This window comes from Lagenorhynchus albirostris, chromosome 11, assembly GCF_949774975.1.
Source record: "Lagenorhynchus albirostris chromosome 11, mLagAlb1.1, whole genome shotgun sequence".
Lineage (NCBI taxonomy): Eukaryota > Metazoa > Chordata > Mammalia > Artiodactyla > Delphinidae > Lagenorhynchus > Lagenorhynchus albirostris.
The window spans coordinates 96,602,032-96,848,411 of NC_083105.1; the positions used below are offsets into that span (position 1 = coordinate 96,602,032).

The 246,380-nt window shown below is 39.9% G+C and overlaps 4 protein-coding genes, 1 long non-coding RNA gene and 2 pseudogenes across 11 annotated transcripts; 4 read left to right on the top strand and 3 right to left on the bottom strand.

The window, feature by feature from the left end:
- Positions 1 to 20,614: 20,614 nt before the first annotated feature.
- Positions 20,615 to 60,996, top strand: A2M (alpha-2-macroglobulin). Its single transcript, XM_060166943.1, has 36 exons — positions 20,615 to 20,706; positions 22,930 to 23,113; positions 25,697 to 25,856; positions 26,018 to 26,070; positions 27,731 to 27,751; positions 28,016 to 28,184; positions 28,630 to 28,714; positions 30,043 to 30,163; positions 30,921 to 31,035; positions 31,182 to 31,291; positions 33,343 to 33,504; positions 34,898 to 35,125; positions 35,368 to 35,431; positions 36,556 to 36,698; positions 37,736 to 37,885; positions 39,790 to 39,957; positions 40,901 to 41,009; positions 42,612 to 42,732; positions 45,794 to 46,022; positions 46,755 to 46,881; positions 47,233 to 47,354; positions 47,755 to 47,806; positions 49,743 to 49,826; positions 50,098 to 50,274; positions 50,599 to 50,686; positions 51,659 to 51,815; positions 52,578 to 52,652; positions 53,099 to 53,279; positions 54,569 to 54,792; positions 56,411 to 56,629; positions 56,789 to 56,916; positions 57,809 to 57,899; positions 59,016 to 59,084; positions 59,953 to 60,055; positions 60,489 to 60,530; positions 60,871 to 60,996. The coding sequence occupies exons 1-36, from the start codon at positions 20,615 to 20,617 to the stop codon at positions 60,885 to 60,887; spliced, it is 4,440 nt and encodes a 1,479-aa protein (XP_060022926.1). The 3' UTR covers positions 60,888 to 60,996.
- On the top strand, positions 23,822 to 24,625 carry LOC132529212 (non-histone chromosomal protein HMG-14-like; annotated as a pseudogene).
- A 1,233-nt stretch (positions 60,997 to 62,229) lies between the features above and the next one.
- LOC132529883 (uncharacterized) lies at positions 62,230 to 101,255 on the bottom strand. The gene is made up of 5 exons (XR_009543604.1): positions 100,615 to 101,255; positions 98,718 to 98,785; positions 96,328 to 96,488; positions 64,027 to 64,182; positions 62,230 to 62,439 (listed from the first exon to the last, which is right to left on the bottom strand). It is a non-coding gene; the product is annotated as an uncharacterized LOC132529883 (long non-coding RNA).
- Positions 101,256 to 101,442: 187 nt separating this feature from the next.
- On the top strand, positions 101,443 to 112,301 carry M6PR (mannose-6-phosphate receptor, cation dependent). Of its 5 annotated transcripts, none has more exons than XR_009543603.1 (8): positions 101,597 to 101,818; positions 106,853 to 107,026; positions 107,798 to 107,964; positions 109,011 to 109,120; positions 109,397 to 109,527; positions 110,083 to 110,209; positions 110,668 to 110,850; positions 111,779 to 111,899. XR_009543603.1 is itself a non-coding variant. In XM_060166947.1 (8 exons), the coding sequence occupies exons 2-8, from the start codon at positions 106,854 to 106,856 to the stop codon at positions 111,936 to 111,938; spliced, it is 987 nt and encodes a 328-aa protein (XP_060022930.1). In that variant the 5' UTR covers positions 101,607 to 101,818; position 106,853; the 3' UTR covers positions 111,939 to 112,301. The 5 variants fall into 5 exon arrangements, 4 of the variants coding, with proteins under 4 accessions (XP_060022933.1, XP_060022932.1, XP_060022931.1 ...); XM_060166947.1 differs by having other exon boundaries at positions 101,607 to 101,818; positions 110,668 to 110,786; positions 111,779 to 112,301; XM_060166949.1 differs by having other exon boundaries at positions 101,599 to 101,818; positions 110,668 to 111,919.
- On the top strand, positions 104,292 to 105,023 carry LOC132529165 (small ribosomal subunit protein eS6-like; annotated as a pseudogene).
- A 67-nt stretch (positions 112,302 to 112,368) lies between the features above and the next one.
- On the bottom strand, positions 112,369 to 133,801 carry PHC1 (polyhomeotic homolog 1). 2 transcript variants are annotated; one of them, XM_060166946.1, is made up of 15 exons: positions 133,607 to 133,801; positions 130,670 to 130,827; positions 129,456 to 129,566; positions 128,569 to 128,649; positions 127,929 to 128,078; positions 127,048 to 127,203; positions 120,887 to 121,376; positions 118,731 to 119,494; positions 118,014 to 118,161; positions 117,563 to 117,774; positions 116,847 to 116,961; positions 115,884 to 115,992; positions 115,531 to 115,681; positions 114,834 to 115,065; positions 112,369 to 113,372 (listed from the first exon to the last, which is right to left on the bottom strand). In XM_060166946.1, the coding sequence occupies exons 2-15, from the start codon at positions 130,781 to 130,783 to the stop codon at positions 113,218 to 113,220; spliced, it is 2,988 nt and encodes a 995-aa protein (XP_060022929.1). In that variant the 5' UTR covers positions 130,784 to 130,827; positions 133,607 to 133,801; the 3' UTR covers positions 112,369 to 113,217. The 2 variants fall into 2 exon arrangements, with proteins under 2 accessions (XP_060022929.1, XP_060022928.1); XM_060166945.1 differs by lacking the exon at positions 133,607 to 133,801 and having other exon boundaries at positions 127,048 to 127,179.
- Positions 133,802 to 169,239: 35,438 nt separating this feature from the next.
- On the bottom strand, positions 169,240 to 211,737 carry A2ML1 (alpha-2-macroglobulin like 1). Of its 2 annotated transcripts, XM_060166941.1 has the most exons (36): positions 211,650 to 211,737; positions 210,980 to 211,163; positions 210,507 to 210,669; positions 209,730 to 209,782; positions 202,332 to 202,352; positions 201,452 to 201,611; positions 200,729 to 200,813; positions 200,109 to 200,235; positions 199,512 to 199,626; positions 199,075 to 199,184; positions 197,901 to 198,068; positions 196,127 to 196,354; positions 193,691 to 193,751; positions 193,317 to 193,462; positions 192,708 to 192,857; positions 191,932 to 192,123; positions 190,557 to 190,644; positions 189,815 to 189,914; positions 188,971 to 189,199; positions 188,677 to 188,803; positions 187,411 to 187,532; positions 186,791 to 186,842; positions 186,342 to 186,425; positions 184,542 to 184,718; positions 184,298 to 184,379; positions 183,781 to 183,937; positions 181,085 to 181,159; positions 180,751 to 180,907; positions 178,666 to 178,880; positions 175,862 to 176,077; positions 175,352 to 175,479; positions 175,083 to 175,173; positions 174,708 to 174,776; positions 170,516 to 170,618; positions 170,041 to 170,082; positions 169,240 to 169,519 (listed from the first exon to the last, which is right to left on the bottom strand). In XM_060166941.1, exons 1-35 carry the CDS (start codon positions 211,712 to 211,714, stop codon positions 170,042 to 170,044), a joined length of 4,341 nt encoding a protein of 1,446 aa, XP_060022924.1. In that variant the 5' UTR covers positions 211,715 to 211,737; the 3' UTR covers positions 169,240 to 169,519; position 170,041. The 2 variants fall into 2 exon arrangements, with proteins under 2 accessions (XP_060022924.1, XP_060022925.1); XM_060166942.1 differs by lacking the exons at positions 202,332 to 202,352; positions 210,980 to 211,163; positions 211,650 to 211,737 and having other exon boundaries at positions 201,452 to 202,299; positions 210,507 to 210,589.
- Positions 211,738 to 246,380: the final 34,643 nt, after the last annotated feature.

Sequence of the window (246,380 nt, forward strand, 5' to 3'; positions counted from 1 at the left end):
GGTTTGGAAATCAATGCTATCCTCAGTTCATAAAAAGAATTTTGAGTTCCTTGTTTTTCTGTCCTCAAACAATTTTGATATTATTGGATGTGTCATTGGTACTTTGCTCTAAGAAATTGCTCCAGCAGTGTCACACTGACTGTCATGTTTGTTCAAGTAATATCCAGGCCCCGGTTGTCAGTGCTTTCTTTATGTCAACATTTTACACCCACATGAGTTCACAAAGAAAGAACTTCACTGCATTTTCAGGAAGAGTTATTCACCTTGAACTCAGTGTGTGTGCAATTAATGTTATGGATGGATAGATGGAAATAAAGGAAAGGAATAAATTACTGACAGCATAGGATGATGAAGTTGCCATTGTCTAATGTAATATTGGCAAGGAATCTAAAGAAACCATGATGTCTTTATAAAAAACAGAGAAATGTGAATTACATAGCTGTTAGTAAATTCATAGCTTAATTCACAACCAAATTACTGTCCCTAGAATGTTAATAAATACATTTTAACTTGGAAAATGTTCTCTAATAGGAGACATCAAGTCCTCAATTCTTAGCTTTTTCAGCTCTACATGTTCTATCAGTGACTAAATGCACAAAAGGAATGCTTATCAGTTTTGCAAATAACTGCGCTGGGAAAGACAACTCTGTGGACATTGGAATCACATTTGAAAAACTGAATATAAAGAACAACATTTGCCAAAACAGTATTCTTTTATATATTAATTTTAGTCCTTTTTTCCTTCAAGAATTATTTATTGAGCACCTAATATAATAATTGGGCACTGTTCTGGGTATTAATACATATATATACTATATAATAGTATAGTATAATAGTAAATATATATGTGCACATATATACACACATAGTATCATATAGTTACATGTAATATATTTTATGTCGTATAGTCACTTATATTTATATACAGTGTTATATGGTCACATATATATGTGTGATGAAATATGCTATGAAGAATAAAAAAGAGGGTAAGGAAATAGAGGACAATGTGCAGAGGACTGCTATTCTAGTAGAGTGGTCAGGAAAGGCCTGTGTGTGGAGGCACTGGTACAGAGAAATGAATGAAGTAGAGGAGAAAACGTTATGCATATTCCAAGTGCCCCAGGAAGAGAAAGCAGGGAGTGCAAAGGTCCAGAGAAAAAGCAGGATTTATGTATTCTAGAAACAGGAAAGGGACCAGCGTGAGTGCGGCAGAGTGAATAAGATAGGGTCAAGAAGTGAGAGAGAAGCATGGACATATATACACTACCAAACGTAAAACAGATAGCTAGTGGGAAGCAGCCGCATAACACAGGGAGATCAGCTCGGTGCTTTGTGAGAATCTAGAGGGGTGGGATAGGGAGGGTGGGAGGGAGACGCAAGAGGGAGGAGATATGAGAACATATGTATATGTATAACTGATTCACTTTGTTATACAGCAGAAACTAACACACCATTGTAAAGCAATTATACTCCAATAAAGATGTTAAATAAATAATAAACTTAAAAAAAAAAAAAAAGACAGGGTCAAGCCATAAAAATGAGATCTGACCATGGGAGGGAAATAGCCAAATCCTGTAGGGTCTTGTAGGCTTTGATAAAAATTTTGGACTTTATTTTCAGGATCATGGAGTGCTGTTAGAGGAGTTTCCCAGGGCATGATGTAATTAGATTTTTATTTTAAAGGATTTATTTTGGCTTTTGTGAGAGAGTGGATTGTAAAAGAGCAGTGGTAGGATCATGCATACAAGTTAGGAGACCCTTGCACTAGTAGAGGCAAAGGATGATGGTTGTTTGGACTAGAATGGCATAGATGAAATAAAGAAAAGTGAGCATACTAAAGATATATTCTGACTTGCTGCTAAACTTTAGGTTGGAAGTAGTAGAAAGGAAGAAACCAAGGATGAATCCACATATTTTTGGCCCGAGCAATTGGTTTAATTGAGATACCACTTACTGAGAGGAAAACGACTGGAAAGAGAAGAAGAGTGCGATGTTTAATTCTGAGCTTCTTGTATCAGGTGCCTATAAGACTTCAGTGGAGAGTCAGAGTAAGCAGTTCTAAATACAATTCTGAATCAGAAGGGAGCAATCAGGGATAGATACTTGCAATGAGAAATTGTTTGAGAATGAGAGTTTAAATAATCTCTAAATACAGCATTTAAAGCCCTAGGACAAGGAGAGATCCCTTTGGAGAGAATGTGACTTGAGAAGGGATGAAATTAGAAGACTGAACTTTGAGACACGACAACGTTTAAGCGTCAGGAAAACAAATAGTAAAAGACTCTGAAAATGACTGACAGAATCAAAGTGCAGGATGTTGAAATTCAAGTGAAGAAATTGCTTCAGGAAGGATTTCAAGAACAGAGTGAACAACTATGTCAGTTGCTTCTGAAAGATAGAATAAAATGAGAACTGAGAATTGACCACTGAAATTGGCAACATGGAGATCACAGGTGACTGATGGGTGGAGATAAAGCCTGATGAGAGTCAGTTCATGAAATAATGGGAAAAGAAGTGGAAGTAGTAAGTTTGGACAAATATTGAGAGGAGATTTGTGGAAAAGGGAACAAAAAATGGGGAGGTAGACAGAGGGATATGTATAGTCGAGAATTTGTTTTCTCACAGATGAAATATATATTTATATGCTAATGAAAATAATAAAGTTATGGTGTAGTAGAGAGAGGTAAATCAATCTAGTAACGAAGTTTTTGAGTATGCAAAAAGGAACAAGTTCCAGTAAAAAAAGTAAAATGATGGTTTGGATTTAGATGCATATACAGTTCACCCAGTGCAACACAAGAGAAGACAGAGTACATAAGTACACATGCAGATGAGCTTGGTAGTTTCAGTACTGGTGAGCTGATCAGAAGTTTTACTTCTGATCGCTTCTATTCTCTCAGTAAATTAAGAAACGATGTCATCAGCTGAGAGAAAAGAAGGCATTGTTTACAAAAACAATGACATGGGAGAGTGAGAGGATAAAATTACTTGAGCAATATAATAGCACTGCATGGAGGCTGTGTTTGTACCAAAGTCTATAGTCGTGAATTTAAAGTGAGATCTGTCAGCATGCTCACATGCTTTTCACAAGCCACATTCTTAATTTTGATGCAAGTGAATGTAAAATCCCCAATGGCAGAAACATATGGTCTCTGTTAACCACAGAACAGTGTCTGGTACAAAGTATGCATTAAAATATATGTGGACTGATTAAATAATATCCATCTTCTCCACTTGACTGCTTTGCTTCACCATATCCCAGTACTTAATACAGAGTCTGTTTCATAACAGGCTTAAATATTGACTGAATGGATGAATGACCCAATTAATCAATCTCTTTTTTTTCCTCCACTTCTGAACTTTACACCCAACTCCCTACTGAATAGCTTCGCTGAATTTCACGAGAGCCTCAAATCCAACATATCTAAGACTCTACCTGATAGTTTCTCTACATCTGTTACTAGCAAGATCATCCACTAGAGCCCTAGTGAGAAACCTATAGTCATTCTCTATTTATCATCTCTGAAATGGATAAGTCCATAACTGTTTTATAAATTTCTGAGCAAAATAAGTGAAATACAGTGCTTAGCACAATGCCAAGCATATAGTACCTACAAATATTAGCTATTACCAGCTTTTAATGATTCTAAGATACACATCTTTTCACATCTCTTTAATCATATTTTACAATCAGTAGTGTATCATAATTTAATCAGATGAGGTTTGTTTAAGTAGCATATTAGATAATGGTGTCATTTATATCAATAGTGTATCAGGCAAGATAAAATGCAGTACTGTAACTTTTCTCTGCAATATGCTCACCAATATTAAACTAGTAATTGAGTCATGTCCAGTACACTTCAAATCCATATTTTTCTCCCTCTCCCTATTGTTGTAAACTTACTTTAAGTCCTTGCTTTCTCTATCCATTTAGAATGAATTTTTCATCTGTCTGTGTATCAGCTAGGAATCCCTCTGGCAATAAATAACAGAAAAGCAACTAGCAATTGCTAAACAAATAGGGAAGAAGTCCATAGGTTGACATTCCAAGGTTGACAAAATTACCCAATAATACTGGCAGAGACCAAGGCCCTTTCTATCTTTTGGACTTGCTTTAGCATGCAGACCTTGATCCTCCTGCTTGTTGCTTTGTCAGCTCAAGATGGCCATTGAAACTTCAAGCATTACATCCATTTTCCATGCAGGAAGAATAAATAAAAACGTTCATTGGTGTGCCTACTGAATCTTGCTCTTTTTATTAAGAGAGCAAAAGTTTTCCATAAACCCCACCCAGGAGTTTTCCATTTATATGTCACTGGCCAGACTAAATCAAATAGCTACGCATGGTTTGAAGATGGCTAGGGAGAAAGATGCTGTGTGAGTAGTTAAGCCAATGAGCATTGTCTGCCATATTTTGGCAAATATCTTCTCAATTTTTGAGACTTAGCTCAAGAGTTATATCTTATCTATTTACTTATTTGTTTACTTATTAGTTTGGTTGTTGGGGTTTATTATTCATTTACTATTTATTTAGCACCTAGCACCTAGTACATACCAGGTACTGTTATAGGCACTGGGGATACAACGATGAGCAAAATCCCTTCCCTTGTGGAACTTCCATCCCAGCCTTGACCTTTTTAAAAAAAAAATTATTGGAGTATAGTTGCCTCACAATGTTGTGTTAGTTTCTGCTGTACAACGAAGTGAATCAGCCATATGTATGCCTGTCCCCTCCCTCTTGGACCTCCCTCCCACCCCACCCCCATCCCACCCATCTAGGTCGTCACAGAGTACCGAGATTTCCTTCTCATTTAGCTCACCACAGAGCATTGAGTAGAGTTCCCTGTGCTATACAGTATGTTCTCATAAGTTATCTATTTTATACATAGTATCAATACTATATATATGTCAATCCCAATCTCCCAATTCATCCCACCCTCCCTTTCCCCTTGGTATCCATACGTTTGTTCTCTAAGTCTGTGTCTGTATTTCTGCTTTGTAAATAAGATTGTCTATACCAATTTTTTCAGATTCCACATATATGCATTAATATATGATATTTTTTTTCTTTCTGACTTATTTCACTCTGTATGACAGTCTCTAGGTCCATCCATGTCTCTACAAATGACCCAGTTTCGTTCCTTTTTATGGCTGAGTCATATTCCATTGTATATATGTACCACATCTGCTTTATCCATTCCTCTGTTGATGGACATTTAGGTGGCTTCCATGTCCTGGCTATTGTAAATAGTCCAGCCTTGACCTTTTGATCCAATATTTCTACTTTTAGTAATTTACCATACAGACTACTCTGCAATGACAAGCATGCTCATTGATGCAATAACTAGAAAACAGAAGACTGACAGGTTATCTATATGATATTGATTTATTATAATATGTATATATAAGGTAATTATTCAAAAGAATATACCTCTCTTAATATAGATATTTATGCTGACATGGGAAGTATCTCCAATATATGTTTTAATGGAAAAATTGCAGAGCAAAATGTATGGTGTAGTAAAATCACACTTTTGAAAGAAAATCCATCCTAAAATTCATGTGGAATCTTGAGGGACCCTGAATAGCCAAAAAATTTTGAAAAAGAATAAAGCTGGAGGGTTTTCCCTTCTTGGTTTCAAAACATTACAAAGCTACAGTAACCAAAACAGTGTGGTACTGGCATAAAGACAGACAAATAGATCAATGGAAGAAAACAGAGAGCCCAGAAACAAACCCTCATGTATATGATGAAATGATCTTCAACAAGAGTGCTAAGACCACTCAATGGCGAAAGGACAGTCTCTTCAATAAATGGTGTTGGGAAAAGTGGATATCCATATGCAAAAGAATGAAGATGGACCCTTATCTTACACCACATACAAAAATTAACTCAAAACGATTAAAGAAATACATGTAAGACCTAAACCTATAAAACTCCCAGAAGAAAACACAAGGGAAAATCTTCATGACATTGGATGTGGCAATGATTTCTTGACTATGACACCAAAAGCACAGGCAGCAAAAGCAAAAAGAGATAACTGGAAGCTACATCAAACTTAAAAACTTCCATAGATCAAAAAACACAATAGACAGAGTGAAAAGGCAACCTATGGAATGAGAGAAAATATTTGCAAATCATATATTTGATAAGGGGTTAATATCCATAGTATATAAAGAACTTCCACAACTCAACAACAAAAAATCAAATACCTGGATTTTTAAAAAATGAGCAAAAGACATGAATAGGCATTTTTCCAGAGATGATATACAGACAGCCAATAAGCATATGAAAAGATATTTAGCATCACTAATCATCAAATAAATCTAAATTAAAACCACAATAAGATATTATTATTATTGTGGTTATATCCATTAGTATGGTTACAATAAAAAAAAAAAACCCAGGATATGGAGAAATCAGAACTCTGTGCACTGTAAGTGGGATTGTAAAACAGTGCAACCACTATGAAAAATACTATAAGAACTCAAAAAATTAAAACTAGAACTACCATATGATGGGGCAAACTCACTTCTGGGAATATATCCAGAAAAACTAAAAGTGAGGTCTCAAAGGGATGTTTGTACACCTATGTTCATGGTAGCATTATTCACAATAGCCAAAAGGCGGAGGCAATGTAAATGTCCACTGATGGATGAATGGATAAACAAAATGTGGTATAAACACACCATGGAATATTATTCAGTCTTAAAAAGGAAATCCTGTCACATTTACAACCTGGATGAATCTTGAGGACAAAAAGATAAATACTGTATGAGTTCACTTGGTATCTAAGGTAATCAAAGCCAAAGAAACAGAAAGTAGAATGTGGTTATCAGGAGCTAGGACAAAGGGGAAAAGGGGAGTGGTTGTTTAATGAGTATAGGCTCTAAATTTCAAGATAAAAAGTTCTGGAAATCCGTTTCACAGCAACTGAATGTATTTAATACTAATGAAGTGTACATTTTAAAAAGGTCAAAATGGTAAAAAAAAGGAAAAGGAAAATTTACGACTGCCTCTTCATATATATTATTATATACAATAATACCTATAGACTGGAAATATATGGAGTGGAAGATCATGTGTTGTTTTCTATTTTCTTCATGCCTATATTTTTACATGTGCATTATTTTTATAATCAGAGAAATATTTGAAAAACTTGAAAAAATAAAAAGTTACTTTCTTCTCTCCAATTCTTTTCTTAAATAGTGACTGTTTATTTGCACTTACATTATCACCAACAGAATTTATCAATCTAATGTTTGCTGAATGAATTCATAAACTTATCATCAACTAGTGATGATGAATAATGCCTTCAACAACAATCTATATTTAGCATCAATTTAAGAATTAAATTTAATATGGTTCTTCATTTAATAAATATTTGCTATTAAATGTCTATGATGAGTCAGACTGTGTAGGTTTTAAGTAACTAAATATTATTGTTTTTTGTAACCATCTTCTGATGAAATAAGAGAGGAAAAAAAGAAAGAGTAAAAAGAGGTTATGACTAGTTGATAACATTAAATAGCAAGCCACCTAATGAAATTCTGTTAACAAGCCAAGATAATATAGTCCAGGTGTGTAGTTTTCCAGTGGTTTGGTTTCACAAAAGTTAGAGCATAAATATATAGGGAAGTGAATAGATTCAACATCCTTTAAAAGTGTAACTGAAAGGATGAAATATCTTCTGACTCCAAACACTCCACCCCAGCTTCTGCCAAAGAAAACCGGTGGAAGAATAACTGTCTCTTGACTTAGAAATTAATTGCATTCTTAACGAATTATAAGAATTTTTGTGGTAAATTATGCATTCTTCTGTAAAAATTAAGGAGTCTATGTTAAGACCAGGTTAATACAAAGATGAGCCACAGGAGAAACAGCAGACAAAACTCAAATTTTCCCCTCAAAAGGTCCTATGTCACATGAAAAGCTGCTTCATAGAGTAAATTTTGTTCTAAACATAAAATCTTAACACTTGTTACTCCTCTGAAATAAAGTTTCAATGGAATATCATGTTTACATAACATTTAAATGAATTATAGTAAAAACTTTAGTCTTCACTTAAGAGACTCACCAGATGAAATAACATTCTTCATTTCAGAAAACAAAACCAGTGAAATGTTAAAGGCTTGTGGCAAATAATAATCTCTCAAAACCTCACAGTTTTGCTCTTAACAGTCAAGTTTACATGCTTACTCAGAATCATTGTGGTTTATTGCTAAATCTGCATTACTACAATTACAAATTTTAGTGATAAATTACACAAACTGATAGAGTATAAATATGAAAAAAATCTCAGTTTTTACATAAAAATTGGGTTGAAGTTGCTGGAAATACTCAAAGGATATTAATATTTTAAAATATCATTTATTGGACCTAAAGGAAATAACTATAAATTTTAAAGAAGAGTGTAAAGAATTTAGGAAGATTCTTAACTCCAATTAATTCACAAACAAGAGAGAACCTGAAACTAGAAATGTAGTCAATGTATTAAGATGTGCTTTATGCATGATAGTGCAGCAGATTTAATCAGATCATTTAAGCTCCATTTATAAAATTATATCATAAAATATTTATACCAATAACAAAAAATCATCAACTTATTTCATCCAATAAAAATTAATATTTCTTAACTTTCTAATAAAAAATAAAATATGTGAGTGCATTAGCAAGATGGCAGAACAGGAAGTCCCCAGCCCTTATCCTCCCACAGAAATACCAATCTGAAAACCGTGCACAAATAAAAATGTCTTTGGGGGAGCTTTGGAATCCAGGTAGAAAGTTGTAGCACCCCAGTGGAGCCAAAGACTGAGGAAAGCTGCCTTGAGAAGGCAGGCTCATACCCTGGGAGCAGACCCACTGACCATGGACCTGGCTGTAATCTGGTAGTAGCCCTATCTCCCTGTGGATTCAGCTCCAGTCTTGCTTGTCCATGGTCCTGCTACCAGACCCATGTGTCCCAGAATGAACTATGCCCAACTGTGACGCCAGTAGCAGGCCTACCTACCACGGACCTGACTGAAACTGGTAGCATCCCTGTGATCCAGATTCAGCCCCACTCAACCAGAGCCCCGAAGGCACTCCTGTCCATCCAGGGACTCTGGAGGAGCAACATCTGTCTGTGCCCCATGGTAACAGGTCTGGTGACCCTGGAGTCAACTGAAGATCCAAGCATCCCTGAGACCTGCTTCCAGCCCACTTGACCATGACCTCAGTGATAGTCCCATCAGTCCAGGAACCAGGTAGGAGAAGGTCTTCACCTGCTAAAACTAGTCTGTAAAGACTGGAAGAGGTGACTGCTCATTCAAATGCAGAGACACAAATTCAAGTCTTCAAGGATCACAAAGAATCAGACAAACATGACACTACTAAAGGAAACAAATAAAGGTCCAGTAACCAATCCTTAAAAAATGGAAATTCATGGGGCTTCCCTGGTGGCGCAGTGGTTGAGAGTCCGCCTGCCGATGCAGGGGACACGGGTTCGTGCCCCGGTCCGGGAAGATCCCACATGCCGCGGAGCGGTTGGGCCCGTGAGCCATGGCCGCTGAGCCTGCACATCCGGAGCCTGTGCTCCGCAACGGGAGAGGCCACAACAGTGAGAGGCCCGCGTACCGCAAAAAAAAAAAAAAAAAAAAAAACCGCAGAGGTGGCTACATATCAGACAAAATAGATTTTAAGCTAAAAACTGTCTTAAGAGACAAAGAAGGTCATTATAAAATGATGAGTGTCAATTCACAGTAAGATATAATGATTAAAATATATGTGCACCCAACATCAGAGAACCTAAGCACATAAAGCAAACATTGAGAAAACTAAACAGAGAAACAGACAGCAATACAATAATAACAGGATAATTCAATACTCCACCCCCTACAATGGACAGATCATCCAGATAGAAAATCAGCAGGGAAACAGCAGAATTGAGCAACGCCATAGACTAATTGGGCCTAAAAGACACACGCAGAAGATAAATGCATATGTATAACTGAATCTCTTTGCTGTACACCTGAAACTAACACAACATGTTAATCAACTATACTCCAATATAAAATAAAAATTTAAATAAATATATAAAACTGCCATGGGTGCTCGGGGCAAAAAAAAAATACCGTGCAACTCATTCCTCTCAGGTGCACATGGCACATTCTCAAAGACAGAGGATAGATCTCATACTAGGTTGCAAAACAACTCAACAAATTTAAGAAGTACCTTTTCCAATCACAATGGAATGAAACAAAAAATCAATAATAGAAAGAAAGTGGGAAAATTCACAAATACATGGAAATAAAACAACACACTTTTTAAAATAAATTTTAATTTATTTATTTTTTGGCTGCGTTGGGTCTGTGTTGCTGCGTACGGGCTTTCTCTGGTTGCAGCGAGCAGGGGCTACTCTTTGTTATGGTAAGCAGGCTTCTCACTGCAGTGGCTTCTCTTGTTGCAGAGCATGGGCTCTAGGCTTGCAGGCTTCTCACTGCAGTGGCTTCTCTTGTTGCAGAGCATGAGCTCTAGGCTTGCGGGCTTCAGTAGTTGCAGCACGCAGGCTCAGCAGTTGTGGCTCATGGGCTCTAGAGCACAAGCTCAGTAGTTGTGGCGCATGGGCTTAGTTGCTCCGCAGCATGTGGCATCTTCCCGGACCAGGGCTTGAACCTGTGTCCCCTGCATTAGCAGGTGGATTCTTAACCACTGTGCCACCAGGGAAGTCCCAACTACACACTTTTTAACAACTATTGGGTCAAAAAAGAAATCCAAGGGAAATTAAAAACTATCTCAAGACAAACAAAAATGAAATGCAACATACCAAAACTTAAGGGATGCCGCAATAGCCATACTAAGAGAGAAATTTATGGGAATAAATGCCTATGATATAAAAGAAGAAAGTTATCAAATAAACAATCTAGCTTTACACTTCAAGGAACCAGAAAATGAAGAATAAACTAAACCCATAATTAGCAGAAGAATATCATAAAAATTAGAGAAGGAATAACTGAAATAGAGAAAAGAAAAACAATTTTAAAAATCAATGAAACTAAGAGTTGTGTTTTTGAAAAGATAAAATTGACAAACCCTTAACTAGACTAAGAAAAAAAGAGAGTATTCACACAATCAGAAATAAAAGAGAAGATATTACAATTATTCTCACAAATAAAAAAGATTATAAGATATTATTATGAGCAATTATAAACCAAAAAATTGGACAATCTAGAAGAAACAGAGAAATTTCTAGACATACAACCTACCAAGACTGAATCATGAAACACTGCACAAATCTTTTTTTGTGTTTCAGTTGCATTTTTACCTTTCTTGAAATAATAAAGCATAATATGCCAAAAATGTTGCTTTTTTTCCATCTTCAATATTAAAATGGCTACACAAAAATTCACCAATTTTGATGTTTTTGTTTAAATGCACGCTGATATGACAGCTGTCACAATACAATCTAACAAAATTGTTTCGAATGAAGTTAAAGATAACTAAGCACTACTAGAGCCATCTTACAGAAAAAAAAGAAATGAACTCTTTGGCCAACCCAATAGAAGACAGCTGCCCTAAAGCTTCCTAGGTTTCTAATATCCTTACATTAGATCAGCAAGGCCAGAACAGTCATCTTTTGGTCCAAATTCAAATTTCAAGATGGAGAATCCACATAGCCCTGTTTGGGTCAGGCATCCACCCCTGCTCTGATACATTGTGGTCAGATAGACACGATCAAGGTACAGTCATGACTTTTAGGCACCCACTTCTATGGAAAGTCCGCCTTCTCTGTAAATTGCCGTCTACAACAAAAGGAGTTCACATCAACATTATGAAGGGCTTTAAGTTTACCAAGAACTTGCACATTCTTTAACTCATTCAATTCATGTAACTGAGCAGGACCCTATGAGGCCTTCCCAGAATAGACCCCCACCCATGTCTTCTACCTGCCTTTTGTCTGTAGAAAAACTTTAGTCAAAGAATAAATCTAGGGGTTCCCTGGTGGCGCAGTGGTTGAGAGTCCACCTGCTGATGCAGGGGACACGGGTTCGTGCCCCGGTCTGGGAAGATCCCACTTGCCGCGGAGCGGCTGGGCCCATGAGACATGGCCGCTGAGCCTGCGCATCCGGAGCCTATGCTCCACAATGGGAGAGGCCACAACAGTGAGAGGCCCATGTACCGCAAAAAAAAAAAAAGAATAAATCTAATCAGAGAAATAAGAAAATGCAGAAAGGAAAACAGTCAAGCAAGACAAAATAATAATACTTTAGCCATTAAACAAAATCAAGAACTTTCAGTTCTTCCTCAAGGACTATAGATAATATTCTGAGCCATGTCCTTTGAGCTGTTTTGCAGATACTGAAACCCCCACCAGGTGAAAGAAGTTAACTGTGTGCTGCCCACAAAGCAGGTAGACTCCAGACTGATTGGAACCAGAAGGTTGATGATGTTGACTCCCAATTACATCACCACCAGCCAATCAGAAGAATGCCCACCAGCTGATCACACCCTGCTCCTTGAACACTATAAGACTCCTGCCACTCTTATGGAACATAGTACTGGAAGTCCTAGCCAGAGCAATTAGGCAAGAAAAAGAAATAAAGGCATCCAAATTGGAAAGGAAGATAAAACTATCACTATTTAAGGATGACATGATTTTATATACAGAAAATCCTGAAGATTCCACCAAAAAAAGCTATTAGAAATAATAAATACAGTAAAGTTGCAGAGTACAAAATCAACATACAAAAATCTGTTGCATATCTACATGATAACAATGAGCTAGCAGAAATGAGCCAGAAAACTAAGAAAACAATCCCATTTACAACTGCAACAAAAAGAATAAAATACCTAGTAATAAATTAAATCAAGGAGGTGAAAGACCTGTAAACTAAAAATTATATGACTTTGATAAAAGAAATTAAAGAAGACACAAAGAAATGCAAAGATATTCCATGTTCGTGGATTGGAAGAATTAATATTGTTAAAATGTCCATATTATCTAAAGCAACCTGCAGATCCAGTGCAATCCTTATCAAAATCACAAGAACATTTTTCACAGAAATAGAACAAAAAAAATTCTAAAATTTATATGGAACCACAAAAGACCCAGACTAGCTAGAGCAATCCCGAGAAAAAAGAACAAAGCTAGAGGTATCACACTCCCTGATTTCATACACTTTGCTTCATAACTAACAATTTTACCTCATATTATATTTGATTATTTCAAATGAAGTAATAGGAGATTGTGTGTTTATAACTTGCTATGAAAACACATGAATTTAAAAAGCAATAACATTGGGCTTCCCTGGTGTCGCAGTGGTTGAGAGTCCGCCTGCCGATGCAGGGGACGCGGGTTCGTGCCCCGGTCCGGGAAGATCCCACGTGCCGCGGAGCGGCTGGGCCCGTGAGCCATGGCCGCCGGGCCTGCGCGTCCGGAGCCTGTTCTCCGCAACGGGAGAGGCCACAACAGTGAGAGGCCCGCGTACCGCAAAAAAAACACACACACACACAAAAAAAGCAATAACATTTAAAACTTAACAGCTTTAATAGTATCTTACAAAATATATTCCATAATTTTTCTTACAAAATTTTGTATCACTAGAAATTGTGTGTTATTTTAAGAACCTGCGATTCAATAACATTTGAGCATAACAAAAATCAAATAAATTAGAGCTTCTAAAGCTCTTAGAACATTACTCAGCACAGTCATATAAATAGTAAGCACTATGTAATTACGAGCTATCATTGCTGTTGTTGTCCATATCATCATTATCATCTAAGTAATTAAATAAAACTTGACAAATAATTTTATCTTTTCCTATTAAAATCTGATTCTATTGTTCGCTCCCAGACTAAATATAACTCTCTAAAACAAAAGTTCTGACACTGAAAAGTTCCAGAGTGAACATGAGAGTCACAGAGAACAAAGTGGGTTCATAAAGTAGAGTCATGAAACAACCCTATGCGTGTGTGCACGCACACACACACTCACACACACATTTTCCATTCACCAAAGGAAAACTCACCCTGAAACATATTCCCTACCTAGTCTCATATTCAAAAATAAACTGTATAGAGTTAGAGATAAAAATATGAAGCACAAATATTTAAATTAGGAAAAACATGTAGCATAGTTTTACAATTTGGGGGTACAAAAGGACTTCCTAATCAGAAAATAAAACCCCAAGACAAAGTTAAAATACAAGCAACAGAGTTCCTACAAGTAACAGTGATATAATACATCACTAGTAATCATAAACTTGAAAAAGAAAAATATATGTCACGCACCCCTCCCTATCAGATTGGGAAATTTTTTAAAGGCATGGGAAAAATGCAGTTGTAGACATTGCTGGTAGAAAATAATTGGCAGAGTTATTTTATTTTATTTTATTTGTTTATTGGGGTATAGTTGCTTTACAATGTTGTGGTAGTTTCTGCTATACTGCAAAGTGAATCAGCTCTATGTATACGTATATCCCCTCTTTTTTGGATTTCCTTCTCATTTAAGTCACCACAGAGCATTAAGTAGAGTTCCCTGTGCTATACAGCAGGTTTTCATTAGTTACCTATTTTATACATATTAGTGTAGACATGTCAATCTCAAGCTCCCAATTCATCCCACTCCCCCTTTCCCCCCTTGGTGCCCATATGTTTGTTCTCTATGTCTGTGTCTCTATTTCTGGCAGATTCATTTCAGAAAGGGGATGTAACAGTACTATAAAAGTTTTAAATGTGTATACTCTTTGACATAGCAAATTTACAGCACAGGTTCATCATACGAAAATACTTCTACATGCCCCAAAGTATGTATATGTAAGGACAGACATTGAATTCTATTGTTTGTAATAAATTGTTTTAATTCGGGCACTAATTCCTCTGCATTACAATGTAGCGTCTAGTAAAAAAGATTAGATTTGTGAATATCAGTACTCTTTAGAAACTTAAAGGAACAAGTGGAGTTTAATTTAAAAGATAACGTGCTAGGGACTTCCCTGGCGGTCTAGTGGTTAAGATCATGCTTCCATTGTAGGGGGCACAGGTTCAATCCCTGGTCAGGGGAACTAAGGGAACTAAGATCCTGCATGCTGCACAGCATGGCCAAAATAGATAAATAAAGCTTGAGAGTCATCAGATCAATCTTAAAAAATATAAATTTAAATAAATTTAAAAAAACAAAACAAGATAAAGAACAATTTAAAAGATAACACACTAAAATTTTGATAATTTTGAGAAACTATGGCAAGTACATTGTTTAGAAACGATCTGAGGATTTGTTATGCTTTTTATCTTTGTACATTCAAATATTTTTTCTCATTAAAAATTAGAAAGGAGCATTGAGATAGCATAAATGAGAAACACTCTGATCTTTGAGAACATCTCTGTAGATACACGTTGCCCTAACTCCAAGTTTGCCCTAGATATTTACGGAAAGGTAAAGCAAGTATACTGTCTGATAGAGCGAATGTGGTATTCCAGTAACTGAGCTTTCTGATTTTTGAAAGTGGTTAATATGTAACCAGCTGAAATGTCCTTCATTATCACTTGTTAGGAACTACGGGTAGCGTATGTGTAACCAGTGGTGCCATTAGAGAAACTACATTCAGTCCCCAGCAAGCACTACAGCAATACAGGGGAAACATTTTTTCCTGTTTATTTTTGTTAAGGCCCAATACCTCCTAATCTTTTTTCTAAATTCCCAAATGATTCTCCTTGTTCTATTTTAATGGCTTTTTCCTGCATTTTGCTCCCTTACCTTCTTTACCATAAACTGCCTTCCTTCTTTCCCTTACCTTCTTTTTTCTCTTAACCCTTTACCTCAGCTTTCTAACAGTAATTATTTGCTAAATGCCTCGAAACTGTGCAGAACTTGTCCAAGTTGTGTGCCGTCATTTCTGTCAAGGACTTGGTATTCAGGTAGCCTAACTTTCTTTATTTGGATGCTGCCCTACATCAAAGCCCACAGCAGACAGGTGAACTAGACCTCCTTCTCAGTCATTAAGATTCAAAATATAAATATTAATTCTGACAGGTACAGTAAGGTTCACAGTTTTAAAAACGGTTCCATATAGCATCTTGTATAAAAGTACCCCTTGGAGCTGACAGGACAGATATTATTAACCCCATATTTATCTGTGAGGAAGCTGAGGCTCAGAGCAGTTAAATGAGTTACCCAGGACCTTATAATGAGTCAGAACTAGGGCTCAGGTACCCTGACAACTGATCCAGTCATTTTTTCCCCCCTCAAGCTCATTTTGTCTTCCCAAGAAGAGAAAGCTCTGTCTTCGTGAAGGGAGCATTTTAGATAAAACGTTCCTCTTTATCTGCGATTATACTGAAGTGGTGTCGCTTCTCCTGAGGATAATTCCGCCATCCACTTACTTAATACGTCCACCTCACGCAACCTCAAAGTTCTCTCTCTTGGGACTATCACTTCTCACTCACAGTGTTCAACCTCTCCCTTTTATTTGATCGTCAGCATTTACAGAAGCAGCATTTCATTTAAACTTGTTCAAGTCTCTCTCCTCTTAAAGAAACCTCCCTCTCAGCCCGACATCTCTGCTGAGTACTGCCCTATCATTCTCTTTCCCTTCACATAAACTCAGAAACCTCCCTCTCACTCCCCCTTGAGCTGCAGTCAGGCTCTGCTCCACACAGACCCTTAAAGCTGGGTCCCCCTATTCTTCTTGTCCCTCAATTCAGCAAAAAAAAAAAAAAAGATCATTCGATCTATTATTTGATTTCACAGTGAGTGGCATTTGACACGAATGGCCAGGGATTCAGCAATAATCTTTACAGATGCTCTTTGTAATTTTTGATAAGGCACCAAATGAATGCTATTAATTATTTCTTTAAGTAATTAACCTTGCAAATAAGTGTTTAGTTATTTCTAGTTTCTTAAAATCCATTTAATTTCTGTTATGTTTTGAATCAATGTATTATAAAATGATGCAAACTTTTGAAATAATTTTTTTTAATTTTGTATGCTATTAACATTGATGTGTTGGCATAAAGCCCCAATCACTCTGACTAGTAAAAACCTTCTCTTGACCATTTTCTTAAAATGTCCCTTCTTTGGGACTCAGAGATCCCACACTCTCCTGTGTTTCTCTCTCTCTGTCTAGTCATTCGGGTTACATTTGGGTGCCCTTGCCTAGCTCTGTCCTGGACTATTTTCTATTTTCATCCCATATTATCTATTTCCATGGCATCAGCTCTCCCTATAAGCTGATAAATCTCTAATCTGTACAAATAGGCCAGATCTCAGTAAACTGGTGGTGTTCAGATTGCTTTAACTTTAACCTACAATAAGAATTTTGTATATTTTCATGAGACAGTTTGCAATGTAACACTGAAATCACATTTTCACAATGTAACCTTTACATTGTGACTCAGGACACTCATAGTTAAAGATAGAGATGATAGAGATAGTAATAAAGAAAGAGAAATTATATTAGTTAGGATACAAGTTTTACTGCTTGAACAAAGATATCTCAAAATGCAAAGGCTTTTATATAAGAGAAAGTGTTTTTCTCTTACATGAAAGTCCAAGCTAAAATGGCCTTTGGATGATTCAGGGATTCAGTCTATGCCTCCTTTTTTCTTTTTTTTTTTTTTAACATCTTTGTTGGAGTATAGTTGATTTACAATGGTGTGTTAGGTGCTGCTGTATAACAAAGTGAATCAGCTCTACGTATACATACATCCCCATATGGCCTCCCTCTTCAGTCTATGTCTTGCTTGTTGTTCTGCCTCCCTTGACACATGGCTTCCATCTTATTACCTACAATGGAAGATGGGACAACCGCCCACATGTCCACATTCCAGCCAGTGGTAGGAAGCAAAGGGAGGCACAGAACCTAGCCCTTCCTTTTTAAATCATGAACTGAAAGTTGCATACATCACTTGCACTCACATGTCAATCACCAGAATTTAGCTGTATACCATGCCCAGCCTTAAAGGAGAAGGCTAGGAAATGAAAGTTTTCAGTGAGGCAGTTTGTGCCCAGAGAAAACTCAGGTGTTCTAGTATTAAAGACGGAATTGGAGAAGGGGTAATAGGACACAACCAAAGTTTCTGCTGCACAACATTGAAACGAATATTTCCAAAATCAATAGTTTCACTTATTTTGTTTGGTACACTGTGTTTTCTATTTTATTGTGTTCTATTACATTTTTTTTTTTTTTTTTTTTTTTTTTGCGGTACGCGGGCCTCTCACTGTTGTGGCCTCTCCCGTTGAGGAGCACAGGCTCCGGACACGCAGGCTCAGCGGCCATGGCTCACGGGCCCAGCTGCTCTGCGGCACGTGGGATCTTCCCGGACCGGGGCACGAACCCGCATCCCCTGCATCGGCAGGCGGACTCTCAACCACTGCGCCACCAGGGAAGCCCTCTATTACATTTTTAAAACTCTTGGTCATGACTCACTGATCATGACATTACAACTCACTATAGATGGTGACCCATAATTTGAAAAACATTGCTTTAAACCTGCTATGTCTAATCTGATAACCAGTAGCCACATGGGCTATTGAGCTTTTGAAATGTGGCTAGTCTAAATTAATATGTGTTGTAAGTGTAGAATTCACACCAGATTTCAAAGACTTAGTATGAAAAAAGAATTTAAAGTATCTCATTAACAATTTTTATATTGATTAAATGTTGAAATGATAATGTTTTGGCAATATTGAGGTAAGTAAATTATATTATTAAAATTAATTTAATCTGTTTCTTTTTGTTTTTCAACGTGGCTACTGGAAAATGTAAAATTACATAGGAGGCTCACCTTATATTTTTTATTAGATCACACTGCCTTAAGCTCTAGATGCAAATGTTAAACTCCCTACGAATATTATTACTGGACTATCCCACAAGCGCTTTCTAAAACTAGACTCTTTCTCTTCCCAACCCTCAGCCCTCTGTTCTCCTTCCCACCCTGTTTCCTGTGTTTCACTCAACCAGTTAAAGGCAACACAAGTCACTCAGTGACAACCAGGAAAACTGAAAAGCACATTCTCCTTTACCCATCACATTCATTTATTCACTGTGTACTATAATTTTACCTCTTAAATATGATATAAATCTGTCAACCTCTATCCAATCTCATTATGAACACCCTAGCTCAAAATATCATCATTTCTCACCCATATAATTGTGCAACTCCTACCCTGCCTCCTGGATTGCCTCCTTCCAATCAGTCTTCCAAATTTCAGTAAATGTGATCTTTCCAAGAAACAAATCTGGGGAAGTCACTTCACTGATTACTCCCCAAATACCCTAGTAGTACCAACAGTTTCCTTTTTTATTTGAAGCAAGCTTGCTTCACCACTTTTCTAAGTGTACAGGCACTTTCTTCATACCAAACACTTTTCATTTTACCAAACATTTCATGATGGTTTTTACCCCTGTGCCTTTGTTTATGTCATTCCTTATGTGCTTAGAATGCACTTTTTATCTCCTACTTCCCTCTGGCTAACCACCATCCACACTCTAGAACTTGATTTACATTTTGCTTTACCTTAGATTTCCTTTCCAAGGCCCAGGTTTGCATTGTGTGTCCCTGTTCAGTGCTCCCAGAGCATCCTGAACTTCTCCAATAATGATGTCTGGCTACTGTATTTTTATTGCTTATTTGTCTGCTTTTACACCTGCAAGAATGTGCAATCTGTTTCTTCATATTTGATCATCCATCTCCATGATTTTGTATGATTCCTAGACCAACTAGGCTCAATAAACACTTACAAAACAATCAAACAGTTGGATGAATGAATGCATGAATGGATGGGTGGATGGATGGACAGATGGATGGATGAATAAAACAGTTAACATGATTAAAGATTGAAGGGGAGTTGCACATTTAGAAGGCAGTAACAAAACGTGTTTGTATAGTAGATGATAAAGGCAATTGGTATCTTTGTTAGGCATAGTAAGTCAAAGCTTGTTTCTGAGGTCCTGCTACTTCTCCTTTCATCTTTTCACTTCCTTAATACAGGAAAATATTTCTATCATCATTCTTCCACAACCTAGCTCTTTATCTGCAATCCAGTAAAAACCCCAAGCTCAAAAAGCTATTCTTTTAACCCAATGTCTTATGCATAGAGGACTGCTGAATTCTGAAACTGCTTCAACATTTGAGGTAGACATATCTGATGGAGGACTTGCAGGCAGACTGACTTGTAGTGAAACACCTATTTTCAGCCTGTTTGTGTTGCTTAAATTATAGCTTCCCCTGCCAGCTATTCATGCAAGAGATGTGAGGAAAGCCATACAAGGCACTATGGGGAAGTGGAAAGGAGGGAGTAAGAGAGAGAAGGGGTTGAAAAGCCGATTAGCTGCTTTACGGTAAAACCCAGGGAAAGTGAGCACTAATGGGAATGTGGATTTTATCCCTCCAGGAATCCTATTTAGCCCACCAGGAATTAACCTTGACTGTAATTAAGTCCCTGAGAGCAATGACCCTTTCAGAGAATGTTCAAAGACCTCTACTTTGTTTAGACACCTTGTGTGGGTGGAACTTCCTGTTTACACAGAGAACAGCATAAAGCCTAGTTGCTCTGAGGAATGTTTGGGACCAGACCAATTGCAGGGAGAAAGGCACAATACAGTCTGGTCTCCTCTGGTCCCTTCTCCCTGCAGCATGGGGGAGAAGAAGAAAAAACTCCTCCATCCAAGTCTTACTCTCCTTCTTCTGGTCTTCCTGCCTACAGATGCCTCAGTCTCTGGAATACCGTGAGTTTCACATAGAGCATAAACTTGAAGAGTCCTTTCCTTTATTTCAAATCCTCCTTATCATTCATTCGTCTTCCCTATGGAACTGTCACCTTCTTATCTTTAAGGTGTCTTCCAATTATGAGATTTTACAAATCTGGTTTATTCAGTCTTCACTTATTCTTAACCATTTTTCTCCAACTCTCTGGATCTCTGAATCTCTGAATCTCTAAATTCTCTGGAGATATACAAAGACTTTCTAAAGGGCATTGGAAAGTGATTCTTTTAAAGGAATCAATTTTCAGATCCTCACATTCATATTGATCTGCTTGAGACCATGCTATTTATCCTTTCTTACCTCCTCTGTCTTAATTTCCTATCTTTCACTTTAAAAGAGAAAGACAAACCTCCCTCAATCAGATGTTACTGTAGAACACTGTTCTGGAGTATAAAAATCCCTAGGGTGCCAAATAAAGGAGCAATTTGAAATACCGATGTTGATGTTGAGAAAGCAAAGGACTCTAATGACAGGAGAAAAAATCCTTTTGCAGATCTTGTGGCGACGAATTCTTTGTTTCAACAAAATTGAAGGAAGATCTAAGGGAAATACCAGCTGATAAACAATTAGAAGCAATTCTTGATAATAGGGCACTGGGTGATCTTTGGCATGTAATGCAGAAGGAGTTACAAGAACTGGTAAAAATGATATAATTGTTTCATCTGTCATTTATTTACTTTTAAGTGAACAATTTTTCATGGTACTTATATCTACACAAACGAAAAACAGCAACAGAGTTAATGTTAGACCTTATTTAATTCTTGCAATAAGGAATATCCATCCATGGATATATAAGAACTCATTATTTTCATTAAAGATGTACTTCAAAAGTATTTTGATTTTATATATAATAAATATGAATCATAATTTGTAATATATTTATTTTGTTTTGATCAGTTGTATACTAGTAAGACTTTTGAAAACAATTCAATCCAGAAGAAAATGTTTAACATTTACAGCTTTAAGGTCACATTAAATTTAAAAGAAGAGTTAAAGTTAAATTTATATACCCACATATAATATTTCATATATATGTGTATATATATATGCATGTGTGTATATACATATATATATATATGTATATAGACACATATATATATATAAACAAAGAAGGAAGAGTGATCCATAAAATATTTTGAAGCATAGAAATGTTAGGACAAACTTCTGTGTGATAAATGGCATGAAAGTTCACAGAGGAAAAGGGGGAAAGATGCTAAATTTCTGATCATTACAAAAAGAACATTTTGATGTATTTTTTAAATAGATCATACTGGATATCTTATCACTATGATATTTAAGATTCGATGGGAGATGTACAAAAAAGTAATGTAAGTTTTAATTTAAAATTTCATCAAAAATAATATATTTTACTATTGTTTAAACTTGTGATAAAAAAATAGATGTTTACTTGAATACATGTAAGGAGGGCATAGTGTCTAAAAATAGGAATTCTGTGAGCAAAAATGTTTGAAAACTCAAGTGTCAATAAAATTATATATGAGAGTATTGAGAAAGTTTCTGTTCTGTTCATGAGGACCCCAAATCCAATCTCTAGAAGATCACTCTTGAGTAGACCATTTTTGTCTACCCTGAGTTGAAAGGCAAATATTTAATATGCAAACATCCAGGGTTAGGTAACACACTAAGATTTCATTAGTTGCTTAACACGCTGAGACTTTAAGGACTCTCTTTAAGCCTCAGAGTGGAAAGCAAGAACTTGCCATTCCATTTTTACAGGCTTGTTTTATATATATATATAAATAAATAAAAGTTCTGTAAGTGGATTGGTTTCTGTAGTGTTCCACATGAGAACTTGCTTGCTTTTTACAGCAACCCTAATGTAAAATAGATTTACAGCATAAATATATATAATTAGCATATTTTTATTTGAATTCAGATGCTCACAGATTGATATTTGGGTTCCTTAAAGTGAGGTATACCTGCAAATGTTAACCTCTTAAAGCCTCACTTCAAGTAAAATGTTCACTGACATGGCACTGACGATGGAAAGGGGAGTAACTCCCATGCATGCCCTCCAACGGCAGAGATCAACTTCATGCTTATCAACATGTCTTCTCTTGGCATAGAACTAACGATAGTAACAAGAATTATGGCGGAAGATAGTGCTGCTGGTAATAATGCCTCGTCTCCTACACTCTCCTCTAACTGGATTCCCCCATCCCCAGGCACTACATGGTGCTGGTCCCCTCCCTGCTCCACACTGGGACCCCTGAGAAGGGCTGCCTCCTTCTGAGTCACCTGAATGAGACGGTGACCGTAAGCGCCTCCTTGGAGTCCCTCAGAGAGAACAGAAGCCTCTTTACTGATGTGGTGGCAAAGAAAGACTTATTCCACTGTGTCTCCTTCACTGTGAGTATGGCTGTTTGACTTAAAATACTTGTTTCTATCGGTTGGGAACATAGGCAACCAGAATTCAGTCAAGATAAGACTTTGAGAGGCTGGCATGGACTTCAGGGAGGAATCTAAATGTAGCGACTAAGTGTAGAAATTAAGAAGCAATGCATGAATTTCCAATATAAATAATAGTAGACCAATATTTATAGAGATATTAAAATCAACTTAATGATTAGAGAAAATTCCTATTAACCAGAAAAAAAAGAAAAACAGTATGCACTAGACAAAGGGAAAATATGAGTTCTCCTGAAAATTAAAATGGAAAAAATACTAACAAAGAAAACTAGGCCAGTGTTTAACATAAGCCCCAGTAGTGGGCTGACAGGAACATACCACCCCATACTCTTTCTAAGAGTGAACTTGTAGAAATTACCATGAGTGACTATCCAATAGCTCTTCAGAGTTGCCCATATATAGAATCCTTACAGCGTACAGCCAATAATATGTTGCAGTTTCCTTTCTCATAGCCTTAAGAGATGCTTCTACCATGCTCTTTTACCACATAACATCAGTTTGGTAAAGTTCAGTGTATAAGTGAATCAAAACTGTATTAGCGAGCTCGGGCGGCAGGAGGACCGGCAGTGGCCAGGCAGCCCAGCTTCGCCAAGGCTCTCGGCGTGCGCGGCTCGCAGGCCCCCGGCACGTGCCAGCCCCGCCGCCACCATGGCCAAGAGGAAGGTCAGCTCCGCCGATGGGGCGGCGAAGGAGGAGCCCAAGAGGAGGCTGACAAGGCTGTCAGCGAAACCGGCTCCTGAAAAAGTGGAAACGAAGCCAAAAAAGCGGCAGGAAAGGATAAATCTTCAGACAAAAACGTGCAAACAAAAAGGAAAAGGGGAGCAAAAGGAAAACAGGCCGAAGTGGCTAACCAAGAGACTAAAGAAGACTCACCTGCAGAAAACGGAGAAACTGAAAACGAGGAGAGCCCAGCCTCTGATGAAGCAGGAGAGAAAGAAGCCAAGTCTAATGAATATCACACACTTGGTCCTATCAGTGGTTCCTGTCTCCCTTCTTGTACAATCCAGAGGAATATTTTTATCAACTATTTTGTAAATGCAAGTTTTTTAGTAGCTTTAGAAACATTTTTAAAAAGGAGGGACTCCTACCTCATCCCATTTTTTAAGTGTAAATGCTTTTTTTTAAGAGGTGAAATCATTTGCTGGTTGTTTACTTTTTGGTACCACCAGAAAATAGTGGGATATTGAATGTGGCAGGCATTGTCTTGGCTGCCAGCTTAACATCCCATAGATGGGCGATATTTTATGTCCTATAATACAAAGCACACTAAATGGCAGTTTGCAGTCAGTTGTGCATTTAATGCCTTGAACACTTTAAATTACTTCTCTTCCCATGTTGTTTTTGGTAGAATTATTTCCTAAAGCAAACCACTCACCCTTTGATCTTGGCTCTCCTGGTCAGAATTTTGTGCACTCTGTAACATCTTTGGTCGTGGTAGTCCAGTTCTTCTAGTAACTTTGTTAATGTGCTGTGAACGATTGATAGTTTGGGTATGTAGTGTATATGATATTAAATTGTGAATTAGTGGGACCTACGATGTAACAGCATATCAATATTTGAAGGTATTGGTACTTGATAGCCTGTCAAGGAAAATTTGCCTCCAAATTTTAAGCTGGAAGGTCACTGGAATAACTGTTCAGAAAAGAATCACAACTACATGATTTTTTAGATTTTTGGTATGTATGTTAAGAATTGTGTACAAATTGAAATGTCTGTGTACTGATCCTCAAAACAACCAATAAAACATCTCAATTATGAAAGAAAAAAAAACTGTATTAGCTGATTTGCAGCAACCTGGATGGACCTGGAGATTATCATACTAAGTGAAGTAAGTCAGACAGAGAAAGACAAATATCATATGATATTGCTTATATCCAGAATCTAAAAACAAATGGATACAAATGAACTTATTTACAAAACAGAAACAGACTCACAGACTTGGAGACAAACATGGTTATCAGGGGAAGGGTGGGGAGGAGGATAGATTGAGTTTGGGATCAACACATACACACGGCTATATTTAAAATAGATAACCAACAAGGACCTACTGTATAGCACAGGGAACTCTGCTCAATATCCTGTAATAACCTCAATGGGAAAAGGATTTGAAAAAGAATAGATACATGTATGTGTATAACTGAATCACCTCGCTATACACCCGAAACTAACACAACATTGTTAATCAACTCTACTCCAACATAAAATAAAAATTTTTAAATGAATAAATAAATAAAGCAAAAACATTTTTTAAAAACCTGTATTGGCTGATCTATAAGGAGATGTGAGTATCATTTATGACCTCTCTCACTGATGTAATTTTCTCCATCCTGTGTTCTGTCTTCCCATTTGTAAATGACAGAAGTCATTCTGTCTGTGAATTCCTGTCCATGCCAAATTTCCCTGATGAGAATGAGAGAGTGAAATTAAGTAAAAGGGACAAGATTCCCAGGGAGAAGTGGGACAGGGGCTGGAGGAAGAAACTTGGCAGATGAACGGGTTCTCAGGATCTCTCCTATATTTCAGATCCCAAGATCTCCATCCAATGAGGAGGTAATGTTCCTCACTATCCAAGTGAAAGGACCAACGCAAGAATTCAAGAAGCGGACCACAGTGTTGGTTAAAAATGAAGAGAGTCTGGTCTTTGTCCAGACAGACAAACCCATCTACAAACCAGAGCAGACAGGTACAAAAAGGCCTATGGTCAGGACAACTTCAAAAAAGAAAGATCTTCCTTCCCTGTGTATTCCCCAGTCAAAGGAGTCCTGGTTCCCTTATAGTCTGTCTTACTAGCCTATAGGCCTGGCTTCAGGTTTCTGGAACTCATGAAAAATATTTCTGTTTCAGTGAAATTTCGTGTTGTCTTGTTGGATGAAAATTTTCACCCCCTGAATGAGTTGGTAAGTGTCCTAATATCGATCTAGAATTATTATTATCTATATAAACAGGCTGAGAGTTTGTTTTTGGTGTTGGGGGAGAACCAGGGAGAAGAAGAATCTGGTACTGAAAGCAGTACTTTCTGGCATTGCCATAGTGCAAGATCCTCATTTAAAACAGTATTCTGGGTCAAGAGAGTAGCTGATTCTTTCTTGGTACTGATACTTGGTCAGTTGTCACACAAACTTACTCTTTAGAAAATTCTCAATTAGCCAAACTAGAAATATATACTATATAATAAATAAACCATCAAAAAACTTAGGTTTAAATGACTTCTCAAAGATTCAAACTTTTTCTAAACACAAAACCTCTCCTATAAAGGAAGGAGAGTATAATCAATGTTTGTTCCTCAAGACTAACACTCTCAATTCTAATGTAGACAAGAAACCAAAGTCTTAATTTTTCTCTCCTAGATCTAGTCCTCAACCACATTTTCTTATCTCAGAAAGAGGCAATTTTCAATGAAAAGCCAAGGACTCTGTTGACTATAGCCCCTCCACCCCCAACTTCCTTTTCCCCTCTTAAAAGTGTTCTCTTTCCCTTGCCATAGAGTTTGCAATTCCCTGCTGATTCTGATCAAACCCATCTTTGCTAGGGGGTGAAGAAGGGAAAGGGATGGGAGGGAAAGAAGCAACTTTTCTCTTCTAGCTCCTCAGGCAAAGGATTAAGGCATATTCCTCCGTCTCACCCACATCCATTTCATCAGAAAATCATGTTAGTTTAAAATATATCCAGACTATGTTTTACCACATGAATTGCTACGACCTTGTCCTGACCAGTATCACCTCTAAACAAGACTATTACAATAGCCTTGAAATTGGTCTCCTGGTTTCCACTTACACTCTATCTAAAATCAAACACCTAGCCCTTCACTCTATCAGCTTAACTCTGCTTTGTTTTTATTTCTTGACATTTACCACTACCTCAAATCTATCTATATCTCAAATATATATATAAAATATATGTATCTCAAATATATATGTCAAACATACATATCTCAAATATATATTTATATATATCAAAAATATATATTTCATATATGACTGTGTTTCTCATGTATCCATCCCTATTAGAATGTAAGCTCCATGAAAGCAGATCTGTTGTTCTTTTGTGCATTGCTCTGTTCATAGCACCTAGAATGATACACAGCACGTTAGGCACTTAATAAATATTAGTTTTAAAAATGAATAAGCGTTGATAGTAGAGGAGCTATTCCCAGTCGTCCTTATTCTTAGAACTACCTAAGAATTCTGTGACCCACCTTAATATTTGGATCTGAACATGGTTACTTATAATTCCATAGTGTTGATTTCTCAATCTGTAAAATAGCACAGCAAAGGAATGTTCTTCACTGGGATACTATAAGCATTTAAGTCATATCAGTAAATACCATTCCTAATGAATGGCACGTATGCATTTGTTGCTCACACCCAGTAAGTACTTAACATTACTTATTAATTGCTTGTAATGGATTAATCAAAAGTTCTGTAAAACTTAATCTGGAACTTTTCTGTGTTTTACTACAGATAAAGTTATTCTGCATAAGGCTGTCTTGCTTATAAATCAGAACTGCGAATATCTAAGAACAATTCTAAACTCCTTTCTCTCTCTTTTGTCTTTCAGATTCCACTAGTATATATTGAGGTAAGCAATGTGAAACGTTCCATAATTAGACACAAATAATAAACTTAGGGAAAATGTTCTTATTTGAGAGATTCTTACAATATTTCAGAAACTTGTCATTAAGGGAGAAGCCTTCAAACTCATGTAACACTAGATGGTTCCAAGTCATCTCCCTTCCCCACCCCTCCCCACCTCTTTGTGGATAACATAGGAGTCCCCATAGATTTCCTTTACTGTCTCTCATGCTCTGGGCTCTTTTGTAAATTACAATTACTGTGTCCACAGGACCCCAAAGGAAATCGCATCGTGCAATGGCAGAACCTCCAGGTAGAGAGTGGCCTCAAGCAGTTGACCTTTCCCCTCTCATCAGAGCCCTTTCAGGGCTCCTATAAGGTGGTGGTACAGAAGGAATCAGGTGAAATGGCAGAGCACCCCTTCACCGTGGAGGAATTTGGTATGGATTATGCAAAACCATGGAACAGTTTTTTCATATTTAAACTTCTAGGGCCTAGAATTTGAGTTTCTTTGGAATTACTTTCTATTTCCCACGGGTGAGATTAGGCTTGGAGTGGAACCAATTACTTCTAATCCAATGAGGACCATCAATGATTCGTGAATAGGATGTCATATAGCATTTTTTGTAGCAATTTTTAATCTTCAAAAAAAATGTAAAACATTCTTAGTCCAGTGGAGTCTCCCATAATTCATTAAGGTTACATTGATCCATCATAGTCCTTCAACCAGGATCTCCATTTGAGAGAAAGGTGGATATATTGGAGAAGTGGGCTACCTTTTCAGGGCCCTAAAATATGATTAGAGAATTGTTATGAGAACCTGGAAATACCAATTCCCCAGAAGTTGAAAAACAATCACCAACTTCCTTTACCTCCAATCAACAGTGCTTCCTAAGTTTGAAGTGCAAGTAAGAGTGCCAAGGATAATCACCATCTTGGAAGAAGAGATGAATGTGTCAGTGTGTGGCCTGTGAGTTTATACTTTTAAAAAAATCTTTGGCGAGGGGAATTATTTAAAGGAGACTCACCCTTTGGGATATTTTAACTAGCTTGTCTAGAAGCAGTGCAGCACAAATACCTTAAATACATGGGAGCATCCCCATCTCTAGAACTTTCCTCTCCTGTTGCTTTTCTATTTCCCTTCTTATTTTCTTTCATGTCCTTTCCAACATTATTATAACTATCATGGGGCAGGCAACCGTTCCTAGAGCTAAGCTATGCTAATAGGATTGATTCTGAAAGTAATAAAGCTACTCGCACATGCACGTACACATGTACACACACAAATGAGATAGTGTTGAAGGGTAGTGACTTTCCCTTTACCAGGTTGTAAAGTAAATTCAATCATCAACAGATCATTTACTTGACCTTGGATACATAGTGGAAAAATAGCTCAGATTCAGAATTTGTAGAGATAGGCGTATTACAGAAATGTCGTCTAACTCATCTGTCTACCTAAGGCATGTCACATACTTCTCTGAACTGCCATTTTCACTGATGAGAGTAGACATGATCTCACAGTCAGTCTTTTCCAACCTTGAAAATTCATGTTTCTAGGATCTTATTGCTCCCATCTCCAGCAGCCCAGCAGCAGCAGTACAGAAAGAACAGGCAGAGTGAAGAAACCAGTCCTAAAGACCTTCAGCTGGGTCCCTGCCCCAGCACTGTCTCAGAGTAAGGTCACCAAGCTCCTGATCCCACAGAGCTGGTGAACCAGTACTCCTGCAAATATAGATATAGAGGGTATTTTGAATAGGGAAGGAACAAATACCCTCAAAACCACAGCAATTATCAATGATACATTTATGGCACAATCCCATTTTTGTAAAAAGTAAACAAGTAAAAGTCTATATGAACAGAGATGGCTACACATAGGAAGAGGATGATGGAAGGAGAGATACCATCATATTAATAGTTTATATTCCTAGGTAGAATTAAGAGCGTTTATTTCTTGTCTTTGTTTTGTTTTGTTGGTATTGTTTTTTCTCTTAAGATCTGGTGTAGCTTTGGCAAAAGAAAAATATTTTTTAAAAGATGAAACTGAAAATTAGAGATTAAGAAAAAAAAAGACATGGTAAAAGAAGACTGAAGTAAATTCCAGCATGTTGCACTGGAAATTTCTAAAAGAGAAGGTTCGTTACTTAGTTTACTTGCCCTCAACACTGTATAAGCCCTGCAGAAATCAGAGGGAAGTACAGAGTCTAAAAATATACTATAGCTAAAGGGAAAATATAAACAGGTAGAAAATGGGGGTGTTCAACGTCTGATTTGATCCATTTGGCAATGTTCTTATGACAGATACACATATGGGAAGCCTGTCCCAGGACGTGCGACTATAAACATGTGCAGAAAGTACAGTAACCCTTCTAACTGCTTTGGTGGAGAATCACATGCTGTCTGTGAGAAGTTCAGTCAGCAGGTATGTGGGAAACTACTCCTAGGGATTAACAGCCCAGGCACTGTTGATGAGCAGTGAGTTACAACATGGTAGTAACTCAGGAAGAGACCAATCTGTAAGAGAATTCTATGCTAGCTATAGTCGTTTTTTAAAAATCAGTGACTTAGCACAATAGGAATTATTTCTTGTAATTGTCCATTGTGGGTATTCTTGGTGCACCAAGCATCCAGGATGATTGAAGTTGAACCATCTCCAGTACCTGGTACCTAAAGCCGCCTTGAGTATCCATCCAATTATGTAAAGGAAGGAGAAAAAAGCATACAAATCTTAACCACCTTGGCTGGGAAAGGTGTCAGTTTTTCTCTCTTTCTATGAGCAAGAGCTTGTCACATGGCCCCACCTAGATGCCAAGGAGCTGGGAAACACAGTGCCCAGATGGGCAGCCACTTCCCAGCCACAGCTGTAAACTATGGAAGGGAAGCCAGGCTTCGGTGAAGAGTTAGCTGCCTGCTACAGTAAGATTACCCGCCAAGTTTTAAGGCATTTCTTCACCTCATTCACTCTGGGGAATATCAGATACTAAGGAATACACCTGTCAGTTATAAGCCAGAAACTGTTGTGAGATGTAATTATAATTAATCCCTAGAGAATATTTATTGTGTTCTCATCATACAAAATTCCTAGGTTATGTTGCCTCAAAAAAAAAAATGCCACCAGATTAACTGACCACTGATTTGTCCAGTCTTATGTTTTTGTATTTTATTTCGTCCCCTCCTAGCTAAACAGCCAGGGCTGCTTCTCTCAGCAAGTAAAGACCAAGATCTTCCAAATGAAGAGACAAGAGTTTGAAATGAAAATTGAAGTGGAGGCCAAGATTCAAGAAGAAGGAACAGGTGTGTATACCTCATGGGTATGGGAGGAAGAACAATGGACATGGATTTAGTTCCTTTGCCAAACAGTGAACTGAAAGGGAGGAAGTAGTATAAGTTCAGGGAGAGCATCCTTCCAAAAGTGAACTTATTTTTTCCTTCTTTTTCAGAGGTGGAATTAACTGGAAAAGGGACCACTGAAATAACAAGAACCATAACCAAACTCTCATTTGTGAAAGTAGACTCAGACGCTAGACGAGGGATTCCCTTCTTTGGGCAGGTGAGGTATTTTTCAATTCGCAAATCAAACTGTACTCTCACCTAATACGTACAACATATTCTGCTAAAACTATACCTGGTTAATATTATCTGTTGATTAATATAATCAAAGGTATAAACCCACATAAAATAGATTTGTTCCTCTGTAAATTTGTACATCAAATCTATAAAACCATTCTAAAGCACTATCAAAATTAGAAGGTTTTGGGAACAGCACTGAGTGATGTCACTCAATCTCTTTCCCATGGGGTTTACCAGGCAGTCTCAGATTTTTATAATATTTTTTCACAAAGCGTCTCGAAATTCCTGATAGCCAATCACATTATCCTTCTAACATTAACTTTGTATGGAAATGGGTGGGTAGGTGGCTTTCATTTTTATTTTGAAATATAAAAGATTCTGCTGTACCTGGTGTTTCTTTCATGGATATTATATATACATTACTTTTTCAAGTATATTTTATTTTACTCAAGTATACTTATTCAAATATATTTGTTTTATTTTAGCAAGTATATTTTAAAAACAGTACACAGAGGGGTAAAATACTGCTATTTAAAGTATACCCAGGGCTTCCCTGGTGGCGCAGTGGTTGAGAGTCCACCTGCCGATGCAGGGGACACGGGTTCGTGCCCGGGTCTGGAAAGATCCCACATGCCACGGAGCGGCTGGGCCCGTGAGCCATGGCCGCTGAGCCTGCGCGTCCGGAGCCTGTGCTCCACAACGGGAGAGGCCACAACAGTGAGAGGCCCACGTACCGCAAAAAAATAATAATAATAAAGTATACCCAGATTTTAAAGATATAAATTTTTTCTCTCAGATCTACAAAAAAATCTGCTACTGTTATTTTTCTGCTTACAAGCAGATGTGCTAATGGAGCTTTCGGACTCCAGAAGTCTGAGATGAGAGTTGTATGTACCTCCATGCGTAATTACTGTGCATCCTGTTTTTAATGGAAATATTATAAGATGTCAGCTGTGGAGAGTGTAAAAGACAGAGGGACCAGGCTCCACAAAAAGAGTAGTGGAATAAATTTTAGAATGTCTTGATTATGCTATGACAGCAAACATGTTCAGAAACTTTGGTCACTTCCTAAAATGAAAGTTCACTTCTTTAAATTTCTCAGAAGTATATTGTACTTTTTTGAGATTTTATTCCTGCTAAATAACTATCCTATTATCACAAGACTCTCTCATCAAAAGTGAAAGAATCAGAATTTTGTACCTATCCTGGTATACAGCTGACATTTCATTAGCAAACTTAGATCTTGTTAATCAATTACAAATACTAATCCAAGTCTGCTGGTTGTGCTTCCTTCTACCAAAAGTAGTTTATACTGAGAAAAAAAGTCACCATCTTTAAAATCTGAACTGAGCTACTAATCTTCTGGGTTCAGTATTAGCAGTAATTTGACTTTAGGCCCTTATTTAATATTCTATGCTTCTTTTCAATTTTACATTTTTCAGATGGGAAGTACCTCATAAAATCTACCTACCTTCCAAAAGTTTGCAAATCTAGGTCAAGAAGCAGATATCATATATAAAACTAGAGGAGCACACAGCACAATATATTAGCAATTACTAATATCAAACCTCAGAACACTAATCTGTAGAAAGGGAATTGTCTGCCATAAAATAAGTATTTGAGGCTCAATTAAATTTGACTAATGGGTTAAAAATTTTCATTATGGCTCTTGTGGTCTGTGACTTTCCAAAAGTTATATATAATATATAGAGTTTTCAAAATATCCACAGAATACATTTCTCAGGTCACCTCTATTATCTCCATCATTCTCTACCCTTTTACACTATTTTTCGTCTTAGGACTGATTACCACTAAATAAGTGTATATTATGCATTTATTTAGCAGCTATCTCTTTTACTGGACCGTATGCTCTATGATAGAAGGAACTTTGTTTTGTTCACTGCTGTAGCCTCAAGGCCTCGAACCATGTCTGACATATTGGACACACTCAATAAATATTTGTAATAAAATGAATGTTTGGTGTCTATTGGATATTAGCCACATAACTGATCTGCAGCTTTTAATCTTCAGGTGCGCCTAGCGGATGGAAAAGGTGTCCCTATACCAAATAAACTCATCTTCATCACAGCAGAGGAAGCCCACTATGACTCCAACGCCACCACTGATGAGCACGGCCTGGTGCAGTTCTCCATCAACACCACCAGCATCACGGGCACCTCCCTCACTGTCAGGGTAAGTTTGGAGGGAAGTTACCAATGATGTGAAGAAGTCTTGGAAGAAAGGTTGCAACCGAAAAGTGATGGCATTTCCAAGTTGTGTTTAGTCTTAGGAAAAAAAAATGCGAAACTAAAAACCAATTCAAGGTCAATTTTGAAAAAGTTTGTTAAAAGGAGGCAGTATAGTGTTGTGGCTAAAGTGGGGGCTCCACGTGTGCACTCGCGTGTAGCGACATGAATCGTGCAAACGCTGTGGGAAGCAGCGTGGCAGTCCCCCCAAATGAGAACTACCATATGATCCAGTATTCTAACTGCTGAGTATACCTTCAAAAGAATTGAAAACAGAATCTCAAAGGGATACTTACACAGCCCTGTTCATAGCAGCACTATTCACAGTAGCCAAGAGGTGGAAGCAACCCAAATATCCATCAACAGATGAACAGATAAACAGAATGTGGTATATATGTACAGTGGAATAGTATTCAGCCTTAAAAAGGAAGGCTGTCACAGGCTACAGTGTGGACGAACCTTGAAGACATTATGCTAAGTGAAATATCCAGTCACAAAAAACAAATCGTGTATGACTCCACTTGCATGAGGTATCTAAAGCACTCAAAGCCATAGAAATAGAAAGTAGAATGGTGGTTGCCAGGGGTTGGGAAGAAGGAGAAATGAGGAGTTGGTATTTAATGGGGACAGTGTTTTAGTTTTGCAAGATGAAAGGATTCTGGAGATGGGCTGCATATTACTTAACACTACCAAACTGTACATTTTAAAATGGTTAAGATGGTAATATATGTTGTGTTTTTTACCACAATTTTTTTAAGTGTAGGTTCCAGAATCAGATAAATTAGATTAAAATCCTGGCTCAACTCTGTATTAAGAGCAAATAACTAAGAGTTGAGTATAGACTTCAACTACTTCACTAACTCAACTCTTGAACCAATGCTATTTACAGAAAGTGTTCTCAGACCCCTAAGGTTGCAATATTACATTTATTCATAATACCCATTTGAAACCCATCATAAATGAGGCACCGACTCTCTGATATGCAATTCTTCCGTTTCTGAGGATTAGTCTCCTCAGTGAGGTTTCATAGCTCCAATGTCTCTGTCTGAATAGGTAAAGTAGACAAAGAAATGTAAGCCAAGCTAATCAGAGCAAAGGATGCCTCCTTTTGTGCTCTTCACAAATGTAAAAATCAATACCAACTCAAGGAGCCTCCGTCCTGTAAAGGCCTGCAATACTGATAAACAAAATAAGGGACCCTCCTCTCTCACTTCTGAGTGTGGAGCACAAGATTTCTAGGTACTAGTTAAGGTAGGATACTAAACGAATGCAATTCTGGAGCACACTGATTCTCTATGACATATAATCTCTAAGATAATATTGTTTTTCTAATTCATTAGGTCAGACACAAGGATCATAGTACCTGCTATGGCTACCAGTGGCTGACAGAAGAGTATGAAGAAGCTTATCACACTGCTAATCTTGTATTCTCCCAAAGCAAGAGCTTTGTCCACCTTGAGCCCTTGCCTCGTGAACTGCCCTGCGGCCGAGCTCAGACAGTCCAAGCACATTATATACTGAATGGACAGGTCCTGCAGGAGCTGAAGGAGCTCGTGTTCTATTACCTGGTGAGAAGGAAGGCCACTACTCTGACTCATCTGTAAACTCCTGTGTGAGCAAGGATTTATGAAGCTCTTTAGGCATCGCAACTTCGACCTCTTATCCATGTTCCTTTTGAAAGTCTGACTTCTCTCAGGGCTAATTATTGCCAGCAGGGGCTCAATAAAACAAGCATATCACATAGAGAGCAAGACTTGGGGTCAGATCTCTGTCCGGCAAATTAAATCCCTTTTCATTTCCTTTTTTGCAGGTAATGGCAAAGGGAGACATTGTCCGATCTGGGACTCACGTACTGCCCGTGCACCAGGGAGACAGTGAGTATTTCCATAATTCCCCATTTCTGCCATACTCAGTCACTTACAACCTTACACTGCAGAAATACCAGGAATAGCTTCAAATAAAGAGAGAGAATTTTCATCTAACCCTAATAAAGAAGTTGAAAGGGGAAAGCAATAATGTTTCTTTGTTTTTTTAAACCCTTTATCAAATATTTATTTTCTTTTCTTTCAGGTTATTCTGTTCAGATTATTTAAAGTGTTTAGTTGTTTCATAATTTATGCTTATTCCAAATTTTCAAACCATAAATAGTCATGGACCTCCTTCTCAAAATGACATTTCAAAATTGTTTCAGACAATGGAAAGAAGGTAAAACTTTGGAGTGTCTTCTATATGTTAGGTCTTGTGCTGAGTCATTTATATCTTTACATCATATTTCCCTTTTGAAGATAGCTATGATTTTATGAAGAGGTAAATTGGACTCTCCCCAGGAACAAATGTGGAACAATATAATCCTCTGAAGGTTTCACCTATCCTAAGGGAGTCTAAAAGTTCCCTTAAGAAAATTATCAGTGAACTACTCTTTTGTCGCTACTTTGTAGCAACATAGAAGCACTATAGTAGAGAAGTTCGATGCAACTTCTAACAGTTCTATGTAGGCACCAAAAAATAAGTTGCAAAGGAGCTCAGTACTCCTCTTAAGAAGAAAGAATAGAATATCTGGTTCATAGAAAGTTAAAGAGGATATGGGGTAAATACAATGTGTTAAACTCTTACTATTACATCTCGCAACTTCAAGTACTATTTCCCTTCTCTAGTGTAAAATCTAGATCAAATGGTAGCCAAATGGATGTCTCCACATCCTCAGATAGCATCAGAACTTTGTATAGATGAACTCAAGCTTCAAACTGGGGAGAAATCATTATGCGATTTTGAGAGAAGATGGGGGGTTATGATAAGGTTGTTGTTTTTTTTTAAGCCAGGATTCTTAGAAATAGTCATCCATTTATTACATCTACTATTTCTTATATCTGTTACATCTACTAATAGAGTCATCAACCAGACCAGGCTCCTAAAATGACATTGTACAGCAGAAAAGTGTTATTTCAGCCCTGAGCTGTCTAACCCATGACCACTTCCTTTCATTCTCTCTGTGCTCCAGTGGAAGGCCATTTTCCCCTGTCAGTCCCTGTGGAGTCAGACATTGCTCCCGTCGCTAGGTTGCTCATCTATGCCATTTTACCTGATGGGGAAGTGGTTGGTGACTCTGCAAAATACGAGGTCGAAAACTGTCTGGCCAACAAGGTGGGTGTTTTATATCATAAATTTTTCAACATTTAAAACTAGAAGTTACTATCACTATCGGTTATTTTCTACATGCAAGCACTGGGGCCAAAAGGGTTAAATGAATTCACCAGAGGTTTTCAGCAAGGTAATGGCAGATCACACTAAGAAACCATGTCAAGAGAAAAATAAATATCATATATTAACACATATATGTGAAATCTAGAAAAATGGTACAGATAAACCTATTTGGGAATAGAGGGCAGGAACAGGGACACAGACATAAAGAACAAACATGTGGACAAGGAGGGAGGAAGGGAGGGTGGGATGAACTGGGAGATTGGGATTGACATATAAACACGACCGTGTGTAAAACAGATAGCTGGTGAGAACCTGCTGTATAGCACAGGGAACTCAGCTCGGTGCTCTGTGGTGACCTAGATGGGTGGGATGGGTGGGGGGGGGGCGTGGGAGGGAGGTTCAAGAGGGAGGAGATATATGTATATATATGGTTGATTCACTTTGTTGTACAGCAGAAACTAACACAACATTGTAAAGCAACTATACCCCAATTTAAGAAAAAAAAAAAGAAGCTATCCATGTCACTTGACTCCTAGTGCAAAATTCTCATGCATTGTCTCTTACCATATGATACAGTTCAGAGTACCCTGTTCCCTTCTCTTACGATGAAATGTTGGAAAACATGTAACCAAGTTTATAAGACTACAAAAGGGCCAAAAGAAAAATACAAGAGCATCTAGAACCATTTGCATTCTGCCCACAGTTAGTTAATGAACACCTCACTATGTATCAAAGGTAAAAAATAGCATCTCCAATTTAATAACTTATAAAAACAGATATCATTATAATAGCTCAACTGATGAGAATCAGAGTGACAAAATAGGGAACCAAAGGCCTCAAGGCTTACATGGTGCCAAACATCAACAAAGTCAAACAAAGCGATTATGCATTGAATTTGCGGAGCACCCAGGAAATGCTGGTGAACGCATGGGTAAATCAGGAAATTTGTTTTTCTGACTTTGTCCCCAATTCCACAGGTGGGTTTGAACTTCAGCCCAGCACAGAGTCTCCCAGCCTCCCACGCCCGCCTGAAAGTCACCGCTTCCCCTCGGTCCCTCTGCGCCCTCCGCGCCGTGGACCAAAGTGTGCTGCTCATGAGTCCCGAGGCCGAGCTCTCTGTGGCCACGGTGAGTTCCATCAGCCCCAGGGGTCAGGAAGGGCCACATCAGGGACTCAGAGCAAGAAAAAACCCTGAGTGGGATAGCATCTATTAAAGTTATATTTATCTAGGAGTTAATAGTTTTGAGCTCTTTCATGTGCACTTTTTTTTGGTGAGGAAGATATTACATATGAATATCAATGTATAAATCATGCACCATCCAAAATCCCTGAAATCCTAGAGCTTTATGAAACCAATAGTAGGAGTTTTCAAACTAGTTTTAATATTTCAAAAAGTCTAACAGAAATGGTACATATACCTGCACTTAGACTGCACAGGCTAAGTGAAATATCAAACTTCTTTTAATAAGAATAGTATCAGTTGAAACACTGCATGCCCAAGATGAACACAATTTCTGAAGGAAGATCTGTATTGTCTCTGATTAATAAAAATTAGGAAAAATTAATTACCATGTGATAAATGACATTAATAAATGAAACCTTTTCAAATACTGGGTTAATAGGAAAAATAGCAAAAGGGTATGCTTAGTATAACAACGGGAAACTACTTAATGTGTCCTAATAGTAGTTTGCCCATTACTTCAAATTTTCAATGAGGGCAATTGGAATAACCTCTTACTGAAGTTTTTTTTCACTACCAAAATTTTATAAAGGGAAAGTTACATTTTTACTTCCCTACAAGAGAAAAGAAAAGATCTCTTACTTTCTGGTCCTTCCAATAGTATTTAATTAAAAATATTAGAATACTTCTAAAGGAGATATTAAGTGCATAGTGGAAGCAAGGGAATATGTGGAACGCTAACATTAATGTTTTATGTTTGTATAACATAATTTTATAGTTCTCAAAGTTGTTTTCAATTATAACAATCCTAGTGGATAGATAAGGCAGAAAATTCTATTCGTTTGTTAATAATAAAGCAGAAGCTTTCATGTATCTAGTAGTAGACCTGGGTTAGAACAAGGGTTCCTCTCAATCTTTGATAATGTTTCATTAATGAAACACTTGCACCTAGTAGCATAAGTCACTCATTCAACACATATTTATTTAGTGCCTACTGTGTTCTGGGTGTGTCCTAAATTCTGGGGATCTCATAGTGAACTACTAGAAAGAAAAAAATCCATGCACTCATGGAACTTAATAGGTGAGACAGACAATAATTATGTGATATGCTTTGGAGAAAAATAAAGCAGAGGGAGGAGATGGAGAATGCTAAGAAGGAGCTGCCTTTGAGAAAGTGCTTCATTTCATTGTGCTACTCACTTTGCTAATCTATTCTTATCAAACAATTTTGAACTCCCATAAATATAAAACACCTACAGAATTTTTATGTTTGTCTTATTCTTCCCGTTGAAGTGAATTTGAAAGTATCATTTTCAGTATTCTACAGTTAAAGTTTTATGTATTTTATAAAGATATGGAGCATTTAGTTCCCATGGGTAATACTAAGAAAATACTGTCCTGACCTATACAGAGGATACATGCTTATCCATGTGCCTGTTTAGAACATGTTGTCCATTTACTTTGTTAAACACTGAGTAAGTTGCTAACCACCAGATAGAGACGAAACTATTACCTAATTCTGTCATCCTGAAGTGTTGCACAATGTCTCAAATATAGCAAACCTCAATTTCTCTTAATTAAGTTTTATTTCATTCCGGCAGAGTCTAGGGTTTGCCTCTGAATTGCATAACAGAAGATTATGATCCTGAGTACTTAGATAGGAATGTTTTAATTGTTTTTTTCCCTAAAATTGTTAAACGTTTTCAAAATCATCTTCTCTGTAAATTATCTAGGCAATGGAGCCACTCAAAGAAAGTCTGGTAGTGATTATTCTTTTCTTTTCTCCCTGCACTTAAGAAAAATAAGCCACAAATAAGTAAGTTTGTCCTTTCGCCCTTTGCATTTGTACAGGTTTATAACCTGCTACCACTAAAGGACCTCAACGGTTTCCCTGACCGTTTAAATCAACAGAAGGAAGACAATGAAGACTGCATCAGTCACCGTAATGTCTATATCAATGGGATCATGTATTCCCCAGTATCAAATACAAATGAAAAAGATATGTATAGCTTCCTAAAGGCAAGTCCATTATATTGCTGATGGTCAGTTCTTAAGGTTCACAAAATATTATATATGGAAAAAAATATTTATTTTAATGCTTCCATATTATAGTTGAGGGTAATGGGACATAGAGAGGTCAAGTGACTTCTCCAAGGTCACTAATAGTAGCAGATCTACTAATAACAACAGAGCCAGGACTGGAACTTTTGGGATTATTAAGCAAGTTTTTTTTCTTCATTCATTTATAAATATTACACATGTAAAATAATTACTGTTGAAAAAGGTTTAAAAACAGAATGAAATTATCTCTATAAGTATATCAATTTCCTTTCTACTCATGTGAACATTAAAAGTTTAATATTAGGGAGGGCATATCTGTATGTGTATGGCTGATTCATTTTGTTGTGCAGTGGAGGCTAACACAACATTGTAAAGCAACCATACTCCAATTAAAGTTTTTTAAAAATGGTCAAATATCAGTAATTTCATATGGTTCTACCTGATTAGAATCATTAGACAGCTGAAAAACTGTAATATTTACACATCAAGTGAAACAATGCAAGCCTTTGTATTCCAAAGAAAAAAGTCTTTGCAGGAGAGAATGACCTCAGCTACTCTGAAATGTACTTAAACCACACATACTCAGCACCAGGGCTTATGGCGCTAGCTTCCCATGTTTAAGGATGCCAGTGGTGAGGCTCAAAAGTTGGATTCTGACTGAGCTTCCTCAGTGCACAGTAAAGACGGGTGTTAGAGCGGGTGTTAGAGTAACAGTTATAGGTAACGCTGGGGCGACAAGAGACAGGGACACTGTTTGAAAGAAACAACTTCCAAATCCAAAAACACAAAAAGATTAATATTAAGCTAGTTGCACTGTTTGTTAAATTCAATGAAAAGAAGTATGTGTATATACATATTTTATGATATTTGTGTACTGATTAGGTGATGATTTCCTTTACAGGATATGGGCTTAAAGGTATTCACCAACTCAAAAATTCATAAACCCAAAATATGTCCACAGCCTCAACAATATAAAATACAGTCATCTCAAAGACTGTTATCTTCTCCAGGTAAGAAATTAAGAAAAATTAATTGCCTAATATATTGAACCAAATAAAATAATTCTTTAAAAAAGATTAAATGTGATGAAATTAATTAAAAAGGACTTGTGATTTCAGACATAGAGAACAGATTTGTGGTTGCCAAGGGGGAGGGAAGAGTGGGGGAGGGACGGACTGAGAGTTTGGGGTTGGTAGATGCACACTATTACATTTAAAATGGATAAACAACAAGGTCCTACTGTAGAGCACGGGATACTATATCCAATCTCCTGAGATAAACCATAATGGAAAAGAATATAAAAAAGAATGTACGAAAAAAAAAAAAAGAGAAACAGAAAAAAAAAAAGAATGTATATATGTGTATAACTGAGTCACTTTGCTGTACAGCAGAAATTAACACAACATTGTAAATCAACTGTGCTTCAATTAAAAAAAAGAACTTGTGATTTAGATATATTAAGGTTCTTGCTCAAGGTCACATAGTGATACAAATCAAAAAAATTCTGTTTGTGTCCAGCTCCCATGTATGCAGCTGGAAAGAACACAAGGCAGGCTGTAAAAAGCGTTATAAGACAGGTGCAGACATGAAGAATAAAAGAAAGGATTGATTCTGATTGAGGAATCAAGAAGTCATTCATATAGAATTTGCTTCTAGTAAATGGAGATGTGTGAGTTTTAAAAGGGAAGGGAAAGTTTCCAGGCATAGGATAATGTAAACAGAAACAGAAATTCGCAAATTGGGACTATATTCTCACCAGTCAAGAAAAGAAGCTCTTTAATTTCCCCAAAACATCAGCTAATATCCATATTGAAATCACACTCATTTGTCAATGATATGGGCTACTTCTTTGATGAATCATATAGTAATCAATCATTTATTTATTTATGGTCTGATACTATCAAATCATGGTTGAATATAGGTTGAGTACAAACAAAAGAGTTTGTCAAAAATCAAGGTAATCATTCAGTGAGAATCAAATGGCTATATGGAATTTAAATAAAGATCATTGTATATTTTTATTAGTATTTATAAATTATATCCTTTAATCCTTTATCAATAAGATTTGTAGTAAATTTATTTATGAACAAGTGTATAGACGGACAAGATTTGTCCCAATGACAAATCTTGTCTCTTGTGTCTTATCTTCTGACACATTTGGGAATAAAGGGTCACATTAGGGAATAAAGAGCTTTTTATTTTTTTTAACATAAAGAGCTTTTTAAATTCTTGATTCTCTCACTCCTACAAATGGTTTCTCAAAGCCACTGTCAAAATGTCTGGGTACGATTTTTCTTTGCTCTCGCAGAGGTGCAGAAGCTGCAGAGCCTCCTTTCTGCCTCTAGGTTTCTTTCACAGGCAATCCAAGACTCGTTCTGCCTCTAGGTCTCACTGTTCTCTGATTGTGATTCTCTTCCCCCAGCTCACTCCTAGCTTACTGTAATGCTTCAGAATTCATCTAAAAATGCCACCTCCTCCAAGAAGCTTTCCCTTAATACCCAAGTGTCCTCTCCTGGTTCCTATCTATTTCATCACCCTATTTCTTTTGTAGCACTTACTACAATCTCTCATAAGCCTTATCTTTATATTTATTGTTTCTGTCTCCTCCGCAGTCGTAGCTGAAATGGGAAGAGGTCATGAACTTATGCATATGATACATATTTCAGAGCCTCCCACAGAGACTGTGCGAAAGTACTTCCCTGAGACATGGATCTGGGATTTGGTGGCAGTAGAGTAAGTAACTTCTTTCATATATAAGATGCAACAATATAGATTCCTCACAATTTTCAATTTTTAGCTAGTTTTTCAATATCCAAGTATATCTTTTGGACACATTGCTGTGTTCAGGAGAGGTTTAGTATAATACTTCTGTCATGAAGTCTCACTAATCTAATTTAGTATCAGAAATTTTGCACAAATGTCATTCTAAGATTTCCAGAAAATGAGCATAAGGACTAAATATAACCAAGCACTGCACAGATTAACACCTATCAGAGATCCTTCATTGCTCGGCAGTCCTGAGTTAAGCACAGGGTCAGTCAAGCCAGCTCTACACAGTAGTAGTAGAATTTAAAATTATAAACCTTCCCTCAGTGGAACAGTATTTTAGAGAAAAAAATTTAATAACAATCTAAAACTGCATATTTATCACTATATTGTCTATAACAGATTATACTACAGCTACATGTCTAAGGTGAGACTGATATAGACTAGAATTGAAAACAGATTTGGAAAAAGGGACTTATACATTCCCATTTCAAGCCTTGATTATACTCTCCATTATTGGTATTTCTACTAAGTGCATTCAAGTCATGACAATAGAATCATTTATATAGGGGTACTCTTCCTAGAAAGGATTTACAGGTATACCTCAGAAATATTACAGGTTCCGTTCCAGACACTCCAATAAAGCGAATATCACAATAAAGTGAGTCACATGAATTTTTTGGTTTCCCAGGGCGTATAAAAGTTATGTTTACACTATACTGTAGTCTATTAAGTGTATAATAGCATTATGTCTTTAAAAATGTATATACTTTAATCAAAAATACTTTATTGCTATGAAATGCTAACCTTCATCTAAGCCTTCAGCAAGTCATAATTTTTTGCTGGTGGAAGGTCTTGACTTGATGTTCATGGCTGCTCACTGATCAGGATGGTGGCTGCTGAAGGTTGGGATGGGGCTGTTCCTTAAAACAAGACAGCAATGAAGTGTGCCACGTCAATTGACTCTTCCTTTCACAAACAATTTCTCTGTAACATGCAATGGTGTTTGATAGCATTTTACCCACAGTAGAACTTCTTTCAGAATTGGAGGCAATCCTCTCAAACTCTGCCACTGCTTTGGCAACTAAGTTTTTGTAATATTCCAAATCCTTTGTTGTCATTTCAACAACCTTCACAGCATCTTCCACAGGAGTTGCTTCCATCTCAAGAAACCACTTTCTTTGCTCATCCATAAGAAGCAACTCCTTATCCATTCAAGTTTTAACAGGAGATTGCAGCAATTCAGTCACATCTTCAGGCTCTATTTCTAATTCTGGTTCTCTTGCTGTTTCCACCACATCTGCGGTTACTTCCTCCACTGAAGTCTTAACCCCTCAAAGTCATCCATGAGGGTTGGAATCTACCTCTTTCAAACTCCTGTTAATGTTAATATTCTGACCTCTTCCTATGAATCAAGAATGTTCTTAATGGCATCTAGAATGGTGAATCCTTTCCAGAAGGTTTTCAATTGACGTTGCCCAGATCCATCAGAGGAATGACCATATACGGCAGCTATAGCCTTACAAAATGTATTTCTTAAAGAATAAGACTTGAAAGTCAAGATTACTTCTTGATCCATGGGCTTCAGAATGGCTATTGTGTTAGCAGGCATGAAGACAACATCAATCTCATTGTGCATCTCCATCAGAGCTCTTGGGAGCCCAGGTGCATTGTCAATGAGCAGCAGTATTTTGAAAGGAATCTTTTTTCCTAAGCAGTAGTTCTCAACAATGGGCTTACAATATTCAGTAAACCATGTTGTAAACAGATGTGCTGTCATACAGGCTTTGTTGTTCCATTTATAGAGCACAGGCAGAGTAGATTTAGCATAATTCTGAAGGGCCCCAAGATTTTCGGAATGATAAATGAGCACTGGCTTCAACTTCAAGTCACCAGCTGCATTAGCCCCTAACTAGATAGTCTGCCTGTCCTTTGAAGCTTTGAAGTCAGACATTAACTCCTCCTCTCCAGCTATGAAAGTCCTAGATGGCATCTTCTTCCAATATAAGGCTGTTTCATCTACATTTAACGTCTGTTATTTAGTATAGTCACCTTCACTAATTATCTTCTGGATAATTTGCTGCAGCTTCTACATCAGCACTTACTACTTCACCTTGAGCTTTTACGTTACAGAGATGGCTTCTCTCCTTAAGCCTTATGAACCATTCTCTGCTAGCTTCAAACTCTTCTTCTGCAGCTTCCTCACCTCTCTCACCCTGCACAGAACTGAAGAGAGTTATGGCCTTGCTCTGGATTAGGCTTTGGCTTCAGGGGATATTGTGGCTGGTTTGATCTTCTATCCAGACCATTCAAATTTTCTCCATATCGGCAATGCGGCTGTTATGCTATCTTATCATTCAAGTGTTTACTCAAGTATCACTTTTAATTTCCTTCAAGAACTTTCCTTTGCATTCATAACTTGGCTAACTGTTTGGTGCAAGAGGCCTAGCTTCCAGCCTATCTCAGCTTTCAACATGCCTTTACCACAAAGCTTAATAATTTCTAGCTTTTGATTTAAAGTGAGAAGTGTGCAATTCTTCCTTTCACTTGAATGCTTAGAGGCCATCGTAGGGTTGTTAACTGGCCTAATTTCAATATTGTTGTGTCTCAGGGACTAGGGAAGCTCAAGAAGAGGAAGAGGAACAGGGGAATGGCTGGTCAGTGGAGCAGTCAGAACACATACAACATTTATCTATTAAGTTTGCCATCTTATATGGGTGCAGTTCATGGCACCCCAAAACAATTACAATAGTAACATCAAAGACTGCTGATCACAGATCATCGTAACAAATATAATAATAATTTAAAAGTCTGAAATATTGAGAGAATTACCAAAATGTGACACAGAGAGATAAGGCGAGCAAATGACACCAATAGGCTTGCTTGACGCAGTGTTGCCACAAACCTTTAATTTGTTTAAAAAAGAAAACACAGTATCTGTAAAGCACGATAAAGCAAAGTGCAAGAAAATGCGGCGTGCCTGTATTTAACTGCTTACTTTTTGTTCTGCACATTGCCACCTCCCCAGCTCCTCAGGTGTGGCTGAAGTAGGAGTAATAGTCCCTGATACCATCACTGAGTGGAAGGCAGGGGCCCTCTGCTTGTCCAGTGACACTGGACTTGGTCTCTCTCCGACTGCCTCTCTCCGAGCCTTCCAGCCCTTCTTTGTGGATCTCACGATGCCCTACTCTGTGATCCGCGGAGAAGCCTTCACACTCAAGGCCACTGTGTTAAACTACCTTCCCAAATGCATCTGGGTAAGGACTTCTCTTTATTAACTTGAACACAAGGTAACAGTCAAGTAAATTAAAAACTGCATTCCTGGGAATACTGACAAACTCCTGTGTGTAAGATGGGCTCACCAGGAGATAATACTGTCAGAGATACTCATATGTTATATGACTATGGTTGCTGATATCTCCAAATCCCAAATGACAACTTAAAACAAGGTTCTGACCCTTATCATAACCCTTTAAAGTTAGGAAGTTTGTGCAACATGAAGATTTCTGACATGAACAACAAAAACCAGTATGCTGATTCTCATGTCTTACACTCTCCAAGGTTTCAACCTCTACATTCCCATATATTTAACTTTTCTTATATGACTAACTGTATTAAACTTAACTTTAAAGTTATTTATATGCATCTCACCATAATTGTTTATAAATCTTGTATACTCTGCTGGGAGAGCTGAGGGTATGGTCAAGATCCTAAGCCAAAGGAGTAGAGCTTCCACAGGCAACAAACATACACCAATCATGACTTTCCTCTCCTCTGCTCCTACCACGTGAAAGAGCAGATTATCCCCAAATACTAATGTTTAGATGTCAGATCCACTTATAAGATGCTCAGTCTTCATTTATATTATCTTCAGTATTAGGCAACCTGAAATCTACCCAATCCCTCAATGTGCTTTATTTCAAGCCATTCTTCCTTTGGCCCACTTTCCCTCTGGTCTATTTGTCTTTTTGTCTCATGCGTGGTTTCAGGTCAGTGTGCACCTAGAAGCCTCTCCTGCATTCCTAGCTGTCCCAGGAGAGAAGGAACAAGAGACTCAATGCATCTGTGGGAATGGCCGGCAAACCGTGTCCTGGGCAGTAACCCCAAAGTCATTAGGTGAGAGACAGCCTCCTAGAGGCAGTTCTCTACTCAACGACTGTGTGTGTCTGTCTATGGGATCCTCACATCCAGGCAAAGACGCCCCCACCCCCCACCAAATGGTAGAAGTTTTTTCTTTGTCTTTCATTCTAGGATGTCTAGAAGGATATACCCGCTTCCCTCACCTCTGGCTCCACCTTGGATTCCCAGTATCATTAGCCTCTAGTCTATGCTGCTTCCATTCCTGCTCCTATATTTTTATAAAACAAAAAAATAAGGTCACAAAGCATTAAACGTTTATAAATCTTGGGGTTTGGAGGCATGGAGGAAGAGAGAGATGGTGCTCATGTCTACTGGCCCTTTTTCCAGGGAATGTGAATTTCACAGTGAGTGCAGAGGCACTGGAGTCTCAAGAGCTGTGTGGGACCGAGGTGGCTGTGGTCCCTGAACATGGAAGCAAAGACACAGTCATCAAGCCCCTGTTGGTGGAAGTAAGTAAGCCTGCCCATTTGGTAAGTCACAGTGAGTCAAGAAAAACAATGGTGAATCCAGCTGGGGTTCCAACTTTTAGGTAAGAAGGGCTAAAAAATAGATATATGAAAAAAGAAATATATATATATATATATATATTCATGGGATATTTCACAATATGATTCTCTCTCTGTGTGCTTCTCTGTCTCTCTCTCTTGATTTTACTTTTCTCCTCCTTTTCTCATCTATCAACCTGTCTCCTTCATATTACTTATACTTATAGAATTTGCTTCTATAATACATTTGAAAATCAGTTCCAATCCTTCTCTTCATCAAGAAACCTGTAGTTCCCCTATTAACACACATGTCCTGAAAGTCAGTCCATTCTCATTTCTAACTTTTCTTTCTTTCCACCTAAAGCCTGAAGGACTAGAGAAGGAAGCAACATTCAACTCCCTGCTTTGTCCATCAGGTAAGACTCAGTCATCATAATTAAAACAACATTGACTAGAATATAATATTTGAAGTTCAAAGTATTTTATATATACCATTCCTACACTTTCCCTATGAGGTAAGCAAGACCCGAAGAACCATCAACCCATTTTGTAACTGAGGAAACTGGTTTTTAGAGAGGCCAAGTAATTTGATCAGCTGAATATCTATATTCCAGGAATTCTGAGTCTTTATTTCTTAAGCACCTGTGCAAACATCAAATTGTCCTTCTGACCAGTGTATGATGTGGTTATAGGTAGAAAGTGGGTAGATTCAAAATGAATACTGCCAAAGGGGATATTTCCTTGGATATTTAGTAATACCACACATGGGCAGCTGAATTCAAGCCCCTTCAACACTGAGTTTTGCATAGCTAACCACACTGGATAATGAGACTATGCTATTTCCAGAAGAAAAGGTTGCCATAGCCTTTACCATTTGTCATGTCAATATTTGTTTGGTGCCAATCCTATACCTAGTATCCTATCAGTCATTGGGAAGGGACTAAAGAAGCTTACAGTAAAAGATACAGCTTTATCTTTGTGGAGAATTTCCTAAACAGAAACATTTATAGAAATTTAGTACACTAAGAAATTTATCAACACAATGTGTTCTCATCTCAAACCAATGTCTAATCAACATCATGTGTTCCTTACCTTTCTGTACCTACTAATTTCTGTTTATTACCTTTTTTGTCATGTCAATACTTAAAATATATAAAACGTATTCTAAAAACATAATTGCCTTATTATTTAGCCTTATTTCTACATTTAAGTGAATTTAGTCCTTACTACCAAATCCATATATGTCATGTTTTCTTACAAAGCTTTTTTTGAAGAGAAGTTTTTGACATACAAATAATACATACATAATATAACTATGTATGTATTTAACACATAATTATATTATGTATTTAACTACATGATTAAACTTAATTACATAACTATCAGTAATTAATATAATTGATAATACACACATAATTAATGTATACAACTTAATGAGTTTGGAGATAAGTATACACCTGTGAAACTGTCACCACGATCTATACCATAAGCCTATCCATCACTTCCAAAAGTTTCCTCCCACTCTCTTATTATTATATTTTTACAATATAAGATCTATCCTATTAGCAAATGTTTAGGTTTACAATACAGTATTGTTAACTGTAGGCACTATGCTTTACAATAGACCTCTTGAATTTATTCATCTTGCATAACTGATAGTTTGTACCCTTTGACAAAAGTTTTATTATTAATCTTATGAAGACGGGATGCAGTATAATGATAAATACATTTTTCTTTTTTCATCTTCATGTAATTCACTAATATTAAAATGCCAGCAAATGTATGCTTATCAGCAGCAGTTAATTTATTTTCACTGAGTCAAATACTGTTCATCTTCACCCCTAGCCCCATGTCTAGCGGTTCCATTAAAAATACTGTCTTCATATCTGGTGAAATTTGATGGAAGTAAAGACCGAGCATTATGGTAGAATTCAGGAACTTTTTGAAGATTTTTCCTTTGCTTTTATATACATAGTGGGTTTTTTGCATACAACTGTTGTGTAAGGAGGCTGGGGATGGACATGAAATATATCACCTTGTGATAACAATCTTGTGTTAGCCATAGGATGATTACAACAGAATCACAACATCACAGGTACTTGTCAGTTTGTAGCCTTCTTTTGGAATGCAACTCCACATACAAGGAGGTTGGGGAAGGAAAGTTCTAGAAATCTCAGAATCCCATTCATATATGTTGAAGGTATTTTTTAAAACTGGAATATTAAAAGAGGGACAACTTTTCAGAAGAAGTTTAGGTACAAGGCATAGTTCTGGCTTCTGGGTCTTGGAACTCTTCAGGAAGATATACTGCAGAAATCATCTTCATTGTGGCTGATTTGTTTCTTTCTCTAGGTGCCGAGGTGTCTGAAAAATTATCTCTGAAGCTGCCACCAAATGTGGTAGAAGAGTCTGCCCGAGCCTCCTTCTCAGTTTTGGGTGAGTTTCCAGCCCTAGGGGACTACTGTACTATATTAGACAATGTCTACTATATTTTTTCCATAAATACTTTCTCAAAATAACAGCTATACTTTTAACTTCTTTCTTCTTTGGACTTATTTATTGCTTCCAATCATACTTCTGTTCCTTGAAGACACCCTTCCTAAAATTCCTCATTTCTTTACCTTAGCTAATTATTCATTTCTTCTTAATGATTCTGATAGATTATAATCTATAAGCTTTATGACTTCCCATCTCTCCCATTTCCTAGGAGACATATTAGGCTCTGCCATGCAAAATACACAAAATCTCCTCCAAATGCCCTATGGCTGTGGAGAACAAAATATGGTCCTCTTTGCTCCTAACATCTACGTTCTGGATTATCTAAATAAAATACAGCAGCTGACTGCAGAGATCAAGTCCAAGGCCATTCACTACCTCAACACTGGTGAGTCACTGAATAAGGGAGTGAAAATTTCACAGTGCAATTTTAACAATAGGTTGGAATCCCCAATAGGCTTGAGTTACTTATCAATTCTATGATATGTAAATTTATCCTACTATGATAGTTACAATAATAAGAATACTATGACAGTTGACTTCATGGTACCTAGCCAGTGTCCAACCTCCAATAAAATGTTTAGGACTCAGAACCATCTAACATATTGCAGCAAAATTTAGGAACTATCACAAGATGCCAAGGCATTTTGTTTATTTCTCTGGCTACAGAATGTACAACCCGTCATGTTGCTTCATTGACCTTCCATTCCAGGTTACCAGAGACAGCTGCTCTACAGGCACTATGACGGCTCTTACAGCACCTTTGGGGAGCAACATGGCAACAATGAGGGTAACACCTGGTAAGGGAAAGACAGTTTTTTGAGCTCCTGTTTTTGTGTCAGGTCTTTTACATATATTATCAAAATTATATTCCCAGGAACCCTATCAGATATGTATTATTAAGCCTATAGTTGGTTATACTAGATAAATATACCAAAACTAGCAAGGTAACAAGCAAAAAAGCTGAGATTCAAACACACGTATGTTAGATTTGTCCCCAGAATTCATCCTGTTCATAATACACCAAGGTATTCTTTCTGAAATAGCTATTTTTTTTTCTAAAATAGCCCCCATAACCATGATTTTTTTAATGAGATAGCCAACAAACATATCATATAACTTCTAGATAAACCATGTTCACTTCAGTTTATGTTTTTAGATCATATTCATCTTAATCACTAATAAATTCAATAATAGGAGGAAAGAAATGAGATGGAGCCAGTGATATGAAACACCGTTTTAAAATCCCTAAGGCAAAGCAATGTCAGAAGTTACTGCATGTAAGAGCTGTGTATGAGAAGATTCTGCCATCTACAGAAGAAAATCGCTAAAGAAAAGATTTAAAGCCTTACTCAAATAAAACAAAAAAATAAGTAACATTAGTACAGTTGACCCTTGAAACACATGGGGGTTAGGGGCACTGACCTTCAGCAGTAGCAAATTCACATATCATTTTACAGTCGGCCCTCGGTATCCCCAATTGTGCATCCACAGATTCAACCAACTGGGGATCGTGTAGTATTGTAGTACATATTTAGTAAAAAAGAAATCCATGTGTAAGTGAACCCATGCAGCTAAAACCATGTCGTTCAAGGGTCAGCTGTATGAGAGCTAGCAGAGTCATCAAGTAAAGGCAATGGGAGCTCTAAGTAAAGAATTCCTGTTAGATGACTCACGTCAGTGTGAGAAGTGTCCTATGAAGCCTGTTGCTGTGATGTGGTTATAAAACCACTGTAACAACGTAAATGTGATCATCACTTCCTCCCCTTCAGGCTCACAGCCTTTGTACTGAAGAGTTTTGCCCAGGCTCGAACCTATATCTTCATTGATGAAGCACATATTACCGAAGCTCTCACCTGGCTTGCCCAAAAGCAGAGGGACAGTGGCTGTTTCAGGAGTTCTGGGTCACTGCTCAACAATGCCATTAAGGTGAAGTGTTCTCAGAGCTAGTGTTGATTTGTCCATTACACTGTTCTCAAGGATAAGGAGAGGAAGTGATAACATAAGAATTCCTTAAGGAAGGTATCAGAAGAAAATAAAACCTGGGTAGCACCAAGAAAGAGGGGATGGAACTTAGAGTGACTGTGATACTTTGCTTCATAGGGATGTATATGGGTAAGGACAAATTCCATGACAGCAGAATACAAGGAGCTGATTAAGAGCATTTTCAAAAGTTATTGGGAGTTTTTAAATTACTGATTCATTTTCAGTACCGGTAATTGATCTGTTCATATTTTCTATTTCTTCCTGGCTCAGTCTTGGGAGATTATACCTTTCTAAGAATTTGTCCATTTCTAGATTGTCCATTTTATTGGCCTATAGTTGCTGGTAGTAGTCTCTTATGACCCTTCGTATTTCTGTGGTGTCAGTTGTAACTTCTTTTTTCATTTCTGATTTTATTGATTTGAGCCCTCTCCCTTTTTTTTCTTGATGAGTCTGGTAAAGGTTTATCAATTTTGTTTATCTTTTCAAAGAACCAGCTTTTAGTTTCACTGATCTTTTCTATTTTTTTAAGTTTCTATTTTATTTATTTCTTCTCTGATCTTTATGATTTCTTTCCTTCCTAAACCTTATGCTTTAGGCATAAGGTTAGGTTGTTTATTTTAGATTTTTCTGGTTTCCCGAGGTAAGCTTGTATCGCTATAAATGTCCCTCAAATTATTCAAATCTGTCTCTCTCTCATATTTACAGGGTGGAGTGGACGATGAAGTGACCCTCTCTGCCTATATCACCATTGCCCTTCTGGAGATTCCTCTCCCTGTCACTGTAGGTGCCCTTGCTGAAGCCTCGTTCTAGATGCAATGAAACTGCTGACCTGATGTCTGAAACAACACCCCACTAAAAACCAGTTGTCAGCATTCCTTCTATGCAATGTCAATGCTTCCCAGATCAATAGAGAATTTAGTCAGTCCATTAAGAAAGATTTACACTTCCCCAGTGACGACCCTAGTCTATTTTTCCCCTAGCAACCCCACTACCACCATCACCACACATGCAGAATGAATTCTAAAGATATGGCCTATATTCCTGCCTTATGAATGTGAGACTAACAGATTAAAAAAAAATACTATTCTCTCTATCCGTAAGAATGAGGCTAGAAAGACAAGTGCTTTCCAACAACTTCCTGACCTCTGTGCTGTGGTCTGTGTTTACCCGGGAGCACTAGCCCCCCTATTCACACAGCTCGCTCCCTTCTCGCTCTGCCTTCCCAGCACCCTGTTGTCCGCAATGCCCTGTTCTGCCTGGAGTCAGCCTGGAAGTCAGCCAAGGAAGGATCCCGAGGCAGCCACGTCTACACCAAGGCACTGCTGGCCTATGCCTTTGCCCTGGCAGGTAACCAGGAAAAGAGGAGAGAAGTCCTCAAGTCACTTGATGAGGAAGCTGTAAAGGAAGGTGAGAGCACACCCGGGATCTTTCTCCCAACCCACAGTCTCTGGATCAAGGATTCCATATCAAAAATACCCCATGACTACCTCTCAGGACCCCTTTCCCCTCTCTTCTTTTGTCTATGTCATTATGGACTCAAGGATTTCTTACTCAAGTCACACATCCAAAGATAAGAGGCAATGTACTGTATATATACAAAAAGGCATAAAGAATAATAAGCAAACACCTTTAATACTTCCCTTCCAGCTTAAGAAACAAAATATTACCAATGCTGGAAAAGTCCCTTGTGTACCATTCCTACCTGCAAAAGTAATTGTTATCCTGAATTTGTCATTACAAACTCCATGGATTTCTTTATCTTTTTACTGCATATGTATCCCTAAATAATATTCAGAATGTTTACATTTTTCCTCTTTAGATAAGAAGTATCATCCTTCTGAGTATTTCTGCTTGATCCTTGTCTGTCTGTCTGCCTTTTGCGTTTTAAGTTCAACATTAGGCAGGTTGATAGGAGTCTCTTGTATGGGTATGTTCATTTTCACTGCTGCATGATACATTACAATATATTAAAAAGGCCATAATTTATTTAGAGTCTCTCCTCGTGGATCTTTTCTTGTTTCTTATTTACTTCTATTGCAAACCATGCTGCAATGAATACTCATATACCCATCTCCTTGAGGGTGTGTGTGAGTTTCTCTAACTTGTACTTAGAAAGCGTAACTGCACTTAGAAAGCGTAACTGCTGATTAGCGGGCTAAACACATCTTCCCCTTTGCTGGATATCATCAGATTACTCTCCAAAGAGCTGTTTTCTTCCCACAGCAGTGTAAATCCGTTCCCGTTATTTCACACCCTGTCAGCCTTTGCTATTTTGAGGATTACTCTATTTTTTTTTTAATCTAATGAGTGTACACTCCATTATCTCATGTGATCTGTGATCCTCATAAGAAACCTCTGAGGACAGGCTTTACAGAAAGTTGAACAAGCCCTAGACAGGGTCTGGATAACCTCAGATGTTGGAAATTACCACAACCAGTCAGAGAACTTGCTCTGCCATTTCTCTCTTCCACCAACGCAACCACCACAACCATTTGAAAACCTAGATGGCACAGCTTCTGACTCCTTAGCCCAGATGAGACAAGCCTCGTTCAGCTGTCTGTAGGCAGGAAGTCGCCAGATAAGATTTAAGAGATTATCACTGGAAGGCAACCTGCACTTCAGCACTGGCCCTTGTCCTTTTACCTGAAGTTAAATATGAACATGTGGTCACTTGCAAATCTTCTTCTCACCTCCAGATAATTCTGTCCACTGGACACGACCTCAGAAACCCAAGGCACGAGTGGAGCAGTTGTACCAACCCCGGGCTCCCTCTGCTGAAGTGGAGATGACAGCCTATGTGCTCCTCGCTTACCTCACTGCCCAGCCTGCCCTGACCTCGGAGGACCTAACCACTGCCACGCTCATCGTGAAGTGGATCTCAAGGCAGCAGAACTCCCAGGGGGGCTTCTCCTCCACCCAGGTCTGTGGTTAGCGAGAACCTTTTACTTTACCTTCAGGTAGAAAAATGTTTGAACAAGATGCAAACACATACAAGAAGAAAAGAAATGACGATAAGAATAACTTGAAATGAGAAGAATGTTATTAGTATTCAAGGATGGTGAGAAATAAGAAAAAATGAGAGTCAAAGAGGGCTGAGGGGGCTTCCCTGGTGGCGCAGTGGTTGAGTCCACCTGCCGATGCAGGGGACATGGGTTCGTGTCCCGGTCCGGGAAGGTCCCACACGCCGTGGAGCGGCTGGGCCCGTGAGCCATGGCCACTGAGCCTGCGCGTCTGGAGCCTGTGCTCCGCAACGGGACAGGCCACAACAGTGAGAGGCCCGCGTACCGCAAAAAAAAAAAAGAGGGCTGAAAAGAAAATGCCAATTCTGCCCCACCCCCATCCCATATTTTTATCACAGGCTCCTATTTCCAGTAACAACTCTACATCCCTAAAGCAATAGTGGGGCACCAGGACCCTACACACAATGGCCACAACAGAACGAATTTAAAAATCCACCATTCTTCTGGAAGTTCTAAGAGTCCTTTCAAGTTGTTCCCAGAAACACTATTCAGAAACCAATCACCTCTCCTTGCAAAGCTCTCCATTTCTAGGTCCACTTTGACTGGCTTCTTTTAAGGCTGACACATTTCATGCTTCCTCTATCCACCTCTTAATATACAAACATTTGTTCATTGGGAGCATAAAGAACTATCTTTATTCATCCAACCTCCTGAGCCTAACTATATAATCTTATATCTAAAAAGTTCATCAATATAGACAGAGCAGGGAGTTTCATCTCCAGAGAATTCAGAGGTTAGCGTATGCACCCTAAAAGAGAAGCAGAATGTGACAGAAAGACATTCCATCCTTTTTCCACTGTATTTAATCTCTTATTTTTCCATATAAATGGAGAAAATAATTTTGTTAAAAGTTATCATTCGTTTCTTAGAAAATTATTATTTGAAGGATGCCAGGTTCAATGTGGATGAGAATTGAGAATATGACCTGCCCGCTGGAGGGGGATCCAAACTTCTGATGAAAAAGAGAGAACCAAATAAAAATGTCAACAAATCCAGAATATAATTATAATTATTCATTTTTTATTTCCTCTGGAGAAACCGAAGCATGACCCTGATCATGGCTGCAAAGGACCCTGGGTTTTCTCAGGGCACTGACCTCAGCAGCAGAGCAGAGTGTAGCTTGGGGTGAGAGCCAAACTAAACTTTGGTTGGGTGGTGACAGATATGACCACAGTTATCAAGAAAGACATCTTAGGCAAACAGCTAATGCTAATAAATAATTCCCATTCATATATATTCTCCACATTGTATACCTCACATATATTTATAGAGAGAAAAGAATTGATTTTCTGAGAAATAAATTTCTAAAGCATATAGTACAAGGCAGATATGTGAAGGTTATGGTTCTGTCATCTATCTAAGGATTACAATCAATCTTGAAATGAGAACCTCAATATTTAAGCAGTGAGGGAAACAGGAAATAGGAAATCAAAGCCCCTTTTGTGGCAGCTAACATGGGCCTTTGGGTCTTCAAAGGGTTGTCATGCCTAAGTGGGTTCCCTCACCTGTCTCTTCCAGGACACCGTGGTGGCTCTCCATGCTTTGTCCAAATATGGAGCAGCCACTTTCACCAGGACTGGGAAGGCTACACAGGTGACCATCCAATCTTCAGGGACATTTTCCACAAAATTCCAAGTGGACAACAGCAACCTCCTGTTACTACAGCAGGTTTCATTGCCAGAGGTGCCCGGAGAGTACAGTATGACAACGACAGGAGAAGGATGTGTTTACCTCCAGGTGAGATTCCAGGGGCAGGTAGGGACAAAAGGTCCAGAGTAATATTGTCACTGAGAAGGCCTAACACAGCAAATGATGGGGCAAATCAAAGAAAGAGTTGAGGAAGTTGGGAGGAATCCTGGGCAAGGGAAAAATCACAGATTTTTGTCTGTTCCACAGACATCTTTGAAATACAATATTCTCCCGAGAAAGGAAGAGTTCCCATTTGCTTTGGAGGTGCAGATACTGCCCCAAACTTGTGATGGACCCAGAGCTCACACCAGCTTCCAAATCTCACTGAGAGTCAGGTAAGATCTCTGACTGCATCACGCAGTTCTGGGTATAACAACAAATCTTCTCACTGGAACTCCGCATTAAGCAGAGCAGGATGACAGTGAATGTTTGTTCTACCTTTATTGAAAAAGCAACGTGTTCTCGTGTTGACACAGAATTTCTCAGTGATGGGGCTTACATTGTACATCCCCCAACTCCAGGATCTATTAGTGTCTAGTCTCATTATTTACAGCTTATTAATTCCCCTCAATAATAAATAAAGAACCTCTAACCTGAATTCCTGACTTTATTCTAATGTAATTATTCATCCTGATTTCATTCTATTGTAATGAAATCCTATATTATTCTTGCTTTATCTGGGACAGAGGTGGAGACTTCTTGAAAAGCACGGATAGAAGGAAGTAGTGACTTTCTAGTTAGAATTCCTACTGGTAATAATTAAATCTCAGATTATATATAAAATAATCAATTTTGGGTAAAATACATACATAAGCAGCCATATTCAAATACCTACAGGGCTATTTGTATCTGTCCTCAAGAATATTATAACCTGGTTGGGGATACTATTCAGGAAAAAAGACAAAGTATATGTAACAAATAACTGGGACAGATTAGCAGTCTCATGCCCAGCTAAGCATCACTTACAGAGCTTTCTTAAAATGCAGATCCTCAGAGTTCACACCCATGAAATTCTGATTCATCAGGTCTAGAGTATAGGCCTGGTCTCTGTGGCTTTAACAGGCTCCCCTGAAGATTCTAATGCACAGCCAGTTTTTTGAGCTACTTGGTAGGAAATTTAGGAAGACTTCTGGTACTCTTCAGGGCTGTTGAATGCTTACTGTGGACATAGAAAAAAATATTTAATAACACAGAAAATCCTAATTCCTTTCTTCCCTGGACCTTTAGTTACACTGGAAGACGTCCAGCCTCCAACATGGTGATTGCTGACGTGAAAATGGTATCTGGTTTCATTCCCTTGAAACCAACAGTGAAAATGGTAGGTTTACTATAAGCCCAGGAGACCCTATTTTATTTAATATTTTATGTATCTCTAGACTAAGAAAACATTAATATAAAAATACTATTAAATTAACTTCTATCAAAGACATTACTGTCTGCAAAAGGAGAAATATAATTTAGCACGTTTATATGGGGGTTTGTTTGTTTGTTTTCTCATTTAACTTTGTTTAAACGGGTCTCAAAATTTTATGATGGATTTTTGGTCAAGTTTCCATTAAGGTATTAATAAAAATACTAATTTTAAAAACTAATAACTCAAAACTGCCGCCCACAGAAAAACAAATGATCCATAAAACATTCTCCTTTTCTTCTAGTTTTACGATACATTGTTATCATTAACCAGTCTTTCACTACTAAGTTCAATGGTCAACTCAGACGGTTTTGAGACTGGGCTTCCACCATTGATCAAACTGGGGTGGCAGGTATTAGCGATCATACTCATTTAGCCTTCTGAACTATCTGGGCAGACCTGGTGACCTTGCCAGCTCCAGCAGCCTTCCTGTCCACCGCTTTAGGGACACCCACAGCAACGGTCTATCTCTTGTCATGAACAGCACTTTGCTAGGAGCCACATCTACTAGGAAAAAATTGTCAGCAGGCTACTGCTTTAATGGAGCTTAGAATCTTCAGAAGATAAAGCATACACACATGAACCAGTGAAAAAAATATGAGAAAGATTGATTGACATAAATTAGAACTATTACAGAAGTACAGAGGAAACTGAGATTGCTACAAGTTATAATAAGCAAAAAAAGTAAAAAAACAAAAACCTCCTTCATGAAGGAATGGAATGTGAATAGAACCTTGAAATATGGGTAATTTCCAAGTTTAGGACATTTAGTTCCCTTTTCTTCAAATAAATCAATTTACACATAGGTCCTGTGTCGTATTAAAGTTAAACCGTGCATCCCAATTATCTTTCATTTTTAATTCTGCCACATTGCTTACACTTTGCTTTGCCACTTTGCTTACAAAAAGCATTTGAAGAAATTTTACCCTCAGGCTTAATTTGGTAATAAACATTCTTCTTTTCTCTGGTTCCCCAGGGTTTTCTTCTGTTTATTAACATTTGTGATGTCTTAATTTTCTTCAGCTTGAAACATCTGACCACGTGAGCCGAACAGAAGTCAGCAACAACCATGTTTTGATTTACCTGGATAAGGTGAGAGCCCTGCCATCCTATCCAAAAAAAATATGGATAATGAGCTACCTGGGAAGTGAATGAAGGCATTTTGGAGACATCACCTCCATGCTAAAAATTTGAGAATTCTAACATTAGGTCCAGTGAATATTCTCCTCTCCTTCTCTATTTATATTTCATCTGGGACTATGGGAAGAAATGACTTGTTATAATATTGGGATATGAATATTTCTAGGACCCCATAAGCAAGAAATTCTCCACAAAAGGTGCTCATTATGTGCACAAGTTATTTTGAAGACACATATAAGTAAGTAACCATTATTAGTCAACTATTGTATCAACAGCACATCAAAAAGACAAAAGGGGGATATGCTATCAATCTCAGCAAGGACTTAGACCATAAAACAACAAGACCAGTGCACCAATAAACCAATCTGATTTTATAGTTGTATGTTGTTGCATAGTTTATTCATTCCTACATTGACGGATATTATAGTTTACGAATTTTATGAAACATAGGCTGCAGTGATCCACCTTTTATATTCCGTTTTGAGTCGACACAAGTATTTCTACAAGATAGAGTAGTGAAGCTGTACTGAATCTCTGATACTTAAAAATAAACACAGCTATTCAAACAATAAAAAGCCTGCATCATTCACCCCTATGAACAGAGCTATGCACTCACATTGATGGGAGTATATGAATAGTTTTAGTTATTTAAGAAACAATTTGGGGAAGTTTTCACCTACTCTGAGAGCTTTTGGCCCAAGTTAAGTACCCTGTTAGCTGACAAAAAGTTTTTCCCCAAAATAGATGAATACTTAAATTCACTCAAAGAAGATAGAGGAAAGCTCCCTGGAGAGTCATTTAATTCCCTTTTGCTTTATAGGTGACAAATCAGACCCTGAGCTTGTCCTTCACGGTTCTTCAAGACATCCCAGTAAGGGATCTGAAACCAGCCATAGTGAAAGTCTATGATTATTATGAGACAGGTGAGTGAAAGCAAAGTTCACATAGAAATTAAATACCTGATCACAGAAATTTAGATTTGAGAGATGTGTTGGGGCAATTCATTGCACTAATCACTCTCATCACTTCATTTTGTCTCTATCAAGTCTGATATAAATATATTATTACTAATACAAAGCACCTGTAAGATATTTAGTTCCCTTTTCTTCAGATAAAATCAACTGTAGGACAATATGAAATTTAAATAAGTGTAATCTGTACTCTTACCCTTCAGGAGTTTAGGGTAAAGGAAAGCATAACATAAAGTATTTGAAAATATAAGACAGAAAGCAGCACATCAAATGAATTCTGCTGAGGTTTCTGATGCAATTCTCCCCACAATAAAGATTCTTTCACTGACCTGTAACATAGATGTTCACTTTCCCTCTCACTTCTCCTATTTTTGTTTTTATTCAGATGAGTTTGCCGTTGCTGAGTACAGTGCTCCTTGCAGCAAAGGTAAGCAATTCATACTCCTTCCAGATGGAGTCAGAACCCCTTTGGCTTGTCCCTCAAATCTCCTCCATAAAATTCTAGCTCAATATTTCTCATAGACATCATACTGTTCACAGTGCAACTTATTATAGAAAAATACATTTATTGGGAAAGGGCCCCTGATAGTCATACCTCAGACAGTTCACAGAATTGCATATTAGATAATTTTAAGTAACGGATCTCATTTCCCACTATACTAATTGGATTTCCTCAGGAACCATGCTACCCAGATCTAAAGGAAGGAATATTCACTGTTCTGGAAACCCAAGTCCATCTTAATTTTCTATTCTTTCCACTATCACAGACACTGGAAATGCTTAAAGACCACATCAATGAAAACTGCTTTGCTGGAGTCCCTGTTCCACAGACTCAGATCTCCATGGAAGAAAAGAGTTTTTATATCTCTGAAGGCTTGTTGAATAAACCTTTTTCTCTGGCCAGCCCATATTACTGTTTACTCATTTATTCAATAAACACTTATTACACTTCCATGTGATTCCCAATAGACTCCTGAGATAAAAATTCACAGCAATCAAGGGCTAAAGGATTTCAAAAAATGAAAAACATTACAGAGGTGGTGGTCACAGTAGGCTTCATTTAGAGGTTGCAGGGAAAAGAAGAAAGTATTGGATTATGTACTAGGAGCATGTAAAGTGAGTTTGGTTATAGGATTACCCTAATAAAAAGCTGAAGAGTGGATTTATGAGAGAATAAAAGGCTGACTTGACAAAGAAAGACTTTCTACATTAAAGGGAAATATGAAATAGAAAGTTGAATATGTCCAACATTGGGAGGCAGCATAATTAATTGGGACTTGATTTGAATTGGAAGTTACGTGACCTCAGAACCAAATCTGCCATTGACCAATACAAGTGATCAGTCAGTTAACCTTGGGTTTCAGATTCAAGAAAGGATGACAGATTGAAAATGCTGAAGAGGTGATTCAAGTAGAAGTGAGTTTTCCTAGAAGAAAGAATATATAGGATTCAAAGCCCAAAAAGGACTGTTACATCTTTTTTCTGCAACTTTGAGCCAGAACCAAAGGATGGATACAAGAAGGTATTCAGAGGCATTAGGTATTAAAATCATCCATTATATGGATGGAGGGGCAGAAGCTTCTGGAGTTTGAAGAGAAGGTCCCTGAAAAGTCCTAGAGTCCTAGTCTTCATCTGGTTGAGTCTGACAGAAGCCTGGATGCTATAAACTAAGAACTCTAAAGGACTTGAAGTTTAAGCACCCTTAGCTCTGTCTCCAGGCTAGGCAAAACTGAAAGATAAATGTTATCACCTTTGTGCTAGATTCTACTCTAAGCACCTCAAAGGTATTAATATATCAACTCTATGAAATAGGTATTCTTATAACAAATGAGGAGAGTGAGGCACAGAGAGGTGTAACTTGCCCTAAGCTACTCAGCTAGTAAAGGGCTGAACCAGAATTCAATACCAAGAAGTCTGGTTTCCAAGTCCACACTCATAACCTCAAACCATGCTGTCTCTCCAGCCCACTTCAGACAAGAAAGCCAAGAAAAAAACATATTTCAGAGCTGAATAAATGTTATAATTAGTATCAATTAAGCATCCATCCAGGGCATGAAATATTTAAAAAATTAGGAGTATGACAAAAGAAAATAAATTAACAGGATTAAAATAAATTCTATCTGTTAGTTCTAGTCCTTTTTTCTTTGTTCATTGCAAATCATGACTGCAAATGTACTTGAAGAGTACACTTGTTGCAAATCAATCATTGTGTCTCCTTGGACCAAAAAGATTCATTCCAGAAACACTTCCTGATTACTTCCTGTGTGTCAGGCACTATATTCCATGCCATGATACAGAATTCAATAAAATGGGATTCCTTCCTTAGAGAAATTATACTGCAGAGTAAACGAAAAGGATACATATTTGGCTTATTATAATACTACATGATAAGAACTGCAAACTATTTATTACCAAGATGGACTCCAGGCACAGTGACCTTCTCAAGTTTTGACGTACCACATCCAAGGTCTGATATTCTTGCAATTATCAAGCACTCTCTATGAATTCATTTATAATTTGCTTCATTTTTCTTTCATTTGTATTGTAAGATTTTGGACACTATTTTTGTGACCAGGAAAACCTGGACCTGTGCATCCTCTTGAGCCATGAATTTTCACATTGTGTTCTTTACCCTGGGGAAAGGTCTAATTATAATTGAAAATGGATTTGCCACCAGCCTACTGGTATAGGTAGAATTTTAAAGAGTGACATATCTTGACTACATCGAATTTTGTGAATTGAGATTTACTCTTTCTGTAAAAGGATGTGGAGACATGACAGTAAGTGAGATAGAGATGTTCAGGGGTCAGTTTATATAGAGTTTTATATTTTATTTTTAAAAATAATAAGGTCCGGTCTTCCCTGGTGGAGCAGTGGTTGAGAGTCCGCCTGCCGATGCAGGGGACACGGGTTCGTGCCCCGGTCCGGGAAGATCCCACATGCCGTGGAGCGGCTGGACCCGTGAGCCATGGCCGCTGAGCCTGCGCGTCCGGAGCCTGTGCTCCGCAACGAGAGAGGCCACAACAGTGAGAGGTCCACGTACCGCAAAAAAAAAAAAAATAGATCTTCCCGGACCGGGGCACGAACCCGTGTCCCCTGCATCAGCAGGCGGACTCTCAACCACTGCGCCACCAGGGAAGCCCTATATGCTTGCATTTTCTCACATTTGCCTCATCACCAAACTCATCCTTCCCCACCTAGAGTGACTTGGTCAGAGGCAACCCTGTGCCTCAGGGAAATTGGGTGGTTATGGCAGGAATTCAAAGAGAAAGAAATAGAATACTTGATCCACCTTGCAAGAATAAATGACTTTTATGTTTATTTAAACCCCACTGATAAATCAAAAGTTAATCCTGGAAGATTAGAGTATGACAGCTTACTGTATGAAAGAGGTCACAAGAATTCAGAATATGTTAGGAAACATCTAAATGATGGCAAAATATGTGGCTGGAAGCAGAATGAGGAAGCACTCTATGTATCATTAAAGAAATATCCCCAGGATTATACTGTTAGGAGAAAACAGTAGAGCTAAGAACAGGGTACATATTATGGACTCATATTATAATAAAAGGGTGGGAGAGGAAATAACATGTCCTTTTTTTTTTTTTTGCACTTAAATAAACTAAGACTAGAATGATACCCACCAGAAAAAAAAAAAGCTACTAAAAAAGTATTTATCTTCCTACAGAAACAGTATAAAGTAAGTGGAAGTTTTCAAGGATGGGAAGGAGACCACTTAGAGAATACCATTTAAAATTATTTGACTACTGAACTGTTTGAACATATTTACTATTCTGAAAAGTAAACTAAAATCCAGTGAATAAGAAGCTTAAGTCTAAGAAGAAATATTGAATTCAGTACCTGCCAATCTATACAAGGAGAAAGAATACTTACTCTATAAAGTACAATTAAAGATATCTTACCTCATAATCTTCATTTGGTCTTAAATCCCAAATACTCTTCGTATCTTGTTTTGTGAAAAGTATTTTCTTGCTCTTGCTTCCCTTTTTCCTCCTTGTATTTGATTTCTCCTCATCCTTTCCCCAAATGTTTATCCATTTCTTCTCAGCCTTTGTCTACTTAAGAAGACAAGAAACAAGTTCTTTAAAATTGAACAGCACACGTTCACCCTGATCCATCAAATAGTCTTACAATAAAAACCTAACACCTTTACTCCAGTCAGTTCCAATTATCTTATTAGGTTATTTGTGGTAGTAGTTCATTAGTTTCTAGTCATTTGGTTTTCAAAGTTTAGTGTGCATCAGAATTACCTAGAAGACTTGTTAAAACATGTCAAAGCACTTGAACAGATATTTCTCCAAAGAAGTTATACAAATGGCATATAAGTACATGAAAGATGCTCAATGCTATTAGTCATTAGGGAAACACAAATCAAACCCATAATGAGATACCACTTCATACCTAAAAAATGGCCATAATTGTTTTAAAAATTAACGAGTGTTGCCTAGGATGTAGAAAATTGTAACCCTTGTTCCCACAGCTGGTGGGAATGTCAAATGGTGCAGCCACTGTGAAAAAGTTTGGTGGTACCTCAAAAAGTTAAACATAAAATTATCATATGATTCAACAATTCTGGTCCTAAGGACACACCTCCAAATAATTGGAAAAGGGAACTCAACCAGTTGCTGGTACACCATTGTTCATTGCAGCATTAGTCACAATAAGGTGGTAATCAAATGTCCATCAACAGGTGAATGGATAACTAAAATGTGGTATATACCTACAGTGGAAAATTATTCAGCTATGAAAAAAGATAAAGTTCTGACATTTCTACAACATGGATGAAATTTGAAAACATTATGCTAAGTGAAATAAGCCAGAAACAAAAGGACAAATATTGTATGATTCCACTTACATGAAATATCTAGAATAGAAAAATTCATAGAAACAGAAAGTAGATTAGAGGAGACCAGAGACTGGGGGCAGGTGGAAGATTGGGGAGCTATTGTTTAGCAGGTACAAAGCTGCTCTTAAGAGTAACAGAAAAGTTTTGGAGATAAATAGTGGTGATGGTTATACAACATTGCATATATGATTAAAGCCACTGAACTGTGCATTTAAATGATGGTTGAAATGGCAACTTTTCTATTCTATATATTTCACCATAATAAAAACGCAAAAATAAAAAATCCAGTGCTAGGCATATCAGAGTGAAAATTTCGAAAACAAAGACAGAGAACATATATTAGAATGAACAGACCACTCAAAAGCAATAATTGAAGCCAGAAGATAGCGAAATAATATACTCAAAATATTGAGAGAAAATAACTTCAAATCTAAAAATATATACCCAGATAAATCATCACTTACAAACAAGGGTCAAAAAAAATTTTTTTAGATGAACAAAAGACAGACTGGGAGAAGATATTTTTAATTCAAATAAACAATAAAGTATTAGTGTCTAACAGAGAACAGACTTGTTTAGGGGGAGGGGGTCGGGGAAGGGATGGAGTGGGAGTTTGGGGTTAGCAGATGTAAGCTATTATATATAGAATGAATAACCAACAAGGTCCTACTGTATATAGCACACGGAACTATATTCAATATATGATAAACCATAATGGAAAAGAATACTAAAAAAGAATGTACATATATATAACTGAATCACTTTGCTTTTTACAACATTGTAAATCAACTATACCTCAACAAAAAAAGTATTACTGTCTACACTATATCTTTTAAAGGCTATAAATCATCATGAATAAGACAAATCAATAGAAAAATGGACAAAGGACATGAAACAGCAGTTCACAACTAAAGGAAATATAAGTGGTTGGTAAACACAGGAGTTACCTAGCCTCATTAGTAATCAGAAACATGCAAATTAAAACATTATACACATCACATCAGGAAAAATTTTAAAGCTTGGTAATATTAAATTTGGCAAGGTTGGGACTTCCCTGGTGACCTGGTGGGTAAGACTCCACGCTCCCAATGCAGGGGGCCCAGGTTCGATCCCTGGTTGGGGAAATAGATCCCACATGCTGCAACTAAGAGTCCGCATGCCCCAACTAAGAAGTCCGAATACTGCAGCTAAGAAGGCTGCATGCCACAACTAAGAGTCCATATGCCGCAACGAAGATCCCGTGTGTCGCAAATAAGACTCAGCACAGCCAAAATAAAGAATAAATAAATAAATACTTTTTTTTTTAATTTGGCAAGGTTGCAGAAAGGGATTATATACATCGAAGGGCAATTTGTTAGTATTCTAAAATATGCATACACTGGTAACAATTCCACTTCTGAGCATCTGCCATAAAGAAATATTCCATATGTAAATAAGGAGACTACACAAGAATGTTCATTACAGTACTGTTACTAAGAAAAACTAAAAACCACAGTTTGAGTATTAAAATGGCTAAATAAAATGTAGTATTGTGCCCTGTAATACTACAGAGCAGATAAAATGAATGAACTGGCTCTGAATTAGAACATTCAGAAACTCTTCTTCCATTAGATAAAATTCTTAATCCTTTACACATAAATGGCAATTTTTACCCAGATGGATCAAGGAAGGAGAGAATCACAGCAAAATCAATGGAAAGTTTATATAATCCCTTAGGCAAAAAAAAAAAAAAAAAAAATTGATTTTCACTTGAAATGTTCAATGAGTAAATTTGCTTAATTTACCTTAAAACTCAGAAGAAACAATTTAAAAAAAATAGTAAAGCCTGGATTTGAATTCCAGTTTTTTTGTTTTTCTGTTTTCTTTAATCCCTCTACAATGGCTCTATGCTTGTGAACTGTATTAAAAGATGTCCTTCATGTATCCTTAAAAAAAATGCAGTGTGGCAGAGAAAGAACTTAAGCAGGGGAATAAATGAGCCATTATTTTCACTGGACAATGAGCTTGAGTCCTTGTTGGTATAACATTAAAGATACAAGATTTTAATTTCCAGAAGTTGACACTCTTACCGATGTACTTTATTTTTCAGGTCATTTTTAGAAATGAATGAAATTACCTTAATTACCAAGTTCAGCTAAAAAAATTAATGAATTATAATTTTATGGATATCAATAGTTTAAAAAGTGTTTATTATGTTTTTCACTTTGTGTATTCTGATTAGTTTCTAATTTAAAACTAGTAAGGAAAAAAAAAAAAAAAAAACTAGTAAGGGCTTCCCTTGTGGCGCAGTGGTTGAGAGTCTGCCTGCCGATGCAGGGGACACGGGTTCATGCCCCGGTCCGGGAAGATCCCACATGCCGTGGAGCGGCTGGGCCCGTGAGCCATGGCCGCTGAGCCTGCGCGTCCGAAGCCTGTGCTCGGCAACAGGAGAGGCCACAACAGTGAGAGGCCTGCGTACCGCAAAAAAAAAAAAAAGAAAGAAAAGAAAAGAAAAGAAAACGCAGTGTTTATGGGAGCGATTAAAAATGAGGCTTGACAGATCAGTTGAGACTGATTTATCAAGGGTGTTCAAAGAAGTCTATGTTTTATCCTATAAGTAATAGGAAGCCAATGGAATCTTTTAAAAACAGGATAGTGGCATGATCATATTTGATTTAAGATGGTAACAAGAAGCAGAAAGGGGCTAGAGTGGTAGGGACAGGTGGTAAGGAGACAATTACAGTAGCCCTTATTTCTCAGGAAAAATGTGTGTGGAAAATGGGCTGTGAATATATTCTACTTCTTAAAACTGATTCTTTCATTTTTAACACTTAGAGAAAGCCAGAATGCTTCGCATTAATATAACAAGTTCTAGACCAAAATGAAAGTCTACAAAGAAATTTTAATATATGGGCCTACTATAAACAGGTTCAGCTTCCTATGCAGTGTTTTTTCGAGTCCATTAAAAGCCATAATTGACACTAATGGCAAGTTAGGATCAACAATTAATGTGATTAATTATGCATCTTAGTTTGAACTAAGAGGAGGAATGGGGGACTACTAAGATAAGGTTAGACATAAACTAAAAGGATTTTAAAGGACAAATACTGATACATAAGAGACACATACAGCATATACTAGATTCATGCCTCAGATTCTGAGCATTATAGTGAAAGACCATCTCGGATGTTCTGCCAGTTTTTTTTTTCTTTTTTAATGTGCTTCCCTTATGCTTGTCCCTAATCTGATACCTTAGCAGAAGTTCTTAGATGCCCTCTTTTCATGTACTGTAATGAAAGATAGCCACAGGGTGGCAGCAAAGGTTAAAAAATATGAGTACTGCTGCTTTATTAACTGTAAAAAAACTTTGTAAAAAAAGTTGGGCAAAGAGAAGAGAGAAGGAAAGGAATAAAATAATCATGGAAACTTATAGTGAGAAGACAACAAAATAAGGTAACTAGCACACAAATTGTCCTTACTGGTCCACAGAATTGCATTCTGGGAATAGTGATTTTGTTTGTGTGTGTATGGCGGAGGGGAGGGGAGGGAGGTTGGTTGGTTTTCTTAGAATCAGTATATTCTACATGAAATATTACATTTCTTTGTCTTCTGTGAATGAAATGTGACTCTAAACCCCAGCCCCATTAGACTACAGGAAATTTATCTCAAATATTCTGGGGTTATTCCTACCTGGTGATCTAATACAGGGTCAAGGTATTGCATCCCACCTCACGGCAGTCATCTGTCTTTAGTTTACATGACTGTTTTAGATCCACCACCCTGTGCCCTCCCTGTTGTTCAAAGGGATAGGAATATTTGACAAAGAACAAGTGGCTGGGCCTGGGATCCAGCCTTCCAGGTGCTCCATGCAAACCTTCTCTGTTAATTCCCCCAAGGAAATTACTGACCTCTCTGCCCAGCCTGGAAGAATTGTTTTGGTCTGGGGAAATGTTTTAAGCATTTAGTCATTCTAGTTAGAAACCTTAGTCTCTTAATTGGCTTTCTTCCTTCTTAAATTGTTATTCCCCTGTTTATTCTTTTAAAATCAAAAGACAGGAAACCCTGCCCCAAACCTCCCTTGAGGTTCAATTCTTTCAAATTTTCTACATAGACAATCACATAATCTGTGAACAAAGACACTTTTATTTCTTCCTTACTAATCTGTATAGCTTTTATTTCCTTTTCTTCTCTTGTTGCATTAGCTAGAACTTTTGGGACAATGTTGAAGAGAAGTGGTTAGAGGGGACATCTCTCTCTTGTTCCAAATTTTAGGGGAAAGCATCTAGTCTCTCAGCATTAATATAATTAGATGTGGGGTTTGGGTGATTTTATTTTATCAAATTGGGGAAGTTCCCCTGTATTTGTAGTTTGGTGAGAATTTTTATCATAAATGGGTGTTGGGTTTTGTCAAATGCTTTTTCTGTATGTATTGTTATGAGCATATGATTTTTCTTCTTTAGCCTGTTAATGTGGTGGATTACATTCAGCGATTTTCAAATGTTGAACTAGCCTTGCATACCTAGAATAAATTTCACTTTTCATGATGTAGAGAATTATCTTTACACATTGTTGGATACAATTTTCTAATATTTTGTTGAGGACTTTTGCATTTTTGTTCATGAGAGAGTCTGTAGTTTTCCTTCCCTGTAATGTCTTGCCCTGGTTATGGTGTTAGGAAGTCTTCCCTCTACCTCTATTTTCTGGAAGAGATTGTAGAGAATTGGTATTATTTCTTCTTTAAATGTTTGGTAGAATTCACCAGTGAAACCATTTGGGCCTGGTGTTTCTGTTTCAAAAGATTGTTAATTATTGATTTAAGTTATTTAATAGATATAGACCTATTCAAGTTATCAATCTTCTGGGAGAACTGGCCCCTTTGGCATTATGGAATGCCCCTCTTTATCCTTGACTGTTTTCCTTGCTCTGAAATGTACTTTATCTGAAATTAATATAGCTGCTTCAGGCTTTTAAAAAATTAACGTTAGCGTGGCATATCTTTACTTTTAATCTATCTGTGTCTTCATACTTAAAGTGGGTTTGTTGTAGACAACATATAGTTGGGTCTTGTTTTTTTTTATCCTCTGTAGTAGCATCTGTCTTTTAGTTTATGTATTTAGACCATTCACATTTAAGTTGATTTTTCATATAGTTAATCTCTAAAATATTTAAACTCTTTTCTATTTATTGCCCTTGTTATTTATCTTTTATCATCCACTCTTTTTTTGCCTTCTCCGATTTCAAGTGAGCATTTTTTATGATTCCATTTTCCCTCATCTCTTAGCAGATCAATTATTTCTTTCTCTTTTTCTTCTCCTTCTGGTATTCCCATTACCTGTATGTTACACCTTTTGTAACTGTCCCACAGTTCTCAGATATTCTGTTCTATTTTCTTTTTTTTGAAGTACAGTTGATTTACTGTTCTATTTTTTTTAATCTTTTTTTCTTTGACCTTCAGTTTGGGAAATTTTCAATTCTGTTGACAAATGTTTTGAATATCCTGATACATGCCAGTTTATTGAGCTGTTTGATAATTTCTCTCAAATATACAGCTAGGATTGAAATTGTTGGGTGAAATGATATATACAAACTTAATTTCAGAATTCAGCAAGAAAGTATTCTAAAATGGCTGCAACCAATCTATACTCCCTCCAATAGTACATAAAGGATTCCCATTTCCATTATATTCTTGCCAACATTTAACCAACTTTCTAACTTTTGCACTATTTTTAAATAAAAAGTCTTATTTCTTGATTGCTTTAATTTTTACTTCTCTGATTACTAGAGAGGTGGAGCATCTCTTCATATGAGCCATTAACATTTCTTCTTCTCCAAAGTACTTATTCATGTAATTTGCATATGTTTTTATTTTTGTATTTCATCAATTCTAAATTGCATATTCTTCACACCTTAACATCCCTGAAACTGGGATACATCCGACAGTGGATAACATCTATTTTATTTATCTGTTGCTGCATAACAAACCACCCCAAAATTCAATAAGTTAAAAAACAACAGGGCTTCCCTGGTGGCGCAGTGGTTGAGAGTCCGCCTGCCGATGCACAGGACACGGGTTCGTGCCCCGGTCCGGGAAGATCCCACGTGCCACAGAGTGGCTAGGCCCTTGAGCCATGGCCGCTGGGCCTGCGTGTCCGGAGCCTGAGCTCCGCAACGGGAGAGGCCACAACAGTGACAGGCCCACGTACCGCAAAAAAAACAAACAAAACAAACAAACAAAAAAACAAAAAAACAAAAAAACAAAATCACATCTCTCCCCCACATACAAAATACACTTAGCCTCTCCCCAGAAAATCTCATCCTATTATGGATGCTCTAGGAGCTCACCATCTAAATCAGGTGTGAATGGGGTTTGGGGGTGAAGTTCCTTAGGTAGTACTCCTCAAGTATAGTTCCTGAAGAAATCTGTTTTTTTGTGTTGTTTTGGCCTCACCACACGACTTGTGGGATCTTAGTTCCCCAACTAGGGATCAAACCTGGGTCCTGGCAGTGAAAGCACCGGAGTCCTAACCACTGGACGGCCAGGGAATTCCCTAGTTCCTGAAGAAATCTGAACTTACAAGATACCTGCCTACATGAAAACTCAGTAAATGATAGTGAGACAAAGAAAGGATAAGTGCAACAAATATTCAATCTAGAATGAAGAGTAGGGAAAATGTGCTCTGCTTCTTGATGTGGCAAGGACACAGTGCAAAAGAGCTTGTGGCTCACTATTTTGTACACTTCAAATATGTGTAGTTTATGGTACATCATTTATACCCCAATAAAGGCATTTGTTTCTTTGTTTTTAAAGAGCATGTTTGATGGAAGACATGCAGCCGCCTTTGGAAACACAGTCTGCCACAGTATTTTACACAGTAGCTGTCAGGCGGTCGTCATTCCTTGTTCATGTATGAACTTGGTTGTTTTCCCATTGACCTTTCCATTAAATGACTTTAATCTCTCAATGGTTTAGTTAATGAGTCATTTGAAAAAGGAACTGGAATTCTGATTGTTGTTTGAAACGCTCCCTTGACATCTTCTAGTAAAGTCAAAACAGTGTTAGCATGAAGACCTACTGAATGGTTGTCAGCTTGGCAAACAATCTCAGAGACAATAGTGAGGCCCTCTTTGAGGAAATCCTGCATTACCAGCAGCGCATGATGACACAGAACACAATATTGTATATAAGAACATGGAGTATAAAAGTGATTCAAAAGAAATGCACTCTAAATGAAAATAAGTTTTAGGAACACTGAATGCCAGATGTAGGTATGGGAGGGAGGCACAGAACAGAAAAGGTAGCTGACATTGCAAATATGTCATTGCTATGTATCAGCCAAATAGTGAAAGAGCTCCTGATTTCCAGCCAAGTGTGTTCTACAGAACACTAAGGAAAGATTTCCTGATTTGGATAAACCAACACAAAAGGCACTTAAACAAACAGAAAAATGGATAGCATGGCTTTTGTCTTTCAAAATGGGGTAGGGGTTAAATTACATTTTATTCCTTAAGGACAGAAAAGGCCTGGGGACCTAGCACTGAGTCTGTGGCTCTGATGATTCTGTGCCATATACTGGAATTATGTATATGTGACTATGAACTATTCCAAAATGATAACAAGATTAGCACTTAATTCTACCCTACTTCTCCTTTCTCTCCTACTTTTCAGAAAGCTTCATTTTCTATAATCAAATGTCATCTTTTTATTAAAAATATGATGTGTTTTTGTTTTATCCTCTTCTGTTCTTTTCTTCACTACTGATACTTTTTACTGATACTTCCACTTTCCTTGCTACTTAATGTAATCATGTTTTTTTGTTCTTATTCACTCATTGTCATTCTAGGACTAGTGTCTCTAACTGGCAGTGACCTGAACACAGTGTACAAGCAATCTTGTTAATCAAATGATCCTAGACTTCTATTTTGAAAATGTACAGTGACAAAGGGAATGATTTGCCACAAATGAACTCTTCGTAGCTGAGTAAAGTCAACGCAAGAATTTTTCTAGAATCAAGGTAATAAGAAAATGTTCCTTCCTCTAGTGATTGGATATAACAGATTCTACCCATGATTGGCCATTTAAAAACAAAACAAACAAACAAAAACCTGGAATAATGGTCTTTAACTCAGTACTCTCTGAAATGGCCTTGAACTGAATGCTTTAGCAACTCTTAGATCACTGCAATCATCAACTTTGACCACAAGAGGGCAATTAAAATCACAAGAGATTATCACGCATGTTTTTAAAGTGGATGACTTGGGGAAAGAAAAGGAACGAAGGACAAGGTACTGTGATAGGAGAAAATGAATTTTGAATTTTTAAAAAAACCCTAAATTTATACATGTGCAAAAACCAAATAAGACCATTCTGTCAATCCTCAACTTCTGTGTATACAAATTGATACCTGAAAACTTTAATACAGTCTAAAACAAAATGTCGATCTTATAACCAATTCAAAATTTCTGCCTACGTTCCTCTCAGTTCTTAATATTTATTTATTTATTAATTTTGGCTGCACCGGGTCTTAGTTGTGAGACCCGGTTGTGCAGGATCTTCGTTGCGGCATGTTTAGTTGTGGCATGCAGGATTCTTAGTTGCAGCATGCATGTGGGATCTTGTTGCCCTACCAGGGATGGAACCCGGGCCCCCTGCATTGGGAGTGTGGAGTCTTACCCACTGGACCATGAGGCAAGTCCCCCGTCTCAGGTCTGATTCTTGTTTCCACAGACCAACAGTGGGGAAGTGAGGCATCCCTCTAGCCTCAGGAGATGGGGATTGGAAGAAAGAGGCAAAGTCTCTCTTTCTGGTACTCTGTTATCTGGCCTCGCTTTGTGTGGAGGATACCTGTGATGGTCGTTTGATGTGTCATCTCAGCCAGGCAATAGTCCCTAGTCTTTCAATCAAACACTAGTCTAGATGTTGCTGTGAAGGTATTTTTTAGATGTAAGTAAAGTCTATAAAAAGTTGACTTTTTATAGTAAACAAGGGAGATTATCGTAATCTGGGTGTAAACAAGGGAGATTATCGTAATCTGGGTGGGATGGGTTCAATCTGTTGAAAGGCCTTAAGAGCAGAGGTGAAGCTTCCCTGACAAAGAAGAAATTCCACCTGTGGACAGCAGTGCCAGCCCCTGCTGGAGAGCTCTAGTCTGCCCTTCCTGACAGCCTGCCCTTTGAGCTTTGGACTTGCCTAGTTGCCTCCACAGTGGCATGAACCAATTCCATGCAATAAATTTTTAAAAATATATCCCCTACTGGTTCTGCTTCTCTTGTTGAACCCAGACTGATACGATACCCAGATACTAGTTATCTCTTGTGGGGCACTTCTGTGGGTTTTAGGAGATCCCACCCAGATAAATACACCCTTGAGGAATTTCTGCACTGCACCATTTCCTGATACAGGTGATATGCTCTCTGGAAGGCCTCTTAACTTTACCTTAACTCTCAACTTATGGTGAAACATTCCACAGGACCTCTTTCTTCTGGGGTCCCCTTGAGAATAAAGCCCTTTGTAGACAACTCAAACCCCATTACCTTCTTCTGCTTCCTCCTATACCCACTGAACAAATGGTGAAATTGTGATGTGCATCCACTGCATCTACCCCTCCTTACCCTGGCATTAGGGGCAATTTCAGCTAGCTTCCCACCACCAGACCTCTCCAAGCAACATTCAGACAGAAGTTTCTCTGCCGTCCACAACAGGGTACTTAGGTCAAATTCTTCCAAGCACTCTTGTTCTCCAGTCAGCCCTGGATCTACAAGTTTCCATAGCTGAGCAACACAGACTGGGGAGTAAGACTGTGTCCACCTGCAGCAAACAGGGGCCCTGCAGTTCCTCCCCACTTGGCCTGGGCAGAAGGAGGGGAAACAGGCCAGCAATCTCATCATCTACAAATTCCTTCAAAGAATTTGCCTCTGTAATTAGTCTTGAACTTTTCATTATGTGGGCTGTTGGTAACTGTCCCCAGATGAGTTTGGAAAGTCCTATGGGGTGTGTCTAAAGACTCTCTTTGGAACATAGGTTTAGATTTCAACCAAAATTTCGAGACCACAGAAAAGAAGTCTCTCTCATCACGGGGAAAGTTTTTGCACTCTCACAAAAATTGATTATTCATAGGTGAGCTCCTATCCGGAATTTTATATCTTTAAAGAATATTCCCAGGCTGCTCTAGTCTCTCAACAACATTTTCCACTAGTAGCTCGGTTCTGAGTCTAGGGATATTTGATGAGTCCCCGAGTCTGTCAGTGAATGCAATACACTACAGACTCTTAAAGTCTCCTCGATGAGCCTTCATAAATGTAATCACTGTGCTCATTTCAGTGTTTCACTAGCAAATGCACCAATTTTCTATCCTTTTTGACACAACAATGCTAATTCCAGTTAGTTCCTGGTGCTTCTATAATTATGCTCTTCACTAGAGGTCAGTTGTCTTATACTTTCCCTTAACTAATTTAATCTTAGAACAGAGAATGAAGTATTTCAAATGATATAAAGAGAAAAATTACAAACTAGGACAAAATATTTTCAGCCTGTATCACACATAGATGGCTCATTTATTTAGTATATAAAAAACTTTTTCCTCACTAATTATTTAGGAAAAGATCTATCACCCAATTTCTTTATAAAAAAGGATAAAGGCTATAAACTGTCAGTTCACAGAAAAGGAAATACAAATGGCTAATAAGCATGTGAAAAGATGCTCACTATAATTCTTAATAAGAGGAATACAAATTAAAACCACACTAAGTGGGACTTCCCTGGTGGCACAGTGGTTAAGAATCTGCCTGCCAGCGCAGGGGACATGGGTTTGATCCCTGGTCCAGGAAGATTCCACATGCCGTGGAGCAACTAAGCCCGTGTGCCACAACTACTGAGACTGCACTCTTAGCCCACGAGCCACAAGAACTGAAGCCTGCACAGCTAGAGTCTTGCTCTGCAACAAGAGGAGCCACCGCAATGAGAAATGAGAAGCCCTCACGCAGCAACAAAGACCCTACGCAGCCAAAAATAAATAAATTAATTAATTTTTAAAAACACAATGAGAAACCGTTTTTCATCTCTTTAATTATTAGCAAATATCAAAACATTTCATGAAAAACTGCATTGGTGAAGATGTAGAGGAAAATGAAACTATCATTGCTGGTGGGAGTGTAAATCTGCAGATTTATGTAGAGCAATTTGGCCTGTCTACAAACACTCAAAAAGCACAAAACTACATCTGTAGAAATATAGTCATTGTAGCATTGTTTGTAAAGGCAAAAGAGAGGAAATGATCTAAACTTCCATTAATAGGAGACTAGCTAAATAAATTGCTAAATCCATAAAATAAAATTCAGAATAAGGCAGTACTAATGAGTATTAACATAGAAAGAGTCAAGATACACTGTTAATTGGGGATGGGGAGTTAAGTTCAGAACAGTGTGTATACTATGCTACAACTTGTGTGTATTTGTGTGTGTGTGTATGCACACTCGTGTACATAAATGCTTATGAATAGGTTATATCTGGTAAAGAACATAAGAAGTCGACAGTATTTTTCTCCAGGGTAAGGAACTGGTGAGCTGGTAATCAGAGGTGGAACAGAGACTCTTTTTTCATGGCTATATATCCCTTGTAACTTTTGAATTTTATACTGTGAGCATGCACATCTTCAAAACATGATAAATAATAATTTGAAAGAAGTAACACATAAAGAAGAGAATCACAAACTGTGACAAGAGCTTTGAAGAAACTAAACAAGTGGATATTGCAGAGAGTTAGGAGATTGGCTATTTTGGATAGAACAATCATACAGTATGGCTCAATGTAGTCTCAGAGAAATTAAGCATTTTGCCTAAAGTCACACAGCAATTATTAGAAAAAGGATTTGAGTAAAAGTTGGTCTTATTGACTCCAGCATCAGTGATCTTCCTACTATGTTCCCACTGCTCTCAAGAGGGGACAGGCATTTTCTAAGGAAAAATATATGGCCAAAGAACCAGTGTAACTAACAATTTTTAGGAAAGCATTTGAGCATTCTATACCTGTCACAGCCAGCAGCATTTAGATGCAAATAGTTGGTTACAAGTCATGCAGGACCTTGCAAGTCATGAACATTACTTAAGCAAAAAATAGGAAGAACTAAGGGGAAGAAACCCACTAGCTCTTTACTGGGGATCTACAGAGCACATTCTAGCCAATATGTGGAGAGACATCACATATATAACAGTTTGGGACATGACTGTAGCTAAGACAAGCCAAAACCTAAGAGCAGTCCCAGCATCCATGACAAAACTTGGAATGTGTGCAGTGAGGTCACTGACCCTATGTCCATGTGACCAAGGATGTGGCCCTTTTCAAGACAGGCAGGACCTGTTCTGAGGGAACAAAGAAAGAAAATGCAACTTTTGCGAATAGATTTAAAAGCGGGAGAGAAAGGAGAAGGTGCGTTAAGCAGTAATCCAAAGCACAAATGGAGCAGCACAATTACAGTCTAAGCCTCCATCCCCAGAGCAACAGAACCAAACTAGTCCTCCGCCTGGGATGAGCTCAGAGAAGCCCCAGAGAACAGCCTAACACATTGTCAAGGCCAAGCTACCTCACCAACATAAGAGCTTGACAGTGGGGTTAGAGGGTGCAGACTGGTTTCGTTTTGTCTTGATTACTACTGTTTTCTAGTTGCACAGTTAAAAGATAAAAACATTCTCATTTTAAAAGGTTTGTTCTCCAGAAGAAAAAAGAAAGCAAAAAGGAGGTTATTTATTTAATCATTTTGATATTGATAGATATTTGAATTGTTTCTTTGTACATAAATCTTTGTGCATTTGTACAAACAATTTTTTAGAATCTATTGTTAGCAGTGTAACACGTCTACACGCTGACCAGGCCAAAAGCAGGAAGAGTAACGTGGTATGAGATACCATTAGTGTCTAGTTTGAGTCTATGGGAAAGGCTCATGCCTGTCCTTGGTACTTGCCCATGCCCTTGTCCCCACCCTGATCTGGGTCCCACACAGTTTGACCATCCTCTCACTGCCCCTGTCCGTAAACCCTATCTGGTGTGCTCACTATAACCCTTGGACATCGAAAACAGATTACCCTGTATTATGATCCTTTATGCAGAATATTCCCACGCTTCTTTGACTTAACTGCAACACTGTTTAAACTGTTTTTTTTAAAAAATCATGTCCTCTCATGATGAGTCTGCTAAATTTCCCACAGAGTTGGAAGGGGAGTACAAGTGGCAAGAAGATGAAAGTCTGCATTTTGCTGTTGTTGTGTGATTGTTCCCTTTTCTGATTCCAGACCATTATTTCTTAATCATATAAAAATGCCTCCTTGAATAGATAGTGGCAGATGGTTGCACAACATCGTGAACATAATTAGTGCCACTGAATTGTACAGCTAAAAATAGTTAAAATGGTAAATTTTATGTTTTAAATATTTTACTACAATTTTTTATTTTTTAAATATTTTATTTATTTATTTTATTTGGCTGCGTCAGGTCTTAGTTGTGGCACATGGGATCTTTCGGTGCAGTGCGTGGGCTTAGTTGCCCCAAGGCAGGTGGAATCTTCGTTCTGCAACCAGGGATCAAAACCCACGTCCCCTGCACTGGAAGGCGGATTCTTAATCATTGGCCCACCAGGGAAGTCCCTACTACAGTTTTTTAAAATGGCTCCTTTAAGGCACATGCCATATGCCCACCTCATACTCAACTCCTTGTCACCAGCGTTCTCAAACCTGTTCCCTCCCTCACAATGATCCAGGACTTAGGCCCAGAACTCAGTCATCCTCTCAGTTCCAAGTTAGACCTCTACTCAGAACAACAAAAAAAATGTATTCATGATTAAAATGTAAAACAAAATAACAATAATAATATAAATGTATTAGAAAAAATTTTGGAAAAATGTATGTATAATCCCAGATAGGAGATTCTGGATGGAAAACCAGAATCCACAATGAGGGAAAAATAAGAGGCTTGACTTTATTAAAACTTAAAATGCATCAATAGAAAGAAAAAGATCTCCATAATGTTTAAAAACACAAATAACAAATAGAAGGAAAATAATCGCAAGACGTATGACTGACAAAAGGTTATCCCTAATATACAAAGAGTGCCTACAGATTGATAAGAAAACGACAAAAAAAAAAAGAATGATAGCATAAATGGCCAAGGGATATAAACAGGTAATTCAGAGGAAATACAAATAACAGATTAACATAAGAAGATTCCCAAAGACACTAGCAGTTAGGAAAACACAAACTAAAACAGGGATATACCATTCCTACACCACTCCCCCAGCCCACACATTCACACTAATGATAATAACGAGCCAAAATTTAAGACACTGAGAATATGTGGAGCTGAGAAGGGTGGAGGACCAGTAACTCATCCATTGCTAATGGGAGTAAAATTGCTTCAGTCTTTTTGTAATCTGGTAATATCTATAAAAATTTAAACTTGCTATACATTTTGGCCCATGATTCATGTCACCTTTATGAATCTATTGTAGAGAAATAGGATATATGTACAAAAATGTTCACAGTACTATTTATTTCTTCTTCTATACTATTACTCCCAAATCTTTTCCTATCCGTATGTTCCTTACTTTGGGGTCCCTATTCTTTAAGTTTCTTGTCTACTTCTGGCGACTTCTATTTTCTGACACATTTTTTCTCCCCTGAAATCACCCTGTAAAATCCCCACCCTTCATCATTCCTACCATTTGACTTCTCTGTTATTACAACTAGTCTGACATGGGCTGTTGCCAATAATCATGTAATAATGCAGACTGAAATCCCTGAAAATGTGTGGCCTCTTGCTTCACCTGAGTGCTTGGTGCAGACCGGCAAATGCTGTGTCTCTAAGCGGATGTCTGTCTTTTCCCTTTGTGATTATTCTAAAATGCAGCCTTCCACAGATCCCAAACTTCTCACTACCTCCCTCATTCTTAGCTTTAGGACCTTGTCTTTTATCTCACTGAGAAGATGGAATTCCCCAGACAAGAACAGTCTACATTTTCTTCCCTACCCCTTACACAAACCCTGTCAACATCCTCACCCATCCTCCCCACTTCCCTGAGAAAAGGGGGCACCCTTTCCACCCACGGTCATTTCTTCCAGTTGTGCGTTGGGTCTCATATTCATCGACTGCCTCAAGGATTTGTCTTGCATGTGTTTTTAGTCTCTCCCATTCAACTGAAATTTTCACCTCAAGCTGTAAACGTGTGCTACTCTCTCCTATCGATATGTAAAAATATATTGGCCTTACATATAACCCTTTCTTTAGATAACATCACCTTCCTTCCTGCCATCACAAAACTTCTTAAAATAGACTTCTAAACTCATTGTTTCCACTTCCTTACCTTCTACTTATTAGTCAGTTCACTGAAATTTCACATCTTTCACCAGCACACCAATGAAGGATGTGAACAATGACCTCCACACTGTCAATTTCATTGAATAGTCTCCTCTCATTATGTTACCTTACATCTCTTTACCATTTTATACTTTGAATGCTCCCTCCACCTTGAAAATCACTCCTTCCTTAGCTTTTATCACATTTCTTTCACACTCTCTCCTGTATGCCAGCACAGGAGTTTTCTCCCCTCCCCTTCATTTCCTTCCCCATCTCAGTACTAATAGTGAAATAAAGACCTTATTATCATCGAAGTTTTGCTATGAGAGAAGACCATTACTAGCAAGGAAAAGATTTGTCTTATAGATGTTCTAACGTGAAGAAGATGAAAGACCTTCTCCTAAGTAAAAACTCATCACCTTTCCAGGATACAGCTGGGAGTGAAAAGTCATCATGATCTTGAGGATCCTGTGGTTCACTTCACTTTTGCTTGATGAGGGTATAGAGAAATAGGCCCTTTAATTCATACATTGCTGGAGACTTTAAACTGGTGGTCCCATTTGAAAGTACCCATTGACCCAGCAATTCCCTCTGATATATTCATACATGTACAAAATAAAATATGAACAGGATATTTATCTAAAATCTACAGGAAAAACCATAGGACCTAGAACAGCTAAAAGAATTTTGAAAAAGAAAAATGAAATTGGGCAACTATATGACCCCATTTCAAGACTTAGTATAAAGCTACATTAGAGTAGAAGTGAAACAAATAAATAAATGGCACTGAAGAGAAAATGCAGAAATTGACCTACATGTATGTGATAATTGATTTTCAACAAAGGTATCAAGGGAATTCAATGAAAAAAGGGGTAGTTATGTTAATAAATGGTGCTAGAATAATTAGACATCTTTAAGAATAATAAAAAAAAATGACCTCAACTCATACCTTATACCATACATAAAGGTAAGATCAAAATAGATCACACACCTAAATGCAAAACCTAAAACTACACAATTTCTAGAAAAAAACATAAAGGCAATCTTTGTGACCTTGGACTAGGCAGAGTTCTTAGACAACACACAAAAAATACAAATTAGAATACAAACACTGATAAACTTGACTTCATAAAAATTTTCAACTTCTGTTCTTTGAAAAACACTGTTAAGATAATGAAAAGGCAAGCCACAGACTGAGAAAAAAAATATTTGCAAAGTATATACCTGATAAGAACTTGTATTCAGAATATATAAAGAACTCTGACAACTCAATAACAAGAAAACAAATAAATTGGCAAAATATTTGAAGAGATACTTTACCAAAGAAAAATGTATGGATGATAAATAAGCACATGAAAAATGTTCAACATAATTAATATTTAAGGTAATGGTAATTAAAACCACAATGAGATACTACTAAGTACCTATTAGACTAGCTAAAATTAAAAAGAGACTAGCTAAAATTAAAAAGACTGTAGCACAGTACCGTTCTTGGCCCAGAGAGTCAGTGCAAAACAAAACAAAAATAAGTAAATGAACAGACCTATGTTTTCAACAATTATTTTTTAAAAGCTTTGTAAATCTAATCACTAGTCCAGAAAAACATGTATTTCTTCAGTTTCACTGGCACTGCTCCAAATTCATCTAGAAAAGCTACTTAAGTAAAGGACTGAGTGTACCTGAGTGTGTGAACATTTTGTTTCTTTGCCAGAAGAAAGAGAAAGATACAAAAGGACAGTAGGAAAATCCAGTCATCAGAAAGGAGAGAACCAAAGGAAAAGGCAACTGCTCCTGGCAAGATGAAGTTGTTTTCTTTACATTGTTTCTCTTCACCTTTGAGGAGGTTCAAATGATCTGCCCACAATCTTGGACAGCATGCCCTTGCTTCAAGTCAGTCACCTGGCCTCCTGGGGAGAAAACTCACTTCACTACTGACTCAAATGCCAGTGCTATCGCTGGCAAAATTCTGTATTCCAAATTCAAACAGTAATAGAATTTACAACATTTTGAGCTAGGATCACAAAGCTTAAATTGAGAAACCAGCCTGGTGGACGCTTGGATAATATCCTTTGTGTTTGTAGAAGTCTGACTAGCAACTACTGTCAATTTCTGAAAGCATGTTCACCCTGGAAAAATAAATACCTGCCAAAATGCCAAAAAAAACCGACTGACTATACCAAGTATGGTTGAGAATGTGAAGGAAATGGAACTCTCATACCTGTTGGAATAGAAAACGGTACAACCATTTTGGAAAAGAGCTCGGCAGTTTCTTAAAAAGTTAAACATATATCTACCAGATGATCCAGCCATTCCACCTCTAAGTATTTTTACTCAAGAGAAAAGAAAACCTATCTCCATACAAAGATTTGTATCTAAATGTGCATAACAGCTTTATTTTTAGTAGCCAAACACTGGAAATATCCATCAACATGTGAATGGATAAATAAATGTGTCACATCCATATAATAGAATATCAGCAATAAATAGGAGTAACTATTGATACACATGACAACATGGATAAATCTCAAAATAATTATGCTGAGTGAAAGAAGCCAGAAAAAAAAAAAAGAGTACATTCTTAATGACTCTGTAAAACTCTATGTACTGTAAAACTCTAGAATACAATCTAATCTCTAATGACAGAAAGTAGGTCAGGGTTTTCCTGGGGTGGGGGACAGGAAGGAAAGAGAGGGAGGAATTACAAAAAGCATGAGGATTATATAGTGATATATTCACTATCTTGATTGTGGTGACAGTTTTATGGGCATATCCATTATGTCAAAATTTAACAAATTTTACTCTTTAAATAAATTCAGTTTATTGTGTGTCAATTGTACCTCCATAAAACTGTGGGGTTTTTTTCGGGGGGTGGGCAGTAACAAAAGAAGCTGTCATAGTAAGCTAGGTGAACAACCACTGTGGCTTGGACTAGTGTTAAAAGTGGAGATGGAGAGAAGTGATGAGATTTAGAATACACTTTGGTGGTAGAGATAAGAAAATGTGTTGAGGCACTAGTAAATGGAAAGAGAAAGGTATCAGAAAGCTCCGCAGTTTGGAATCTGAACAACTGAATGGATGGTAGGGCCGTTTCCTGAGATGGGGAAGACTCGGGAATAGGGACATGTAAGAGGACATTCATCCCCTCATTGTTTGTGACAGTGAGGGGACAAACTAGGTGTCTGTATTAAGGGAATGGGTACATAAAATGGAGACTGTACAACAGCTAAAAGGATGAATTATGAGTACATAGTGCAACGTGGATAGATCTCAAAAACATAATGCTGGTGGAAAAAGTAAAGCAGTGATATACAGAAAAAACATTTAATTAAATATGAAACGAAGACTAAAACTACATATTTTTTAAGGATACAAATAAGCTCAAGGAATGTATCAAACATCAAAGTATATTCCTGTGGAGGAAAGAGGAATGGAAGTGGGGATATAGGAAGAAGGAGAAGGTGAACAGAACTTGGAGGGGCATATATGAACTGATAGGGATGGTTTGATGAATTCTAATCCCTGTAACTAAGGTCCAAAAATTATTTAATAAAGTACAATAATATAGCAAAAAACCAAAATGGACAAGAGTCCAGGTTGACTAGGAAACAAGCTATTTCTAATGTAACATCCTTAAGGGGGACAAATAGTGAGGAACTAGCCCCAGCTCTGATGACAGGTGGCAAAAAGCCTTACAAGAGGACTGAACCCTAGACACAGAGGAAAGCTGTCCACATCCCATCTGTTCAGGGGAGAATTTAAGTGAATGCTGTACTCCTGTGCTTCTCTTTGAGTAAGTAAATGCACTGTGCATCCGGTAGTTGCCAAGCCAAGGCCCAAATGGAATCGGAATCATGACATCCTTAACCAAGTGGGAGTCACTACCGTTATATCCATAACCAAGAGATACCCCTCGGCCCCAGAACCAAAGGTAAGAGATTATAAGGAGATAGAAATTTGTTTCCACTACTTCCTTCTATGAACATTACACAGTTGTCCCTCAGTATCCTCATGGCATGGGTTCCAGGACTAGTGCTGTCCACAGTGTGTCTCTAGTGCCGAATAAAGGGTGTTGTTCCCACACATGTATGTATACAGTGTTGACTATATCTAGATTCAACTGGTCCTCTGCCTTCTTAGAGCCAGCTGTTGAATGCTCACATGAGTAGGGTTAAGGGAGGATTCAGATACACCGTGTTTTTTGCTCAGTTTCCCCTAATTAACTCGTGGGCTAATAGAAACAACTAGAATAAGAATTTTTAAATTCTTATTTTTTTATTTATCCATTCAAGTATTGAATATTCACTGATACAAGCAAACACTATTTTAGGTGTTTGGGATACAAGGGTGGATAAGGTACAGTCCATGTCCTAAAAATACTACAAAAGGGAAAGACAAGTAAACATCACAATCCAGTGTCATCAACAGTACAGAATTATGGTTTCCTTCATCACTCCCTCCTATATCTCCAAACAACACCTTGCCTCCTTATCTATTCCCAACCTTACTAAGGAGAAATAATAAAGTTTTTCTCATTTTTGAGGCATTTGTGCCAAAAATAATTGGGGGATCAACCTCACAAACTGCTTCTGTACATTTTCCTCTGTAAAAATGCCTTACCAGATTGACCACTGTTGTGAAATTCATGTGCAAATCGCATTCAAAACATGGGAAAGACAGTCACACATTGGTTTATTCAACCACACCTATGCGTTCTCAGAAAAACTAAATTCAGTCAAGGCCAGCTCTTTAAGGAAGTGTGAAGAGCTGAGAATCAAAGCACCACGCTGCTCTCATTCACCTTCCACAACTTATTTTCTCACCATTAGCATCATTCTTTAGAATAAAGCTTTACCTGCAAAGGACCACTGTTAGGATAAAAATATATTATCAGCGAGGAGTAGCATGTCAACCCACTGGCACACATAAAAACCCTCTAGTACATTGGCAATAGTACATACTTGCACAGATTTCATCAGCTGAGCTCAGATATAGCGTAGAAAAAGTACATTTTTGACAGAGATGATGGGGTTGAAGGAGGCAATCTTAGTCACTAGAGTGCGAAATACTAAAAGCACAACTCATCTATTTCACAAATTTGCCTACATCCAGTCTTTAAGTGGTTAATATCTAAATACTCTCAGAAAGTCCAGCAAGAAACCATCAATCCCAGGGAGGCAGGATTAATCTCACATCTAATGTATAGCCTAGAAGGGTAGCACTCACTAAATATGTACCCATGACTAACCTGACACCCAGAGACCAATTCCCTCTTTTTAGGGAGCCACATGACAGACTGACCATTCATCAATGTTTGACCTTCTTACAGACCCACGGTAAAGCAACTTCACAGCTAGAGGCTTGGAGACCACTTTTGCTCCCGTGGTCTCCCAGAGCTATTTTTGTTAGTAGATAGCTGTCTAATTGTTGTTCTTTGTGGGATCAGAGGCTGGAGTCTCCTACTCTGCCATCATTGATGTCACTCCTCTGAATCTGTACTGATTTATAAATAAATGACTGAATAAATAAATGGGGGAGAAGTTAAAATTTTCCTTACACAGATTCCAGATAATATATGGAGATACTCCTGCCTCATGTTTGCAGTTTAATCCTCCTCCCCTTGAGTGTTGGCAATACTTAGCAACTCACTTCCAAAGAATAATGTATTGATGGGGAAAACAGTAATTTTACAGTGGAGAAACCTGGCAAACACAACCTCACCCATGAACAGGGTTAAGTGTGTGAACAACCAGTGATAAGTCTTGTTGATATCATGCACCCCCAACACGATGCAATGAGAAAGGCACCTAATCACTAAAGTATATTTCACCAAAACCCATAACCTCAGTCTAAACATGAAAAATAATCAGATAACTCCAAATTGAGACCTGTAAATATCTGACCAGTACCTTCAAATTCATCAAGGTCATAAAAAGTAAGAAAATACTGAGGAACTATTACAGACCAGAGAAGACTAAGAAAATTTGAAAACTAAATGCACGGTGGTATCCTGGGTTACATCCTGGAACAGGAAAAAGAAAATTAATGGAAAACTGGTGAAATTCAAGAAAACCTGGAGTTATTTAATAATAATGTAGCAGTGTTTATTTCTTGGCTTTGACAAATGTACCATGATTATATAAGATGTTGACATTAGGGACTTCCCTGGTGGCACAGTGGTTAAGAATCCGCCTGCCAGCGCAGGGGACACGGGTTCGAGCCCTGGTCCGGGACGATCCCACATGCCACGGAGCAGCTAAGCCCATGTGCCACAACTACTGAGCCTGTGCTCTAGAGCCCGTGAGCCACAACTACTGAGCCCACGTGCCACAACTACTGAAGGCTACACGCTTAGAGCCTGTGCTCTGCAACAAGAGAAGCCACTGCAATGAGAAGCCCACGCACTGCAACAAAGAGTAGGCCCCTCTCACTGCAACTAGAGGAAGCCCATGCACAGCAACTAAGACCCACCGCATCCAAAAAATTAAATAAATTAAAAAAAAAAATAAGATGTTGACATTAGGGGGAGTGGGGTGAAGGGTATAAAGGAATGCCTTGTACTATCTTTGAACTTTGAAGAGTCTCAGCAGAGAAGTAGAAACTATAAAAAAGAACAAAGTGAATATTCTAAAACAGAAAATAAATCCATAATTTTTAATTTAAAAAAATTTTTAAAGAATGTGACTAACAGCAAATTGGAAAGAACAGAAGAAGAAGTCAGTGAATGTGAAGATATATTGCTGGGAATTATCTAATATGAAGAAGAGAAGAAAAAGTGAACAGAGCTTCAGTGATCTGTAGGACAATATCAAGTAGTATAATATAAGTGCTACATTTATGAAGTCCCAGAAATACAGGAGAAATATAATACAGCAGCAAAAGAATTTGAAGAATTAATGGTCAAATAATTCCCAAATTTAGTGTAAAACTTGCAGCTATGAGAAAATGAACCCCAATCAGGATAAATATAAGGAATATCACACCTAAAGAACATCATGGCAAAACTGCTGAAAACCAAAGATAAAGAGAAAATACTGCAAGCAGCCAGAGAAAAACAACACATTAACAGAGGGGAACAATGACATGAATGATAGCTGAATTCTCATCAGAAACCTAAAAGGAGAAAGACAATGGAATGCCATTTTTAGAAAGGTAAAAGAATAACACTGTTGGTGCAGCCACCATAGGAAACAGTATGGAGGTCCCTCAAAGAATTAAAAATACAACTACTGGGCTTCCCTGGTGGCTCAGTGGTTAAGAGTCTGCCTGTTAATGCAGGGGACACGGGATCGAGCCCTGGTCCGGGAAGATCCCACATGCCACAGAACAACTAAGCTCGGGTGTCACAACTACTGAGCCTGTGCTCTAGAACCCAGGAGCTGCAACTACTGAAGCCTGCGCACCTAGAGCCCATGCTCCACAACAACAGAAGCCACCGCAATGAGAAGCCCGTGCACCACAACAAAGAGTAGCCCCCACTCGCTGCAACTAGAGAAAGCCCATGCACGGCAACAAAGACCCAACGCAGCCAAAAATTAATTAGTTAATTAATTTTTAAAAATAGAGAAGACTTTAAAATAAATGAATAAATAAATAAAAATATAACTACCATACTATCCAGCAATTCCACTTCTGGGCATGTATCTGAAGGAAATAAAGTCACAATCTCAAAGAGGTATCTGTGCCTCCATGTTTATTGCAGCATTATTTACAATAGCCAAGACATGGAAATAGCCTAAATGTCCATTGATTAATGAATGGATACAGTAAATGTGAGACAGATAAATATATATATATATTTCAGCCATAAAAGAGAAGCAAATCCTGCCATTTGTGACAACACTGGTAGACCCTGAACTCATAGAAACAGAAAGTAGAACGGTGGTTGCCGGGGACCAGGGCACGGAGGAAATGGAAAGACGCTGGTCAAACGGTACAACTTCCAGTTATAAGATGAATAAATTCTAGAGATTTAATGTACAGCATAGTGGCTATACCTAACAATACTGTATTGTATACTTGAAATTTGCTGAGAGTAAATCTTAAATGTTATCACTACAAAAAAAAAGGTAAGTATGTGAGCTGATGGCTGTGGTAACTAACCTTACTGTAGTAATCATTTCACAATATATACATATATCAAATAATCAGGTTGTACACCTTAAATTTACACAATGTTATACGCCAACTGTATCTCAATAAAGCTGGAGTAGGGGTCAGGAGGAGAATAATACTCCCAGTCCAGAATTCTATATCCAGTAAAAACATCCAGCAAAATGAAGAGGGAAAAAAAAACCATTTTCATAGTAAAGAAAACAGATAATTTGTCATGAGCAGTCCGGCACTACTAGAAATACTAAAGAAACTTCTTCATACTGAAAATGTCACAAGATGAAAATTTAAATCTACAAGACTGAAGACAAGAAGAATGGTAAATATTTACATACATATAAAAGATGGCGGTTTGTCTCCTCCCCTTAATTTCTTTAAAAGAAAGAAAAAAAAAGCAAACTAGATAAGATAAATTATACACAAATAGCAAAGGGAAAGACCTAAAGCCAACCATATCAATAATTGAATTCATCATAAATAGACTAAACAGAGAATTCCCTGGCAGTCCAGTGGTTAGAACTCAGCGCTCTCACTGCCAGGGCGCCAGGTTTGATCCTTGGTCAGGGAACAAGGATCCTGCAAGCCGCAGGGCCCAGCCAAAAAATAATAATAATAAAAGTAAATAAATAAACAAAGTGCATAGTGGGACTTCCCTGGTGGTCCAATGGTTAAGACTCCACGCTCCCAATGCAGGGGGCCCACGTTCAATCCCTAGTCAGGGAACTAGATCCCGTGTGCCACAACTAAAGATTCCGCATGCCGCAACTAAAAGATTCTGCATGCCACAACTAAAAGATTTCACATGCTGCAACAAAGATCCCACATGCTGCAACAAAGATCCTGCAGGCAGCAACGAAGATCCCACGTGCCACAACTAAGACCCAGTGCAACCAAATAAATAAGTAAATAAATAAATACTAAAACAAACAAAGTGCATAGTGAACTACTCTTTTAAATAAATGAATAAATAGACTAAATGCATCAAATAAATGACAATGAGACTGTAACACTAAATGAAATAGCAAGAACCAACTATATGTTCTATATAATACACACAGTTTAAAAATAATGACACAAAGAGGTTTAAGGAATATATTGGAAAAGATATACCATGCAACAGTAAACAAGAAACCTGGAGTGATATATTAGTTTCTTATTGTTGCTGTAATAAATTACCACAAATACTGCGGCTTAAAATGATGTACATTTATTCTCTCACAGTTCTGTGTGTCAGAAGTGTAAAATGAATCCATTTCCTTGATTTTTCCTGCTTCTAGAGGCTGCCCAAATTCCTTAGCTTATGGCCCTTTTCGCCGTCTTCAAAGGGCATTATCCCAATCTCTGTTTCCACTGCCTCATCTCCTTTTTCTGATTTTAACACTACTACCTCCCTCTTATAAGTATCACTGTGATTACACTGGACCCATCTGGATAATCCAACATAATCTCTCTTGCAAGATTATTAATTTAATATCTACAAAGTTTCTTTTGCCATATAGGGTAACATATTCACAGATTGTAGGGATTAAGACGTGGACATCTTTTGGGGGATGGGAGAGGGGGACATTATTCAGCCTACCACAATTGGTTATATTACAAGACAAAACTGACAAGTATGAAGAAGTACAATTTCATAATTGTATGAATCACAGCATTAAGCATACACAACTATAAATGAGCATGCATGCACCTAATAATACTGAATAAAACTTCCAAACATAGGAAGCAAAACTGACTGAATTAAAGGGAGAAATAAACAAATCCATAATCACATTTGTAGATATAAACATCCCTTTCTCAGTAACTGATAAAATAATTAGACCAAAAAAATCAGTTAAAAATATAAAAGATCTAAACAATACTATCAACCACCTTGACCTAATTGAAATTTACCCAACAAAATAATATCAAACAACTACAAAATACCCATGACTTTCAAGTGTAAATGAAATGTTCATCAAGTAAATTATATATTGAGTAATAATGTTTTGATAAATTTCAATATATTGAAATACTACAGATATGTTCTATGACCACAGTGGAATCAATTACAAAAAGTCTAGAAAATTCTTAAATATTTAGAAATTAAAACATCCCTAAGTATTCAGAAATTATAATCCTCAGGGATGTACCTATCAAAGCTACAATGATATATCACCTCACATGTGTTAGAATGGCTAATATCAAAAAGACAAGAAATGAGAAGCGTTGGAGAGAATGTGGAGAAAAGGAACTCTTGTGCACTGTCGGTGGGAACAAAAATTGGAGAAACCACTATGGAAAACAGTATGAAGGCACCTCAAAAATTAAAAATTGAACTACCATGTGATCCAGCAATTCCACTTCTAGATATTTATCCGAAAAAGACAAAATCACTATCTTGAAAAAAATATCTATACCTCCCTGTTTATTGCAGCTTTATTCATAATAGCCAACACATGGAAACAACCTAAGTGTCCACTGATATATGAATGGATAAAGAAAATGTGATTTTATATATATAATGGAATATCATTCAGCCATTAAAAAAGGAAACCTGCCATTTGTGACAACATGGATGAAACTTGAGAGCATTATGCTAAGCAAAACAAGTCAGACAAAGAAAGACAAATACTGTATGATCTCACTTACATGTGGTATCTAAAGAAAAAAGAAACCCGAACTCATAGGTATAGAGAACAGGTTGGTGATTGCCAGAGGTGGGGAGTAGAGATGGGGGAAATGAGTGAAGGTAGTCAAAAGGTACAGTCTACCAGTTACAAGGAAGTCCTGCAGATGTAATATACAGCATGGTGACTATAGTTAACAATATTGTATTATATACTTACAAGTTGTTAAGAGAGTAAATTGTAAAAGTTCTCATTACAAGAAAAAAAAATTGTAACTGTGTGGTAATGAATGTTAATTAAACTTATTGTGGTGATCATTTCAAATTGTATATATGTATCAAAGCATATACTGTGCACCCAAACCTAATACAATTGTTATATGTCAATTATATCTCAAAAAATAAATATAAAAAATTAAAATGTTAGAGAGAAGTGTTAAAAATCCACTATTTTTAACCTGAGACTTTTCCATTGATATAATAATAAAAATAATTTAAAAGGGGGAAAAAACCAAAGAAAATTAAGTTCTCTTAGAAGAATTAAGATGACTTTTTGTACATCTAAAAAAAATACACACATTTCTAAATAATACATGGGTAAAAATTAGAAAATATATCAAACTAAATTATTATAAAAACACAATAGAAAAATTTGTAGAACACAGCTAAAACAGAGGCTTGGAGGGAATGTTATAGCTTTAAATGAATACAAAAGTAGAAAGATTTTAAATAAACAATCAAGTTTAAGAAGATAGAAAAAGAAGAGCAAATTAAAACCAAAGTAAGCAGATCAGAATTTTAAAATTTGAAATCAATAAAATTTTTAAAAACCAAGCAATAGAAAAATTAACAAAGCCAAAATTTGGTTCTTTGATAAGATTACTGATTGATAAACTTTTAACAAGACTGATCAAGAAACAGAGAGGGCTCAAATTATGAATATCAAGACTAAAGAGAGTATAACTCTATAGATTTTAAAGACATTAAAAGGATAATAAAGGAATATTATATCTATATACCAATAAATTTAACAATGTAGATAAAATGGAAAAATTCCTTGGAAAACACAATTTACCAAACTGACACAAGAAGAAATTTTTGAATAACTCTCTTTTCACTCAAAAAATTGAATTTGTTAGTACACACCTTCCCATTAAGAAAGCTTCTGGGGCTTCCCTGGTGGCGCAGTGGTTGAGAGCCCGCCTGCCGATGCTGGGGACACGGGTTCGTGCCCTGGTCCAGGAAGATCCCACATGCCGCGGAGCAGCTGGGACCGTGGGCCATGGGCCTGCGCGTCTGGAGCCTGTGCTCCGCAATGGGAGAGGCCACAGCAGAGGGAGGCCCGCGTACCGCAAAAAAAAAAAGCTTCTGTTTACCAAGGGGGAAGGGGGGGTATAAATTGGGATATTGAGATTGACATATACACACTACTATATATAAAATAGATAACTAAAAAGAAACTACTGTATAGCACAGGGAACTCTATTCAACACTCTGTAATGACCTATATGGGAACAGAATCTAAAAAAAAGAGTGGATACATGTATAACTGACCCACTCTGCTGTACAACAAAAACTAACAGTGTAAATCAACTCTACTCCAATAAAAAAAATTAATTAAAAAATAATATAAAAATTTAATTTTAAAAAAAGAAAGCTTCTGTTTTGTAGTCACTTTGCTGTACAGCAGAGACTGGCACGACATTGTATATCAACTATACTTCAATTAAAACAAAAAGGAAGAAAAAGAAAGCTTCATGTTCAGATGACTTCAAATAGCATATTACATCAAACTTTAAGGAATAAATAACACAATCCCTTCAGAAAACAGAAAATGAAAGTACACCCTCCAACTTATTTTAGGAGGCCATGATGACCCTGAGAAAAAATTACAAGTATGTAAATTACAGACCCCAACCCTCATAAATATAGACATCAAAATCTTTAAAAAAAAAAAAAAAACTATCAGCAAATCAAATCCAGAAGAACATAAAAGAGGTAATTCATCATGACAAAGTGTGGTTTATTCCAAGAACAAAGCAAGAATGTCTATTTTTACCATTTCTAATCAACACTGTACAGAAAGAACTAGACAAGAATAATAAATAAAAGATCAAAAGATAGTAGAATTTACCAGTGAAGCCATCTGGGCCTAAAGTTTTCTTTATGGGAAGCTTTTAACTATAAATTCAATTTCTTTAATGGATAGTGAGATATTCAAGTTATGTATTTTTTCTTGAGCTAACCTCAGTAGTTTGTGTCTTTCAATAAATCTGTTCTTTTCATCTAAGTCAGGGGTGAGCAAACACTTTCTGTAAAAGGCCACACAGTAAATATCTCAGGCTTTCCTGGCAATATGGTCTTCTCACAACTACTCAACTCAGCCATTATAGTACAAAAGCAGACACAGATAAATATAAACAAGTATGTGTGTCTGTGTTCCAGTAAAACTTTATTCACAAAAGAGGTGGCAAGTGAATCAATGTTAATTAGTCAAGTTAGTTGATGGTGTTGTTCAAGTCCCCTATATCACTGCAGATTTTCTGACTATGTTAATTATGAGAAGAGGATATTGAAATCTCCAACTATAATTGTCAATTTGTCTTTTTCTCTCAAATTCTCTCAGATTTTGCTTCACGTATTTTAAAGCTGTTATTAGCTACAAACACGTGTCCTCTTGATGATCTAATTCTTTTATCTTTATGAAATGTCCCTCTTTATCCATGGTAATATTCCTTACTCTAAAATCTACTTTGTCTAATTAATATAGGCATTCTAGCTTTTTTTGAATTAGTGTTTGCATGGTATAATTATTTCCATCCTTTTATTTTTTGTTTGTTTATTTTCCCAGAGAGCATATACTTGGGTCTTACTTTTTTCTTTTATCTAATCTGATAATCTCTGCCTTTTAATTGGAGTATTTAGGCCATTTTAGATCATGTGATTATCATTATAGGTAGCCTTATATCTACTATCTTGCTATTTGTGTTTGATTTATTCTTTGTTCATTTTTTCCCTATTTTCCTGATCTTTTTTATAAAATTGAATGTCTTTTATGATTCCATTTTATCTCCCTTATTGGTATATCAGTTATACCTTTCTCTTTCCTTGTTTCCTCTTTTCCTTCTTCCTTCATTCCTTCTTTCCTTTTTTAATTTTTTTGGCTGCTCCACGTGGCTTGCGGGATCTCAGTTCCCCGACCAGGGACTGAACTTGGGCCATGGCAGTGAAAGCCCAGAATCCTAACCACTAGGTCACCAGGGAACTCCCTTATCTTTTTTTTCTTTTTTCTTTTTCTTTTTTAGGATGCTCTAGAGTCTCCATTATATCTTTAATCACATTCTTCCTCCAAATAATATTATACCACTTCATGTATATCAAATGCACCTTACAATAGTATACTTTCTCTCCCTCTCCCTGGCCATTGTCAAACATTTTACTTCTACCTATGTTATAAATTCCACAATAGATTGTTAATATTTTTCTTTTAATCAGGCATTAATCTTTTAAAGGTATCTTTTAAAATTAGAACAAAAGTGTTTTATAGTTATACTCATATTTATCATTGCTAAACTTCTTCATTTCCTTACATAATTCTAAATTCCCGTGTGGTATAATTTTCCTTCTGGAAGAAGAACTTCCTTTAATATGTATTTTAGTGGTCTGTTTGCAATGAATTCCTCATCTTTTGTTCATCTGAAAAAAATTTTAATTTGCCTTCATTTTTATTTTTTTTTATTTTTGGCTGCGTTGGGTCTTCATTGCTGCACGTGGGCTTTCTCTAGTTGCAGTGAGCAGGGGCTACTCTTCATTGCAGTGCATGGGCTTCTCACTATGGTGGCTTCTCTTGTTACAGAGCATTGGCTCTAGGCACGCAGGCTTCAGTAGTTGTGGCACACGGGCTCAGTAGTTGTGGCTCACGGGCTCTAGAGCACAGGCTCAGTAGTTGTGGAGCACAGGCCTAGCTGCTCCGCGGCATGTGGGATCTTCCCGGACCAAGGCTTGAACCTGTGTCCCCTGCATTGGCAGGCAGATTCTTAACCAGTGTGCCATCAGCGAAGCCCCTGCCTTCATTTTTTTTAAGGTATTTTTGTATGTTGACAGGGTTCTCCTCCCCCACAAAAGTACTTACAGGTGTCTAATTTTGTCTGACTTGCATAGTTTCTGATGTGAACTATGCCACTGTGTTTTTCCCCCCCTGGCTGCTTTTAGGATGTTCTATTTATCACTGCTTTTCAACAGCTTGATAATAATGTGTCTTCATGTTTCTTCTGCTTGATATTCATTGAATATCTCTGATTTGTAAATTTATAGTTTTCATCAAGTTCTGAAAAATTTTGGCCAATATATTTTCTGTCCTCTTTCTGAAGCTTTAATTTTAAATATATTTGATTGCTTGATATTGTACCATAAGTAACTGAAGTTCTGGGTTTTGGGGGTTTTTTTTGGAGGGGGAGGGTCTTTTTTCCTCATGTGTTTATTTTGGATATTTTCTAATGATATGTCTTCAAGTTAATTAACTTTCCTGGGACTTACCTGGTGGTCCAGTGGTTAAGAATCTGCCTTCCAATGCAGGGGACACGGGTTCAATCCCTCATCGGGGAACTAAGACCCCACATGTCACGGGGCAACTAAGCCCATGTGCCAAAACTTGAGAGCCCGCACGCTGCAACTACAGAGTCCACGCACTCTGGAGCCCACTCGCCACAACTAGAGAGAAGCCCGTGTGCCGCAACGAAAGATTCCGTAAGACCCAGAGAAGATCCTGCATGCCGCAACTAAGACCCGATGCAGCAAAAATAAATAAATAATTTTTTTAAAAAATTTAACCTTTCCTTCTGTAGTTTCTAGTCTACTGTTGATTCCATTCAGTATATTTTCATTGCATCATTTCAGATATTGTATTTCTCATCTGTGGAAGCATAATTTGGTTTATTTTTAAAATATCTTGCCTTTTTCTCTTTATAATGTTCAATGTTCATCTTATCTACTGAACATATGAAGTGTATTTATAATAGCTATTCTAACATCCTTTCTGCAAATTCTTTCATCTTTGTCATTTCTGGTTCAGTTTCTAATGACTGATTTTTCTCCTGGTTATGGGTTATATTTGCCTCCTTTGCATGCCTGATAATCTTTTGCTGAATTCCAGACATTGTGAATTTTATGCTGTTGGTGCCAAATTGTCTTGAGCTCTTTTCAAAATTGTTGGCTTTTGTTATTGGACACAGTTACTTGGTACCAGTTTGATCCTTTTGAGGCTTGCTTTTTGACAAGAATTAGTAAGCAGAGGCAACTGTAAGCAGGGATAAGCAGGGGCTCACCTTATTTTCCTTCTCTCAGGAATCACTGTCCTGTACTGCCTGTTGTCCAGTATCTGAAAACTGCTGTTTCATATATTTTCGTTTTCCAGTTGTTTCAGATGAGAAAATAAATTCAGTCCCAGCTACACCATGATGGCCAGAAGTTCAAAAGAAAGCAGCAACTGCCAAAATAAGTAAATTTAGCAGGGTTACAGGATATAGGTCAAAATACAAAACTCAACTGTATTTTTATACACTACTAGCAAACATTCGTAAAAAAAAACTTTCACAATATTTTCAGTTATAAAAGCATCAAAATGTGAGTACTTGGTAATAAATGTAACAAATGACATGTAAGACCTCTACGCTGAAAACAATAAAACATAGCTGAAAGAAATTAGATAAGACCTAAATAAATAGAGAGTGTATCCTATCCATGGACTGTAAATTTCAACATTGTTAAAATGTCAATTTTTCTCAAATTTACCTTTAGATTCACATTAATCCCAATTATAATTCCAGCAAGATTTTTTAAACAGAAATTGACAGGTTGATTCTAAACATATTTATGGAAATGCCAAAACAATCTTGAAAAAACAGGAAGATTTACACTAACTTACTTCAAGACTTATAAAGCTAGAAGAATCAAGACAGTGTGTTGTTGGCATAATAATAAACAAAGAGATCAATGGAACAAATTAAGTCCAGAAACAGAATCACATGTATATAGTCGACTGATTTTCAACAAAGTTCCAAAGCAACTTAAGGGAGAAAGAAAAGTGAACAAACATTACTGGAAGACCTATACATCCATGTGGGGAAAAAACTGACCTCGACCCTACCTCAACAATACAAAAAAATTAATTCAAAATTGATCACAGGGACTTCCCTAGTGGTGCAGAGGTTAAGACTCTGTGCTCCCAATGCAGGGGGCCCAGCTTTGATCCCTGGCCAGGGAACTAGATCCCACATGCATGCTGCAACTAACAGTTCGCATGCCACAACTAAGGAGCCCGCGAGCCACAACTAAGGAGCCCAGCTGCTACGACTAAGACCCAGCGCAACCAAATAAATAAACATAATAAATATTTTTAAAAAACTTTAAAAAACTGATTACAGATACAAACATAAAAGCTAAAACTATAAAGCTTCTTGGAAGAAAACATAGATACAACCTAAATACCCATCAAGAGAATAGATCAACAAGTTGTGAAATATTCATACAATATAGTACTATCTAGCCAAAAAAAAGAGAAAAACCCTGCTACTGATATATGTAACAACAGAACCTCACAGACATTTTATTGAGTGAAAGAAACCAAACATAGTATATGATTCATTTTTTTTTATGATTCAATTTTATATGAAATTCTGCAAAAGACAAAATTAATCTATGGTAAAAATTTCAGAGCAATAGTTGCCTCTAGGCCTAGGAGAATGACTGGAAAAGGGCATGAGGAAATTTTCTTGGGTGATGAAAATCTGCTAAGTCTTGATTAGAGGGGGGTTCCAGTTATGATGCATTTGTCAAGATTCACTGAATTCTGTACTTAAAAGTTGTGGGACTTCCCTGGTGGTGCAGAGGCCAAGAATCTGCCTGCCAATGCAGGGGACATGGGTTCGAGCCCTGGTCCAGGAAGATCCCACATGCCACAGAGCAACTAAGCCTGTGCACCACAACTACTGAGCCTGTACTCTAGAGCCCACGAGCCACAAATACTGAGCCCATGTGCCACAACTACTGAGGCCTGCGTGCCTGGAGCCCGTGCTCCACAACAAGAGAAGCCACGGCAATAAGAAACTCGCGCACCGCAGGGAAGAGTAGCCCCCATTCGCCACAACTAGAGAAGGCCCGCGTGCGGCAACGAAGACCCAACACAGTCATAAATAAATAATTTTTAAAAAGCGTTGTGAATTTCATGATTTATACATTTTACCTCAATAACAAAAAAAAAAATTTAAACAAACATTGAACTCTAATTAGTAGGCTTGGTTTACCAGTTATAAAGTTACTTCCTGTGTTTTCTCATGTGTGAACAAACATATAAATATGCTGAATATAATGGGAGCTGATTTCCCACTCTTGGAAAGATATACAGATTTCCTAACTGTCTGCTGAGAAGGACCAAAGCAAGGACACACAAGTAGCAATAAACACACACTGTAATCAGATCTTGGTTTCTCAATACCCTTCTCCACTAAAAGGAACCAGGCCGCCTTCGAGATATGATTGATTCTAGGGTAAGAAAAGTTCAAGATCCACGTGGAACATCTATGTGCCCAAAAGTAAGGGACTGCTCAAAAAATGATGGGGACAAGTCCAAAGGACAAAGAAGCCACCATAAAGAGGCTCCCACTGACAGTTCAACAGTGACCCAGTGACCCACAGCCTCCAGCAATTTTCCTCTCACCTCATCAGTGGGCTGCATGTTCCTGTGGCAGGAACCACATCCTTTCTTCAGAGGTCTGAACCTCTCCCCTGTGGGTGGAAAAGTAGCACTTCGTTTAAGTTTCTAAGTTGCTTCCTTGTTAACCCATCTTCAGCCCTCAACGTAGTAGCTGCATTTTGTAGTTCCTACTTCTGTAAGATTTGTGTGTAACTTACAGTCCTCTCTTACCCCTTTTAGTAATTATTTTTTACTAAAAAATGACTCTTTATACTAAATTTTTCCTTAAAATGACTCATGTGGTATCTGTCTTCTGATTGGATGCTGAGTGATACAGGATCATTATTTCCCTCTTAGTCCTATCAAGAAATGCATACCTAAATCAGGAGGCAACATCAGACCAAACCAAAATGAGAGACATTCTACAAAATAAGTGACCTGTACTTTTCCAAATTTCAAGGTCAAATAAGATAAAGAAAAATGACAACTAATTGCAGTGTGTGACTCTGGCTTTGCTTCTGTGGTTGGGAAAGGGTAAAAAAGTGCTATAGTTCCTAATTTTGATAATTATACTGTGGTAATGTAAGAATGTCTTTATTATTAGGAAATACACAATGATGTACTTAGTGGTAATGGGGAACTTACCCTCAGATTGTTCAAAATAAAAGTGTGTGTGTGTGTGTGTGTGTGTGTGTGTGTGTGTAGGGAGGATGTGGGGGGGAGAGACCAATAAAGCAAATGGGGCAACATGTAAATACTTGGCAAATCTAGGTAGAGTGTATACAAGAGTTCTTTGTACTCTTCTTGCATCTTTTCTAAAATGTTTAATTTATTGATATATTAAAATTGAAAATTACCAAAAACAAAAATATATTTAGCCCTTGAAATATGTTAAATATGATCATTTTTTAAAGGAGGGCATCAATAAAAGTTCAAAATTGAAATCTGGTTCAAGATGGCAAATAGAATACATGCATAATGGGTCTGAGAAACTACCAAACAAATATCAAAAGATTGCTAAGCAGATCAGAAAACGTGAGCAGGTAGAGTGTATTTGACAGTGAAACCACAGCAAAACCTGTAACAAAAAACTCACACAGGACAAAGCTCTTGAGAGGTTAAAAAAGGCATTCCCAACAGAGCTCCCACCTGAGAGTCGACAAAAGAGCAGGTCTGGGACAATTTTCAAAGCCATGAATTTAAGCAAGCATCAGAATACCTAGCGCTTTCACGCACCCTTCCCTTTTCTGCACGTACTAAAGAGGAGGCAGCCTCAACATTTGATTTTAGGAACCTCCTAGAAGCGCTTTCTTAATATATTTCTTGGAGTATAGTTGATTTACAATGTGTTAGCTTCTGCTGTACAGCAAAGTGAGTCAGTTATAGACACACGTATATCCGCTCTTTTTTTAGATTCTTTTCCCATATAGGTCATTACAGAGTATTGAATAGAGTTCCCCGTGCCATTCAGCAGATTCTTATTAGTTATCTAATCTATATATAGTAGTGTGTACGTGTCAACAGACAAATTACTTTTATTATTAGAAAGCAACTCATCTTTCAATTTTCGTATTTTTTACTTAAGACACATCCAAACCCAACCCAGATATACCACCTAGCCTGAATTGAATGTACCAGTTAATAAACAAATACAGTTTCCTATAGTCAGTATAACGCAGTGTCGACAGCATGAACTCTGGACTGTATACACAACCTATATAACTAACTTATCCCTAAATGATGGAGCCGGAATACTGACTCCATAACTTAGTAGCTGTGGGGCCCAGGGTAAGTTAAAAAAAAAAAAGTCACTTAGCCTCTGTCGCCTTTAATTTACTCATCTGTAAAATGGGGATAAGATACTTCCTCAGTAAGCTGGTTGTGAAGGTGAAGTGAACTGATACTCGTTTAAAACACGTACAACAGTGCCGGGTTTCTCACAGTGTCAGCTTCTATTATTATTCGATTCAAAACGCTGTTCTAGCTCTGGTGAACACAAAGAGGAATCAAAATCCAGTCGCCATCCGAGGAGACGTTGGGAGGCACACGCAAATGCAACGAGGAATCAAAGCAGAAAGAAACCAGACTAAAGCCAGGTGCGAGCAGCCAGCGGGCACTGGGAGGACGGAACGGTTCCAGCTGAAAAGGTTGAGTCCAAGAGTCACAGGAGCCTCTGAACCGAGTTCTATGAACGGGTAGGACTTCCACACACGGCTAAGACGCCACACGTGGGAGACACCGCAAAGGACCTTAGCAAAGGCGCAAAGACCAAAAATTGACTTGTCTCGGTCAGCAGAAGTGGCTGCAGAGTGTTTATCACACAAAATGCCGGAGGGATGATAAGGCTAACTGTAATAGTAACCCCTGCCGCACATCACGGTGCTAAACCGGAGACAGGACGTAAAGAACAAAAGTGACGGTAAGAAAGCCAGGAGGACCACGACCCAGTCGCTCTCCACTATCCTCCAGGGACAACGCGACTCGGGGCCAGCACACAGCGAACCAGCGTCCCCCTCAGGCGGCAGACGTTCTGAAGCAGCAACCAGCACGAGAACTACAGCTCCCGCCGCGGCCTGGGGATCTGGCCCCGCCCCGCATTTCCACTTCCGCCGCCCTCCGGTCCGACCTACCAGGGAGCGAGCCTGGCGCCTGACCGCGCGTGACCCCCGCGTGACCCCGCGTGACAGGGGCCCGAGCCGAGAGGCCAGGAGGTGGGAGTCTGGGACCCCAGTCAGGAGAAAGGCGACCCGCAAAGGTGGAACTAAACTTGCAAATCTCGATAGGGATTGGAGTTGATGCCGCGAGGGCGGAGCCTAAGGCCCACGGTCCTGGCCAATCAGCGTCCGGGATGATCTGAGAGGCCGGGAAGGGGAAAGCAGCGAAACGGTTCTACCGTGACATGCCGCGGGGTCTAGTGGGAGGAGCAGTTGCCCAGCGGCCGCCCGGCACTTCCTGTTTCCGGTTCCCGGAGTGGAGCCCAGCGAGGCGCTCGTGGGGTCGCTGGCTCTGCCGCGAGCTGTGGAACCGGGGTCTGCGGCCGGCCCCTCGCTGGTGCTGTCTCCCAACCGCGAGCAGGTACTCGGCCGGGGATTCTGAGCTGTGGCTGCTCCCTTTGCCTGTGACACGTGAGTATGAGGGGCGTGGAGGAGTGGGCTGGAGAGCGCTCACCCCTCGTGGCTGTGACGGGGGCCGGGATTGCTGAGTCTCCCTTGGCCCGGGTTCTAGCCCAAAAATCCAGCTAAGGAGCCCGAGGGTAGAAAGGCGGAGGCGTAAGGTTGGGGAGTTACAGAGTCGCCAAGGGAGTGAGGGAGAAAGGATCTCCAAGACCAGAGTTTGGAAGGCAGGGAAAGGAAGGTCGCTAAGTCTGGAGTGTGTTCGAGGTGTTACTGGATACCCGTAGACGGGATTTTGGCCCGCATCGTAGAGGGAGGTCAGGTGGCATCATTTGTAGAGGGTATGGCCCTAAGCATTTGCAAAGTCGGGAGACTAGACGGGACGCGAATGTCTGGAAGCCTGGAAGAAGTTTGAGGGAGATGAGTGTATGGTACGAAGAGTCGCCAATAGAGGGATTTGCGTTCCTTTTTGGAGAGAGCTTCCGCCCTTGGGCTAGAGCTGCTTTCTTAAGTCTTTTCAACCTTGGGCGGTTCAGCTAGTTAGGGCTGCTCTTCTGAAAGTGTGGGCTGCTGGAGACAGGAGATAAGGGCCGTCGCCATCAGAAATGAGCCAGAGAGAAGAAAGTAGAAATTCCACCGAAAAACAGAAAATGGTCATGGCTAGTCTGGGGGAAGTGAGTGGTACAGAGGCCTAGTGATGTAAAGTGTTTCCCAATTCCTGACTTAGTCATTGGTCATCCCATTGGAGGAGAATTTTTTACCCTTAACTGTATGGATCTATCGTTGTAGAACAAGAAAATTGAAAGGGATTTTTCAAAATCTTTAAGTCCTGCCGCTTGTTTCCAAAGTATCTAGGACAAACTCTTGCATCTTGAGAATCTAATTGTAGCACAATTAGATGTAAAAGGGGACTACCCAGCCCTTGGATTTCATACTCTTACGAATACATTTTTGCACTCCTTTATTTATCAGAAAATAGCTTTATACCATGACTCATTCAAGTTGCCTTACTAATAACTTCTTACACGTTTAATACTTGTATAACCTAAGGCAAGTAACTTAAGCTCTCTAGGAATCAGTTTCCTCATCTGTAAAATGGGAGAAATTATATCTACTTTTCTGGGTTGTGAAGATTGATGAACATAATCTAGATAAAGCACTTAGAGCATATGCCACTGAATCAAAGGGAAGCAGCTCAAACGTAGCCAACTCTTAAGCAGGAAAGAGAAGAATATATCTCTTTTTATCTCCTATCTTTTTGAACCAATAATTAAATGAAAGCTAGTTCGACTCAACTAATGCTGGCTGCAGCGTGTTCAGCCCTTCATCCTTTTGCAGTTTTGTGAGAGTCTTTGTTCTAATTTGGGAAAAGAAATCATCAACTGTTAACAGATAAGGAACTAACTTTGAAGCCAAAGAACACAGTCTTGTGTGTGAGCATCCCTCCAGAAAATGGTCCTGGATAAAAGAATATTGAAAGCACAGAAAGTTGAAATTTCAAATTGGGTCCTGCAAGAATATAAAGAAAATGTCATGCTTAATCAATCTACTAAAAGGAGCCTCTTATTTTAGTCAGCTGGTCAAGTTGTGTGGATCAGTGAGTGAATTTAGAGAAGGTAGGAGTTTGAGGTCTGGGTTCTTTAATCTGCCTCCTGTTTAGTGAACCATGTGAGGAGTCACTTCCCCTTCTTGCTTTGTCAAAATGAAAGCAAGACTTTGACTGCCTACTCTGATCTCTAGAAAACTTAATGTGAAAGGAATGGTTAAGTGTAGACCATGAGCTCAGAGCTGCACTATCTGGTTCACGCCACTAGCTGTGTCTAGTTTTCTCCTCTGTAAAATAAGGACAGTCGTATTTACTGCATAGGGTTTTTGTAAGGCTTAACTGGTTAATGTATGTTAAATGCCTAGCAAAAGGCAAGCACTCTATTAAGTGTTTCCTGTTGATGCTTTGTATGTGTTTATGGGAGCCTCAGACTTTGTGGCTGGCTATACTTATTCTATGGAAACACCTTATTAATATTACTACAATGAATTGATGTTTGGAGTACACCAAGTCGGGGAGATGACTTCCCAAGTATTGGTTGCCCTAGTGGAATGTGGGAAACGGAATGTCAAATGTGGGACTTCCCAGGTGGCGCAGTGGTTAAGAGTCCACCTGCCAATGCAGGGGACACGTGTTTGATCCCTGGTCCGGGAAGATCCCACATGCCGCAGAGCAACTAAGCCCGTGCACCACAACTACTGAAGTCCACGCGCCTAGAGCCCGTGCTCCACAACAAGAGAAGCCACCGCAATGAGAAGCCCACGCACTGCAACAAAGAGTAGCCCCCGCTCACCGCAACTAGAGAAAGCCCGCGCTCAGTAATGAAGACCCAACACAGCCAAAAATAAATAAATAAAATAAATTTTAAAAAAAGAATGTCAAATGTAAGTTCATTTAGCTCTTTATCATGGTGCCTCAGAGGCAGTTGGCCACTTCAGGATGAAGTTGAACATCTCTTTCCCAGCCAATGGCTGCCAGAAACTCATTGAAGTGGACGATGAACAAAAACTTCATACCTTTTGTAAGAAGCATATGGCCACAGAAGTTGCTGCTAATGCTCTGGGTGAAGAATGGAAGGGTTATGTGGTCTGAATCGGTGGGAACAACAAACAAGGTTTTCCCCATGAAGCAGGTGTCTGGACCCATGGTAGAGTCTACCCGCTACTGAATAAGGGGCATTCCTGTTACAGACCAAGGAGGACTGGAGAAAGAAAGCACAGATCTGTACGGGGTTGCATTGTGGATGCCAATCTGAGTGTTCTCAATTTGGTCATAGTGGAAAAAGGGGAGAAGCATATTCCTGGACTCACAACTTCGCCTCGTCAGCTGGGGCCCAAAAGAGCTAGCAGAATCCACAACCTTTTCAGTCTCTCTCTATGTCCGCCAGTATATTGTGAGAGAAAACCCCTAAACAAAGAGGGTAGGAAACCTAGGACCAAAGCACACAAGACTCAGCGTCTTGTTACTCCACGTGTTCTGCAACACAAACGTCAGCATATTGCTCTGAAGAAACAGCATACTAAGAAAATAAGGAAGACGCTGCAGGATATGCTAAACTCTTGGCCAAGAGATTGAAGGAGGCCAAAGAAAAACAACAGGAACAGATTGCCAAGAGACGGAGGCTGTCCTCTGAGAGCTTCTACCTCTAAGTCTGAGTCCAGTCAAAAATGAGATGTTCTAAGAGTAACAAATAAATGAGATCAGACATCCAAAAAAAAAATGTAAGTTTGTTTAGGAGAGTGGAGAAAATTTATTCAGGTACCTATTAGTACCCATTAAATTCTGCCTGTTTTAAGTTTTATATGCTAAAAATGCAGTGGAGTCAGTGGACCAGCATGACAAAGAATTAGAGGACTTTAAAAGAGTATTCAAACCAAAGTCCAGACTTGTAGCATGGAAGCATTTTATCATAAGTGAGAAAAATTTGGAAGAATTGAATCTTTGTATCAGAAAAATTGGTGATACTGTTATAAAATTAACAAGTAGTGATGGCCTAAGGGATCATTAATGGATACCAAAGTGATTTCTTTTGAAAGGGTAAATCAGTGTATCCTGGGTATAAAGATGGAATTAGAGAAAAGAAAATGAGTTTGGGAAACAGCCGCACGCTGCCATTCCTAAAGCAGTACAAGCATCAGATGAATTGGATTTGCTAAATTGTAAAGTGACGTGATGAATTCCTAGAGTTATCAGCAATTGGAAGCTAGAAATTCTTGAGGTTCATGACTGTAGAGCCTGAGGTGGGTTTTGGAATACTTATTCAAACCACTCATTTGGACCTAGTGAATTTTGTTCTTCCTATCATTTAAATGATTGAATGATTTTTCAGAGGTGAGACATCAGAACAGGTAGATGTCGAGTTTTAGGTGCTGTGGCAGTGTTTCTCTCTGTTCATCATTCTTATGGTGAATATGAACAAAGACTGTTAGATGCTCCTGAATATTAAAATGAGGACTTAGGTCCCAAAGTATTCAAGTCTTTTTCTCTATTTTACATCTTTCTTAATAACTTCCAACTAGCCCTTATCAAGTGTCAATTGTAATTCAAGAATTATCTTATGGAGGGCCACTGGTTTAAGCAGTATTTATGAACCAGTATTGAACTCTAAATAATGAGACATCTTAATCTAATTTCTTGCCAAATGGTAAAGAGGCAAGGATGTCTCCACCAGGCTGTCATAATTTAATTCTTTTTGTTCTTTCCTTTCCCTCTTCTCAGCCCCATAGTTTGTTCTGAAGGACTTACCTATGAATTAGACTGAAAGTGATTGATATATAGAGTTTCCCGACACAGGTGATAGATATATATGTGCATGTGTGTATATACATATATATGTATATCCGTATATGGGTTTCCTAACACAGGTGCTCTTGGCACAGAGATATTAAAAGGTAATATTTGTTGCATATGCCAAAGCATCTTATAGTTTCTGCATAATCAAAATACTGTTCATTGGTCACACTTAAGTATTCTCTAGGCCATTGATTGGTTCTTCTGACAGTTTCTAGGACCAAAAATGTGTTTTTCTCCCAATACAGCTTAGTAGTCTAGATATTCTTTTTTTGTGCGCACCTTGCAGAAATCTCAACAACAATCTATAGACACTAACTCTTCACCAAGGCCAATGCTGTCCTCTTTGTTGAATGTACATGAAAGGGGCACAAGAAGGAGGTGACCAGTGGTGTCAAGCAAGGGAGTCAGCTAGGAAGAAGCTTTTGAAATAAGTTTTAAAAAGAAAAAGAGAAACCTGGAGACTTAAGGTTCCAATTCTGAATATTAAATAATGGAGAAAACAGAACTTGAAATGGAGACAAGAAAATAAAGCCCAACATCATAATAATGAAGAAAACTGGCTAGTGTAAAATAATAGGTGGTGGGTGGAAGATTAAAAGGTTAAAAAAATACCATTCATTTATGACACATTCATATGCTTTCTTTCTTTCCCTTCTCTCCCGATCCTCTCCCTCTTTCCCTAACACAAGCACTTCCTCTCCCAAAAGGATGTTCCCCCTCTACAGCTCCTGGATGACTGGCCTGCTGCTGCTGCTGGCCGTGGCAGTAAGAGAATCCTGGCAGACCGAAGAAAAAACATGCGACCTGGTAGGAGAAAAGGATAAAGAGTCAGAGAAAGAGTTGGCTCTACTGAAGAGGCTGACGCCGCTGTTTAACAAAAGGTAAATGAGAAGAATCTTAAAGGGCTTGAGGAGCTAACTTTATTAAAGAATCTCTTCCTCCTCTTACTGATTTTATTTTAGTATTTTATTTAGTAGTATTTAGTACTGATTTTATTCCCCCCCCCAAACATAGGGGGGATACATGTATCATAACCTCCTCTGAGAGACGGTTCTAATGTGAACTTTAGCAATATTAGTCTTATTTGGCCGTGCTATCTTGCTTTCCTTCATGATATAGAGCACATGCTCAGCCCGGTGTTCAGCAGCCATGTGCAGGTACCTTATGCAGAAGAGTAGCGGTTTCCAAGACTGGATCCAAGAAACCAGCTCATAGGAACTAAAAAGCATTATTTGATGCCTCGATATTTAGAAGTATCAGAATAACATATTTAGGCCTGCTGCGTCATCGTGTCAGGAATCTTCTGGTATATAAATCTGAAGATAATCTTTAAGGAAGGAGGGTGTATCTCATGAACACAGACCCTTACTCAAGGGGAAGTAGTAATGTTTTAGCATAGTCTAGAGCAATTATTCTAGAAATATCTAGAATACTAGCTGTCTTGGATGCTGTATTTTAATCAGTCATCATCAACAGATAGGGTGTTCTGTCTGGGTCATGGATATCTCATGATGCAACAGATATTATTCACTAGGACATTTAGCCGTGACATCAGATAAATAAGTTGAGTGCACCATTGTTGTTGTTGTTAAAAAGGAAACTGCTCTTCCTAAGGCTGACAGCTGTAACTGTCCTCTTCCTTCTCCTCACAGCTTTGAGAGCACCGTGGGCCAGGGCCCAGACATGTATATCTACATGTTCCGGGTGTGCCGAGAAGCTGGCAACCACACCTCTGGGGCAGGCCTGGTGCAGATCAACAAAAGTAATGGGAAGGAGACAGTAGTGGGGAGACTCAACAGGACTCAGATCTTCAATGGAAGTAAGATTCTCCATGTTGATCAGTTAATTGAATCCCTCTGATAATCCTGTATGTCTCAGCCCTTCCCAGGCTCTTCAGTGTACCATACGGTATGTGTGGTTCAGCTCACCTGAGATACCCGCAAACCACAGGATACCTAGTTCCACAGCTCCTCCACAGCCAAGGCTCAGGACATTTATGTGTTTGTTTTAAAGTGAGATCAAGCTTTTTTGCAAACCAGTCAGTCTACAAAAATTTCCCCACCATCTTGAGTTATGTTGATAATATTTCTCAAAAATCATAAAATCCTATTGCTGGAAAGGACTATGTGAGCAACTGTGGTCTATTTTCCTCCCTTAAGCAGATAAATAAATTATTCACTGCACATTGTTGCTCCTATAAATAACATAATAAAAAACAACATCAAGAGTTTGGGGCTAGAGGTCAGAAGACTGGATTTTTGATCCAGCTCATATTTATTTGTCCTGTGACTTTGAAAAATCATTTCACCTTTTTGATTTTGTTTTCTCATATGCAAAATTGGAAGCACAGTCCTTACCTGATTCACCTCATGTGATTATTGATCAAATGATATTTTGCAAAAGAAATTTGAACACAGTAAATACTAAAGAAGGAAAAATGCCCCTCAGTCTTCAAAATCATCCACTTTGAATTTATCTGTGGTGACTTTATGATCTTAGGCTTTCCCTTGCCACCAAGTAATTGGATGGAACCTCTCCTTTTGATGTTAGCAGGTATTCGGAAAATGAGTCATGATTAAGGTATGGATCATAATTGTATTTGCACTGTCAATTGCCTTAATTTTTGTGGAAAATTAAGGTTATTCTTGTATGACTGTCTGATTCTTAGTCGTCTTAATAAGGGAACACATAGCTGTTATAAAGGAGCAAGGTTTAGCTGCTGTTTCTGGTATACAGAGCTCATCCTGAAAGGGTTATTTTAATTACAGCCAATTTCATGGAACTCACTTCCACTCTACCACAGTGCCCAGGTCTGCCTCTGCTTTTCCCGCACCCCAAAGTTCCGTTTTCCTTGTTCCTCCTCAGGTAATTGGATCATGCTGATCTATAAAGGGGGTGATGAATATGACAGTCACTGTGGCAAGGAGCAGCGTCGGGCAGTGGTGATGATCTCCTGCAATCGACACACCCTAGCGGTGAGGCACCCTGGGGCCTAGGAGCCTAGAGGAAATGAAAGGACTGGCCTGAGGTGGGAGAGACTGTCCAGAGGGAACAAGATAATTGGGACCGAGGAGATAAAACGAGAAGTTCAGCTTTTCCCTGAGTCATAGGCACCCGTGTTCCATCATACATGGAAGAGGAGGTTTTGAACCAGGAGAAAGCAAATGTTTTGGGGGTTTGGGGGGTTTGTGCTTTTTTCAGACAGGTGTCAGACACAACATAAATGTTGTGTTCTGTCCTCTTGTCATCAGGACAATTTTAACCCTGTGTTTGAGGAGCGAGGCAAAGTCCAAGACTGTTTCTACCTCTTTGAGATAGACAGCAGCCTGGCCTGTTCCCCAGAGATCTCCCACCTCAGCGTGGGTTCTATCTTACTTGTCACGTGAGTACGTTTTCCTTTATCAGTCCAAACCTTTTTTTTTTTTTAACTCCACAATTACTTGGAGGTCTATAGGTACAAATAGTGTGTGTGCATGTATATGTTATACTATAATTTGTAAAAATCCTCTTTAAACTCTGTGCAAGTTTTAAAAAATGACTTAATGTTTTGGCCCCAATAAATATTTGCATTTGGATGTAGGGTTTTTTCCCTACTGGAGGGCTGGACAGTTTTTAATATGCTGCCATTAGATTATTCGAACTTTTAAAGAAATGGAGTTGTGTATCTAATGGTGACTGTTCTCAGCCCTAAGTCAGAGTCACAAACTCTGTCTTATTTTATTCTGATCATTTTGGTTTTCTCAGACTGACACTCTAATTGGTTTTCTAAGGACCTACTAACCCCCTTGTTCATTCAACTGACTACCCTTTTTTTTTCCTTTCATTTTTATGGAACACAGCTTAGGAAATAGGTAACAATGAATATAGAGATTATCTTTAGTTTCTGAGTCTTACTATTTCTTGGTTTTTGAGTATAGATGTCTTTCTCTCTCAATAGGTTTGCATCGCTGATCGCCGTCTATATCATCGGGGGGTTCCTGTACCAGCGACTGGTGATGGGAGCCAAAGGAATGGAGCAGTTTCCCCACTTGGCCTTCTGGCAGGATCTTGGCAACCTGGTAGCAGTAAGTAACAGGGCAGCTGGCTGAGTCCGTGGCCTACAGACAAGGTTGAATGACCAGCCATCCTAGTTTGCCCAGACTGAGGGGTTTCCTGAGACACGGGACATTGGGTGCTAAAACCACAAAAGTCCCAGCAAACCAAGACAGTTGGTTGCCCTAGTACAGATAAGCAACACAGCATCTTAGTGTCTGGCCTTGTTAAGGCTTGGCTGGAAGAGCAGTCCTTTTCCTGAGATTTGGGAGCCTGATACAGCTCTTAAGGGGCCTAGGTGAGGAAAGGGTGAGGCCAAGTTAGAACCTGTCTCTTCTTCCCCACATTCAATTTAAGCTGATCCTTGGAGCTTTGGGGTTTTCTCTTCATTATCCCTGGAGAAAACCAGTTCCTGCCACATTCTTGGACCGTAACACCTGAAAGCTGCTGATTTCAAATGATTGTTTCCTTCCTTTCCTTCCCCCCACAGGATGGTTGTGACTTTGTGTGCCGATCTAAACCCCGAAACGTGCCTGCTGCGTATCGTGGTGTGGGGGATGACCAGCTGGGGGAGGAGTCGGAAGAAAGGGATGACCATTTATTACCGATGTGACTGCACTTTAGATGTCCGGCTTCTTCAGCCCCCAAACCAAAGCAAAGCATCCTCAGCCAGGTTTCTTAAGCAGCCTCCGCTCCAGTCTCTCATCTCACCCTTAATATTGCTCTTGCTTTCCGGTTTGCTTTTAGTTTGCATCCACTTGTCAGTAGTAGAAATGCCTTCCCTTTGGTCCCTATTTGTTTTCCCTCCTGAGAGGTACAGTTGTAGGACAGAGATAATATAATAGGGCCAATGACAGCAGAGGCTGTTGCACTGTCTTTTGGTATCAGAAAGTACAAGTAGGGGAGTTATCATGAGCAAAAGGGTATGGCAGGCTCCCTGACCCTTCCTTTTTTAAACACATTTTCACAAGTTTTTGAGACACTGGATTTCTTTAATTTAAAAAAAAAAAGCAAAGAAACATTATTTATACAAGGTTTGATTGCTTTCATGCTGTTGCTCTGTACCCTACAGTATAGTCTCCATGAGAATCTGGATGTAATTTCTTGCTGCTTGGAACTATTTTGCAGTGATTACTTGGTTGTAGTCCAAGTACTGTCATTTGGTTTGAGCCTGGTGATGTCGTAGACTTAATTCTCCCACCTCTGGAATTAGGATGGGAAAATTTGAAATTTCCCAATTAGAGGATTACAAGGTACCATGCATCATTTGCTGGCATTGGAGTGACTTTATAGCTGGAGCTAGGACCTGGATTGTAGTCTAAAGTTATTGGTCCATCTGCGGCCAAAATGCCTAATCCAGAAGTCCAGTCCATTGGAAAGGGACATTGAAATTGACCTCCTGTGCTGCCGGGGTTCCAGAAAAGGGAAGTCTGTTTACCTTGGTAGTGGGATCTCCTTGATGACTTTCTTCTCCCACTTGCAGTCAAAGCTGGCGAAACTTTTCTTACTCCTAAAACATTCCCTGTATCAGTATTTCTAAACATGTTGCACTTTCCTTCATAGGCATGTCATTTTGACTTTTTTTTTTTTTTTGCCCCCAGTCTTCTGGAAAGGGAATGGAGGCAGAAGTGGGACATCCAGGGCTCTGCCACCTTCCGCCCTGGCTGCGGCGGCTGCAGCACTTGTCCCTTTTTCTGGCTCAGGGACGTGTCTTCTTGCCCACGACATTACTTCTGTGGGGAGACGGTCTTAATCTTCTGATGCTTCCACCTTTCTGTTCAGGCCGTGTGCCCAGAAACCTGGCCTGATCTTTGTGTGATAGTGAGCCTGGGCCACTGAAGAGTAACATGGCTCCACTGGACACAGGAGGATGGAATCCATAGGCAGGGGCCTTTTTTAGCCTTTAGAGAAGGAAATGAAATGATTTCATCTTTGGACTTTTAAATACTATTGGAATGATTTTTTTTCTTCTTTCTAAACAGGGAAAATAATGTTATAAAAGCATCTTTTTTGTTATTTGTTTGCATCCCTCCCCCACACTCTGGTGTTTTAAAAATGCAAAAAATATATGTATACATTTTTTTGTACAAAAACACTTAAAAGATTAAAAAGAAAAACACGTTGGCCTAGTCATTTGTGTGAAAGAAGAGGGTAGATACACTGGAATGATGGAGTAACAGACAACTGAGACCAATTTTCATCCTTTTACTGAGGAGGAAAAAAAATATTTAATATTTTTGTTGTATAAGGTATAGCGCCTAAGGCAGGTACTTCTATTCCTGACCTCAGTCCCACGCGCTCCTGCTTTATAAAGCTATAGGACAGAGCAGAGTTGGAATGGAAAAGAAAGGTGGGGTAGGAGACAACAGATAAACTGGAAAGGAGCAGGGGGATGCGGAAAGAAAGACAACAGCCACATGTGTGCCCAAAACTTTTAGTCCCTGCAGCAAATCAGAATGATGCCAACCCAGTCTCTACCCTGGCTGGTGACCCTGCCGTGGATGCAGGAGAAAATATCCAATACTAAGGGAGTGACAACAAAACTCTGGGCCACAGCTACAGTCACACGATCCAGAGGGAAGAGGGAGTGCCAGATTTTGCTACTTGTGTCACACAAGCTAGAAAACCCTAGCTCCCCCACTGCTGAGGCACACCTACATTCCACCCATTTCCTTGCCTCACCATACTGTACATTCCTCCTCTAGGAGAATTCTGACCCTGGCTAGACACTCCGCTCCGGGATAAGGCCAAGCAGTCCTAGGTCTCTAGACTGCCTCTTTTATAAAGATTGGATTAGGGTAGGTGAGAATCGTAAAGATTTAAAAAATAAAGTAGAACCCAGAGAAATGTCAAAGCTGCCACCATGTAGCACCAGCGACCAATTCTTGCACTTGTCTTCCCTGTCTCAGTCATCCCCTCTACAGAAGACACACAGAATTGGAACAGCTCTGTCTTCCCTGTGAAGTCTCTGCTGGCGCCAGGTTATAACCTGGACAGTGGGGAGTGTCTGCCTTAGGCTGGTTTGTGCAAGAGGGCCACCTTAGGTCTCCTTGAGGACGTTTATCTTGGCGCAGATCTTGAGGGCAGGGCCCAGCTTGATGTTCATGGCACTCATAAGATGTTCCTCTTTAAGTAATAAAAGGGCCTGTCCATCAATCTCCTGGGAACGAAACTCCTCTGCAATCTCTTGGCAGCCTAGAAGGAAATGATGGGAATATGTATGAGAAACTACACGGTAGCACCAAAGTACTTGTCCTAAATTCAGTAATACAGTGGCCTGACATGGCAAGCTTTGGAAGCAAAATGAAATCAGAGCAACTGGCTATTTATAAAAACAAAAAGAGCCAAGACATGGACTTCCCTGGTGGCACAGTGGTTAAGAATCCGCCTGCCAATGCAGGGGACGTGGGTCCGATCCCTGGTCCGGGAAGATCCCACAGGCTGCAAAGCAACTAAGCCCGTGTGCCACAACTACTGAGCCTGCGCTCTAGAGCCCGCAAGCCACAACCGCTGAGCCCACATGCTGCAACCGCTGAGGCCCACGCACCTAGAGCCCGTGCTCCACAACGAGAAGCCACCACCACGAGAAGCCCATGCACCGCAGCGAGGAGCGGCCCCTGCTTGCCACAACTAGAGAAAGCCCACGCGCAGCAATGAAGACCCAACGCAGCCGAAGTATTAACTATTTTTTTTTTAAAAAAAGAGCCAAGATAAAACACCTAAGTTGTTCAACCAGAGAGATACCTTCATTCAGATAACCTGAGGGGGGCAAAGGGAGGGAGCAATATATATATGTTTTCTTTGACACTGGCAAGAAAATCAAAGTTAAGAGCCGTCTTGACATCCTTAAGGGCCCAGAATTCAGACAAAATACCAAGAAGGGTAGGATGGTTTTCCTGCTGGAGAAAGCCATCCCTTTGTCAAGAATAGCTTATCTGCCAATGCAGGGGACACGGGTTCGAGCCCTGGTCCGGGAAGATCCCACATGTCACGGAGCAACTAAGCCTGTGCGCCACAACTACTGAGCCTGCGCTCTAGAGCCCGTGTGCCACAACTACTCAGCCCGCGCACCTAGAGCAGCCCATGCACGGCAACAAGAGAAGCCGCTGCAATGAGAAGCCCGTGCACTGCAGTGAGGAGCGGCCCCCGCTCGCCGCAACTAGAGAAAGCCCGCACACAGCAACGAAGACCCAACACAGCCAAAAATTATAAATTAAATAAATAAATTTATTTAAAAAAAAAAGAATAGCTTATAAATAATCCTGCCTTGAAGAGAGCAGGGCAACAATGGCCCATTATTTCCTAATCCCCTTCTCCGCTGAGAAAAGTCTTCTATCCATGGTGGGTATCCCAATTAATCACACATAAAAAAATACTTTAAAAATTATTGGTTAAGAATCATAGATGAAAATCAACTGTTGCAAAATTACTGACATAGCAGAGGACAGTCAACCCAGGAAAACTGGGAAACCAGGCTGTGGACAAAACCGGAATAAATACCAAGAGTAGAGCCTTCGTCATACCATATTTAAGCCTCTACTGCTTAAGTCCGTTACATTTCCAGTTACAAAAGCCCCTGTGGGATGACCTAAAGAAAACTGTAGGAAAATGAAGCAATATAGGTGACCTGGGTCCTGGTGGACAGGCCCACGATACCTTGTAGAGAAGCAATAAACTCATACACCTCCTCTACGCTCCAACGGCTAGGATTACTGGACAGGAACACAGGGTTGATGCCATGTAATTCTGGTGTAGGCGGAGCTGTACTGGGGTTCCCCAGGTCACGTTCTCCATGCCCTGCTCGCACGGATAAAGGCCCAGGAGATGTTGGAGAGAGTGCTTCATCGTAACTGGAATTATCTGAACCCCGGCTAGAGTCCTCTTGACCCTACAGAAAAAAACGCAAAACAGGTCACAAGTAACAGTGTCATGAGGTTTCCCTCTCCTTTCCCCAGCCACCCTGGGTTTGGATTACTATGGGGCACAGAGGAAAAACTAATCTTAGCACAAGTGAAATAAGCTGTACTTCACGTGCAAATGCCCGAAGTCACCAGTCCGCTCTCGAGTGCCTTTCAAGTATGAACTGTATCCCTCTCTCGGTTCTCCCCTTCTACCAACGACTGCCCTAGATTTTCCCTCCTCAAACACGGCATAAGGATTAACAGACAGGCAACCAGTAAGGTGAGAAGAGACACAGAGGTCAGGATCTCTTGGAATTTGGAGTAAGGCAATCAACGCAAAACCGGAGTTCTGGTCTCATACTCATTTTAGCTGGGCAAAGGAACTGCCCCGTGGGGAAGAGGAAGGAAAAAGGCCCATTTCTGAGGTAGTGCGCCCCGCACCGGCAGCTCACCCGGTGACGCTTGCCCTGGATCTTGGCACGGGCGATGTCGGAGGAGCTGCGGCGGGGTCCGCGCCGACGAACGCGGGCATAGTTGGCTTCTTGAAACTCTTTCATTTTTTTCCTCTTCAGCCGGAATTGGTGGCTACAGCTCACGTTATACCTACGGGTCGGGGCACGCACAGGAGGTCATGAGTGCTACCAGAGAAGACCGCCTTGCTCCCCTGCACTAAATGTGAACTGGGATTTTAAGGGCCGATTTGGGGAAGGGAATGAAAGCAGAGGAGACATTAACTATGAGCCTTGAGCAGATCCTAGGGAAGGGGTGTAAGGTTAGATGGAGGGGGGTGAGGCGCCTACAGTACCTCTTTGCGCAAGTCATGGAGCAGAATCTCTTGGAGCCGCGAAACTGCTCTGCAGGGGCGTACTTCCCACAGTACTCGCACTTCAGGAGGTTCGCCTTCTTATCGAGCTCTGAAAACAAGGCAGCGCGGGAGGGCTGCATCGGTTTCTGCTGCCACTCAGGCCCCCATCAGGCCCAGCGCTGGACTCTAATTACTCTCAGTGTTCCCCCCAAAGACCTACTCAACCTAATTGAGAATCTCCCTAAAACAAAGTTCAAGATCCAGAACCGTAAAGAACTGTCCCTCAAGAACTGTCCCACAGTCTTCCTAACCTTAAGCCAGACGATTTCCACTTTAAATGACTAATTTTATCCTGACTCATAATCTCAGATTTCAGACAAGACTGCATTTCTGAACAGGAGAGAGGAAAAGATTACTTAATGCCTGGAAAGACATAAGACCTCTCTCCCACAGAAGTTTCCAAAAGCAGGGGGGGAAATGTGAACAGGACTCCTTAACATGTAGTACAGAATCTAGAATAAGGAGAACTGGAAATTAAGATATAGCCTGTTTTTTTTTTTTTTTTTTTTTTTTGGCCGCACCCTGCAACATGCAGGATCTTAGTTCCCCAACCAGGGATCAAACCCGTGCCCCCTGCAGTGGAAGCGTGGCGTCCTAACCACTGAACCGCCAGGGAATTCCCAGAAATAGCCTATTTTTAGATCGTCTTTTGAAAAATATATCCTTATAGTAAATAATTCAACAGATTACTCTAGCTTGACAAAATTCCCCTTAATTCTATCCTATGGAACGACTTTTGTGTGAGTCTACGTATTCTGTTATATGATGTGGCTTCTGGTTTCTCAGCGTGGATGGACTTCACGTAATTCCCACTTTAAATAGATAATTCCTATTTTACACTAAGTCCTCAAACACATCTCCATCAGCCTCCTTCCCCAGATGGGTCTCTAAATAAATACTTACCAGCAGATGGGCTGTCCCCACCTAAGGGGCCACCCGACTGATTCTCATTCAGCCCTGTCACAAGGCCAGTCTGCAGTGGCTTCTCAGACTCTTTCAGTAACTGAGAACAACCCACCTGTCCCAGAAAAAGGTTAGTTAAGTTAGCCTAATTCCTTTCTGCTTCCCTATAGCTTTCCCCACCATTTTTCACCACCATGTCTCTGCCCAGATTTCTGAGTTAATGACCAAGTCCGATGCAGAGAAAACCATTTTCAATATAGCAATCAAAAGCCTCTAACTGGCTTTTTTCAGATAAGCCACTGGAGAACAGGTTCCTACCTGGGCTCCCTATTTTGTCCTTTTCCTTCCTAAATTGTAGGGAACATACTAGGAGTCAAGATACTTGTGTTCTAAGTCCTGGTTCTGCAACTCATGGTATCCAGAAAACTCTCTTAACTTCTCTACCACAATTTTCTTCACTATAAAACAACCTAATTTGTCTAACTAAACATGACAGCTTTAGAGGTCACTTTCTTCCTTTTCTTCTCCTCTTCCCAACATTTTCATTTTCTAGTCTACATATTCTTTCTTCTTTTCACTTCCTTCTTTACAACTAACCATACAAACAACAGAATTGAACCATTCGCTAATAATTAAATAGTTCTGAGCCTTTTGATTTCGTGGAGTTTGAAAAGACAACAATCAGACCAAGCCCCGCCTTCTGGCCCTGCCCTCACCGGAAAAGGTTCTGCTCCTTCCTGGATAACGAAGCCTTCGATGATGTGGGTGAGAATCTGGGGCTTCACAATGGCCTGTGGGGGCTTGGAGTCACCCATCTGTCTGGACACCATGGCCAGCGTGGGAGGCGGTGCTGACGGGGCAGGAGCCAAGGCTACTACATCACTGCTCGGGGTACCAGCATTCACACTGGTCACTGGTTCAGCTTTGTCTGGAAAATAAACACAAGATTGAGGGACAGGTAGGGGATGACCTAGCTGATCCATCTATGAGCCAGGGCAGCCTGATCTTCCACAGTAATACATGTTCCCTTTTGATCATTCACCCTGGATTCCCCGTGTTTGGATCTACTCCACCAAGCCTACTGAGGCAGAGTGATCTTTCAGCTCACTCAGAACTTTCCTCTAATTTCTATGTACTCCAGCAGCACTGCAGAAGCCAGTTACTCACCTCCAAGACCGCCCTTCTCCTCCATGGCCTTCGGGCTCTCTACTACCGGAGACGCCTTCGCAGGAAGCATTGAACTCAACGTGGAGATATCGTCTCTCTCCTCCTCTGACTCAGCCTTGCGTTTGACAGGCAATGTCTGGGGTTTGCCCTATAAAGTGAAGAACAGGAAAGAAAAGATTTATGAGTGAAGGGTAACAAGAAAACACAATTATTCCCATACTGTCAGAGAAAATTTTCTTAGTTCTAGATTCCCCAATTTGTATACTTCCCACAGTACAGTAAAATTTCTGGTCATTCCCAAGAAGTGTAACTTTTACATCAAGACAAAAAATACAACATTTTCTCCAGGTCCTCACGTAGACCTGGAGACGCTGGGTTCATCAACAGCCCAACCACAAACTGTTGTTTTTCTAAAAATCCATTTTGGTGGTTAAGGCTGTATCTTGATATAACTTAGTACAGATCCAAAAACACAGAATTTCAGTGGCAAATTTAGGAGTATGAACTTCAGGTATTATCTACACTAATGTCTCCCTCTTACAAAAGGAAGAAGTGCGTGCCAGGATCTTAACCTTCCATGAACATGTCTCTCTCTTACAAAAGAAGCAGTGATCAATACCAGTATCTTAACCTTCCTAACTCCTTATTCCCCTCCTAAATTAAACTCAGGTCCTCTCAAGGATGATAGTGCCCTCAAAGCCATCAGGCATCACTCACCGGCAGGTGCACAGACTGCATGTAGAAGGCGGCAGGGACCTGGGCCACAACAGGCGAGGAGGCGGTAGCCGCCCCCTTCACCACATGTGCCGTCCCCTGCACAGGAGCCAGGGTCATCCCCGAAGCCAACGCGGGCGGGCCCTCCTGCAGCGCACCAGGGGCCTGGGATGAAGGTGGCGAAGAGGCCACGTGGGCCTGGCCAGGCTGCACTGTGCCTGCCATCCCCCGGGAAGCAGGAACGGCGGCTGCCAGCTGGGCCAGCCCCAAAGCCTGGGCCTGGGCTGTACCTGGCTGCCGGGTGCCTACGACTTGCACGGGGATGTGGGGTGGAGGTTGCTGGGTGGCTGACATCTTGGCAGCCCCCAGCTGAGGAGGCTTGACAGGGGCCACAGGTGGCTTGGACTGGATGGGGACGGGGGGCTTGGGGGCTGGGTCAGGAGGGAGCGACAAGGGCGAAGACTGCAGCATGGGCTGGACAACCAGAGTCTGGGCTGGCTGCTGGGACTGCGAAGGCGGGGCCTGCTGGGCGGGGGGGCCCTGCGGGGGCGGGGGGGCAGGGAGGGGCGCGGCCTGCTGCTGCTGCTGCTGCTGCTGCTGGGCCAGCTGGAGGTGGGTGGCCGTGTGCAGCAGCTGCGCCTGGCGGTGCGGGAACTGCTGCTGGTGGTGGATGGCGATCTGCTGCTGGATCACCACCTGCTTCTGCTGCAGGTGGATCTGCTGCTGCTGCTGGATCAGGGAGTGGGGCTGGATCTGCGTGTAGGTGGCTGCGGGGACAGCCCCGAAGCGACAAAGAGGGAGGGGGGCAGAAAATCAGCAGTAGCCCCAGGAATGGGAAGCCAGAGCACCCTTCCGAGGCGGACCCAGACGGCGAATGGAAGGCGAGCCTGGAGGGGCCCGGGCGGCTGCTTGGCTCACACTCCTTCCTAGTCTGACGTTACCAACTACCCCAGTCTTAAAGGTTTCCAGGAGAGACCACTCTTGCTCGAACAGTTAACAGTCCTCGGTAACTTCTTGCGTTTATCTGACTTTTACTTTTTTGCTCTACTTAAATTCTGTTACTTTGCACTCAGCAAGGACAATGGCGGGCCCATCCTCTCCACGATTAGACTCAGCTCCTCAAGCACTGAGGCCATGTTTCATTCATTTTTACATCCCTAGAACCCAGCCCAGGGCCTGACACATGAGAAACACTTAGCAGTCACTGAAATAATAAACATCCACAGAGGTAAAGATACCAACATCTTCCCGTGAATGCCTCGGTCTCCAACATTTATCAGTTTGGGTCACCGCCTATGAGAAGATGTCTTACGAGTCAGCAGCTGCGAGCTCGGACTTTACCCAGTTTCCTCCACTGTAAACTAGAGTTGGGATCTCCCCGCTCCATACTCTACCAGAGCGTCCAGAGGATATATGTGAGATGAAAGCACTTCGGTAACAGAAGTGCTACAGTGTGTAAATACTAGGTATTAAACTGATAATTAACTGTTACATTTTGTGAATACATTATTCAAATATAGCAACAACTAAAGAACTAGAAACAAGGAAGGCAAAAATAAACATTACCAAGTAAGGTGCACACATCTAACTCTATACACAGTCTGAAATCAAGAACTATTTGGCGTTATTATTTATTCTTTTTTATCCTTATCATTGATACAGATGATCACAAGTTGACTGTATTAAACCATGGCTCTATTTGCTCATCCTAAGTGCTCTAAGGCACCTATACAGTCTCTGCTCTACACTGGGCCAACTAACCAACATTAAACGCATCCCTTATGCTAAACTGCAAGCTCCGTGAGCAGAGGAGTCTGTTTTTCAAAGGTGTGTCCCAGCACCTCCTAGAACATAGTAGGCAATTCAAAAAGAACCAAGTGAATGAATGGTTCGAGTGAGTAAACTGAAGAACTCAGGACCTAAGAAAGAGAGGACAAGGCAACTTGTAAACTGACTGCTGCCTGGTGGAAACAGACAAGATCCATCTCTGTTACCTGTCGTCCTGTCTCCCTGGACTAATATGATCAAGGTTGATGAGATTCTCTTTCCTTCCACTAGTCCGGGACCAAGACAAGCAGGAAAAATGGCAAAGATATGTACTCTGACGATTTTAAACAAGTCCCGAGAGAACAATGACATTATGAGAGGTGACAGCTTACCTGAGCTAATAAGGGTCTGGCTGGGAGCAGGTGTGGCTGTCCGTGTCAGGTTCATGCCCACGCTCTGCTGACCAGTCCCATCTGCTTCTGCCTTCTTGGCCGCTGCACTTTCTGCTTCTGTCTGGCTGCCCTGACTCACAGTAACTGCCTGGGCTGCAGGCAAGGGCTGCACCACTCCTGTGCCCTTCCTGGGACAGCTCCCACCACCACCCATTCCTGAGGAAGGCAACTGACCCAAGCCCCCAGGTGTCTGGCCACCTGGACCCATGGACCCTGGGATGCTATTCCCACTGCCTCCACCAGCTTGACTAAGGTTGAGGGACTGGCCTGAGGCCCCAGAGGAAGCCTGAGCCACAGCGAGGGCCTGGCTAGAGGCCTGGGAGAGGCTGGAGACAGGGGAGGCTCCAGGAGGAATGGCCTTCTGAGCAGAGCCTTGCATTTGGGGTCCTTGGGCTGAGGCCTGTTGGTTCCTGACTGCCAAGTTCTGCACCTGAAAGATAAGAAGCAAAAGACAGACTGAGAAAAGGGGAACAGGGGGCACGCAGGGCAAAGATTTCTGTGACTGATTCCGAAGCAGTGACGACAGCTACAGATATTCCACAGCCCCCCTCAACTCGTACCCCGTCCTATACAAACGTACACAGTGAAGGCCTTCCCAGGGAGGGACTCAAGTTATATTTGATTTTTCAGGCTCCTTCACTCACTATCAAATCCATCATCTAGTTTGGTTATTTTATTCCTTCAAAATGTCTCCGATTTTCCCTTTCCTCTCCATTCATTCATTCAACATCTACAAAACATCTACTATGCTTCAGGTACCACACTGGATACTGGGAATGCAGAGATGAAAGACACGAGCCCCTGCTTTTAATGAGTACTTTCTACTAAAAAAGACAAGAAAACCAAATTACACTATGCACAGATAGGCACACAGTGCTACACGAGCACAGAGGAGATTAACTCAGACTAGGGAGATTAGCGAAGACGTCCTAAAACAGGTGATGTCTGAGCTGAGAACCAACAGGTAATAGTGAAGGCAGGGGTTTGAAGACATAGGTGACAACACTGCAAGACCACTGAGCCAAGAAAGAGCACAGCATTTTTGGAAATTATAAATACTTCATTATGTTTGGGGTGAACTAGAGGAAATGGCAAGAAATGAATCTAGGAAGGTAAGTTGAGGCTAGTAAGAGGACAGATCTCGAAGGGCCTGGTGTGTTAAAATAAAGAGAGCCTGAACTTTACTTTGGAAACAAAGTTTCTCCATCTTCTTTGTTATTATATTCCCAGCACCTAGCACAGTGCCTGACAGATAGTAAGTGCTCCAAGGTATGAACAGAGAGAAGGAATGATGACCACTTAATGGATTACAGGAAGCCACTGAAGAATATGCATCAGAATCATCGTGATCAAATCTATAGCCGAAACTATTCTTTTAAACACTGCTGATGAAAGTATAAATCAGTACAACCACTTTGGAAAACAGTTTGGCATCATATCCTAAAGGTGACTATTCACACACACTCTAATAACCCAGGAATCCCATAAGAGAAATGCTCGCCGTATACAATGGGTGGCTTGTGTTAAGAATGGTCACAGCAGCACTAGTCATGATAATAAAAGCCTGGAAACCAACTGAATGGCCATAATCAGAAGAGAAGATGAATTAAGATGTGTAGTATATTTACACGATGGAATATTACATAGAAATCAAAATGAATAAAGTACAATGACATACAACATTACAGACGGATTAGGACAATAAGCTATTAAGAAATCATTCCCAAAAAGACTGCACACAAGTACCTTATAAATTTAAATATAAATTAGACATGTGTGTGTGTGTGTGTGTGTGTGTATATATATATGTGTGTATATATATATATATATATATATAAATGATATGGTATCTGGAATTTGCTTCTAAATAATCCACAGGTGAAGGGAAGGGGGTCTGGAGAGATTGGCCACATGTTTATAAATGCTGACGCTGGATGGTTAAGTACATGGAGATTCATATTTCTTTATATTTTTGTTTATGTCTGAAATGTTCCATAATAAAAGTACATTTTAGAAATATACGTAAAGGCAATAAAACTATATAAAAAGGGACACAGGGAAGGATGAACCTAGGAATCATGGGTAAGGGGAGGCAGTGGATGGAACTGGGGATGGCTTATTACATGATTAAAACTTACTGAGTAAATATTTTTAAAAAGTGGACCATTGATGAGAGGAAGCCATGAGCCAAGGATTATGATTTATCAAATTCTGTACACCAGAGGTACAATTAAAAATAATGTTAGTAACAACATATATCTCCTTATTAAAAAACTTATTCTGTTAGTAATGTGGGAGAGGATTAGAAGTAGATATGGCTGAAGTCAAGAGACCAATTAGGAAACTAGTACAGTAATTCAGGCGAAAAACAAAAAGAACCCGAATTCAGACAACAGTAATAAAGAAGAAGAGGCAATAGCTTTTGAGAGAGATTTACAAGAATCATCAGGATTGGGTGCTGGGGCGCTTATATACTTCTTACCTTTTCTAACCGGCTTCCTTTCCATAATGGCTATTTAAAACTTTCCTCCTCTCCTTGTACCTCAGAACCACTTCCTCTTTCCCCTGTCACTGTTCACTCCAGCAGAGACAATAAAACCACTAGATGTGCGCTATGCTTCAGCAGTTCCACCAAACCTGCCCCTGCACCTGCCCCCGTCACTTACCACCCCCTCTCCCTCTCCTTCCTCCTCTCCAAGGGCCGTCCTTCTCCAGGCTGAGGGTCCCATCCCCTCCTCCTGCTTCAACCTCTCCTATACTGGCTCCCTGCCATCACCAAGCGGAACCCCATTCCCAAGCCCAGCTTCACCCTCCTCTCCTGTTCTTGCTAATCTCTTAATAATTGTTTACAACCACCGCACCGACTCCCACCACCCAGTCATTCCTCAAGTCACACCACTCCTCTGGCTTCAGCCCCCGACTCCCCCGGAAGGGCTCTCCACCCACAGACCTAAGTCCAGCTCTCCTGCCCTCTCCACTGAACTGGACAGAGGACCCCCTCCACTTTCATAACATTCGGCTCCCTTGTCTTCGTGACCCCGCACAATCCAGATCTTGTCTCTGTCACTCTTGCCTCCTCCCCTCTGCCAGCCCACCACCCTCTACTCCACCTGGAGCTGCTCTATTTTCTAAGGGCTCGTTCTAAACCTCGGGGCTCCAGCTTGAAGGATTTTTTCTTCTCAATCCGTACCAGCTCCCCAAGCGGTTTCCGGTGCTTGACTTCTCTTATTATCTCCACGCACACTACTCCTGTCTGTTCATCTCCAACTCAGTCAGACTTCTCCAAGCTGAGCACTGTGTACATCAGACTGCTGACCCGAGACCTCCTCGTGGGCGGCTCACAAGCGCTGCTAGGTCGGCACATCCTCAAGTGAACTTCACCCTGCGTCCACTTCCCGGCATTCTTCATCGCATTCACAGCGCTCCTGGCCCCTCAGGCCATGGCAGATCCCAGCTCTGGCACCTCCCCCCACTCCCCCATCCACTGGGTCAGGCCTCCCTTTCCAATGATCTTCGAAGTTTTTCTCCAATCTACTCATTTCTGTCCATCTACATTGCTACCACCTAATCCAAACGTCTTCCCCCTAAACTCTTACAACACTGTTTTCCTCCCTATATTCACACTCACACCATTTCCATTTATCCTCTAGAGGAGCCAACATAGTCCTTAAACTAAAAAAAAAAATTTTTAAACCCTCAAGTCTCCAAGTCACTGCCATTTCCCACTGGCCTTCACACAGAGCCCCCAATCCTACACACAGTCCCCAAGGCCCTGCAAGATTAGTTTCCCCCACCTCCCCAGTGCCATCTCCATCCCCCAGCGCCAGGCTCCAGGAACACGGGTCTTCTTTTAGTGCCTCAAATATACAAAGTCCCTTCCCTCCTCAGGTCTCTGGACATGGGGGGGGCCCTGCCTTCACTCTCATTCCATGTCTTCCCCTGACTAACTTCTACAGGCCTCCATTTAACTGCCATCTCCTCGGGAACGCCTTCTTGAATTCTACCCCCATCCCAAGGCTAAATTAAGTCCCTTTCTATGTTTTCAGAGCACTCTGTACTTTTTTTTTTAATATAAATTTATTTATTTATTTTTGGCTGCGTTGGGTCTGCGTTGCTGCGTGCAGGCTTTCTCTAGCTGCGGTGACAGGGGGCTACTCTTCGTTGCGGTACGAGGGCTTCTCATTGCGGTGGCTTCTCTTGCTGTGGAGCACGGGCTCTAGGCAGGCGGGCTTCAGTAGTTGCAGCACATGGGCTCAGTAGTTGTGGCTCGCGGGCTCTAGAGAGCAGGCTCAGTAGTTGTGGCGCATGGGCTTAGTTGCTCCGCGGCATGTGGGATCTTCCTGGACCAGGGCTCGAACCTGTGTCCCCTGCATTGGCAGGCGGATTCTTAACCACTGCACCACCAGGGAAGTCCCAGCACACTGTACTTTCTAATGAAGCAATCACTAAACTATTCAGGTGATTATCTGTTCAATGTGCTTTGATGATGTGTCATCTCCATCAGTCCAGTGATCATGACCTTGGACATTCAAGGCCAAGGAACGTCTGATATCTGATCGTAATGAGGGCTAAACTCTTAAAAACACTCACTATGCTGTGTCCAGGCACTCTTCAAACGCTTACACACATCAACTCCCTTAGGCCTCACAACACACTCTGAGGTAAGTATTTTATAACAGCTATTTAATAGATGAAGAAATTGTGGCTAAAAATGTTAGGCCATTTGCAGGGGTCACACTAAGTCATGGAGTTGGAATCTGACCCAAACATCAGATTCCCACTTTGAACCACTGCTCTGTCCGTCCACACACTGACACACAAATATCTGATGAATAAATAGATGGATAAATGGAAGAATTGCTATGGAAGCAGGCTCCACCTCATCCTCTGATTCCACAGTTATCACTGTAGTCTAAACCAAAGGCCTTACCTTGTAACTAAATGACCTCAGCAGTTTCTTAGCAGGTCCCCTCATTTCTCTTTCTTCTCCAGGCACATGTTCCTAAATGATTCTTTCTCAAGGAGTTTCCTGACCCTATCAATCTGCCTTTCAAGCCAGCAGTGCCACTGCTACCTGTGAAGTTACCTGGCTTTCAGACTTCTCCCTAACAACGACCTTTCCAGCCACAGGCCTGCTGTCTCCACTTTATTCACTCATCCCCAAATCATCTTCACGTACGTGAAATAGGCCTTTACACATACTGTTCTCTCTCCAGTGTTCTTCTTACTCCAAATCAAATAAATCCTACCCGTCCTTTAAGAATCTGTTCATGTTCCTAAAAGTCACTGAAAAGAAATGCAGGCAACTCTTCCCTAAACTCCTGCATCACTCAAAGTTGGTACTGTTTACTTTTGCACTTCTTTCTTCTCTAAGCTCTTTGAAGACTTGACTCATTTTTCAATCCCCCAGTTTCTAGTATATACCTGAGCACATCAAAAGAGAGAGCGCAATATTTACTTGCTGACTGATAAACTAAAAGAATGAAACGAGTACTACGAGATCCCAGTTTGTATCCCACCCGTAAGAAGCTAAAACATTCAGGCTCTCTATATATGTACACACACACACACACACACACACACACACACACACACACACACACTGGAGATAAGGCATGGGAAGCAGTGGTGAGGAAGACTTTACTGCGAACACAGTGAGCGGAAACAGACTGCTGAAGGTTGAGAGCTACAGTGACTCATAAAGACAAGGAATCAAGTGTTTTGCCAGTAACTCAGCCAGGTCAGCTTCACGTGTGTCTAACTAGAATTCCCTCAACCATCCCTTATCTTACAGAGACAGTACTGCAAGAAGAGAGAACTAAGACTTCCTGAATGAAACTGAGCCATGGAGGGCTAAAAGAAGGGTAAGGACATATGTGCTGTATTAAGAATAAGGCTTCCCACATCCACAGGGCTGTTTTCAGTCAAGTCTACTTCCCTTCCTAACTCAAAGAACTAAAAAGGTGTAAGGTATTCAAGTTCTACAGAAATTTTTTTTAAAAAGGATTCTGAAAAGTGGTAATGGGGTGGAAGGGTGGGCCCTGGTCCGAGGCCATTCCCTTCACCCTCCCCAGCGTCAGTCCACAGTGGTCGCCACTGACCTGATCGGCATCTGCGTGAACTCCCGGAGGCTGAGCAGATGGCGCCTCCTGCTGGACCGCGGCCACCGCCCCGTTGGGCATCAGGATGAGCTGGGAGGCTAGAGGCACATTCCGGCCCAGGGTCCGGTTTACCTGCAACAGGTTTCCCAGCTGTGGCTGGCAAGGAGGAGGAAGAGGACGAGCAGAGGGAAGAGAGCAAGAGGAAAAGAAGAGAGACAGAAGAGACGGAAGGGAGGGACCACAAGACAAAATAAACAGAAGATACGAAACAGCTAAGCCCTGCCCCTTTCCACACCAACCCAGGAGACCCTTATTTTCCACGTGCGATGAAGCATCCGAAGAAAACCTAGAACGTGTATAAAACTATACACTGATAACAAAGAATCAAACGTCAAAGAAGTTGAGACAATGAGGATTGTGGAGCAAGTGTCTATATATAGTAAGCAGACAGGCCAAGACATAACACTTAGGATTCGTGCACTTGAGTCATAGGTTTAAAGATTAGACTATTATCTGACGCAAATTTCTCAAATACTAAGGTGAACATCTTCTAACTTAGGATCTCAATAATCTGCAGGCTACCTGTAAACACTAAGCATCACTTCTAGAGGTTAAGTAAGGCAGAAGAAGCAGATCAGCTTGTCTTAAAACATCTGGGTAACCATGATTAAATAAAACAGCTTTCACTCTGGGCATTCCCTGGTGGTCAGTGGTTAGGACCCGGCGCTTTCACTACTGTGGGCCCGGGTTCAATCCCTAGTCGAGGAGCTAACATCCCATAAGCTGCGTGGTATGGCCAAAAAAATAAAAAATAGCTTTCACTCAATAAGACACAGAACATTTATGCCCCTGGGGCAACAGCGACTGTGGCTTTGGCTTACCCGTAGATACATCTGGGCCTGGGACTGGTTGAGGGGTGGGGAGGTGGTGTTCCCCAGTAGCACAGATTGGGTCAAAGTGGTAGCACTGGGAGAGCTCACACTCTGGGATCGGCTGATGAGCTGGGCGGCCGACGTGGTGGCCAGATTGATCTGTGTGGTACAGAAAGGAACCAGGACTCAGGATCGGGGAGAGGTAAAAGGAAATATACACAACTGACAAATTCAGAGTGACGCGGTCAAGAACAGAGTATCTCACTTTCATATAGTCAGGAGGAAATGAATAATACCTTGCTATCCATTACTGTCATCCGGCTACTGGAGGGTATCACCAAACCAGTCCCTAACCACCAGCGTAACAGTTGAGAAGGCAAAGGAACGAAACGGAACCGACCTTACTTCTCATTCAAGGCTTTGCTACCGCCTACGCAGGATTTTCCTCCTCCTTTCTTAGATCTCCTTGTTAAGACTCCTATACAGATCCAAGCTGGTTACTTTCCATTTTACTAATATTCTCTACGTAAGGGCAGTAAATACCATTGACGGCTCAATAAACACTCTCAGACCAGCAGCACAAAGTAGTTTAACCCAGAGACAAAGACCCAGAGAGGAAAGCCCCTCGGAGGGGAGGGGCAGTACTCACGGAGGCCTGGGTGGTGGTGGTCTGCTGCTGGGCAGGGCTGGTGTTTGGGGAGCTGGCCTGCCGACTGGCAGCAATCGTGGCCTGTTAGAGGGGAAAGAAGACAAGAAAGAGCAGAGACAATGAAGGAAAAGGCTCTGAATCTGCCAGTAATAGATCACAGGCACAAAATATAATAGAGATCTCAGGTAAGAACTGAGAGCCTCTACTATGGAGCAAGGACCAGTGTCTTCACAATCCCAATTACCCTCATGTTGTCACATATGCTAACCCAATAACTCCCACATGACCCAGCCGGGGCAGGCAGGCAACCCACTCTCTTCCTCCCACTTTCTTTTAGCTGCAAGAAACTTTGGTCAGGTGACGTCATGAGTCACTGCTAAGTCCAACCCAGTGCTGCCCAATCAATACAAACATAATACGAGCCACATATATAATCTAGTATGAACATTTCTCGAAAAGTGAAGAGAAACAGGAGAAGTAAACTTTAATAATTTACTTTATTCAAGCTGATCTATCTCATTTCAACATGTAACCAACATAAACAAACTACTGAAATTTTTTTTCACACTAAGTCTCTGAAATCCAAAATCTTTTCGCACACCTCCGTTTGCACTAGCTGTATTTTAAGTGCTCAATAGCTACCTGTGGCTAACGGCTACCATACTGGACGGTACAGGTCTAGCACAAAGCCATGCTACCTCTAAAAGGTAGTTTCCCCACAGTTCTTACTGAGAGCCCAGACACTAAGGTCCCTTCATCCTCCTGCAGGAGGACAGGAGGCAGAGGAGACTGTTTCCAGCCTGGCTCAGCGGAGAAGGTAGCGTGCCCCGACCCACCTGTAGTGCCTGTTCCCTCCCTCCTGGGCCAGCTAGCTGCTGACCTCTCACCTGCTGGACGGCAGCCAGGCTGTGCAGCTGGGCATTGCTGAGCTGCTGCTGGAGCATGAACTGGTGGAAATACTGAGCCGCGTTGGGCTGACGCTGCAGTGCCTGCAGAGCCTAGGAAGAAAGAGCGGGGATCAATCCACTTAGAATGAATCACTCCTGGGACTTGCCTGGCGGTCCAGTGGTTAAGACTCCTTGCTCCCAATGCAGGGGCACGGGTTCGATCCCTCGTCGGGGAACTAACATCCCGCAAGCCGCATGGCGTGGCCAGGAAAAAAAGAAGAATCACTCCTAACTCCTATTCTATGGAAATCACTGTGATGCTCTGAAAGGGACATATGGGAAGGAGGGAAACAAAGGAAGATGGGTATCTGGTTAAATTGTCAACATCTGATTTGTCCATTTTTATATCAGAACCAGTAAGTCCTTAAAAAGTAGACAAGCAGTTAATTCTGCTGTGCTCTATTCTTGAAAAGTAAAGCAGTGTAACTCACATGAACTCTTATTTCCCAAAAGGAATCTGTTAATATACGATATAACAAAGAATTAGGACTAAACTGGTTTGAAAATAAATGGGATGTTGATTAATGTAAAGAGAAGAAGAAAATAAAAGACCATCTTCTAGGGATACAATAAAGGTGACAGAATCCTAAGGGGTTGGAGACGATGAAAAATAGAGTAAATGGTCACTTATGAAAGACTGTATCAGGTAAAATTTTCAAGTAACTGGCATTTTCAAACACCTACAGCATAATACTAATGGGTGTTTATCAAGATGATACTGGTAATTCAGTTTTAACATTAACTTCAGGATATTACTGTATTCTTTTTAATAATTAGGACCAGTCTTAGGATGTGCATAGTTATTCTAGTAGCTAAAATATTTTAAGTAAAAGTTCTTAACTTCCATTACTCAGGATGATTTTCAAGAAAGACCAAAAATTAAAAACCTGACAATCCATAAAGAGAAATGGTTAATTAGAATCTAGCAACATGAACTGAATGGCATAAAAACCTTAAAGACTGAATCTCATTCTGCCTCCTTGCTCAAACTGTTGTGAACTCCTAAGATTCTCAGAACTGGAAGGGACCTTAGTTGTCACCTAATCCAACTCCCCGCGTTTGCTGGAAAGGAACCAAGGGCAATTATCTTCCTGCATCCTTGCCCGCCCCAAGCCAATGCTCACAGATCACAGCCCCTCAGAGCTGAGCCTCACCTGCACTGCTTGCCGTTCGTACAGTGACATCTGAGCTATCTGGGGCCGAGAGCTGCCCCCAGAGCCGGAGCTCCCATTGGTGGAGTTGGAGCTCTGCTCACTCTCAGTCTCCATGATGGAGGTCCAGGGAGCCGGAGGCTGGCGCTCCGACTCGAGACCTAGATGGAAGCAGCAAAGGATTCAAATTTACACCTGATCTCAAACTACTATTTCATGTCATTATTCAAGTTATCTAAGAACCTTCCTCTTCTTCCATAAACCATGATTTCTCCGGTTTAATAACTACCAGATCTTCAATATACTCTTATAACCATAACTTCCCCACACCACCTTTTAAAGCTATGCAGTGTCTCAAAATAAACAACTTTTACCTATTCCCTCATGCCCTTAAATATAAAATGGCCAGAATGTAAGGCGGTTCCTCATAATAGTAAGGCCACCTTATATCCCCATAACACTTTTAAATAGTTTAAAATCGTCCCATTTAAAATTTACTGTTATCTCATCTCTCTCCGCACGTGCAACACCATTATCAGCATTATCTTATTAACAATGGTCACCATTTACTGAGAAGCCACTAGGTGCGTCCTCTCACTGGGCTAGGCTCTTCAGCTCCATTATCTCTCAGTGCTTTACAGTAAATATAATTATCCCCACTTTACAACTGTGGAAATGAGGTTTTCTGAAGTTAAAGTTGTCCTAGTTAAGTATCAAATCTTTACACTAGGACATGCTTCTTCAAACCAAAAACAATCTATGATTAAGGCAGTGTCACTCACTTTGAGTACTCACTGTCATCATTTTATGGAGGAGGGGCTTAAGATACAGATATCAATACATTGAATGCATCATAGAAAGGCATAAAACTAGGAGACAGAAGAACTAGCCTACAGCCCATATCGCCCGAAGAGCTGCCTGGTTCCCACTCAGGCTACTTGTAACACCTTGGACATGTCACTTTCCCTTCTTATAACCTCAGTTTCCCTGTTTGCAAGGAAGGCTTCACAAATAAGTATAATACATCATTTTAACAAATGACTTACAGGTATTAAACACAGTAAAGACAACAATGAAAATCTTCAAGAAAATAAGATTCAACTTTTGAGTCCACTAAAGTAGTCAGAATTTACCCTCTGGGGTCTACACTGAAATTTGCAAAAAGACATGAAAACATTGCTAAGAACCAAGCAAAGAGACAGATGAGAAGTAGGAAGAAACATGCCTTTGAAGCAGCACTAAATGACAATAAGGTTTTTTTGTTCATTCTTTTTTTTCCCCTTTTCTGTTAAACCTAAATACTATATTGTGTACTTTTGAGGCGTGGAGCCGCTATAAATATCGGATCAGCACAGCACAATTTGGTTTTGGAATGTAAACATCAAACCAGAATTTCTGCTTAAGGGGTGTTGACAGTTTTATTAGGGTGGATCTATTTTAATGACTGCATTCAAAACAAAGTAAACAAAATCAAAACGCTTGGGCTTGGAAATAAAGTTGGGGAGATTTTTTATGATTCCATTCCCAGTATCATCTGATTGCATCGTTATTCCCCAAGAATTCAGTTGCACAGGAATAGCAAATGTTACTGCAAACATGGATATAACCCAAGAAGTACACAGAAGAAATCATACTGGCTTCAAGTCTAGTATATCTTCTCCCCACATCTTTTGCCAAAATATTAAAGCACTAAACAGATACAGACCCATGAATCCTCATTATCAGCATGTGAAGAAAAAAAGTGGGTAAGGGTTAGAGGCAGCACGGCACAGCTGTATAGATCACCGGACTTAGTTCACTGGACTCAGAGACAGGAGGAGACCCTGGAGGGGACATTAATTCCCTTCATGGGTGAAAATGCTAATAAAATGTACGATCCCTCATCTCCCCCCAAAATGGAAGTCTTATTAATTTTTCAGAGTGAGAAACAGAAAAGAGGTGGAAAGGGACCACCTTAAAGTTTTTAATAAAATCAGGAGAAACTGTCATCAAAACCAGGATTCCTGGATCCCAGGCACATAAATCTATTCATTAATGATCAGTGTTGGGACTGTAAAATTAAATACAGAAAGTGAAGATAACAAAAAGTTTGGGAAGCACAGTGAATTTAAATTTTCAGAATTTAACTGGAAGAGAAGCTGGCCCATAGAGGTCCCCAAAGTAACTAAACCACGGTCATCCTGAAAGGCAGCATTTGGGCGTGTGTGGTGGGGTTGGAGCAGACCTTTGGCAAGGAGCTGGAAGAGGATATTGAAGTGGACCTGGTACTCGGCCTACCGAGCCAAGAGTTGGAGGAAATCAATTTCCCCAAGCACGAAACTGTCTCGTAGGAAGGATGGGGCATAGGAAGGGGGGCGGGAGGAGGGGGGTGGTTCGGGGAAGGCTGTGCCAAAGAAATGGAAGCCATGTGAAGAAGAGGGAGAGGAGACGCCCCAGGGGTCCTTGTTGTACCTAGAACCTGGATGAGAACGACGTTCGCAAGAGGGATCAATCACACCGCGGGACGGGGGTCGACTGAGCGGTGCCAGCAGTGAACCGACCCAAGTGAGCGGAGAAATGTGCTTACTGAGAGCGGGGAGACAGAAGTCGAGGAACTGGAAGCTGAGGAACCCAGCGGACCAGAAAAAGCAGGGAGATAACTAGACAGCATGCTTGGATGGGAAAGCCAAAGTCAGAGACGGGAAAATGAATGAGAGAATGAGCGGTCAGAAGCAACTAGGGTGACGGACGGACAGCAGTGAGCACAGCGAAATGAACAGAAGAGCGGGAGGCTGGACAGGCAGAGGGAAGGACCGCAGAGCGAGCGCCAGAGGTAGGCAGGGAAAGACGCCGGGGGAGGTACCTGGGGCGTTCCACAGCCCGAGGTGGCGGAAGAAACATCCCCGCGCAGCCAAGCCCCCGGAGGTCCTGCCCCTGCCCGGCCCGCGGCCGCCCGCTTACCTCCGCGCCTGGCTCTGCACCCGAGCGCTCTCGGGGGGGCGTCCACCTCACGTGCCGGGGTCCCCCGGCGCCGGGCTGGGCGGGGGGCTCGCTCGGCCTCCGCGGCGGGCTCCCCTCGCCTCCTCCCCTTCCTGGAGGGGCGGGGGCGCCGAGAGCGGGGTGGGAGGCGCCCGGCGCGGCCGCGGCTCCCCGCCCCTCCCGCCGCTCCGGGTGCGGGCCGGCCGCGGCTCCGCCAGGCCTTCGGGGCTCGCTCGGGGCCTGTCACTTCCTGCCGGGCCGAGAGGGTGGGGGCTGCAGGCCGGGGGCTGCGGGCCGGGCTGGAGGAGGGGGCTGGCGGGGAGGTGCTTCCGGGGCAGCCGGACCCCTCCCCCGTCCCTCCCCCTCCCCTCGGCGCCCTCCCCCCTCCCTCCCGCGAGTCCCTCGTTTCCTGCCGGCGCCCGTTGCCATGACGACGCTGCTGCCAGGCCTCCGCGCTTAGGCCCCGGGGTTTTTTATGTGTTTTTTCCCCTCTCTCGCTCTTTCTCCTCTTTTTTCCCCTTCTTTCTCTCCGAGTTCTGCTCGCCGGTGGGAGGGACGAAACGGAGAAAGTGCTGGCCTCTAGCGGGGAACTCACCTCTCACAGAGAGGGAGAGGGAGATGGGAGAAGGGAGGGAAGTGACGTGGAAAAGGGGAAAAAAGAAGGTATTTTTCTGGAGCTTCTGGGAATAAGGGATAGAAAGAAAGGATCAAAGAGACCAACAGGCTGAGCGGGAGAAAACCAAGCAACAACCCTAGAGAAACGGCAGACGGGAAAAGGAAATAAAGCCGAGGAAAGGAGAGAAAAGGACAGAAAAAGATTGAGGAAAAGGAGAGAGAATGTTGATTGTTTCATTCCTCATCCCTCACCTCCACTCGGAGAAGGCGGGAAAGCTGTACAGAAACAGTAAACCCGTTAGGAGTTGACATTCCTTTAAAAGCAACAGCCCAATATAACTTGCTTTGAATAACACATTTCAGTCTGTTATTTCAGGGATTTGGGGGTGTGTGTGTGTGTTCTTAGATTTAAATATGTATGTAAAAGAGAACGACAGAAACAAGGGAGAAGGCTAGGGGTATAAAGAGAATAGAACAATGGGGCTGTGTTTGGGAAGGCTAAACATTTGGTGAAGCTGTGGCCTTTGTCATTTTTTATCAGTTTTTAATTCTCTTAGTCTTTGAACATTCGGCAAATATTTCTAGAGCACCTACTATGTGCAGCCCCGGTTCTGAAGGCTTAGATTACATCAGTGCACAGAAAAAAGATAACTGCCCTCATTAGTCTTTACGGATGGGGCGAGGGACTGCCTTGTGGATAAATAAGGTTGTTGCTTTTTCTGATATTATCGTGGTTGAGTAACTATTCTTACCTCAAGTCTTTTCCTAACTTCTGTTCTAACCAGTTATTTTCTCTGTCAACCTGCTCTTCATTCTCTCCTTTAAAAGCCAAGGCATGATTTATTTTTAGAAAGAAAATAGAAGTATTCTCTTTGTTTATATATTAGATCTATTTAGATTTTCATTGAGAGAGGTGTGTTTGGGCACCGGGCCCTTAATTTGTGGTAGCCAGATTTATGGCAGAGAAAAATCTCAGCCAAGCTTCTAGGAACCAGTCAGACAGGTATGTGAAGGAAGAAACAGGAGGGCAGCCAAAGGACTGGAAAAGCAAAGACATGAGGTGTGGGGAGGTGAAAAGGTACGTTGCCAGGATGGATGACAGCTTTGGCTAAGGATGAATTGGAAAGATTCTGGCAGAGAGAAGTCATGGTAAAAACTAGGTAAAGCATTAGTCATTTAATTCAAACCTAGATTTTTGGCATGCCAAAGAAGTTTAAAGCTCTCTTTCGTAAGCTTAGAATGGATATAGTGAGCCTAAGCTGACTTCCTGGCACCAGTGAAAAAGTTCTATCTATAGACAATTTTTAGATTATATGACGTTCAGGTCAAGGAACATTATTCATGTTTCTATGGGAGAATTATCACTGTGAAGTGTTTAAAGAAGTGTTTAAATATATCCCAAGGAGAAGGAATCCAGATGCCAGAGGGTATGCACTCATCTTTCCAATAGCCTATGGGATTTCGTACCTGGAGGGTACATGGCCATTTCAGCCCCCATTAGAAGTGGAACAGAATCACTACTATTGCATATAATTTCATTCCGTCTCTAAAGATTTTTTTCCCCCCCTGGGTCATGGACCCCTACATCTACTAAAAGTTATACATTTAGATGATGTTAGGGGATAAGGTAGTGATGATGTGTAATTTTGTTGAATTTCTGATATAAATCTAGTCTACAAATACTCTGTCACAAAGCATGCTGTATTGATTATTGGCCATTATTTTAATTTTCTATGTTAAAGGCTTGTATCCCTCACTTCACAGTAATTCTTTTCAAGTTCATTTCTCCCTCCAAGGCAGACCAGACTTCCAGGGTCATAAGTCTAACCAATTTTCCAAAGACAAATTCAGCTTAAAAAAGAAATTTATTAACAGCAAAGTGAAGTATTAGGAAAACCTCCACCCAGAAGGAAATCCTTGTCAAAGACTCTATCAGCTTGGGAAATACTGAAAAGCTTATCTAAACCTAAATAGAGCAGAACAATTTGTGATTCCTAGAAAATCTTCAACTGACCTTTCTTTCTTTTTGTTTTTTTTTTTAATTTGTGCTAACCTTTCTCATTTTCATTTAATGATTATGCTGGAATTAGCCTTTTCTTTTTCAAACCAAATTGTCTTCTGAATAGAAGCCAAATAATTTCTTTACTCTGCATAACACTGCAAAGCCATTAGCCTAAATAGGTGAAAAGGAAATGCATTCTATCTGGTGTGTAGAAATGGAAGCCCTCCCCCTGCAAACTTTTCTGAATAAAGAAAGATCAGGACTTGAAGGAAATCAACTGTTTGGCAGCAACTAAAACAAATAGAAAGTAATATAATTTTGCACATCAACTGAACATTGAATAAGCATTCTTCAAGTTTCTCGTCTAAGCCCAGCAATGTGCAATGAATTGTGAAGGAAGAGAGGTGTTACTGTCATGTATTTACAAATAACCAAGTAAGTAAGCATGTGTGATCTCATTTTTATGCAAATGTGGATGGGAGGAAGTAGGGGGAAAAAATCAAACTTTACTTTAACCAATTGTGGATGTGAACCTCCATACACATCCCACCCCTATCCCACCACAATTCTGTATGCCACTTCTAGGTCTAGTTGGGAGAAAATGAAGATTAAGAAAATTCATAGACGCTAATATTTTTAAAGCAAAAAAACCTTTAAAATTATGCAAGCCCCTCAATTTTAAGTGGAAAAAATTGAAGGCTAAAAGATGAATATAGAAGAGGGGCATTTCATAATCCCTGGCAAATAGAAGATATCCAATAAATATTGATTAACTGAATTAATTTTCTAGGTGCTTGCCCTTCTCTCAACTGAAAAAAAATATGTGGAATTAAAAGATATAAGAATACCTCTCACACAGTGAGAAGACACTGTCTTAGGAACCAGGAAGATGGGTCTTACCAGACACTGAGTATGTCGGCATCTTGATCTTGGACTTCCAGCCTTCAGAACCTTGAGAAATAAACGTTTGTTGTTAAGCAGAAAAGAAAAAGAATTCCTCTCGCTTCTCATCACTAATACCCATAGTGGTGTTCAGGACACACTACCCCCAAAATATAGCATCTTGGCATATTGAGTATCTTAAGCTGAAGGAATTTGAGAAAATGACAGAAGCAGGAAAGTCAGTCTGATCTCCGTCTTTCCTCTCTCTTCTTCCTTAAAACAGATCATAAAACCCTCATGTGAGAGGCGCCCTGGGAGGGAAGGAGAATCCTTATCTCTGAAGACAAAAGGACACTAAGAAGAATCCTCACAGACAGGCCTTGCTAAATTTCGCCCAGTCGCTACAATCACTACAATCACCTCGTACTCTTTAACCTAGTTATCCCTCCATGCCTGTCGCAGCTTCATCAAACCCGGCCTAAAAATATACCGGTCTGTTTCTTTGAGTCTTCATCTCTTTATGAAGTCTCCCGTTTCACATCAGAATTATACTAAATAAATCTGTTGAAATAAGTTTCTAGGCCCAAGATGGAACTACTCCTGCCCTCTCCATAACCTTTTCTGGTAGCTATTGTTAATCCTTAATTTACAGGTTATCCTTAATTTGAAGCTAGGAAGTTCAGGTAAATTGCTCAAAGTTCATGGGAGTTGTAAGTAATTGAGTCAGAATTTAAATTCAGGTCTGTCTGACTCCAAAGCTCAACTACATCACGTCTTTCAGTGTGAAAAATAGAATAGTGCAAAAGATCTATTTAAAATGCTTAGCACACACATAAACATTTGAACAAAGATGTTTGGCATTTGCCATCATAAATACCCTTAATGGAAGGCCCACCTGCCTTTGGTAACAAGGGAAATAACTGGCGATCAGTCTACATAGATACTGGGGAGATGTCGAAGCAAAAAATAAAGAAGAGAGACGTATATATCACTTTCCTAAATTCTCTGTTTTCTCCTTTATCGGCTTATAAACTATGATAAGCAGGTAATGGCCCCAAAAGATGTCCTCATCCATGAAGCCTACGACTGTGTTATGGTATGACAAAGGGGAATTAAAGCTGCAGATGGTATAATGCTGTGTGAAAGGAAAATCAAAATGGGGTTGCTATTGCTAAGAGAGCTCTCTAAAATGGAACTGGGAGGTCATTAAAGAAGTGTGACTTATGCACATCTCCTCCTGGATGGAATTTGACCTTTTGACCTGATGAGGTCATCCAAAACACCTGCTAGAAACTCAAGATACTTATGGGACCCTCACCCTAAAACAACTCATGATTCCTAAAGGACAGTGATTTTCTGACTTGCAGCAGAGCCAATCACAATTCTCACCAGGCAACTTTTAACAATCTCATGACTTTTTGTCTTTAAAAAACCCTGACTCTGTCTCTTCCTTGGAACATCCTTTCGGGACTACCAGAATAACCTGTGTCTCCTGAATTGCAATTCTTAAGATCCCAAATAAACTTTTATTTGCAGCCTCCTACATTATTTTATTGGTTGACAGTTGCTAATCACCTGACCTTAACATAGGAAGATTATCCAAGATTATCTGGATGAGCCCAATGTAATTATAAGAGCCCTTTAAAGTGTTAATGGAGAGGCAGAAGAGACAGGTTGAGAGATGTGATGGGAGAAGGACGCATCCTGCCATTGCTGGCTTTGAAGGTGAAAGGGGACCATATGCTGAGCAATGCAGGAAACCTCTAGAAGCTGGAAACAAACGAACAAACAAGGAAATGGATTCTTCACTAGCGCATCCGCAAAAGCCTCCTGATAGCACCTTGGTTTTCACCCAGTGAGATGCACGTCAGACTTCTGATCTACAGAACTGTAAGATAATAAATTTGTGTTGTTTTCAACCACTAAGCTTGTGGCACATTGTTACAGCAGCAATAGAAAGTGAACACAGAAGCTAACCGGTATTTCAAAAAACAGAAACTAATCTTACACCTTTTCTGCTACCGAAAGTCCAGCCAGCTGCCAACTTCTTTACTCCTTTGTTTGCGAACAACTGGAGAAGTTATTGTATCACATGCTTGGGCTAATCAAGGAGAAAGTGCTCAGGAATCATTTTGAGTGGCAGCTTTTCAGTTCTGTGAAAACGCCATTCAAGTGTAATTTTCAAAAAGGTAGAATCATAACTCTCATACAAAAATAAAGTGAACATGTGTCAAAGATTTCATGTAACTTGTTAATTAATGAAAGAACCGGTGAGGTACTAAAATCAGTTAAAAGTGCATTCGAGAAGCTGGATGTTTAGAGGCAATTTAATAAAGGTATGTTAGAGAAGATTGCTGAGTTGAATAGCAAATTGGTTAATGTCATATTCGACCATGAACCATAACCTTAATAAGGATATCTTTTCCACTACTGGACAGGAACTATTTGCAGGTTTGAGTTAACCTCTGCCTCTTCAGGGTTGTAAAATAACTCAGTCAATAGGAAATCAATGCAAGGCCCAAGCCCAGCACTAAACTGAAAGAACACCTAGGAACCTCTTCCCTCTATTTCTAATTTTCGAATCATCTTTCTGACAACTATAAATCCGAGTAAAGAAACTGTCAGAGTTGGCAAAGTCAGGGAGAACAGATCTCCCCATCCAAGCTCCCTGCCTGAGTTTTCCTTCCTGACTGCATTCTCGAGACATAGATGGCAGACCACCAGCAATTGCAGCAAACCTGTTCTTCCCTCAGACTTCCTCAGCTTAGAAAATGGCAATCCCAGATGTCAAGACGAAGACGTGTTGGAATCATCCTTAACTCTTTTCTGTAGTTTATACCCTACATCTAAGTCCTCCATATATCAAGTATTCAACAAAAAATAGTTTGAGGACCTACTATAACACAGTCACTTTTTTCTCTCATGCATGTCCATCAGTCGACAAAACAGGCAAGAATTCTTACCTTCATGGAGCTTGCATTCTAGTGGGAGAGAAGAACAGTAGACAAATAAAATCTAAAATCTATGGAATGTTAATGATGGCAAGTGCAATAGAGGAAAATTTTTAAATGGAAAAGGGTTGGGGGAATTTGGGTATAGGGCTAGAATTTAAATACGGTTGTCAGGGAAGACCTCACAGAGAAGACGGTACTTAAGAAGAGAGATGAAGGGAAGAGAGGCAGCCATGTGTATATTTGCTCCAGGCAGAGGGATCATGTGCCAGTGCGTTAGAGGAACCATGCGGTTCAGGGAACGATACTCCAAAATACGACATCTTGGCATCTTGAATATTTTAAGCTGAAGGCGGAAACGAGAAGGTCAGCAGAAAACAAGAAGGAAACAGCAGAAACAAGAAGGTCAGGGTGAACTTCTCCCTGCCCTTCTCCCTTGAAACAGGTTATAAACCCTCATTTGAGAAGCGCTCTCCCTATACTGTACCTGGAGGAAAGGAACATCCTTACCTCTGAAGCCAGGGATGCCAAGAAGGGGCCGAACAAACAGGTCTTCCTGAGTTCCTCCCAGTTTTCGACATTTCCCTCATACCCTTTGACCTGTCGGATTTCTCCTAGACTGTCCACTCTTCATCAAACCTAGCATAAAAGTGTGTGGGTTTTGGCTTCCCTGGTGGCTCAGTGGTTGAGAGTGCGCCTGCCGACGCAGAGGACGCGGGTTCGAGCCCCGGTCCGGGAAGATCCCACATGCCGCGCAGTGGCTGGGGCCGTGAGCCATGGCCGCTGAGCCTGTGCGTCCGGAGCCTGTGCTCCGCAGCGCGAGAGGCCACAACAGTGAGAGGCCCGCGTACCGCAAAAAAAAAAAAAAAATGTGGGGCTAACCATTTCTACAGGTTTTCATTTCCGTATGAAGGCTCCCTAGTCACATCAAAATTATATTAAATAAACGTGTATGCTTTTCTTCTGTTAATCTGTCAGTTTAAATTTCAGACCCAGCCAGGAATTTCAAAAGGATCAAGGAAACTTTTCCCTCCCCTACAGGAAGAGCAAGCGCAGTGTGTCTGGACCAGAGTGAGACAGGAAGAGAGGAGAGGGAGATGAGGTCAGAGGTGTAAAGTGTGGGAGTGCCAGGGGAGGACTGGAGGAGGGAGGGAGGAAGCAAATCATGATTGTAAAACCTGACATCAGCTTTTACTCCGGCTGAGAAATGTTGGGAGGATTTGAGTAGAGGAGTAATATGATCTGATTTACATTTTTTAACAGGATCGCTCTGGCTGCCGTGATAAGAACAGGCATGAGAGACAGAGATGGCGACCAGTCAGGAAGCATCTGCGGTAGAGTGGAGTGATAACAGTGAAAGAGGTGAGAAGTGGTCAGGTACTGGATATATTTTGAAGCTAGGGCCAATAGGATTTACTGACGTAATGGATGTGGGAGGTGAGAAAAAGAAAGAAAACAATGGTACCTCCAAGGATTGCTGCCTAAGAATAGACCTTAGAGGTTATTCTATAAGAGGCTGCATAGAGCTGCCATATTCTTCTTTAACAATTGCATAGTATTCCCTTGTGTAACTATGTTGAATGGGCATCTTTGTTATACAATATAGATACATTGGTAAACATTTTTGTTATTTGTAATATTTTATAGCCACAATATTCTTAAACATGTATCAATACACATAATGCAAGCATAACTGTAAAATGGATTCCTTAAAGTGTAATTGTTAGGTCAAAATATGTGCATGTTTTATATTTCAGTAACTATTGCAAAATTGCTGTCCATAGAGGTTGTACTCTTATATTTTGTTAAGTGGGTAAATTAATGCTGGAAGCCAGAATTAGAGATAATCCTGGGTCTCCTTATAGAGATGAGTCAGGGCAAGGATGGCATGTGGAAATGTCATCTCATTCATGGTATAGTAGAAAAACGATTTAAAAACCTCAGTTTTAGATGACTTCTTATCTAAGCCTTGTAATTTTATAGTTGTCTTTTTCTATCTTTTTAACTTTTTTCTCTTTCTCTCTGCCTTTCTAACCCTCCATGCACACTCCCACCAATCCACTTACCTCCACACACACACAGAAAACATGTCTCCTGTAGACACTTGTTAACTAAAGTTAAGCTATACCTCCCACAAAAGGATGATGTGTTATCAATAGAATACACACTTTTTTTTTTTTTTTTTTAGAGTACACACTTTTGGTAGTTTTTTTTTTTTTTTTCTTTTCTTTTTTGGCCACATCACACGGCTTGTGAGATCTTAGCTTCCCGACCAGGGATCAAACCTGGGCCCCTGGCCGTGTAAGCACGGAGTCCTAACGACTGGACTGCTGGGGAATTCCTTGATAGTTTTTTTTTTCCCCCAATATTTATTTGTTTATTTGGCTGCTCCCGATCTCCGTTGTGGCATGTGGCATCTAGTTCCCTGACCAGGGATCGAAGCTGGGCCCCCTGCATTAGGAGCGCGGAGTCTTAGCCACTGGACCGCCAGAGAAGTCCCTCCTTGATAGTTTTGTTTATAGTAATAAATTTATGCTGAGCCTTTTGTTTTTCTTGAACCAACATGATACATTTACAAGATACTGGTTAGGGTTAGAAGTATATTATTTGACCATGAATGAGTTTTCTGCCCATAAACCTGCACATAAATCAAAACTGCTAAATGAAAAGGCAAGCCCACATGGATTCTGGCATCAACAGTATTAGCGGGAAATTTGAGAGTATTGCTTCCAGGAGCTATCTAGGTATGCTCAGCTTTAGTAATCCTAAATACTACATAAAAATAAATACAACAGATTCAACCATTTGCCCAATAAGTTCAAAGTTGACATATAGATGAAGAGAAGTTTAGATTTTTGAAGCCACTAACTGTAATATCACATGAATGGTCAGTATGTCTCATCTTTGTACCGAGAACAGTATGTAACGATGACCCAAGTAGAGAAAGCAACAACATTGATCCTAGGAAGGGTATGGCTTCTGTAGCCTAATGGCTTGGTGGTCCTGCTAAAGGTGATTATTTTACTGTCTGAGTGTCATATAGGTAGTCTGATTTCTTAATTTTGAATATGTAGGGGAGAAAAAACTTCTCTCTACCCTCTTAAGTTCTGTAACTGGAACCTGTAAATTAGGCTGACAAAGACAGATTAACAGGAGAAAATGTTTATTTCATATGCACATGACAGGAAGGGCTCACAGAAAAGAATTGAAAAATCCCAAAAAGCAGTTAGGTCTGGTAGCTTATATACCATTTTAACAAAGGACAATAGATTTTTAGAGAAATAAGACAAAGAAAAAAAGATTTGGGCTTCTAGGGGCGGTAAATTGTAAGAAGGTATATATATTGAGGAAACCAATGGAAAATAAGGGTTACTTTATTTATTTATTGGTTTGGCCCTGCCACCAATAAATTTGCGAGATCTTAGTTCTCCAACCAGGGATTGAACCCGGTCCCTCTGCAGTGAAAGTGCAGAGTCCTAACTACTGGACCACCAGGGAATTCCCAATAAGGGTTACTTTAGTAAGATTTGTTTGTGTAGACCCATCTTGATGCCATCTTTCTCTTATTGTCTCTAGTGATTGAGAGTTGTTCTGTTCTTCCTGGTATGGGAGAGGAAGTGGGATGCCTTCACAAAGGGACATTTATGCCCTGATTTTAGACATAAGGAGAGTGTGGAGAGCTTTTCTTACATCTGTGGTTTCTCAATTGCCTTCAGCTGAAAACAATCCTTATATCAAAGTGGCATATTTCGTAGTGACATATTCTTTTTTTTTTTTTGGCCGTGCCATGCGGCTTGCGGGATCTTAGTTCCCTGACCAGGGATTGAACCTGGACCACAACGGTGAAAACACTGAGTCCTAACCACTGAACCACCAGGGAATTCCCTGTAGTGGCATATGTTAATAACTTTCAGATGCATCCCTTATAAAACCTGAATCCATATACCTGAATCTATAATTCTTTGCACAAATATAACACCCTTTAGAGAATTAGTAAATATTTCCTGTGATTTAATTATTTTACTCTGTTCAAGGTATTTTGCTAGGCATTATGGATGTACTAAGATGAGCAAGAATATTCATTCATTTCAAGCAAATTAATAATTAGGAAACAAAGTCAGGTATATATATTAAGTCTGTGGTTAAGGGCATGAATTGGGAGATTGGGATTGACATGTATACACTACTATGTATAAAATAGATAACAAATGAGAACCTACTGTATAGCACAGGGAACTCTACTCAGTGCTCTGTGGTGACCTAAATGAGAAGGAAATCCAAAAAAGAGGGGATATATGTATACATATAGCTGATTCACTTTGCTGTACAGTAGAAACCAACACAACATTGTAAAGCAACTATATTCCAATAAAAACTTAAAAAAAAAAAAAAAAAGAGCATGAACTTTGAGACCTGGGTTTGGATCCTGACTCTGCTGCTTACTAATTCTGCCATTTACATGGTCCTGGGCCTGTAATACAACCTCTGTAAGTCTCATTTTCCTTATCTGTAAAATGAGGGATCTACCTACCTGTCAGGAGTGTTGTGAAAATTAAGTGAGTAATACATAGAATGCATTTAGCCCATTGATTGTCCTTGGTAAGTATTAAAAAATATTGATTGTTATTATTTTTATTATTAATTATCAACTGGAGTGTAAGGCAGATTGTGATTAGGACTGTGTAAAAAGATTATACATACTCAAAGATACAAAGGTCGCATCTGGTCTCCAAAGGAGTTGCCCTTCCTACAAAAAAGAGAAAGATAATATTTGGAGTAGTGTTTGGTCAGAATATGAAGGAATCAGAAGGAACATTTTTAAGAATCTTCTCTCTTGATCAAACTGGCCAAATGACAACCTCAACAGTCATTTATATTAACCAACTATGCCAGATGATTTTTACTTTTTATCCCTTTAATCTTCACATTGATCCTGAGAGATCATCATTACAGGGTTATAAAAAAAGTTAATCATCAGAAACCACAAATGAATAGAGTTGGGAGACCAGAAGGGGGAGATCTCACACCCCACAGCCATAGCAGAGCCCAATAGGAAGAAGAAAGACTCCTCTTTGTTCCTGGCAAGGACTTGGCCGATGAAAACCCATGGACTCTGTTTACTATAGCCCTCCCAACTTTCTTTTCCTCTCTATAAAGGTGTTCTCCTTCCTTTGCTGTGCAGGGACTTGCACTTGACTCGCCATGGTTGCAGACCCCGAATTGCAGTTCTGGGCTGATCCAGAATATATCCATCTTTGGTGGAGAAATATCTGAGAGTCTATTTGTTTCAGGTCAACAGTGTCTTGTCTAGATCTGGGGGTTATTAATGAGCCTGCACTCAAACTCTGTCCCTGGTCTGGCTTCCTGGAAGTCCTTAGAGAGAGCCAGATCCAGAAAAACCACTGCAAATAAGTAGCACATTATCCATTTTTCTGGTCTCCTTCTCCCTCAGCAAGCACGGCCCAAATCATGTCAGTGGTTTCTTGGATTATAAACCTCTAAGGTTGCTTGTGTCAAAAGGTGAACTGTAGGGTGAACTCATGAAATCTCCCCTAATTTCTACTCTTTAACTGTAAATGAGTATAATATCTCCTTTGTGTCCCCATGATATTTTAAGTATAAAATAAAATAATCAGTTGGAAAAGGCTGTAAAACAAAAGCTACAGGTGCTAGGAGAGGAAACTGAAATTTATTGGAAGCTTCATTTGAAAGTTAACCCAGTTCCCTAGAAGTAGGACACTTTTCAGGAGAAAATAATCAATATGTATGTGACCCAAATCATGTTTTCAACACTGTACTGGGCAATGTAAGAGATACAGAAGAACTATAAAACATTGTCCCTATTCTCAAAAAGCTTGTAGTATGGTAGGGTAGAAGAAAATTACTCATGTACATTGCAGCAGCCAACCAACACATACAAATTTTTCTTTACTGAATGTAACTGAAACCGTATGATACATTATCGCTGGGCAGTGAATGGAGGAAAAGAAGGAAACTAATATTGGGCTAAGTGATTTCACATGTGATGTCTTAGTGGCTCCTCTCAAGCATTCATTGAATTAATGACTGTTTTCTCCATTTTTATAGACGAGGTTACCAAAACTGATATGCTAAATGACTTGTTCGTGGTAACATAAACATTAGCGAGAAGAGGGACTAAGGCTCTCATGTCGAATTCTAAATCTCTTATGTTTTTACCATATTGAGGCAGCCTTAAAATTTGTCACAAATGTTCCAGATCATTCTCCTTTTAGGCAAATGATAGGATTGTACTTCCCCACCCCCTGGAAGTTAGGTATGGCCGTGTGACTTGCTCTGGTCAGTGAAATGTGGGTGGATATGATATGCATCCCTTCTGGGCAGAAGCCTCAAGAGCCAGTGCACACAACTAACCTTATTCTCTCCTTTCCTCTGCTACAGCATATAGCAATAATTCAATACAGCAGCTGTTCAGTCACCTTGGGTCCTAGAATAAAGACAGCATGGAGCGGAAGCCCTGTCCACCCTTCCATGGACATGTAGAATGAGGAATGAAGCTTTTACTTTAATCACTCATCTTTGAGGTTACTTTATAACTTAACCTAACCAATGCTGGCTCATTAGCTCTAGGAGTAAGGTGCTTTCTCATTAAATTCCTAAAATATGTAACTGTGGTTTAAGGACAAGTCTGCACGTGATGAGGAAACTTGCTGGAGACTGAAAGTCTGGGAAAATATGATATTATTTTGTCTATAATAACATAAAGTCAGATAACGAGTTTGATGATATTATAGCTCCAGAAGAAGTTGGAAAATAGAATATCAGTAGTGTGTATTGGTTATTGCATTTGACAGCATTTGAATAGGTACTGCAAGAAATGGCCATAGCAAAGAACTGGCCATTTTTCAATCAGGAGTGAAAGGGGAAAGAGTGCAGAAAAATGGAGTCTTATGGGATTGGGAGAGACAGCTGTGTGGAAAAGCTTTTGAATAATGAAGGCCAATTAGACCTTATGGTAGTCCCATTAGTTGCCAAAACCTCAGGCCTACAGTACCCACAATTAAATTAAGAGGTAAGTCTTTTTTTTTTTTTTTTTTTTTTTTTTTTGGCCACACTGCGTGGCATACACGATCTTAGTTCCCTGACCAGGGATCGAACCTGTGCCCCCTGCATTGGTAGCATGGAGTCTTAACCACTGGACCACCAGAGAAGTCTCAAGAGGTAAGTCTTGAAAGAAGGAAATACAGATGTGGCTGCTGACAAGAATAAAAAGATAAGAGGCTGACTAAATTTTGAAACCATGACCCTGGATTAAGAAATCTGTGAGTAAATCTACTATACCCCAATAAAAAATTTAAATTAAATTTAAAAAAAGAAAAATCTGTGAATATTTGAGACTGAATAATTACTCCTGGACTCAGACTTCTTCAGGTGATGTAAAACCTGCTCAGTGGTCCAATGCCCTCTTCAGATGAGGGCAAGGAGGAAATTAGCAAAGAAAGAGCTCCCAGAGGGTAGAACCATAGCCACAGAGAACATGAACTGCTGAGTCCTTCCCGGGGAACAGAATTGAGACCTAATTAAGGAAATTCCTTATCCCTAGGGTAAGAGACCCTCTGAACATTTGTCTGGAATTTCTCCAGAAAACCAATTTTTCTGGTTTAAAAAAAAAAAAGGATCCTAGTTATCTTATCCTTTATTTGAAATCATCTCCACCTCACACACACTGCAGAAGTCTAATTGTTGGGGAGACACATCAGCACATCAGATTTTCTGTGAGATCACAACCTGTTTGGTTTCCACAGCCCTCAGGTCTCCCGCGCTGCTCGTCTTGGATATCACAAAGAATTCCGTACTTTGAGTCTGTTTCCTCATTTTTCAGTTGAAGAGATCATACTAGGTGATTTCTAAAGACACTTTCCATTCTAAAAAGTTATGTCTATCTTCTGCCAATTGTGGGCAGTTTTTGAACTTTATCCAAGATTCAGAAAATAATCTTCATTGTATCTCCTAAAAACTAAAAACTAGTACAGAGCTGTCTCTCCCTAGGACCACTAACATGAGAGGCCTGTGCTGATGAGGGACCTCATCACAGGATAGAGTCTTATGTATTCAGGATGCTGACTTTGAACTGGAAAATTCTTTGTGTACATTCCTATTCAAAGTGTTTAGAAAGGAGATCACAAGATGCATAGAACAAACGGCTGGACACAGAAAACAAGAAAATGGGGAAAAATAACCTCCGTTTCCAGAGAAGCATAAGCTACTTCCTCTGTCTGGAACATCCCTCCCACTCGTCACCCCTTTAGCTATATCTTTCCTGCTTATCCTTCAGTTTGTAGCACAAGAATCACTTCTGGGAATCTTACTTTGGCCCCAAGATTAGGTTGAGCTCCCATAATTCCCATCTTTTGTTATATTTATTTCACTCATAACTATATGTTCAGTGTTTACTTCCCTCACTAGGCTCTAGGTGAAGGCCTCTCCAATCGCATTCATATTTCAGTGCTATGGAGTAAGTATTTCTCTCCCCTGCCACACAGTCCTGTAATGTGCTTTGTGATGGAAAAGAGGAAACCAAGAATGAGAGAAAATGTGCCCCACTGGTTTTGCCAAAACCATTGTCTGTTAGATAAATTGCTGAAGGGGGAAAAACTACTCGAATACATACTTCAAACAGTAATTCCATTCAGTCATATTTTGATTAAAATATTCACACTCTGGGGCTTCCCTGGTGGCGCAGTGGTTGAGAGTCCGCCTGCCAATGCACGGGACATGGGTTCGTTCCCCAGTCTGGGAAGATCCCACATGCCGCGGAGCAGCTAGGCCTGTGAGCCATGGCCGCTGAGCCTGCGCGTCCGGAGCCTGTGCTCCGCAACAGGAGAGGCCACAACAGTGAGAGGCCCGCGTACAGCAAAAAAAAAAAAAAAAAAAAAAAAAAAAATTCACACTCTGAAAAAAGTACATCACGTATAACTACAAAGTAAATGATATTGGATAGCTATTATGTAAGGAATATCTCATACCCAGTCTCTGGATTTCTGAAACACCTGTTAGAGGGTAAAAGATGACATTTCTTAAATTTGTACATGTATGGTTTGAATATGCACAGAATATTTCTGAAAAGATATCCAAGAAACTGAGAACCAGACTTCCCTGGCGGTCCGGTGGTTAAGACGCCACACTTCCACTACAGGGGGCACAGGTTCGATCCCTGGTCAGGGAACTAAGATCCCGCATGCCATGCTCTGTGGCCAAAATAAACAAACAAAAAACAAAACAAAAATAAACACAAACCAAAAGAAAGAAACTGAGAACCATTTACACCCACAAAATTTGCTGTCCATAAAACTTGACTTTACCATTCCACTATTTTCATTAACATGACTTCAGTATTCCAGGAACCTCTTGCCCAGAAAATAAAAGTTGGAAATAATCATATTGTTCATTTCAGAAACATCCAGAAAAACCATTTTAAACTGATCAGCTTTTCCATAGTCAATTATCAAATGATTTTTTATTCTTGAAGACTTTTTGAAAACCTCACCTTGCTGTGTCCACAATCCTAAAACAAGATCTTTACCCAATCTTAATCAAACACTACACTGATAGACCGCCCCCGCCCCAGGCCTTAACCCAGACCCCAGAGCCTCATCAATCTCCTGACTTAGCCCTCCCCTCCCAGACGCTACTAAGATGGCTTCAAGGCAACATGCTCTCTTACCACAGTTTGAATTAACCCAGCTTTGCCTTATCAGTCAGTGTTTGGGCGATATTTTCAGGGAGCTGGTGTTAGACAAAACTAATAGCAGTTACTCCTGAGGAGGGAACTGAGAGAAGAGATGTGGAAGGTGTCTTTTTGTGCCCTTAAGTTTCTACATCAGAATGTCTTATCTATTCCAAAGTAAATGATTTCTTTAAAAAAGAAAGAAACAAAACAGAAAATTTAAACACTTAGAAAATGCAGAAGACACCATTGTATACTCTCTTCTCTGACCAGAAGGTGACACTTCCTTGCCTAGGTCGGTGCAGGCTCCACCTTTACTCAGGGGTGGGCCAAGGGATGACAGAAGAGCCCAGGTACATGGCAGAGGCCCCAAATGGGACTGGAATTTTAGAAACCTGGAAAGAAGGGTCAGGGTATCTACTCACAGTAATAGCTAATATTTTCTAAATGCCAAATAGTATTTTAAAAACAGTTTTCTTAAGGTAAAACTTGTGTATAATTAACTACACACGTTTCAAGTGTGCAATCTGATGAATTTTGACAGATTTATGCAACCATGAACTATCAGCACAATCAAGATCTTGAACATATTCATCACCCCCAAAGCTTTTCCTCATGCTAATTTGTAATTCATTCCTCTAGATAAGTTTTTAAGTACTCTGAGGTATGTGCTATTACTCCCATTTTACAGAGGAGGAAACTGAGCTGTAGATAAATTACTTGCCGGGTGTCAGTCAGCTAACAAGCTGTTATTTAAACACAGGAAAGAGCTCTACTCACCACCAGTCCCTACCATCAGGAAGCTTGCACAAGCCTCTTAGATAGCCTTATCCACCAGAGGGCAGACAGCAGAAACAAGAAGAACTACAATCTTGCAGCCTGTGGAACAAAAACCACATTCACAGAAAGACAGACAAAATGAAAAGGCAGAGGACTATGTACCAGATGAAGGAACAAGATAAAACCCCAGAAAAACAACTAAATGAAGTGGAGATAGGCAAGCTTCCAGAAAAAGAATTCAGAGTAATGGCAGTAAAGATGGTCCAGGACCTTGGAAAAAGAATGGAGGTAAAGATCAAGAAGATGCAAGAAATGTTTAACAAAGACCTAGAAGAATTAAAGAACAAACACCTAGAAGAATTAAAGAACAAACAAACAGAGATGAACAATACAATAACTGAAATGAAAAATACATTAGAAGGAATCAATAGCAGAATAATTGAGGCAGAAGAACTGATAAGTGACCTGGAAGACAGAATGGTGGAATTCATTGCCACAGAACAGAATAAAGAAAAAGAATGAAAAGAAATGAAGACAGCCAAAGAGACCTCTGGGACAACATTAAATGCACCAACATTCGCATTATAGGAGTCCCAGAAGGAGAATAGAGACAGAAAGGACCTGAGAAAATATTTGAAGAGATTATAGTCAAAAACTTCCCTAACATGGGAAAGGAAATAGCCACCCAACTCCAGGAAGTGCAGAGAGTCCCAGGCAGGATAAGCCCAAGGAGAAACATGCTAAGACACATAGTAATCAAATTGACAAAAATTAAAGGCAAAGAAAAATTATTAAAAGCAACAAGGGAAAAACAACAAATAACATACAAGGGAACTCCCATAAGGTTAAGCTGATTTCTCAGCAGAAACTCTACAAGCCAGAAGGGAGTGGCATGATATATTTAAAGTGATGAAAGGGAAGAACCTACAACCAAGATTACCTAGCAGGGATCTCATTCAGATTCGATGGAGAAATCAAAAGCTTTACAGACAAGCAAAAGCTAAGAGAATTCAGCACCACCAAACCAGCTCTGCAACAAATGCTAAAGGAACTTCTCTAAGTGGGAAACACAAGAGAAGAAAAGGACCAACAAAAACAAACACAAAACAATTAAGAACATGGTAATAGGAACATACATATCAATAATTACCTTAAATGTGAATGGATTAAATGCTCCAACCAAAAGACACAGGCTCACTGAATGGATATGAAAACAACACCCATATATATGCTGTCTACAAGAGACCCACTTCAGACCTAGGGACACATACAGACTGAAAGTGAGGGGATGGAAAAAGGTTTTCCATGTAAGTGTAAATCAAAAGAAAGCTGGAGTAGCAATACTCATATCAGATAAAATAGACTTTAAAATAAAGAATGTTACAAGAGACAAGGAAGGACACTACAGGATGATAAAGGGATCAATCCAAGAAGAAGATATAACAATTATAAATATATATGCACCCAACACAGGAGCACTTCAATACATAAGGCAACTGCTAACAGCTATAAAAGAGGAAATCGACAGTAACACAATAATAGTGGGGAGCTTTAACACCTCACTTACACGAATGGACAGATCATCCAGACAGAAAATTAATAAGAAAACACAAGCTTTAAATGGCACGGTAGACCAGATAGATTTAATTGATATTTATAGGACATTCCATCTGAAAACAGCAGATTACACTTTTTTCTCAAGTGCCCATGGAACATTCTCCAGGATAAATCACATCTTGGGTCACAAATCAAGCCTCAGTGAATTTAAGAAAACTGAAATCATATCAAGCATCTTTTCTGACCACAACACTATGAGATTAGAAATCAATTACAGGGAAAAAAAGTAAAAAACACATACACATGGGGGCTAAACAATACGTTACTAAATAACCAAGAGATCGCTGAAGAAATCAAAGAGGAAATCAAAAAATACCTAGAGACAAATGACAATGAAAACACGACAATCCAAAACCTATGGGATGCAGCAAAAGCAGTTCCAAGAAGTTTATAGCAATACAATCCTGCCTCAAGAAACAAGAAAAATCTCAAATAAACAATCTAACCTTACACCTAAAGGAACTAGAGAAAGAAGGACAAACAAAACCCAAAGTTAGCAGAAGGAAAGAAATCATAAAGATCAGAGCAGAAATAAATGAAATAGAAAAGTCAATAAAACTAAACATCAATAAAAGTAAAAGCTGGTTCTTTGAGAAGATAAACAAAATTGATAAACCTTTAGCCAGACTCATCAAGAAAAAGAGGGAGAGGGCTCAAATCAATAAAATTAGAAATGAAAAAGGAGAAGTTACAATGGACACCACAGAAATACAAAGCATCAGGGAGGGTGGGAGGGAGGGAGACGCAAGAGGGAGGAGATATGGGAACATATGTATATGTATAACTGATTCACTTTGTTATAAAGCAGAAACTAACACACCATTGTAAAGCAATTATACTCCAATAAAGATGGAAAAAAAAAAATACAAAACATCAGAAGAGACTACTACAAGCAACCCTATGCCAATAAAATGGACAACCTGGAAGAAATGGGCAAATTCTTAGAATGGTGTAACCTTCCAAGACTAAACCAGGAAGAAATAGAAAATATGAGCAGACCAATCACAAGTAATGAACTTGAAACTGTGATTTAAAATCTTCCAACAAACAAAAGCCCAGGACCAGATGGCTTCACAGTTGAATTCTGTTAAACATTTAGAGAAGAGGTAACGCCCACCCTTCTCAAACTCTTCCAAAAAATTGCAGAGGAAGGAATACTCCCAAACTCATTCTACGAGGCCACCATCATCCTAATACCAAAACCAGACAAAGATACAACAAAAAAGGAAAATTACAGACCAATATCATTGATGAATATAGATGCAAAAATCCTCAACAAAATACTAGCAAACAGCATCCAACAGCACATTAAAAGGATCATACACCATGATCAAGTGGGATTTATCCCAGGAATGTAAGGATTCTTCAATATACGCAAATCAATGTGATACACCATATTAACAAACTGAAGAATAAAAACCATATGATCATTTCAATAGATGCAGAAAAAGCTTCTGACAAAATTCAACACCCATTTATGATAAAAACTCTCCAGAAAGTGGGCATAGAGGGAACCTACCTCAACATAATAAAAGCCATATACGAGAAACTCACAGCAAGCATCATTCTCAATGGTGAAGAACTGGAAGTATTTCCTCTAAGATCAGGAACAAGACAAGGATGTCCACTCTCACCACTATTTTTTTTTGAAGTTTATTTTATTTATTTTTTTATATAGCAGGTTCTTATTAGTCATCAATTTCATACACATCAGTGTATACATGTCAATCCCAATCGCCCAATTCATCACACACACACACCCCCACTGCTTTCCCCCCTTGGTGTCCATACGTTTGTTCTCTACATCTGTGTCTCAATTTCTGACCTGCAAGCCGCTTCATCTGTACCATTTTTCTAGGTTCCACATATATGCGTTAATATACGATATTTGTTTTTCTCTTTCTGACTTACTTCACTCTGTATGACAGTCTCTAAATCCATCCATGTCTCAACAAATGACCCAATTTCATTCCTTTTTATGGCTGAGTAATATTCTATTGTATATATGTACCACATCTTCTTTATCCATTCATCTGTTGATGGGCATTTAGGTTACTTCCATGACCTGGCTATTGTAAATAGTGCTGCAATGAACATTGGGGGCACTCTCACCACTATTATTCAACATAGTTTTGGAAGTCCTAGCCATGGCAATCAGAGAAAAAAGAAATAAAAGGAATACAAATTGGAAAAAAAGAAGTAAAACGGTCACTGTTTGCAGATGACATGATACTATACATAGAGAATCCTAAACATACCACCAGAAAACTACTAGAGGTAATCAATGAATTTGGTAAATTTGCAGCATACAAAATACATGCACAGAAATCTCTTACATTCCTATACACTAACAAAGAAAGATCAGAAAGAGAAATTAAGGAAACAATCTCATTCACCATTGCAACAAAAAGAATAAAATACCTAGGAATAAACCTACCTAAGGAGGTAAATGACCTATACTCAGAAAACTATATGACACTGATGAAAGAAATCAAAGATGACACAGATAGAGAAATATACCATGTTCTTGGATTGGAAGAATCAATATTGTGAAAATGATTATACTACCTAAAGCAATCTACAGATTCAATGCAATCCCTGTCAAATTACCAATGGCATTTTTTACAGAAGTAGACAAAAAAATCTTAAAAATTTGTATGGAGACACAAGACTCCGAATAGCCAAAACAATCTTGAGGGAAAATAAACAGAGCTGGAGGAATCAGGCTCCCTGACTTCAGACTATACTACAAAGCTACAGTAATCAAGACAATATGGTACTGGCACAAAAACAGAAATATAGATCAATGGAATAGCATAGAAAGCCCAGAGATAAACCCATGTACCTATGGTCAACTAATCTATGACAAAGAAGGTGAGGATATTCAGTGGAGAAAAGACAGTCCCTTCAATAAGTGGTGCTGGGAAGACTGGACAGCTACATGTAAAAGAATGAAATTAGAACACTCCCTAACACTATACGCAAAAATAAACTCAAAATGGATTAAAGACTAAATGTAAGACCGGACAGTATAAAACTCTTAGAGGAAAACATAGGAAGAATACTCCTTGACATAAGTCACAGCAAGATCTTTTTTGACCCACCTCCTAAGAGTAATGGAAATAAAACAAAAATAAACAAATGGGACCTAATGAAATTTAAAAGCTTTTGCACAGCAAAGGAAACTATAAACAAAATGAAAAGACAACCCTCAGAATGGGAGGAAATATTTGCAAACAAATCAATGGCAAAGGATTAATCTCAAAAATATATAAACAGCTCATGCAGCTCAATTTTAAGAAAACAAACATCCCAATCCAAAAATGGGTAGAAGACCTATATAGACATTTCTCCAAAAAAGACATACAAATGGCCAAGAGGCACATGAAAAGCTGCTCAACATCACTAATTATTAGAGAAATGCAAATCAAAACTACAATGAGGTATCACCTCACACTGGTTAGAATGGGCATCATCAGAAAATCTACAAAAAACAAATGCTGGAGAAGGTATGGAGAAAAGGGGACCCTCTTGCACTGTTGGTGGAAGTGTATATTGATACAGCCACTGTGGAGAACAGTATGGAGGTTCCTTAAAAAACTAAAAATAGAATTACCATCTGCCCCAGCAGTCCCACTACTGGGCATATACCCAGAGAAAACCATAATTCAAAAAGACACATTCACCCCAATGTTCATTGCAGCACTATTTACAATAGCCAGATCATGGAAGCAAACTAAATGCCCATCGACAGATGAATGGATAAAGAAGATGTGGTGCATATATACAATGGAATATTACTCAGCCATAAAAAGGAACAAAACTGAGTCATTTATAGAGACGTGGATGGACCTAGAGACTGTCACACAGAGTGAAGTAAGTCAGAAAGAGAAAAACAAATATCGTATATTAACACATATATGTGGAATCTAGAAAAATGGTGAAGATGAACCAGTTTGCAAGGCAGAAATAGAGACACAGATGTAGAGAACAAATATGAACACCAAGCAGGGAAAGCAACGCAGTGGGGGGAGAGATAAACTGGGAGATTGGGATTGACATGTATACACTAATTTGTATAAAATAGATAACTAAATAAGAACCTGCTGTATGAAAAATAAAATTAAAAAAAAACACAAGGAAAAAGCGAAAAAAAAAAGAGACACAAAAAATAAACACAGGCAGATTCGACACCAAATATACATTAAACCAGTAATTTTCAAGCTGTAGTACTTGTATCTTTGGGAGTGTATGGAAACTTTCCAAAAGGTACGAGGGCTGAAATTACCAGATCTTCAACTTCCACATGGGTTCTCCATCTGAACACTTCACTGAGAATGGGCGATGTTAGTGGAAGCTTCGGGATCACTCCTCTGTCTTCTCTCACTTTTCACTTTACAAGAGGTATAAGACTCATTCATTCCGTGCTGCATTGTTCTGGGGGTTAAAAAACAAAAACAAAAAAACCACAACTCCTGGCCACCAAAAACACTTTGAAATATCGTCACTTTGTGTAGGTAAATTACATTACTGCAAAATTATTTTTCAAGTCAAGATTTATAACTCAACCAAATTTAAGGAGTACCTAATCAAGCTGAGCTCGGATAGATCATTAAGAATCATTTTTGATGAGTGTTATACAGTTTTTGGCATATAACTTGAAAGAGTTCAGAAAATTCAGTGACATTGCAAAAGTTAAATGCCTTCCATTCCTAGTTACTTGTTTATATAAGTGAGATTTCTCAAAGAATGCATCTATAGAAATTTAAAACAGAAGTAAAATTAATCCTAATTTCTATCTCATTCTAGAAATAAGTAATAATCATCTACAGATATATACACTAATTGAAAAAAATCCCAAACTATATCTATTCCATTAGGAATTGCTTTTCCAACATTATTTTACATTTTATGTTTAATATTTATTTCCCAAAATATCTAATATACGGTTAACTTTTTATTGTTTCAAGTTATGCTGATCTGTTGCATCTATTCATAGTTGTAATGTTAACTCAATCCACAAGAATTCTTGAATATCTTTGCACTTTATAAAATAAAAACCCTTTGATATTTCAAGTTATATATGTATTTTGGGGGTAGAAAATTTGATAACACAATCAATAAAACTTTTAAGCATAAAAATATATTAGGAAAAAGTTTATGAGGAAGGTGGATGGAAGTATTAATTAAAGAGGGAAAAGGAACAATGTAAAAATTCTGACTGTTGAACTTATTTGTGTAAATTTTTAATGGATAGTTGGTATGAAGTATAGATTACATCACATATTTCTTAAGTGATGCAACAGTTTTATTCTTTAAAAAAATTTATTGAAATATAGTAGATTTACAATGTTATATTAGTTTCAGGTGTACAGCACAGTGAATCAGTTATATATATATATATATATATATATATATATATATATATATATATATATATATATATATGAATATATATATTCTTTTTCAGATTGTTTTCCCTTACAGGTTATTACAAAATATTGAGTATAATTCCCTGTGCTGTACAGTAGGTCCTTGTTGGTTATCTATTATATATATAGTAGTGTGTATGTGTTAATCCCAAACTCCTAATTTATCCCTCCCCCTCAACAGTTTTATACTGGCCAATATTATAATATCCAGAAATCATATCTTTTCAAGTATTTAAATTTAAGATGAAAATTCTAGATGTTGACTGCATATATTCAAAGGAGTATGTGCTTTTAAAAATTTCTTTTAGGACATATGCAATGAGAAATATTTGAAGTTTATGTTTCCTTCCCAATTTTCTTCATGGAAAACAAAATTAGTGGTCCTGATTGGTTGATCCGAAATCTCTCTGGCAATGTGTTATGGACTGTATTCTGTTCCTCCAAAATTCATCTGTTGAAGCTCTAACCCCCAGTGTGATTGTATCTGGAGTTGTGGTCTTTGCAGAGGTAATTAAGGTTAAATAGGGTCATAATGGTGGGGCCCTAATTCAGTATGACTGTTGTCCTTATAAGAGGAGGAAGAGACGCCAGGGAGGCACCCAGACAAGGCAAAACTGTGTGAGGACACAGTGAGACAGCCCACTGCAAAACAAGAGGAGACTCTTCAGAAGAAACCAAACCTGCAAGACCTTGATCCTGGATGTCTACCCTCCAGAACCACGAGAAATAAATTTCTGTTGTTTAGTCCACACACTCTGTAGTATTTTGTTATGGCCGTCCTAGCAAACTAATATAGGATGCTTCAAGTATAGAGTATATGGTAGAGACCACAGCCCTGAGAGAGAGCCCCATTATTTATGACCACAGAAGCTATTTTTAATATCAAACTACAGGATAGAGTTCTGAATTAGCAAACCTCTCTGTCAAAGTCATATTTTGACCTCATGATTTTAATCTCCTGATTTGAGCATCATCAACTCTATTTCAAAGGGACAGCAGAATCACCACAATTCGTTCTCTACCCACAGCTTTAACCTCTCTGTTAAAGGAAAATGAGAATGCATTTTTTTTCCATCTACAAAATGTGACACGGTTCTTGCCCCAAAACTAATAAACAGATACACAGAGATAAATTTGCATATAACTTAATGTTACTTTTTCCTAACACTATTTGCAAAACCCAAATTCCTTTTATAATTATCATGAATTTTATGCCTCAAAACTCAGTTTGAGGATCAGCTTAGAAAATATTGGCTTGGGCTTCCCTGGTGGCGCAGTGGTTGAGAGTCCGCCTGCCGATGCAGGGGACACGTGTTCATGCCCTGGTCCGGGAAGATCCCACATGCCACGGAGCGGCTGGGCCCGTGAGCCATGGCCGCTGAGCCTGCGCGTCCGGAGCCTGTGCTCCACAATGGGAGAGGCCACAACAGTGAGAGGCCCGCGTACCCCAAAAAAAAAAAAAAAGAAAAGAAAAGTATGGGCTTACACAGTGGTAGTTCAGTGGAACTGAGAAGGAGCTCTTCAGTATTATCGAGGAGAGGAAGTTCATGAAATTGAGGAATCCTTCAACATTACCAAGAAAGGGGTCTGGGGTAGAGAAGGAAAGAGAGCATCTTGATGAAAATTCTCCTCTCCCTAATGTCTTTTTTTCCACTCTTTAATGTATTTCCTTATTTTTTCTTATCCTTTATCCTTATTTTCCTTATCCTTTATGCTTTTCATCCCTCTTTTTTTTTTTTTTGTACTTCTCTTTTTTCTTGTATTTCCTTTATCCCACCTACTTTTCCTTTCTCACCTATTCCATCAGGGAACTTAAGAGAAGACAAAGAAGTATCAAAGTAGCAGAATATATGAAGATAGAACAAGCATGGCTGTTTTTTGATAGAAGGCAGTACTGTTCCACACATAGACTGACGTTATTCTTATCCATGATTTATTGCACTAGCTGCCTAAGGCTCTTATAGTCTAAGTCACATGCTTCTACCTTGAATACACATTAGAGTAGTCCCATAGCTTCTTGGGGGGTGGCTGGCGGGGGGGCTTCATTTTCCTTCCCTATTTTCTCATTTCCCTCCCACCTCAACTTATTTTCCCTTCTATTCACTTTCTCCTTAATGGAAAGTCTTCTTAAATCATGACTATCTGAATGGACACCTCAAATAACCACTTCAGATTTAAGTGTGAAGGGGTAGAGCAGAAAAGTGGATAAAATCCAGAGAGATTAGGTTGGTGTTTAATGGCCATTTCCTATTATTTATATCATAGTTACTGTAGAACATATATTTTGGTACCTCTCATCTAAAAAACACAACAGTTCCCAGCGCCGGTTGTTCATATTTAACCTTGGTTAATATGTGGTACACGTTTCATTTATTAAGTAAATATTCTTGAGCACGTACTATGTGGTGGAAACTTGTCAGGCACTGAGGGGTCAAAGATAAATAAATCTGGCATGGTTCCTGTCCTGAAGGGTTTATAGTCTAGTAGGAAGCATCATGAAGACAAACACAAAAGTACGAGAGACATGAGCAATGCCAAAGGTGTGGCTGAAGTGCTAGGGTAGCCCAAGGGAATACTTGTAGTGCTAAAGTTCAAGGATACCCCGGAGGAGGTGGCTCCTCAGTTGGGTTTTGGGAAAAAGAAGGCAATAGACAAAATTTTAAGATGCAGTCGAGGAAAGTTGGGTGACCTCCACCGCTGAATGACCTTGATTGTCTCAGTTGAGTTTATTCAACAAATATTTATCTATTTATTTTTTTAATATTTATTTATTTGGTTGTGCCAGGTCTTAGTTGTGGCAGGTGGGCTCCTTAGTTGCGGCATGTGAACTGTTAGGTGCAGCATGCAGGATCTAGCTCCCTGACCAGGGATGAAACCCCAGCCCCCTGCATGGGGAGCATGGAGTCTTAACCACTGTGCCACCAGGGAAGTCCCTCAACAAATATTTAGAAGACATTTATTTCAAGTCTGACAATGTGGAAAAGGCTGGGAATGAAATGATGTTTACACAACATCATTTCAATCTGTTTACAGTATAGATGCACATTGGTTTTCTATTGCTGCTGTAACAGATTATCACCAATTTGTCAGCTTAAAACAGTACCCATTTATTTTCTCACAGTTGTAAAAGTCAGAAGTCTGAGCTGGGCTCATCTAGTGACACTGTTGCAGATCACACAGGACTAAAATCAAGGTATGGGCCAGCTCTGGAGGACAATCTGCTTCTAAACTCATTCAGCTTGTTGGCAGATTATGTGCCTTGTAGCCATAGATGGAGGTCCCTGGTTCCTTGCTGCTTCATCATCATTTTGCCCCCTCCCTCTTCAAAGCCAGCAACAGCTGATCACGTCCTGCTCTCACAGTGGATCTGTCTGTCTCTCTTCTGCTGCATCATTGCTGCCTCCAGCTATAGAAAGTTCTGTTTTTAGGGTTCATGTGATTAGATTGAGACCACCCAGGTAATCCAGGATAATCTACTTTTTTTAAGGTGTGCAAGCTTAATCATACCTGCCTAATCCCTTTTGCCATTAAGGTACCGTATTCAGTAGGGATTAGGGCATGAACATCTTTGGGGGCCATTATACCTACCACAAGATGAGATCAGATAAGTACAGAGACATTTACAACACACTATAATTGGCCCTCTGACACAGGTGAGTATAGCATTTTATGGGACCCATAGCACATGTAATCTTGAAGGGGAATTGGGAAAAACTTCCTCGTATTATCTATTGCTGCATAACAAATAACCTGCAAAACTTAGTGACTAAAAAATATGTTTGTTTTTTCACAAGTTTTCTGTGGATCAGGAATTGAGGAGCAGCTTCGATGTTGACTCTAGCTCAAGCTTTTTCATGAAGTTACCATCAAGGTGTCAGCGGGGGGAATTCCCTGGTGGTCCAGTGGTTAGGATTTGGAGCTTTCACTGCCATGACCGATTCAATCCCTGGAAAGGAAACTAAGATTCCACAAGCCACACGGCACAGCCAAAAAAAAAAAAAAACCACGTCAGCTGGTACAGTCATTTGAAGGCTTGACTGGAGTTGGGTTATCCTCTTAGAGTTTACTAGATGACTGTTGGTAAGAGTTCCTTATGGGATGGAGACCTCAGTTTTTCACTATGAGGGCCTCTCCATTTGGTGGTTTGAGTGTCTTCATAACATGGCAAGAAACCATACTATCGATTATTTCCTGATCTCAGAGGTCGTACATCATCACTTCTGCCTTCATCTATTCATTAGAAGTGAGTCACTAAGACAGCTGACATTCATGAGGAAGGAAATTAAGGAGCACTTTTTAAAAGGAGAGCTCAAGAATGTTTGGACATCTTTTAAACCATCACACCATCTATCGGGCCCTAGGGATATTGTATCTATTAATCCTTTCCGTATCTCTCTGTAGGTTAGTCTCCAATAGAATCCATGCTGACTGGTTGTTCTTTTTTTGTTTTTTGTTTTTTTAATATTTATTTATTTAGGCTGTGCCAGGTCTTAGCTGCAGCATGCAGGATTTTAGTTGCAGCATTCGGACTCCTTAGTTGTGGCATGTAGTTGCATGTATGCAGGATCAAGTGCCCTGACCAGGGATTGAACCCAGGCCCCCTGCATTGGGAGAGTGGAGTCTTACCCACTGGACCACCAGGGAAGTCCCTGACTGGCTGTTCTTTATGACAAATGTATTCACCTTGCTTCTGAGCGTGATGTGCCAACACCTGGCTTCTATCATTTCAGGAACCTATCTTTCTCAGTGCTGTCAGAGGATCCAGTTTTTTTTAGCACCTCCAATCTTCAGCCCACGCCTGCAACTGCAGCCATCACTTAGCTTCTCCATGATTCTGGTGCCTCACTCAACAAAGCATTCCTATTACTTTGGAAAACAAAAGGTGCTCTGTATCTTCCCATGGACCACTTCTCTGAACTAGTTGATCCCTTCTTCAACTATCTACCATGGCAGTTCTGTCATTTCTGCTTCTCTTAGTGTGGGCATCACTTTCCTCAAGTTTCCTAAAAGCCATCCTGGTGGTATTTTTTGTACCATCTCCTGATATCCTTACCTGGGTATAAAATGCTGTTTCCTCAGAAAGTCCCCCCATATTGATAGACTCTCCCTTATTCGACCTATGTTCTAGATCCCTTGATTCAGCACCTCAGAATTTATCTCATGTGCACTCTCCTGGCTTCTGCTGGTTTAAGATCCTACAGCTTCTTCTGGGTATAATCTTTTTCTTCCATTAGCAGGCCCAGCACTTCCCCAGTCAGACTGTTATGTGACTTAACCCTAGGTATTGGGCAGGAGAGAAATAAGGGACATAGGCTGAGAGGACCACGTGCTGTCTCATAAGGTAGAAGCCTCTGTCTCCTCTTTAAGCAAGGGAGAAATGATAGCATTTAACAGAGAGGAGATGGAAATTTTCAGGCCCTGAGAATTCAGGGGCATCTAGAAATTGAAAATTTTTGAGGGCATCAATTGTGATATCCCCATCCCAATGTCTCAGGGTCCCAGTCCTTCCCAAACAGTGCTTTGACCTTGGCATACCAGACCTGCAATGGCTGAGAGTTCAACCATCTGTGGAGCTATTAAACCTTCCTCTTATGACAAAGCTAATATTCAGATTTTCCTACCCTTGGGCTGAAAATTTTTATATCTTGCCAAGAGGCCTTCTGACTTCATACTTGGCATTTAATTGCTTATTAATCACTCTTAACATGTAATTATCTCTCTCCAAAACATCTTTGCTCCTTATCAAAAGCCATCCAATTCCACTGCGCTTGTAAATACTATTTCCACTTCTTGATGCCTGGTACAGTACAGATGTTGTGACTTGGATGAACCTTGAAAACATTATGCTAAGTGAAAAAAGCCAGTCACAAAAGTCCACATATTATGTGATTACATTCATATGAAAGTTCAGAATAAGAAAATCTATGGAGACAGAAAGTAGAATAATGGTTAACTAGAAAAGATATATGCACCCCTATGTTCATTGCAGCATTATTTAAAATAACCAAGATATGGAAGCAACCTAAGTGTCCATCGATAGATAAATGAATAAAGAAGATGGGGAAGGTACAAGCGCTATAGGAACAGAGCTTCCTTGGGGGCGATTTACTGATTAGAATAGAAAACACAACTTGAAGGCCACAACCTTTAGGACTAGTGGAAGTTCTCCAGGCAGAAGAGATAGGAAGGCTTTCCAACAGCATGATAAAAAGCACATATCAGGGCTTCCCTGGTGGCGCAGTGGTTGAGAGTCCACCTGCCGATGCAGGGGACGCGGGTTCGTGTCCCGGTCCGGGAGGAGCCCACATGCTGCAGAGCAGCTGGGCCTGTGAGCCATGGCCGCTGAGCCTGGGCATCCGGAGCCTGTGCTCCGCAACGGGAGAGGCTACAACAGTGAGAGGCCCGCGTACCGCAAAAAAAAAGCACATATCAAAATTATCAGAGAGCATAGTTAGGGAACTAAAAGTTGTCCGGTATTCCTGAAGAAGGAAGTATTAAGTTGGATGGCCAAAATTGGAGCTAGAGGGGCAGAAAGGGAAAGTCTCCTGTGCCACAAAAATGAAGTAGAACTTTATCGCTAGGAGTCCCTAAAGGATTTTAAGTGAGGGAGAGACATAGTCAGATTAGGATTTTAAATAGATATTTCTGGAAGCACATCACCTGAAACAATTAGACACTCAGACGTGTTAGTTGAATGAACAGGGACAGCCATGTGTATAGAGAATATACAATATGTAATAATACACTTAGTGGTGGAGGAATGTTTCGAGATGGGGGAGCAGGATTTTTCCAACAGTCTGGATGATATGATACAAATTTGAGTCAGGGCTTCAGGAGGAGGAATGAAAAGTTCTATGTACTCTAAATTCGCCTCTTGTATATTTTGTTTATTAGGTAGGGCTCTTTCCTGATACTGCTTCCCTTCCTCAATCCTGTTTCCCACTAAATCCATGATGAAGAATGGGACTTAAGGGAGAAGGGAAAGCCGTCTCAATTAACTTTTTTTTTTAATTTTTAAAATTTATATTTATTTTTGGCTGTGTTCGGTCTTCGTTGCTGCACGCAGGCTTTCTCTAGTTGCAGTGAGCCGGGGCTACTATTCCTTGCGGTGTGTGGGCTTCTCATTTCTCATTGAGAAGTGGCTTCTCTCGTTGAGCAACACAGGCTCTAGGCACGTGGGCTTCAGTGGTTGTGGCTCACAGGGTCTAGAGCTCAGGCTCAGTAGTTGTGGCGCACGGGCTTAGTTGCTCTGTAACATGTGGGATCTTCCTGGACCAGGGCTCAAACCCATGTCCCCTGCATTGGCAGGGGGATTCTTAACCACTGCACCACCAGGGAAGACCCTCAACTAACTATTGTTTTTTGTTTTTTTAAATAAATTTATTTTTGGCTGTGCTGCGTGCGGGCTTTCTCTAGTTGTGCCGAGCGGGGGCTACTCTTCGTTGCGATGCGTGGGCTTCTCATTGCGGTGGTTTCTCTTGTTGTGGAGCACGGACTCTAGACGTGTGGGCTCTAGAGTGCAGGCTCAGTAGTTGTGGCGCACGGGCTTAGTTGCTCCGCAGCATGTGGGATCTTCCCGGACCAGGGCTCGAAACCATGTCCCCTGCATTGGCAGGGGGATTCTTAACGACTGTGCCCCCAGGGAAGTCCCCTCAATTATTGTTAAGAGAAGAAATGTTGGCGAATCCTGGGTTCTGAATTCTTTTCTCTTCCTCTGTCAGTTAAATGTTGACACTCCCTTTCCTTCTCTCCCCTTCTCTTTTCAGTTCCCTGGCTAATCCAGTCTTTTTCTTCAGCTACTGACTTGAGCCTTTATATCCCACGGGCCTCACAAATCCTCGAACTCAATGTATGACACTGAACACACAATTTTCCGTCCTTCTATATCTCTGCCTGAATGGATGGAACCACCCACATAGTTGACGAGATGCAGAACATGCCACCCCAAAATATGCCACTTTGGCATAAGGATTGTTTTGAGCTGAAGGCAATTAAGAAGCTGCAGATTCAGGAGGAACTCTCTGCCCTCCCTCATTCTGCCTAAAAGCAGGGCATAAATTTCCCTTTCAGAGCTGCCTCTCCTCCCCTCTCCCACACCAGGAGGAGAACAGCATATCACAGGAGATAGAAAGTGGTAATGACTTGTATCTGCCTAAACAAATCTTAAAATAACCCTCATCTCCTATTCCTTTTGCCCATATATTTACCTTCCCACAATTGACAACCCCTAGAAGCCCAAACCCCTCCTCCTTTGTTTTGCCACTTCTCTCAAATTAGGCTTGACTGCTTCTTTGGGTTTTCCCTTTTTTCCTGTGAAGCAGTGACGTGCACAGGAAATAAGCCTTTTCTCCTGTTAATGTCTTTTGCCAACTTAACTCTCAGGCCCCAGTCACTGAATCTAAGTAGGTAGAGGAAAAGATTTTCCTCTCTTGCAGTCTACAGCCCACAGTTTAGAATCCTGAGTTTCCCAGACTCTTCCCTGACTCTCTTGTTTTACATCCAATCAGTCATTGACAGGAGTGAGCTTTATCTGAGCCCTGTGCTCCTGGAAAATAGGCTGGTTAGGAAGTCCCTCCATCCTTTTGTTTTCCAAAGCCCCATACCTTTTGTGGCAGGGAAAACAGCTAACTGTAAAGGATCGCACTGCTCTTGTATATTCCATGAAAAGACTCATGTCCACCCTTGCTCATGACTCCAGTAAGATCCAGTCATGACTCCTTAAGTTTTCCAACCTCTGTAAAACCTCAGATCCCTTTTCCTTTCCATGAGATGCTCTTCATTAATGAACATGTTCTCTATTGCAACAGCCTGAATAAAACCATCTGCTTAATTATCTGGTGCATTTTGTCTTTGATATCACTGTGTCTTCCTGAGGCTATCTCCTCAGTGAGTAATTCTGAACATGCCCCCTCCTCTTCGCCCCCACTGCCGGTCCACCAGCTCTTACTTAGACTGTTGCAGTGCCTCCTGCACTTCAGGACTTCAGCTTTACTCTTCTCTACTCCATTCTTCACTCTGTTGCTAGAATGATCTTTCTTTTTCTTTTTTTTTAATATATTTATTTATTTATTTATCTGGCTGTGCAGGGTCTTAGTTGCTGCACACGGGATCATTTAATTGCAGCATGCGGAATCTAGTTCCGTGACCAGGGATTGAGCCTGGGCCCCCCGCATTGGGAGTGCAGAGTCTTAACCATGGGACCACCAGGGAAGTCCCTAGAATAATCTTTCTAAAAAGCAATTTGTGACCTAACTTCTCTCTACTTACTCACAGACACACACACACACAGAGACGCGCGCGCACACACACACACACACACACACACACATACACACATCATCCAGGAGTACATTGAACTACTCTGGGGAAATACCAGCCTTCTTCCACCGCTTGCCTTTCGCACGTAGCTCACTCTGCCCAAACTTGCTCCCTTGTTTTCTGGTTGCCGCTCATCCAGCTCAGGGACCAACATGGAGAAGCCTTTCCTGATCACCCCGTCGCCTCAGTCTGGGAAGGTGCCTCTCCTATGTACTCCCATAGCTTTATGTACTTTTTTCTATGATTATTTTTTGTCTCACTATATCATGACTGTCGATTTGTTTTCTTTTTCTCACTCCAATAGTCTGTGAGCTCCTTGAAGATAGAAACCTTACTCTTTTTTTTAAAACAAATTTATTTATTTATTTTTGGCTGCATTGGGTCTTCGTTGCTGTGCGCGGGCTTTCTCTAGTTGCGGCGAGGGGGGGCTACTCTTCGTTGTGGTGCGCAGGCTTCTCACTGCGGTGGCTTCTCTTGCTGCGGAGCACGGGCTTTAGGCATTTTAATGCTAAACACTACTTAAACCTTAAAATCACCTTGCTTCTCAAATATGCACAAACGTTTATATTTCAGTAAGTTGAAGAATGTAAATTTTCTCATGAACATTCCTTTTTTCAGTGTAGTTGATAATATTAAATCATAAGATATTCCTTCAACCCCAGAGACACAAGAATAGTTTTTGTAATCATCTGATATGTTTTTTTGGCCAGATATAACTTCTTAAATCTTGAGGACCACCACCTCCTTCCATTGCAAAAAAATGGGAAGTTTTGGCAGGAGCTACAGACCCAAAAGAACAGAGGGGTGGGGCTTTCACTGTGTGGGAGGAGCATTCATGACTGCTCTCTTTTCTCTAGAGTTCTCTGTTCTCTTCCCATCAGACCGAAGGGTAAGGCAGGCTTAGGGATGACCTCCTTTGGGTATGTTCCCCATCTTCTCTCACTTTGGGAACTCCTAAGAGGAGCAGGGCAAAGTCTAGGGTGGAGGAGGTAAGGAACAAATAGTTTATGCAAGCGTGGCCTTGGGTTTAGGGAAATACCTACATCATGGACTTACTTTTCCCTGACCCTTTTGGTCAGAGTTTCTGATCAGTGTGTGGACTTCCAAGGTAAAAGGGTGTAATTACCTAGAGAATCGGCTCTGTTTAAATATCACTATTCACTCCCCAACCCCCCTCCCATTGCCTCCAAACTTGTTTCCAAAACGAAAACATTGCCCCAAGGAAGAGTTTACACCATGATAAGTATCCCAAGTGGGAAAAGGCTGGGGGGAATCAGGCCGGAGAAAAGCAGAGATGATAGGGAATTGTGGCCAGCCACTTTTCTTGTTATCAATCACTGCTTGCCCCAAAGTGACAGACTGGCTGAACACAGTCCCTTAATTAGGATTCTCTTTGGACCTCTCTCTGAATACTTGACTCAGATTCTTTGCGAAGTCTGGGTCAAAAGGTTTAAGGAAGAAGCCAAATTGTGAGTTTTTGTTAAAGAATAACCATATCTTTAAACAGAACCTTTGGTAACCACAGAAATATGCACAGAGTCGAGCACACAGATTTTCTTTTCAAAGAAAAGAAAAAAATCTTTTTAGTCTATTCCCAAAGACCTAAATTACATCTTCCCTTAGATTTAACCTCCAGGAAGACATTTTTATCTTCCCTGGAGCACCCTCTACCACCATCTCCTCTCTGGAGAGTCTCCTAAATGGCCCAACAGAATGGTTATATCAATGACCCCTACCCCAAGGAGCTTTCCCATATAATTCCTCCTTTGTGTGGTGATTCCTAACCCATCCTCCTCAGCCCTGTATTCTGGCACCTGTGCATCTGTGAAGTCGTAGAAAGTAGCTGAGGTTCAGGCCTACCCATCTGTTACCCACTCACTAGTCAATCAGAGTGTTAAAGAGAAAAACCACAGGCCCAAAATGGTGTCACTTGTGCTAAAGCCCCTGATACCAAACCTAGATTTAATACCTGACCTGACTGCCATTTCCACCTTCCCCAGGAATGTAATCTTAATCAACTAGTCTGGAGTTTTCCAGTCAGCACCAACAAGGTCATCTGCCACGTGGGCCTTCTCCATCCCCCAGAGGAAGAAGAGGCAATCTATGCCATAAAATCCTTGCCATTCCCTCCCGCTCATTCCCCCAAAAAAGATGTCGTGGCCTAAAAAAAATTCTTTCTTTTCTTTTGCTAATAGCTCCTTTACCCTACCCTTCTTTATATAAAAACCTTCAATTTTGTACAACCCCTTGGAGCACCCTTCTGGTTGCTAGATGAAATGCTGCTCAATTCATAAATCACCTAATAGAGCCCATTCAATCTTCAATTTTATTTGGTTGCTTTTTTTTTTTTTTAATTTTTTGGCCATACCACGTAGCATGTGGGATCTTAGTTTCCTGACCAGGGATTGAACACACACACCCTGCAGTGGAAGCACGGAGTCTTACCCACTGGACTGCCGGGGAAGTCCTGCATTTTGTTTTTTAACAAGAGAAACCAAATTGTTTGATTGAACGGGTTCTGCTTTAAGAGAAGGAAGAATGCTGTCCAGTAATGTCGTGGAGAATTCGTTTAGTCTCTTTCCATCTTCTACCCTGGAAGGAAAAAACAAAGACAGAAGACATCATGATATACAGAAAGTCTTCACAATTATAGAGGAGTTTTTTCCTGACTAGAAAAAAAAAAAATCTCACAAAACACACGATGGGATTATTAGAGTGTTATCTAAGGGAAGTAGAATCAGGTAATCTTTACTTTTGTCTTAGTATTTTTATATAAAAAGATATATAATGTAATAATTAGGAAAATTTCCAGCTAAAAAAAGAAAATACTGTTTTTAAAAATCACATAGAACCCCTCACACAAATGCCACTATTAACTTTTTCTGATGTGAACTATGGAGATGATTATTCTCTCTTCAAGACTTTAGGACATATTGTACAACAACTATACCTCAGTTTTTTTTTAATAAAAGAGTTCAGGACAAAAAAGAAAGTCCACTTTATCAAAAATACCCTTCCAAAAGATAATACCCTTAACTCAGAAGAACGTCTCCTTAACTTCTGAATACTGCCACCCTACCCCAAAAGCCCAGCCTTCTTTCTTCTGGGCTTACCTCATTCACAGGGATCAGAATATTGAATTGTTGCCTGTTCATCTGTAAAATTAAATGACATATATTATTATATTGCAGGCCTAATACATTCAGAGAGAAAATACTACATAAAAGTTACTGCTTTAACCTTCTTCAAAAGATTTCTACAGGTTATGAGCACATTCAGAATTACAGCAAGTTTCCAATGACTAATATTTGCACACTTGTAGTAAATTAGTCATTGCAGCAAAAATATTAAGAATAGTTAGTCTTTAGAGAACATTGTTCTTTCAGTCTATGGACCACGTTGTATAAAATATGTCTAGTGCAGAAGACTTTTTTAAGTGGCATATAATTGAATTAAAATGTTTTAGGAGATCAGATAATGTAATTATGTGCACTTGGCTTGGAAAGGAGTATCTATAAAATTAAGGAAGATATCATGAAGAATGAAGTAGAAGTATGTTGCAAGATGCAGATAAATCTTGGCCATCACCTGGTAGGTAGTAGTCATAGACTTTGATAGTTGCTGGTTTGAGGTTGGTGACCAACAGGCTTTGGCTGATGGAGAAGGTATAGGTCTGAGACTTCTTACTAAGCTGTGGGGAAGACAGACAAACATCACATTAAAACAAAAGTGAAAATAACATCTCTGTCAGGTGGAGGTTAAAAGGCTCTTGCTGTCATCACACAGATTTTCTGAAGCCCTTCTACCTCTGCTCTATGCCACTCCTAATATTGCCTCCTGCTGGCTTCCTGGCTTTTTCTTCTTAGCATCTTACCGCTTCCTGGTCCTTCTGCAAAATGGGTCTGTTCTTGGTCTACTCTAACCCGTGGCTCCTCCACTGAATTAAATGAAGTGGCCAAAGGAACGGAGGCTTCCACTTCACTCCAACACCTGTATGCTCCCGATCGCCTTTCTCTCTTCATTCAGGTCTCTGATCAAATGACGTCTCCTCAGAGAGGCCTTTCCTGACCACCTTACTTTATCTATTTATGTTTTTAAGATTTTTTTGACGTGGACCAGTTTTAAAGTCTTTATTGAATTTGTTACAATATTGCTTCTGGGTTTATTTCTGTTTTGGTTTTTGGCCGCGGCATGTTGGATCTTAGCTCCCCCGACCAGGGATGGAACCCACACCCCCTGCATTGGAAGGCAGAGTCTTAACCACTGGGCCGCCAGGGAAGTCCCCTGATTGTTCCTTTAAAACAATCACATCCTGGCCTACCCCCACCACACTCCTGCGTAGTACTGATTACTACTAAAATTATTCCTGAATATGTGTGTGTGTGTGTGCACATATATATGTACTTTTAAAATTTGCATATTGCTTGTCTCTCCATTAGAATATCAAATCCATGAGGGCAGGGGTCATGTCTACTGTTTTTACTGCTGCATCTCTATCATGTCGAAGAGTATCTGGCATATATTGGTGGCTCAATAAATATTTGTTGAATAAATGAATAAATGGAGAGTTCAAAATAACTGCATAGATTAATCTAATATAAAAAGAAAATAAGATTTATGCTGTAAATTTATGTATTTATTTACTTTTATTTTATTTTTGCTGCACAGTGTGGCTTGCAGGATCTTAGTTTCCCAACCAGGGATCAAACCTGTGACCCCTGCAGTGGAGCAGTGGAGTCCTAACCACTGGACCGCCAGGGAAGTCCCTATGTTGTAAATTTAGATAGGAAGTTAGAAACACCTAATTGGAAGATATTTCCAAAGAGATTTCTTTAGGTATAGTGCTTCTAAAAGCATGGTCCAGGAACTCTCAGGGATCCTTAAGACTGTATCTGGTAGCCTGTGAGATCAGAATTCTTTTTGGAATAATACTAAGACATTATTTGCCTTTTTCATTCTCATTCTCTTTCACTGTACTAGTATAAGGGGGCTACCTGATGTGTGATATTGCAACAGATTGACTGCAGAAGCAGGTGGGAAAATTTTACTCTCTTTGATTAAGCTAAATATTAAAGCAAAAACATAAAACAATCTGCTATTCTCATTTTGTTTGTTTTGGGAAATACATTTTTCACAAAATGTTATATTAAAATGCAGTGAGTTTATTTTTGTTGTTTTTAAGTGACAATAAATATTTTAATATTTTTCTCAGTTTTAATTTCTAATAAGTTAAATGTCAATAGATGTAACCCACATCACCACAAGCTCTTTGAGGTCATTTAAGAGTAGAGAGGGGTCCTGGAATAAAATCTTTGGAAGCACTGTTCTCGTTGGTCATTTAGTTACCATAAAGATTTAAAGTAAATGACTAATATAAACCAAAAGAAAGCTGGGATAGCAGCCTTAATATCTGACCAGATAGAATCTAAGGCAAAAAAAAAAAAAAAGTGTCTGTGTACGTAGAAATCTAAATATATATATATATATATATATATATATATACACACACACACACACACACACACACACACATATAATTAGTGTAAAAGAAGCACAGTATACTAATAAAAGGAAAACTGAAAAAGATATGTTCATAACATATACATACCTAATTATATAGTTGAAAAATATATCAAGAAACAACTGACAGAATTGCATAGATAAATGGGTAAAGGACAAATCAATAATTGTAATTAGAAATTTTAACAAGCCCTTTTCCAAAACTGATAGATTGAGCAGGAAAATAAGCAGAGATAACAAAGACATGAACAACAGAAGTAATCGTCTTGGACTTTCAGATCTAGATCTAGATCAAGAGAAAGGGAGTGGACATTCTTTTGGAGCACACAATGAACATTTCCAAAAAGGACCATATATTAGGTCACAAAAGAAACTTCTATGCATTTCAGAGGCTCACTATCATGATCTCAGACCATAATGCAATACAATTAGAAATTAGTAACAAAAAGATGGCTTTAAATATCCCATGGATTTCCCCCAAAATTAAGATATAGAACTAAATGGTAATAAAAACAATGCTTGTCAAAAATTGTGGGACAAAGACAGAGTATACTTAGAGGGAAATTTATAGTTCATATTCATCAGAAAATAAGAAAGACTAAAAATAAACAAATCGGCATTCAACTTAAGAAGTTAGACAAAGAATAGCAAAAAATGTCCTTTCCCCTCCCCTTCAGCCCAAAATAAAGAAAAGAAATAATGAAGAAATTAAGGAAACAGACCCCCCAAACCAAGCAAGCAAATAACAAAAAACAATAGAGAAGAGGAATAAAACCAAGAATAACTTGTTAAATGTGAATCAGATTGTCCTCTGGTGATGCTGATCAAGAGAAAAGGGGAGAAGATACATAGAAAAAGGAAATAATCACAGATATAATCATGACGATTGGCTTTTAGACCATTAGACTTGATGTCTCAGATTAGAAGCTGACAAAGCTGGCTGGATACACTGACCGGCCTGCCATTGCAGCCTCAGGAATGATGCCATGGAAATTAGAATCCCCAGATGCTACTCCCAGCTTGGACACTGACAAACAGGATGACTTGACAAGCATACTCACTCTATCAATTCAGCCTCAGCCTCCTTACATAGAAGGAGGGGTGCCATGTGAGACTCAAAGAAGGTGTGTATGAAAGCATCATAAACTTTGCAAAATGTTTAAACAACTACAGTATCATGATTTCAGGGGTTTTCCTGATACACTAACCAGAGTTGTATCAAAAGAAACTATACAGGACTTACCCTAAAGAACCACCCCCTGGCAGATAAGAAAACCACAGTTAGATGAATTAGTTGGTGTGGGAGCAGAAAACATTACTAACAACAGTAAATTTTAATTGGAGATAGTCTTGTCTGTCAGTTATATAATAATGCTACCTTTCTTCCTTGCTAAATAGAGTATGATGAAATAAGCATCGTAACAGTTTTTAGAATACTACTAGTCCTTGAGAACTCCTTATTTGGTTGAAATGAAAAGTTACATACAATGTCTAATGAAAATTAATTAACATTAACATTACATTATAAAATAATAATAATAATTGCTAATGTTTATTGAGGGTTTACTCCATACCAGGTACAATTCCAAATATTTTTTCATGTCTTAAATCACTTAATTCTTTCAACCACTCTGTGAGATAGGTAACTATTTTTACCACTACCCACCCTCATTCTACAGATGAGGAAACAATCATTCAACAATTGCAGCCAATGTTAGAAGCAGGATTTTAACCCAAGCACTCTGGCATCAGAGCCTCAGCTATTAACCACTCTGTTATTCTCCAGAGCTGTCATGTTGCATGTGGGTATTAAGCCCTTGAAAGGTGGCCAGTCAGAAGTGAGATGTGCTGTCGGTGTAAAACACGTACCGGATTTCAAAGATGTAGTAAGAAAAAAGAAGAAAGGTAGATACCTCATTCACACTTTTGTATATTAATTACATGGTGAAATAAAAAAACATTTTGGGTATATAAAATTGAATAAAATATATAATTAAATTAATGTTATCTGTTTCTCTTTAATTCTTTTAATGTGGCTGCTAGAAATTTTTAAATAACACAGATGGCTCCCACTTTGTATCTGTTAGATAGTACTGTCCTGGAGATGCAAGGGGGTATTTTATGGTACATCTTGTGGTTGTGAACTCCCTCTCCCAGGTTCCTCGTCTTCGTGTATGTGACACTAGTACATGTACATTAGAAGGGAAGTTGAAAAGACACATAAGCGATCAAGTTCTTTGGTTCAGTTCCTAATCCCTACCTGTTCCAAGTAGATGTTGAGTGTGTCAGCTCCAGATTCAACCTTCTTCACCAGTGGTTGCTGGAGAAGCTGAATAAGAAAGGAGAAAAAAAAAAGGAGACTGAGAGCCAGAGCCTTCCCTATCCCCTAGAGTAATCTTCCAAAGCTCTGCCATGGTTGCAGAAACAACATATACTGTGGAAAAGGTAAGAAAAAGGAACCAAGACTGTAACAGGTTCCATATCATATATCCGGTGCACCTTTGTAGCCCATTTAGATAATAAAATCATGAGTTCTATGTATAAACCATGATGCCCATTTCACCAGCTTTTTAATGATAATTAAAAGCTATAATAATAAGCCCCCCCTCAGAGATAGAAAACAGAAGCAACTTACTAACTGATGGGTGCCTTCCATTGGACTGAACCCGGAAAGCATCTTTACTTCCACAATAACCATATTGGAAGAGCTGCGATTCCCCACATAACTGAGGGCAGAAAGAAGCAAACCTGTGTGAGTCCATTATCTTCCCTCTTGGCACACTGTACATCTGTCCCCTCACACACACACACACATACACACACACTCTCTCTCTCTCTTTCTCTCTCTCTCCAGCTCAGCTTCCATGGTCTAGGTGCCCCCCACCGCACCTCCGCGGTCCTCACCTGGTATGGATGTCCAGAGCCAAGGATCGAGGTGAAGTATGTTGCTCACACCGAGCTTTCCCTATGTCCACACTAAGACTAAAGGCCTCCACACTTTTAGTAGGGAGAATATTATATCTCAGCACCGTCTAGTTGGAGGAAACAGATAACCAGATCAGAGTTGGGAAGGATTTTAAAGCTTGTTCTGTTTGATAGATAACTAATGAGAACCGACTATACAGCACAGAAAACACTACTCAGTGCACTGTGATGACCTAAATGGGATGGAAATCCAAAGAAGAGGGGATAGATGTATACATGTGGCTGATTCACTTTGCTGTACAGCAGAAAGTAACACAACATTGTAAAGCAACTTTACTCCAATAAAAAAGAAATAAAAAATAAAAAGAGGGTACGGTTCGAACGACTTTCCTTGCAAGTAAGGTAGATGAGAGAAGGTTCTACTAGAGGCAGAGATGCCCTCAGACTCTCCTTCCCAACGCACACTAGTCCTCCTGGAGCCCTGCTTACCTGCACAAAGACACAGCCCCGGCCTGAGGCCTCCAAGGTGTACACTCCAGGGATATCGGGCAGAGTCTCCTGCTGAAACACCAACCGGTTGGCAGCTTGAACGTTGAAAGTGTGCTGGAAATTCTGAGCGGATTTTACAGCCAGGTTGACTTCCTCAGACGGCGCATAGACAATAGTGGCATACTTGGCAAGAGCTTGGAGAGCAACTACAGTATCCTAAGGAAAACAATCAGGCATCAGGCATATGCTTACTGTTTCGTGGGCCATTGGAACTAACCTCCAACAACCCTGTAACCTACACACCTGATTGTTGTTCACTAGCTTGGATGATACCTCCTCTAAGTATCTAAGAACCACATTCACCAATGCTGGGGAAGCTGACATAGAAATCATAATATCTTACCTGCATAGAAAATCACCATCAAGTCATTCTTGAACATTCATGGGTCGTTAGGCTAATTTCATATATTTATATTCAGCAATGAAACTTAGCTTCAGAACTGGCTATTGTTAGAAGTGGATCGAAGGAAATCCAAAAAAGAGTATACATATCTATATGTATAACTGATTCACTTTGCTGTACAGCAGAAACTAATGCAACATTGTAAAGCAACTATACTCCAATTGTTTTTTAATTGGTAAAAAAAAAACTAAAAAAAAAAAGAAGTGAGTGGATCACTGTTCAATATATATTTTGCAATTTCCTTATTTGGGGAAGAAACAGCAGTAACTTGATAACCCTAAAAATTGCATGCTCTTCAAAGTTATTTAATTGCATAATGATCTTCTGTGGCACAGGGTATCAGGGGATCCTTGGAAAACCCCTCCTTGAAGGACAAAGCTTCTTAGCCATTATGACATGTGACAATCTTTTCTTCATCTGGGAATAAGACAGATAAACTGTTTCTAAGAGAGCATGGCATCACGTAAAAAGTGTGAGCCTTTCCTTTCTGAAAACATGATTTATATAAATTACAACTGGAGGAAAGAAAAAAAGAATGAGATATTCTGCAAAACTGTCATATCTCACTCTGTGTTATGAGAATTTCTGTATGCTCAAAACTTTGTCAAATATCTACTGCAGAATAAAGGAACCCCACTTCTCCCTATCCCAAACAAAAAGGAACAGTCATATTTAGACATCACACTGTCATATAAAGATAGGAAGACAGGTGTCACCCCAGGGGAAGCTGTGAACAAGTTATATCTGTGCAGCTTGGCCCTCTACAAACAACTTTTTGTCTGTGCTCTGTGACCTGGAGCCCAGGAGGGCTTTATTCCTTGGACATGTGGAGACAATTCAAGGAATGGGACCTCATCATCACCTAAAAACCAAAGTGGGTGATATGTGACTTCTTGTAATAGCCAAGGATTTTATTGAAAAGCAACTCTGGCATATATCTGTCACTGAGAATTCTAAACATTCCATCCTCTGCTTTCTAAAATTATATAATTATTTAGGGCTCAGCAAGAAGAAGGAAATCCTTCCTGATCTTTGGCCAAGAATTTCCCTGAAATAAGGAAACATAGTACCATATAACTTTTTAAAATTCCAATTAAGTCATTACCATATGCAAGGTCTTAACATCATCTATTAACATCTACACCAGACACTCCATCTATTAAAATCTGTTCATTCTTCCAGGTCTACTTTACATGTTACATCCTCAGTGAAACTGGCCCTAATTTCAACAAGTGATACTATAATCGCTATGAGAACAAAAAATGTGTTTTCTTGTTTACCTCTGTATCATCAGTGACGTGGAAAGAGTAGGGATTTAATACTATTTACAGAACAAATGAATTAATGGCTATTCTCTTTGTGATCATCAAAGATGACTTTTATGACATTATTTGAATTTATCATACAATTCCACCTCCTTTTTTCCCTACTGCCACCCCACCAATTCGATTTCTCTTTACCCCTAACCTAGACAAATGAAATAGTCTCCTGATCTCTTCAAATCCAGTGTCTCTCTCCTCTAAATCATCCCATATCCAAGGGACAAATTAATCTTTCTGAAACAAAGTTTAAAAAAATTAATGGCTCCTCAGAATTAGGCAGAAACTGAGTCTGACATGCAAGGTCCTTCATAATATGCAGCTACCCTCCCTTTTCAACTAAGTCCCTTTATGCTTCAGCTAAACCAGTTTTCCCAGCAGCCATTCTACGGTTTTGCAAATGGGTGTCTCTACTCAGACTCTTCCCCCTTCCTTTCAATAGTTGCCTAAAATTTTTACATGTCCCTTTAGATCTCCCTCAAATGCCATTCCCCTGTGAAGACTCTTCTTATCCCTCAAGCTGATATGAGGTCTCTCTCCCTCTTGAAATTCAATATTTTGTACCTTTTGTATCTTTGTTCTGTAACCAGATCCTGCTATGTAATATATACAACTTTTCCTAGCTTTCTTTCTAGATTGTAAACTTTTTAAAGACTATATCTTACCAGATTTCCAATACCTGAAATAGGAGGTATACCCGTAAAATCTTGCTTTTATGCTTACAGACCCCATAATTGGCTTTCTAATTTGTGACTATGTAATACATGTCCTCTTTTCATGTAGAACATAGATCTCATGATGTTTCATATTCTACAAAGAAAGAGACTTAAATGCATATAGTACTATTTATGTGCTCAAATGACCTAATTTTATGAACCCTTCTATATATTTTTCACATGATTTTCTCCCTTTCTATAGAATGATTAGTCTCTGGACCTAGAGGGCAAGGGCGATAGTTTTTCCTCTCTCTCCACATGGGATCTCATCCTACCTGGTAAGTGGCAGGAGAGCAGGCTACTTACCTGAGTGGAAGAGAACCCTCCATACGCATTTTGCTGCTTGATCAACCAAGCCACTATGCCAGCGGCCTTGTTTATCTCCTCTTGAGTCACGTTGGCTTTGCTAAGCCAGGCCAACAATACATATGCCGTAAGTTCCACATCTACAGCCTCAGGCTCAGACCAAGGGCCGGCATCTGATGATGGAGGAGGTTTGTGGCTCCAGTGAAAGGACTTTCCTATGGAGGAAAACACATAATTAGGAAAGTCTTAGAAGGAAATGACTTTCCTATATTCACTTTGTAAATGCTACACCTTAAATCAGAGAAAGTACCAACCAAAAATTAATCGTGAGTTAGAAAAAAATATGTCTCAAATCTTCTGATTTATTGGCCACAATGCATATGCAAGGATGTGTGTGTGTGTGTACACCCACACATAATTCCCCAGGGTAAAGCTGGGAGCATCAATAAATGCATCCAGCAATAATATCAAAACCTCCCTTGTTAATTTATAAATTCTTATGTTAATGGAGATAGGTAAGTAGAAACTTCTTTTAAGAATTTATGTGTTTGGGGTCTTTTTTTTTTTTTTGGCTTACAAAATTAAGCCAAAAAAATTACAAAATTTTATTAATTTTAATAAATTTATTTAATTTTATTAATTTTCAGCATTTATTTTCCTTAATCCAAGGTCTAACATTTTAAGAAGAATAAAAATGGCAGAACATGCGTAAGAACTCTGAGAAACCATAGAAGAAATGATAATGAGGGCGAGCAAATAAAATATGAGACCAAATCCCGACTCTATGACAGCCACAATGGCAGGTAACTTGAAGACAAAGCACAGCAAGTAGAAATGAGAAGAGTGGAAGCTAGAAGTCTAACTAAATATAAGGTTAGAGATAATAAATACATGGTCCACAGGAGGCCATCTAAGTGGAAGAACAAAAGAAAACATGTGAGCCTGCAATGCAAGGTAATGGAGAAGAGTTAATCACATTAAACTAATATACACCTGAGCAGATATAACTCCACCCACTGTCTGAGATCCCCATTCCACGACTAGAGTTGCTTATACACAGGCCAAAAAACTACCCAGAGCCCATATGAGAGGACAACTCGGCAATGACATTCGTATAAATGAAAGCTGAGATTAAATTTCTGCCTGGAAGTAGATTTTTAAAAAAACAGCTAGGTAAATAAAATTCATTAATAATGTATTTACTAGATCTGTTAGAATATTGAATACTTTTTTTTTTTTTTTTTTTTTCTGGCCACACCACGTCACTTGCGGGATCTTAGTTCTCCGGCTGGAGATTGAACCTCTGCCCTCAGCAATGAAAGCGCCGAGTCCTAACCCCTGGACCGCCAGGGAATTCCCAGAATATCAAATATTATTCTAAATACATCCAAAAGTTTGAAAAGGACCTTGAGAAATCTCCAAGTTCAAGTCATACCCCATCAAACTCCATGATTTTTTTTTTTTTGCGGTACGTGGGCCTCTCACTGTTGTGGCCTCTCCCATTGCGGAGCACAGGCTCCAGACGCACAGGCTCAGCGGCCATGGCTCACGGGCCCAGCCGCTCCGCGGCATATGGGATGTTCCCGGACTGGGGCATGAACCCATATCCCCTGCATCGGCAGGCAGACTCTCAACCACTGCGCCACCAGGGAAGCCCAAAGTCCATGATTTTACACCAAAGAATTGTTAAATATCTGCAAAAGGGTGGTTCTCCAATGCCAATACATTTTCTGACTAACTTCTACCATCTATTTTCTCTTCACGTTAAAAATATAACATGCCTTTGAGGACTTTCAGGGGCTTTCCCGCAAAACTGTTAACAATGATTTTATGACTTAACTTTTACTAAAATGAATCCTAGAATTGAATATATGTGGGACTACAGAGACTAGGGAAATTTTTCACATATTTTCACAATTTCAAAACACTCCTGGGATTTCCCTGGCGGACCAGTGGTTAGCACTCAGCGTTTTCACTGCGGTGGGCCCAGGTTCAATCCCGCAAGCCACATAGCATGGCCAAAAATAAATAAATAAAATAAAATAAAAACAAGAAAGCAAAAAATTCCTAACATGGCCAACATACCTGAGATGATAGCCTGTTGATCTAGCTTTTCAAGAAGAATCTTTCTGCTCTTCATATCCCCAGCCAGAGTGAAAGTATAAGCTAGTAGGGCCTGTGTGTAGGGGGTGGTGAAGACAGAACCCTTGAGACACTGCAGACCCTGACTCACCATCATGTCCTAAAAAGTGAAGATGAAGAACTGAATTTATAAGGCATTCCTTTTAAAACGGGCAATGATAAGGAAATCATATCCGCTTTTGAGTTTAAAAGGCTGGCTAGGGACAAAAATAGGTGACTTTCTCTAGAAACAGGCATGATCAGGAGAGTGTCAAGGGGAGGAGCTAGAGGAACTCACATCTGTGGTCTTTCCCATCTCCAGCAACGCAGCCGTGATGTAGGCAGTCAAGGAGACCTTGTCATCAACTCCACCCTGGATGGAAACGGAGATAGGAAGTCAGGGAAGCAGCCAGCACATGAAGAATTGCACGCACATTGCAAAAAGGTGTCCCCTCTGAACAGATGAATTATTTTTTCTTTTTTTAAAAAAGCACTCCTGGGGCTTCCCTGGTTGTCCAGTGGTTAAGACTCCGAGCTCCCAACGCAGGGGACCCGCGTTCCATCCCTGATCAGGGAACTGGATCCCTCATGCCTCAACTAAAGATGCCGCACGCAGCAACAAAGATCCTGAGTGCTGTAACTAAGACCTGGCACAGGCAAATAAATAAATAATTTTTTTTTTTTAAAGCGCTCCTTTCCACAGGCTGACCGCAGCCCCAAGCCTCCAGGACACACAGTGGAGGGGAGAACTGGTTGGACTTCAATAACTGCACAGCCTTATACAGTAACCTGCAAGAAGTAACATGAGGTCTTCAGCTCTGAGTGGGTATTTAGGAAACCCAAGATAAGGTGTTAGGAAGGATAACAGGTTTAAAAAAAGGGGGGTGAGGAGGTGGGATAAGGAGAAAATCTCTTATTCTCAGATTTTTTACTGAATCTGAGATTCCCCCAAATGGACGGTCCCCTCGAGTGGCATAAAGCCCAGCTTCTTCTCCAGGGGAGAATAGGTAACCCCTTCCTTGATTAATGCCTTTCACAGAAGGATATTAGCAATTTTTAAAAAAATATATGTAATCTAAATTACTATCTTTGTTCTATAGATAAGAGTACCAACACTTAAAATGGTTAAATAGTTTGTTCAAGAATACACACTGTGGGCTTCCCTGGTGGCACAGTGGTTAAGAATCTGCCTGCCAATGCAGGGGACAAGGGTTCGAGCCCTGGTCCGGGAAGATCCCACATGTCACAGAGCAACTAAGCCCGTGTACCACACCTACTGAGCCTGCACTCTAGAGCCCGCGAGCCATAGCTACTGAAGCCCGCGCGCCTAGAGCCCATGCTCCACAACAAGAGAAGCCACCACAGTGAGAAGCCCGTGCACCACAACGAAGAGTAGCCCCCGCTCGCCACAACTAGAGAAAAGCCTGCGCACAGCAACAAAGACCCAACGCAGCCAACGAAATAAAATAAAATAAATAAATTTATATTAAAAAAAATACACAACTAATAAGCTGAAGGACTGGGATTTGAACCCAGTGGGTTTAACTCTGGAGCTCCCGATAAGGACCGAACCACCAAGCTTGACAACATAAATGATGGGTTTCTTGAGAGACTGGATGGCTCTGGTAAGATAGGAGGAAGAAAAACCTCTAGGATCTTGTTCTAGTCACGTCCTAGCTTGTACTACTCCCCCATATGGGGGACACTGGGAAGATCCTGCATAAGGAACACTAATGAATCATATAGAGATTTCGTTTTCAATGCTCAAGATTTTCTTTTAATTGAATTTTTTTTTTTTGGCTGCAACGCACAACATGCAGGATCTTAGTTCCCAGACCAGGGATTGAACCCATGCCCCTGCAGTGGAAGTGCAGAGTCCTAACCACTGGACTTCCAGGGAAGTTCCAGTGCTCAAGATTTTTAATCCAGGTCCTGGAATAGCAATAATGATTCCTCTAGGAAAGTTGGTACAGTCTTTTTCTCACTCGGTCTGCTCTGAATTGAACAAGCTGCCCGCACCCGGACACCTTGCTGTGTTGGGAAAGGTCAGGCAGTGCAGTGAATGGGCAGGAACAGTGCCCCTGGAATCCAAGTGCTGTGGTTCAAATTACAGTCCTGCCGCCCACTAGCATTCACCTCAGGCAGTTTACTTAACCCCTGCACCTAGTTTCTTCATCTGTAAAATGGAATTTATAATGATATGCCAGTGCTTAGCATGTTGATTTGTTGTAAACATTAAATATGAATATCCGATAGAGTACTTAGTACCTGCTAGAGAGTAAACCCCTTACAAAAGACACTGGGCTGTCTAGGAGTCCCCACCAGAGGAAATGGCTTTGCTTCAGACTTAGGGAAACAGTAAAAGGCTCAGAGATCTTCTAGTCCAGTGGTTCTCAAACTTTAGCAAGTATCAGGGTCACCCAGAGGGCTTGTTAAAACACAATTGCTGCCCTTACTCCCAGAGTTCCTCAGAGTAGGTCTGGGGTGAGAGCTGGAATTTGTATTTCTTTTCTTTTCTTTTTTTTTAAGATTTTTTTGATTTTTTTAAAAAAGATTTTTAAAGTCTTTATTGAATTTGTTACAATATTGCTTCTGTTTTATGTTTTGTTTTTTTAGCCGCAAGGCATGTGGGATCTTAGGTCCCGGACCAGGGTTAGAACCCATACCCGCTGCATTGGAAGGCAAAGTCTTAAACACTTGGACCACCAGGGAAGTCCCTGGAATTTGCATTTCAAACAAGTTCTCAGGTGGTGCCGATGCTGCCGATCTGGGGACCATACTTTGAGAACCATATTCTAGTACATATTCTCATTTTACAGATGTGGAAGCTGAATGCTCAGACTGGTTAAGAATAATGACCAAGGTCACCCAGAGCCAGGCCTGAAACCTGAAGAACCGACTCTCAGGCCGGTGCTCTCTTGATTCTTCTTACTCAGAGGTACAAGTTCCTCCCAGACACAGTAGTGGGCTGTGGGCCCCTGGGCAGGTCCGCACCTTCATAGTTGTGTGAATGAGCTCTCCCACATTGGCATAGCAGCCATTGGAGAGTTGGTTTCCCGCCATCCACCTGAGAGCATCCTGGACGTTCCTGTCATCAATGAAGATGAATCTCTGAGCCTGGTCAAAGCATTTGGTGACAAAGGCTGTCAGCCTGTATGGGTGAAGAGGGAAATGTGGCATGAGGGTGGATTTCCAGGGGAGGGTGCAATAGTTCCACAGTTTATTCTGTTGAATGGTTCCAGAAGGGGAGTTGAGGAAACATAATGCCATAGGAAGCTTGGAAAAGGGAGGCATTAATTGGCATTCATGGGGACAAGAACTGGGAGGTACAAGGTCAGAGAGAAGAGTAAGGGGCTTGACCATACATGAAGCTGAAATAAACAGTATTAAAGTTGTAGAGGATAGAAAGCAAGAAGGAATGGGGTTAAGGGGAGAGGTAGAGGAATAATTCCAGAGGGTTCAGGAATTATGCTCTGGGGTACAGAACTCATGGGGAAGTGGGCAACATTACCATGTGTTTCCATTTTCATCCTGCTCCCCAAAGGCACTGTAGGATCCGTTCCTGTGTTTGTACATCAGCTCCCTCTGGTACCCTGGGAAGCCAGATGTGGTTTTAGATGATAGTGATAACTTCAAAAAACACCCCCATGGCTTTCAAGGATGAGCGACACTTCAGGGGCTGAACTTCCCTGAGTCTTATCACCGATCATAGGCGCTAGACAAGGTGTCCAAGAAGAAAGAGTGAACCAACTCACCTAGCCTCAGGAAATCCACTGCTCGAGACTTGATTTCCTCAGTCAGCATCCCTGTCTTCTGCAGGTACTGCAAGACGTAAATGATGGGAGCGAACAAGAGCATGTTCTGCTCCCCACAGCCCTTTGGCATCTGCACCAGACTGTCTAGGTTCTTCAGGGCTGTGCCCATGATGTCCCCTGGGATCCAAAAGGAGAGGGAAGGAAGGTGGTGGCAGAAGAAGGAACCCTTAAGAGTTATTATCATACATTTAACAAACACGTATTCACTATCATTTAGTGAGTCCCTACTCTGTGACCTTGGGGGCAACAGTCTCCACCTCGAAGAGCCCATAGTCAGGGGGGGCAAACAATTACAATACATTGCAATGCTAATTTATTATAAGCAAGTATAACATATATAATATCGGGTATGTACAAGGTGCTGGAGTTCACAGAGAGGTATGTAGGCCACCTGAGGGCGTTCATGGCTTTTAAGAAGCTGATGAGGTTTGTAACAAAACCTGCAATGCTTAGTCTCAATCTCTAAGTGCCTCCACTGCATATAAATACATCACCCTCCAAATCACCAAGTCTCTCCCAAACACACACACACTCCTGATATGCTTTTCCACGTTATGTCTCTTGACCCCTCCATTTACTTCACAAGCCAGTAAGCCTGACATAAGTGACTCATGAACATCTGCACTTCAGTCATTGAGTTCAATTCAAATGTGCAAATATGTACTGAAAGTCAACTGCAGGAAATGTACTAAAAACAAACATGAAAAAGACATGGCCCTTGTCCTCAAGGATCCCTCAATGCAGTGTGGAAGAAAGACAGACAGTGAGCTATAATACAGTGAGGTGAGTGCTGTACCAGAGGTATGAATCAAATACAGCCAAAACGGAGACATTTTAACCTGGAAGGGATGTGGGTAGGGGGTTAGAGTACAGAAAGAACCTAACATGTATAGGCCTTCTACTATGTGCAAGATATTGTGCTGGGAAATTTATTATATTTAATCTTTACACCAATCCTGAAAGGTAGGTTATTATCACTGTCTTACAGAAGAGAAAAGAAGGATCGAAATTTTGGGGGGGGGTTTTTTTTTTGCGGTACGCGGGCCTCTCACTGTCGTGGCCTCTCCCGTCGCAGAGCACAGGCTCCGGACGCGCAGGCTCAGCGGCCATGACTCACGGGCCCAGCCGCTCCGCGGCATGTGGGATCTTCCCGGACCGGGGCACGAACCCGTGTCCCTTGCATCAGCAGGCGGACTCTCAGCAACTGCGCCACCAGGGAAGCCCCGAAATTGTTCATTAACTTATCCAAGTTCACATGGCTATTAAACGGCAGAACTGGGATCCTAAGCCAGTTTGATACAACTTTCAGGCTCATGTTTTTCTATTTGTTCCCTCTCCTTGCCTAAAGAAGTGGCATGTCCTATGTAAATATGGTTGAATCTTCCCAAAACTGTACTCAAATATATGAAGTCCTCATTTTTAAATGGTTCCTGCAAACATTTCGTCTCCCCTCCACCCAATTTATAGACCTAAACCTAAATACATATCAAGCTTCAACGACCTTTAACTTCCTCCTGCCCAGACTCTTTGCTGTTTTTAACCAGAGTATACGTCTATCTAATCCCACCTGCACTGCACAGGCTGTATTTGCCCACTTTGTAAAATAAGCTCTTCTTCCTTCACCACTTCTAATCTACCATACCTTCCTCCAGGTAGGGCCATAGACCTCAACCCATGCCACACCTTGGCAGCCTCTGGCCCCATTTTTCCTTTTTGAGCCGAGAATCTCTGGTTGCTTACCGTGAACAGAAACATAAGCCTTGGCTGAATCAGGAACAACATCCACAGGGACCTCCAGGGAGATGGATTCTGAAGCCACTTTTCCTATGAGGGGCAGAGAAAAGGTAAAACAATAAAAGGTGGAAATAGTGGGGGTTCTCACACCCAAACCACAGAAAAAATTGCCGTAATCCAGGGTTTTCTATACCCAGTGCTTTCCGTGGGTTGGAGGTAGATTTTTTTACCCTATTCACAGTGGTCTTTGCCGAAAATAAATTCCAGCGAGAGACATAATAACTGTGCTGTACATTTTCTCTTCTTCATCCTGCCTTTCAGCTACTTGGCCCCATTGGGAATGGCACCCCTAGACTCTCCTATTTCTTCTTGTCCTGTATATTTCTCCTTTTGCCTAAGAAGATCTCCTGTTGCTAAGGGAATTCTCACACCAACCCCTCTCTGTGTTCACTCACCTTTGGGGCACAACAGTGAGCTGTGTGTCTTCTCCACAAGGACTCCTTCTGGCTGACATGGAGAGAGACAAGGATGGGTGAAAAAACATAGATGAGTATCAGGGCAGGTGGCACTGAAGGAATAGGAAGGGGAAGGGAAACGGGGAGAAGAGGCCCTGCCTGCGCTCCAGGGCTTCACTCAGAACTGGAGAGAACAGAGCTTCTCTTTGACATTCAGAAGGACTCCATTTCAACCCAGGGAGGGGTCTCTCAGTAAAATTCTTTCTGGGCTAGAGCTAAGGATAAGTTTAGGAAACTTCTAAGAGACAGGATTGACAATGGGGTTCATGATGACAGGAAGCAGCGAATGATGACATTAGGGATTTTCTTAGGAGAAACTAACATTCATTGAGTGTCTACAAAGTAACAGGTACTGTATTAGGTACTTCCATAGACCATCAGTATGGGTTAAGCAAGTAGTTAAGGGCAGAAGGGGGTCAGGGAAGGATAAAGATGAGCTACCTGATTGGAGTTGGAGTAAGACTGCTGCAAGAGACTAACTGACATGGTTAGACACACACTGAACATCCCTGGCTTGGTTGCTGCCTCTACCTCTGAAGTTAGGCCTGCAGAAAACTCACCTTGACCAGAACTGGTTTGATGAGTGTGTCACTCTGGCCCTTTTCTGGAACAAACCCCTTCTGGTCCCCACAGAGTTCATTTAAGTCCAGAATATTAGTGCTGATGGTGAAGTTTACATGACCTGAGAAGAAACAGGGCAAAAGGAAGACATCAGCCCTATTGGCAGAGGTACCAATGAGGTCTCTTCCCCTCTAGACTAGTGCTTCTTAAACTTAACGGCAAAACTTAACGGCATACAAATCACCTGCGGCTCTCGTCTGTTACAATACAAACTCTATTTCAGTATATCCGGGGTGGGGCCCACATTCTGCGGTAGGTGGCCTCTAAGGGACCCCAGTGATCCCTGCCTCCTGATATTTACACTGTTTTGTAATCCCCTCTCCTTGCCTGTGGGCTGGATTTAGTGATTCGCTTCTAATGGAGAGGATAGGGCAGAAGCAATGAGATGTCACGGCTGAGCTTAGGTTATAAAAAAGACTGCAGCTTCTGTCTCAGGTGCACTCTTCCTCTCAAGCCACGAACTCTGGAGGAAGCCAGCTGTCATGTCATGAGGCAGCCCAGTGGGGAGATTCATGTGATGGGAAACTGAAGGAGGCCACTAGCCAACACCTGAGGCCAAGAACTGCAGCCTTCAGTCTAACAGTCCATGAGGATCAAAGGCTTTGGAATGAGCTTGGACGTGGGCTCTCTCCTGGGCAAGTCTTTGGATGAGAACACAGCCCTGGCTGAACTTCATGAGAGACCTTGGGCAAGAGGCACCCAGCTAAACTGCACAAATTACTGACCCACAGAAACTGTGTGATAATAAATGTTTGTTCTTTTAAGCTGCTAAATTTTAGGGTAATTTGTTAAGCAGCAGTAGATAACTAATACACCCAAAGACTGTACTTTGAGTTGCAAGGACTTAATCCAAGAGCAAATGACATCTCATAGGATTATTGTGATGATTAAATGAGTTAATTCATGTAAAACACTTAGGACAGTGCCTGGCCCATAGTAAGTATTTGACTAGTAACATATCTCTTGTCCTGGCGTAATTATTAAAATCTCCCTCTTTCACTCTCAAAATAGTCCAGTGTGGATAATGTTTTGGTCATCTACCAAAGAATATTCACTTATTTTTTTATAACATAGACTTAGGAGGGAGAAAAACAGAGGCAAACACAAAGAAGAGGAAAGAGAAAACAAAGCAAATACAGTAGAGGAAAGGGTAGAGTTCTCAGTCTCTGTGCTTTCCTTGCCCATCTGCCACTTCCTTCTCTTACCCAGTTTGACAGCTGTGATATTCCAGTGATAGGATTCTGATTCATCAGCACAGAGACAGCTGGAGGCCTGAGAGTCTGTCCCTGGTTCCACCTGGTACTCCTCTGATTTAGCCAGGTTAGTCTGAACCTGAAGGGGATATTTGAGTGATAAAGGGTCGGAGTAAAGGAGACAATACACAGAGGTTTAGGAAAATATGGGCGCAGAGACACTGACATCTCATTTCTTTCTCAGGGAAAATTGGTACGCTTCCAGTTTAGGGACTGACACCTGCTTCTTGCATCCCCAGCTCTTACCCAGATGCACTCCTTCAGATAATTGAAGATGGTGGCAGTCAGACGAAAGGATTCTCCACGAACTACCGAGTAAGGGAGAGTCAGATCAACAAAGAATGGCTTGAAGGCAGTCAGTCCAACAGTGGGTGAAAGACCAAAGCCTCTGGACTGGGAAGTGCAAAAAGTCATGGCCTTCCATGTGGTGATGGTATCAGGAACTGTGACGCGGACAGACTTCTTCCCTGAGTTACTGTGAGAATACAAGAACCCAGGTGAAGCAGACAGCAGGAGAAAGGCATTTGGGAATTAAGCTACAAATTTGTCTGCAGAAGTGAATATTTCGTTGCTGTTGTGCGTGGGGGAAAAAGCAAAAAGGCAACCGCAATGGTGGCCCACATGAATCTCAGAGTGTGAATCTTCGAGTGAGGATGTACAAGTATGGGAGAAGGGGGGGTGTCTGAGGATGTGAGGAGGGGAGCATGTGTGGGTGGGCATCTGTGTGCAAACATACCTGTAAGAGAGCCCAGTGCCCTCTGAATTGGTGAGAATATGCCTTCTTAGGGTTTGTCAAAATGAGGTGGTAAGCAGTGGGCAAGAACCAAACTAATATCAAGATGTGCCTTTCCGTTTGTGTGGCCCTGCAGTGAGAATGCACTCTCTGCACTGTGCAAATGGGAAGACGTGTGAATTTGTTTTGAGTGATTGTATGTAACTGTTTAAGAATCCAGGGAAAGAAACACGTTCTCATATCCCCATTAAACCTTCTTGGCTTGAGACTTAGGTTCATTAGAAATTATCTGAGTCAGTTCTCTGCTGAATCTACACTGTATGTATAATTTTGTTATACCTTTTAGGCATCACTTACCCAACAGGAAACAGATCCCAGAGCCAAGTCTCCGGGAAGTACTGACGAACCTGAGAATCCTCTGGCTCAATTGGTGGTCTCCCGGGAGATGGATAGGGTTCTGAGGGGACTAAGAACAAGGGGAAAAGCAGAAGACTTATGTCATGTGATAAACTGAGGTGGAGAGAAAACCAGCAAGAAATTCAGAGGGAAGCAGAGAACATCCAGTCTGAGATAAGGACAGCTAGTGAGCCTGCGCTCTAGAGCCCGAGAGCCACGACTACTGAGCCCTCGTGCCACAACTAATGGAGCCCGCACGCCTAGAGCCCATGCTCCGCAACAAGAGAAGCCACCTCAACGAAGAGTAGCCCCCGCTCGCCGCAAATAGAGAAAGCCCATGAGCAGCAATGAAGACCCAACACAGCCAAAAATAAAAAGATAAATAAATTAATTAGTTTTTAAAAAAAAGAGAGAGAGGAGGAGGAAGGACCACTGAGGAACTGACTGGTCGTGAGGCTATCGGGAAATGACAGACGTGGACGTCTGGCCAGGGAATGAGTAGATAAGGGCTTCAGGCTTCAAAAGCCCTCCCCAGAGACAGAGAGAGAGTGAGATCCTAGGGAAACTGCCTTCATCTATAACCCACAATCCATTATCATTCTGGCTACTGGCTCAGTGCAAGAATAGGAGGCAAAGAGGGAGTTTTCAGAGTTCCATGATGCTAAATATCTCAGTGAATCTGCAAGCCACAGAGGCAGCTTACGTCTGTTTGGAACGCTGTATTCTGAAATTCGGTAACTGCAGTCTGTCTTCTTGATTTCGGCGTTGGACAGTATTTTCAGGCCCACATCCTGAGAGGCACCAAAGGGACCAGAGAATGAAGAGTTAAGGGGGTCCTCTCCCTTACTACAAGGGCTACTGCCTTGAAATTTCACCCTCAAAGGGTTAAACTAACACATTCTTTGCCTATTAATTGTAAGACCAATACTCAGCCACCAAGATTGGTTCACTTCTAGTCCAGCTAGTGTGAAAGCTTTTCAATTAAACTTATTTCATTGTGTTTATATATAGAGAGAGAGATAGATGTATTATGCATATGTATGTACACACATATACATACGTTTTTGCAAAATGATCACCACAACAAGTCTAGTTAACATCCATTACCATATATAATTACAAAAAATTTTTTTCTTGTGATGAGGACTTTTAAGATCTATTCTCTAGCAACTTTCAAATATGCTATACAGTATCACTAACTATAGTCACTATGCTGTACGTTACATTCCCAAGACTTATGCATTTTATAACTGGAAGTTTGTACCTTTTGACTACCTTCACCCATTTTACCCCCCTCCACCTCCCACCTCTAGCAACTACCAATCTATTCTCTGTATCTATGAGCTTGTTTCGTTGCTGTTGTTGTTGTTGTTGTTGTTGTTAGATCCCACATATAAGTGAGATCATACGATATTTGTCTTTCTCTGTCTGACTTATTTCACTTAGCATAATGCCCTCAAGGTCCATCCAGGTTGTTGCAAATGGCAAGATTTCATTCTGTTTTTGGCTGAATAGTAGTATTCCATTTATTTCATCGTTCAATATGTTTAATACTTCTTCCAAACGTTAGTAAATGTATCCTTATTATTTGACTTGGACTGAATTTTCTAAGGGCAGAGACCATATCAGCTCAATCAATTCAACAAAAATATATTGAGCATTATGAAGGGTCAGGCATTATAGAGAATACAAAGATGAACAAGACCCACTTCCTGACCTCGGAGACCTCCTGATCAGATGTGGGCTAAAGCATCCCAAACTTCTGTGGATAAAATAGGTGCAGTATCTTTCATAAGAGAGACTTCTGGTCTACCTCTCTTCATTTTCCTTCTTGGCTGATCCCATGGAAGTCAATGTTTGGAGACCCCAGAGAGAGGACTAGTGTATAGCCTCAGACAGTAGGTGACTTCTACAAGCATGAGGACCAAGTGAGGCTGCCTTACCCGTCAGGAGTTTCTTTCAAGATTTTGCCCCTGCCAGTGCCCATATGACTCTGCCTGCTTTATTAGATGTGGGCTTTCCTTTCCCCCTCCCACCACAGTTGTTTCTATGAGAACAAAATGGGTAAGAATATTTACCTGGAAAAACTGGAAAAGAGCTATGCTTTGAGGGAACGAAGGCCTCCATAGATAAGTACGCCTGCCCCAACGCTCCTCGGGCAGTACACCAATGCGGGGCTGGGAAAACTCCCGTGGGTCAAACCCTGGACAGTCATATTCAGCCACCTGATAGGGGTAGTGACCATACCAGAATGGGAACATATGATAGACCTGAGAAAAGACAGAAAAGGAAATAAATTTTTTTTTCTTAAGAAAATAGAATATTGACATAGTGAAATCAGTTGAGAAACTTCTCTCAGATTCTCATTCTGGTGGCACAGTTTACTGCTCTTGTATTATTTCTCTTCATTATTCCAGAATTTCTTCCATCATAACCCCTTCCTCTAGTTCATCTTTTTTCATAATCTGTCACCCTCATCTCCTATTTCATCTTTCCTGATACTGATCGCTGTGACCGTATTAACTGTGTCCGTCTCATATCATCATTTCTTTCTCTTTTTTTTTTTCCTTTGGCCGTGACGCATGGCTTGTGGGATCTTAGTTCCCTGACCAGGGATTGAACCTGGGCCCACGGCAGTGAAAGCACAGAGTCCTAACCACTGGACTGCCAGGGAAGTCCCCATATCATCATTTCTACATTCATTTCCACACCAGCTTTGCTACCACCTTGTGGAGATGCAATATTTCCCTGAGACTCTCTTTCCCACTGCCTGGAATCCATCTCTTAATTCTGATACTGTCAGTCTGTCTTCTCTGTTGACTCCCTCTTGCCACCACGTCAGCAGGCCACTCACAGAGCTGTTGCTCAGCTCACTCTCTGGTCTAAGGAGCAAGATACTCTCGTCCACGGCCCGGATCGCACACAGGGACTGGGGAGCTGCCTGCAGCTGCAGGTCCACATCTGCTCCTGGAAGCTGCTGGGAAGGTGAGAAGCCAAGGGAAACCTGGGGAAGAGAAAAGGATAATGTGGGGATCAGGTCAGCCTGGAGAGGAGGAGAAACAGTCATCACCCATATGCCCTAATTATGGTCCCCAGCTCACTCTCTCATTTTTATACTGATTTTTCTTTGTAAAGTATTGCCCTTTAGAAACAGTGTCTTGTAAAACAATTGGAAAAACTAAGCAGCACGGTAGAATAATGTAGAAAGTTTCAAAGACAGAAAGTAGAAAGAAAGAGAATTTGTGGAATAGCTATACAGAACACGTGACTTCCCAGCATGACCTTTTAAAAGAAGCGGGAGAGCGGGAGAGTTCAACAGACCATGCGAAAGATAGAGAACATGATATCCAGCTTCAATATTAACTCCTTCTTTCCCCACCCCTGCCTTATCTCCAACCCCAGCATACACAGGCTCTCTCTCTATGTCCAGACATTTCCTTCACCCTCTTCAACGCCATTTTACCTGATTGTCAAAGCACATCTCCACTGAGAACTGAATTTTGTCTGCTATAACACCTCCTCCGGGAAAAATGGCATACATCACCAGGGAAGGATCAGGGGCTAGTCTGGAGTTGAAGGTCAATGAGAGAGAGAAGGAGCTTTTCAGTCCTGAAAGGGAAGAGGGGATATTCAGGAATGGGAGTACACACTCACCTACCAATGACATCCAACCCTGTGTTTGCATTTCTTCCTGAGCCAGCTGCAGGCCTCATGGTGCAGGTCTTCTGTGGTTACTGTTATGGTCTGTTCTCATTGCTCTTACTCTTGCTTCTAGTATAAGAACTATTTCTTGGAAATTTAAAGTTTAAGTATTCCAAGAGGTGCATGAACACTCACCTTTCCTCTCAGACTTCAGGCGTTTCTGCCCCTCCATCTCCAAATTCCCTTTCCCTATTAACTAAGGAAGAGAAAAAGAAGTCATCAACAACACAGAAGTTAGAGGAGCTTAGCCTTGGCCCAATCCCTGCATCTCTCCATAAGGAGAGGCTCCTTTCGTAGTTCTGGACCCCAGGTCAGTACTTCATGGAGCATCCTTCAGCTTGTCAAATGTTGGATGGTACCAAGAGCCCTGATGACTCTTCCTCCAGTTGGAGGTCTGTGACAACCACGGGGTGGGTGGGAGGAGACAAAGGCCACCACTGCCACGGAGCCAGAGAGAATACATAGCTGACACCATTTCTTGAAGATCTCTAAGCTTTATTCTTTTATAATCCTTGTAACATAAAGTCTACTAAAATCCATCCTTACAACCTTTTATTTAAAACAAATTTTTTTTATTGAAGTGTAGTGGATTTACTATGTCGTGCCAATCTCTGCTGTGCAGCAAAGTGACTCAGTTGTACACATACAGACATTCTTTTTTTATATTCTTTTCCATTATGGTTCATCGCATAGTTCCCTGTGCTGTACAGTAGGACCTTGTTGTTTATCCATTCTAAATGTAATAGTTTGCACCTACCAACCCCAAACTCCCAGTCCATCCCTCTCCCTCCCCCCTCCCCTTGGCAACCACAAGTCTGATCTCTATGTCTGTGAGTCTGTTTCTGTTTCTTACAACCCTTTAAAACTTATCACTCAATTGAAAATTCGGTGGAGGGTAAAGGGGTTGGGGATAAATTAGGAGTTTGGGACTAACATATACATACTACTATATATAAAATAAATAATCAACAAGGACATACTGCATAGCACAGAGAACTATAAATATTTTGCAATAACCTATAAGGGAAAAGAATCTGAAACAGAATTTATATATATATAAATTATATATATATATATATATATATATATAAATAACTGAATCATGTTGCTGTACACCTGAAACTAACACAACACTGTAAATCAACTATACATCAATAAAAAATTTTTTTAAAAATTCAGTGGAAATGAGTATACCTTGAAATTGTCTTGAGTCCTTCTGACATTTGACTCTCTGGAGGAGAAATCTCTTTTTAACTCTCCCTTCCTCTTCACTCTCCCTTGAAACTGAATTCACTGAGATGCTTTCTAAGCAGGCAGGCATCTCGGGCTCCAGTCAAGGGCTCTCTGGCCAGTTTCTCAGACTATCTTCCACACTGAGCAGCCCCAACTCCACTTTTCTCCTATAGGCCTCACCACACTTCTGTCCCGAAGACAGTACATGTATTATCACTCTGTCTTATTATTTCCCACCTACCTCTCCTCATTCTGTTATTTAGGATGATTGTTTTAACTTGATGAAGACACTGGAATGATTCAGGGGGAGAAATTCTCTCAGAGACTTTAAGGAGATGATAAGGGAATAAAGAGACTCTGGACCATCAAACCCAAGGTTCACATGAGTCTAAGTTCCTCACGATCATCAAGATGACCAGTAAAACTGCTTGCCTTTATATTTCTTTCAGTCTACAAGTTGTGACTTTATTTCCCCAGCAGAGCTGCTATCAATGTTAATTTTTTTTTTGCGGTACGCGGGCCTCACATTGTTGTGGCCTCTCCCGTTACGGAGCACAGGCTCTGGACGCGCAGGCTCAGCGGCCATGGCTCACGGGCCTAGTTGCTCCGCGGCATGTGGGATCTTCCAGGACCGGGGCACGAACCCGCGTTCCCTGCATCTGCAGGCGGACTCTCAACCACTGCACCACCAGGGAAGCCCTCGATGTTAATTTTTAACCCTATGTCATCTATTTAAAAATACTGACCAATGAAACACAGAATGAAATTTATTCTGAGTTGCCATCCCCTCCTCAACCTCCCTCTTACCCATCCACCGGGCTCCCTTTCAGCCCTGATCAGCAACATTGTCTCATTTATTCCTAGTTTTATTTCCCCACACAATTTCCCTGGACTCCTGTTCAAAATCTCTTTATTCCCCATTTCCCCCCATCTTTTATACCTATATAAACACAGTGGCCACTGGCCACATGTGACTACTGGAGCCCATGAAATGTAACTAGTCCAAACTCCTTTAAGTATAAAATACATACTTTGAGTTTCAAAGATTTGCAATGCAGCTGAAACACAGAATGTAAAATATCTATTAATAATTTTTTATGTTGACTTCATGTGGAAATGATCATATGTTGGATATACTAGGTTAGACAAAATATATTTTAAAAGTTAGTTTCCTCTGTTCTTTTAATTTTTTTAATGTGGCTTCTAAAAATTTAGAAATTATCTACGTGGCTTGCATTATATCTCTATCCAGACTGTCTGTTCACCCCGTCTAGCTCACTGTCTTTATTCCCTTTCCTTCCCAACACACTCTCACCCATCCCCATTTCCCAGTCTCACATAGTAGGAGAAGATGACTTCCTGGTCAGGTTCTGCATCAGCTGGATCGATGTAATACTCCACCAGCACTTCCTGGGGCCGGCCACATTCCAAGATGCCATTTGGCCGGTGGAGGGCAAGGAAGCTGCGAGTTGTGCTGTAGAAGGGGTCCAGGTACAGGTAGGCATTGTGGTAGTAAGGAGGCATTTCTTCTGAATCATATGCCGTTTCTTCCAATTCGAACATGCCCTGAGAAAGAGAGAGAGAGAAAAAAAGGCCTTAAAATTCATGTACCCCAACCGTATTGACCCCATGGACTTGTTATGATTCTCAAATCTGTACTGCCTAAGAATAGCATGTAGATATTTCACTAGAGGTTCAACCAAGAATATTTGAGGAGTCCATAATAGTGGTTATATGCAGCAGCATGTTGGTACAAAGGGGAGTAAAATAAGGGCTGAATTATAGTTGTCAGGAAGCAGGAAATTGTGGATGATATACCTTCACAGACTGAAGCAGGGAAGAGATAACTGTGACTAAGAAATTAAAGGATGTATCTCAGAGGTAAGAAAACTAGTTATAGAGGATAATAATCATTTCTAAGTGGAGTGATTGAATGATGCCTAGAGTACAGAAATACATAAATTAGCCAGAGCAGAAATAATATGTATTTGCTTGAGTAGTGTAGCTGGATGATTGCATTAAAGGCTTCAATTCTTCATCCCTCCCCATAGCAACATCCTTTTTTATAGTTTTTTTTTTTTCTTAATTTTATTTATTTTATTTGGTTGCACCAGGTCTTAGCTGGGGCAAGCAGGCTCCTTAGTTGTGGCTTGCCGGATCCTTTAGTTGAAGCACACGTTCTCCTTAGTTGCGGCCGGTGGGCTCCTTAGTTGTGGCATTCGAACTCTTAGTTGAAGCATGCATGTGGGATCTAGTTCCACGACCAGGGATCGAACCCAGGCTCCCTGCATTGGGAGCGCAGAGTCTGAACCGCTGCACCACCAGGGAAGTCCACTTTACCAAGTGTGCCCTTTTAGTCTAACTGTGGACCTACCATGTGACTTGTTCTTGGGAATGGGTGTTAGCATACGCAAGATAAGTAGAGCCTTAGAAAAGCCCTTGAACGTCTGCTTTGCTCTTGCATGTCTGCTTTCGCTCTTGCATCGCTTCACTGCCATGGGAATATACCTGGGCTAGCTCGGTGGATTGTGAGACGTGTGGAGCGCCAGCCTACAGTCAGCTGACCCACAGACAAGGAAGTCCACCAAGATCGGTAGAGCTGCCCTTCTGTCTAACCAGCTACAGGAGCAATAAACACTTCCTGTTGTGTACACTAAAGTTCTGTAGTTGTCTGCTAAGCAGTAGTGTGTGGCAACTGATAACTGATACAAGTAACCTTCCCTATAAGTTATGCAAAACCTAGAATTCTCTTCTTTGTTATTTTAATGAGCAACAGAAAGAGGGAAAAGGGGAATAGGAGGAAGAAGATGACTCTGAACCACTTTTTCCTCCCTAATCTGATTTCAAATAAAGGATCAGATAGAGATGGAGTTAAGTTATAAAATGAATTAGTAGAAATAGCAATTTTTATCTGAAGGTCATTTATTTGATTGTTATTAAAAATGGGATCTAAGAAAAACTTTTTGTCAGCTGAAGGGCAGGACCGGTGAATAGGGGAGATGGAATTCCCCAGGGGTGGTGGGTGGTGGTGTAGTGGGGGGAAAAGGAAAATTTTGACGTTTTCCTTCAGGGAGGCCTTCCTTCCTGGAAAGCTGGACCTCCCAGTGCTTACCTCCAGAGAAATGCCTTTCCCGTCCCAATTAGCCGTGTCCAGCTCGAAGGCAGCAAGACCTTCATCGTCAGTCGTTAGGGTCTGCTTCATGGTTCCTTTTTCGCCACGAATCATCAGAAACACTGTATGACGCTTGAGGGGGGAGTCATCATGGCCCCTAACTCTTATCTGAGGGGTGAAGGTCATTAGGGCATTAGAGTCAGGTTTAGTGTAAGTTTGAAACTGTAAGAATACATTTCAGGAAAGAGTCCAGAGAAAGGTAAATGTGGAAAGTAGGGGTTGGAAAGTAGGATCTATGAGGAACTGAAAAACACACAGAAGTAGCTTGGCAGGGAGCAGAAGTAGATTTGCCACATGGGTTATGAAGCGTCAGGGCCCTTCATTTGCATACACCCCTGCCAAGCCTCTGTACATTTTTTTTGCTTTCATTTTCCTACAGAGAGACCCCTTCCACTCCTAAATTGTATAATCCTTAGGCTTTAAGAAAGTCTGGATCTACTCTTGGTCTAGAGAAAAGATGACTAAGGAATAAATGGATCTAAATATGTACAACATTCTTGTGTTCAGCAGTTGTTTGGGAAGTGAAGAAAGCTAAGCTGGAGAGAGGGGTAGATTGCTAGGAATCAGCAAGAAAACACTACCAATTTTTAAATCTCTAAAAACAATGCTTCAGGAGCTATGAATGGCTCTCTGTCACAGGAAGCTTGATATTAACCTTGCCTAGATGCAGAAGCTCAGACTAGATGATCTCTCCAGATAACTTGCAGCTCTAAAATTCAAAGATTTAAACATGAGAATGTGAACCCCTGGCATGAGGAAGGGCACTGAAGTCACATTAATATTCAAGGCACGTGTCATACGAGATTAAGGACACACAGTGCAAGGAGTTAAGCACATACTCTGAGGCAGGCTGCCTGGCTTTGATCATAGTTAACACTTACGAGCTTATGACCTTGGGAAAATCATTTAACCTCTCTGTGCCTCAGCCTCCTTATTTGTAAAGTGGGGCCAATAACAGTGCCTAACTCAGGATTGTTATAAAGATTAAACAAGTGAATACACATAAAGTACTTCGAACAATGCTAAGTTAGCTATTATCATATGTGTACCGGAAGGAGGTGACAGTGGATGGTTAAGCATTTTTTTGTCTGTGCAGAGACAAGTTTTAACATACCTTTCCACTGAAGGGGAAATTAGGGTAATAATAATAATTGGTGTCTTCAAAGGTCATTGAGCCCCTTCGTGAAGAAACGTCGATATACCGAGTGGTATTGGCCTCCACTCCTGCAGAGGGAAACCAGATGTATGATGATCTAAAAACCTGATATCCTCAGCTTCACGTTTAACATAAAATCCCTGAAAGGATGGTGCCACTGGAAGTAGGAAGCTGAATAAATTTCTGGCCAAAGATCCAAACCAACTCCTCCTCCTCAAACTTTTCAGGGAGTGGATGGCAGAGGGAATCTGGCATTTCCCTTTGACTGTGAACTAGGAACAGAGTCCCTTCCAAACAGCGATGAGGGTGGGTCTTGACTCCTCTGAGTAGGTCTGGCTCTGGGACAGCTCTTTTCCCTTCTCTTTTCTTAATGAACCAAGGAGCATCTCACTTACCTGTCCCTTCTTCCACCATAGTAGCCACGATACTGATGTCCCATCCGTAAGAATGATCAGTGAAGTTGAAGGTAGACATGGCCACAGAAGCTGAGAGGCATCCTGCTTTGTCAGTCTAATGACACAATCAGAGAGAGAGAGAGGGAGAGAGAGGATGGATAACCTAAACTTTACTTCCATTTCATGATGTCCTGTAGAAGAAAATAAGTTCTCATCTCTATACTTTCATTTCTCCAATTTTAAGATAGAAACCCCATCCCATAACATGAAGTATATACCCACACATATATAATTATAAAGCAACTTGGAAGTTCCAAGATATGAGGAGAAAAGAACCCACTTCAGGACAGGAAAATTTTATCTCCCAAGGGTTTAGGTTAATTTCTTGATTCCAAGGCAGATTCTAAAAGGCTTTATCTTTCGTGGGGATAAAAAAGACTGCCTTGTTCTTTGGAACTGGGATAATAACTATGTGAAATGCTTTCTACTTTGGGTTTTTGTTTGTTTGTTTGTTTTTAACCACTTTTCTATATTGGTGCTTACTTACTCTTTAGGACATAGGAACTAAGGTTCCTTTTCCACATCCCATTTACTCACCTTTCCAGAGATATTCTTGCATCTGTCAGACGGGAATTCCCCTTCTGACCTTGGAGACCAGTAAATATATGCCTTTTGACACACTGATACATGCACTATCCCAGGCACGGGCTTTCCATAGGTGTACCTAACCCAGAAAAGCATGACAGTCAGAGTTGGGCAATTCTACTTACGATCCAACCCTCCTCCTCCAAACACCACTTTTCCTTCTCTCTCACATTCCCACCTCTGGAAGTACTCTGACAGTCCTAGCCTTCTCCAGCTCTCATTCACATCCCTGCTTTGCTCAAAGCCTTAGAGTATTGCCATTTCACAATAAATACCATCCAAAGGACAACAACAGTGTCTTTCTTTTTCCTTACTCCTATTTCCCCATGGGATTCAATATTGTGCTCTGTACAAAGGAGACACTAAATCAATAATGCTGGCTGAGACAGCAGTGGAAAGTAAGGACAGAAGCACAATTAGAACATGTGTTCTTGCAGAACTCTTGACTCTGGACTACATAAAGCATCCCAAGGTTTAGCTGCTACCTCCACAATCCCTCTTTCCATAACACTCCCTCACAACATCTCTCAATATAGCTTTAATCCTCACTGGATCCAGAGCTTTATTCTTACCTACAGCAAATTTTCACCAAGAAAGAATCGTCGACCATTGATAACTGTTTGGGTTCCACCACTTCCAACTTAAACTTAGGCAGCACTGGAGAGAGATGGAAAACGAAGAGGAAGAAGGTTTTACCATACAGGTAGTGGTCAAAAAGAGGTAGTTTAAAGTAGAGGGGTATAAAGCAGTGATAATTAATTAGCTAATTAAATTAACAGGGCATTATTAAGGTAAAATGCTCCTGAAGTTATCAGCCGGTTTAGCACTAAAAGGAATAAATAATCCCTCTGGGGTTTTTTTTGTTGTTGTTTTTAGATAAGAAGTGGATTTATTTAGAGAGAAACACACTCCACAGATAGAGTGTGGGCCATTTCAGAAGGCGAGAGGCCCAAGAATATGGGGCAGTTAGTTTTTATGGGCTGGGTAATTTCAAAGGCTAATAGGTGGGAGGATTATTCCAACTATTTTGGGGACGGGGCAGAGATTTCCAGTAATTGGGCCACTGTCCACTTTTTGATCTTTGATGGTCGGCCTGGGAACTGTCATGGCTCTGGTGGGTGTGCCACTTAGCTGATGCTAATGTGTTACAATGAGCGTATAATGAGGCTCAAGGTCCACTGGAAGTCAAATCTTCCACCATCTTGGACCTGGTTCCTAACAGATTTTACTTGACCTTTGCTGATTTTGACACAAGATTATGTCCAACACTTTGACCTACTAATTCTCCCACCTACCATATTCTTCCACACTGAAGGTGCCAAAGGTCTTGCCCTCTGCCACAGCCACACTGTAGGTGCCCAGCGTCGCCTCTGGTGCCAGTTGGAAGGACAGGTCTACAATGCCTTCCCTGGGCACCACGTTCAGCCACTGTGCAATCCTATTGTCGTTTGGATCCTGTGTCCATTAAAAAGAAATCCCATGACGTGCCTGCCTCTTTGATTCCCACCCTGCACTGCAGAAAGCAGGTAAAGAAGCAAAAAGAACCTAAAGAATCCCACCCATCGCTCGTGACCCCCATGGTCTGTGTCCAGGAAGAAAAGGGCCCTTGTGGATACAAACAATCAGACTGAGTCCTTTAAAATGTTATCATGTTTCAGAAAGTGGGCTTTAGGATGCCCTTTACAAAGAGTGATTATTCTTGGTCCCTTAAGCGGGGCAATGCTGAGGGGACTGATTGTAAGATACCTGAATGATAGGTAATTTGACAGAAAAATGGAGGAGAAGCTGTGAGGAATTTCGCCTTCTTAATACTTCTCACAGGTATTCTTGTCATGTTCAATGGTTGAGTGTCTGTGATAATAGCCAACCCAAAGACTAAGAGTACAGAACAAACCCTCGTTGGATTGATACAGTACAGAGAAGGTACAGGCATCAGAGTAGGAAGGTTCATCACTATAGAGGTTGGTGTTCTTATTTACAGAGGTTTAACACTGAGAGGGGCAGGGTGGGCAGAGGCAAGAGAACAGGCACAGCTTAGGCGGGATTGCAGGTACTTTGTGCTGGTGCAGAGTCTCAGGCTCTGGGCCAAGATCCCAGAGTCGTTGCTGACTTCAAGCTTTAGCACCAACCACCTTCTCCACAACTGACAGAAAAGAAAAAGAAACTTCTACTTACTTGCAGTTCCACAATGGAGTACTGAAAAGGAAAACCAGATAATATGGGTCAAAGAAGAACCATCAATAAGGGTAGGCTTGCTGAAAGCAAAAAGTTCACGAAGGCCTCTCTCTTCCTCTGTTGCCCACTCCTTCCTTTCTAAATGTCTCTTTTGTGCCCTGGTAAGAGTAACAGTGGGGCAAAGGCTTACTGGCTGCCGGAGGAGAGAGAAGAGCTTTCCTAAAGGGATTGCCAGTCTCCAAAAAATTTGAAGAAATGGAACTTCAGACCCTCAGCATCCGTCAGTGCTCTGTGACTGAGCTCTTTGCCCTAAGAGAAAATATTAGTATCTGGGGGCTCCACCGTGTTTAAACCTCTTCTTGGTAGCTGACGTTCTCCTGGCCTCCTCCTCCACTTTCTGAATGCCAGTGGGCAGGAACCTTTCAAGCATTGCAAAATAACTTCTTAAAAAAAAAAAATGTTTAAAAGAGCTCCATCAAAGGGTCATGTACCATTTCCTCAAGCAAATGGATATTAAAACCACTAAGTTTAATTGGAGAATGAGTCATTGTGCTAGTTGTCAAAGTGTCACACCAAAATTACTTGCTAATTTCAAAAAAAGGACGCACCTTATCATTGGAGAAATTAGGCTGTCATCACCTTAACTAAGTAATCAAACTCACCATCACTAATAATGGGACAACCTGACATTATGTGCCTCCAGAGATGTATTTGAGGTTCACAGCATTACCTATTTTTCTTTCACCAAATATTTTTTACTGAAAGTTTAGCTTAAACCTAATTAAGACTTCAGAGCTACTTCCAGAAGATAAAGGAACAAGTTATATTACACAGTAAGGAAATAATCAGGCAAATCAAGAATATCAAATATTCCATAAGACAACTAGGCTTCCTCAAAAGTCAATATCATATTCCAGAATGCGGACATTCTATAAGTCATCTAGCCTGATCTCTCTCTCACCCTCTCTCTCTCAAAAAAAAAAAAAAAAATCAATCTAATAAGAAAATAAGGGGGATTTGTTTAGATTAAGAGAAATTTTTGAAATGTAACAATCAAATGTAATGCATGAATTTGATCAGATCATAGTTTGGAAAAAAAAACTCAGTTATTTGGAAAAATTAGAACTGAACATTAAATGATATTAAATAATTATTGTTAATTTTCTAAGGTGTTATAATAATATGATGATTATTTAAGATACACTTTTAAAAGATGCAGGCACCTAAATAAATAAAGCAAATATTAACAGATATAAAGGGAGGAATTGACAGTAACACAATAATAGTAGGGGACTTTAACACCCCATGTACATCAATGGACAGGTCATCCGGAAAGAAACTCAGTAGGGAAACAGTGGCTTTAAATGACTTATTAGACCAAATGAACATATATATGTTCATATGTATATGAACATATAGAGAGATATATTTATATATATATAATATAATATAGAACATTCTATCCAAAAGCAGCCAAATGCACATTCTTTTCAAGTGTACATTGAACATTATAGCATGATAGACACATGACAGGCCACAAAAAGAATCTCAATAAATTTAAGAAAACTGAAATCATATCAAGTATCTTTTTCAACCATGACACTATGAGACTAAAAATCAACTACAAGATAAAAACAGCAAAAAACATAAACCCATGGAGGTTAACCAACATGTTATTAGACAACCAACGGATCACTGAAAAAAATCAAAAAATAAAATACTTGGAGACAACAAAAACAAAAACACAATGATACAAAATCTATGGGATGCAGCAAAAGCAATTCTAAGAGGGAAGTTTATAGTAATACAAGCCTACCTCAGGAAATAAGAAAAATCTCAAAAAACCCCCACAACCCAACCTTATATCTAAAGGAACTAGAAAAGAAGAACAAACAGAACCCAAAGTTAGTGGAAGGAAATTATAAAGATCAGAGCAGAAATAAATGAAATAGAGGCAAAAAAAAAAAAAAAAAGAAAAGATCAATGAAACTAAGAGCCGATTCCTCAAAAAAGATAAACAAATTGATAAGCCTTTAGCCAGACTCATCAAGAAAAAAAAGAGAGGGCCCAAATTAATAAAACCAAAAATGAAAAAGGAGAAGTGACAATCAACACCTCAGAAATACAAAGGTTTGTAAGAGATTACCATGAATAATCACCCATCAATAAAATGGACAACCTAGAAGAAATGGACAAATTTCTAGAAATGTACAATCTCCCAAGACTAAACTGGAAGAAACAGAAAATATGAACAGACCAATTATCATTAATAAAATTGAATCAGTAATTTTTTAAAAACTCCCAACACACAGAAGTTCAGGACCAGATGGCTTCATAGATGACTTCTATCAAACGTTTAGAGAAGAGTTCTCAAACTATTCCAAAAAATTGCAGAGGAAGGAATGCTTTACAACTTATTCTATGAGGTCAGCATCACCCTGATAGCAAAATCAGACAAAGATATCACAAAAAAAGAAAATTAAAGGCCAATATCACTGATGAACATGGATGCAAAAAGCTTCAATAAAATGTTAGCAAACCAAATCCAACAGTACATTAAAAGGATCATACAACATGATCAAGTGGAATTTATCTTAAGGATGCAAGGGTGGTTCAATACCCACAAATCAATCAATGTGAAACACCAAACAAATTGAAGAATAAAAATCATGTGACCATCTCAACAGATACATAAAAAGCTTTTGACAAGATTAAACATCCATTTATAATTAAAAAAAAAAACTCTCAACAAAGTGGGTATACAGGGAACATACCTCAACATAATAAAGGCCATATATGACAAGCCCACAGCTAACATCATACTCAACAGTGAAAAGCTGAAAGCACTTCCTCTAAGATCAGGAGCAAGACATTGATTCCCAAAAAAGTAAAACTGTCATTGTTTATAGACAGCCTGATACTATACATAGAAAATCCTAAAGATGCCACCAAAAAAATAACTAAAACTCACCAATAAATTTGGTGAGGTTACAGATACAAAATTAATATACAGAAATCTGTTTCATTTCTACACACTATCAGAAAGAGAAATTAAGAAAATGATCCCAATTACAATCACATCAAAAAGAATAAAATACCTAGGAGTAAATCTGAGGAAGTAAAAGACCAGTACTCAGAAAACTATAAGACACTGATGAAAGAAATTGAAGATGATACAAACAATGGAAAGATATAACATGTTCATGGATTGGAAGAATTAATATTGTTAAAATGACCATACTACCCAAGGCAATCTACAGACTCAATGCAATCCCTATCAAAATACCAATGGCATTTTTCACAGAACTAGAATAAATAATTCTAAACTTTGTATGGAAACACAATAGAGGCCAAATAGCCAAAACAATCTTGAGAAAGAAGAACAAAGCTGCAGTCATCATGCTCCCTGATTTCAAACTATACTACAAACCTATAGTAATCAAAATGGTATGGTACTGGCACAAAACCAGATACATAGATCAATGGAATAGAATAGAGAGCCCAGAAATGAGCCCACACATATATGGGCAATTAATCTACAACAAAGGAGGTAAGAATATATAATGGGGAAAAGACATCCTCTTCAAGAAATGGCACTGGGAAAGCTGGACAGCTACATGCAAAAGAATCAAAGTGGTCTACTCTCTCACACCATACACAAAAATAAATTCAAAATGGATTAAAGACTTAAATGTTAAACCTGAAACCATAAAAATTTTAGAAGAAAACATAGGCAGTAAACTCTTTGACATTGGTCTTAGTAATTATTTTTTGGATATGTCTCCTCAGGTAGGGGAAGAAAAAGCAAAAAATGTTTAATGGCACTACATCAAACTAAAAAGCTTTTTCACAGTGAAGGAAACTATCAACAAAATGAAAAGGCTGCCTACTGAATGGGAGAAGATATTTACAAATGATATATCTGATAAAGGGATAATATCCAAAATATACAAAGATTTCATACAACTCAACATCAAAAAAAGCAACCTAATTAAAAAAAAAAAGGGCAGGACTTCCCTGGTGGCGCAGTGGTTAAGAATCCACCTGCCAATGCAGGGGACACGGATTCAAGCCCTGGTCTGGGAAGATCCAACATGCCACAGATCAACTAAGCCCATGTGCCACAACTACTGAACCTGTGCTCTAGAGCCCGCGAGCCACAACTACTGAGTCCACGCACTGCAACTACTGAAGCCTGCATGCCTAGAGCCCGTGCTCCACAACAAGAGAAGCCACCGCAATGAGAAGCCCATGCAGTGCAACAAAGAGTAGCCCGTTCGCCACAACTAGAGAAAGCCCACGCAGCAATGAAGACCCAATGCAACCAAAAAATTTTAAAAAGAAGATGTAATATATATATATATATATATATATATATATATATATAATGGAATATTACTCAGCCATAAAAAAAATGAAATCTTGCCATTTGCAACAACATGGATGGACCTAGAGGGCATTATACTAAGTGAAATAAGCCAGACAGAGAAAGACAAATACTGTATGATTTCACATATATGTGAAATCTAAAAAACAAAACAAATGAACAAGCATAACAAAACAGAAACAGAGTCATAGATACAGAGAACAAACTGGTGGTTGTCAGAGGGGTGTGGGGTGCAGAAAGGAAAGAAATAGTTGAGGGTGATTAAGAGGTGCAAATTTCCAGCTGCAAAATAAATGAGTCATGGGTATGAAATGCACGGTGTGGGGAGTATAGTCCAAATCTATGTAATATTTTTGTAGGGTGACAGATGACAACTGGACTTATGGAGATCAGTTTGAAATGTTTAGCAATATCAAATCATTATGTGATGTAACAGGTCCTAACATAGTGTTGTAGGTCAATTATACTTAAAAAATAAACAAACTCAGAGAAAAAGATCAGATTTGGGAATTCCCTGCGGTACATGATTAGGACTTGGCGCTTTCACTGCCGAAGGCCCAGGTTCAATCCTTGGTCAGGGAACTAAGATCCTGCAAGCCATGAGGCCTGGCAAAGAAAAAGATCAGATTTTTTGCTACCAAGTCAGGGGATGGGGGGATGGGGAATTGGATGAAGACGGTCAAAAGGTACAAACTCCCGGGCTTCCCTGGTGGCGCAGTGGTTGAGAGTCCGCCTGCTGATGCAGGGGACACGGGTTCGTGTCCTGGTCCAGGACTATCCCACATGCCGCGGAGCGGCTGGGCCTGTGAGCCATGGCCGCTGAGCCTGCACGTCTGGAGCCTGTGCCCCGCAACGGGAGAGGCCACAACAGTGAGAGGCCCGCGTACCACAAAAAAAAAAAAAGGTACAAACTTCCAGTTACAGGAGACATAAGTACTAGGGGTATAATATATAACCTGATAAATATAATTCACACTGCTGCATGTTATATATAGAAGTTGCTAAGAGATTAAATCCTAAGAGTTCTCATCACAAGGAAAATTTTTTTCTACTTCCTTAATTTTGTATCTATATGAAATGATAGATGTTCACTAACCTTATTGTGATACAGTACTGTATCATACAGTACTGTATGCCAATTATATCTCAATAAAACTGGAAAGTAAAAAACAGTTATCTCAGGTAATAGCTCTCTTTCTGGCCCAATCCCACACATACACACACACCCCCCCCATTTACATTCTTTTAGGCATTTAAGAAAGAAGTAAAAGTTTCTCCTGACTCTCTGGGACCTTGATTGCCTTCAGCTCAAAATAATCCACATGCTAAAGTGGCACATTTAGGGTGGCAGTTAAGGGGTGGGGAGAATATTCTGCCCTCCTTCCTTAAGGGAAGAATAGGACATGTACAAACCGGGCTCTTTATACAATAAGGAGGCAAGTATCACTGAGATTACTGTGGACTGCTATAAATTCTACAAAAAAACACAACAAACAAAAGAAACCAGTTCCTCAGATAGCAAAGTACTTTTCTCACACAGGGAGTCAAGAAGCAGATTTGGACACCAGTCAGGCAGAAGCAGTCTCTGGAAGGAAACAAGTGTTCCACTAGGAAGATAGCATTTGCACTGGAAGCTGCCTGAGGTTTCTGAATAAATGGGTGTAGCAACCAAGTTAGATAGAATCAGTTAGTATCATGTATGCTTCAGTTGCTTGAGGATAAAATCCTGAACTTTGTAAACTCACAATTTTTGTCACTCTGTTACCGAGTAAAAAAATGTTTAGTTAATTTCAGTGTTTCATTTGGAGTTTCAAATTCAGTGTTTCAAATTTTCAGTATTTCAAGTTGGACCTTGGAGCAGGGGCTGACTAAAGAAATGGTGTGAGGAGGAAGGAGTAATTTGACAACAGAAATAGAGCATAGCTATGGAAATCAGAGCACCCCTCAGCAATTCGGCTCAATTTGAGCATAGGAAAGATAATGTAAGAGGGGTAGCTAATGAGATCAACCTCCAGGGGGCAGTAGAGTCTAAAATAACTGGCTGTGGCTACACTTTAACCCTTGCATACCCTCTTTTCAGCTCTGGAATCAACACTCTGTTTAAGAAGTAAGTACTTAATATTACACCCAACTGATAAAGAATACAGCTGATACGAAGAAGAAACTGAAAAGAATTCTAAATCAGGAAAGAAAGTAGTGGTTGGAGGAGGCTACCAATTAATAATAAGCTTATAGCTTCCCTGTGCACTGGGAAAGGAAACAGCAGTTCTGAAAACATGGAGATGGAAATATAAGTAATGCTTTCTCCAAAATTATCTTTTAAATTTCCATTTGAATACATGGGCTGTAACTGAAGGAAAAAGAAGACAGCCAGGAGTGTCTGAGAGGTCTTTCAAAAGCACTTAGAAATGACACAAGAAAAAAAAAATTGAGAGCAAACCTATCATAAGGCTAATGATTCTAGCGATCAGGTAGTTCAAGGAAAATTTAAGTATTCACCAAATGTTACCACATTTTTACCTTTGGCAACAGAACTTTACCTTAAAAGAATTGTCTGCTCTATAAATTACCTTGCCTCATAGCAAAAAAAAAAAAAAAAAAAAAGATGGTGGGGGTGGATATTCTTATTTCTTCTGTTAAATACACTCCTGAATTATTTCTTAGTATTTGAACTGCAAAGCCACTAGGTGTCACTCCTGGAAGGAAAGTCTTGAAGTTTGCAAGAAACTCTTTTAAAAACAGCAGCAAATGGAACCGTCTCTCAGGAATGTTAACCTAATTGATGTTCTCAGCTATCAAACATGTCAGCTAGATGCCTCTGCATGTTTTCAGGCAGACAAGGGCGGGGACGATTTGGATGTGTGCCCGGAGTCTAGAACTCCAGTTCCCACAAGCGTTCTGCACCTAGAGGGCCTCCCCACCCCGGAAAGAATCTCTTCTCTTCTCTCTTCTCTCTCAGTCAGCCCTACCCCTTTCCCTTTCCCTGTCCCTCTTCCCAACTAAATTCTCACCTGGTCATTCACTGGAACAAAGTTGCTGGTGAGGGTGACGATGCGAAAATGCACTAGAAGGAAACAGGCATCATTAGCAAAGGAGATTTTTTTCCCCTCTCAGAATCTTTCTTTCTTCTACCCTTTCTGCTTCCTCACACATACTTCTTAGTCAGCAAAATCCCATCAGGTTTTACTTTTGTAATAAAACCTAGTCTGACAGAGAGCTCACACCCCAAACGGTTTTTCTTCCTGGCTCCTGACTGTGAAACCTCAGAATGGAATCCCCTTCTAAGGCAGAAGGAACAAATACGAATCACAGGGCTCCGGCCAAATGCCCTTGATGATGCTCTCTGATTTGTACACAAGCAGCTTGCTGTGAGAACCAAGGATCCAGTTACACCTGCCAAATTCCATTCCAAGAGAAATGTGTATTTTGTTTTATTTTATTTATTGACTTATTTGTGGTTTTGGCTGCACCACTCGGCTTGTGGAATCTTAGTCCCCCGACCAGAGATCAAACCCAGGCCCACAGCAGTGAAAGCACCGGGTCCTAATCACTGGACCACCGGGGGACTTCCCTGTATTTTGTTTTAGATACACACACACAGTAGCAACTCCACCAACTAGTCTTTTGCGTTTGTAGTACTGCATGTATTCAACACCCATAACCCTTCATCCCTCCAGACCCCCCTCTCTTCCTTGGTCCACCGGCCTGCCACCAACCCACAAAGCCCCTCTACCGATGGGTGCAGCTGTTCCCAGGCTTTTGTCTCATCCCATCTGTGTGCCTCTTACCTTGCTGCCCTGGGTTATAGACAGGTTTGTCTGTTTGTATAAAGATGCCATTCTGCTGCCTCTGAATTAGAACCCTTTTCTTCTCCTCAAAGTTGATTTTATTTCCAGTTCCTCTCACCCGGACCGTGGCTACTTCTTCTGTGCCACCAGAAGGAAGTGGTACCTGGCCAAGACAAGGGAGCTCTGGGAAGGAGTAGGAGACTGGGGGAACAGAATCAACCCGTCTCAACCCAAGAGGGAGAATCAAAGGAAAGAAATGAGTTAGATAGGGGTAGCAAGGGTAGAGCCATTAAAAAGTTGCCAGAGGATAATATCAGAAGTTATGTCCAGGAATTGAAGTTTAGGAGAGATAGGTTTAAAGGCCATGGCAAGAGTAAAATTACAGAAAACATACTTAAAGAGAAATTATAGTGAATACCCAGGAAGGAGAATAGGAAAGTTGAGGACTACAGTTGGGCTAAGCCTGTACTTACTGAAAAGGACTTGCAATGCAAGAGCTTCGTCTCCGATCCAGAATGTGTTAGCAATGTGTGGGTCTTGCCCTTGGTCTCCAGACTGATAGTAAATTTTACATCATCGTACCCAGGGCTCAGATCCAAACAAACCTTCTGAGTAGAAGGGAACTTAAGAAGAGCTGGTAATGTCACCAGGTAGTTTCTGTTGAAGAAGCAAAAGGATTTCAGGGCAGTAATGATACATCTATTTAATACAAAATTAATCCCTCTCCTGAGCACTCAGCATATAGCAATGAATTAAACAGACCAAGCCCCTGTCTTTATGAGCCTTATTTTCTATAAGGGAGAAGCAGAAAAGTAACAAATAACTCAGTTTACAGCCTTAAACCTCCCACCAGTAGACCATCATTGAGAACCTGGACCTAGGGTACCACGGAGGAAATTAGTTCTCCTACAGAGAACAGGGTACTAGGAGGCTACTATATTTTAATATCATTTTTTTTTTAAGTTTCTTCCTGTCATCTTACCTTTTCTCTCTGGGTAAAGGAAAAGTGAAACCAAAGAAAGGAAAAGATGAGAAGGAAATTAAAATAAACCAGAGGTTATCTCCTGTTCCCCATAGTTATATTTGAGAAGGATAGACAAAGAAGCCGCCTGCCCTAAATCAACGCTGACACCAGCCACTTACAGGGGGCGTCTTTCTGCCATGGCTGGCAATAAGGCCAATATTCCTAAAAGGAGTTGAGCCCACATCTTTGCGGGTGGGACAGATTCCCCAGGACCAGGAACCAGAGGTCTGCTCACCCACTGTGGCATATATATGGAGCTATGGCTGATGCCGCAGCCAATCACCTTTTGGGGCCTCAGGCAGAGGTGGTATACCAGGGTAGGGCTTCTATTCACTTCCTCAAATTTATTTCTCCCTGAAACATTCACACTGGCTCAGTCAGTCTATAAAACCTGTTTGGGGGGAAAAAAAACATGCTGAGTATTCATAGCGGTAAAACTCTAAGAACAAGTTTTAGATCCTTCCCTTTTTTCTGGCTTTATTCCAAATTCCCATCCCCATTGGATCTTTTTTTCTCTTTTTATTATTCTATTAAGACTTATTTGGGGGACTTCGCTGGTGGTACAGTGATTAGGAGTCCGCCTGCCAATGCGGGGGACACGGGTTCGAGCCCTGGTCTGGGACGATCCCACATGCCACGGAGCAACTGGGCCCGTGAGCCACAACTACTGAGCCTGCGCGTCTGGAGCCTGTGCTCCGCAACGAGAGGCCGCGACAGTGAGAGGCCCACGCACCGCGATGAAGAGTGGCCCCCGCTCACCGCAACTAGAGAAAGCCCTCGCACAGAAACGAAGACCCAACACAGCCAAAAACAAATAAATTTTTTAAAAAAACAAAAAACTCACTCACTTAAAAAAAAAAAAAGACATATTTGGGAGCACAGGAATGGGAGCAGTATCAATACAAAAGTATACATTTATCTAACTGGGAATTTTTAAAATTAATAATAAGTATTATTGTGACTGTATGGAAATAGGAACATATAAACTCATAGAAGAAATACAAAGTGGACAATCTTTAAGGGCAGTTTCACAATACACATCAAAAGCCTTTCAGATTTGCATATTCTCTGACTCCTATTCTGGGAATGTATTTTTATGGGGAATGACAGCAGGCACGTACACAGAAAACGTGTCCACTCTGAGTTTCTTCCCATTGTTCTTTATAATGGCAATTCCTGAAAGCCACCTAAAGTACAAATTAGTGAGGATACTTTCTAGGACCAATGACCAACCCAAATCAAGCCAACTTAAACAAAAAAGAGTTTTGAATAACTGGAGAGGATCAGACATAAAGAAAGAACTGAACCAGAGAAACTCTGAAAACTTTATGACCTGGAATTAGAGACTTGATCCTGCCAGGACTCATTTTCCCCCCCAATCTTTCTGTCTTATTTGTTCATCTCCTGCCGCACATAGGATTTCCTTCAAGTGGTGGGAAAGATGGCAGCTGTGAGTCCTCAATCCAGAATCTCCAGCTCTAGGATCCCAGTAGATAAAAATTTTCATCTAAGTTATAGAAATTTCTGAAGATTTTGTTCCTCCTTTCACATGCTCACTTCTGAATCAATCATTGTAGCCAGGCTACTATGACTGGGAGTTCCTGGGTCATTCTGAGGCCTTAGTGATAGGCTACTGTGATTGATAGCCCCATAGAGCCACATGGAATTGGGGAGGAAAAATTCTCTAAAGAAAGAAGTGTTGTGGACTTCCCTGGTGGTCTGGTGGGTAAGACTCCACGCTCCCATTGCAGGGGGCCCGGGTTCAATCCCTGGTCGGGGAACTAGATCCCACATGCATGCCACAACTAAGAGTTCGAATGCTTCAACTAAAAGATCCTGTGTACCACAACTAAGACCCGGTGCAGCCGGAAGGAAGGAAGGAAGGAGGGAGAGAGGAAGGGAGGGAGGGAGGGAGAGAGGAAGGGAGGAAGGAAGAGAATCACAGTTTGAAAAAAAGGAAGCGGGGCTTCCCTGGTGGCGCAGTGGTTGAGAGTCCGCCTGCCGATGCAGGGAACACGGGTTCGTGCCCCCGTCCGGGAGGATCCCACATGCCGCGGAGCGGCTGGGCCCGTGAGCCATGGCCGCTGAGCCTGCGCGTCCGGAGCCTGTGCTCCGTAACGGGAGAGGCCACAACAGTGAGAGGCCCGCGCACCGCTAAAAAAAAAAAAAAAAGAAAAGAAACTAAGGCTCAGAGATGTTTAATAAGAGCTAATGAGAGTCAGAGCCAAGGGTTGATTATGTGAATAAAAGTTGAATTAAACAATAAAAAATTAAAAAAATAAATAAATAAAGGAAGAAAGAAGTGAGTTGGGGTAAAGATGCTGGGAAAATAAAACATTAAGTCTATTACAATGCCCCATAATATGAGCTTGGTTGAATAAACTGCCGTATTAATACAAAGCAATTCTATTCAGGCATTTAAAGTAATGTTTTCAGGACAAAAGGAATCGTTTGCAATACTAACTGAAGGGGTGGGGGGAGGAAATATGATAGAAAACAATTTTTAGGAATTTCCACTTCCTTTATAGATGTAAAAAACTGGAGAGAGCATTGCTCTCTCCCTGGCAGTGAGGAAAAGCCAGACAAACTGCAAAATCACAACTTTTCTTGAACCAAAAAGTTGAATCTGAGAGCTGAGTCAAGGCTGCCGCTCAACTAAGTAGCCTGCAATCTAAGGAGACACAGTTCCTCCAGAGCAGAGACTGGATGTGCGGACTGTCTCATCTGTACCAGAACATGGGAAGTATTGGGGCCGTCAGAGAAGCAGATAAGAAGAATACAGCTAAAGTTTTAATGAACTACTAAAGGCCTGTGTGGGCTTGAGCAACTACCAACAAAACCTCTGTATGCCACAGAGGCAAGGGAAGTTTGTTGTTACTCACGGGTTCTTTTCCAAGACCTTGACCAGGTGCTCACAAGAAAGACCAGGAGAGGATGACAGACTAAATTAAGCCTCTCTTAGTAGTACAGGCAGAGTGGACAATATTCTCTATCACTGCAGGAAAGGGCCCAGATGCCCATACTCTTCTCTCAAAAGTCTCAAGCCTCTGGGGGGGAGCAGCAAATACTGTTGCCCCCATTTTTGCACAGGTAAAAACCCATTGTTGCCAAGAAAAGGATAGAAGGAAAAAAATTCTACCCTGGGGGAGGGAAAAGAAACAGTCCTCAGTCAAGAGTTCTAGGCCAGTATTTTCAGAGGTCTCCTGAAACTGAAGGAGGGGCAAAAAAAAAAAAAAAGTATCGCAAAAAAAAAAAAATGCTGAAAATAAAAACTATGGTATCAGAGATGAGCAGCTCCTCCTAAAGGCGCATTACTAAACCTGACACAGCTAAGGAAATAATAAACCAATATCTACCTTGAAGATAGGTCATTAGGATTACCTAAACTGAAACATCAAGAGAAAAGAGGAGAAAGAAATAGAACAGAGTATCCAAGAGCTGTGGGACAATATCAAATGGTTTAATGTACAAGTTATTAGAATCCTAGAAGAGAGAAAGAACAAGCAGAAGAAATGTCTGAAGAGATAACACATGAGAGTTTTCCAAAAGTAATGCAAAACATCAAACAATAGATCCAGGAATCATAGAGAAGTCCAAGCAGGATAAATGCTAAAATAAAACACACCTAATCCATCATGTTCAAACTTCTCTAAACCAGAGATAAATAGGGAGTCTTGGAGGTGGCCAGAGAATAAAAGACACATTATATATATATATATAAAAAAAAAGAATTACAGCAAACTCCTCATGAAAAACAATATTATCCAGAAGACAGTGGATTGACATCTTTAAAGTACTAAAAGGAGGGGGAAAAAAATGGAAATCAGCATTCTGTACCCAGCAAAAATATCTTTCAATAATGAAAGGGATAAAGAGTTTTTCAGACAAACAAAAGCTGAGAGAATTTATTGCCAGCAGATCTATGCTACAAGCAATATTAAAGGGAGTTCTTAATTAAGTTAGAAGATAAAACAGGGGTTGACAAACTATGGCCTGTTGGTCATATCCAGCCTTTCACGGGTTTTGTAAATAAAGTTTTATTGGAGCACAGTAATATTCATTTGTTTACATATTATCAGTGTCTATTTTGTGCTATAGTAGATTTGCGGGATTATTAGAAACTATGTGGTAATGCAAAGCCTGCATTATGTACTATCTGATTATCTACAGAAAAAAGTAAATGCCGACCCCTGGAATAACACACCATACAGAAACTGCACAAATAAATGAAGATCTCTGGAAATTATATCAAATAAAATATAAAAGGCATTTAAATCAATTTTCAATCACTCTAAAAGATAAATGACTGCCTAAAGCAAAAATATAATTCATTCTGAGCTGCAATGTAGAGGTAGTGTTCTACATGTCAAAACAAAGGAACTGAAAAATGAAGAAAGAAAGTTTGTAGAACCTGCTTAGCATACTTCCTTTGGCACCTTTTCCTTCTCTCCTCCTACTTTGAATTTTCTGCTTCTAAATTTTTCCTCTCTTCTTCCCTTTGTAACATGTTCAGGGCCCACCACTACACATGTCTACTTCTCACAGCTTTTCTAAAATCACAGAAATACACCTTCATTCTCTTCAGCCAAGAATCTTCTTTTACCCTGGCCCTTTGATTTTAGTTTATAAGATTTTTTAACTTTGGGATTCTGCTGAACATTTTCCAACCATGTGGATCTAAAAGAGAAGTGAGAATGGAGACAAGTATGGTTCCAGCTATGCACGTCCAATAATATATTAGCTATGCAATGAAAAAATAGTAATACCTAAGTTAGGGAGGGGTGCTTATTTACATGACATGTATTTAACTTGGATACCTAGGAAGTTAACTTCACTGCTAAGGGAGATTTAAAACATCTATTTACTGCTCCAGCAACCATAAGACACCATCTTGCAGAAGAAAGATAATTGTACAAAGAATCTGTACAGAGGATGCCATTTATTAGTTGTGTGACCCATGACAAGTTGTTAACCTCTCTGTGCTTTTGTTTATTCATCTACAAAATGAGAACAATAATAGCACCTATATTATAGAGTTGGTATAAAAATCAAATGACTTGATGAATGGGAAGTGCCTAGCACAGTGTCTGGCACACAGTAAGCTTTCTGCAAATTTTGCTTTAGTATTATTAAAAATTATGATGGAGCACCCTTTTGTAGGGTTAGCAACTTTCAAGCAATTAACATTTTGAAGAGTAAAATAAGGCAAGATCTGTGGACTTGTGACATAACAATGTGAATACACCGAACTCTGTACGCTTAGAAATTGTGAAGAGGATACTTTTTTTTTTTTTTTTTTTTTTTTTTTTGCGGTACGCGGGCCTCTCACCCTTGTGGCCTCTCCCGTTGCGGAGCACAGGCTCCGGACGCGCAGGCTCAGCGGCCATGGCTCACGGGCCCAGCCGCTCCGCGGCATGTGGGATCTTCCTGGACCGGGGCACGAACCCGCGTCCCTTGCATCGGCAGGCGGACTCTCAACCACTGCGCCACCAGGGAAGCCCAAGGGTACATTTTATATTATGTGTTTTAATGCAATTAAAAATTAAAATATAATAATTGATAATCAATAAAGATCTGGAGGTTGGAAAAAATAGGACAAATTAAATTAGTTCTAGTATTTCTTAAATTAAAAAACTTGCAGGCTTCCCTGGTGGCGCAGTGGTTGAGAATCTGCCTGCCAACGCAGAGGACACGGGTTCGAGCCCTGGTCTGGGAAGGTCCCACATGCCACGGAGCGGCTAGGCCCTTGAGCCACACTACTGAGCCTGCGCGTCTGGAGCTTGTGCTCCACAACAAGAGAGGCCGCGACAGGGAGAGGCTCGCGCACCACGATGAAGAGTGGCCCCTGCTCGCTGCAACTAGAGAAAGCCCTTGCACAGAAACGAAGACCCAACACAGCCAAAAATAAATAAATAAAATATAAAAAAAAAAGAAAAAGAAAATAAACTTGTTAAAAAAAAAAGTCTCATTTAAAAAAAAAAAACTTGCAACTTTCATTAAAAAGAAAAAGATTTGTAGAAAGATGTTTACTTCTTTTTGGGGCATTGAGGGTTCCACATGATCAGCAGAAGGCACAGAGTGACACAGCAAAGCAGATGGAAAAAACCTGAAAGACTGCTTCTTCATACATATGCTTTTGTCCATGCCATTCCCTTTGCCTGAATTGCCTTTTCTTCTCTACTGGGAGAATTTCTCAAAGTCCTTCCAGATTCAACTAATACCTCTGTGAAGGCATTTCTAACCCACCTCATATACTCCAGTGCTCCAGATAGAACTAATTCCTTTCTTCTCTGCCCCAAACTTCAGTACCTAGTGAATTGACCACAGCACTATCTACCTTGTCTTGTCACTTACTTACATGCCTCTTTTCCCCACCTATACTGTCAAACTCTTTTGAGTGAGAATTAAAGCTTATCTGTCTTCCTTCTCCTAGCCTGAGTACTCAGTATAAACATATAAATGAGGAGTAAAGGGCAAAAGTTATCCCTCATCCTATCCATCTCTTCATTACCTTCAAAATAATTCACTTGGCTCCTGATCTCCCAAACCCTTTCAATGGTCCTTCCCTCTTTGGGGCTCTTGTCTGGTATGACTTTATGATTTGTGGCATTATTAACTAATTATTCTTTCTTATAGGTAACTTCACATACTTCATATACTATAGGGAGAAGAGCCCATCTTTTGCCTTAATTGATTTATTAATAAGGGAGACACAGAAAAATGTTTGTTGAAATACATCTTGCTGGGCCCCAGTCCCAGAGTTTTTGATTCATTGGTCTGTAGCTGGGCTTGAGAATTTGCATTTTGAACAAGTTCTCAGGTGATGCTGATGCTGCTGGGCCAGGGACCACACTTTGAGAACTGCGCTGTAATGTTGGCTCTAAGAGTAGTTTAGTCAGAAAGGCTTCCTGGAGTTTAGAGCAAAGCTCTGATAATAAAGGCACAGAATGTCAACCTCTCTTCTGCATTGCTCCTACCAAAGCCCAATAGAAAGAGGCCAAGAGACTCCAGAGGGAGGGGGTTAGGGGAGGGATGGAGGGATGGAGTGGGAGGCTGAGATTAGCAGATGTAAGCTATTATATATAGAATGGATAAACAAGGTCTTACTGTATAGCACAGACAACCACATTCAATATCCTATGATAAACCATAATGGAAAAGAATATTTTTTAAAAAGTATAAATATATATAGAGATAGATAGATATCTGAATCACTTTGCCGTACAGCATAAATTAACTCGACATTGCAAATCAACTATACCTCAATAAAAAATTAAAAAATAAAATTTTTTTTAAAAAAGAAAGAGGCCATGAAACTGTCTTCCTTCTCTCTTCATCCTCTGTCTCTTGTAGTTTGGTCCTCCCAGGACTTCTTTAGTTTGGTACTCTGCTACCCGGAATAAAATGAAAATAGTAACCATATGGGATAGAAGAAATAAGATGCCAACATTAGTGAGGTCTTTGTGAAATGAATCCAAATGAACTCTCCCTTGATGGGAAAGGAGAATTGCGCAGAAAAATACGAAGGGCTGCCTCTGTGCTTTATTGTCTACAATTTTCTTTAAGATCTATCCATATAAGCAATGATGCATAAGGAAAACAATGAACATTAACTTAAACCTACACCCTGGAGTAGTTAGCATTTGAAGGCCCAGAATGTAAGAGTCACATCTAAATTCATTTGGAAACCTCTCCAGTATGCACAGTCAGACTACATAAGCTGTGAGGGCAGGGACTCTGTTTTGCTAATTATTGTAACTCCCACATTTAATATAGTACCTGGCACCTAGGAACCTTCAGTTAATCAGTCAATACTGGTGGTTATTGATGAGATCATGATTGGATCGTCCATAAATATCCCATCAGATCCTTGTTAGGAATGCACTAGGGAACTCCTATCTACAGTTTAAAATAATCCGTCCATGTTCCCCTCATTCCTACAGCCTCAGCTTGTCCCAGGCATCAGAATGGGACTTGTAAATTTTTGAGGAAAGCATTCCAAAGTTTGGGTCCAGTGAGGCACAGAACCTGGGCAGGAGCCCACTTCCCAGGGTCTGAGGGAAGTTCTGCTCACAAAGACCTCCTCTGACATCCATTTACTTGTGCAAATTCCTTTAATAAAATCTCTTACAAGTTTTTTGTAACACTTTTCTCAGTTGCAATTTTGTATTTGTTGCTGGTTTTTGTTTTTTGCTTTTTTTCCCTGGGCCGTGCCACTGCGTGGCTTGTGGGATCCTAGGACAAATACACACAATAGGCACACACACACATGCACATACCGAAGCTTTTTGTTAGGTATGGAACATTTTGTGGTTGCTTCTTGCAGGCCCTGACTGATGTGGACAGAAGGGGAAACCAGTACATCCAATTTACGTTTTATTCTACATTCAATAAGTTCTTAAGTAAATAATCAGTTTTATTACAAATACAATCATAGTCTACAGAAAGTTTATATGAAAATGAATACCAATTTAGAGAAACATGAAATCAGAATTCTGAGATATCCTGAACTATATTTCATCTTCTTTCTATTATTAATAACTACTTCCTTTTAAGTATATGCTTCTATCCTAAACCAACCCTTTCCTTTTCTATCTACCCGTCCCTGAGGTGACCATGAAGGGTTGTATCAGATAGCTTTTTTTTTTTTTTTTTTTTTATGGTACACGGGCCTCTCACTGTTGTGGCCTCTCCCATTGTGGAGTACAGGCTCCGGATGCACAGGCTCAGCGGCCATGGCTCACGGGCCCAGCTGCTCCGCACCATGTGGGATCTTCCCAGACCAGGGTACGAACCCATGTCCCCTGCATCGGCAGGCGGACTCTCAACCACTGCGCCACCAGGGAAGCCCTCAGATAGCTTTTTAACTGCTGATAGGGCCAGTCGTGACTTTATAAATTTCAAAAAACAAATTATCTAAAAAAAAAATGAAACAATCCCATTTATAACAGCATCTAAAACAATAAAATACATAGCAATAAATTTAACTAAGGAGGTGAAAGATCTGTACACTGAAAACTATAAGACATTAATGAAAGAAATTGAAGAAGACACAAATAAAGGGAAAGATAGCTCAATACATGAATCAGAATTATTAATATTATCAAAATGCCCACACTATCCAAAGCAATCTGTAGATTCAATGTGATCTTTAGCAAAGTTCCAATGGCACTTTTATAGCAATAAAACAAACACTCCTAAAATTCATATGAAACCACAGAAGACCCCAAATAGCCAAAGCAATCTTGAGAAAGAAGAATGAAGCTGGAGGCATCACACTTTCTGATTTTTAAACTACATTACAAAGCTATAGTAAACAAAACAGTATAGTACTAACATAAAAACAGACACATAGACCAATGAAACTGAATTGAGAGCCCAGAAATAAGCCCATGCATATACAGTCAACTAATATTTGGCAAGGGATCCAAGAATACTCACTGGGAAAGATATAGTCTTTTCAAATGGTGTTGGGAAAACTGGATATTCACATGCAAAAGAATGAAATTGGAATACTGTCTTACGACACTCACAAAAATTAAAATTAATTAAAGACTTAAATGTAAGATCTGAAGCCATAGATTCCTATAAGAAAACATAGGGGAAAATCTCATTGACTTTGGTCTTAGCAATAATTTTTTGGATATGACACCCAAAGCATAAGTAACAAAAGCAAAAATAAACAATACATCCAATGAAATAGTTTCTTCACAGCAAAAGAAATAATCAACAACATAAAAAGGCAACCTATGGAATGGGAGAAAATATCTGCAAACTGATAAGGAATGAATATCCACTATATATAGGAACTTATACAACTAGCAAAATAGCAAAAACAATTCAATTTAAAAAATGGGCAAAAGAGGGAATTCCCTGGTGGTCCAGTGGTTAGGACTCCACGCTTCCACTGCATGGGGCACGGGTTTGATCCCTGGTCAGGGAACTAAGATCCCACAAGCTGTGCAGTACAGCCAAAAAAAAATGGGCAAAGGACCTGAATAGACATTTTCCCAAAGACATAGAAATGGCCAACAGGTACATGAAAAGGTGTTCAACATCACAAATCTTCAGCGAAATGCAAATCAAAACCGCAATGAGATATTGTCTCACACCTGTTAGGATGGCTATTATCAAAAAGACATAACAAGTGTTGGCAAAAATGTGGAAAAATGGGAACCCTTGTTCACTGTTGATGGGAATGTAAATTGGTGCAGCCACTATGGAAAACAGTAAGGAGGTTCCTCAAAAAATTAAAAGTAGAACTACCATATGATCCAGCAATCCCACTTATATATATCACATATATCAAAAGGAAATGAAATTATTATCGCTAAAGTTCATCTGGACCCCTATGCTCAGCACAGCATTACTCACAACAGCCAAGACATGGAAGCAACCTAAGTGCCCATCAGTGGATGAATGGATGTAGAAAATGTGGTGTATATATATATATATATATATATATATATATACACACACACACACACACACACACACACACACACACACACACACACACAGTGGAATACTTTCAGCCATAAAAAGAAGGAAAACCTGCCATTTGAGATGTCATGGATGTACCTTGAGGGCATTATGCTAAGTGAAATGTCACACGGAGAGAGACAAATACTGTGTTATCTCAATTATGTGTGGAATCTGAAAAACTCAAACTCATAGACACAGTAAAATGGTGGTTGCCAGGTGCTGGGGAGTAGGAGAAATGGGGAGATGTTGGTCAAAGGGTACAAATTTTCAGTTATAAGATGAATAAGTTCTGGGGATGTAATGTACAGCATGATGACTATAGTTAGCAATACAGTATTTTGAAATTTGCAAAGAGAACAGATCTTAAATATTCTCACCGTATACACACAAAATGATAATTATTGTGGTAATCATTTACCAACATATACATTTATCAAATCGTCACATTATATGCCTTCATCATACACATTGTTATTTATCCATTATATCTCAGTAAGGTTGGGGAGAAAAAGAAATTTCAAACGTGCTTCACTATTTAAGTATTATATTAATACTAATACAGCCCAAATACACTACTTTGAGTTAAAATCAGGAAACCTCTACATTTCTGCTCTCAATTTCAATCAAACTACAGCTGAATTTGAATAAACTCCAGAGCATAAACACTCCCTGAAGTCCCCATAAATGTGGTTTGCCCGTAACACTGGCATGTGATAGGAACATGATTGAAGCTTGATTTTGGCAAGTTCTGTCTCTCCTTTGTCCATCACTCTGTCTCTGCTTTCTGTGTAAGGAGAATCGCCCAACTCCAGTAATACCAGCTCCTCTGTAGAAGCCTAACTGATCTTCCATTGGAAGTTGTTTATTTTCCTTTACCATTCTTGTCAATCAAATTGGCCCACCAATTATTTTTTTCTTTTCTGATCCATTTTAAAATCTATGTAAATGTAGTTAACAGCCTGATAATATGCCTGGAATTTGGCGGGGGGAAAATGTTGAGGGTGTAAAAATCTCCAAAAGTTAGGCTGCATAAAGTCTTATGGTTGGCATGTCATGTGGTACAAACAGAAAAAGCAGCTGTGTTAAAGGGTATTTTGTAAAGAGTTAGCTCACTTGGTTTTGTTTGGGTATTAGAATCCTGACTTGAGGGTGTTAGCCTAAATAGATGTCATAACATATTATCTGAAAGAGTTCTTGTCCACGGACCTTTTACTGTAAACAGTAAAAGTATTTCTGGAGTAAGAATTATATCAATAGTATATCATATAATTATAGATTATCTTATTATCTTATCCTAATAGCTTATTATAGTGTTCTATGTATTATCTTAGGCATAACTAAGGGGTACTCATAAAAATTTCCTATTCATCCTCAAAAAAAAAAAATAGTGGTAATAAGTACTCAGTACAACTAAGGAAAAAATTTGTCCTGGTGTGTTTGGAATTTTTTTTCTTTATTTCATCCCAGCTTTCCTGATCCTTTTCTATATATTTTATATTTTGTCCCACACCCTTCTGCTCCAGGATGTTATTTTCTCATTTCCAGATTATTTCCACTTTTTCACACATATTCTTTGGTCTTCCATCTGCTAACATTTTCTTTGAATACTTTGCTGTCCAAAATGAGAGTAGCTCTCTTTACTTGGTAGTCTCCTAGGATACACATTAGTACTATGATATTCTCAGCAAGCCAGCTTTCTGCTCTCCTCATTCCAGAGGAAGCCAGCAGAGAAAGGCCTGTTTCTGTCCCACTGTAGGTCTGCTGATCTGTGTAAGGAGAATCGTCCAGCTCCAGTAATACCAGCTCTTCTGTAGAAGCCTAACTGACTCCACCTCTGGAGAGCAGGAAGTAACCAAAGCAAGTCATACTATTGAGGAAAAGGAAAGGGAAAACACGCCTGGAGCTGGGGCCACTCCTTGCTTACCTCTGGGTCTCCTCCATCCTTCCCTACTAATTATAGACTCAATTCTTTCTTTTCCAAACCCATTCATCAAGTGAACTATGCAATATGTCAACGTTCAAATATGAATGCATCAGGGCAAATGCAGTTGCCACCCAACCCCACCCAAGCTTTGACAGTACCTGAACCAGCAGTTAGTTTCCTAAGCAAGAAGTGAAAGAAAACAGAAAGTTCCTAATAAAAGAGGCAAAGGAGAAACAGAGAGATCACGTGCTCAGATTATACTTGGGAAAAGGACTTTTTTTCAACAAATATCTATTGATCAATGTTATAGAATGGATTCTGTCCCCTCAAAATTTATACGTTGAAGCCCTAACCTCAATCAGTGCCTCAGAGTGTGACTGTGTTTGTAGCTAGTGTCCAGTCTGCCAGCTGACCCTGCAGAGCCAATTATAAATGGTGTGTGTGTGTGTGTGTGTGTGTGTGTGTATTTGATTTATATATATAAAACACCTTCAGCATGTCAGCAATAGGGGAAATATTTGAAGACCTTTTCTTTGACTTCAAAGAAAATATTTCATAAAATAAGATACACACAAAAAGTCTAATAACAAAAATACTAAAGAAATGCCTTGAATAGCATGATTTAGTACCTAAAGCATGGCTACAGGTATTACTCATTTAGAAGACAGAACTGTGGGCTGGGTTAGAGTTATAAGGAAAAGTTCAAAGGAGTACAGTGTGTAATTGAGAAGTTTCAGGGAACCTCTTTCATACAGGTTTTCATTATGCCTTTATCGCTCTTACTTTTTAACTTTAAATCCTTTACCGCCCCCCCCACCCCCCTCCCCACCTCAACAAAAGAAAATCTTCTTTTTTGAAAGTCACGACCTTCCTCCTCAGGCCTAACCATATTATTTTGACTATGAGGCACTGTCTTATCCATATTAAGCCACTCTTTTTGAATCTGACTGGACTATTTGGGGGAGGGGGAGGAGGGGGAGAGGTAGCAGAACAGATGTAAGTGCTTCCTGTGAAGTATAATCTTCCTTCTGGAGAAGTAGACTATAAGGGATTTATGTGAGAGTAGAACAAAAGTTTTCCTGGAAAGTCAGCAATGCTGGGCACATAGTAATCGTTCAATACGTTTTTGTTGACTACTTAACCAACAGGACACAAATTCTTCATAGCAAGATACTGGATAAAATTACATTATACCACCAGCCGCTATTTTATTACTGTGGTTATATAACATGTGAGCCCCAGGGAAGAACACACTGTATCCTCAGGCCTCTTAGAACAGTGTCTGGCTGTGGTAGGCATTTAATAAATAGGAATGAATGAAAGAAATAATGAGAGCAAAAAGGCCTAATCTAATTAAGGTGATTTCAGCAAAAATCATACAGTAAGAACCTCCAAAAGTTTGTCCCTCCATAAAAGCAACCAAAAAAGCCTGGCAAGAATGGTCAGAATCAGCTCTAGAATTCAAAATTAACCTAAGGCATTCAGCAATCCAAGGAACATTTAGTTAAGAAAAAGAGCTGAACCCTGGTAACAGCAATGAGTTTTGTGGCATTTTAACTTACCTTAGTCCCATCCCCCCAGTTCCATGGCAGCCTTAAAATAACAGTCTGCACTTCTAATACTGGCAGGGAACAGAAAGGATCTCATTCCCAAAGAAATGTCATTATTTGATCTATCTGCTAGGGGTTCCCTGTAAGACCACTGGAAAGGCTCTTTATTCAACTTCACACGAACTTGCCTGGTACTAACCACCTTAGGGAGGGAGGGAAGAGCTTTTCCGGAATGTTTCAACATCACAGCTGCCTGAGATGCTGACACCCACAGTAGACTAACCAGAAAGCTTAACAAGAAAAGCTGAGGCGTGAGATATCTATAGGGACTTTGAAAAACTCTGACACTGAAAAATTCTTTGGAATTATTTGAAAAAGTCACTGAACAAATAACTAGTCTAAGAAGTTGCAAAATGATAAACCCTGAGGAGGCAGGAGAATTTGCTTTCCCGAGCTGCCACATATTATTTTTTGAGATGTTTAATAAAAAAAATTATGAGAAACAAGAAAGTATCACCTATACACAGGGGAAAAAAAAAAGCAATCAATAGCAATAGTCTCTGGGATTTCCCTAGTGGCGCAGTGGTTAAGAATCCATCTGTCAGTGCAGAGGACATGGGTTCGAGCCCTGGTCCGGGAAGATCCCACATGCCATGGAGCAACTAAGCCCGTGTGCCACAACTACTGAAGCCCGTGTGGCTAGAGCCCATGCTCCGCAACAAGAGAAGCCACCGCAATGAGAAATGAGAAGCCCACTCACTGCAACAAAGAGTAGCCCCTGGCTCACTGCAACTAGAGAAAGCCCGCATGCAGCAACGAAGACCCAACACAGCCAGAAAGAAAGAGGAGGAAGGGAGGGAGGGAGGGAGGGAGGGAGGAAGGAAGGAAGGAAGGAAGGAAGGAAGGAAGGAAGGAAGGAAGGAAGGAAGGAAGGAGTCCCTGAAGAAGCCCAGATGTTGTACTTACTAGATAAAGACTTTGGGTCAATTATTTTAAATACGATCAAAGAGCTAACAGAAATCATGTCTAAAGAGCTGAAGAATGTGTGGGAATGATGTCTCATCAAATAGAGAATATCAATAAAGACAGAAAGTTTTTAAAGGGCCTAAATAGAGATTCTGAAGTTGAAAATCATATATTCTACCCTGAAAAATGTTTTATATGCACTAGAGAAAATGTATTTTGCTGCTGTTGGGTGTTGAAGTGTTCCATGGATGTCTGTTAGATGTACTGTTGTTCAAGTCTATTTCCTTGTTGATTTTCCTTGTGGTTGTTCTATCCATTATTGAAAGTGGGATGTTAAATTCTACAGCTATTATTGTTGAATTGTCTATTTCTTCCTTCAATATTGTGCGTTTTTTGCTTGTTTTTCAGACCTGTTATTAGGTGCATATATTTATAATCGTTATTTCTTCTTCATAGATTGACCTTTTGTCATTATGTCCTTTTTTTTGGTCTCTAGTTAACAATTTTTGTCTGAAAGTCTGTATTGTCTCATATTAGTATAGTAATTCTAGCTCTCTTTTTACTTCTTTTTTTTTTTTTGTGGTATGCGGGCCTCTCACTGTTGTGGCCTCTCCCGTTGTGGAGCACAGGCTCCGGACGCGCAGGCTCAGCGGCCATGGCTCATGGGCCTAGTCGCTCCATGGCATATGGGATCTTCCCGGACCGGGGCACAAACCCGTGTCCCCTGTATCGGCAGGTGGACTCTCAACCACTGCGCCACCAGGGAAGCCCTCTAGCTCTCTTTTGGTTACTGTTTCATGGCATATCTTTTTCTGGCCTTTCACTTCGAGGCTACTTGTGTCTTTGAATCAAAAATGACAATGTATCATTGGATCACTTTTTTCCTTTTATATAGCTGTATGCCAATTTCAGCCTTTTGATAATTTAATCTACTTACATTTAATGTATTAAAGGATAAGTTAGGTCACTCCCTGTTGTGAGAACACCAGAATCACAACCAACTGCTGAACAATCATCGACAGGAAGACACTGGAACTCACCAAAAAAGATACCCCAATCCAAAAACAAAGGAGAAGCCACAATGAGACAGTAGGAGGGGCGCAATCACAATAAAATCAAATCCCATAACTGCTGGGTGGGTGACTCACAAAGTGGAGAACAGTTATACCACAGAAGTCCACCCACTGGAGTGAAGGTTCTGAGCCCCACGTCAGGCTTCCCAACCTGGGGGTCCAGCAACAGGAGGAGGAATTCCTAGAGAATCAGACTTTGAAGGCTAGCGGGATTTGATTGCAGGACTTCGACAGGTCTGGGGGAAACAGAGACTCCACTCTTGCAGGGCACACACAGAGTAGTGTGCGCATCGGGACCCAGGAGAAGGAGCAGTGACCCCATAGGAGACTGAGCCAGACGTGCCTGCTAGTGTTGGAGGGTCTCCTGCTGAGATGGGGGGTGGCTGTGTCTCACCATGAGGACAAGGACACTGGCAGCAGAAGTTTTGGGAAGTGCTCCTTGGCGTGAGTCCTCCCAGAGTCCACCATTAGCCCCAACAAAGAGCCCAGATAGGCCCCAGTGTTGGGTCACCTCAGACCAAACAACCAACAGGGAGGGAACCCAGCCCCACCCATCAGCAGACAAGGGGATTAAAGTTTTACTGAGCTCTGCCCACCAGGGCAACACCCCGCTCTACACACCACCAGTTCGTCCCATCAGGAAACTTCCACAAGCCTCTTAGATAGCCTCATCCACCAGAGGGCAGACAGCAGAAGCAAGAAGAACTACAATCCTGCAACCTGTGGAACAAAAACCACATTCACAGAAAGACAGACAAAATGAAAAGGCAGAGGGCTATGTACCAGATGAAGGAACAAGATAAAACCCCAGAAAAACAACTAAATGAAGTGGAGATAGGCAACCTTCCAGAAAAAGAATTCAGAATAATGATAGTGAAGATGATCCAGGACCTCGGAAAAAGAATGGAGGCAAAGATTGAGAAGATGCAAGAAATGTTTAACAAAGACCTAGAAGAATTAAAGAACAAACAAACAGAGATGAACAATACAATAACTGAAATGAAAACTACACTAGAAGGAATCAATAGCAGAATAACTGAGGCAGAAGAAGGGATAAGTGACCTGGAAGATAGAATGGTGGAATTCACTACTGTGGAACAGAACAAAGAAAAAAGAATGAAAAGAAATGAAGACAGCCTAAGAGACCTCTGGGACAACATTAAACACAACAACATTCACATTATAGGGGTCCCAGAAGGAGAAGAGAGAGAGAAAGGACTTGAGAAAATATTTGAATAGATTATAGTCGAAAACTTCCCTAACATGGGAGAGGAAATAGCCACCCAACTCTAGGAAGCACAGAGAGTCTCATACAGGATAAACCCATGGAGAAACACGCCAAGACACATAGTAATCAAATTGGCAAAAATTAAAGACAAAGAAAAATTATTGAAAGCAGCAAGGGAAAAACGACGAATAACATACAAGGGAACTCCCATAAGGTTAACAGCTGATTCCTCAGCAGAAACTCTACAAGCCAGAAGGGAGTGGCATGACATATTTAAAGTGATGAAAGGGAAGAACCTACAACCAAGATTACTCTACCCCGGCAAGAATCTCATTCAGATTCGATGGAGAAATCAAAAGCTTTACAGATAAGCAAAAGCTAAGAGAATTCAGCACCACCAAACCAGCTCTACAACAAATGCTAAAGGAACTTCTCTAAGTGGGAAACACAAGAGAAGAAAAGGACCAACAAAAACAAACACAAAACAATTAAGAACATGGTAATAGGAACATACATATCAATAATTACCTTAAACATGAATGGATTAAATGCTCCAGCCAAAAGATACAGGCTCGCTGAATGGATACCAAAACAAGGCCCATATATATGCTGTCTACAAGAGACCCACTTCAGACCTAGGGACACATACAGACTGAAAGTGAGGGGATGGAAAAAGATATTCCATGCAAATGGAAGTCAAAAGAAAGCTGGAGTAGCAATACTCATTTCAGATAAAATAGACTTTAAAATAAAGAACGTTACAAGAGACAAGGAAGGACACTACATAATGCTCAAGGGATAAATCCAAAAAGAAGGTATAACAATTATAAATATATATGTACCCAACACAGGAGCACTTCAATACATAAGGCAACTGCTAACAGCTATAAAAGAGGAAATCGACAGTAACACAATAATAGTGGGGGACTTTAACACCTCACTTACACGAATGGACAGAGCATCCAGACAGAAAATTAATAAGAAAACATAAGCTTTAAATGACACAATAGGCCAGATAGATTTAATTGATATTTGTAGGACATTCCATCCAAAAACAGCAGATTACACTTTCTTCTCAAGAAACGTTCTCCAGGGGCTTCCCTGGTGGCACAGTGGTTGGGAGTCCACCTGCCGATGTGGAGGACACGGGTTCATGCCCTGGTGCGGGAGGATCCCACATGCCGCGGAGTGGCTGGGCCCGTGAGCTATGGCCGCTAAGACTGCGTGTCCAGAGCCTGTGCTCCGCGGCGGGCGAGGCCACAGCAGTGAGAGGCCCGCATACCGCAAAAAAAAAAAAAAGAAAAAGAAAAAAAGAAAAAAAGAAACGTTCTCCAGGATAGATCACATCTTGGGTCACAAATCAAGCCTCAGTGAATTTAAGAAAATTGAAATCATATCAAGCATCTTTTCTGACCACAACGCTATGAGATTGGAAAACAATTACAGGGAAAAAAACATAAAAAACACAAACACATGGAGGCTAAACAATATGTTACTAAATAACCACGAGATCACTGAAGAAATCAAAGAGGAAATCAGAAAATACCTAGAGACAAATGACAATGAAAACACAACAATCCAAAACCTATGGGATGCAGCAGAAGCAGTTCTAAGAGGGAAGTTTATAGCAATACAAGCCTACCTCCAGAAACAAGAAAAATCTCAAATAAACAATCTAACCTTACACCTGAAGGAACTAGAGAAAGAAGAATAAACAAAACCCAAAGTTAGCAGAAGGAAAGAAATCATAAAGATCAGAGCAGAAATAAATGAAATAGTAACAAGGAAAACAATAACAAAGATCAATAAAAGTAAAAGCTAGTTTTTTGAGAAGATAAACAAAATTGATAAATCTTTAGCCAGACTCATCAAGAAAAAGAGAGAGAGGACTCAAATCAATAAAATTAGAAATGTAAAAGGAGAAGTTACAACAGACACCACAGAAATACAAAGCATCCTAAGAGACTACTACAAGCAACTCTATGCCAATAAAATGGACAACCTGGAAGAAATGGACAAATTCTTAGAAAGGTATAACCTTCCAAGACTGAACCAGGAAGAAATAGAAAATATAAACAGACCAATCACAAGTAATGAAATTGAAACTGTGATTAAAAATCTTTCAACAAACAAAAGTCCAAGACCTGATGGCTTCACAGGTGAATTCTATCAAACATTTAGAAAAGAGCTTACACCCATCCTTCTCAAACTCTTCCAAAAAATTGCAGAGGCAGGAACACTCCCAAACTCATTCTATGAGGCCACCATCATCCTGATACCAAAACCAGACAAAGATACTACCAAAAAAAGAAAATTACAGACTAACATCATTGATGAATATAGATGCAAAAATCCTCAACAAAATACCAGCAAACAGAATCCAACAACACATTAAAAGGATCATACACCATGATCGACTCAACAGATGCAGAAAAAGCTTTTGACAAAATTCAACACCAATTTATGATAAAAACTCACCAGAAAGTGGGCAAAGAGGGAACCTGGCTCAACATAATAAAGGCCATATATGACAAACCCATAGCAAGCATCATTCTCAATGGTGAAAAACTGAAAGCATTTCCTCTAAGATCAGGAACAAGACAAGGATGTCCACTCTCACCACTATTGTTCAACATAGTTTAGGAAGTCCTAGCAATGGCAATCAGAGAAGAAAAAGAAATACAAATCGGAAAAAAAGAAGTAAAACTGTCACTGTTTGCAGGTGACATGATACTATACATAGAGAATCCTAAAGGTGCCACCAGAAAACTACTAGAGCCAATCAATGAATTTGGTAAAGTGGCAGGATGCAAAATTAATGCACAGAAATCTCTTGCATTCCTATACACTAAGGATGAAAAATCTGAAAGAGAAATTAAGGAAACACTCTCATTTACCATTGCAACAAAAAGAATAAAATACCTAGGAATAAAACTACGTAGGGAGACAAAAGACCTGTATGCTGGAAACTCAAAGACACTGATGAAAGAAATTAAAGATGATACAAACAGATGGAGAGATATACAGATTCAATGCAATCCCTATTAAATTACCAATGGCATTTTTTACAGAACTAGAAAAAAAAATCTTAAAATTTGTATGGAGACACAAAAGACGCCAAATAGCAAAAGCAGTCTTAAGGGAAAAATAATGGAGCTGGAGGAATCAGACTCCCTCACTTCAGACTATACTACAAAGCTACAATAATCAAGACAATGTGGTTCTGGCACAAAAACAGAAACACAGATCAATGGAACAGCATAGAAAGCCCAGAGATAAACCCATGCACCTATGGTCAACTAATCTATGACAAAGGAGGCAAGGATATACAATGGGAAAAAGACAGTCTCTTCAATAAGTGGTGCTGGGAAAACTGGACAGCTACAGGTAAAAATGAAATTAGAACACTCCCTAACACCATACACAAAAATAAACTCAAAATGGATTAGAGACCTAAATGTAAGACTGGACAGTATAAAACTTTTAGAGGAAAACATAGGAAGAACACTCTTTGACATAAATCACAGCAAGATCTTTTTGGATCCACCTCCTAGAGTAATGGAAATAAAAACAAAAATAAACAAATGGGACCTAATGAAACTTCAAAGCTTTTGCAAAGCAAAGGAAACTACAAACAAGACGAAAAGACAACTCTCAGAATGGGAGAAAATATTTGCAAAAGAATCAACGGGCAAAGGATTAATCTCCAAAATATATAAACAGCTCATGCAGCTCAATATTAAAAAAACAAACAACCCAATCCAAAAATGGGCAGAAGACCTAAATAGACATTTCTCCAAAGAAGACATACAAATGGCCAAGAGGCACATGAAAAGCTGCTCAACATCACTAATTATTAGAGAAATGTAAATCAAAACTACAATGAGGTATCACCTCACACCATTTAGAATGGGCATCATCAGAAAATCTACAAACAACAAATGCTGGAGAGGGTGTGGAGAAAAGGGAACCTTCTTGCACTGTTGGTGGGAATGTAAATTGATACAGCCACTGTGGAGAACAGTATGGAGGTTCCTTAAAAAAACTAAAAATAGAATTACCATATGACCCAGCAATCCCACTACTGGGCATATACCCAGAGAAAACCATAATTCAGAAAGACACATGCACCCCAATGTTCACTGCAGCACTATTTACAATAGCCATATCATGGAAGCAACCTAAATACCCATTGACAGACAAATGGATAAAGAAGATGTGGTACATACATACAATGGAATATTACTCAGCCATAAAAACAACGAATTTGGGTCATTTGTAGAGACGTGGATGAATCTAGAGACTGTCATACAGAGTGAAGTAAGTCAGAAAGAGGAAAACAAATATCATATATTAACGCATATATGTGGAACCTAGAAAAATGGTACAGATGAGCCAGTTTGCAGGGCAGAAATTAAGACACAGATGTAGAGAACAAATATATGGACACCAAGGGGGGAAAGCAGCGGGCGTGGGGGGTGGAGGGGTGTTGTGTGATGCATTGGGAGATTGGTATTGACATATATACACAAATATGTATAAAATGGATAACTAATAACCTGCTGTATAAAAAAATAAATAAAATAAAATTCAAAAAAAAGAAAAACAAGCTAAAAGGAAAAAAAAAGGATGTTAGGACTTATGTCTGCCATTTTGCCATTTGCTTATTATACATCTTTTTGTTCCTCCCTCCATTACTGCATTCCTTTTTGTTGTAGATATCACTTAAATTTCCTTGTTTCTTTACTACATGTTTCTTTTTTCTTTATTGGATTATAATTGCTTTACAATGTTGTGTTAGTTTCTGCTTTATAACAAAGTGAATCAGCTATACATATACATATATCCCCATATCCCCTCCCTCTTGCGTCTCCCTCCCACCTTCCCTATCCCACCCCTCTAGGTGGTCACAGAGCACCGAGCTGATCTCCCTGTGCTATGCAGCTGCTTCCCACTAGCTATCTATTTTACATTTGGTAGTGTATATATGTCAATGCTACTCTCTCACTACGTCCCAGCATATGTTTAAATTATGTCTTTAGTGGTTGCTCTGTGGATTACTATTAACACCTTAAATGGTAGCAATCTAACTTGGATTAATATAAATTTCAACAGTTTACAAAAACTTTGCTCTTATGTAGCTCCACTCCCTCCTAAGTTTATGCTGTATAATCTCAATTAACCTATCTTCAAGTTTGCTGATTCTTATTCCTGCTCAAATTTCCTTTAGTGCTTGTTTCCTTTCAGGTGTTATATTTTTCAACTCCAGAGTTCCTGTTTGGCTCCTTTTATAATTTTTATTTCTTTATTGGTATTCTCTATTTGATGAGATATTGTTCTTAAACTTTAGTTCTTTAGACGAAGTTTTCATTTAGTTCTTTGAACGTATTTTAAATAGCTGATTTAATGTGTCTTAACATTTTGTCAGAAACTGGGCATTTCAAGTAATATAATGTAGCAACTCTGGCAGTCAGAGTCTCTCCTATTCCCAGTTCATTGTTGTTTCTTCTTCTTGTAATTGTTGATGGTTTAGTGATTCTTCTGTACTGATTCTGTAAAGTCTATATTCTTTTTTGTGTGCAGCCACCAAAGTCCTTACTCAGTTAGCTTAGTGGTCAACTAATAACTGGAGAGAGATTTCTTTAAGGCAAAAAATGTCCTTAAACCAATAAATCTCTCAGTCTTGCTGAGGAGCTCTGTGGTTATATTGGAGCATATCTTCAGATTTAGCCACGCAGTTTGCAACAGTATCTTAGTCTTCACTTCCTGCTTGTGCAGAGTCTCAAGGGCAGTCAGAGGTGAGGGCTTAGGGCCTTCTCAGGTCTTTCCTTTTTTTTTTGTCATGGGGTGTGGCTTGCAAAATCTTAGTTCCCTGACCAGGGATTGAATCCAGGACCACAACAGTGAAAGTGCCAAGTCCTAACCACTGGACCACCAGGGGATTCCCTTTCTTTTTTCTTTTGTTTTTTTCCTTATGGTCTTTCCTGAGCATGTGCCCAGCCTGACTCATGCACATGGCCTCCTAGATTCCAGGAATATGTTGAAGCTTTCAAAGCCCCTATGGTCAATTCATTCTTCAGCTTTTCCCTTTTAAGCTTTTTGGTTCGTCTGTTGTTTGCCCCAGCTGTGATCAAGGCTTGCTTTTTTTGTCTTTTTAATATTTGAATTTTATTGAAGTATAGTTGATTTACAATGTTGTGTTAGTTTCAGGTGTACAGCAAAGTGATTCAATTATACATATATTCATTCTTTTTTAGATTCCTTTCTCATATAGGTTATCACAGAATATTGAGTAGAGTTCCCTTTGCTATACAGTAGGTCCTTGTTGGTAAGGCTTGGTTTTAAGCTTTGTTAAGTGTGATTGAATGGCTTTTATTTGTTTGTTTATTTATGTATGTATGTATTTGGCTGAGTCTTAGCTGCAGCACAAGGGATCTTTGTTGTGGCATGCGGGATCTTTTAGTTGTAGCATGCAGACTTCTTAGTTGCAGCATGCATGCAGGATCTAGTTCCCCAACCAAGGATCGAACCCAGGCCCCCTTGCACTGGGAGCGTGGAGTCTTACCCACTGGACCATCAGGGAAGTTCCTGAATGGCTTTTAGTCTGTGGCAATTTTTTCCCACTCCTGATGCAATACCCTTCTGAGTTCTCTACTTTTTGTCCCATGATATATTTGGGTTTTCCACTGTGGCTGGTGGGAATACAAACTATTCCAGTCCTTTTGTGAGCCCCAGGGACCATTCCTACTAATAATTTCAGGTGGTTCTTTTGCTGCCCTTGGGTAGTTTCTTCACATGCATATGCTGGTAAGACTCATCTGAAAAACTCAGCAAGACCCTCTGCAAATCTCTATATTCTCTCTCTGTGGTCATCTTTCCTCTCTGGTACTCTGCCCTGAGAATTCCAGCAGGCTGGCCCTCTAACCCTCAACTCCATTTCTTCAACTCAGTGGGACCACTAACCTTTAAGATTGCCTTTCCCTGCACTGTGACCTGAAAACTCGCCATGTAGTAAGATGGAGCAATCACAGGGCTCACCTGAGTAGTTTTCCATCTCTAAGGGATCATTACCATGGGCTAACTGATGTCCAGTGCTTGAAAACCATTGTTATATATACTATGTCCTATTTTTTAGTTGTTTCAGATGGCAGGGTAAATTCAGTCTCTGGTACTTCACCTTAGCCAGAAACTGAAGTCCTCTTGCCAGTATTACTGCAGTAGTCTTCCTGTTTCTACCTGTCCAGAGTCTATTATCAACAATGGAGTTACAATGATCCTTTAAATATGTAAGTTAGATCATATTACTTCTCTGCTCAAAACTGTCCAATGCTTCTCAATTTCTCTCAAAATAAAACAATGTCTCTGCAGTTATCTTAAGGCCCGTTTAATCTGGTCCTTAAATACCTTTCTTCTACTATTGCTCTCTGTGCTCCATCCATACTGACCTCATTGCAGTTCCTCAAACATTCCAGGCACACTTCCAGCTTAAGAACATTTACTATTTACTATCTGTTTCCCCTACTGTACCATAAAGCAAGTGATGGCAAGGATTTAACCCAAACATCTAAAATAGTGTGTGGCACATAGTAGATCCCTTAAATATTTGTTGGATGAAACTCTGAGACCAATCATAGAGCATTTAGGGTAGTAGGAAAGTTACAAAACAGGCACTCAGCCACAGGAGACAAAACAGAAATTTAATTATCAAAAATGGAGTATAATATCAGAGTCTTGCCAGTAACAAAGATCATTTGATGTGAAGTGTTATTGTTGGATGAGAGATATTTAATATGTTTTACCAAAGAGCAGAATTTAACCTAGAGATTGGGCTGAGATGGGGATACAGTGACGCAAACTGTGGGAAGCAGGACCTGATATTAAGTTCAGTCTGAAATACCTCAAAAACATGATTTCAAAGGGCAAAAATGTCTAATAGCAGGACTTCAGGAGGAGCTTGGATGTGTACTTGGAAAATATTATTCCTACTAGAATTATTTGAAGACTTGTTATATAAGACCATCATTCTTCTTTAAAAACCGATTTGTCAAGATTTTTAATGCTGATGAAGATGTGAAATGGGACCTTAGAAACTAACGGTAGAACTGTGTTGCAAACTTTTCAATTTTTAAAAAATTGTGGTAAATTGTATGTAACGTAAAATTTACCCTTCTAACCATTTTAAAGGGTAGGGTTCAGTGGTATTAAGTGCATTCACGTTGCTGTGCAACCATCACCACCATCCGTCTCCAGAACTGTTTCAATACAACCTTTTTTTTTTTTTTAATTTTTTGGCTGCATCGCCGGGCCAGTGGGATCTTAGTTTCCCTGACCAAGGATTGAACCCGGGCCCTCGGCAGTGAAAGCACTGAGTCCTAACCAGTGGAGTGCCAGGAAACTCCCTCAATACCACCATTCTTAAATGAAAACAAAAAAAAAAGTGCAACAAAAATTTTTTTCTAAAAGTATTTATCCACCTACATAATTGTTGACTTAAAAAGAAACTTCTTCCTTCAATATCCTGAAGAGATTAGTTATACAGTATAAGTAAAAGCAGGAGAAAACATGAATAAAGCCCAGAGGACTTCCTAATTCCTTGCGTGTACATTCAACCACATCTTGTGTTCTGTCTTTGAAGCAGAAAGACTTACAGGTCTCTTTGTCTAAGAAGAAAAACATGTGTCCTAGACTCAATCCTCTTTCATAACGTCAGATCTCATCTTTCTTTCAAATACACCTTACTAGGAAGACTGCGTGGCGGTTCCTCCATTCTTTCATTCTGTGATATCTGCCAATACCAATTCTCCTGGCCTTGAGAAGGGTGGAGTTCTACACAGTGGGCCACCTCATTTGAAGCTGGAAGCAGTTTGTGGGCTGAGGTCTCCGTCTGCCCAAGATAGAGCAGCACGTAGTACCCATAGCAGTGCTAAAACATGTTTTTTGCTTTCCAAGGTAGTAATTATCTTGGTGTTCCCATTTAGGCCACAGAATTATAGAAGGTACACAATATTTATTGCCTGTCATCCTTTGAGTGGCCATAAATTGGCAAGTTCAATTTCTCACAACTCACATCTCAGCTGCGTGGAGAAACTCACTTCTTCCTCGATTTTCACACTCACCTCCTATAGATTCTCCCTTTCCATCCCTCCCCCCACCCCCAAATCTACCTGTCCTCATCCCTCATCATTCTCATAAATTTGTCCCTGTTGCTTCTCTTTTCGGACCTGGTCTTTGTACGCACACAGGACATTTTTGTTCTTGAATATTTTTGTGTCACCACTTTGGAAAGCTTATCCTCCCTTTCAGGTTTAACTACATGCTACATACAATATAACTGACCCATTTAATATAAGTTAGAGCTAGAAGGGACATCAGAATTAACCCAGTCTAATTCCTTCCCTTTCCAGATGAGGAAACTGAAGCGTCTCAAAAGTAAGTGATTTATCTAGGGTTACTCAATTAGTCCATGGCAGCACGGAGTACTATTTCCTGTCTCTCAATCCACTGCTCTTTCCATTACACAATGCTACTGCCCTAAATCATTCAATGTACTAGACCCCTGTGCCTGTGAAGCTATAAGCTATGCCCAGTACATGTTATCCCACCATCAGACAAGGCAGCACAAATCTGCCACAGCACCTATATACTATAAATATTTATATAGAAAAGTATATTTATACATTAGATTAAAACATTATTTATATTAAAAATATAATACATATAAATATATACTTATAGTAAGTATGTATTTATTTTACATACATATTTTTACTATAAAGATACTTGTATTAGGTTTCTATTGCTGTATAACTCACTTTAGGGATTTAAATTTAGGGATTTAAAACAACTCACATTTATTATCTCACAATTGTCACGGGTAGGGAGTCTGGGCACAGGTCTTCTCAGGGTGTCAGGAGGCTGCAATCTCATCTGAGTCTCAGGCTCCTCTTGCAAATTCTTGGTAGAATTCAGTTCCTTGTGACTCTGCTCCTCGCCCTCTCTTCTCCCCTCCACATGGCAGTTTGTTTCAAGGCCACCAGGGGTGTCTCTGCTGTTTCAAATCCAATTTCTCTTCTCTGTCATCTAGAGCTTCTTTTAACCAGCCCAACTGATTGGGTTGAGCCCACCAAGGACAATCTCCCATTTGATTAATTTAAAGCCAACTGATTAGAGGTTTTAAGAGTTGCAAAATCCCTGTACCTTTGTCATATAACATAACCTAATCACAAGATGACAGTTCATCATACTCAGAGGTCCCATTTAAAGGGAGATAGAGCATGTATACCAGAGGATAGGAATCTCGGGGGTTTAATGGAAGATATATCATTCTTCTCACTTCCTGAGCATCCAGAGCTATTGCAATTAATTTCCCTTTACCAGATCACCATAAAACAGACCAAAGTGCTTGAAATCCCCACTCTGAGAACAGAGACTAAGAGTTAACCTAAGGGTACCTTTTTTAACATTTTGGCTTCGCTACTATGTAATCATTGGAAGGTCACTTAAACCCTCTAAAGCTATGTCTTAATCTTTCAAATACTGTCTCCAGTAAAACAAGGTAATAGTCTCTATATTAATACTCCCCATTTTCATTCCATTCATTGTCTCTTCTTTTTAGGGAAGAAAACTGCCCTCCCCTCCCTCTTATTCTTGTGGGAAACTCGCTCTATTATGTATTAGGAGGGGCTGATCTAGCTCGCCAGAACTTATTAGCCATCCTAATGGATGTGAAGTGATATCTCAGTGTAGTTTTGTTTTGCACTTCCCTCATGATTAGTGATGTCAGTTAGCATCTTTCAATGTGTTTACTGGCCACTTCTCCGTGTTCTTCGAAGAATGTCTTTTCAAGTCCTTTGTCCATTTTTGAATTAAGTTATTTTTCTATTGTTGCAATTTAGAAATTCTCAATTCTAGATATTAATCCCTTATCAGACATAGGTTTGTAAATATTTTCCCCCATTCTATGGATTACTGTTTTACTGTTGATATTATGCAAATTTGTTTTTAATTGTTCACAAGTATTTTTTCTTCTCTCCATCTCCCAGCTGAATTACAGGCTACTGGAAGACAGACATTATCTTTTATAGTTCTTTCATTATCCTTCAGTGCAAAGGGGAGAAATTCTAGGTGAGCTATTTATTTAACATCAATTATGTTCCAAATGCTATTACGTTTACTTTTAAATCAAATTAAAACCTATCATTGATAATTTCTGCCATAGAAAAATTGGTGCAAAGAGAACTTAACTTCCACACAATCACAGAACTAGCATGTGGCAAAGCTGAAATTTAGACTCAGTTCTAACTTGACTTTGACAATACTTGTCAAGTGATTAGGCTAGGGTTATTCGACTATTGGACAAATCATAGGCTTGACTGGTCTCATTAGTTACTTCATTGCAAATTCCTTGAACTGGGCAATCTGTATAGATCTACTCCAAGTATAATATATTCATGTTATCCAAAGTCAGGACTGGTCCAATGTATACTAGACCCAGTATATTTCAGGCTCTTTGGCAGAGATGCCTTACATAAAGTGGTCTGGAATTATGCTAATTCATCTTACACATAAATTGAACTTATAAAATACTTATTACCTATGTCAGCAAATATATTAAATGTTTCTGACTAATGTTGGCATGTGTTTTCACTCAAATGTGTTTTCCTGGAGATGGAGTGGAGTATATACTGAAATAAAATTATAAAACTGTTTTCAAAATATTGAATTGGTTGGCAGCCTTTTTTTCTGCTTTTATTATGATACCCTAATTATGCCAAATATGGATTTTGAAAATATTCCCCGAGTGTGTGTTTAAATACTCAATTGATTTTGTTGAACTGGTACAAATGACTTCACTATTCTTGCCGGCACTTTATAGTCCCTGGATGTTAATTAGACTTGGCAATTCTTTAATCCTACCACATCCCTATTACGGGCCAGCTGTCCTCCATTAAATCTAGTGTCACTCAGGCCAATCCAAGACTCTGCCTGATTTCTGGAACCAAGCCATTACGTTTTAAAAATCAACTCACGTCTTTTTTTCCCATCCTTTGGTAATTAAGCACATGACCAAATTGTGGGATTCAGTTTGAATATAACCATGGAAAACTTCGCTGTAGTTTTCCCAGGTACTATTTTTTACCATTAGTATACATATATTTCCCCCCCAAAGATTAGGTGTTCTAGCAACACTCAATTTGTGTTCAAATTATTTTCAACGTCATCCTAAGAGAAATCTGTCAAAGTTTATTTTCGTGTTCTCAGTCTCCTTTCCTGTATTAGAACTCTTTGGCTGCATGTAACAATTTAAACAAAGAGCAAATATCTATTGGAAGAATACTGGGATGTTTCAGGTAACTAAGCCAAGGAATTAAATTATGGTAGGAGCAAATAATAGCATTTTATATAGCTGTTTAAAAAAACTGAGGTAGTAGTATACACACTTGTATGGCAAGGTATTAAATGTAATATATTGTGAAGTTATGGAACACGGTTATATCATAATCCTATTGGGCTAAGAAAAAGAGACACACTTATAAAATAAATTCAGAAATTCTGGGAGGATATGCAAGAAAATATTAACAGTGATTCCCTCTAGGGAATAAGGTCAGGAGGAGTGGGAGAGGTGCCAGTAGATTTTTCTTTTCAGTTTATTCTCTTCTTGAGAACTATTTATCTATCAAGAGCACTGTGGCAGTCATACAAGTTTGCCAATCAGACCTCTCCTATAACTCGCTGTGAAAAATGTAGTTGGCTTGCCAGCCTCCAGCTAACATTCTTTTGGATCCACCTCCGTATTCTGCTCCAAGGCCAAACTCTTCCTAGCCAATGACTGCACACAGCAGGGATACTAGGGCTCAGGGACATAATATACAACCACTGGTATGGTAAGTGAATTTCCCCCACTATTTCCATCAGGAAAGAAGACTAGAAACAGTTTGCATCCACATGGAATGGATAATATTCATTTAGTTTTGCTCCAAGGATATGATATAATCTAAATTATAGGCCATCTGGACATTCCACAGAACATCACATAAATGCATTACATCAATGACATCATGCTTATCAGACAAATGAGCAAAAGGAAGCTTAGCATACCAGAGGCCTTGCTGAGATACGTGTTCCAGAGGGTGGGAAATAAACTCTACAGAGATCTGGAGATCTGCCATTCCTATAGTTTTTAGATCACCTGTACTAAGAGGCATCTGGAACATCCCCTACAAAGTAAAACACAACTTGTTACATTTACATCACCTGCTACATGGAAACACGCACAATGCCTGGTGGAGCTCTCTAGATTATGGAGGCAACACATTTTGCCTAGAAACACTATCCCAGCCTATATACTGGATGGTGTGAAAAGTAACTTAGTTTGACTAGGGTCTGGAGCAAGAAAGGGCTCTGTAGAAGATTCAGGCTGTGATGCAAGTAGCCCTGCAAGTTGGGCCATATAATCTGGTGGACCTTATGGTATTCTAGGTACCATTGGTAGAAAATTATGCAATGCAGCCATTTTTGTCAAAGAGGCTCATGGAACTGTGGAGGAGCTATTCCCCAAACGCATGTGCAAAGAGACCTATGCAGCATATATTAGAGGTGGAATGTGGTTGCCACAGGTGTGCCACTCAGATCTCTTCAAGAAAACCTGATGTGGGGGCTTCCCTGGTGGTGCAGTGGTTGAGAGTCCGCCTGCCGATGCAGGGGACACGGGTTCGTGCCCCAGTCTGGGAAGATCCCACATGCTGCGGAGCGGCTGGGCCCATGAGCCATGGCCGCTGAGCCTGTGCATCCGGAGCCTGTGCTCCGCAACAGGAGAGGCCACGACAGTGAGGGGCCCACGTACCGCAAAAAAAAAGAAAAAGAAAAAGAAAAGAAAACCTGACGTGAAAAAAAAAAAAAGCCGGAGGCACACTTCCTGATTTCTAACCATGTCACAAAGGTTTAGTAAACAACCGTATGGTGTTGGCATAACAACAGACACATAAACCAATGGAACAGAGAGCCTAGAAACAAACCCGTACATATATAGTCAATTAATTTACAATGCAGGATACAAGAACAGACAATGGGAAAAGGACAGTCTCTTCAATAAATGGTGTTGGGAAAACTAGACAGCCACATGCAAAAAGACTGAAACTGAACCCCTACCTTAAACTATACACATATACCATACAGAAATATTAACTCAAAATGGATTAAAGACTTAAGAGTTGAAAACATAAAACTCCTAGAAGAGTTTTCTAGGCGTTAACTAATAGGTAGTAAGCTCCTTGCCATTGGTCTTGGCAATAATTTTTCGGATTAGACACCAAAAGCAAAAATAAACAAGTGGGACTACATCCAACTAAAAAGGTTCTGCAGAGCAAAGGAAACCATGAACAAAATGAAAAGGCAACATACTGAACAGAGTATGTGCAAATCAAATATCTGACAAGGGGTTAATATTGAAAAAATATAAATACAACTCAATAGCAAAAACAATCCAACATAAAAAATGATCAGAGGAATTGATTAGACATTCTTCCAAAGACATACAAGCGGCTAACAGATATGTGAAAAGGTGTTCAACATCACTAATCATCAGGAAAATGCAAATCAAAACTCCAGTGAAGGTCATCTCACACTTGTTAGAATGGCTATGCTCATAAAAAAAAAAATACAAAAAAAACAGGTAGATGAATGCTAGTGAGGATGTGGAGAAAAGGGAAGCTTTGTGCCTGCTGGTAGGAATGTAAGCTGGTGCAGCCACTATGGAAAATGGTATGGAGGTTCCCCAAAAAGTTAAAAAATAGAACTGCCATATGATCCAGCAATTCCACTTCTGGGTATACACCTGAAGGAAACAAAATGACTATCTCAAAGGAAAAAAAACAAAAACAAAACACCTCATAGGAAGAGATCAGATTTGTGGTTGCCAGAGACTGGGGGTTGGGGGGAAATGGGTGAAAGTGGTCAAAAGGTATAAACCTCCAGTTATAAGATGAAAAAGTCCTGGGGATGTAACGTACAACATGGTGACTATACTTAACAATACTGTATTGTATATTTGAAATTTACTGAGAGAGTAGATGTTAAAAGTTCTTATTACAAGAAAAAAAATTATAACTATGTGAGGTGATGGATGTTAAACTTGTGGTAAATATCCTGCAATACTTACACACATCAAATCATTGTTATACATTTTAATACAATGTGATTTGCCAATTATATCTCAATTAGGCTGGGAAAAAAGAAAACCTGAAGCAAACAGCCTCCAGCTCTAACAATAAACTTTTAAAATTACAACAATCACTAAACAAGAGGGGGAGATTATCCCAAACCGTCCACATCTCTTGACTACACAACGTTCAGTAACATAGATTTCAATGGCTTAATCTCTCAAATTTATACCATGTACCATTTTAGAGATCATGGAATAGCTGAGTACTCAGGCAACCTCTAGAAGCCTGCTTCACGAAGCCCTCACCTTTAAAGGATTCTTCCTGTGTAACTAGTAGCTGAGTACAGAACTAAAAAATTAAACAACCCACTGAGGCCATCTGTTTGTAGTACTGAAGTCCTTATTTACTGAGCTTTTAAGTCTGAAAAACCTTGAAGGATTCGGTGTCTTACCATTTTTAGAAAGGTACACCCTTCTGTCTCGATATTTCTACTTACGCTAACTTTAACGAGAATATCAACGTTTCCACCCTTCGTAACTACCAAAGCACCATTCTTGGTTCATTACAAAGAATTTCAATACATCTGTTTTCCTATCACAGCAAATAAGCTCAAACTCTACTGCTAACAAAGCCTCAATTTAGAGAAGTAAAATTCACGAATCATTGCCTAAGGTATATTCAATCCACCCATTCCTCTAGAGTAAGGATCAGCCTGTTTTGTACAAACTGAGCTAAGAATGGTTTTACATTTTTAAAGGGTTATTTTTTTTTTAAGCAAGAGACTGTATGTGGACGGCAAAGCCTAAAATATTTAGAATTTGTCCTTTCAGAGAGTAAAATCCCTGGTTCCAAAGAGCAGTGTTTCTTAAAGTCAGCGTCACTGACAAAAGATTTAGGGCAGTGATTCTCAAACATTATTATGAATAAGTCACTCGAGCAGTTTGTCAAAAAGCAGACTCCTGGCAACCCCAAAATTCAGGTTTAGGACCCTGGAACCTAACAAATAATCCATGTGATCATGATATAGGTGGTTCTAAGGACACTTCGAGAAAATTTCATCACAGGATCAGCTCAGACCATCAAAAAGACTTCTTACTGGACTGACTTTAGTGGACTAAATTTTAGTGTCATATTAATTTGCACTGTGAGACATCTCATGATCAGGAAACATTGCTATTCCTATACAATATATCTGCTTCTATCTTAAGGTTACCATGAATTTTCTGACTTTATTCAACTCTTTGTCAATTCTGTCCACCTCTATCAGAGCAAATGTACAGGATCTGATAGCATGCATATATGCATTTTAACCCTTCTTTTCACCTTATTTTTTTCTGTATTTTGGTTTCATCCCAATCTTCTCTTTGTTTTAATACATTTATATTAAGTCTCCTCGAATCATTTTTGGGAAAACAAGTCATACTATCCTAAACTATTCCTTATGGCACATGGTATGCATTTTCCTTACTTACTTCTCTCGGTTTAGGAGCAAGAAAAGAATATGTTATGAGCTGACAGGGGGGAAAAACCTGGAAAAAAATGAGATAAAAGGTTTTTTAAAGAAATATAAAATTCCTCAGCCAATGAAATGTGGGAATGAGGAATAATCCGTCTATATTAGGAGAAATCTCACACACGTACAAACACACACACACACACACGCACACATAAAATGATCCAACCAAAAGAGTTTAAAAGGAGCTTAAATAAGAAAACTGAAAGGAAATCATGGACTTCCCTGGTGGCACAATGGTTAAGAATCCACCTGCCAATGCAGGGGACCCGGGTTTGATCCCTGGTCCGGGAAGATCCCACATGCCGCAGAGCAACTAAGCCTGTGCGCCACAACTACTGAGCCTGCACTCTACAGCCCGCGAGACACAACTACTGAGCCCGAGTGCCACAACTACTGAAGCCTATGCACCTAGAGGCTGTGCTCCACAACAAGAAGTCACCACAATGAGAAGCCTGAACACCGCAATGAAGAGTAGCCCCCGCTCACCCGCGTGAAAGCCCGCGTAGCAACAAAGAACCAACGTACCAAAAATAAATGAATAAATTAATTTTTTAAAAAAAGAAAATCAAGAAAGAAAATCTTACAGACTTCCATTCTGAGACTAAAAAAAGATTTGGTATGTCTTGAATAAGATTTCAATAACCAAAATTACAGAATTAAAAGACAGTATTTATTAAATGCTCAACTATGTGCTAAGAATTATACACGTATTATAGCTTAGCTAATACTTACACATTAGACTAGCAAAGTAGGTACGGTTCTTTCCATTTTTTTACAAACACTCCTTTATGGCTTGCAGAAGGTGACCTGTCCAAAGACCATTTAAACAGTAAGTAATGAAATCAGAATTTGTATCAGTATCTGCTTACAAAGCCCATTTTGTCAAAGCTTACAAAGCCTATTTTGTCAAAAGTACTAGGGCTGCCTCTGTATATACATGTATATTA

Bases quoted from the DNA above. Each gene is read 5' to 3' on its own strand.
- A2ML1 (XM_060166941.1), bottom strand. From the start codon at position 211,714: ATGTGGGCTCAACTCCTTTTAGGAATATTGGCCTTATTGCCAGCCATG. The intron at 202,353-209,729 runs GTGAGAATTTAG...TTTCCTTTTCAG, and splicing joins TTGTTCCAGTGAATGACCAG to TACTCCATTGTGGAACTGCA. The intron at 200,814-201,451 runs GTAGGTGGGAGA...ATCTCTCTCCAG, and splicing joins CTTCAGTGTGGAAGAATATG to TGCTGCCTAAGTTTAAGTTG.
- PHC1 (XM_060166946.1), bottom strand. From the start codon at position 130,783: ATGGAGACTGAGAGTGAGCAGAGCTCCAACTCCACCAATGGGAGCTCC. The intron at 129,567-130,669 runs GTGAGGCTCAGC...CTTTCTTCCTAG, and splicing joins ACGAACGGCAAGCAGTGCAG to GCTCTGCAGGCACTGCAGCG. The intron at 127,204-127,928 runs GTAAGCCAAAGC...CCTCCTTGCCAG, and splicing joins AGGCCCAGATGTATCTACGG to CCACAGCTGGGAAACCTGTT.
- M6PR (XM_060166947.1), top strand. From the start codon at position 106,854: ATGTTCCCCCTCTACAGCTCCTGGATGACTGGCCTGCTGCTGCTGCTG. The intron at 109,121-109,396 runs GTGAGGCACCCT...TCTTGTCATCAG, and splicing joins GCAATCGACACACCCTAGCG to GACAATTTTAACCCTGTGTT. The intron at 109,528-110,082 runs GTGAGTACGTTT...CTCTCTCAATAG, and splicing joins GGTTCTATCTTACTTGTCAC to GTTTGCATCGCTGATCGCCG.
- A2M (XM_060166943.1), top strand. From the start codon at position 20,615: ATGGGGGAGAAGAAGAAAAAACTCCTCCATCCAAGTCTTACTCTCCTT. The intron at 35,126-35,367 runs GTGAGAAGGAAG...CCTTTTTTGCAG, and splicing joins AGCTCGTGTTCTATTACCTG to GTAATGGCAAAGGGAGACAT. The intron at 47,355-47,754 runs GTAAGTAAGCCT...TTCCACCTAAAG, and splicing joins TCAAGCCCCTGTTGGTGGAA to CCTGAAGGACTAGAGAAGGA.